The 288,358-nt window shown below is 40.8% G+C and overlaps 13 protein-coding genes and 1 long non-coding RNA gene across 42 annotated transcripts; 7 read left to right on the top strand and 7 right to left on the bottom strand.

Annotated features, from left to right (window-relative positions):
• The first annotated feature begins 3,862 nt into the window (after window positions 1-3,862).
• On the top strand, window positions 3,863-71,477 carry LOC122781650 (girdin-like). Of its 7 annotated transcripts, XM_044045511.1 has the most exons (38): window positions 3,863-4,548; window positions 4,654-4,754; window positions 19,163-19,271; window positions 32,780-32,849; window positions 40,301-40,359; window positions 41,067-41,150; window positions 41,328-41,468; window positions 42,308-42,480; window positions 47,043-47,124; window positions 47,864-48,022; window positions 48,100-48,246; window positions 48,473-48,617; window positions 49,407-49,585; window positions 50,576-50,713; window positions 51,495-51,678; window positions 51,839-51,969; window positions 52,495-52,788; window positions 53,328-53,510; window positions 53,781-54,059; window positions 54,136-54,260; window positions 54,447-54,585; window positions 55,422-55,598; window positions 55,681-55,842; window positions 57,171-57,448; window positions 57,553-57,696; window positions 58,317-58,503; window positions 58,598-58,743; window positions 58,854-58,946; window positions 59,694-59,896; window positions 60,162-60,209; window positions 61,688-61,765; window positions 63,547-63,783; window positions 63,870-63,923; window positions 65,805-65,894; window positions 66,174-66,454; window positions 66,841-67,288; window positions 69,590-69,683; window positions 70,358-71,477. In XM_044045511.1, the coding sequence occupies exons 1-37, from the start codon at window positions 4,486-4,488 to the stop codon at window positions 69,643-69,645; spliced, it is 5,667 nt and encodes a 1,888-aa protein (XP_043901446.1). In that variant the 5' UTR covers window positions 3,863-4,485; the 3' UTR covers window positions 69,646-69,683; window positions 70,358-71,477. The 7 variants fall into 7 exon arrangements, with proteins under 7 accessions (XP_043901446.1, XP_043901447.1, XP_043901448.1 ...); XM_044045512.1 differs by lacking the exon at window positions 69,590-69,683; XM_044045513.1 differs by lacking the exons at window positions 69,590-69,683; window positions 70,358-71,477 and adding an exon at window positions 64,746-64,832 and having other exon boundaries at window positions 66,841-67,913.
• Window positions 71,478-74,601: 3,124 nt separating this feature from the next.
• camk2g2 (calcium/calmodulin-dependent protein kinase (CaM kinase) II gamma 2) lies at window positions 74,602-131,424 on the bottom strand. Of its 18 annotated transcripts, none has more exons than XM_044045514.1 (21): window positions 131,240-131,424; window positions 128,297-128,391; window positions 108,361-108,420; window positions 104,908-104,962; window positions 103,953-104,018; window positions 101,590-101,662; window positions 98,931-99,033; window positions 98,211-98,294; window positions 98,018-98,112; window positions 95,574-95,696; window positions 94,466-94,549; window positions 94,127-94,169; window positions 92,942-93,001; window positions 91,298-91,338; window positions 88,336-88,416; window positions 86,071-86,115; window positions 84,416-84,470; window positions 81,415-81,490; window positions 81,140-81,234; window positions 80,099-80,355; window positions 74,602-78,061 (listed from the first exon to the last, which is right to left on the bottom strand). In XM_044045514.1, the coding sequence occupies exons 1-20, from the start codon at window positions 131,302-131,304 to the stop codon at window positions 80,123-80,125; spliced, it is 1,632 nt and encodes a 543-aa protein (XP_043901449.1). In that variant the 5' UTR covers window positions 131,305-131,424; the 3' UTR covers window positions 74,602-78,061; window positions 80,099-80,122. The 18 variants fall into 18 exon arrangements, with proteins under 18 accessions (XP_043901449.1, XP_043901450.1, XP_043901457.1 ...); XM_044045515.1 differs by having other exon boundaries at window positions 84,425-84,470; XM_044045522.1 differs by lacking the exons at window positions 86,071-86,115; window positions 88,336-88,416 and adding an exon at window positions 90,506-90,538.
• An 11,645-nt stretch (window positions 131,425-143,069) lies between these two features.
• On the bottom strand, window positions 143,070-146,454 carry si:dkey-174i8.1 (arylsulfatase I). Its single transcript, XM_044046313.1, has 3 exons — window positions 146,165-146,454; window positions 145,196-145,528; window positions 143,070-145,038 (listed from the first exon to the last, which is right to left on the bottom strand). Exons 1-3 carry the CDS (start codon window positions 146,452-146,454, stop codon window positions 143,952-143,954), a joined length of 1,710 nt encoding a protein of 569 aa, XP_043902248.1. The 3' UTR covers window positions 143,070-143,951.
• Window positions 146,455-155,544: 9,090 nt separating this feature from the next.
• synpo2la (synaptopodin 2-like a) lies at window positions 155,545-165,518 on the top strand. The gene is made up of 4 exons (XM_044046597.1): window positions 155,545-155,900; window positions 158,469-158,620; window positions 158,747-159,465; window positions 161,037-165,518. Exons 1-4 carry the CDS (start codon window positions 155,799-155,801, stop codon window positions 163,664-163,666), a joined length of 3,603 nt encoding a protein of 1,200 aa, XP_043902532.1. The 5' UTR covers window positions 155,545-155,798; the 3' UTR covers window positions 163,667-165,518.
• Window positions 165,519-169,161: 3,643 nt separating this feature from the next.
• Window positions 169,162-173,824, top strand: myoz1a (myozenin 1a). Of its 2 annotated transcripts, XM_044045224.1 has the most exons (7): window positions 169,162-169,242; window positions 169,365-169,400; window positions 170,838-170,924; window positions 171,246-171,433; window positions 172,147-172,408; window positions 173,102-173,264; window positions 173,345-173,824. In XM_044045224.1, the coding sequence occupies exons 3-7, from the start codon at window positions 170,840-170,842 to the stop codon at window positions 173,577-173,579; spliced, it is 933 nt and encodes a 310-aa protein (XP_043901159.1). In that variant the 5' UTR covers window positions 169,162-169,242; window positions 169,365-169,400; window positions 170,838-170,839; the 3' UTR covers window positions 173,580-173,824. The 2 variants fall into 2 exon arrangements, with proteins under 2 accessions (XP_043901159.1, XP_043901157.1); XM_044045222.1 differs by having other exon boundaries at window positions 169,164-169,400.
• A 680-nt stretch (window positions 173,825-174,504) lies between these two features.
• On the top strand, window positions 174,505-191,044 carry hhat (hedgehog acyltransferase). The gene is made up of 12 exons (XM_044046661.1): window positions 174,505-174,658; window positions 175,885-176,031; window positions 176,136-176,200; window positions 176,296-176,409; window positions 176,481-176,675; window positions 178,130-178,342; window positions 179,368-179,542; window positions 179,965-180,115; window positions 182,255-182,290; window positions 185,048-185,249; window positions 185,925-186,069; window positions 189,646-191,044. The coding sequence occupies exons 2-12, from the start codon at window positions 175,911-175,913 to the stop codon at window positions 189,729-189,731; spliced, it is 1,503 nt and encodes a 500-aa protein (XP_043902596.1). The 5' UTR covers window positions 174,505-174,658; window positions 175,885-175,910; the 3' UTR covers window positions 189,732-191,044.
• LOC122782321 lies at window positions 176,626-191,579 on the bottom strand. 2 transcript variants are annotated; one of them, XR_006361909.1, is made up of 5 exons: window positions 191,420-191,579; window positions 188,918-188,998; window positions 186,139-186,264; window positions 183,326-183,419; window positions 176,626-176,683 (listed from the first exon to the last, which is right to left on the bottom strand). It is a non-coding gene; the product is annotated as an uncharacterized LOC122782321 (long non-coding RNA). The 2 variants fall into 2 exon arrangements; XR_006361910.1 differs by lacking the exon at window positions 191,420-191,579 and adding an exon at window positions 189,406-189,479.
• Window positions 191,580-195,540: 3,961 nt separating this feature from the next.
• Window positions 195,541-240,520, bottom strand: kcnh1a (potassium voltage-gated channel, subfamily H (eag-related), member 1a). Of its 3 annotated transcripts, XM_044045817.1 has the most exons (14): window positions 240,307-240,520; window positions 235,686-235,712; window positions 232,714-232,837; window positions 227,877-227,983; window positions 227,417-227,545; window positions 225,891-226,009; window positions 224,382-224,774; window positions 215,671-215,697; window positions 213,550-213,707; window positions 210,872-211,143; window positions 207,012-207,211; window positions 204,269-204,521; window positions 200,289-200,485; window positions 195,541-197,821 (listed from the first exon to the last, which is right to left on the bottom strand). In XM_044045817.1, exons 1-14 carry the CDS (start codon window positions 240,377-240,379, stop codon window positions 196,952-196,954), a joined length of 2,949 nt encoding a protein of 982 aa, XP_043901752.1. In that variant the 5' UTR covers window positions 240,380-240,520; the 3' UTR covers window positions 195,541-196,951. The 3 variants fall into 3 exon arrangements, with proteins under 3 accessions (XP_043901752.1, XP_043901754.1, XP_043901755.1); XM_044045819.1 differs by lacking the exon at window positions 215,671-215,697; XM_044045820.1 differs by lacking the exons at window positions 215,671-215,697; window positions 235,686-235,712.
• A 2,831-nt stretch (window positions 240,521-243,351) lies between these two features.
• On the bottom strand, window positions 243,352-244,122 carry mrpl57 (mitochondrial ribosomal protein L57). Its single transcript, XM_044045823.1, has one exon. It carries the CDS (start codon window positions 244,104-244,106, stop codon window positions 243,795-243,797), a length of 312 nt encoding a protein of 103 aa, XP_043901758.1. The 5' UTR covers window positions 244,107-244,122; the 3' UTR covers window positions 243,352-243,794.
• A 1,888-nt stretch (window positions 244,123-246,010) lies between these two features.
• Window positions 246,011-252,590, top strand: LOC122781800 (cytochrome P450 3A27-like). 2 transcript variants are annotated; one of them, XM_044045822.1, is made up of 13 exons: window positions 246,013-246,146; window positions 246,236-246,329; window positions 246,606-246,658; window positions 247,175-247,274; window positions 247,489-247,602; window positions 248,455-248,540; window positions 248,620-248,759; window positions 248,841-248,965; window positions 249,577-249,661; window positions 250,653-250,813; window positions 251,126-251,352; window positions 251,933-252,095; window positions 252,188-252,590. In XM_044045822.1, exons 1-13 carry the CDS (start codon window positions 246,073-246,075, stop codon window positions 252,260-252,262), a joined length of 1,497 nt encoding a protein of 498 aa, XP_043901757.1. In that variant the 5' UTR covers window positions 246,013-246,072; the 3' UTR covers window positions 252,263-252,590. The 2 variants fall into 2 exon arrangements, with proteins under 2 accessions (XP_043901756.1, XP_043901757.1); XM_044045821.1 differs by having other exon boundaries at window positions 246,011-246,146; window positions 248,620-248,965.
• Window positions 252,591-252,996: 406 nt separating this feature from the next.
• On the top strand, window positions 252,997-259,687 carry LOC122781646 (cytochrome P450 3A27-like). Its single transcript, XM_044045496.1, has 14 exons — window positions 252,997-253,116; window positions 253,224-253,317; window positions 253,422-253,474; window positions 253,822-253,921; window positions 254,797-254,910; window positions 255,282-255,367; window positions 255,446-255,588; window positions 256,115-256,239; window positions 256,507-256,591; window positions 257,379-257,539; window positions 257,624-257,850; window positions 258,337-258,499; window positions 258,614-258,825; window positions 258,857-259,687. The coding sequence occupies exons 1-13, from the start codon at window positions 253,046-253,048 to the stop codon at window positions 258,701-258,703; spliced, it is 1,512 nt and encodes a 503-aa protein (XP_043901431.1). The 5' UTR covers window positions 252,997-253,045; the 3' UTR covers window positions 258,704-258,825; window positions 258,857-259,687.
• Window positions 259,688-259,695: 8 nt separating this feature from the next.
• Window positions 259,696-274,745, bottom strand: desi2 (desumoylating isopeptidase 2). The gene is made up of 5 exons (XM_044045499.1): window positions 274,052-274,745; window positions 266,666-266,738; window positions 266,185-266,278; window positions 264,880-265,021; window positions 259,696-262,750 (listed from the first exon to the last, which is right to left on the bottom strand). Exons 1-5 carry the CDS (start codon window positions 274,088-274,090, stop codon window positions 262,475-262,477), a joined length of 624 nt encoding a protein of 207 aa, XP_043901434.1. The 5' UTR covers window positions 274,091-274,745; the 3' UTR covers window positions 259,696-262,474.
• A 234-nt stretch (window positions 274,746-274,979) lies between these two features.
• Window positions 274,980-280,357, bottom strand: mtrf1l (mitochondrial translational release factor 1-like). The gene is made up of 8 exons (XM_044045498.1): window positions 279,393-280,357; window positions 279,143-279,222; window positions 278,897-279,001; window positions 278,593-278,671; window positions 277,488-277,648; window positions 277,108-277,225; window positions 276,062-276,198; window positions 274,980-275,454 (listed from the first exon to the last, which is right to left on the bottom strand). Exons 1-8 carry the CDS (start codon window positions 279,868-279,870, stop codon window positions 275,242-275,244), a joined length of 1,371 nt encoding a protein of 456 aa, XP_043901433.1. The 5' UTR covers window positions 279,871-280,357; the 3' UTR covers window positions 274,980-275,241.
• Window positions 280,358-282,561: 2,204 nt separating this feature from the next.
• Window positions 282,562-287,015, top strand: fbxo5 (F-box protein 5). The gene is made up of 6 exons (XM_044045215.1): window positions 282,562-282,707; window positions 283,415-284,050; window positions 284,703-284,873; window positions 285,060-285,150; window positions 285,732-285,953; window positions 286,293-287,015. The coding sequence occupies exons 2-6, from the start codon at window positions 283,446-283,448 to the stop codon at window positions 286,551-286,553; spliced, it is 1,350 nt and encodes a 449-aa protein (XP_043901150.1). The 5' UTR covers window positions 282,562-282,707; window positions 283,415-283,445; the 3' UTR covers window positions 286,554-287,015.
• The last annotated feature ends 1,343 nt before the right edge of the window (window positions 287,016-288,358 follow it).

Genomic DNA, 288,358 nt, shown 5'->3' with positions numbered 1-288,358 from the left:
ATGCTGCTGTGTGGGTAAACAGGCACGGCATGAACCGTGGAAGCTTTTCATGATCTCTTTGTGTTTCATGGAGAGTGGGTAGAAATGTCTGGTAGTTACATTTGATTGAAAACATTTAGGCTTAAGATTATTATCTTTACAATTATGAGGACAATATAAACGTAATTAAAAAGAAATGACATTTTTAAATAAATTCTTCCAGTTTTCTTACTTTAAGCAAAGGGGGTTGGCAGTGAATATTTTACTTCTGTATTTTTCTTGTTCTTTATCTCACTTTATTCACCCTCATGAAGTGGGCGGGGCTCATTTGAATTCAGATGTGTAGACACATGTGATGACTGTTTGCTCATTTTGTCCAAACAAAGCCTGGGCAGCGCACATGGTTCAGTCAGCACACTTTATCAAATGAAAGATGTTGACCTAAATATTGTGCATTTACGAAAGAGAAATACGTGAAGTCACACGTTTAAATCTTTCATCTTTATGTACACAGATGTAGAAATGTGTCCCTGGCCTCACAAGTCTACATTTATTAGAACATATAGATAAAAAATTCATAGTCTTTTGTGTGTTTAAAGTCTTCTTAGGTTTTATAATCTGCTATTTTAATGTGACTGTACAGAATATTGGGCACATTGTGGTGCTTTATAAATAAAATTGAGTTGGTTTGGAACGTTCTCTCTCTCAGATTACTCGATTTACTCACTCATTTTCTACCTCTTTATCCTCCACATGATGGTTACGGGGCGCTGGTGTCAATCCCAGCTGACATAAGGAAAAAGGTTTGGAACTCAAACCTCACAGAGCCACACAACCATTCACTCTCACATCTACAGTTAATTTAGAGTGTCCGATGTGTCTAATCCCCAAATCGGCATTTTTTTGGACTGTGGGAGGAACCCAGAGAACCAAGAGAAAACCCACGCACACAGACCCTTGTTGTTCCCACCAGGTCATGAACCTGTTTCTTCCTGCTACAAAGGCAAGAGCGCTAACCCCTGTACCAACCATGTGGCCCAACTTGAGTCACATCAAGCTGAAATGTTATTATTGACCAATAAGGGGAAAAAAGGACTGTTAAAAAAAAACACAAAATGGTCCACAACCAAAAATGTACCTTTAAATTCAATTTATTCAAACTGAAGTCACTTGAAGACAACTTGTTTACTCGAATGAATGAATGAATGAATGAATTAACGGTGCATCAGTAAAAAAGAGAAATCATCAAACACAAGCACGTATCATTGATGTTCACCAAGAAAACTTATCACGATTTGTAAAAGACAGTTTGGAGCGTTTGTTGCAGGTGACAGTGTTTCTGGTTCAGAAAGAGATCCTATGGAATAATATTCACATACATGCCACAGCAGCTGCTGTTGGACTGACCACATGTGGCTGCAGAGGGCGCTGTTGCTCAGCAAATGTTACCAAGCAGTGTTTCTTATATCTGAATATTTGCTAACGTCATCACTCATGTGTGCTTACTCTGCAGTCAATTTTCAATAATAACGTTGCTGCTGTTTAGACAAAGAAGTTACAGGGTATGCATATATATATATGTATGTATATATATATGTATAATAGTATTTTAACACTGTATAATCAAAGGCTTTACAGTAAATACATTAAAATGTCCAGAAAAACTAAAACAAACAGGACATTTAATACTTAAATGTGTCAAAGTGGGATGACTATTTCTATTTAAACATATATCTTGATGATTTATTGCACTTTTTTTCCCCCTGTCGTCTAAAGAGAACATTTTTCAGACACATGTGCACTTAAACTGTCATTTCAAAAAGCTGTCACCTCCCAGTTTGCAGCTTCCACTTCTTCCCGCTGCTCAAACTGGTTTTGCTGGAAACAGGACGCGACAGGTTTCCCATCAGGATCTCACACTGTTTTTATTCATGTGTTGCCTCGAGCAGGAACTCCAGCAACAGCAACCGTTATTCTGAAAGCAAACAAGAACCTCTGCTGCTGCCCAAATGTGCCCATTAAAATCTATAAGGGAACAAACTGTATATCATCTATTTATTGTAAGTGTTTGGCTGAGTGTTATAAGCCAAGGCCCTGAGCTCCCAAGTCAGTGATTGTATTTTAATTGCTTTTTTGGCCACGACTCTTCCACCTACTCCCACTTGCAGAGTCATTCATCAATTGATTAAAAGCCGTGGACAGTGAGTAACAGCGTGTTTTGAGTGTTTCTGTTTCTGTTCATACAGCAGAAACAAGCACTGTTTGCTGACAGAAAACTGAAGCTCATGGTGAATTTACTGGTTCATATTTGTGCATATATCACAGTAAGTCTCCATTATGAAACACTCAGCAAGAACAAACAGTGAAATACATCCACAGCTTTTATTTAGAGTGCAATCTATGCTACTATTTACCTTCACCAGTTATTTTCATGATTCACTATAGAATCCATATAAACTAGGGCCCACTGAAGTGTTTTCTTTATTCGCTATATGCACCTCAATGAGAGATGTAATGTAAGGTCATATTTTGGGGGATAAATCTAATGAGTGATTGAAAACATGTTTTTTTTTTCTGCACACACTATTGTCCCGATACAACTTTTTCACTTCCGATATGATACCGATATTGCAGCCTTGAGTACTGGCCGATACCGATATCGATCCTATACGATATCAGCATGAATCATACATACTTTATATTATTTATTTATGTTACTTGAACAGAGAACAATAGTCAGCAACAGTAGGTATGAGGAAACACTGACCCATTTAGTAACCAATGGGTTACATCAATTTTAACCTTCAACATAAAAATATTCGATTTTCGATCACAGGTAACAGCGTGGCTTCAGAGAACCCCCCCTTGTTTTCAATATTTTGGATTAGCCCAACCCACACAGGGCGAGTGACTCGTCCCACAGGTAAACGCGGAGCCCGAGGACCGGCCCCGCAGACGTACTTAGCTCCATGTGTGAAGCTTCAGGACACATTTAAAACACAGAAAGCTGTTGGCATGGCTGTTTTTTGGGGTATAATTAACAAACAGAGGCTGGTGAAAGTCGACAGGTGGCGCTGGTTTATGAAATAATGTTGTTTTAGCAGCTTGCCTCAGGATGAGCTAGCGTGGTGCTAATGGCTAACTTCGTAGCCTCTGATTTCAGAGGTTAAGAAAAATGTTTAAGCTCTGAAATAGCAGTAGCACACACACCTGTTGTAGCCACTGTCTTTTGACTTATTTTTCTAATGTTTTTACATGATGTTTTATTCCGTTTTATCATATCTGTGCGGTGTGTAAGGACGGCGGATTTTTAGATACTTCACAAACCATCACAACCAGCAGTGTAAGCACTTATTAAAACAGACTTCTGTGTTTCCCACAGCTGGATGACGCTGATGTCCTTTGACAGGCCAGTTCATTTTCACTTCTTCCTCTCAGTCTTGTGCACAGTCCTCTGTGGACATCATCACCCACCAGGTGTCAGCAGCCCACTGACTTTACTGTGCGTCTGCTGTAAAAAAGGCCAGACAAAGAGAATGTGCGTGTGTATTTCTACATTTAAACACATAAAAACAGTATCAATGACATTAATCCCTGCAACTATAGTCCCAATCTAATTTATTTCTCTGATCTATCCCATTTATGTCTGAATACATATCATTCCTTAAATCCAGTCATCTTTTATACATGTCATCTCATTTAAACGCAGTAAATGACCAACTCTTTTATTCTTAGGGTCCATTATTATTAGATATAAATACATATGCTGCTTTGAGCAATGCCCTATTTTTCTGTCAGAGTCAAACAGGCGGAGGGAGAGAGGGAGGAGAGGAGAGGCGGTTCCCTCCTCCTCCTCCTCCTCTCGTGTCCTCCACTCATCTTCTCGTCTGCTCACTACTATGCAGCATTTGAACAGAACAGAAGCAGACAGAGGGACGTGGAAGTAACCGGGCCAGACACGACTTTACAGTGAATCAACGAGGACTAAACCAAAGCGAGAGCTGGAGCTAAGAAAACAAAACACCTGGATTTTCTTTCTTCTTTTTTTTTAACGCCACTCACTGGAGATTTTTTTATTGGAGGAATAACATTAGATTTTGGCACTTCATATTTTAAGATATAAAACCCTCACCTGGCACAGATCTCACTTAGGATAAATCAAAGAAGAAAAAAGGGAGACAGGTTTTGTGTTTTTTTTTTAAACAATAGAAAATGTGATTTCTAGTTCTTTCTTCCCCTTCATGAGGCAGTCGTGCCTCGGCGTCACGAACAGCTGGGTCGTGTCGGCGACGTGTGTGGATTTACAGTTTTTTCTTTTCCCCTTCCTTTTTTATGACACGTTTCTGCGGCCTCGTGTCAAAATGAGCGTGGGTTTAATTGAATCAGCCACATGAGTGGAATCTAAACAAACCCACGCGTCCCTTTGCTGCTGCTTCTTCTTCTTCTTCCATATCCGCCGCAAATCAACGGCGCCGCTCGCTGTGGGGGGAAAAAGAGAACGAGAATATGGAAAGCGAGGTTTTCACGCCTTTGCTGGAGCAGTTCATGCTCACACCTCTGGTCTGCTGGGTAAGATTCTGCTCCTCATCCTCATCCTGCTGCTCCTGCTGCTCCTGCTGCTGTGGAGGCGATCATTGATCAGCTTTTCATTCGCCTTGTCTCATTCATTCGCAGGTGAAGACAGTGGGGCAGCCGGCGGTGACCGATGGCTCCAAATTATCGGAATATGTCCAATTGGTGGACGGGATTTACCTGAACGAGATTATGCTCGAGATGTGAGTAATCTGACACACACTCAACTAACCAATAATCCCACATTAGCCAGATTATGGACACCACTCTGCCATGTCAACAGAATCTGCTCATCACCTTAGTCAGAATAAGATCCTATCATGACTAAACAATGATCAGATTAAAACCTGTGCAGCAGTCTCATCTGCGCTCACATATTACAGACATGGATGTGATTTAATCCGATTATAGAGAGGTAGTGGAGTTTGCACAGCATGATCAGCTCTGTAAAAAGGAATGTTAGCAATTCACCCGTTCACGACATTATGCGCTTATTTGCATTGTAATGAAACATTGTGAAGGTGGGGCCACATGGTTGAATAGTGGTTAGTGCTGTTGCCTTGCAGCAAAAAGACACGGGTTTGTGACCCAGTTGGATAGAGATTGCAAGTTTCCTCCCACTGTTGAAACACATGCCCTGCCTTTGGCCTTATGTCAGCTGGGATTGGCACCAGCAACCTTGTCACCCTCATGTGGAGGATTAAATGGAAGACAGTGGATGCATTAAAATGACCAGTCTGCACCATCCTAGTGTTTGGCACTTCTGTGTTTGGCTATGAGCAAAGTGAAGGGTGTGGATTTATAAACGATGCAATTTATTTGGTCAACAGAGAAGGGAATGGAATGGTAAAATCATACATTTTGACTTTAATGTGCAAAATATGTCGCGCTTTATCACAGAGCGAAAGAGAGAGAGAGGATTCAACACTGTTGGTGTTTATTTTTTTAATAATAAGCAAAGAATCATCATTTTTTGTGTGAAAAATACACAGAAATGCACCATCTGTAAATATACAGTGCACTGTGACTGAGAGAAGATTCATTATAACAAAAAACTTAATTTGTCTTTATTTTTATGCCGGACTACTGTGTGCCACGCTGTGTGATGTCATGTTATTTACATAGATGACGTAGTTGTCGTCATCTGAGCCACACATCCTGTGATGGAAATGCAAGTCAGATCAGGGTTAACCTTTTCCAAATTGTACCCAAACATGAGCTTTGTTAAAACACAGCTATGATTTGAATATCTTACTCAGAAAAGGGTCAATGGATTGATTGTTGGTATCAGAGAAAACTTGGGTCCTCACTAGTCTTGAAACAATTATCATAGGGTGCTTTGGGCTTGTGTGAACAACACAGCAATCGCACGCCATTGTGTGCAGCGTGCACACAATTTACGAGTACTATTCAGCTGCATTTACCCACGAAACCGGTACAAACAACAATGTCAGAAAGAACTTTGGTAAACAGAGTTTACATTGCAACACATTACTCCCTGAATTGGAAGGAAATGCAGGTATGAAAGCACCTTTACTGTCATGTTTCTGGATAAAGATGGTATATTCCAACAGCTAAATACCAACACAGTGTCTGCAGTCTGTTTGGATACATGGTCTATAGGTTTGGAGGAGGAGAGCAGAGATGGTATCTCACCCTGGGGCCTTTAGTGAAGTCGTCATGTGAGTGAATTAAGCTGCTCTTCATGGACTTCGGCCACTAACCAGCTTCTGGCTGCAGTGAACTGAATGTAGGCTACAAGCACAAAGGGATGTTGTATTGGGGGCAATGAGGAGGTCACACTGTCAGATATCCTTGCAGACGTCTTATTGTCAGGATCTCCCGGATCTGTGAAGACATCGTGGTGGAGGAAGGGAGGGAAAGGGGGAGGGAGACAGCAAGCAGCTCCACAGTTTCCAGCGACCGTGTCATCTGCAGCCGACATCACCCCCTGAAAACTGCAGCCCTCGTGTCTCCTGCTGTGCTTTCGATTAAACTAGAAGTGGTAGCGGATAAGAACAGCAGGCCAGTACACGCACACTCTGATTGTATTTAGTTAAAAAAAAGTAGCTGCAGTGTCAGGTTGTGATGGTGAGACAGGGTGGCCGCCAGGCTGTGAGATTTGCGAGGTGTTAAATCTGTCTCTTTTCCAGTCACATTCTCATGCATCATCACAAAAAAGCAGTTTTCCTTTTCTTTGTCTGGCTCCAGGCCGGCGCTTCCAGCCGGCCAAACACTTTTTCATATTTTCCACTTCTGCTACACTCAACACTATCAGCATTCGCCGGCTTTATGGAGCGTTTAACCAAGCTTGCTTATTTCTTCCACTCTAATTGATTTTCAGTCTTTGGAAGATTATTATGGGTTCCACAACCATGGCACACCTTCTGGTGTCAAAGTTATTTTGGCAGAATTGTGCGGAGAAGTGGAAGCTGGTGTTCTGTACTAGTGCTGCTAACTGGTTTCAAGGAAGATTGTGTTTCTTTTACAAAAAAGGTATGAAAACCACAGAAATGTTCTGTCATACTGTGTCTGAGGTATGAGCAGTCTTTAAGGACAGAGTGCAGGGATCACTTGTGTGCAGCATTTAGCACTTTTCCACTTTACACGGGTTTGCTTTTCCATTAGTGATGGTACCTGGTCCTTTCTAACAAGCTTCCAAGCGAGCTGAGCCGGCACAAAAGTCATGAGCGCGACGTCCGACACAAGAATCAAACCGAACAATGCCGAACTGTAGATCGGTTAAAAAAACTTAAAAATCCTGAAAACATGTCTTCATCTCCGTCTTTTAACAAGGACATTTCTAAAATCTTGATATTGATCAGAGGAGTCTGGTGTATTTGCCGACAGCACTGCTGAAAGCCGGCGATCCAGTCGTGCAGGAAGTACTCAATGGTTTGGTGAACAAATCTTTTTAATGAACTGATTCTAATGATTCACTTACACCGAAAACACCCGCTTTGCCCGTCAATAGTTTGTGTGTTTGTGTCGTGTATAAAATGACGTCACTGCAATTTTGTGCAGCCGTGCTCCGACGACCCCGCCCACGTTGAGGAAGTACTATGGAAAACAACGTTCCTCATGCCAAACTGAGTAGAGTCGTGCTAAAACTGTGTAGTAGGGGGACACAAGCTGTGTTTTCAGTGATGTGATGGCTGAAGGTGATATTTTAGAGCTGTAATCATGACATGAGATAGAATCTCATACCATCCAATGCCTATTCTGTACCAGTCTGTCTTTGCATTAGTCTAGTTGACTTAAGTGTGTAATCTGAATAGTTTTGAAAGAGATTAAAGCTATAGTAGAGAATCAGCATGAAGAGCTGTTTCCTGTCTCTGGTTGTGTCGTCTCTCTCCTTCTCTTCCCTCTTCCCTCGTCTATCTTCGAGGGAAGTCTACCTTCACGTTTCAAACACCTCTTCCACATCTCTTTTCCATGCCTGCTTTTTATCCTCCCACTCATTGAGGCTCAGAGGAGTCCTGTGTTTAGGGAAGCTGCTGCAGCAGCAGCTAATATTTTTAGAATATTTTCCCCTGTGGGACTTTGTTTAGTGGAAAGCCAGTGGGGGGAATATGAGCGGGAAGGGTCAGAGGACGGAGTGAGAAAAACCTTAAACATGACGGGGATGAAATGCAAAGAAAGTAAAAATTTCAAGACCCTGGCTTTTCCAAAGCCACATGGAAACTCCTCAGCTCTACGGATTAGGACTAAGAGGTTTGGACAGAGATGCAGGAGGATTTCTGTCTGCACATTAAAGGAATGAGTTGGAGCGTAGTTTTTGGGGGGGTTGTCGTGTGCTGCCGTAGCGAACAGCTAGAATTGAGCTGAAATGAACCGAGTCTGGCTTTCGGTGTTTGCCTGATGGGATTTCAGGGATTGCTGTGTTTATGTTTGTCTGTGGGCTTTTCTGCAGGGCTTCTGTGTCTGCGTGGGTGTTTGTGTATCTGAGGGAGTCTCTGTTTTTTCCCCATGTGCATTTGGTTTTTGGACAGAGGCAGCTGTTGGTAGTTGTCTAGCCCAGCCGCCCTCCCACACAGAGGGCCTACAGTAATGGTCAGTTCATGTTGGTGAGACAGCTCTTTGTTTGCCTCTCCCTCTCTGCCAGCTCTGTGTGTTCACCTCCAGTCTGCTCGGCTAAATGAAACAAGACTGTGTCGCTGGCTCAAATCAATGAACACATGCATCAAAACTTCATTGAGATGATGACCACTCATCGCAATCATATATTATATAATATAATAATCACAGCACCTTTCTCATTTCATGGTATAAAGTGAATGCAGAATGAGAAATAATGGTTGCTGTAATTGTCAAATAACGTCACACAGGAAAATACATCAAGTTAAAGCTGCATCTAATGATTATTTTCATAATCGATTAATGTGTCGATTATTTTCTTGGTGAATCAGTTATTTTGTTGACCATAAAATGTCTGAAATTGTTTCCCAAACCTCAGAATTATGCTCTTAAAAGTCTTTGTTTTATCCACTAACTGTAAATATTCAGTTTTCATGATGTCTCTGTTATATGGAGCAAAGAAACCAGATAATATTCACATTAAAGAAGCTGAAAATTGTTAGAGATCGTTTTAATTATTATAAAGAACAACAACCCTCAAACTCTGAATCAATTATCAAAATAGATAGTGATTAATTAAATAATTGATAAATATCACATTTCATGAATAAGAAATCACTTCCCTTGCGATAGTAAAGTCAAACGGCAGAAAACACGAAGAATCGTTGTCAAAAAGATTCAGATGTGGATTCAGTCGCTCATTCAGCAGTTTGGCAGGATGAATGCTTCTTGTTCCCGCCCGCCCCTGCGCTGTTGGTGTATAAACACAAACACTCCCTCAGTACACAGCATACAAATAGTGTTACTTTGTTTCTGTTCACAAAGACCAAACAGAGGCAGAATAATAACATTACTAACAACAACAACACTAACAAAATAAGCCAACTACTCTTTATGCTCCTCTGGAAGTTTAATTCAAGTTAGTCCACATGGACTGGAAGTGTTTACATGTGGCAAGAAGGGTCTCGGTTTGGATCTGTTTGGCTAGAATGGATGGAAGTACAATATCTACCCTTTTTAAGGAGGAAATTGTGACGAGACAAAGTTGCTGTCTTCAAAAAGATCCCAAACATTGGCATTTTAAACTTCTTTAATGCAAAATGAAAAGAGTCGAGAGAGACACTGCTGAGGTCACTGAGGACTCTGAGGTTTGTTTTGACTCGCGTGGCTGGACCTTAGTTTCCCTCACCCTCTCTGTTCTGACAGCTTTAGTGTTACTTGGGATTACTCTGCTTGTGATTGACCCAGTCTTGCTAAAAAAAAAAGGCTCTGGCTGATGCTCGGCCTCCTGTCAGTGGCTGTTTTCTCCACTCGGAAAGCATTAACTGTTCAACACTGAGGTTCTGTGCAGTGCAGCCTTAATGGAGGCTAAAACTCCCCAGTCAATGGACGCCAGTGTGGCAGAGATGTGTGTGCACACACAGAGTGGTGAAAATATAAACTCACACTTGCAGTTTTCCGGCTGCAGAAACCTGAGCTTTTTACGGGTGATGCCAGCTGTTGTGCTTTAAAAGCTGTGGTGTTGCTGTGCGAATGGCTGACGCTGAGACAGAGACAGAGACATAGCAGACAGGCTGGCAGCAGTTGTCATCGAAACAGAGAAACAGAGAAAGAGAGAGAGAGGGCGCAGGATTATCTAACGGTTTGGTGACACCCAGATGGCACCGTGGCCCCTCCTCCTCCTCCTCTGTGACTGACATTACCCAGCCAATTAGATTTCCTCCTCTGTGCAGTCAAACCAATTAGTTCTCCCACTCACTGAGTGGGGGTCAATTAGATTTTTGTCACAGTGACAACTGTGCTGCAGACTGTTGGGGTCAGTTTGTCCTCCACTGTAGGACTGAAGGATGTGTGTGGAATCATGAGTTCAGTATTTACAAGAAAACCAACAAAATACCGTCAAAATATGATCTACTATAATCCAATGCAAGGACTAAAACTTCATGACATGAAGTGGTTTTAAAATGTATGTATTACATATATTAACAAAAATAGAATTGATTTTGATTTGATAACAATTACTTGTTCAGTACAGTGCAGTTGGACCTAATTTGTGTAAGATATTTAAAAAGATAACACTATAATTATTATAGAGAAGAGTATAATTGGAAGTTATACATGTTTTTTTAACATTTGCTCCCTGTCCATTGTCAGTAATGTCCTTTTGTGCAGGGGTTTTCTTTCAAAGGGTAAGTCATGGTCAGTGTCATGTGTAACATCTGGCTGATTGCATGCCAGGAAAAGGGTGCAATCAATGTCTAGACTTTCAAAATAAAGTAGAAGAGGAATAAATTAGCATGTTCACCTGGGCCTTATGTTTCCAGTCCACTGATGATTGGACCAGATAAAAAAAACCCCTGCATTTATTTGACCGGAGCGTGAATGCTGATTTTTATCCATTACAGACAGAAGCCAGATGTTCGCTGGTGTGTGTGATTTATTTATTTATTTTTTTCAATGGTGGAAAAGTGGCTTTAAAGCCTCAGTTGGCAGGATTGCTGGAAAATCAGTCGATTATCTAGTTTCATCTGCATGATACTAAAATACCTGAGCTCCCTTTGTCACATGAGCACGGACAGACCTGCTTGTTTAAATATGCGTCAGATGACACGTGACATGTCACTGCTTTCTTTTACATTTGGCTTTGTTTTTAAGGATTATTTGAATTAGGAAGTAACATAAATCACCTTTTGTGTAGAGAAGTGTGTAGTGGAACAGTCAGTATAAACTCTCTCTCTCTCGAAACTACCCTGTGATCCGATAGGTCAAAGCCTCTCGTACACTACTGATGTAGTTTAGGCTGTAAACCTATGAGTGCAGAGGAAGTGCAGAAGTGTACTTCTATTCCAGATCATTTTAAACCACACATTTTTGATCAATAATGCAAATAAAACCATGCTTTTCATGAATCTATGTGCACCATCTCAATTCCTTGAGATGATTTGTCAAAAATGAATTGTTTTTGAATGCTAATGGTTTTAAAGTATAAATGTGAAGAGGTAATATATGAACTACAATGCGATTGCTGTTATTAGGGATGCATGATATTATCAGCAGCATATTATTATTATTTTTATTGGATATTGGCGAACACACCAAGATCTGCCCATATGACCAATGACTACAACACTAGGCTAAATAGGCTGCTACCTCCTTGACTTCTATGCTGGTGTCCTCTACAACTATTATTTGTTTAATATTTATTTATTTTGCTCACTGAAGAAAATGTATGTACATACGTCAGCTGTGACCCGACGAGGCAAAATATTGTGTTAATTTCACTACAGAACAGAATAAATGCCATCTGCAGTTGAGTCAGTGAACATGGATCTGTTAATAGTAACCTCTGATTTCAAAGCCTGTTCTTTTTTTTCCTCAAGGCCAGATACAGTAAATCTCCCGTGTATGATAATCTAAACAGGAAATGGTCCTCACTTTGCCTGTCATCATGTTCTTTCATGACAGAATTTCAGAACTTTGAGGGAAGTCAGTGAAAGATGTGCTTCATGTTTCACCGTGGTTCTTTTCTGTAGTTGTAAATTGTCGGACACATTGTTTTATTCTCCGGTAAGCGTTCCTTTAACACATGGACGTACATTTTGCCTTGCGTCGTATGTCTCTGCTGCTCTGAGGTTAAATCCGGAGGTGCGTTAAAACCACTTAGTTGAGTCACGTCTTCTATGTTTTTGTTACAAACGTGAATTCTTTTGAATGAAAAACTACCATCTACCATCTGTTTGAGAAGCGTAGGTGATGATAAAGGTGGAGATGCAATTAAAGAAACAAAAACATTATCAAGCTTCTTAAAATGTAATCAAGCAGGAGCCTAGACAGTGAGTTCATAATCATGTCAGTATATCTCCATCATCTGTTTCTCTTTAAAATCACGTCGCTCCCTGGTTTTCTTCTTCTTCCTCATCTGTGTCTCTGCTGTTCCTCACCTCGCCTGTCCTCCCTCCTCTGTGTCTCCTCTGCTTGCCGAGACCTTTGTTGGTTGTATTTAATGCTGGTTACAGCAGGACATAGTTGGGATTCCTGCTGGAGTGGAGAAAGCAGGCACGCAGAGCTGCTCTCACTGCTGCTGCTGCTGCTGCTCCTCAGTCTCTGATGTCCACGGTTCTTTACACCAATCATTAATCTGCCTACTGTCATTATCATCTCTGTGTCACGCCATTCTCTCAGTGTCGTGTCCAGCAGCAGGATGTGTGTTTGTGTGCATGTATGAAGTCAAACAGGAAGCAGCAGCTGTGACCTTCGGAGGACAAAACTTTAACAGGGCCGTGTTAATGTGAGGCACTTGAAACCTCAGAACCAAGGACGTGAACCCCTTAGGGACGCTTTTAGGACTTTAGGCACTGGTTTGCTTTTAAGGTCAAAGTCGATAATGACGTCTAAAGAAATGTATTCTCGCAATTTCTGGTCTTCATGTGAAGCATGCATCAGGAAATGACACAGATATGTATTATTTATGGACATTATTATGATTTACACAAACTATTTACATCAATCTAAGAAGAGACAGGGTTTTACTTATCACTGAATTATTATATGAAACAGCTGTCTCTTTCTTTATGTGACTCCATGTTGTGTGTTACTCTGCTGTTGCTGCTTTATGCTGATAATGCAAACGCAGCACTTCCTCCATCTGTTGCATGTTATCGGCACTTTGGTAGCTCAGGAAGTATAATCCCTTCTCTCTGGGCAAGTTTGTTGCAAAACGCATCTGCGGGAAGTTTTAGATTCTCATTACCTGAAGATTAAGAGCAAAGCAAAGTTAGAGCAGTGTATGTGTTAAAAAGAGGAAATCTGAGTCTGGTGCATTTAGCTTATTATTTAGGAAAACTAATTACACATTTAAAGTTGACAGGAGTAGGTTTAGCTGCAGTTCCTATGGATACAGTAGCAAAGGGGAGGAATGGGAAGAGGCCTCCAATGAAACACGGTGACAAAGACGGGACAGCGAGAAACAAGGCCATGAAACGTCAAGATGAGGAAACCGGGTGATGAGAGCCGCATACCAGCAGTCAGATCCTCACTGGTCTGTTTGCAGAATACAGTTCCCAGAGGAGATGGGTGGAGGAGGGGGAGGTGCGTGGGGCTGAGAAGTTTGTGGGATCTCAAAAAAACATACTGTACCTGTTGTACTGACAAGTCAACATAGTACTTAGTGCTTAGATACTTTATGTTCGTACCCTGAAGAATGACACCAACCGTAACTTAAATTTGTGTTTGTTGACCTGCAAGTGATCATGTCTATTTTTGGGGTGAAGTGTAGGAACTGTTGCCTCCTTAACACAGACAGATCTTAAACCACTATTTGCCAATCCTAATCCAATCAAAGGGTCCGCTCATCATCAAGCGCTGCAAAAACCTGATAACGACCCATCCATTTGAATCAGGTGAGTTGGAGCAGGGCACCGTCTAAAAAGAGGACCAGGATTGGGAAACACTGCTTTAAACAGAGATTTATAGAGATTTTTACAGTTCAATTCTCAGATTAACTGAATCCATAGCATCCGTCCAAGGTGTAAGGATAAAAATGAGTTAAAAAAAAAAGGCAGTTGGTGTGTCAACATGAGCTCCAGTATAACAAGGTTTGATTGTAATGTTGTTAGAAGGCAGAACTTTAATGATTCATATTGTCACATAAACATTTCATCAAATGTAATCTTGTTCTCCAAGTGTTCATAATTTGATTTACAGAGCCACATTATTCTTGAACCACTGAGACGCACGCGTGTACGACCACGTTTCTTTGACTATTAGCCTGTCGACTTATAAACAAACACTACATTTATAAATGTAATGCATGAGCTGTGTAGGGAAATGGTTTATTAGAAGTGTGATGTGAGCAATTAAGCTGCACATGATGAGCCAACAGTTAAGAAAAGGAATGTTTGATGGTGTGTAACGCTGTGAGTGAATAACGGCTCATGCGTTTGAATTTGGCGTGTGGATATGTTACAGAAACACACCCACATAATTACCCTGCACTGAACTGTTAACCCTGGCATGCTTTCTAAAACAAGCTCATCCTCATCCTGAGATTCCTCTTACTGGAGCAGTTTGGCACGCGTGTGTGTGTGTGTGTGTGTGTGTGTCACATATGGAGACATAAACACACTCTCAGCTGCTGTGTTTGGACAGTACAGCTCATAAGATCAGTCCCCAGCACGTGGCCAACTAGCGTGGTTTTTTGTGTGTGTGTGTGTGCTTGGTTGCCCATGCTGACTTTAATGTAGCCTGTCATATGTAGGTTACCACTGCTCCCCAACCTGCCCAGCCTATCCCAGCCATGAGAGGAGAGGAGAGAACCTCGGGCTCGACACACAGCTGCATCATCTATCGGCATCATCGGCTTATTGACTGGCTGTCTGGCTGCCTCTGTCACTTGCTGAATATAGTTGCTTGCCTAGTTAATCTGGCTTTCTGTCTGTCTAGACCTAATCTATTTTCAAGTCTTCAGTTTACTGTGTCAGCAGGAGCAGGCAGCGAGGAAATAAGCTGGATTTTTGACTCCTCGCAGCTTTTTAAATCACCCCATTAGTTTCCTGCTCCTCCACGGTGTTTGGGTGCAAGAATGCAAAATGGAGGCAAAAAAGGGGGAAATTGGTCTTGTTGTGTCTGCCATGTTATTGGCTGACAGACAGTGATGGAATGTGTGAATGGGCAAACATTTTCCTTTGCCCCACCCCATTCACCACATCACCCTCCTTGCCCTGACAGGATTACGGTCTCCTCTGTGCTTCCTAATTAATGAGTTAAATAGACCCCCTACTATGTACCTTCAAAGGGGGGGGAGACAATGTCACATGACTTCATTTAGACTCCTATTAAAAAGAACCCTGTGTCCTTCTGATTAGCATGATTTGTGCGTGAGTGCCATGAGGTTATTTCAAAGACCAATTAACACGTCTCCACTGCAGCCGATCGACTCGAGACCTCAACTTCTGACCTTCTGCTCTGTCACTTTTCAAAGTCCGCTGTGTGACATTCAGAGGAGGTTAATGGCAGAAATGGAATATACTAATCATAGGTCTGTGTAGAATCGTGTATAATCGCTTTAAAATAAAACATATCTGTTTGTCATAGCCTTAGAATTAGCCTTTTACATGTACTTTAGGCAAGGATGTGGTTTTATGGCGGCGACCTTCTTGTGCTGCCGTGTTTCTACAGCAGACCCAGAGGACTAACTAGCCAGAGAGCACGTGTTTAGCATTTTGAAGCGGAGGCTTACTACAGAAATGAGAAAGAACTTCATCCTTTCTCACATGTGAAGAGAGGAGGAATCCTCTGTTTGTTGCAGCCTAATCATTGGCTGTCACTAATTCTTACACACTTCTTTGAACTTATATATATATATTAGAAATGACATTAGAAAAATGGTCAGCTGCATGATGAAGTGATGATAGTCCATCAAAAAGGCCCTAGTGACCATAAACATCCACCACATTCACTGTCCCTTTGGAAAATGCAGACTCTTTACCTTTGACCTCTTTTTTTATTACATAAACTCTTTATCAGATTCTGCCTCTGCTGTATTTCACACTTTAACTGTACAGAAGCAGATATGATCATGGTTTGCTGAAGTGTAAGGGCACAGATGCAGACATGCACACACACACACACACTCATGCATGACTTCACATGCACTCCACTCCACATGCATGCACAAGCAGCCAGGCGTCTCCTCCCCCCCTTCTTGGAGCATGTTGACCCTGTTATATAGGTCATGCGATGTACATGCTTTGAAGTCTGAGCCGTGTGTAATAAAGAGAGAGTTTCTCTTTAATCGTGTTAATGTAAAACTTACGCTGGTGTTGTTGTTGTTGTTCTTGACAAGCCCAGAGTGAATGTTTCATAAATGAATGAACAGGGACGTGTTGAGGGTTGATTTTTGCTTTTTTTAATTTTTTTATTATTTTCTGGGTTTGATGTCTATTTTCTACCCTGCAGGTATTGTTACCTCTGCCAAGATGATGTTTTTTCTCACGCCATTTGTCTCGTCTAATGACATTTAAGTCTGTTAGTTTTGGCTTATGGAAGAAATGATTCCATTTAGGTTGTGATCTGGATCATCACTCGCGTGTATTGACCCTGTGAGCGTCGTGCTCCGAGTGCTTTCACGAGTTTCAAGATGATTCAAGCGACCTTGATTGTATAATCCAGCAGTTTTGCTCTGCTCTGTGTAATCATGTCCTGTTGTCAACTGCAACTGTGAATACTGTCAATTTATAATAATAATAATAAGAAGAAATACTACAGTTATATTGAAAGAAATTAGTGGCAAATTTTGTGTTGAATTTTTACAGTAAAAACGTGAATGAAAACATTGATTTAAGTACTAATGGTTTGAGGTTTGTACTAAACAAGCATATAAATAAAATAAAAGTGTGGGTCAGGAAATCTCTCTCTCTCTCACATTGCTCCATTTACAAATGAAACATTTCCTCTGTTGCTTTTACACAGTGTTTGAATTTATGTCATTTGCTTCTATTAACAGTAGTTATGGGATCTACGTGGAAAGCACAGTCTTTCTGCTGTTGATGTGAATAACAGTAAATCTAGAAAAATGACACCGTGTAAGTCGATCAAGATGTGACAGCGTCACTACTTATCAGCTACTTGACGAAACCTTATCAGTACTGTTGTGACAAAGCAGGAACACTAGCTTAACAAATCGGTATTTCCCCGGGCGCATCAGTAATTATTATACTATGTCCACGTGTGTCGTGTTTGATAACTCTGTGTAATGTTTTACTAACTTAATAATTACCATTTGAACATAATGTTAGTTTATTTGCACCAATTATTGAAATGATGTCACTAGACTGGAAAAAGATTTGACGTGAAATGAGCATTGATTTCTTTATTGGGTTTGTTTTTGAGAAGTTCTCTTTGTTAATGTGTGGAATGTCTGCAGCTCACTACAACATGTTGACACCCGTGATAACGTCATGCGTGCTGCTTTATGAAGACCCTCAGGCAGCAATCATCAACACACACACAGCCTCTCTTTTCTGTACATCAACGGGAGAAAAAAGAGAATCATGAGAGGATTATTGACGTCATGCAAATGCTTCACACCGATGTTGACGTGGATTAAACTCATCAAAGTCTGTGATGTGACTCGTCGGAGACGAATCTTTGGCGACAACTGATAACGGATGTGAAGGTGCAGCTTTACGACTCGGCTGTGTCTGTGGTTACTTTACTTTAACATGCGTAACACAAGGGTCCATTGTCGGTGTGCTGCTAATGTTTTTGGTCAAACACGCTCCCACCCCACCACACAGTGATGTAATTCAGTGTTGAACTGAAAACCAGCCAGTGTGGAACACACTTTCAGCCATGCACTGAAGTCTAGACATTTTCCTAAAAGACATCCAGGGTCTGTATGTGAGAAAATAAATGTCCTTCCAGCCTCCTCGTCAAACCTCCTTCAAAATGTCAGAGACAGCCTATGCGAGAATAAAGCAGATAATTCATAGTTTGTTAGGGGTTTGCACTATTAGCCAAAACATATCAGCATTTTGTGGGACATAGATGTTAAGGATAATGAGATGATAATCCACAAAGGCACAGAATGAGCTCAGTTTGGTTAATTATGTTCATAAAAGCAAGGGATTTTAGAAAAATGGCACAGAAATCCATTGTGAAACCTTCTGTAGTTCAGTCCATGAATCAAATTTAGGAAACGTTGTGGGTCTAAAGTGGTTTGAACTCATTTCTCTCCACCACCTGCACTGGCACCATGTCATTTACCATGTAAGTGGTAACAGTATTTATGTTCCCTGTGTTGTGCTGGCACCAGGGCTGGTGGACAGGTATTCTGGATACTAGCCTTTGATGACGATTTTGCTGTATTTATCTAATCACTGTCTCGCTCATTGTTGTGAATAAAAGCTATTCTGTGTCGTTACGTAAGATCGATTGAAGCTGAGCTTGCACAGGGTTCAATGTGCCATGCTGCTTTGGGGATGCATGAGAATGTGGAAAGGAACCAGTTGGGGTGGTTTGGACACCTGGTAAGAATGCCACGATGTGCCTCCTTAGGGAAGTGTTCCTGGCTTGTCCAACTGGTAGGAGACCTAGGGGCAGAGCAACTAGACGACGAGGTGGAGAGATTATATCTCCTTGCTGGCCTGGGAGTACATGAGCATCACATGTCAGAGTTGGACGATGTGGCTTGGGAAAGGGAAGTCTGGAGCCCCCTGCTAGACATGTTTGACAATTGATGGATATCTGATTTATTTTATGACATTTTAGTGGAAGCAGAGCTTTTATTCTAGTTTTATTTTATCCATAAAACTACAATTATACTATTAATGCAAGAGATGCTGCACATATTGCACACACCTAGCGAGTGTCCTCCTCTCTGCTCGCCCTGGGCACCACCCCTCGCCTCGCCTCGCCTCACCTCAGTGTTCCAGACGTTTCCTTGCTGTTGTGTCAGACTCAGACAGTCTCCTCCTGCTGCATTGTTCAGATGGTGAACTTGAAAAATGACCAGACCTTTTTCTAATCCCTGCAGAAATCCTAAAGCCACGGTGCAGAGGACCAACAAGAAAGTGAACAATGACCCCACACTGCGCATCCAGAACCTTTCTATTCTCATCAGGCAGATCAAGGCCTACTATCAGGTAAGGCTGAACTCAAATGCAGCATCCACGTAGTTCACAGTCCACACACGCATACCAAGGTTTAACAACAATCCTCTACCAACAGTCTCCGTACTAGTTACTAGAATCCACTTGTCAGTTCTTTACTGTGTGCGGCTGTGTCTCTGGATGTGAAACCCGTTGAGCTCAGCAAACTGAACCAGTGTGATTCACTACAGTGCTGTAACGGTGTCTATAAACTGTGACTCTGATGAGCAGGAATTGAGCGTGACCTGGCACGCTGCTGCGACAGTGCAGGAATGTTCTCATGGTAAAGCAGAGACACACATTTCCTTCATGTCAGGCTGTGACCCACATCCTCAGGGCCTGGTTAAATCATAGAATTATCAGGAATAAAAAAATATATGAAATGTGAGCTTTTAGTCAAATCGAATGACTTGATTTTATGTTTCATGTTCTTTATTTAACAGCTGTTAAAGTCAAGTGAGGTTTGGTTTAATGCTGTCTGTCTTAATCTGGTTTTGCTTCATTTCTAAACATCCTGTTAATCACTCCCGGGTCATCTTATTTAAACAATCAGCCTATTGTGTAGACTTAGACAATATAAGCCTACAAAAGCTCCATTAGGCCGCCTCCAACAGCAGAATGATCTCACAGAGTCACAGGGTTAAGCACTGAGGTGCTGGATGATGAGATGATGGCAAGGGTCAGAGGTTTATATCTACAGTGTCTCTTTTTGTCCCTGCATCAGTCTGTGCACCTCTCAGCCACACAGTTGTTCTGCCTTTTGTGTCCTCTGTGTCTCCCTGAGACCACCTACACAGTACAGTCCCCGCTGTCCTATAGCTTTGTGTCCGTCTGTCCCTCTTGATGACACTTTAGGGTCATAAACATTCACTTAAAGTCTTTCCACGACTTGGTGATGGGATGGACATTTAGTAATTACAGCAGTGAGTGTGTTGTGTTGATGAAAACACAGAAAAGAAGCGTCGAAGGGTCGATGTGACGCTCCAAACAGCTGTTGCTGTGGTTACCTTAAGTTAGCGTGTGACGCCTGCAGGATGTCACACTGGGGGCGTGGTCGAATGCTCGACTCCACCTTTGCTTTCGAAGGTTGAGATCGTTAAGTCGTTCCGATTAATATTCAATTTGCTAATTTTTTACGCTAATTATGTCTAGTAAGAGTTCACGTGTTGTGATCAAGATTGCCTGTTAAGCGATAATTCAAGATGTTTGTATTCAAGTTTAAAAACTCTTTGCACACTGGAAAACCAGGTTTTAGTGTTACAGCTGTAGTGAGTGTATTACAGCAGTCAGGAAGCATTTTTCCTGTCTTGCTTTACTAGCGCAATGTTGCTGTTGCTGGTTTGAACGTAGCAGTATTATGTTTTTTCTTTTTCTTTTATACAGTAGGTGTGCATTCATTGTTCTCCAGCTTGGTGTCAGTGTCTGTGCGTATGAGTCGCTCTGTGCTTTACCCCTGCACCATATGTTAGTGGGGCAATGGTGACTGAAACTGGCTTTGATATATTATGCCTTGGGGATCTTCGGTTTTTCCCTTACTTGGTTTGCCGTGTATCGGTTTCACATTTCCAGACTGCAGACATATGGATGAGTGTGGAAGCATTGGGGTCTTAGGTCTAATGGATTTAACAGGTTTTCAATTTACTTTATACTCTGCACTTTGAAAAAGGACTTGGACTGAGTGGAGCCCTTACATGGTTGGTTGCTTCAAGTGATCCAATAAATTGATCTTGCTTAAGATTGTTGTAATTAAATTAAGTAATCTTATATCACAGAAACTCCCCTTGCACAGACAGAAAACGTTGGGGTCCTGGTTGCAGGAACAAAAATCACAATCGAAAGTGAGAAACCAGTGCACATTAAAATGACTTTAGTTTTATTCTTGAGCATCTTATATTACATTTGGTCAGAAAACGGCATCAGGGCAACGTTATTACTTTGTGCCAACAGAGCACAAACACATCAGGTAACTATGTTACTGAGAGTGATGCTGTCGTGCTTCACTCACACACACACATGGATTCTTAAATTGAATCACTATATTCACTGTGTAGGAGGAAGAAGGTGGGGGAGACCTGATTGAATTGGAGCCGAGAGAAAACTTGTTAATTGACCCTTTGAACCATCACTTACACTACATTCCCCACCGGTCAAAACAGCCTTTTAATCATTGGTTTGAATGGGTTTTTCACCAATGGGGATGTGTTTAATCAGCATTCAGTCCCAGATAAAATAGCTCTGCAATGCATGTAGGTTTTTATTTATTGACCTTGGCTACGATGGGAACGCAAGACCAGGGCGAACACGTCAAATTCTTCTCTGCACAATTTCCCGCTCAGTACTATGACACACGTAGCTTTTAGCATGGCACCATGCTGCAACTGGCTGGAAACCACCTTGTACTGTCGAGCTGAAAGGGGAAGTCTTGCCCCCTAACGGAGGCTGACACACTTCAGAATCAGAATCAGAATCAGAAGAGCTTTATTGCCAAGTATGATTTGCACATACAAGGAATTTGTTCTGGTGACATAGGTGCATACAAGCATACAAAGTTTAAAAAAGAAAGTGAAACAGTAAGAAGTTAAGTGAAACAGTAAAACAGTAAAAGTTAAGTGAAACAGTAACGTATTGTATATATACACAGTATATAAATGTTTTTTTTTTTTTTTTTTTTTTTTTTTTAAAGATGAAAAAGAGCACTACAGAAGAGCAGTAAAGAGCAGTACAACTGGGCAGTAAGTGAGTAACAGTGAAATATTCACCAGGTGCAAAAGTTCACGGTAATGACGTTAATATAACGCATAAAGGATGTAAGATAATGTGACATGTAGAGGCAGAGGAGGAGTGTGAGGAGTCAGAGTGTCAGGGGGGCGCTCCGGGCCTTGTTGATAAGGCTCGTAGCAGACGGGAAAAAACTGTTCTTGTGGCGTGAGGTTCTGGTCCTGATGGACCGCAGCCTCCTGCCAGAGGGGAGTGACTCAAAGAGTTTCTGTCCAGGGTGGGAGGGATCAGCCATAATCTTTCCTGCACGCCTCAGGGTTCTGGAGGCGAACAGGTCCTGGAGAGATGGAAGATTGCAGCCAATCACCTTCTCTGCAGACCGAATGACACGCTGCAGTCTGCCCTTGTCCTTGGCCGTGGCAGCAGCGTACCAAATGGTGATGGAGGAGGTGAGGATGGACTCAATGATGGAGGAGTAGAAGTGCACCATCATTGTCTTTGGCAGGCTGAATTTCTTCAGCTGCCGCAGGAAGTACATCCTCTGCTGGGCTTTTTTGATGAGAGAGCTGATGTTCAGCTCCCACTTGAGGTCCTGGGTGATGATAGTTCCCAGGAAGCGAAAGGAATCCACAGTGTCAACTGTGGAGTCACAGAGGTTGATGGGTGCAGGTGAGGCTGGGTTCTTCCTGAAGTCCACGACCATCTCCACTGTCTTTAGAGCGTTGAGCTCTAGGTTGTCCACTTCCATTCAATAAACCGATTGCTGACTAATGCTTGTATTCTGGGACGAGAGCAGTTGTCCATTTGGATGTCAAAGTCATGACTGTGACTGGCATTGGGAATGGTGTTAATCGTCTATTTTAAGCACCTGTGTCTGGGTTTAAACATCCCGGTATACCTGCCAATTTCAGTGTGAAAGATGTTTTAGTTGATTATTTATTTTATTATTTTTCCCGAGACTTTGTTTCTCTCATCCTCTGATCACTTACTCTGGCTACTTTTGTGTGTGCGTGTGTGTGTGTGTGTGTGTGCGTGTGCACTCGACAGAGAGAGAGAGAGAGAGAGAGAGAGTTCAGATTGGTTGTGTAGGAGGGAGTTGATGTCTAGACGGACTTTGATTTCACGATATGGTGTACAGATCAAGGCTGAACAGCTGGAAGTGTGTGTCTTATGATGGTACTGAACCATTTCTCTATGTCATACTGTGCCATCGAAACAGACAAAACAGGTGCTGCATTTTTCTGCTCCTGCGTGTGCAACGTTACCTCTTCCAGTTTCTTCAGAGCAGCGTTCGGGGATTGTTTCCTTTCTCTGGTCAGTCCAAATATATGCTCTTTTTAATTCAGTGGCCTTGGCCTCCGCCAACTGAACCAAAATTCTTTGTGCTTTTTCAGGCTTTTCTCAAAGACTCCTAAGTGAATCCCTTTGTCCTAATTTATGAAAATCAGACTCATAACCTCTCTTGCCGTTCAGTGTTGAAACATCTCATTGAGACCGATGTGAGCACCTTAAGCTTTAGCTTCATATGTCTAAAAATCTGTGACCATTAAATGGCTGCTTTTCATGGCCAGTTTGTTTGACCGCAGGCTGATTTAGTAACATTTTTATCTCTGCTGCCTCCTGTAAAAATATAACAGCTTTAGATGTCAGCGTTGGTTATAAGAGCGGTCTTGTCCTCTCTTTGCCACAGCTTTGGGTTTGGGGTGGGGTGTAAAAGGCCTGGGATCTCTGGTATGACTGTTTAAAGGGTAACAGAGGACACCATTCATGCGGAGCCGGCCTGGACCCAAGCGATTTGCAGAGTTCTTTGGCGTAGTTTGTAGAATGCATGACAGGTTGTCAGGCCTTCTGAGGCTGTTTTTGTCATCATCTGCAGACTGTTTGATCACAGACGAGGATATTTTGATGCCACAGCAAACACTGAAAAAACATTTTAACATTAAAAACAGTTTTAATGTTAAAATCGCAGCATAAAACCTGAATAACCATGAGGCTTTTTTTCCACCTCCTCTTGAAAAGGCTATGAATGATTGTGTCATAGTCATTTCCCCGTCAATGCTCTTTGAAGTGTTTCATGAGATGAACACGACTTAATGTGTATTACAGATGGTTTTTGCTTCTGTTTTGCAACACAGAGGTATCATGCAAGAATCCTTCGTATGAAAATATGTGTTCTTAAGCGATTAAAGTTGATTTAGTGGTCCATTAATACATCATAACACAGCATTAGAGTTTCTATCACTTAATTCCTCTGCTGACAAAAATAAGACTTTCCTCTGATGATCCTGAAAGGAAGACTTTTCAATCTTGAAAACATTGCAGTCAGTATTTTCATCAATTACATGTATACATTTATTTGGTGAAGATACTGTTAGTCAACCACCCAATATTCCAGCTCTTAGCACTTCAACACATTGGATACTAGCAGAGCGAGAAGACAGCAGCTAACTGGTGCCAAATACTATAAGGTACCAAGACCTAAAAAGTCCTGGTATCCTTCTCAAAAACGTCTAAAAAAAATCAACTCAGAAAAACTTAAAAAAACATAACTAAATGGGTTCAATGTTTATAGAAATAAAGCAGACAGTGAGACATATGTGTATGTACAGTGTCTTATTTACATCATTTGTCAAATCAGGGAACCTACTTAAACCACACTCATGCAGTGTTTTGTATTGGTATTGCAGCAACCATTTTAAGTTAAGGTCACTGTATCTTTTACATCACCATTAAATTGGTAACAAAAAATTCTAAGAAAGTCTTTGATATTGTGAACTCAATGTTTCAAGAACATCTTTATGGAAAGTACAAAATTCATAGATTTGGAGATCGAGGGTCAAAGTCATGGCATTGCAAGAAAATTCAGATTCTCTGATACTCTAAACATTAAAATATATTATTATTAAGTTCATTTTATGTGTTGTCTGTGTTTTCATTGTTGACCCAAAGGCTCTGGTCCTGGGCCAGAGTGAAGCTGAAACACAAATATTCATACGGTCAACACTGCCACACTTAAGTCACACGCAGTCACGCACACACACAATGTGCTGCAACAGCTGTGGATGGTTGTTCCCGTTATTACAGCTTATGCATGCATTTGGTGGTTATTTTCATTGTAAAGTATGTCATTGTACAAAATAGGTTGTAATGTACATCTCCCTTTAATCATTCTGAAAATCCTCGCTGTCTCTCTGCCTTCTGTCAACAACGCTCATGAGTGAATCAGTTTAGTAGGGCATGTTCCTGTTGCTGCAGGCTGAGTCTGTGTTTTCATGCACACTCTCATGCTGCTTCATCTAAAAGTCCTGTTGATGGTGATGATGATGATGATGTAGCAGCTAACTAGCCTGGCTTTTAAATGCAAATGTAATCTGACTGCGCTGATTAAGGGATTTTGTTTAGATTGAACAAAACTAACGTAATTCTTTTTAAACCTTTGAAACAGCAACTGTAACAACAACAGTCTGAACACCGACTAAACACAGTCATACATTGTGATTTTTCCCGGGTTTCTGAGCAAATGTCGTTCCAAGTGTCATTTATCTCCCCTGGTGTTAGTATTAGTTCCCCGCTGTAAACAAGCGCTCACTCGTTCCGCTAGGTACTTGTACACACAGTGGACATTGTGACTGTTTCTGGGCTTCATGTGGAGCTCTGCTGCCGCTTGCATCCAGAACGACGCACCAATCACATCATATAATCACAGCCTCGAACGCTGGCTTACCAAAATAACAGTGTGCCTGGGACATGTCTGTGAGGGTTCCCTCTGTAGGTTTGTGCACAAGAAAGAAACATGTGAAGAGGAATTTGTGGCAGTTATGATGTAGATTTGGTTCCCGTACTCTAAAAGGGAGCTATTTTAGGCACGAGCAGAGCTGCTGTATTAAGGGGAAGCTTGAAGCTGTGTTCTTCTTTTCCATCACTGAACCAAACAGGGCAGAGGCTTCAGTCTGCAGTGGTAGCAGCTCTGTGGTGAAATAACAAAATCCAGTTTTTGAAATTCAAACTTTGGACTTTACATGTGTGTGTATATGTGATCTTTTTCCTTGCGTCCAACTGCATTTAGTCTCTTCTGTTAAAATAAACATAATAGTTTTTATCAGATGTAGATATACATTTTCTTCTTTGAAGAAAATAAATAAACGTAAAAAAATAGTTGTAGGAAGTCAAGGAGGTAAAGGCTAATGTTGACGTCATTAGTCATCATGCAACCCTACGCTAAAGTGGTTTGAAGGCTTTTATTTTGTAGACATGGATTGGGTTACAACAATTAGCAATTGGTTACTAACTCAATTGTTTTGATAATCAGTTTGAGTTCCATAAAACAAGACACTTGATAACATGAGGAGTGGAAAACGTCAATCCATGTTTTTTCTTTTTTACGACGTTTTCTTAAGTTGACGATAAATCGATGATGAAAATATTTTGGAAAAAGTGAAATTGCTGTACCAATTTTGGCATTCACTGACATTTACTCTTATTCTGCTCAGTACTTTTAAGGCCCAGGGTGTAAAAATGAGTAACATTCAATGATGAGACTGCGTATTCTAACAAAAGCAGGAGCTCCTTCACTCACCACTCTGCCAATAAATCCTCCTAAATGTTACATACTGGGTCTTTAAGATGAGTTAAAAACAGTAGATGAGAGGGGTTTTTTTGTGTGTGTGTGTGTGTGTGAGGCTGAGCCCTGGGGTGATGTGGCGGGGGCTGAGAGGTTGGACCTCCTCTGCCCACCTGCCTCCACCTTTTGAGACGAGCAGCAGGATCAACTCGTCCACTCGTTCAGCCTCGGGGCTAAAAGCTCTCGAGCTGATAGATAACAGCCGAGAACAAAAGAAACTGGGGACTAATGGGTCGTTCTCTCCTCCTCCTCCTCATGTAAAACATGATCTTTCCATCTGGACAGCAGTCGACTTCGACTGCTGTTCTTTTCTTGTTGAGTTTAGTGTTGAGCCAAGAGCAACTGGTGACACATCGAATGAATTACTTGTATAGGAAGAACATAGTGTTATTGTTATTGTAAGTGAAATTTGCACAAATGCAGAAGTTAGTATAATAGTTGTTTGAAGAACTTGCAGGACAACAATGATCTATAATTCTTTTATTTTAAAGATTGTGTAGTAGAAATATGACCTTGGCATTGTCATATTGACAGATGTGTTTTACCATTCTCGTAACTGTCCTTAATGTCTTTAGTTCTTCATAGCGTATCATGGTATTCTGTTTGTTTGATCTTAATGAGAAAAGAGAAATGGTCTAAAATAGAAAAACAGACTTCCTCATTAAAGATATGATAATTATGAACAATGGAACATCTTAGTGCCGGGTCATCCTTACTATGGTCTGTGTCTGCAGAGTTGTACTTTACATGCTTCTGTCCATTCTTAGACAAGGGTCTGCGTCAGTGATACTGCATTGTCTCTGTCTGTATGTGTTGACACTGGTGGATGTGCTCATATAACCTCACTAGCGTTTCCATGGTTACCGTCTTCTTTGTTGTCACTTTAGATCAAAACAAGCGCGCTGTGATTTGGAAATGGGCTGATTGTGAAAGTTACTGTCACACAGACCGTAGCAGACCTCGGCTTGTACATGGACGTGGAAAAACATAACCTGACCATTATGTGGTTTTCCTTATACTGTACATGTTTTTATTTTAAGTTGACCTAAAGACAGCTGCGTATTGTCAATCTTTGGGCTCGTTGTTGTTTTCTTAAAATTTGGGAAATTCTAGTTGTCGAGTCTAAAGAAGGAAATGAAGAGGAACGCTGTTAAGTTACCCATGTGACACGCTATCGAGTGAATGTGGGCCTATTACAGCACTGAATGGTCCATTTGCTTTAATTTGCGATCATGAGGATGTAGTGAAATCTGTTAAGTGGTTTCTGTGTTTTTGTTTGATGCGAGAGGAAGAGGAAGCCGACTTCTTCCCATCGTCGGCGGTAATGTTTTTCAGCAGGAGAGAAGTCCGCAGTGCCATACCCAGGAGAGAGCTTCTGTGTGTGTGTGTGTGTGTGTGTCTGCGCGTGTGTGTGAACACTGATGTACAGTACGTGTCAGCTTCACTAGCACTGGGAGAATAAACCCCTCTTCTCGTTTCTATGGTAACACTCCATTTCTGCGGCATGGGTGTGATTCAGGCTTTCAGGGTTCAGGCAGGAAAGCACCAATAGAAACATGCACACACATGTACTACACACACACACACACACACACACACACTGCAGCACAATTAGTCCCCTGTTACAGCTATGCCAGTAGCGGAACTTGTGTTTGGTTGGTTAAATGGGGGAAGGAGGTGTGTGAGTTTCACACACAGGGCTCCTGTGAGGCAGAAACACAGCAGCCTTATAACCTTTCCACTGACATCACTTTCATACACACTCTTTCATACACATGCTTCCCTACTCATAACACCACATGCCCTACTAACCTTGTATGTGTGTGTGTGGATGCTGTCTTCTATCATAGTACAAATCTTAACAGAATGTCATCTGTCCAGTCAGCAGCCGTCCACTCGCCTGAATCTAACCGATGGAGTGAATTCCATTGTGTTGAGTGACGTCTCTTTAATGGACATCTCATATGTCTGAACGTCTCTGAGGGATGGAAGAGGAGCCAGTGTTGAGGAACTGTGAATCTTGCCCCGGAATCAATAAAACAGCAGTGTAGTGTCAGGATGGAAGGATGGGAGGATGGGGGGATGGGGGGGTGTAAAGGAAAGATCTTGAGAGGAGAAGGAAGAGAGAAGGAAAGGAGACGGCTCAGCCATGCGTGCCTGGAGTGAAAAATGATGGGATCAAAGCTGCATCTCTGTCCTTCTTAACCATCCATTCCGCTTCATCTGCATCATCACTCACGTCCTCACCATGTGAATGTTGGCTTCTATTTGAATGTTGGAACCACTGGCTCTTCCACACACGGCCCATGTGTTCCGATTAGATTGTGACTTTTAAAGACTGACGCAGTGGAACGAGTCGAGGGTGTTTGTGCTGTCACAGCTACCTCGAAAAATACTCACCGCTCTCTCCGCATGAAAGCTGCATTAGCACGTGTGTGGCTGTACATGCGCGTGTGTGTGTGTGTGCAGCAGCAGCAGCAGCACATTGCCATGACAGGCTCAGTGTGGAGTGGTGGCTGCTCTCATTTCCTGCAGTGTCCATCATGTTTTATGTATGAGAGCTAAGCCGTTGCCAGTTAATCCGAGAGGCATATTAGGCTACTGTAGTTTAAAAGTTGGTAACCTGCAGCTAATCCCAAAAATACGTTATTCCACAAATCCCTAAAAATACAGTACACTCAACTGCCAATATATGAAATGTGCTGCAGTAGAAGCTCATGCATGAACCAGTTTTTCATCCATTCATTCATCTTCTACCGCTTTGTCCTCCACATGAGGGTCATATGGCAAAGGGCTAAATGCTAAATGTAGACCAGAAACAACACCATCTGTTTCTGTAAAAAAGTGTTAACATTCACTCTTGCATTCAGTATAACTTAATCCTGGAATCCCGGCTGTGTGTGTACCTACGGTGATAACTTGGAATGTCATTACTGTAACTTTGGGTGGTTTCACAGTGCTTGCACAGAGGAACACTTGGTGCCATTAAAGGGGGACAGGTGTTAGCACGAGTCGAAGGGCAGCAGTGGTCAGATGAGGGACAGGTGGCTGTGGATAGGGTGTGTGTGTGCGTGTGCATGCTCTGTGAGTTTTTGATTTAATATTGAATATTTTTATTATTAGTAATAAAATGACACACTCACACATTCACCCTTAACCTGTGGGTAACAGCCACATGTGCAGGACTATACAAATGACACTTAATCTACACAAAGATAGAAAATGCATCAACAATCCCACATTCTCACTTCACACTTTAACTCATGGAAACCAGTATTATGGTGAATATTAGTGATACTAGTCACAGTTCTTCATGGAAATTAAGACACACACACATGGACCCATATAATCTAAGCAATTCTAATTCATTATCGCTACATTTGCGTACTTCCGTAGCCCAATTTGTAATTTGTCTTCGATGCTAGATTTTCTATCGTTAACTGTAAAGCTTTCTGTTTTTGTTTTCAAATAGAATGTTTGAATAATCTGAATCTGCTTTTCCTGCTTGACACTCTGTCTCTCTGATGCTGCTGCTGGCCCGTTTGCTCTTTTTGATTGAAATGTTTTGTGTCAGATTTGGCTCGGCGTGGCTGTCGTGAGTTCTCTGTGGTGAATCGGTCGCCTCTCTCTGTGAGACGCCAACTGTGGCTCTGTGGGCTGATTATTCAGTCTGACGCTTGTTGAGTCAGGCCGCCTCGGTGCTCAGACACTCCAGACTGCCACTGATATTAGTCATTGCTGTTATTGTGATCACAATATATGACTTGTTGTTTGTTAAATATTTGTTAATATTTAACATTCTCCACTCACAGAACCTTTAGTTGAGATCTGGTTGATAGTTCCTGATCTGAGGTAGTTGTGTCATACATTTACTGACATGTTAAAACAGGGCTGGGCTTTTTCTTCCGTCGTGTCTATTGGGGTCAGTGCTCTCATTGCCACTGACGGGAAACCATGGCAACCACACTCCTGACCTAATAACCATCACTGCAACCCACAGTTTGACCTTCACCTCGGGTCACGGAGGCTTCTGAGTGTTTGTGTACGCTGTAACGCACACTACATGATGACAAATCGTCACAGTTCGACACATCTTGTCGGAGCTCCATGTTTGCCTGTGCCTCTATCTGTTTGGAACCAGATGTGAGTGATCTGAGGCAACATTTATCTCCTGATTCTCCACATCCTCCTCTGTAAACGAGTGGTTTTCTGGTTCTGCATCAAATCAAACAGACAACAAAGGTTCAGACGACCGCAGGCGTCGCACTCGCCTCTGCTGCCACCACTGATATGGCAGATTTAACACAAACTGTGGCGTTGACTGTACACAATACATTTTACCTGGTGTGGAGACACAATAGCAAGGTCGTGGGTTTGTGTACATAAGTATATATAGTATAATATAAAAGAAGGAACTGGATTATGTTTTAACAACATTTGTATGAAAGTGTTTTTAGTAAAACTGAAGCTAAAGAGTTAATAAAACCTTCTAAGAAAACATCTGCATTGATGTAGAGTTAACTTGTGTTGGTTTATGACTGTAATTAATGTGTCACGATCCTCCTATTCTCAGAAGCAGGGAATTCCAAACATATAATCAAAAAGAGGACGCACACATACACATGCACGCACACCTTTAAGCATGTCAGACACTATTTGATGCCATGAATATACTTGAAGATGATAATATTAACCATACAAAACATTCAAACTAGTAACTGTTTTTTATTTTGTGTGTGATTTGTATATTTTTTGGACAACATCCCCAAAAACTAAAAAGTTTTAAGTCACATTTAGCACTGGTGCTCCAATCTCTATGGCTACAGTGTGATTTTGAAGTAGTTGAGAAAAGGAATAAAGAAAAAAGGAGAAAGCCCCAAGAAGGTGTGGAAGGTTCAGAACACAGTTTTGAATTAAACCTGTTTATTTTGAGAACGCCTGTAAGCGGTGCAGATGTCGGACTATTTTTAACCAGTGAAAAACCACCCAGTGATGTCAGATTTCCTGCCGTTTTACCTCTGATGAGGTAATGCATGTATAGGACAGATGGTTACAGTGAGGGGGGGGGTCCTCTAAACCCCTCACTTATATAAATAAGCCTCTTTGTCATTTTCAGAAATAACCTGCATAAAATAGTCAAACTAGACTGCAGAAATCATTATCACTGGAGTCCTGGCTTATACCAGGAAACTGGACCACATCACACCAGTCCTCAGATCACTGCACTGGCTTCCTGTGTGTCAAAGGATAGATTTTCAAAATCTTACTCTTTGTCTACAAAGCACTCAATGGTCCTGGACCAGAATACAACCTAGACTTCTTAGTTTCCTATGAAGCATCCAGAGCTCTAAGATCATCAGGAACAGGTTTACTGTGTGTTTCCCACACCTGAAAATACCTGAGGTCTGCTCATTTAAATCAGGCCTGAAAATATAATTATTTACTGCATTTAAATTCTTAAATAATCATCTTAGTTATCAACTCATTCTTGTCTTTTAAATGCACTTTTATTTCTTATGATTACTATGACTATTTGTCACGTCAAAAGACTTCAGTATATCATTAATAACATGAAGTTCTGAGGTTCTGCCCTCTTTTACCCGCTGCGTGTGTCTGACCTGTATGTGACTGCTGTGTTTCTGCACATGCATGTTGTATCTGCTCTTGAACCGCAGCTCATGGTTTCATTTTGGTTGATTGACATGTGAAAGGAGGCGGGCCTTGGGGCGTAACCCACACCAGCAATTTAACCCACGTAAATACCACTGTCACTTACACACACACTCTATAATCTTTTAAAGTTTTCACTCTAACTCCATTAAAACCTAACACCTATAGGCCTGAAATTCTCTGCCACTGTCTTTGATTGGAGGTGATGTTACAGTTAAATGTTGTGATTACAGTGTTGAGTTCCACTGTCGGGCCTGAAGCTGTGTGGAAAAAAAGTTGTGAGAAACTCTTGAATTAAATGCTGAGGTCTTACATGATGACTACTTATTGGATTTATTGGAGTTGCAACATTCCAGTACACTCTGAATGAAGTTAAAGTAAATGTAAATTATGTCATAATTTTCTTGTTAATAATTCCTTGAAAAATACAAGCAATGCCTCTTTCTTACGTTCTCCTCCTGATGACGTTCTTTTATTTGTATTTGTGTGACAGGAGAGTCTTCAGCAGCTGGTCATGATGCCTTTACCAAACGTGCTGGTGCTGGGCCGGAACCCTCTCTCTGGTAAGTGTCTGCTACCAAAAATACAACACAATCCAGGTTTTACTGCTACTGTCCTTGTCCCAGTGCACTAACACGAGCAGGTAACCCCTTTATTCAATGTAGTGTTTCTACCTCGGCTATGCCAGGTGGAGATATGTCCCCGTTTCAGCTTGTTAGTATTAGTTATGGCCCTTTTCCACTATGATCCCAGGTCACCTCGACTCACCTCGCCATGGCACGGAGCACAGACACTGGACTGAAGGGTTTGTGATGCCGTTCGCGATCTAAATACACCAGACTCCTCTGTTAAATATTAGGATTTTAGACATTTCCCCTGGTAATTGTTGGAGATTAACTGACATTTTTAGGATTGTTAAGTCTCTGATCTACATTTCAGCATTGTTCGGCTTGATTCTTGTGTCGGACGTCTCTTCCTGTGACGGTGCTCTGACCAATCAGTGGCAGGCAGGCTAGCGACTGAGCAGGTACTAAAAAAGTACCTGGTACTACGTACTGTGCTAGCGGAAATGCAACTTAGCCATGCCGTGCCATGCCGTGCCGTGGTGCAGTGAGCCGATGGAAACATTAGATTCCGGTAGGGCTTGGCTTTATGGCTTGAAACTCATGTTGCAGTATAATTTGAAACATCTTGCGGCAACAATATGAGTTGCAATATATTCTGGGGTTTGTGCATCTGTGCTCTTCACAGACCTGGGCATACAGTGTGGGCATTTCGGCTTCTCGGTTAAGCACCACATACCTTCGATCAAGAGTTTCAATCGTGGCCACAAAGATGCTTCCCTCGTCTCAATTTTAATTGTTGTAAACAGCGGGTGTAAACAAGAATATAATTTGAAGCCCAAATGTATAAACACACTTTTGCTTTTGCTGATCAGATAATCTGTTGATAACTGTGAAACTACTATACAATATTTTTCTTTATTTTACCTTTATTTTAAACCAGGTAGAACTCACTGAGATCGTGTCAGCAGCACACGTCATAGAGATTAAACAATGAATAATAATTAAACAATAATAGTATAAAATTATAATGAATACTACTATACTACACTGGTGTAGTGTGGTCTACTGTAGAGGGTATATTGTCAGTTTAGTTTTGATGCAAGTTGAAACACGTGTTCTCTCAGTTGGCCGAGATAATGAAACTCTGTTTTTATAGTCTCTGCTGCATACTGTTTCTGGTTTAGCTGGTGGCTAGATATTACATTTTTAATGCTGGCAGACCATAAAAAGCCAAGTCCTTACTCCAAAAAAAACATTGGTGCCATTTTTGGGCTCAATTGAACATATATTTTCAACATTTAAGTCGGACTAACACATTAATCTGATATGTTTCTGAAGTCATTAAAACGTGTTGAGTAAGTTTGCATATAGATCAAAGAAGAGAACAGACGTCTCACACTTGGTTGACCCTCTTATCTTAATAAGCGTTCACTTTAAATCCCAAAGCTGTTGACTTTTAAAATTCGGCGTAACTGTTTTGATTTGACCTTCTGACTCCGGCCGTGCAACGAGATATGTCTGCGCAGCCGAGCAGCAGAAGTGCAGTGTCAAGTGTTTCACGGCCGCTTTTTAAGCCCCACGAGCTTTGCACCAAGTGCTGATTTATATTCTAATGAGACCACGACGGAGGAGCTGAGCACAGAGTGTGATGAGCTGCAGGGCTTCACCTAACAGTCAAGGTCATTGTAGTCATTATCAATGTGAGATATCTGTTGTGTATGTGGGGCATTCACACCAAATGTAAAGCTTGTGTGAGGTTGGCTAAAAGCGAGTGTTTGGAAAAGCTCCCTTACTGTGCAAAAAGGTAAACATCATTATTAGCTCCTCAGAGTGAGTGGTTTCCAGTGGCAGCTGGTGAAGCTCGTTGAAAGATGTTTCATCCACCTTTGTCAGACTTTCACCACATCACGTTCATCATGTTTGCCGTCTTTAGTTTTCACAAAGGGCAAACAGAAACTAACGAAAGGTGCCGCACGAGGTACACACACGTTTGTGTTCGATTGTGTTTCCATGTCACGCAGGAATGGACAACGACACTGCAAAGAAACAAAAAGCGATTTTTGGACAATCGACTCAATACAGTGTGTTAAATTGACGTCTTTCATGGATGTTGACGGGTGCCAATTCAATTTGTCGTATCACATTTCACAGCGGCACATTTTTGAGGATCTATTGTATGTACAGCAGCTCCCAGATCTACATCGACCTTACACATGGCTCAAGCAATTACTTATCGATTTCAATGCTCAACCCGACGCAGACGAGAGTGCAGGGCAGCTCGGAGCAAGTGGACCAGAGCAGGCCAGAAGCATTAGACTGCATTCCTCAGGGTTTGACTTGCCCTTTACCCTCTTAGCTTGTCAGTTAATCAGTCAGTCAGAGCAGCGGTGGCTGTGGAGTCTGCCTCCATGGCTCAGCGGCTGCCAGCTGAAAGTCATTGGCCATGTGGCTTTTATTACGCTCTCATTAGGGGGCAGAGGGACGACTCTGCGTGTGCGTGAGTGCATGCACGTGTGTTTTTGTGTTGGCAGATGGGGGGAAGGGTGTCTTCACAATGCACTGTAGTACCCCCGCCTCGCCGGCGTCCTCCCCCAGCCTCTGACTCACGCCCCTCCTCCTTGTATACACAGGCGCAGTGATGATGTGCAAGCTCACAGGTTCTGTTTATACCTGGCATTAACATTAGTGACCATCAGTCTGTCCTGCAGCTCCCTCAATTATCTGTAGCTGCTTCACTCCAGGCCACTCAAGTAATCAATAGTTCATCAATACAATCTCCAATCAATAAATGCACAGCAATAGATTTACAGCTGCTGACCGTCAAGAAAAACATCATAATGTCTGCATCTGTTTTTCTACTGAAAAGCTGTCATTAAACCGCCATCACTTTTATTTATCACCAGTAAATGTAGACATTGGGAAAGAATGTACGTGCGTGCGTGTGCGTCTGTGGGCAAACATTTTGTGTGTTTAACAGTTTGTTTTGATTGGGTTGTGGTGTTCGATGTCTCTATATGAAACAATAGAACAGACAGAGGTATTTATGTTTGTGTGACTGGACTGGAAGTTGCCTCTGTTAAGGAGGTTATGTCTGTGGTGCCACTGGTTTGCCTGTCTGTCTGTCTGTTTGTCTGTCTGTCAGTAGGATAACGTGAAATCTACTGAACCAATTTCAATGAAATTGAAGTATCCAGTTTTCGGAGTAGTTCCAAATAAAGGGGTGGTGATTTTCTTTCATTAAAACAACACTGTAACACACCATGTTGACAGCAGATGTTTGATTACTTTTGATGTCTCTTAAACTGATCTGAGTTCAGCATTACTCTTCCACCAGCAATAGTGCAAACTAAAAATAGTCCCTTGTACCAGGTACTATTTTAAGTACCTGCTCACTATGCAGTGAAGACTCCACCCACGTTGAATAGGTACTTTTCTGTAGTGAAAATGCAACTTGTGCCGTGCCGTGGCCAGGCGAGCCGGGCCATTACATCCACCCATCTCACAATGTACTAAACCACTTGCCAGGATCATGGCGCTTTCCCGTTATACAGTTCTAACTTGGCTCGGCTCGGCTTGACTCAACTCATCCCTTTTTTTTTGCCATTAGGGACAGTACGTGGTTGGTACGTGCTCTGGCGAGGTTCCAAGCGAGCAGAGCTGATACTAAAATGTGACATGAACAAACTGCCGGTCACTGATTGGTCAGAGAGTGTCAGTGGAAGAGTCATGAGCACGACGTCCGACTAAAAACTAAACGATACCAAACTGTAGAAAACATGCGTTGATCTCCAACTTTTAGCATGGACATTTCTAAAATCTCGATATTTAACGGAGGAGTCGGATGTTTTTTAGCGACGGCACTGCCGAAAGCTGGTGATCGTGAGCCAAATCAGTGTCAGACAGAGTCTGTGCTCTGGTCATGCAGGAAGTACTGAACAAATCTTATAATTAACTGATTTTAATGATTAAGTGCACCAAAAATAAATGTTTTGCTCATCACTAGTTTGTTTGTTTGTGTCGCGTATAAAATGATGTCACAGCAGTTTCGTGCAGCCTTTGCTATGACGACCTAGCCCAGTACAGTAGAGCCGAGAACTGCTAGAACTGTATAATGGAGGAGAAGTGCCATAGTGTTGCTTTATGTTTTGGTGGGCACTGTATGTTATAACATACATTTTTTAAAACCATTTTTTAAAAATGTAAAACTTGTGACACTGTGAAAATCCTTGATTCATGTTTCATAACTGTTCTTCTTTGTGGTCAGTCGTGGCATCAGCTCAGTTGTCCTCGTGTGTGGTTATGGCTTGTGAGTGTTGCTGCTCATGACTCTGACGACCTCCGCAGGCTCTGAGCCTCCGTGATGATGTCACTTCACTCTGTAGCTCTACTTACAAAGAAGCACTGTTTTTCTTACAATTATGTGAAAATAAGGTTCACATGTCTCCGTCCTCTACTAAAAGCAGTATCAGACTGATTGTGCTAGTTCTTATCACCGACAGAAAGTCACTGCTGCCTGAATGAGTCTATTCAGTATGACAGAAGAGAGGGTTGTTGCTGTGGATTGCACATGCATGCATAAATACTTATTAACTCACATCCTCAGAGACAAATTAACAATGACTTTGCAGGAAGAAGACTTAGTCACTGTCCCCCTGACCCCTGGTTTCCTGCTAAGAGGATAAAGCCAGAGAAGGAAGGAAAGGAGGTGAAAAAGGAAGCACAGAGGTGCATGTGATTGAGTGAAGGGAGGAAGGAAGGAAGCATGGGTGGTGATGTGTGCTGCAGAGAATAAATGGACGAAGTGAGTGTGTTCGAGGGAAGGAAGAGACAGGGAGAATATGAGGCTTGATGGGTAACACCCCCGTCGAAGCCTCCATGCTGCCACTGCTTGAGGATCATCTCTATTCTCTATTTTGACATCCTGCTGCTGTCCTCTCCTCTCTCCATTATTTTCTGCCTGTATTCTTCTGTGTTTTGAGTTGCCTGTGCTCCTTGCTTTCCTCCCTTTTGTCTCCCCTCCTTTCATCTCTCCCCCTTTGCTGTCTTTCCCCCGTGTTCACATAAATAATGTATCCTATATGGTTCCTTATCTTTCCTCCTTTGCGCCAGTAGATTTACCAAGCTAAATCCCGTCCCTGCCTAGAATAGGTTCCTATGGCTCTGAGAGAGAACCTCTAAGCCCTGCAGCTGGGAGAATTAAAGCTGTCACCCTTCAGATGTTGCTTAAATTTGCCTCGTATGCTTAATACTCCTTTTTTATACAATGAATGCGAAAGCGGTGAGGATGTTTTCAGAAAAATTCTCCAGACTCTGGCTTTAAACTTCCCTTCCCTGCAGTACAGCTGTGATTCTGATGTCTGAGCTAATAATACATGTTTCCTTTCCATATATTTAGCTGTGTCCAACCTGATGGCTGCAGAGAGCTCCTATTATTGAGAGCGACAAAAAGAAATTGCCTGCTTTAGCACATACATTAGTTTTATTTGGGTCCACAAAGTGCACAGAATGCTGTTCAGAAAACTGAAGGAGTTATTGTTACATTTATAATTAATTGTGATTTATTTCTGAGTGAAGTGGAAATCACTAATAGAGCTTTAGTGTTCCATTCCCTGTTAAGCAAAATAACCCACATGGGATCAGTGAAAACAACTGATTTACAAGTTACTTGTCACTCGTTTGTGTGTCGCATGTAATGCAAAGTCACAGCAGTTTCATGCGGCCGTGCAGTGATGACTCCGCCCACTGTGAGTAGGTACTTTTTTGGAGTGGAAAACCAACCTAAACCGTGCCGGGGCGAGTCGAGGTGAGCTGGGACAGTGGAAAAGGGTCATTACTGTCTACAAAGCACAGACTTATTCAGACTGTACATTCAAAGTGTGATTTGCTCTCAAAACTGACACTTAACGAGTATTTCTCATCCTGAGTCAGGTCTAGAATCCATTATTATCTGTCAGACGAATAATCTCATAAAGCTCCATTTTAAAAGGGGAAGGTCTAATCCTCTCTACCTCATCCAACCACAGATGTGTCGCTGTTGTTCGTTTACATTCTTATTTAGTTTGTCTTTATTGAGAAGGGAAGAATGGAGAATAAGAATGGGGATTGATTTGATTGTGTGGGAGATCCCTTTTATAATTGATGAATAGATCCTGACAAAAGGTTCAAGAGACACATTGTGTTTTTTGGCGTAACACTGAGCCCTCCCATAGGAACTGCTGGGTGGTGGTTTGTGGTTCCCAGTGATGGAGTCCATTATCCAGCAGAGTCATGTTTGCATTCATTAGTTTGCAATCATTTTGAGAAGCAGTTTTATTCGTCTAATTTGATTTTCATGTTAAATCATTAGGAAATGGGCCTACAAATGGTAATGGTGTAGATCAAATGAGTCTTTCTGCCTGCTATGCTACTGTTGCCGCTGTGATGAGACTAGATAATCTAATAATCTAGATTTATTATTGTTATTAGAGTTATTATCTTGAAAGGAGGACAGTGACAGCACTCATCATGTGGTACACCCTGAACCACATGATAATCTGGCTAATCATATACAATCTGCTACAGATGGGAGTAAATCATACACAGGCATAGTCACAGATCAGCAACATGTATGTGTATAATATACCTACAGGTTAGTCAGTGAAACACACACGTACACCACCTGGTATTATTGTTGTTCAGCCTCAACCCCGGATGAGCAGATGAGCTGAGGCCTGTTGTGCATGCTACCAGCTGTTAAAGGGTTTCAGTCTGTCCTGACATGTAGAGAAGCACTGGAGTTGATCGTGCCAGCTGACTACTGTGGAAAACACTGTAACTAGAGGAGGGGGTTTTATTAACTGAAGCCACCTAACTGTTAATTGGAAATGAAAGTGGAATGATTGGATCAAATGTCTTTCTGACATTTGAAGCATGCGCCAGGGTACATGGATGGTTTGGACCCCATCTGCCTCTAAATCTCTCACTATGATACAAGATCATTGTATAACTGCACAACATCTCCAACTCACTTGAAGGTTGAGTCATACTTTCTGCATCCACTGGTGCGTTATGGTCCCTTGGACATGTGTGTGACTGTACTCATGGACGATACGCTCGTCTGCTTGCTGAACAAAACTCTGTGATTGCTCCGGGTACGGCAACAAACCGGAGTGGAACGAACGGAATGTGGGATCAGGTGTGCAAGCACCAGGCGTGGAAGGAGCAGAGCAATACGGACCCACATTTTATTATGAATAAGACTGCAGCATGTTTGCATTACTGGAACATGAACATATGAAGGCTAGAGTCCGTAGAAAGACCCCACCCCCCCAAAAAAGGAATCTCCAGAAGTACATTAGTTGAGCACATAAGATTATTTTTGTCAGACAAATTTACAGTGACAAATGGTCTCACATGTTTACAGTGGTTTAGCTCTAAAATGTCTTTCTCTGTATTTGTGTGTGTTTTAGAACAAGGTCTGGACGAGATGAAGAAGCTGTTGCTGCTGTTACTCGGCTGCGCAGTTCAGGTAAGAGCCACGCAATATTTCCTTCTGATCCCATAAATCTAATTTTGGTTCATCCTCCAGTGATTGCTACCACTTGCTCCCATTGATTAGATTAAATAACTCACTCTCATTCTATCCTTCATTCAGCTAATGTAGTTTGGTCAATAACAGAGCAGGCCCTCTTCCTGTCAGGTGCAAAGCCTTCATTCAGCTTTCACTCACTGCATTACATCCCATAATATTTACTACTGATGAAGTAGCTGCTATTGGCATTAGCATTCTGTTGTCGTCATCTGATTTATTGCCAAGTGCACTTTTGCATTCATGGAATTTGATAAACAAGATAAAATCAGTTTGAGCCTCAAGACAAATACAATCAAAGCATTTAAGTTAGAATTACAGAAACATTCAGCACTTTCTAGATGCTCTACTCGACATATTGTTCATGTCAAGTCTGTATGAGGCACTGATTCACCTGACTTATGAATCAGCATAAGTGCACACACTGTAATAAAAGAAAAGGAGCCATTCATGCAATTTGTAAACAGTTCTAATCTCTGGCAGCAAGTGAGAAAAAAACATCTCTGATCCATAAGATAAACTTTCACTTGATGACTACACTTGTCACTTGCTGCCTTCCTGGAAACCTGTTGCTCTACTAACTTCTACTTGACCCACAAAATTCCACTTTATAACTAAAAATCTCATATTTTTATCTTTGTTTACAGTGTGAGAAGAAGGAAGAGTACATTGAGCGTATCCAGACTCTGGACTTTCACAGCAAAGCTGCTATTGCTTCCCACATCCAAGAGGTATTTCTGCTCTATAGTCCAAAACTGGATCTCCTTTGCCTTCTTTTCATGAATTTTGGTTATAGTTGAATTGGCTGATTATTGATTAAACTGTGTTGGAAACCAAACCATTGTTTTAAACGTTTAACTTTGTCTTGTGATGGAGTTTTATTAAGGATGCAATGGTGGTGATTTCAGGTGACTCACAACCAGGAGAATGTGGTCGACCTGCAGTGGTTGGAAAGTGGAGAAATCCCTGCTGAGGATTTGGACAGTCTGTCCCGAAACCTGGCTTTCCACCTCAAACACCTGGTGGATGAAAGGGACACACAGCTGGAGGTAATGACACACACACTTATGCGTACACTAACCCTTTAGACAGCCTAAAAAAGCTGTATCCCTAACCATAACTATTGAATGCCTAACCATCTTAACCTAACCACAATTCAAATCTTAGCCCTAAACTTAATCACTTCCTCAGACGTGAGGTTCTGCCTCTTGAGGACCAGGTTTTGGTCTCCAAGAGGTCCTGACAAGGTCAGTGTTTATGCCAGAGTTCCTTAAGACAAACAAATGGAGAGACACAAATAAAGCATAGACAGTTCCAACTTTTTAAGCCAAACATGAAGTACAATAAACAAGGCAGAGCAAAGTACAACAAGCAGAGTATTACAAAAATTGTGTTTTTTTTCAAAGTGATGTGGAAACATTTCCCTTTTGTGCCACCACAAGAGATCAGCCTCAGGAAGGAAGGGTTGAAACTGTTAACTCTCTGTGTGTGTGTGTGTGTTTTATTCAAACTATATGCGTCATTTAATGAGTTTCCAACCCAAAGGGCACAGATGCCCACGACTGATAAAGCAGATGTGTGTGTGTATGGAGGGAGAGAGGGGCTGTAATAGTCTCCAGATTATCACTCTGTAGTCCAGCCGCTCTCAATTAAAATCCCATTTCCTGTCACGGGCACTGGATCAAACTAGGCTGTGTGTGGGATCGTGGATGTACTTTTTGCCCCCGGTGCCTGTAGTCTAGTTTTCGGGTGGTGTTTAAGTGAATCCATTAATCAACTCTTCTCTTCATGTCCCATTGTTGATGTTTTTAAATGTAGCATTAGAAATACTGGACACATTCTTTGAGAAATATCAGTGTTGCCCTTTGTCTTCTTACCCTCCATCTAGACTATAGTGGAGTTGACCCAGGAGAGAGACTGTGTGCAATTGTCTCCACTGGCTCCTTATCCAACGCAGTCTCCGAACGACTCGCCCAGCATGAGGAGGACCGAAAGTCGACAACATCTCTCTGTGGAGTTGGCTGATGCCAAGGCCAAGATCAGACGCCTTCGACAGGAACTGTGAGTGCAACAGTTTTATCAGCTTTGATAATATGTAATTGCTGAAATTGAGGGAACAAACGGGTATGTAAAGAAATGTAGTTTAAGTCTGACATCCACAGAGGTCACTGGCGGGAATATACTTCTCCTAATCTGGTTTGCTACTAGATTCTGCTTTGTTTACAAACATGAGACAAGGGTTATCAGGGTTATTACTTGTATTTTACAAGTGTCATTGATACTGTAATATCATGGTAACTTATTGTAAGACAGCCAATATTTAAAAATAAATACGTATTTCAATCTAGGGCTGAACAATGAATTGAAATTTTAGCAAAATCGCAATATGGCCGCAATATTTCTTAAACCCCAAATGTGTGTCAAAATATCAATTTAGATGAATTATTGTCTTGAGCTATACATCTAAAATGACCTCAGATGTTACAAAATATTTGCTGCTGTTGGCTGTTTAGATATTCATTATGTTATTTATTTATTTATTTAAAGAAACCTGCATATTTTGTGATTGTTGTAATGGGACCTGTGGTAGATACTGTAAGTTTTATTGACTGTATTCAGGCCTCAAATATGATGTGAACAGAAGTACAGTGTGGAAAAACCTCGGAGTCAATTTCCTCTCTGCATCTTTATTATTCAAACGACACATGTCTGCTGTGATGTCACGCTCTTCCCCCCCCCACACACACACACACACACACACTTCACACGTAAACTACCCTCTCACAAACCTGCAGTGGCCTTTTAAATCTATCTGTCTATGAATAATAGACATGTAATCCCTCACCAGACCAAGGCTTAATGGTCAACAACATGGATCTGTTAGATCTTTTCCTCTCGCTGCTGCCCAAACATAATCATTGATTTAACAGACTGGCTGGTGCCATGAGGTGGTTGTTGTTTTCAATAGATAAGATCACGTTTCAGCAAAAGTCTGTGTGAAGTCCAGTGTCCTGTGGTTTTCTGTTTAAAGGGATCCTGTCTTACAATTTGGTGGCTCTAATTTCAGGACTAGAAGTACATTCCTCAAAATAAAAATGGCATAAAAATGAATATAACCTTCAGACATTGAAACAATGTAACGGGACACGCACCGCGCTCACTTGCTGTGAATTTTCCGCAGATTTTCCTGAAGTTTGACTTGAGATCTAGCAGAAAATATTATAGAATATAAAGTTTCTGGAGGAATATTTGGCGTGTGTCCATTCTTGTGTTCAGCTCCTCTGGACAATTGTAGGAAAACTTGCTGGACGGCCCTGATGTTTGATGATGGAAGTAACCATCAGAAATGAACAGTAGTAGCAGTGTCTGTCATGACTAACTAGGTAGCAAAAGTTGGTAATGCTGATTAAAGGACAGCGACAACACCGAGATGTGATTTGATCGGCTGACACTTGAGCAAAGCAAGAGAGACCCGCAGTGTTTTTTGGCAATGGCCCTTAATGGTGAGTAAAATTCCCCAGGTTGCATTTGGGGCGTGGTGGTCCCGTAAATCTGCAGGAGATTTAGCTCTCCTGTCTCCTCTGTTGTCAGGCAGACAATAGTTTGGTGTGAGTCGAACTGAAAGCCTGAATGATGTGGTCGTAACTCTGAATGGAGTGCCGCTCGCCCTCTGCTTGGTAAAAGGAAAAGCATCTCTCTCCGAGTGTGAACTTAACTCATTGACTGTTATTCTCGGGATGAAAACATTCGTCAGTGTTGACGTCTCACTTGACCCACATCAGGATGATAAATCTTCAGTCCACCTACAATGGACCTAACAACAAGGCTGTGAGTTGTTTTGTTTGTAGGTTGCCATGATGTGTGTTGTTGCTGTGGTGTCTCTGTCATGTGATGTGAGTCTGTCACTGCTGATGAAGCCCTGTCACATGACTGTGTTGTCTTTTTTTGGGGCAGACAAGTGTGTGTTTGTTGAAGGAGAGCATGTCAGAGCCCGGGGTGATGTTTCAGTGATCCCAACTCACCACAGTCATCTGTTTGTTCATGTTTCCTAAATGTAAGACATGTGGAGTAAGACTGTGCCAGACATTTAATTTGTACTGGTTTCATTTAATCTTTCTTTAAAAATCTACTTTTATTGCCTTAGCTTTTAATATAGATGTATTATACCAGTTACACAGTAATGCATAACACACAACCCAGAATCTGCAGCAGTGGGTAAAATCATAACTCAACCTTTAGTCTTTCTCAGGTTCAGATTAACCAGCAGTTCACTCTGCAGTAGATTTATTAACTTACTCTTACCTTGTTGACACCAATTATTTTTAAAAGGATGTTTCCAACCAACTGTCCAAATGACCTTCAGCTTACAGAATAACTTCATCCACATGCTCCAACAAGCGTCTCAGGTAGCGAATCAAGTCTACATTATTGATCATCAAATACCAGAGAAGGACCAGACCAGACACAGATTATTAAAGATAATAAAAGAAAAATACGTACAGGCGGACACAAAGATACATATTGAAAGACTGCACTTTGGAAGGCATTTGTACAAATCTTGGTTTTAAGAGTCTTGCTTGCTGTTGCATGCAAACACAAACACACAGGGAGTCCAGGAGTCCACATTATTGTAGTCCCGGCTCCAGTAAATAAAACAATTAGGATTTTCTGTTATGATGTAATGCGTGGCACCAGTATGCTCCTGTGTCCCTGTAGAGCTAATTTACTTCATATTATTATTTGTTGCAGTGGAATTTAAAATAGTTTCCATTATGGTTTGCTAAGATTAGCCATCAGAGGTTGTGCATTCTTACGTGGGAGAACAATGATTGCTGTTCCTATGACACTATCTGTTAGTTAAGCTTGGAAAAAGTAATTCCTTAGAAAGACATTTATTCAGGGTTGTTGTCAAGATTTGGGGTCATGGGAAGAATTTAAAGTCGGGTGTCAGACTCAGTCTGAAGAATAAAGGATGTCAGCTTTTTAAACATGGCTGCGGTGCATACAAGTGTTTGTGTCTGTGCTTGTGCACATGCAGCGAGTGTTAAACCATTAACATAAGTAGCAGAGCCAGCTGCATCCATAATATGAGCCCAAAGCTAATCTGCCATGCTAGACTGGACAGGTGTTTGTGATTTGGGCAGGGAGAGGGGGGCGGGGGCTGGGGTTGGATTAATGACGGAACAACAAAAACAGAAACTGCCGGAATATTAGCTCCAGATTCTTAAAGATAACATCATCTGTGGGAGAAAGGAGGAAATCAATTAGAGAACAACAACAAAAAAATGAGACAGCCCTTTCTTTAGTGAGATGCTCCCTGAGAGCTGTAATCAGATAGACTATCAGATGTTCCGTAGAGTGCGCACACACACACACACACACACACACACACACACAAACTCACAGAGCTATCCTTTTATGGACACTGCATTGACTTCTGTTCATTTGGACAGTCTAAACAAAGCATTATCCCAAACCCTAACCATAACCAGTTAATGTTTAACCCTAACCTTAACCTTACCACACTCTTAGCCCTAAACTTAACCATGTGGACCAGGTTTTGGTCTCCATCACTTTGACTGTTCCTGACAAGTGTTTCTGCCAGAAATGGGAACAAATACACACATACGCACACTCACGCACACTCACGCACACTCACACACACTCACGCACACACACACATACACTCTCACTGGACAGCATCTCAGGAATGCAGTGAGTTTTTCTTCAAAGCAGTGCCACACATTCTTCCTCTGTGGTAGAAGGAGGGTGGAGAACTTACACACACACACACACATACACAGACAGTAAGTATACGGCTGTTCTACTCCAGCGTCAATCACACTAATAATACAGTAGTGTGTTAAGTAGCAAACCGTTCTGTTCCCTGCACCAGAAACTAAAGCGTTCTCTCCCTCCCCTTCTTTAATCTGATGTGTTGTGGAAATGGAGACAGGAGTTTGAGCCACAGGGCCACATTTGCATTTGTTTGTCCCTGGAATGGTCACACGGTCCTTCACGTTCCTCTCTTGTTCTGTCAGTATGCATGTCGAGCCGTGTGTGAGGACCGACAGAAAGAGGACGTTTATCAGGACTTGAGACACATGAGAGACATCTTGGTCTCCTGACCAGCTCACAACACAATAGGCTATTTTTAATCTTGGTTTTAGGAAGCTGGGTCTGTGGGTTGTCTGGCAAACAGTCGCACATGATGGGATATGGCCTCCTTCACTAAAACCTATAACTTAATTCATCATGACAATTGCACCTGAGTAGGATTGCTCTCTGAAGTTTAATAGCATGAATGCTTCCTCGTGTATGACTCCAAAACAATCCAAGCAGTGTAAAACTACTTCAAATAAAAGCTCAAAGTGAAGTGAAATGATGAAGCTATTCAGACAAATTCTATGAACTACTCTGTGCAACTGTGTGTCAATATGTTTCCACCATTAAATGATTACACTGCACGCCTTAAAATGGAAAGGCCCCAAAGGAATGAATGTCCTCGTTAGTAATCTGATTTAATACATTCACAAATGCGTCCTGTCTCTAGGTTACATACTCCTGGACTGTTTCCATGTTGCGCTTGTTTATCATCTAACCCTCATCATCTCGTATTTTAGAGAGGAGAAGAGTGAGCAGCTCTTGGACACCAGGCAGGAGCTTGAGAACATGGAGGTGGAGTTCAAGCGGCTTCAGCAAGAGGTGAGGCCGCAGCTCGCAGCACCCTGCACAAATCTGAATGCACACAGTACACAAACATTCATATCCTCACCCCCCCCCGTCCTTTCTCCTTCCCTCCTCACACCTGCTCCTTCCTCCTCCTTCCACGTACTTTGCTTCTGTGACACTGCCAGGCTTTAATCAGTTAGCTCGTGCCTCAGCTCATTAGGGGCTATTAGAGCTATCTTTAGTCCAGCAACGGCCTCGCATGGCTTTTGATTTGGAGTGGGTGGCAGGCTGACAGTGTAATCTGTTGTGTGGAGAGATGCTTCTGTCTGCTTCTCTTTGTGTAACTGACGTGGTTTGTGAATTGTTCTTAGTAATTTGTTCATATACAGTCAGTGAGCGTACCCACTTAGAAAGAAAACACATCTGTGAGAACATCTGTGTTCCTGCACTTCCTTATGTAGAGATGTGAATGCTTTTTTGCAAACGTCTTCACTAGGGCTGCAACGATTAGTCGATTATTAATCAATTACTAGATTAAAGGATTTTTTATAATCAATTCCTCAGTTTTAACTCAAACAAGAAATGTCAATATTTGATGATTTCTTTGTATAAGAAATAAATTATCATTGAAAAACACTTTTGAGAACATTATCAAAACTATCAACATTTTCTGACATTTTATGTACAAAGCAACTAATCGATTCAGTGACAAAATAATTGAGAGATTAATCAATTATGAAAGTGTAATTTCCTCCATTTCTACCTCCTGCAGAGCTACCAGCTGCTGTCGGACGCTCGCTCGGCTCGGGCCTACCGCGACGAGCTGGACTCCCTCAGAGAGAAAGCCATCCGTGTGGACAAACTGGAGAGCGAGCTGAGCCGATACAAGGAGAAACTTCACGACATCGAGTTTTACAAGGCCAGAGTCGAGGTACGCCACTGTCAAGCTATAACACACAAGCATATACAGTATGTATGGGAAAAACTAAAATGTATGTTCTTCTGTAGGAGCTGAAGGAGGACAACCAGGTCTTACTGGAGACTAAGAGCATGTTGGAGGAACAGCTGGATGCCAGCAGGACGCGCTCTGACAAACTGCATCTCCTAGAGAAAGAGAATTTGCAGCTTAAATCCAAGATCCATGACCTGGAGAGGGTGAGATGATGGATTCATGTTGTGTCAGTACAGACTACAGTGATGCTTCATTTGTTTGCGCACAATAGTAGTTAAAATCAAAAATCAGGAATAATAACTTTATTTCCATGTTTTTTTTATTCATAATTTGAACTCATTTTATTTATTTATATAAAAAGAAGAAGACAGTACAGTTCTTTTATCTGTTGTGTATTCAGTATTTGTGCATGGCCTCTGTTCTCTCTAGGAGAGGGACATGGACCGTAAGAGAATGGAGGAGCTGTTAGAGGAGAACCTTGTGCTCGGGATGGCGCAGAAACAGAGCATGGACGAGTCCCTGCACCTGGGCTGGGAGCTGGAGCAACTATCTAAGACACCAGAGCTCGCTGAAAGTAAGACATAGGCTTCATCCATGCTACTAAGTCCATCCATCTTCTACCACTTTATCCTCCACATGAGGGCCGTGGGTGACACTGGTGCCAATCCCAGCTGACACTGGGTGAACGGCGGTGTTCAGATAAAAATGACGGGCTCCAGCTCTTCATCAGACATGATCTGCGTCCATACTAACACACCTTAAAACATAATCACATGACCAGACAGGTGCACTACTGGGCCTGTGCATGGTAATGGAAGTAGGAAGCTCATTCTCTGGAGTAGAAGTAGCTTAATTTTAGAAAACTAATGGGAAACAACAGTGTTGGAAAGTAAGAGCATGGATCTCAGTTAAAAGACCATAAATTAGGTTAAAGCTGAAACTTTTTCTGGGCTATTGTGGATGACTATTTTATCAGGAGCCATTTGAAAGCGTACAAAAGGAAAGAATGGGTCTTGGCCAGGTTGAAGAAGGTTGTACAGAGCAGGCTTTGGTTAATGGCTCTTGTCCTGGTGTCATCTCTATGGCCCTCATGCATTTGCCAGCCTCCACTGTGTATTCTTTCCACTTGGTTAAGAGCTGTAATTAATATTCAGTTGCTCCTGGAGGGTAATCTGTGCATTTGGCTTATAAAGCCTGTTAAGAGGTTTAATTGGCCAGGGATCTGGTTAAGGGAGGGGTGTGAGATTGATTTTTTAAAATGGCACTTAAAAGGCTTTAGGACCTGTAAAGTTAAACCAGTGTGTTTTTGTGCTAATTACATTTGTGAAAGTAGTCTGAAATGTCCTGGTTGTCTTTGACTCAGTCCCTCAGAAGTCTCTGGGCGAGGAGGTAAACGACTTGACCTCAAGTCGCCTGTTGAAGCTTGAGAAAGAAAACCAGACGCTGCTGAAGAGTGTGGAGGAGCTCAGAGGAGCAGCCAGCCAGGACACTGTGGCAAAACTGGCTAAAGTCAGCCAAGAAAACCAGAAACTCAACCAAACGGTGAGTAATTACCTGTAGTTAAGTGGTTTTCCTGGACTGGATAAGAGTCAAAGGCAGATTATTTCTAATACGATCCACTGAGATGTACTGTGGCATCAGATATATCACATTTGACACGATGGACTTTGAGTTCAGATATTTCAGAGGTTGAAATCATAAACTTACCTCAGAATAGGCCTGTAGAAGGAGTTGCATCATGACAAACTCCTCTGGCAGTTTTCAAATCTTCTGACTAAATAATAGGATTGCAGAGACAGAAATTTTCCTTCTGGGTTAGAAACTGCTTGCAGTTCATTTGCCCCTTGTTCTGCCCCTTCTCAGTCCCACAGCCACGATTAGCATATTGGACAGGCACTCTATAATATATCACCCTAACACTTGCCTGTAGACCTTTTCACTCAGTGGCAGGAATAAAGCAGAGAAAGGAGAGTGCATAGAGAAGGGTGGATAGGAGGATGAAAGCAAAGCTGTAAATCCAGGCAGCTTCTTGCATTTTCTTTTGCAGCCTCCGACTCTTTAATGCCCCTCACTAAGAGAAGTCTCTCGGCTGTTTTCAGAAACATAAGTGTCTCTCTGTTTCCTCTGAATCAAAAGCATAAAATTGTCTTTTTCTCTCACAAAGAGAACATTCAAAAGTGATTATCTTTCTTGACGTCTTGAAGCAAATGTTATTAAAATGTGATTGCAGCTACTGGTGGACTGGACCAACAGAAATATACATGTGGCCTTAAATCTGTGTGTGTTTCTGTGTGTTTCCAACACAAAAGCTAGTTTGAAAACAGCTTTATAGGGCGGTTTATGTTAGTTCATGGATTAAGGATGACTAATAGGGTAGAAAATATAGTGAAAAATTAGGAAAATGTTGCTTTTAAGTTGATAGAATTGACAACCACCATAAGGTCATTATCTTGAATACTCTTGAATACAAAATAATTCAAACCAAATCGTGACAGTGCGACGTTTTGAAAATGTGTCTTTGCGTGTTTGCAGCTGGAGCAGCTGCAGACTGAACTGACCACAGACAGGGAGTCGCTCCGCTGCGCCGAGTCTCTCAGCACTGACCTGATGAAGGAGAAGGCTCTGCTGGAGAAAACTCTCGAAACACTCAGAGAGAATTCTGAGCGACAGGTACACACACACACACACACTCACAGTATAAAATTAATTAGTCTTGTTGTGGTGAATGCTTTAATGCTGTTTTTTTTTCTTGCCTAATTGCCACATAAATGTGGTCAATTTAATACATTGCACAGACCAACATATGCAGGAATGATAATTATAATCACATGGAGCGTTTGTGTGCTCTAGCATGTAGCTAATGCTGTGGTTTGTGTACTGGACATGCACACATGGTCAGACACAGACAAACGTGGAGATTTGAACAATGTGCGTCATACACGACGCGCTCTCCACAAAACCCGCCATTGACTCTCGTTTCCCGGAATCTCCAAAGAAACAACGTGACTCGAAGCGCTGTCATTTGCCCAAGTCTGTGCTGAGAGCAATCTTTGTTTGATCGATTTGCGCTCGGCTCCGAAAAGAAACCGTAAAAACTATTCGCAGAGCTACAGTACCCACTATGTTTTATTGACCGCACACAGCTCTGATGCAGTGTGGCCCACTGTGTGTCTGCAGGGACTTGACTGCTGTTTGACCCAAATCTGACACCGTAGATTAGTTGAACCATCTGATTTGTCAAATCCAGCCTAGACGAGCTGCAGCAAACACAACATGCTGCACTTACAGATTACTGTGGTTGTAAAGGGATGAAATCTAAGTGATTCAATTCTGTTCCAAAATATATTGTAATAATAATAATAGGATTAAATGCTGTTTTGCATGCTGTTGTTCCATCACTAACTCTGAATCATTCGTAATAAACATGACTTCTATGCTGTGTGTTCTCCAGCTGAAGGGTCTGGAGCAGGAGAACAAGCACCTGAGTCAGACGGTGGCGTCTCTGCGTCAGCGCTGCCAGGTCGGCGCCGAGGCCCGAGTCAAGGACGTGGAGAAGGAGAACCGCATTCTCCACGAGTCCATCTGTGAGACCACCGCCAAACTCAATAAGATGGAGTTTGAAAGGAAACAACTACGTGAGTCTCAGTCACTCCAATGAGTGACGGATGTGTTTGTTTTTTTGTCTGTCTGTTTTGTTTTTCCTACCTTGAATTTCAGGTTTAATTTTGTAGACACTGAGATGCTATTTTCAATTCATAGGATAAGTATTTGAGAATTTGTGTCTTTTGTGTGCAGGGAAGGAACTGGAGGTGATGAAGGAGAGAGGGGAGAGAGCAGAGGAGCTGGAGATTCAGATGGAGAAGCTGGAAAGGGACAAAGAGAGTCTGCAGAAGAAAGTCGCCAGCCTTGGAATCACGTGTGAAAAGGTCCGTTGCATTTTGAAATTTTGCCATGTATGGCTAATTGACGACATCTTCAAATGTCTTGTTTTATACAAAGATTTCCAGACTTACCAAAGTAGTTCATAGCAGTTTTTATTTTGCTCTTTTTGCATCCCAGATAATTTGCAGCTTAGTAGCTTAAAGTGATAGGTCAAGTTTTATGAAATCTGATTGTCTGAGGCACTGAAGCATAATCATGATTGTCTGACATCACTGCCAAGAAGCTGCATTTAAGCCCCTCAACGTGTGGCTTTTCTCATAAAATCTGCATGAGCTTAAGTGTACACTTACCTTAAGTTAATGTTTTCTCCAAAGACTTTGGAGCAGTGGAGTGAGCAGTTTTCAAATCGACATAAATGTCACTTTCCTGCTGGAAAAAGCTGTGAACATTAGATGAGCCTTAGGTGAATCTGATTTATTCTTTTAGTACTAGACATTGGTGTAAACCAAAGTGCAGCGATTTAGACTGTTACACTCCACCAACCACCACCACCATCATCATGTGTGTAGGTGTGTTCCTTGGAGAAGGAGAACACGGACCTGGAGGCAGAGGGCCGGCGTTTAAAGAAGAAGCTGGATGCGCTGAAGAACATGGCCTTCCAGCTGGAGGCTCTGGAAAAGGAGAATTCCCAGCTGGAGGAGGAGAACCTGGAGCTCCGGCGCTCGGCTGAGAGCCTCCGGTCGGCCGGAGCCAAGGCTGCTCAGCTGGAGGCTGAGAACATGGAGCTGGAGAGTGAGAAGAGCCAGCTGAAGCGCAGCCTGGAGCTGCTCAAAGCTTCATCCAAGAAGACGGAGAGATTGGAGGTAAGAGATCAGGACGTCAGACACAGAGATCTGACATATAGAGTATCTCTGTCAGCCGTTACTACATGTGGGCTTTTCAAACACGGATAAACTGCCTCTGAAATTTGCCAAAGCTCATTTTCCATTGCACGTGGAATGTTTGCCTTTTTCTTTTCCCATGTGAGTCACATTTGATGCCACAAACACTTTGGAACACAACATATGTTGGAAGTGGGAAATGCAGCACACAGTGGAAGAAAACACTGTTGTTGTTTTTCACTTGGATAGTGCACATTATAAAGTAAGAGTAAGAGAAGCATCATCGTCCAGTTTGCCAAAATAAAGGAGAATTCAGTGTGTTGAGTCACGTGTCTTGTGTCTTGTGCAGAGTCATTTGGCCTAAGCGTGAATGCCAGTCATACTCATTGTCCTTGTAAGGAAAAAGCCAAATGTGTTAGTAGAATTCTCTTTGACCAGTGGAAAAGCGGCCGTGCAGTCACATCAGGGAGTGAGACAACTAGTTCATTGATGCTTATAATATCCCAATCTCTCTCTCCCAGGTGAGTTACCAGGGCCTAGATACAGAGAACCAACGGCTGCAGAAGGCTTTAGAGAACAGCAGCAAGAAAATTCAGCAGCTGGAGGTGGAGCTTCAAGAGGTGGAGACTGAGAATCAAGCACTCCAACGCAACCTGGAGGAGCTGAAGATCTCCAGCAAACGCCTGGAGCAGCTGGAGCAGGAGGTAGGGGGAAGAAAATGTTTGGTAGAGACCAAGAACTTTGTCTGTGAAGTAAATAAATAAATAATTGAGAAGTTAATTGATGCCTGTGCAGCAATAAAGTTACAGCATGTTGCCCCAGCAGATTTGGATTATCCCAGATTAATTTTGGCCCTGCACTAATCTGTGTCAATTTTTAGCCAAACAAGTATTTATCAGGCATTTAGACTAGGCATAATCCCATCAAATGACGTTGTATCCATCTGCTCTGCACTATGTGCCGTTATTCCCCAGAACAAGACTCTGGAGCAGGAAAGCTCCCTGCTGGAGAAAGACAAGAAGCTCCTGGAGAAGGAAAACAAACGGCTGAGGCACCAGGCCGAGATCCGTGACTCCACGCTGGAGGACAACAACCAGCGCATCACCAGTTTGGAGAAAGAGAATCGAACTATGGGCAAGGAGATGATCTTCTTCAGGGACTCGTGCACGAGAGTCAAAGACCTGGAGCGAGAGAACAAGGAGCTGGTCAAACTGGCCTCCATCGATAAGAAGACCCTCATCACTCTCAGAGAGGTACACCGAGCTCTTGTTTTAAAATATCCTGATTTTCTGCGTTGTATTCATACTCCTCTGTTTGTGCTGCATTTAGGAGCTTGTGAGTGAGAAGCTGCGGACTCAGCAGATGAATAATGATCTGGACAAACTGACCCATCAGTTGGAGAAGATCGGACTGAACAAGGAAAGGCTGCTACATGACGAGAACTCCGACGACAGGTAACGGCTCACTAACGCTCACACATGTCCCTAAGTTGAATTTTCTGGCATTGTTTCAACCCGGGGGTTCAAACTTAGACCAGAGCCTGATCCTCTTTGGTTTAAAATCTGTAAAAGTGTGTTGATGGCACCTGTGTTTTCACATTTTGGACTCCAAGCATCCACTAACCAAGGCTTTATTCTTAGGTTCAAGCTCCTGGAAACCAAACTAGAGTCGACACTGAAATCATCTTTGGAGATCAAAGAGGAGAAGATTGCTGCTCTAGAGGCCAGACTGCAGGAGTCCTCAAACCTCAACCAGCAACTTCGGCAAGAACTAAAGACGGTAAGTTATACAAACTGTATGCCCTTCTAATCCGAGTCAGTACCAGCTGATTTAGGTGAGAGGCAGCGTACATCCTGATTACACCCTACAACCATTGGAAGCACCACACCTTTGACCAAATATAAAAAGAGGACGCAATCTTCTGGTCGAAGAACAAACTCCGATCACACTGGTGTCCACTATGCTTTATTTTGAGACCATAAGTTTCTCAGAGAAATGTTTACTGATATAATAAAGGAGGTTAGAGACAAGGGTTCATTTTCCCATATACTATATGGATTTTTTTTTTGCCCCCTGGTGGCCATTTAATAAATTGTAACTTCCTAGTTAGACTCCGCGTGCAAACCAGAAGACTACTGTATATCCATTGGTAACACACACAGAAATCCATTATAATAACAATAATAATAATAATAATAATCAACCACATACCTGCAGTGAAACCTGCAGCACCACCACTGTACAGGAGACCCAGCATAAAAACACAATCCACAAAGTTAAAAAAAAAAAAGTCTGCAGTCTAAAGCACTGAGGGCTTCCCGAGGCAGATGCATTATTTATTCCTCCACTCTTCCAACTCTTATCAGCCAGTTTATCTATTCATGAGGCGTCAGGAGTCTGGGAGAGGAGGAGTGGAAGAGAGGAGGATGTCTGCTCACACTGAAGAGATGCTCAGGTTTTGAAGTCACTTTAAATGTCGAGGCATCTGTGGAGGAACTCTGAAATGCAGCAGTGAAACTGTAATAGATCTTTTCTGATGTGACTGATGTGAGTTTATATCAGAAATGTTATTTGTAATGCACTGAAGGCTTTTGTACTTATTTTTCTCCTCCAAGGTGAAGAAAAACTACGAAGCACTGCGTCAGAGGGAGGAGGAGGAGAGGATGGTGCTGAGCTCGCCCCCTAGAGGAGGGGAGGACTCTCAGTGTGTCAGTAAATGGGAGAAGGAGAGCCATGAAGCCACCAGGGAGCTGCTGAAAGTCAAAGACAGGCTCATTGAGGTGGAGAGGAATGTAAGTAAACGCACAGCAGACGCACACAAATCTTGTATTTTCCCACATCTAATATCATATTACGTGTGTGTGTTTTACCCAGAATGCCACACTGCAGGCCGAGAAGGCCGCCCTGAGGAGCCAACTCAAACAACTGGAAACTCAAAGCTCCAATCTGCAGGCTCAGATTGTGGCTGTGCAGAGACAGACGGCGTCTTTACAGGAGAACAACACAACACTGCAGACACAGAACGCCAAGCTGCAGGTAAAACCTCACGCACATCCTTCAAAACTCACACAACAGTCGGACAACAGAGGAATCTATTAGATAGAGAGGAAAAGCTACAAGGATAAAACTGAATGTGTGAAACCACTGGCGGTCAGAGTTGAGACCTAAACTATGGCTTAACGATTCAGGAAAGATATTTAATTGTGTTTTTTTCTGATAGATGTCACAACTGCGATTTGATTTTGCGATAATATAATGAGTTAACACTCACGTTGTCATAGATTTTAAACAATTGAGTTAACTACTCCATATTCTAATGCAAGAAATACTGAACTATATGGTTTACCATCACTGAGACCAACAAAAATACAGTATAAACCATTGATCCTAAATGACAACCTCTGCAATGTCATAATTGTGTTATTTAAAATTGCGATTTCTATTTGAAAACACTAAATTGTTCAGCCCTGATGCAAAACTATGAAAAACAGTGACAATGAAATTAAATAACTCAATTTAAATGATTAAATTATTAATTAAATAATAATTCAAATTAAATAACGTCCAACCCTTTTTCATATGTATATTCACTATAAACAGGAGCAGTGATGATGCATATGTCATAAAACTATGATCATAGTAGGGTCGTCCAGGCTTTTCTCTACATTGCTGTGTTGGTGCAGTTGTCGTGTCAGGTTGCTGAGATCCCTGTTGAGGATTTATGCTTCCTGTTTGGAAGCAATTCAAACCCTTCTTATGGAGCAACAGGATTTACACTGACCGTGCACCCGGCTCTGGCTGTCATCTCGGGTCTTAGTAGGTCTCATGGTGTGAGACGTGTGAGAGCATATGTAAGGCAGGTGTGTGTGTGTGTGTGTGTGTGTAAAAGAGGTGTTTGTCAATGTGCACAGAAAGGGGTGTCACCACCTGCCCCTGTGTGTGTGTGTGTGTGTCAGAGTTTGCAAACACACACTAGATGATGACTGGAGAGGGATTTGAAACCAGGAAACCGCTGTGACCACAAAGGAAATATGAAAAGAAAAAAATATCCTGCTGTTCTGTTGTAAATGGAGATTACGGCAAAGAGGAAGGGAAGAATAGAGACACAGCGCCCCCTGTAGACTGGAATAGCAAAAAACTCTACTCACTGACACCAACAGGAGCCAAATACTGAACTCCCCACAGAAGAAAATAGTACTTTCAATTAGAAAGTGACAAAATGTCAACTCTATTCTTTACTTCTTACCTTGTATTATATTATCATCTCACTCATGTCTTTCCTCTGTCATCTTCTCTTATTTTTCCTCTTCCTTTCCACATGTCTTTAATTAAACCCCGCCCCCCCCCTCTCTCTCCTCCTTCAGGTGGAGAACTCTACCCTGAGCTCGCAGAGTGCGGCCCTCATGGCCCACAATGCACAGCTGCAGACTCAGCAGAGCAGCGTGGAAGGCGAGCGCGACGGAGCGCTGAAGGAGAAGGAGGACGTGAGGGCCACCTACGAGCTGCTCCTCCGAGACCACGAGAAGCTTGCTGCGCTGCACGAGATGCAGGCGGTGGATTACGAAGCCCTGATAGGAAAAAACAGGGGGCTGAAGAGTTCCCACAAGAGCCTGGAGCAGCAGCACAGGGACCTGGAGGACAAGTGAGACGGGGTCCTCAAGGATGGGGGTGGCCTTGGATAATGAAACTACATCTGGTAGAGTAGCAGAACAGTTTGTAATGTGTATGTGTTTCCATGAAACCCAGATACAAGCAGTTGCTGCAGAGGAAGGGCGAGCTGGAGGAGCTGGAGAAAAACCTGAAGGAGCAGCAGGAGAGAATAGCACAGGACAACCAGGAACACAGAGCCACAGCTGACCAATACAAACTGCTCAAAGAGGAAAACGACAGGTCAGACCGACCTGCAGTGACCAGTTCATTGTAATATCTAAACCTGTTCACTATAGATAACATGTTAACCTTTTAGCACAGTTACACCAGAGATGTGGGACAGTGGTTTAAACTCTTCAGGTAGAAATTATTTACTGTATACAATAATAATAATAATACAATCACAGGTTTGATTTTGAACAATGTGAACATTTATTCTTGTGATAACCAAAAGCGGTAGGATACGTTTTTGTGAAAGTGAAATAATTATAAATCATAAAGACCTGTAATGACTGAAAAATGAATCACCAGGACTGTATGTTGGTGAGCTAGTCATTTGTGGGAAATGTGAGTCATTGTTCTCCCATCACAACTACCTCCCCTCTAATGGGAATGCACCACAATTAACTTAATGTGAGTGCTTTGTATTATAATGAACAATAAAATCACATGTGTCCCATCCTTAGCAAATACAGATAAGACGAGATAATGACTAATGCAGGAAGCAGCCATTTGTTTGCGTTGTGTGTTAATGTCAATATAAAATTATAATCGTATCTAAATAGAACCTGGATACATTTTGGTGCGCAGTGGAAGATAACGTCTGTGTATATTGAGGAGTCACTCTGCTCTGTCCTTAGACTGAACTCTACTTATCGTCAGCTGGTGAAGGACAATGAGAATCTCCAGTCGGACCATAAGAACACAAAGAGCCTGTTAAACAGCGCCAAGCTGGAGCAGACCAAGCTGGAGGCCGAGTTCTCCAAACTGAAGGAACAGTACCAGCAGCTAGACATCACCTCCACCAAGCTCACCAACCAGTGTGAAGTGAGGAGAGATCAGTCTTCTCTTCTCTTCTCTTCTCTTCACTTCTGTCCAGGTGTTGTATCATCTCACTAATTTATCCCTGTGTGTGTGTTAGTTGTTGAGTCAGCTGAAAGGAAACCTGGAGGAGGAGAATCGTCACCTGTTGGATCAGATCCAGACTCTGATGCTGCAGAATCGCACGCTGCTGGAGCAGACCATGGAGAGCAAGGACCTCTTCCACGTTGAGCAAAGACAATACATGTAAACCCCCGATGATATGTTTTTGTTTAAAATGGACAACAGACCTCAAAACAATAGATGAATGAATGAATGAATGAATGAATGAATGAATGTCTCTTTCTCTGTTTTAGTGACAAACTGAATGAGCTGAGGAGACAGAAGGAAAAACTTGAGGAGAAGATCATGGACCAGTACAAGTTCTACGACCCCTCACCTCCACGCAGGTAAAACAGCTACTCCATGATGAGTGAACGACCAAAAAAGTGCGTACTGATTTTGTGTAAGTGACCTCAATCAGAGTTGAATCATCTGGTCATTTAGCAGCTGTTTCCCTTTTTTTTCCTTTGTCGTGTTAAACTTCAAACACTCAGTGAAGAGCCGACACAACTGAAACGGGAAGAGCGACTCCCAACTGAAGGATGTTTTTAGTTTGCCGTCTGAACTGTGCACGTTATAATGCACTGGGAAAAAGTGCAGACTCTGCAACTAACAAGTGACACTGAGCCTAACTAAAGCAGTAGAAGATGAAATGTCATGTTGTCATGTTTACATCACTGCTGCAGAGATTGTTATTGAACATTTTCATTCTTACTGCAGACAAATAACCAATATTAACCGATAATTTCACGAGTGGAAAAGGGGCTTGAATAATTCACATTAATGTACAATAATGAAAGAAATCATGCTTACTGGCTGACTCTTGTATTTGAGGTGGTAAAACAGGAAGTGATGCATTAAACATGTGTAGTCTGCAGAGCTTTACACATCTGTGCACCGCAACATCACCAACATTAAGAGGCTGAATAAAGTGTAACACACAGGAAACAATCAGCCTACATTTGATGTTTTTTTTCCTGGTTGTCACACTTTAGTGGTGGCATCTGTAATTCTTTTCATCGCTGCCTTCTTCTGGATTGAATCATGCGTTACTTTTCCCACTCTCTCCTTTTCTTCCATCTTCATTAACAAAGGCGTGGGAACTGGATCAAGCTGCAGGTGAAGAAGCTGATCAATCCGAAGAGCCGCGAAAGGATGCGCTCCCTCACGCTGACGCCGTCCCGCTCCGAGTACAGCGACGCTTTCCTGAGCTTCCCTCCGGACAGCCAGGACAGCTCGTCTATCGGCTCCGGCTCCAACTCTCTGGACGACACGCTCACACAGAGGAAGAGCAGCAGTGAGTACCAAGGAAACACATCCTGTCAATTCAAAGGAAAGCTTGATTGTCTGTGCACTAAATAATACGAGATTTGTTGTTCAGCACATGCCCAAAAAACACTATACATACATGCACCTCAGTACATACTCTATACAAATGAGAGATATCACAACTATTGTCCCAACAAAGTCAGAATACACACTGCTGCTCAATGTGTGTGCGAGTGTCTGTGTGAATGGTTCTCTCCTCCTTTAACCGCTCCTTTGCTTCTCTCTCTGCAAAGGGAGGAGAGGGCAGCACTCCCATGCCCCAGAGCAGGGTTCCACCAATGGTATGCTGCGGATGGGGAGGGTGGGCGGGGTTTGTGACCCGACTGTCACGTCTCTCAGAGCATGTTTTCGTGAGTCCATTGTCTGTGTCACTCAGCTGTCCTAGAGAGTCCTGGGTTGAACTGTGCAGCAGCAGCACGCGGTTGACTCCACACAGCGGCTCCAAAAAAAAGGACAAGAAACCGATGGAGCGCTTGATTTCTATAAACCTATGTAAGAGGCCGCTTTAATCACACAGGTGCTGTGTGTTTTGAATCCGCTTCAGTTCGTTATCGCTCCGTTACAGACGTGTCAACGTGCTGATCTGTGCAGTTCACCCGCAAATGAGAAAGAGACGCCCTCTAACGTAGCATCATACCTATTAAATGGTGCAATGCATTGTGGGATCATTTAGGTCTGTCATATTGTATTTTGTGTAGCTGGACTAGAACAAGTAGATTTGGGTGTAATAAGCTAGAACATATAGCATAAGAGAGAGTATTTCGATGCACTTTACAACAACTGCACCAAAGACATTAAGATTAAACTGTAATCATTCTATGCTGGAGGAAGTGCCTTCACTGTTGCACAGGTTAGTGCATGCAGTGACTACAAAAGTGAGCACTTGCTATTGTAATTTGGGAATCACTGCAGTTTTGCACCCTTTAATGCTCCTCTACTACTGTGTCTCATCTAGGTGTAGTGATGTGTCGACACTTGTGTTGTGTTTTGCTTTCAGATCAGTTGTTATGTAAAGTACAATGCTCATGGACATTTACATGACACTGTGTGTGTGTGTGTGTGTGTGTGTAATGTTTCAATGTATTTGTTTGCATAATGTGTTTTTGTTAAAAAGTCTGCCCTTTTAAAGAATAATATTCAGGTTTTCAATAAGTCGGGTGAGAAAGAGTGTCGGAAAAGAACTACATTTTTAATTATTTAATTCTCAGTATTACAGTGACGGCGTCTAACAGCTTACAAAGCAACTAAGTGTGTGTAACCCTCTGAGTACAAGCTTTACAAAACACATTAGCTCGAAGAGTTTGTAGATGTTTCAGCCTCATTAACGTCCCTGTTGTGTAAGATGTGTGGTTTTATAGCTGTTTTTCACTGTAACATACAGATTTGTATGGATGTCAGCGTACAATGCACCACAAGAATTTAAACCACCTCAGTGTGTTAAAGTGGGAGTGGTCTGAACTAAGTTATTTTTTTTAAACTCCAATGGACTTTTAAGGAGGTGATTCACTAAGTCCAGAGGTCGTGGTGTCTGTTAGATTGTTCTCTGATGTCCGGTTGAGTGTCCAGGCGCTCCGCTCACTCTCTGCATCTCTCCCCTGACTCTCTTTGTCATAACGTTAACCACATCCTTCTGTTCTGCCCTCCTTTTTTTCCTCTTTTTTTTTTTTCCTCCACCTCCTCCTGGACTGTGCTGTCTCTCCATCTCTCTCTGTCTCTGTCTGTCTGCTCCTCTCCGTCTCCTCTGGCTGCGCTCCGACAGCTATAAAAAGGTTGCCTTTCATGAGGAACAGATCCAAGGACAAAGACAAGGCCAAAGCCATCTACCGGCGCTCCATGTGTAAGACCTCCGTTAGCCGCCGTGCTAGTCTCCTTCCCCCCCCCCGCCTCCTCTCTCCGTCATCGTCATGCAAGGAGAAACAAAGAAGGGAGAGTCACTGATTTCAGGGTGTCAGCGGTGGTGGGGGTGTGGCAGTGACAGCGTCTAACACAGTACTTCATTTGGATTCATTTCCATTTAATATTCAAGGTTCTATCATAATTGTACCCTGAAGAGATATCTTCCAAAGATTTACCAACATTTTCTGTATAGTCATCACACCCCTATGATGTGTTCAGTGACATCAGTGACTATCCCCTTTTTTTTTTCTTCCTAGATGCCTCAACCTCTCCGTCTCCTCCTCCTCCTCCTCCTCCCCGTGTCTGCCGCCTCCTCTTTGTCCTGTAGTGTGTTTAGCTTTCAACAGCATTCAGAACTCTCACTTTATTCTCCCCGCAAACTGATGAATGTACAACACAAACTTCACTTATGAGATAGGGAAAAAAAAAAAAAATGCTGCTATGACATAAGGGAAATTCTGTCTTTCACTGTCTTACAGTATTACTTTTCCTTTTCCTTAGTTCTGAGTCTCATTGTTTAATTTGTAGTTTAGTGATTGTGTGAATCACTGTGCAGCGGGCAGCTTTGTCATGTACTGTCTTTGTTTTGTTTGTTTTTATTTAAATATACTGAATGAAAGGCTGTTTATGGGTGCTTGTGTGTGTGTGTGTGTGTGTGTGTGTGTGTGTGTGTGTGTGTGTGTGTGTGTGTGTGTGTGTGTGTGTGTGTGTGTGTGTGTGTGTGTGTGTGTGTGTGTGTGTGTGTGTGTGTGTGTGTGAGTTTTCATGCGCCTTTGCTGGGTTTGCGTCCATCTCTTATTACAGCATGACTCTTCAAAATCAGCCGTCGTATCACCGCCGCTCACATCATAAAGGCCTTTACTCTTCCTCTTCTTCTCTCTCTCTCTGTGTTCACTGCTTCATTATAGATCTCATTCTGCTGACACTGACTTGCTCTGATCTTTTTGTGAACTCTCCTGCTGCTGCTGCATGCCCTCAGAGTGCCACGTCCAGCTCGATAAGCAAAGTGCATAAAGGGGAAAACAGCTTTTAAATACAAAAAAAAAACTGGCTGAATGAAAGAAGAAAACTATGCGACTGCCACGTTTATGCACTAATTTGTTTGAATAATTCTGTGTGCCTGCATGCACTGTGAGATCAGAAATCAAATTTTCATCGTCATAGAATTGTATTCATGATTCACTCTTATGCTAGTCGTCCTTTAGACTTTAGCAACTTCAGCATCCTGCAAGTAGGGATGGCTCGGTACCATTTCAAGGTTTTTGATACTGATATCACAGCCATGAGTATCTACCAATACTCATATGAGTCACTCTGATACATTCTTGTTTTTATAAATTACTCATGTCTGTTTTGCCTTTTTTTTTTACTCACATGATGACTGCATCCCTCACTTTCTGGTTGCATGTCATTGATGTCACATAAGTCAAAAGTGATTCTCCGTATCAAATTTGAAGTTTCTTTAATTGATATCTGGGTCTGTGATTTTGACCAGTATTGGATCTATACTGATGCTATATAAGTCTTAGCAGGACTAAACAGTAGATTTAGTTTGAGCCATTTTTCTTCCCCAAGTCACAATTCCTCTGTGGTGAAGGAAAAATGCTTTCATTATCTGATATGTATGGATTTCTTTAAAATAATATGCTCGCAAAATCTACGTCATGACTTGAGATGAGATGTTGAATGTTCCCGTCCTCGTGACCCTTTCTGTGACCGCAGCCATGAATGACCTGCTGCAGACCATGGCAGTGGCTGCTGCTCCGGGCTCACAGTGGGCGGGCAGCACTGAGAATCTAGACGGCGCTGAAGGCGGAGACGCTGGAATGACTGGCAGCGGCAGGCGTGGCGGTCGGCGCATGAAGGAGCTCGCCTTCTCCACCAACGCCATCGACTGTGCTGCTCTCACGCTGCCCTCTGCTGGGCACAGCAGGGCAAAGCACCGGCTACACGTTAAAGGTCAGAGGGCTTTTTGTTTGTGAAGGGAAGTTTCTGTGTGATTGAAAGCAGATTTTTAGCATCGGCCTTTTTCTGTGTCTCAACAGATAACGTCTCCTGTGAGGATGTTGCCGGCTCCTCTGAGGAACCCAAGTGTCAAGGTAAGATTTGACATTTTAACTGCGTTTTTTTGTTTGTTGTTTTTTTTTTAAATCTAGAATATGAAGGTCTTTCAAACAAGGGATGAGAAGAGATGGAAAAGCTTCCAGAAAACGTTGAATCAGCCTCTGCAAAACTATAGTGCAAAATGTGTTAAGTTGATTATTCTTTAAATAAAAGTATAAGCTTAAATTACTTGCTTTAAAGTTGTTTAGAACTAGCGAGGTTAAGACACTTTGTAAATGATCCATAAATGGTCCAAATCTTTCCACAAGAAAGTCAAAATTCATAAACATCTTTTTTTAAATATAAGCATTTGAAGCTAAATGACAAAACATTATTTAAACTCTTTTCTATTTGTCTATTTTATGAACGTGCAGCCGACCTGCAGTACCTTCACGGCCCACTGTCTGACAGTGAGACATAACCTATAGCTCATTAAACTGGTTCCCCAGGACATTGGCTGAGCATTAGTGCTCCACCTGAGTTCTATTTAGCAGCTGATTTCCCAGAATGCACTCAGACAATCAATACACCACCGCTACACACCCAGTTTCCTGTACATCTCTGTAATGGCTGAAGGAAACGGCCGTCTACCCTCTCTCACACACCGGACATGACTCACAGTGCATCAGCCATTATATGCACAGTCAGTAATGGTAGGTTCAAGTGCCCATGGATTTTTAAAGTAACTTGTAGCTGCTATGTTGTAATTTATCCGTCTCTTATAGCATTAAGAAGATTCTACTTTGCTTGTTTTGTATTGTGCATGAATTAGTGGTGTGATGTACAGTTTGCATCTGTGTGTGTGTGTGTGTTGTCAGGCCTGCCCATGTACAGCAGTGCTGTGGCTCTGTATCTTTCCCCTGCAGAGCTGAACATTAGGTGCAGAGTTCCCTGTAGCATCTGTAGTAAGTGACTGGCACTCGACTCTACTCTGGGCCACAAACACTGGGCTGGTTTCCTAGTCGTAAAATAAAATTGTTGCCACAGATGCACAGTGAATAGAGCTACTTTAAATTCTAATTTGGTGCCACCCTTGTCACAAGAACCTGTGTGGAATTATTTCACGGTCTCTGGTTTCCTCCTTGAACACAGGAAAGAACAAGGTCACACTGTCACCACTTCATTTCCTTTCCTTTCTTTTCCTTCTCACTGTCTCTGTTATTGGTGTTGTACAAGTCATCCAGTTTCCTCTCCAATCGCTACACATTTTTTTATCACGAAACATTCTTATCTGTCCGATATCTGATCCAGTGTTATTGAGCATCGTATCGTCTCATCCCTAATATAATATCAGAAAAGGTTGAAAAAGGTTGACCGGCGCGTTTCAAACCGCAAAGTGATGATGTTTTCAAACGTCTTATTTTGCCTTCAAAGCAACATTCTTAAATCATAATGATTTTCTTGTTACGTGAGGCAATATATTCACTTTTAAGTTATAAAATCGTATAAAAAACTACCAAAAAAACATTCAAACCAATAAAATTAGTTGACGATTAATTTGGTAATGACAGTAAGCCTAATTCAATTTGCCATAATTGACGTCCTCTTGTTTCCAGTCGTCTTATTCACCTCCTTGTGCCTTTTTTTCTGCCCTCTGCATCAGTAGCTGTTGTTTACTAACTGGACATATTGTGGATGGAGCTGGCACTGAGCCCGTCTTCCTGTCACTGTGCCTGGCATGTGCCATCTGCTGGCCCAGCAGGAAACACTCGCTCAAACCGCTGCGCGTGGCAACGTGTCGCTCTTTGTCTTAGTACATGTTGTTGAGGGTACATGTATGTGTGTGTGTGTGTTTGTGTGTACATATATATGTGTTCATATCCTAACTGTGTGTTTATGTGTGTGTGCGTGTGTTTTCCCTCTTGTCCCTTACCCAGCCACCAGACCCTCCAGTCTCCATAGCAACAGGACCACCAGTAGTAATAGTAACAATAACTCCCACCTCACCTCTCCTCTGGAGGGCAAAGGTACGCACCTCCTTCCCTTAACCCCCTCCACCCTTCTTTCCTTATCAACTAACCACTCTTTTTGTCCTCGTTTGCTTCCCTTTTTTAAAAATAAACACGTGTAAATCGACGAGTTCACTGAAAGAAACCTAAAAATAATGATTCATGTTGTAAAAATGTGAGACTTCATCATCTGTATTTACTAAATCTGAACAATAATTTGAATATTTGATAGAATATTTGAACTCATTACTATTACTACTATATTGTAATACTTTACTCTCTGTCCGGTTCCCACAGGCACGTTGAACGGCAGCCTCAGCAGACCTCACAGTGAGAGCAGCGGAGAGTTCAGCCTGAGTTTGGACCAGGAGGTGTGGTCCAGCAGCGGCAGCAGTCCAGTCCAGCAGCCCACCTCCTCACGCTCCTCTCACCAGAGCCCGCTGCAGCTGCGCAGGTCGCACGACCCTTCGGCCTCCGTGAGCAGCCCCGGCCAGAGCCAGGTCAGGAAGACGGCGTCTCCGGGCAATGAGGTGCTTTCTCTGCAACAGTTCCTGGATGAGGGTATTGATCCTGCTGAGGTAAGGCTTCTGACACAGACACGTTTCTAGACTGAGCTAAAAACTCAAATTTACCAGTAAACCACAGAAAACCCAAATGGCTTGTGACAGTGAGAATCTTTCTTGAAGAAGAGTGGAAGTCATTGACGCAGAAAGAAAGCAATGATCTTAATTTGCCCTAGACTCCAAAAACACAACTTTTGCAGGTTAAAATAGCAGCCATTTAAAAAAAAAAGAAAAAAGAAAAATCTATTAAAAAATAAAAGAGGAACAGCAACGGATAATCAGTTTACTTTATATGAATCCGATAACCAATTCAGCAGTATTTGATGTAATCAGCATGTGGTGATTTACGGTAAAATGAATCTATATGAAGGTTTTGATGGTGTTTGTTCTGTCCTCTTCAGTCTGGCAGTCAGGAGAACCTCACTGTCGACTCTCCTCGCCTCCCCACTTCTTCTGAGCACGTGCAGAAGGAACGCACAAAGAGCCGAGGTATACTGCGCTCATCCAGCGGGAGAGCGGCGCCGCTCACCTCCGACCGTCCACCGAGATCCTCGGGACAGCCGGGGCGCCCGACCCTGCGGAAGGCGGAGAGCACCCGCGTTAGAGGCTCTGTCCCGATCCGCTCCAGCCTGTCCTCGCAGGGCAAAGCCACGTCCGTCTCCGAGCGCCTGGACTCGGCGTCCTCCACGCTGCCTCGGGCCAGCAGCGTCATCTCCACGGCCGAAGGCACCACGCGGCGAACCAGCATCCACGACCTGCTTTCCAAGGACATCCGGCAGCCGGTGTCGGTCGACGCTTCTCCCCCCGTCGCTTCCACCAAGGCTGCTGTACGCTCCCAGCCTACACCCAGTGAGTACCGCCCCAAAAGCTCCAACCCTAAAGGTGCCCTCATCACCACCTCCACCATGGCCAAATCAGTTAGCTTACCTTGTCATAGCCTGGAGGACCCCGACCTCTCCACCCTCGAGTCTTTCCTCGGCCCCTCCTTCACTGTAGAGTCCGTGTTCATGGACTCCATTTTTAGCGAGTCAACGGACAGTAACCTCCCCTTCCTGTCTATAAACCCCTCCCTCGTCAGTAATATCAGTGGGCCGCCCGTTGCAAATAAACCTCCGCCGGCTCCACCTGCCCAGCACCACGCGCCCACCCAAAACCAGAACCCTCACTGCCAGTCAAACGGCCAAGTGAGATCCGGCCCTGCCGGTTTGGAAGATTATAACAAGAGCGTGGACCCCAGTGGTGCGAGTAATTCAGACCAGTCATTGAACCCAGAGGACAACCAGTCTCTGTGGTATGAGTACGGGTGTGTGTGAGTGATGACGAGGTTCTGGTTCACTCACTGACACACAACACCTGACTTTAAAGAAAGAACGGATGGATAACTGCTCAATCCTCGACCTCTGCATGTATTTATCAGAGCACTGTCTCTCTGTGTGTGTGTGTGGTGTTTTGGTTTCTTGTTTTCCATGGTGCTGACTGGTGGTTTGTTGTTGTTGTTATTTTTTTAAATTTTATTTTATTGCCTCCTGTTTTGACCTCTGTTTTCTATCCCATTCTGTTCTTTAAAGTCGGGCTTTGAATGTTCCTCTATCCAACAGCCGTTACCATGTTATTGTGTCCTCATTAACTCTGTGGCCTTGCTATAGTTATATACTGTAGCTGTAGAGTGCAGGTCACAGTTAAGTGTCTCTCAGTGTCTCTGCTTATTCAGGCCTGGGTCATAACTTCTTCCACATCTGCGTGTCCACAGTTAACTGCTAGCGGGACGTAGATTTAGTGGATGTGGACAAATGTGAGCACACGTCCAGTTTGAGTCTGCACGGGTCGTACGTACTAGTCAAGTTGGTGGAACGAGACAACGAAGAAGACGTAGGTCCACTCGTACCCACACATGTACACTCGGCACCTAAAGAATACAAGGACAAACAAATGTGGTTGAGTACGTGGAACGCTGGACTGACTGGACTCTCGTTTTAGGACAAAAGCGTCTCTCTGTTGGACGTGGAAAGAACGACCCAGACCTTATTATACATGAGCAGAAATGTTGGGGATTCAGTCTTAACAAGCACTACAACAAAACAATCTTAATGTCAGGCATCATCCCTGATGAGGACCAGAGCATTGTGGGACAGATCTCACAATAGCTGTTATTTAAATTAACGGTCCAGTGTGTAAAAAGTAACTACGGTGGCCTTAACGCACCAGAGAGGATGTTGTTTTTATCTTCCTTTGCTTCATAAGCTTTCACTTCACTAACGTTTGGGCGTATTAACGACTTCTTCTAAAGCTACAAAAACCAAAGCATATTCAACGTTACACACTGGACCTTCATAGTCGTTACGTTTGCCAGATAATACATTCACCTGTTTATCACGTCATTTGGTGGGAGTGTGTCTTTTTAACTCTGTTACGTTACTGCATGGCTTTGTTCTGTTTCAACCTCACACTCAGATTTTGATCCCTTGTGATCAAAATGTGTTTGTTAATCCTCTTTGTGTTTCTTTTGACACGTGTAACATGGTTACTTTTGTACATTTTACACCTGCTCTGTATTGTTTTATTTTTTTTTGAGTATCTGGGGGGTGACGGGAGGTGTGTGACCCAGTTTTCTGGGACTGGTGACAAAATGGCGCCGCTTCATTCAAAGAACAATCTGGCAGGAAGGGGGATTAGATGGTTTAGCGGCAAGTTGACCGTAAAGGTAATGGAGCATGATGAGAGGGATTATTTTATGATTTGAAAGATTTGCCACAGGAAGTTTGAGAAAAGTTTGCATCGGTCAGATTGTTTGGCGAATGAAGAGAACGCCATTTTTATTGTGCTGTTTGGAAACGTTTATTTACACATCACTGAATCACTGACCGATTACTATTTTGTTTAGACCGACAAGATCTTGTACAGATTGTTTGAATAATACTTAAGTTATAATCAAAGACAAGCACTGCATTACCATGTGCCGATACTAGTGGATCCCTTTGCATCTAGATTCTTAATTTATTTCTTTTTTTTTCTCTCTCTCTGTAGTTGGTGTTTTTTTGAAGTTGCGTTATTGTATTTATCTCGATCCACAGGGATCTACAGTGCACGCAGGTGTACAGTAAACTGGTTGCTGTCTACATATGTGACATAAACATTGCCTTTGTCCTACAGATGTGGAGGGCAGAAAGTCTAAAAGCCGGAGCGGGGAGCCGCAGCAAAGCTGCTAAACCCTTTCCCCTCTCTGGTACCATGCTGTGAGCGCGTGGTGAGTGAGCGCTGCTCGAGTGGGAGGAGTAAGGGGTGGTGGTGGGTGGTCGGGGGGGTGGGGTGCTTGGGGAAACTAAAACATGGTGTAACAGATGTCGCCCATCCTGCTGCGCACTTGCTTCCCCTGCTTCGTCTAAGCTGTTACCCCAAAGCCCCTCCCTTCCCCACTGTGCTGTCCGTCGCCCCCACTGTCCCCGTGGTGCCAAACGCCTGTTCACAGAGCCTGATGGGATGGGATGGGATGGGTTCCTGGTCTGCATGACATATGGGCATTTTACCATGTTGCTCTGGGGAGGGAATCAACATTTCACTTCCCAAAAACTCTGCCGGCAACAGGAGTTCACTGTGTCCCTGCTCCTCCGTTGTAAAGATGAACGCTCAGTGTCTCACTGGTTAAAGAAAACCTGTTGTTCAGGCTGCTTATAGTTGCTGCATGGCTTTGATGTAGTGCTGATATCCTTCCTGCCTTTTTCCCCCCTTGACGATGCATGTAGACCCAGGCTGGCTGCTGTCTCCTCCTGTACATCACTGACAGTCCCGTTGTTCACATTTTGTCTGCCTTTGTTTTTCTGATTTCCTTCAGAACTTTACTTTTCTAACCTGTCGTCTTTTCTGTCTTTTCCTTCTTCCTCTCGCTCTCTCTCCACTCCTCTCTGCTTGCCCGGGACTCAGAGAGACAGGTGGCCTTGGAGCTGTGTGTCTGAACTCTAGTAGAATTGTTTCTGCTGAGACTCTGCAGTGAGAAAAGATTGTAGACCCTAGTTTCATTCTTTCTTATTTTAATTTTTTTTTAAACCCTGGACACACCAGTAAAGAAAAGTGTCTTCTTGCTCTGTTTTGTTTTTCTTCCTTGAATCAAGGAAACAGAAAAATATTAGAAAGTGTTGCATTGACCTTGTTTTTTCTATAAAGACTGCTGTGGCAGATTGCACTGCCATGTGTCCTTCATTGTGTTGGACTCCTGATGATGCACTAAGTCTCTGTGGAGTAAGATTGAAGTGCCAATGTTCACTCAACAGCCAAAAGGGCAATCTCAAAGCAGACTGACGACTCCATGTTGGACCTTTTTGTGGATCTTCAACGTCTGCCAGACCTCCCTCTGCCTGACGCCATGAACTTAAACAGGCAGCGCAAGTAGAATCATCGTTTAGTCGTTCTCCTACAAACCATTTTCAAAGCATGACCGCACAAACATTTCACTCTCAACTTTACTGCTACACTATCAGACTGAAGAAACTATTTGCATGGAGCAATCATTCAGCCAATCACCCCTTCTTCCTTTGTCCAATCAAATCACAGGAATGTGTTCAGTGGGGATTTTGCTCACCAGGATGCCAAAAGGACTCGGGACTGGAAGCCATTACAGTGGTTTGATTGGCCGTCTGTCGCCTGCCAATCAAAAGAGTGGAGGTGTGATCTGTGATGAAGATTTTTTTGTATGAGAGTTGGTGTCAGTAAACAATTTCCGTAGCTTGAATTATATATCATCATGCAGAAGATTATTGATCACAGGAATCGCAGGAAACTATCTCATCTGTCGCTTCTTGTCTTGGTCTGAAATTAAAAATAAAAGCACAGTCGCATCACACCATCACAGAAGAGGCTCAGTAAGGTACTGTTGTGGTTTTTTTAAATCTGACTGGAGTGGATGTGACCTGGGACTCGGTCACCCCAGTGCATATAGGACATGACACTGCTGATGATGATGATGAGGATGTGACCCAGTGTTTTCCCTCCTTTTCAACTTTTACATGAACCCATTTGATGTCATTAAAAGAAAAACTCAAGACGACAAGCATGTGATGTTTTCTTTTCTGCTTTGTCTTTTGTGCGAAGCCCTCGTGTACAGACCTGAATGTCCATGTTTTGTCCAAGAACGCAAGGAACCACAACATAGTAACCAAAAGTGCAAATTAAATAGAGAAAGAAAAGGTCATTTTTTTTCCCTGTTCTGTTGAAACAATATAGAATGTTCATTGTATAATATATTATACAATATAATCTATTTTCAGCAGCACAGACATTGTTAGGTGAAAAATCTGCTGCTAATCCCGCCTTCATTAAGTTTTTCTGATTTCTGATTTTTGTTTTTGTTTTTAAATTAGGAAATTTGTGCTGTGCAGCAGTGAGTAGTACATTTACTCAGATGCTGCACAGAAGCACAGCTCTTGGTTATAACAACTTAATTATGCTGCTTTTATTGTTCCTCACTATCGGAGGGTTTTTTGTGTGTGCATATTTTACTCCTCAGTAACAATTATCACAGAATAACCTGTTCGATAATACTTTGTTAATTGCAGGAACAGTTTTCTTTTAATTCAGTATTTGTTATGTAAACAATGTTAAACATTTTGTTAGGTGTTACATAATATTATGATCCCTGTAAATGAAAAGAAAGTTAACTCATGAGTAATCTATTTAAAAAAATAATAATAATCCAACTTTGACAGATGACCGGTGTTTAAACCCCCCCCCCCAAAAAAAAACAAACCATAGTGCTGCAGAAGCAGATCTCTGTCTTCTTTCCTATGTTGTCCATCTTTCTTCTTTGCAAGTTTGACCTACATTACCCACAATGCAACCCGTCCACAGGTCATGGACGACCGCACACAGAGATGAGGAGCTGGTGACAGATCTCTGGTAAGTTCACTTTATCTCATGTCTTTAAAAAAAAAGTTTATCTGACTTTAGGAGCATAAAATACTTTAGAAGACATCTTTATGTCTCATACATTCACACTGCTACAAGACGTGTTCATTAAATGTATCGCTTGAGATTGGTGGACTTTTCCTATAAAAATGCAACAAAAGATGAAAGTCTTTACATTTTAGTTTGAGACTTTTTAAACCCAAACATTATATCTGTAGATAAACTGCTTTAGAACTTGAACACGTTTCTTTGCTTTAAAGGATTTGAATGTTGCTGAAGTTTCCTGCTCCTCCACGATTCACCCATACAGGTGTTTTCACTTACTGCGGCTGATTAGACTCTGAGTTACTGCAAATTACTGCGACGTTGTTTTAAAATCCCATCATTTGCACTTGATGTAATTAAGTGATAGTTAAATAGTAAACATGCAGGTGAGGAATAACAAAGCACTAAAACAGTTTAAATGTGTATATGTATTTAAAGATGTAGTGATTTGTAAAAAAGTCATTTCTGACTTCTGATTTGTTTGGGCTGTGATGCGAGTACTACATTCCTCGGGCAAAATAGTGTTTTCAGAAGTGACATATCTTAATAAAACTTGCAACAAACGAAAGAACACAAATAATTGTAATGCAATTTATTTTTTTTAATTAAAGAGGACATAGCATGGTCCTATCTCACTTATATGTGAGATATGGAGGTGTACTTACAAACATGTCGTTTTTATGGTCAATAACCTGCTAGAGACACTGCAAACGAGCCGATGTAAATGTCTCATCACTGACGCTGTCGTCAGCCGCGCTGTTTCAGACCAAAATCACACACGCGGGACACGGACTGTCTTATGATTGGCCAGTTACCTGGAAGTGACGTAATTTGCACGTCAGCTCTCAGACTCGCAGCTCCCCCTCTGGAAAGGCGGATGCACCGCTAGCAATTATCAAAACATTGAGTAATGCTGTTGTCACGACCGCTCGCAGTAATCCCTCGTATTTGATCCGGAGTCTGACCCAGAGTCAGAAGATACTGTGACAAGTGAACCACGCCTGTAGCTTGAATATCGTTGTGGTTAACGAGATGATAAACGCAAATACATGCAAATGAGCGTGTAGCTTAGCCTGTAGCGTGTAGCTTAGCCTGTAGCCGGCTATCGCTAATGCTAAACGACAAAACAAGCACACAAAGACCGTTTTACAGTTTGTAACAATTGTAAAATAATTGTTATATTGTTGTAACTGCTGAGCGTATCGGTTGTACAATGAGAGTAGTTCTTCTTCTATGGTTGAAAGTACGTCACCGGATGTGCCCGGACTCGGAGCCGCTGCTGTTTAGAGGAGTGGTGAAATTCGCCAGTGACATTATTAGTCAACGGAAGTGCATTTCCGCTTCGTAGAGCTCAGGAAAACAATGAAACCACAGACATTTATAGTAGACGCCTCATTGAGCAGGTTGGTCCGTTGCTGCGCTACGTCAGCGCGTCCGCTATATTGTGAATACAAAAACGATGAATCAAAATCTGTTAAATGTTAGTGCTCTTTATTCAGAAAACCCTCATGTCACATCTACATTTCAGGATCTGGTTATTATAGATACAGATTAAATGTTAAATATGAATATTTCAATATTTATCAACACAGTAACAGTGTTACACACATTACTAGCTGTAAACACTCAGCATTATAAAAATACATACGTCGGTTTGGTGCTTACTTATATCCTAAACATAAGGAGTAAACATTTATAATCATCACTTTAAAAGTTACATAGTTGTTTTCGGTGCCTATTTGTTTCCCAGCTATAGTATAGCTATAGGCATTAACTAAAGCACTTTGTAGAAAGGCGCTTTATGAAGTAAAGTCCATTTCCTTTTATTAGTTAACGGGGAAGATCTGCCACATCCAATATGGCGGACGCGCTGACGTACCGCAGCAACGGACCGAGGCGTCTACATATATATGTCTATGGGTTGTACAACGAGAGTAGTTCTTCTTCTATGGTTGAAAGTACGTCGCCGGATGTGCCCAGACTCTAGTGCCAGGACTAGCAGGCGCTGCTGTTTAGGAGTGGTGAAATTCGCCAGTGACGTTATTAGTCAACAGAAGTGCATTCCTGCGCTCTCAGCAGTGGCTGACCTGATTGTTATGGACTTTTAGGGCTTCATAGACGCAGATACACACAAAAACACAACGTTAATTGGCACTTCCGGGCTATGTTAAATACTCTTATATTCCAACAAACAGAATTATGAAGAACAAACAAACACTGAATAGTTTTAAATGTATGATTTTTATTAACGGTTTGGTCATGCAAAAAAATCCAGCATCCAATCGAAACTCAGAGTAAAGACACATGTAGCCCCGTCAGTATAAGGTTACAATGCTATAAATCTACTTACAAAGGGTTCGGGTTACAAGCTAAGGCTTTTCTAACCTTTTAATGCATTTTCATGGAAGATAACATCACTTTAATTTCAACATCTCAGACAGACCCATTTTTATAACCTTGAGGATGCAAGTAACATAGATTTCCATTTCTTTATCAAGTAAACAGTGAAAAATGACCAGAAAGTAGACATGCATATTTCCTCCACTTGTAAAACTGCATATATAGTGTTGCTGTTCAAGATTGTGGTTTTGATTTTTCCCTTTTTCAACATTAGTTTTGAGCGTTGTTAAAAATCCTTTTGGTCCCCGCCCTTCAGTCGCGTCCCGTTTTCTCCGAACATGTGGTAGACGTTTGCCAAAGTATCTGAACGATGCAGTTCATTTTGGTTTGGCAAACATTTGCGTGTTTGAAACAAACTTTTAATGAGGCGGAAAAAAATTAAGGTTTGGATTTGTTTCCTGTAATGGCGAGGCTGTTTTTTTATAAACTGTTGACAAGAACTTTGCTCTTCATTTATTCTACTGGAGATTTAACATTTGGAATCCACACACACTCAAAAGCACACATTTGACCACAGATATGCTTCTGTAAAATAATCAGCTTTTGTGTTTCCTTTAAAGCTACAGCTTTAATCTCCAATTTAAATTACTGTAATGTCACTAATATTTCAAGGTTTTTATAAATGAGGTCCAGTAGATACTTCTGTAGAGGTGAAAACAGACTTTAGTGGTTCCACTTTGTCATTATATTAGGTTTAATCTTCTTTTTAAGCAGCCTCGTTGTGATTTTGATGTAATTAAAACTGTATCTTCGTCCAAAAACTTTGGCAAACTTGACTCTACAGCTGGTTTCCCTTCCCTTGCGATGACTCGTTGAGTTTACCTTCATGTCACTCTTGAATTGAAAGAAACCTATGACTTTGTGACGTCACAAACACGCTCACAATAAAAGAACCGCATCGTCGACAGAGAACAAACAGAACTACTGAGAGCCATAAAAAAACACCACATAGTTTCAGTACTGCTTTTACAAACGCTGTCAAAAAGGAAAAGAAAAAGGGTTTCATGGCATGTCGGATGTGTCACAGCACTGAGACAGAAGCGCAGGCGGCCGATACAGTAGGACAGTGTGCACACGGTTCACAACATCATTTGTTTTTAATGTTTTTTTTTAAAAAGAATCTGCTGGACTGCATCAGGACACAAACAAATGCTATGTCATGATCTGAAGCATCAGTGCTACCAAGTACACGAGTTACTATGGAGCAGCCGAGCAGAGACGGGACAAAGTCACACACTCCAAACGTTAAAAAAAAAACTGTGCTGCAAAGTTAAACCACTAATAGATACAAAGATGTGTTTTTTGTCCTCCTCAGAGAAAGAATCTTTGATCTCATGTGCTTCTTTATACAAGGATGTGAATTCCAACATAGTAAGCCACACAAGTCTTGTGTCTTTGCCCCAAAGTTTCAGCATTCAGTGAGTATTAATTTGTGCGTGAGGGGACAAGTGGCACAGTGAGGGAGGGAAGAAAGAAAGTGTGTGGCAATATCAGTTCAACGCTTCAATTTTTATAGTTCTTGCTGTAACAAGTACTAAAAATGTCAACATCAAAACACTAACGGCTACAGCATTTACAACAGAAACAGTGACAAGAGGGACCAAATCCATTGACTGCCATCATCAGCCCACTAGTCGACACAGCTCTCTCCCTGTTCTTAGCCCAATCCCTCGGCTGCATTCCATTTAGAACATGCTTTTTTGTACAGAGCCAGGACCTCACACAGAAGTACAGCAAGCCAAGACGGACAATATACAGATTTTCAGGACAAGAGACAGGCATTAGGGTGACATCATCATTATTATCGTCATTATCATTATCACCACACGACATGGGAGCTATGGTACTAAGACAACAATGTAGCCTGGTCAGTGAACGTGTCAGGAATGATGGAAGTAAAGAGGGACAGAGGTAGGGAGGAGGGCAAGTTTTCTGGCGAGCGTAACCCTGAAGTTGCAGAAAGGTTCGTTCCCTCAGAAGAGCAAAGACGACAGCATCGAGTCTCACGTGTATGTGCAGAAACAGTACAGGCCATTAGATCAAAGAAATCATGCTTCACACCAAAAATACACTGAAACACATAGAAAAGAAGAGGGCGTGTCTGAGCCTCTATGTTTAGGTAGTTCAAAAAACGTGGGGAGCTTTAGGCTTTGACTGATGACGCCACCTAGTGAAGACTCCAAACACTGCAGGTTTGAGTGATGGAGAACTTCTGCAACTTCAGGATGAGCTGCCCTGGATGAAGCTCGATCCTAACCCTAAAGCTCAACCCACGTGGGTTTGTGTGTTTGTGTGCGTGCATGGTGTGTATTTACACCTCTGGACCTTAAACCCAAAAAAAAACAAACAAAACAACCAAAACACCCCCACACTCATGCTTGGACACCCCCCCACCTGAAAGTAAATCACACTTTTCTCCAATATAAATATCTACTTGTACACAAATCTGTTAAATAAAAATCCCTGTGTTGATAGTAAATGATTTTTTTTAACACAAAATACTTAAAAATACATAATTCAGGTGATAAAAATCAAAACAGCTTAATAACACAATAGAAAAAGTCCAAAAAATAAAAAATAAAGGTCCCTTCAGTAACGCATGACATTGTCTGAAAATGTGAGTACAGTTGCTCAAAAATGACACTTGAAATGGATGTTAAAGTTTAATATTAAGTACATAATCAGCTACTCCCTTTGTCTTAAACCCCCACCGACACGTACGCGTGAAAACAAACAATACTTGTATTAAAGTGGACATTCTGCTGCTCAACAAAACATTAGAGATTTTTACACCCACCCGCCTTCTGTTTCCAAACAACGTGTGTGACGAGAACTTGTTTTTCCTTGTTGCTAAGTCTATTTCTCTAACTTTATGAAATATTGTAATACTTTTCCAGACAGCAGACAGAACTAAGGAGGGGGTGAAGGCCATGGGAGAAAAGGACCAGGACAGCACCAGGACCGACCCCGTGTTGCCACCAGAAACATGCACCACCTGCAAGAGGGAGCCGACGTCAGCCGCGCTCCGTCCTCATCTAGCTTGAGTTGGACTGGGTTGGTGTTTGCCAGTCACACAGTCAAGCATTTTGATATATACTTTTATTCATCATATTTTGGTGTTGCATTTATTTATTTCTTTGTTTAAATTGTAATATATTTTTCCTCTCGTGTGTTTTTTTTTATACAGCGTTCCAAGCCAAGCAGCCTCTTCCCGGGCCAGGATCCAGGTACCAATCCAACCTCGGAGAATAAACGCTCCAGACAGCTTCAGTTCAGGCAAAGCTGAAGGAGAAAGAATGAAGTGGTTAGTGTGTGAACTGTGACTGTAAGGGATTAGTACTTTAAATCAACATTCATCCATTCAGCAGTTTAGGGAAATCCAACTATTTGGCCTTTTTCTGCAAAATAGATCAGTCGAAGAGTTGTATTTTACAATGCTTTGTCAGTAGCTCAAGTCATCTTTCTTTGATGTAAGCACCCGTGTTAACTGATTCGAACGGCCGCTCTGCTATGTCGTCAGCATGTTTATCTCCACTAGCTGCACGTGATTCACAGCAAAACAGACAGAGAAAAGTGTGTCAACATTTGTTGAATATGTCACAGCCACTTTCTGTCCCCATGTGTCAGTAAAAAACACTTAAATATTTGGAAGAGTGGATGCACTGGTTCATATCAAGAGGTTGTGGCAGTGAGTTGAGCACAGAGGAGAATTAAAAAGCCAACCCTACGTAGAACATAGTAACAACAGCTTATCAGAGACACTCGACAAAGCCGTCAAACACGGGACACACATCCAGTCACTGTGCAGTTTAGTTTAACTACCCGCTGTATGTTTTCTAATGGTAAACTGTGATCAGGTGTGTGTGTGTGTGTCCACTGCAGAATGTGTACGCATCAACAACGTAAATAGCATTACTTGATATCGGCGTGACAGTGTAGCAATAAATGAAACGAAGAAGAAGAAAGCAAACGTTACATTAAGAGCAGCAATGGAGGACATCCAAGCTTTCTGTGTTGTTTGTGTTTGAACGAGGCTCTGTCATGATGCACACTATGTATTTCTTTTACCAGGACCACACGGTTGGTGTAGTGGTCAGCACTTGTGCCTTTGTGACCCGGTCAGAACAAGGCTGTTGTAGATGTAGTGTGTGTAAGGAGGTAGAGGAAGTAGGTGTGGTTTTGACCTAGTTGGCAATAAGCCCTGACCATCACCAGGTGTGAAGTTTGATTGGCTCCAGGGGCGTGGCCAACCCAGCTGTAACCAAGCAGGCCCTGATGAGGTGTAGTTAAAAAGCAGCATGGTCAGTGAAGCGGCAGCCTCAGCGGCAGCCTCGTCGGACGAAGACTCCGGAAGACAAAGACGCAGGAGTCTAGTCCGGAGTCTGGCCGGGAGGCGCAGCGGGCGCGCGGAACCATTCACACATCCCCGGAAATGGCCCACCACTTGTTCTTCTTGGCGACTTCAACATCCAGTCTGAGAAATCTCCACCGACTCACAGGGCTGGCAGACGCTGCTCCACCAACAACTCACGGTAACTCCTCTTCATGTCTCTGATTGATTGTTTCTGCATACTCTCTCCCACTCTGATGATCTCATCAGATACTGCACTCACTGACTCCTTCTCCCTCATGCATCCCAACTCTGCCACAGACACCTCCCAGAGTAGAGTACTCTTGACTCCTGCTGTCCTCTTACTTCACGCCGGGTTCGTGACTCCTCCTCAGCCCCGTGGTTGTCTGACTCAGTGTGTGCAGAGAGAGCCACGATTCGGGCAGCAGAAAGGACATGGAGGACATCTAAACACCCCCAGGACCTGCTTTCCTATCACTCTCTTCTCTCCACCTTCACTGCCTCTATCTCTGCAGGCAAAAACCTCCTTGACGCCCCCCACCCCCTCCCTTCTACCAATTCCATTTTAAATTAAGTAGATGACATCCACTCTTGTTTCTCAACCCCAGCTCCTGCCCCCTTGACACTATCCCTTCTCCCTTACATCGCACTTTATAGCACTTACTTACTTCAACCTCATCTTTGTAGCCACATGTTTAAATGCACATATTGGAAGTCACTTTGAATACAAGTGTCTGCCAAATGACATGGAATGTGAACTGTGCCACCTGGTAGAAATGTTTTCTTTGTGCCAGATTCCAATAAAACTCATTTGTGTTGTCTCTGTCTTAAAGCACACACTTATCATGAAAAGAGATGAACCCAATGAAGAGGAGACCAACAATAAACCTTTACTGCCTACAATATTCTGAGTGTATTTCATTGTTCCACCAGAACTACAGTCAAACAGTTGTGTATTGTCACCTCACCTGAGCCTGGGGGGAGGGGGCAGTTCACTGCAGCGGCGCCGCTGGTGCTCCTGAGCAGTGAAAGTGTACGTTGAGCCACTTGGCTTCGCGGCGATGCCACACGCGCGTCTCCTCTGACTGGCAGGAGCGCGGCCGGCCCTGGCCGTCCATGTACTGTGTCAGGCGGATGTAGGCGATGCAGGCGGCGTCCTCGCCGATCAGGTGGACGTGGGGGTTGAGGATGGTGGTGTGCACTGGCTTGCTGTTTTTACTCAGCACTGTAGGGATGGACATGGGCAGAAGACTTTGTCAAAGGTCCCACTAACTGTGTATTCTCACTTGAAACATAAAAAGCTTCCAATAAAACCACTTAAGGCTACGGAGGCGTACGTCTTGCACCGACATGTTTTTAAAGCTGTGCGACTCTGTCCACAGCAATCCTATGTAGAAAACAACTAAGATGAAAATAGCAGAGAGTGGGACGTCCAAGAATAGTGAATTTGAGTGTCTTAAACGTCATGGAAGGATCTTCTAACGGCTACATTTCTAGAATGGTTTGTCTTTGCCAGAGGACTGTTCCAACGTGCAGGGTGCTTCAAATTCTACTAAGTAATTTCTCCATTTACATGGACAATATTGTGTTTCCTCGTTGCGGGGGAAAAAGTATCCACTATCATTTGTGCACACGTATGATTTTAAAGTGTGGAGAGCAGATCCTTCTCGATGATGTAATGACACTCACTTGCTATCATGTTCCATTTCTGCATTCACAGAAAGTCTCAACTAAACTAGGGACAGAACCAAAGGCCACCATAGTTGGGCCACCTGACACACTTGGGAAGTGTTTCTATCTGCAGCCTCACCATTAGATGTCACTAATTATCACACATCATTCTTTTGGGTTGTTGTTTTTAAATGATTACTATGTCGACCAAACAATCAACAGATTGACAAACTGTTAAACTGTTAGGTGCATCTCTATACAAGAGTGAGGTGCTTCTATGGATTCAAAGACAATGGCAGACAAAAATGTCCCAAAACTGAGACAGAAGTGATGCTTACAATTGTCAAAGTAGAACTTGTGGAAGTCCATGCCCTCCACCAGGTTCCCAAGAGCTTCTGGCTCAAAAGAAGTGAGCCCAGGGTCACAGATTCTCCTGTTGGAGGAAAACACACTTATTGAATGTGAATTGAAGCTGCCAGTGAGCGGCCTCAGTAGATGCTGCAGGGCAGGTGAGATGCTAAACCTTACAATTTGGATATGGTGAAATAATACAGACAGGAAAGAGAAGTTCTCTGCGTTTCTAAACATGAGGAACCTGCATGTGCACACTTACGTGTACGCTTCGAAATCCCCATTGTTGATGGCTTCAATCAGCTGCTCTGTCATCTTTATTATCTCCTGTTTACGAGCTGGAAATGGCGAGACAGAAAGGAAAAGGTGGAGGGGGGGGTGGGGGGGAGAATGGGGGGACAACCAGGCGAGGTTAAGGATGATTTCTAAATTTGGAGTGTGAACATGCAAGTATCGCCTCTCATACTTGTCTCTGACTCACTGCCTGACGAGGCTCCAAAGCCCTGACATTTAAAATAAGTTCATCGAATGTGCTTCGCCTGCGGTAATAACGACAGTGACATTTGAAGACAGCCCGTACTAAACACACCACGCTCCACTCCTCGTGGTACAACCAGTGAACCCATTAATGTCTCCGGCTCAAATGAGGAAATAATAAGCAGTATCATCTCGAAAACAAACCTGCTGTTTCTTAGTCACATTTAAATCCACCTAAAGTCGACCTAATTGCTCTAAACTCTCAGGAAATCTAGAGTTGGGGGGGGGCAGATTGGACTGTGGTTCAGGATGGATCTCTGAGCTACTGGGACTGTGGGGCAACAGCAGCAGATACGCTGTATTTACAAGTGTTCACTTGGCATTTGCCGTTAATTGTCCCACAAAAAGTGATGATAGGACAGTGGAGTCGTCTTGCAGTAACAATTGAGCACCAGTAGATGGCAGCAGAGGAGGGATGTTTGTGGACAATTTACTATCTGTATGTCATTTTGCTTGTAGGGCAGATTTGATGCATGATGTCGGTTATTGGGAATGAAAGGAAAGATGTGGTCACAGAGAGCAGAGTTTACTGCCACTGACTCACAGGTGGCTGCAAAGCTAAGGCAGTGCTGCACCGACTTAACACAGCAGACTCACACACACTCATAGTATGAGAGGATGTCCGTACATGGTGGAGAAACCACAAGTTAATTGATCCATAAAATCCAGATCCAGATTTAATGAATGTTTAAATGTGAAGAAATTGGGAAAATGGTTCCCTGAGTCTAACGCTGGGCACCACACTGACATCGCATAAAAACAAGGGGAAGCAGCAAATCACATGACTTGACACATTTACTTAATAAAGGCCAGAATTATCATTTAAATCTCCCAACACACGCATCAAGGTTCTGTCTCTCCACACGTACTTAGTTTGAAAACAATGTGCACCATAAAAAGGGCCGTTCCACTGATAAAACCAAACACTCCTGCAACAGCACACTTTTATGGCCACTAAGCGCTGAATAAATGTGACGTTTGTGCCTCGTTTTAGGTCAGCGTGAAGAGAGAGAGAGAGCACAGCTGCACCTTACAGTAGCTGAATATTGGGAGGATGAGTAAGTGCCAGTTTTAGTGCAGGCTTGCATTATCTTATGAACTATGAATATATTTGCCTACCACAGTATTTTAATGTTGGTCATTTGGCAGCTCAGTGTTTTCTCAGTTAGTATTCAGTGTAGAAATGATGTTGCTGCTCTCATCATTCACATACAGTTGTTTTTATCTTTTACCAACTCCTGGTTCTTCTCACTTTCTAACTTAATATGTTTGATGAAAGGCTGAACAACGTCATCTTAAAATGTTAGCATGTGACTGACTCAGATCATGTGACAACCTCGCTTCGTATTACAGCTGATGCAGTCCTGCAGTGTTCGAAGACGAGAGGAACATTACATTCATGGAACGTTTCTCCAGATCACCTGAAACATTCGTGCGCTCGGAGAGAAACAGAAGTGAGAACAACCTCTTGATTGCGTGTCAGTAACAATCCACTCTGAGACTAAGTGCTGGTAAACCCACAGAAAGCAGCTCAAGTGCCTGGATTAACTCTCCTGTGGAAAGCTGCAGGTAGATCTGTCCTACTTCATTCACCTGAAAACATTAGAGCTGCAGACAGGTAATTAAAGGCTCAAGAGGCGTGCGGCATTAAGGCCTGCATGCACACACTCTCAGTCACGACAACTGAAATGAGAACGCTGGTCTCAACAGTGACCATTACAAGCACCACAATCAAGATCTGAATACTGTAAGAGCAGCGTGTTCAATATCAATCAGATTCTGCTTAGTTTCTCCAACTGATCCACAAAATTCAAGAGCCGGGTGAACAAACTAACACACTAACAGACAAACTTCTACCGGCTTCACTTAGTGGACATCAGTCACCAGTCTGTGTACGATCGAGGGGTCGAGAGGAAAACTATCTCGGTGCATGGGACTGATTCTAAATCCTTTACAAGATCATTTCAGAAACTGCACCTGGTTTTGTCCTTGATCCGGTCTTACATTGGTTGGATGCTATGAGTTGTATAAGTCTGTTTGTGCAGTTGTAATCTGTGAGCCTTCTTGGTCAGGTCACTCTTGGAAAAGAGATTTTTATATACATATATATGTATATATGTATACATACACATATATATATATACATATATATATATATATATATACATATATACACATATATATATATACATATATACATACATATATACATATATATACATACATATATATATATACATATGTAGAGATATATAAAGTGTGAGTCCCAGTCACCAAAGTCTGGTCGAATCCTGAGTCTGAGTCAAGCTTGAGTCCAATTTTAAGGGTTCTAACACTTTTTAAATCCACAGAAAACTCATTTATATTCAAGTAAAGGACCACTTCATTTGGTCGCCTTTAATGATGTCATCCGTTTTATACATCTTCTCTAAAACCTTCGAGGCAAACCCCAAATGATATGTCAGAGGATGGGAATATTCAGTACTACTATTTAGCCTTTGTGCATCGACTCCTTTGCAAAGGCTTTTAATCAAACTCATAAAGATAGTTTAACTTAACAATCTTTGAGCCAGGTTAGGGTCCTGGACTAGAGTATGACAACACTGCAGGGCACAGACACCAGTTCACCTGAAAGTGCATTGCTTTAAATATAAAGTGAAAAGATCTGCAGACGTAAAGTGAACAACAATAAAAGCATGCAGAGAAGGTGAAAGTTGGACAAGTACCTTTCCTACCTTTCATCTCCTCCTCTTCTGCGTTATTACAGCTCTCTGTCGAGCCCTGTCAAAGAGAAGGGGGCGACACAGGTGGACAGAAGAGTGGGTGGAAAGAAAGAAAGAAAGAAAGAAAGACGGATGGATGGATGGATAAAGGGAGGAAGAGAAATCGTAAGACAAATCATTTTGAATTTCAAAGTGAGACGGGACTCGGAGACTTCGGGGCACTTGTGGACACACACTTGTGGACACACAGACAACTGGACGGACAGATGGACAGACGGGTGATGGACTCCCTCCCAGGAGCACAAACCAGCCAGGACAGCAGCGAAGGGGAAGCACGGTGAGCCACACGTGTCAAAGCAACAGAGTGTGTGAGCGGTTTTTATCACAAGTGTGTCAGTGTATGACACCGTCCTCAGTGTGGCAAAGTATTTGTTAGTACAGACAAAATGAATATATGTAAATAAAACTGAGCAAACTGACCAGTAGTCTGTGGAGACACAGTGTGTGTGTGTGTATGTGCGTGATGACGGTGCAGGATTTTCTCTTTTATATCACTTTTGATGGTAAATGGATCCTGACTGAAGCACCAGACCATAATATTGACACACAAAGACTGTTCTATCAGTCTGAGTCTGCTTCAGCTCAGGAGGTCATTGACTGACTCATCACATTACTGGACTGCTCTACTCATTTGCCTCATCTGTCAATCAAATCTTGGCGCCTATGAGTGAGAGAAATGTTAACGCAACAGGGTTGAAATTTATTGTGAAAGGTGGTTAAAATATTAAACGTTTATTTTCCTCTCTAGAGATCGCCACAGTGGATGATCCTTCCGGACCCAACCCGCCAATTTATCCCGGCTTGGGACTGTCACCTGGAGTATACTGGATACTTTGGAATAAATAAATTCATTCATTAAAAATATGTGGTTTAACCCACAATGCAACAGCAGGAGCTCTGAATTACCAAATGTCATTTGTGGGCTAATTAGTGTCTATAAATTACCTTTTAAATTGTAATTTCTTCATTATACGATACAAGTCTACAGCTGTAGTTCCCTCCCTTTTTCTTGAGAAACCCATATTTTTATGATTGTATACATTGAGAACGCCTCCACTCTACATCTTGCATTTTAGATATATTTTATTGTGAATCATGCAATTCACTGCGACAATATTACAATAAAACAATAGCAATAAAATTAAAAGGATTAATATTAACCTTTAAGGTGAGTGTCACGTCTTATTTTGTGAGATTTAAAAAAAAATATAAATATATTTAAATTGTAATTTAAAAATAAAATATATATATATATATATATATATAGTCAACCTTTAATGTAACACTTCAATTAGGTTTTTTATCTTCACAAAAAAGAATGAATTCTAAGTCATCTCTTTTTACAAATACAAATGTAACAATCAAACCCTTTGTAGAGCTTTGGTGCCACCCTTAGGGGGCCGGGCCCCCCCAGTTGTGAACCTCTGGTCTGCAGTGAGACCATAATGGTGAACACTGGTGAGCACGTCAGCTACACTCACTCCATTCCGGTGCTGTGGTCACAGTTTCAGAATACCGAGAGAAAATACTGCACCAGTTACCTGCCCGTGTTAGTAGAGGCTGTTATTGTGGTGGCAGAAGCAGAAGGAGCTGCTTACCTTGGTGCCGTCAGCTGGGTTGTGCACAACGGTTGTCTGGGCTTCCTGGGGGGAGGTAGACACACTTTACCATGCAGGGATGGGATGGGTGAAGGAGGTCATGAGGGAAGATGCCAAGGAATATCAACGTATTCCATGAAGACAAACAGAGACACTAGTGCACACCCAAAGACAGAAGCACAGGAGCTACAGAGGCTGTGGATCATTCATGGCGGTTAAAGACGACTGTATGTGTCAAAGAGCTCAGCGTCGGTCTGATCCCCACTCTGTTCTCTACACCATTGTTTCCAGAATGAATGAAAACAGCATGACTAATATTCACCTGTCAGGGTCATGACTGAGGAGGAGCGTTCATGTCACCTAAAAGTTACCGTCAATATCCAAAGTCCAACTGGGAAATTCTCAAAAAGTAAATAAAAGGTGTTGAATTAATGAACTCGGGGAGCGAACACTCCTAAAACAACACCACGCGCTCACTTTACCATTTTATTACTTGCTATATTGGGACGAGAGCCTGAAAGGTGTCAGCGAAGAAATAAAGCTGTAAACTGAGGCTAAGATTTCTTTGTGTTTTGGGAGTTGTTGCTACTGCAGTTCATAAGCTGCTGTCACTTTGAGATAGAGAGCAACACGTTTACTGACAGGAAGCAGAGCTTATCACCCGAGTTCACACAATCACGGTACACTCTAACGTAATTTCACCGATTCTGACGTTTTCCTGTGTCCTGCACCAGTTTTAAGTTTCTCAAAGGTCACTTTATCATTTAAATGCTAAACTACTCAGTGAGAAAATCCCATTTGTTATCAGTGATGTTGATAAAAAGATTTCAGTCGTGACTAGAGTTGAAATTTTCTTCCATTGTTATTTCATCTGTGACATAACAGTTAAATATTTACTGTTTTAGAGACATAAAACACGAGCATTACCACATGACACCATTAGAAATATCAACTACTACGGTGTATCTGAAAGCAGAGATGAGACTTTAAAGACATGACAATTAAACTGTAGCCTTTGTGATCTCCAGTTACGACCATGACGTGACTGATTTCTGTCACTTTTCTTCCTACGTGCTGTAAATGCAGCATCAGGCATAAACTGGACTCGTCCTCAGTCTTGACCCTTCCACATAAAAACACTCAGCAACAAGCAAATCAGGATCCTCCAACTACCACCCGCTCGCACACCCGTGATCCCGATCCAGTGAATACATAGCCCTCAGAGGAACATGCAGCCCCTGTGATGACACACAGGAGTGGAAAACGACTTCACCAGTTTTTGCTGAATGATTCACGTCCGTTTTTGCAAGTTTGGCTTCTAGCCCAAACGTGTGTAGCCGTATAAAGCTCGGCACAAAGATCGGGGGGATTCACTCATGCACTAAATTGCAATTTCAGAGCTGAAGGAAGCTTCACTCCACCTCTGCTGCATATTGTATGAATCCCATTACATGTATGACAGCAGGGGCTGCATCCTCTAACATCTGTCCACACCAGCTCATGTTTTACCCAGAAGTCCACGTCATTCACAATTCACACGATGAGGAGGCATTTGTAAAAGTAACTCTCATTAGGAGATGCACTGATTCATCTGCTGAATAATAACTGAATACGTGCTTGTAGATCGTATTAAAACTTATGTCATAATTATATGAGATTTTGTTGGTTTCAGGTGGTAAAGAATCTTTTCACGTAGTGGAGGTTCAACCTTTGAGTTTTCAAGCTATGCTTTCGAAGAAATTGCAATAACCCTGCCGTGGTTCAAAAGCAACGCACCAACGCTGGTGATACAGCTGAAAACACAAAGGAGTCACCACAGCGTGGCTGAGCACGAGCTGATTGGAGAGTCTGCTGTTGCTCTGCAAAATGAAAGCCATTCGTCCACCTGTCAGTGTCGTGCGCCGTGTGTGTGCATTTATATACGAGTGTATCCACAAGAGGTCTGGGTAAAACACGCGCCAGGGACACACACACACACACACACACACACACACACACACACAGACGTTTAATTTTAAAGTCATCCAATCCACCGCCAACATCACAATTTGTGTTTTACGACAGAGGCGGAGAAGGCAGAAGATGAAGCGTGAGCGAGAGACTTTTACTGAGGTGATTTTAGTGAAGGTGACCAAAAAAAAAGATTAGGCGTGGACAGAAGTAATCATTAAAAAAAATAAATAAAAATAAATAAAAATCAATAGGAAACAATGAAATGATGCCATGAAAGGCAAATGTGAGAGAAACCAAATAGAGATGGAGTACCATTGGTGCTGTAGATGACATGCTGCTGTCTTTGGTGCTGCTGCTGCTGACTACACTGTTTTTACTGCTGTTTCCCTGCGACTGGGGCAAAGAAGCACAACACAGAATGACTGCTCCCGCTCCCACTGTGTCTACACCATGATCAGACCTATGGGAATCTTGGATACTAAACAGGAACAGAGCCATTAAATAGCCAATAAACACATTTTATTGCATGTAAGTGAGCGCAAATTGAAGCTGTATACTGTGGGAGCGCGACGTGCACACAGGACAATCTGAATCTACCCTGTGTATTTAAAAAGAGAAGCTGTTCTTCTGTAGGTCTTCAAAATAATTTGTTGCACGCGAGTCTTCTTTCGATCACCAAGGACTTGTAGAAACGGATCAAGTGTCCCGCTGCATCAACTTGAGTGAGTCAAAACGACTTCCTAATGTGTTTAACTGAGTCGATTCTGTCTCCATTATAAACCTGTGCATTAAATGCTCCTGAGACGCTTGTCCTGGTTTATGCCCGACTTTTTTATGTCTACAACTTCTGCAGACGCTGCACTACAAACGTAAGAAGAAAAAAGAGATAGAAAACACGTAGTCAGCACATGCATTTTAAAACAACGGACACACTTTTAGAACGGAATCGCTGAAAATATTTTAATATAAGGAAAAAAATCATGCATCTAAAACAAGTCGCGACCTATTTCTGGCCAATATGTGTGTGCAGGAGAACCAGGGAATAGTTTTACAAGGTTATAAATAAATGCAGCAGTCCAGGTTTGTGCATGCAGTGAAAGGCCTTGAGGTTTTTTAAATAAAAGAGTGTGTGCAAGCATGAATGTTAGCACTGAATTCTATCTCCCTCCTTTTGCTCAAAGACCTTGATCCCAAAGATCCCTAAAATCCATGTTAGCATCACTGTGGCAGATAAAAAAACAAGGTAATGAATCTCCTTAAATGAAACTATCTGATATTAGTTTACATAACATCATGTCACCATTGCAGTGCATTCAAGTAATTATCCAAGCGATGGAGATAATGATAATGTTTCCTTGTCCATATAAATAAACAACGTGTCATGGCTCATGAGCTGCAGCCCGTTTCCTCCGTCCAAGTCTTTGCAATTGAATCCCAAAAATAAACGAAGCATGTAGAGCTGGGCGTTACATGGCCACACACCAATGGTGTTGGCTGCATTATGGGAAATGTAGGATCTCGTGTTTTTAAAGCATTGTTATTTGACAGGCCAATTTTGTGAGGCACCCCGTCCACATTCAGGATCAACTGATGCAAACAGTTTCCATTATTGGAGCGCTTTATTTTTTCAATTGGAAAATCTTTAGTTACTAAAAGAAAAGTCTGCCAACTTCTAAGTGGGATGGAAAATTAGCCAGATTAAAGAATGGTGTAACTAATGCAAAGAAACTAGAGTTACTAAAAAATAAAAATGTTTCTGCATATTTTAATTTTGAACATAGAGCATTTTGGCTGATTTTATACGTCAAAGTTCACTGTTTTATGAACAAAAAAGAATGAAATACGGTCTATTTTGTGACTTCTGCACAATTATTGCCACTTTATATCACGACTAAAAATGCGATATCAAATGAATCCTAACTTTGACTCAACAACACATAAGAAGATGCAAGAAAACAAGCATCTTTTAAAGGCTGAATATGTGACCTATAAACACACACACCCCTAGGATGTCCATATAAGGAGTTGTGTATTATTCCCACGGCAATTTACCATGGATGCACCTGTGGCACAGATCAAGGGTTAAAACCAAAAAATCAATGGAAAATAATGACAGTTCAATAAATATCCTTAAAAAAGGGAATATGACTGTTTATTGAAGTGATGGTTGTGATGTTGGCAAGTACGCTATAAAGCCTGATGTTGTCCACAGATAAAGGAGGATGAGTGTGTGTGTGTGTGTGTGCGTGTTAGGATTTTTGAATGGTTTTGGTGGCACTCATGTCAGGAGCAGAGATACAAAAGCGGACAAGACGGAAAACTGTCATAGACGACGCCTCAAGCATCTCTGCACGGAGAGGGAAAAAAATGCAAATGAAACGCAGATGACGAGGGGAGAACAGGAGGGCGGGGAAATGACTCGGGGGAGGAGAAGAGAGACAAATAATGAAAAATGAATGGAAAACGACAGAGCCGATCTCACCATCAAACAAACACTCGAGCTGGACTTCCGTTTCTGACAGACAGCAATGGGGAGGAGGAGGAGGAAAAGAATAAGGGGTCACCGGGAAACAAGGAACGAATCAAAGTAGTAAGAAAAGTGAAGCTGTCAGATTGACCCAGAAATAGAGAGGAGAAAAAAACCAAAAGCAAAACAGCAGCACAGGAACAAAGATGAGACAGAGGGAAACTAGAAGAGCTTCAGATAAAAGAATCCGAAGCTGCAAAAACAACATTTAATAGTTAGGTTTTAAAGGACAACTGAAGTGTTTTGGTTTGTTTGAATCATGTCTTGTTGGAGGGCTGAGAGAAGCTATTGTTTAAGTTAATGTATGCAAATTAAATGTTATTTGGGCCCTTTGCTGATCATGGCGCTTCACTGCATGCACTGACGCTGACTGTCGGAAATACTGTAAGCACGGGGGCGAAACGGTCTCTGCAGTCGAAATAAAAACTGGTGGTAAAAAAACAAACAGCAAATTTAAGTCTATTGTTATTCATTAAGTCACTTTGATTTACATGAACCTCTAATATTCATACCTGTGCTGCACCTTTGGCTGTTAAATAAACATGATTAAGCTACAATGTAATCACATGATATAGATTTTAGAAAAACTCAGCACCAGAACACAAAGGTTATTCCACATAAGGAACTTCATACTTTTTCATAGCAAAGATAAACGTTGTTACAGAGTAGTCAGGGTGACGGACATAAAGAGAGACAACAGAGGACAGGAGGAGAACAAGACAGAGACAGAGAGTCAATAACACTTACCTTCACGCCGTCCGACTTTTTGTTCAGTAAGGTTTTACACGCTGGAGGAAAGAGAAAGAGAGGAAAGGTAGTTAGTGTACAGCAACGTGGTGGAGATCATTCTGTGTGACAAACAAAAGCAAACGATGGGAGGTGATTTACTCTGAAAACAAAAGACATTTGAGAAAGATGAAATAACGGGAGAAAAGCATGGACACCAAAAAACACAGTCCTTTTAAAAAGTCTTCAGACCTCTTCACCTTTCATTTTAAATGTAACGGTAACAGTAAAACTGACAAAGTGAAATTCAGGCCTTTACAGGAATACTTCAATGTTAAAACTGGTAAATGCCAGCTGTGACGCGTCTAATAAAGTTCTGTCTGTATGACTGTCTGTCTGTCGGAACCCACAACATTCCAAAAGAAAGACGACTCACTGTACCACTGAGCCACCATCATCCGTTTACCTTATTCATCGTAGTAGATGATATTTACATAGCTACACAGTTCTGAAGTGGTCTGAAAACTTAATATATAAAGCAAAAATGAACAATGTCAGATTTTGACTGTTAATAAAAGAGCAAAAATGTCAGTGGAGACATGTTCTCTTTGTCATCATGGATTAGTTATATATATACAGTATATTTTAGACATAATTGTCTTAATCAGTCTCAATGATTCCATTTACCTTCCATTTGTAATGTAGGAAGGAGGCAGATAAAAAAAAGAAAACATAAAGAGGTTTAGTATTTGCATGTTAATAACTCTTAGTTCATGTTAATCATGCAGCAAACGTTGGCTTATCAACATGTCCGGCATGCAGCATCCACTGTCTCTAACAGTTAGTCTGTCATCTCTTCATTAAACAATACTCAATCCCACTCAGTCCACCAAGTGAAAAGAGTTCTGGATTATCCACGACTATTTGGATTATCCACGACTTGCCGCTGATCGAAGCGTCCGAGTGGCTCGCACGGTCATGTGACTGACTGTGTTTCGTGTTATCTGACGTGCACGGCTACTTCGTCTGTTCACACAAAAATAACAAGAGCAGGCAGGAGGGAGGGAGGACACAAAGAAAACAAAGTAACAGAAGGACACTGTGCACTCTGTATGTCCGGCTTCCCATGCAGGTCGGCGTCCTTGTAAAGTACTGTACGCTCATTCGCATGCTTGGCTGGCTTTTAGCGCCAGAGCCATGCAGAGGGGAGGATGCAGCGGACACAGGCAGGCATCAACTGGGCATCAGCCGGGAGCCGTCGATGCGATCCAGGGCATGTGAGACATGCTCTGACACAAACCGGCTCAGAGTGGGTAAAAAGACCTGGGAATGGAGGGAGTGTACGTTTGTGTTTGTGTTATACAAATGTGACTATGTTTAGGCTGCAGGTGAAAAGCGATGCAGCCAGTTGTGCTAATAATAAACACTTTTATTTGCTTTGCTTTGGTTGCAGCTGTGTTTCTATAACGGAGGAACATCTTTGACCATCGGGACGCGCGGTGACACTGAAGCATCAGGAGCTGTGCTTCACTCGTGCTCTCCATCTGCATGTTTGTGTGTTTATGCGATGACCCGTCATCAGTGTGCAGGCAGCAGGCAACAGGTGGAGGGGTTCAAGCAGCTTAGGCTACGTGTCCGACTCCAACCCCATTCTTACAGACGTACCTTCCTGTGCCATTGCGGCTGTGCTGGTGGTAGCAGCAGGGCTGGTATGCTGCCGTCCCACTATTGGACAGAGAGCGATTCAATGTGGCACCACAGGTGGGACAAGAGCCTGACTGAAAGCTGAATACTTTATGTTTCTTGAAGTTAACTTCAGAGGCCATGCAGAGCCAGTGTCACCCAATAAGTGAAGCAACAGACACCATCACACTACTCTGAATCTCATCCCCGTGGAGATGACTTGATATGCACTGGCTACAGTGATATGTAAAGCCATTGAGAGGTTGGACCTGTCCACATTCTTCAGTGTTTATTGGTCTTGACTGGAGAAAGCACTCATCCACGAATGCTGCTTTACTTACATGAAAGCATATAAACACAGGACCAACAGCATTAATGCATTAGCCGGCCAGAGCAACGTCCAGCCCACAAAGTGAGTGTTCGGTCAAAACAAGAACGCCGTGTTTCTGCTTACAGCGAGGAGTGTGGAATCAAAACTAGAGCAAACAATACTATTGTGTACTCTGACTTCAAAGAAGAACAAAACAGGAAGTAAAGTAGCAGAGATTAATTTGGCTTCTCAGAGAAATCACACATGAAAAAGGACATTTACTTATATTTGTTAAACTTCAGTCAAACACTAGGGCCACTTTGAGAAAAAAATTATTCACAGACTAGAGAATAAAGTCGTACATTTAAGAGAATAGCATTTCGTGGATGTGTACTTTAGAATAAGTTTCACAAACAAGGAGATGCTTAATCTTTTGGCACATCAGCATCACACTGTCATAAGTATCAGGCGGACTTGGAGAATAGCTGGAACTGGTCCACTGCAGGGTGATCGGTGGATGCATCAGCGGGCCATTCAGAGGGGTTTTGTGTATTTCTCTGAATGGCCCGCTGATGCATCCACCGATCACCCTGCGGTCGACCGGTTCCAGCTATTTCCCCCTCCACAAAAGCAGCGATTTCCTCCAAGTCCGCCTGGTTCTTTCTGCGGAAAAGATGCGATTTCTTGCTCTCCTCTTCTAGAATATTACAACGTTATTCTCGTAAATCTATGTAAATTAAAACTTCATTTTCACGACTTCTTTCTCGAGGTTTTGGAATTTATTTTTTTTTATCAATGTGGTCCTAATAACTTCCTGGAAGTACGAGAACTGGTACGTGAATTAAGCTGAAGCTCACCTGAAAAGTTCCTGGACACCAGCATTGTGGTGAGGATGGCTCCCTGGAAAGACACAAAAATGATATTATAAACATTAAAAGGATTATGAATGAGTGTATTTGTTATTTCTTTAGGACCCTATCAGGACCAGTAGTCCTCATAGGGACCAAAACCTGCTCCTAATGAGGCAGAACGTAATTTCTGCGGAACTGGTTAAGTTTAAGGCTAATATTTGAATTGTGGTTGTGAGGGGTTAGAGAATGCATGATGTCTCTGAGGTGTCCTCACTAAGATGTAAAAACAAGTTGTGTGTATATGTGTGTGTGTGTGTGTGTGTGTGTGTGTGTGTGTCCACTCACCTTGAGTTTCCTCCTGGCGTTAAACTTGCGGAGACATTCCACAGTCTCTTGACGGTGCATCATGGAGGCCACAGTGGAGCGTTGCTGTGTGCAGAGGAAACAACGTCACAGATAAACCAAACTACAGCGTTGCAACCGCGGCAACCACTGCTTTTAACCCTGTGTAAGTGATTCCAAACAAGCAGTCGTCCTAATAATACATTTTTAAATGAGGTCACCTGCCCTCAGTGTATAGCTGTGCTTCACCAAATGATCAATGAATCCAAGTATTGATTCCAGCGTCAGTCGGATCGATACAAAAGTCCAGGTCTCCATCAAATGCTAGAAGTCTGAGGCAGTCGTGTGCATGTGTGTCATGATCTGAACACATGTATTAAATATGCATGTGATTGAATAATTAACAGAGAATAGTAAAACAAATGCCATTTGTTATCCTTTTTGTCACATTAGGTTCTTTGATGGAAAGAAAAAAGTTGTGGGAAAACGGAATTATCGCTCCAACAGGTATTTTAATTAAGAAATAATGCCTCTCAATGCTCCAACATGCCAAACTGAGAGATCGAAGGAAGGAAAACATCTTTATTGTCATTATACAACTGATATTGCACAACAACATTTGGAGGTCAGGTGGAGGATGGTGGATTGAGGTTTTAACTAAATAAAAAACCTCAAGGATATAAAATAAACCTGTTGGATTGTTACTTATCTAGGAGATGTCCATGCATCTGTGTGTAAACCTGATTATATCATTTCATGAAATGTTTGAAAAATTGTGCAAAAGGAATGACAATGAAATTATAATTAAAAATGTACCAGCTTGTTTGGCAAATATGTTAAAATGTAAAATATGGTATGTCCACTAGATTATATGACCTAACTGTGCAGGACAAATGAATGCGTTTTATTACAAAGACACAAAACGTAGTCTTGTGTATAGTATAATGCAGGTATGTCTGTTTTGCTGGAGATTCATTTTAAAACCAGGCTGTTCTGAACATGTTCATATATAAGTGCATAAAAATGGACATGGTTGGTTTGAATCTGGTGTAAAACAATTGAAAGAGTATTTCAGATGCTGTAAAACTTGACAATGAGGAGTGACACTTACGCAGACCCAGGGGTGCTTGAGGGCCTGGTCGGCAGTGATCCTCTTGGCAGGATTAATGGTTAACATCTGATTGATCAGATTCTTGGCCTCGGGCGTCACCGTGTCCCACTCGGGAGAGGGAAACTGAAAGAGAGGGAGGAATGTGAAGAAGGAGAGACATTTTAATGAGCTCAAACACCTTCTTATAAAGATTCAAAAGACTGTTGTTTAATCACAGATCTGTGATTAAACGACAGAGAGGAGTTTTATTTTAACACTACATCTACATTTTTATAAACATATATTTAATTTTGTTCATTAACAGTTTTGCAAAACATGTTTTTATTTTTATTATAAAAACATCCACACTAACACCATCTCTACACTACACAGATACTTTTCTAATTTCTAATTATTTAATGTAGTATGATTGATTATAATATTATCATTTTGATTAAAAAAAAAAAACAACGATTGACAGAAATAGAAATAGAAGAAAAAAAATAATATTCTGACATAATGGATTAATGTCTCCAAGATTATTTTAATGCACCATCAACTCACGACAGGGTGAATGTCACCTCTGTCGAAGCCTGAGCACGTCTGCAACACCTGCACTGGCTCTGTATGACGCCTGGTTTCACGTCCGTGCCACAAAAAGGAAACTACAACATTCCCCCGCTGCTCCAAAGAGGAGACAGTTACACAGTTACACACTATCGATGGAGTGGATGTCACGGCAGAGGCAGCACAAAACACAAACACTGAAGAGGGTTAAGGAGAATAAGAGGCTGGAGGAGGGAGAACACTGAGAGATACTCGACCGAGGGCGACCTGGTCCTGTTACTGTTGGACCAGTAAGTGTAAATAGTTTGCTTGTCATCGATCTCTCCAGCACTTGATCCTGCTGGTGTGTCAGGCCGTGTTATTCAAGTCATCTTATTCACACGAGCACTATGAGCACAGTTTTTATTTCTTATAAATTGAAAAATAAAACCATGTAATAATATTGTATAGTAGGATATGTTGTTTTCCCCAGAATGAGCCTTTTATATTTATCTCAGAAACCAGGACAGCGCTAACTTTGGTGTTATCTTTATTTATCTTTAGCTTTAGAACACAGAAGCAGAATTATGCAGAATGGGGCAAATTCAACATGTATAATATACATACAGTATATAAAGCGGGAAAATATTGAATCATTCATTCAAAAGCTGGAGGGTGAGTGAGTGAAATGTCACTCTCTCACCTTCATTCAAGCTACAAACACTATAAGTCAAAGCACCTCTGGTCGACGGATGTGAACTTCAAACGCGTGTCGATTTAGTGACAAAAAAACACGAGGATCTACTCGAGGTATGAGTCCGACAAAGATGATATTGAAGAAATGCACATTATTACAAGAGCTTGTCACAGTCGCTTCATATCACTGTTCATATTATGCACATTCATTAGATGTGGTTGCTTCCAATTATGGAAATTAGTACGGGTATTAAATTCCTATCTCCCAGAGGACGATGACAACATCTGATAAATAGTGTTTCACTTTTATTGTCTACAGCGTCGGAGATTACAACTGTGCAAGAACAAGAAAGAGCAATTTTAACTTATCATTTCATTCCGGATTATTTGCTGAAAACGATGCGTCGTCTCAAGCCGAGGTTTATGATTCATGTGGAAGTTATTAAAAACAGGATTAGATTTCAGGTTCCATGACAGGTGGAGCTTTTCTAATAGACTCTGTCACCCAGTTAGGGAATATGAGCGGCGCATATGAGCTCCATAACAGAAGCACACTCATTAAAGCTGCACTGATCAATATTTCGATATTAATAATAGATCCCATAACTCAAGAAATCCTCACGGGGCGCGTATATAGTACAGCGGTGGCAGTGTGAGCCCAGCCTTTATTTGGAGTTTTCCTTTCTTCCTTTTACGCCTAATAACGGAGTTTTAAAGAGCATTTGCTAAGTGGTCAAGAACACGACCACACAACAATGCTGGAGTACTCTGGGAGTGCTGGACGCAGATAAGAACGTGCCTGCCAAAGATTCTGCACACTAAACCTGTAGATCCAGGGCTCCAGACTAACTTTGTGTCCCCAGACTGAAAATGTACGGGCGTACACTGTAAATTGCCTTTATTTTCCTGTAAAATTCACTGTATTTCTGATATTTACTGTAATTAATGGAGAAATTACAAGGTGCCCAAATAAAAATGTGTCCTATTCAAATTGGCGTTTATGTGTGTTTGCGTTGCCGTGGGAATAATACACAACTCCTTACATGGACTCACATATTCAGGCTTTAACAAATGTTTCTCATGTGTTGTTGAATCAAAGTTATAAAGTTGGTTGCAAAAAAACCTTGTTTTCTTTCTTAACTTTCCAATAACAATGCCGGCATATTCTTCCTCATGGCCACGTACAGATCATGTGATCAAACACAGGGGAAGTTACAACTCACGTCATATGCACCGGCCTTGATTTGTTGATATAGTTTGTGTTGGTCCTCGTCCCAGAAGGGAGGGTAGCCCACCAACAAGATGTACAGGATCACACCTGAGACACACACACACACACACACACACAATATAAACACACTCAGATGCATCACACTCAGAAGAATATTACTGAGTCGAACAGTGTGTCTCACTGACCACATGCCCAGATGTCCACTGGCTTGCCGTACGGGTCCTTTCTCAACACCTCTGGGGACAGATATCCTGGAGTCCCCGCAAAACCTGTAACGAACACAAACACTTTTAAATTGCTCAGAGAGTTTCAAACAGACAAATATTTGTTTACCTTCAGTGATTTCCTAGTTGTAACAAAGTATTTGTACTTTACTTAAGTACAAACTTTATGTATATGTCTAGCAACTTTTATTATTACTTTTAAAACTTAAAAGTACAGTAAGAGTCATATACTTTGTCATTACAAAAAGTGACTTCAACTTCTACCAAAGTCATTTTCTGGTCAGATACTTGTACTTTTACTCAAGTATCCCTTTAAGGTACTTTATACAAGACTGGTTGTAGGTGTTTGAATGTGGAACGAGCACAACACAAAGTATTTTTGAATTATTGTTATTATTATTATTATTATTATTATTATTAATAGTATTGTATTTGTGGTATTTATTTCCCCTTGGGAAACTTATTTTTGTTCTATGGTTTAAATATACTCTGTGTAATGACCTACTTAGTCAGGTAAGAAAGACAATGACAAACTTCTGTTTGAAACTGCAGTTACCTTTTTACACGTCTTTAAAATGTCACGGTTGTAACTCGCTTGCTACTAATGTAATACTACCGAGGGAAACATACAAGCAGTTCAGTTCAGGTTCAGCACATTGTGAGGAGAGAGTGATTCCTCACCAAACCAGGCCTGTTGGTCTCCCTGGACCTCGATGGCGAGACCGAAGTCTGCAAGCTTCACCGCTGCTCCCTTCATCTTACTGGCCAGGAGCAGATTCTCTGGCTGCAACACACAGATAATGAGCTCTTCAGGACGTTTGTTGTCAGAGACGTATTCATATTTCATTTTTAAGCCACAACGCAAAGTCATAGCAGTGTGACAGCGTCGTCATTGCTCACACTGTCGTTCAGAAGTCATGAGAGGTCACACATAAGAAGAATATTAACTCTGAATCAGTTTCCTTCACTGCTTCCTCTCTATTTTTAGCTTTTATAATCACTTATATGTAACTGAGGAGAAGAAATTGAGGAAACATGAGAGGTCAAGTGTAAGCTGATGAGGTCACTCACTGATTATAGTCACACAGCTGTTTAAGATTTACTTGTTTAAGGGTTTGTTTGTTTTTTTTTTTAAATGCATAACAGTGCAACCACTCAGTGATTTGAACTCTCTTTCTGTGTGTGTGTGTGTGTGTGTGTGTGTGCACATCTTAAATAACAATAAGCTGTTTGGACCAATTGTCCAAAAAAAACTATCTCTGTGAGGACATTATGTCCTCATTGTCTTCTTGTATTCTTATTGTGGTTGGGTTAAGATTAGGGAGGTGTCTAAAAGAATGGATGTCCATGCAGCGTCCTGTGTGCATGTGTGTTTGTTTCCTCTTCAGCACCTTTTACGGCATAAACTCTAACCTTGTCAGGACCAGTAGTTCAAATAAAGACCAAAACCTGGTCCCCCAGGAACTGGTTAAAGGCTAAGCTTTGAATTGTGGTTAGGGTGAAACAAAGTTTATTATAATTACTCTGTGCGTGCGTGCTGTGTGTGTGTGTGTGTGTGTGTCTTAAGGGCCAAATTCATTGCAGTGACAGCCGTCCACATGACCTCAAATGCAGACAGAGCATGATGCTTGTTCTAACTGTCTGTGCGCTCTTATCTGTCAGTCTCTCTCTCCTCATCTGGTTCATCGTCAGCATCCCTCTCTCTTTTTTTCCCCTCTTCCACTCAGACAGAGGTGAAACAAGAACAGAGAGAGTCACAGAAAAAGAGAGAGAGAAAGGAAAGGGCAGAATGGAATGAGGACAGAGAGCTGGAAGAAAAGGCAACAAAAGGACCAGAGAAAGACTGATAGAGATAGATAGATGGGAGGTGGCATAATGAGTCCCTACGCTGGTACTGCAGCAGCCGGGTGACCTCACCCTACAGTTACCATGGCGACCCAGCTTGCCACCAGCCAAGAGCACTAAACGTGTGAGTGTGTGTGTTTGTGGCACACTTGTTGGCATTATTAGGATGTGAATGGCTACAATACAGACGATGTCACACAGGAAATCTTTAAAATACTTTCTTATTTTCCTTTTCTTGTGCTTGATTGTTGGAGATGTCTCTGGACATATCTGACGTCTATGATATTAACTGTATTGAGCAGTTATTTTACAGCTTATATGATTCCTAAAAAGTTTGAGGCAGATTTTAACTTTAGAGGATGGGTTACAATATATTTTATTTTTGTTTCTATTATTTGAAGAAGTTCTTTTTTCGTTTTTCTTTTTTAGATTTTAATTCGTCAAATGAAGCTCTTCAAACAGGGTGAAATGTCACAACTGATTAATTATCCACAGGACCTCGGTACTACAGCTGAACAATTAAGACTAAATATCTCACTGTGTTTAAATTGTAACTACTATTTGAGTTGTGATATCATTTTTTAAAATCAAGCTTCAATTCAATATTTACGACGGTACAGACTTAAAATGAGACGGACCATTACGACACGGGATACTGCAGTGTTTTTTCTCAATAAAACTTTTTGTCTTTCTTAATTTTAAATTGTTAATACACTATTTTTACATGCAGTAAATTGTAAAAAACTGCCAGATATTGAAAGTTATGCTGAAAAAATGGGCAAAAGCACTTACTCACAGGACATTTTCTGGCTCTTTTATGGTTAAAATAAGCAAAAAAAAAAAAGGTCCAGACGGACATTTTGAGGCTTAGGTGTTAAAGGGTTAAATCATAAACCTCACAAAAAAAAAAAGATTGTTAAATCCATTTATTCACCCTTAGAAGAACTTAAACTATTATATTTAGAGCATGAGCACAGGTAAAATAATGTAAATTTACCATATGATAAAAAATGAATGAGTACAGCCGAGGAGGTCAGAGTGCTGTTTTCACTCGGGGTGAACAATCTCACTGCGAGGGGAAATCGTCACCGGCCCTCGTCTCACCTACAAACCCGCTATTAATAGCAGCTGGTCTGCTTTCGTCATTCCCCAGCACTGGAGGGGAGGGAAGGGAGAGGAAAAAGAGGGGACAGATGAAAAAAAGGGGGGGGCTATAGATGTAGAGATAAGGAGGGAGGAGCAGGCAGGTGTTGAGAGGGATGACGCTCATCTCTTAAGTCGCCGTGAACGTCACCGCGTGACGTCTGTGCGAGCGCGTCGTCGTGCGTCTTAAGACCCCGTCGTCTCTTTCCACCGATGCCTTTCATCTGCTTTCACAACCTCATGTTTTATCTATGCCAAAAATAACCTCTTTTTTCTCTTCTTCTTCTTCTTTTTAAACCAACCTAGTATTTGAGAAAACGTGGCAGGCCACTGTGTGATCACCATCGCTCACCTTCAGGTCTCTGTGCACAATGTCATGCTGGTGGATGTGACTGACGCTCTCCAGGATCTGATTGATGCAGTGGCTGCAGGAGACAGAGACGGATGAGAAACAGAGGAGGGACACAGTCATCAGTCACGTCCACATAATATCTCCATGACAAGGGAGTAAAGGAGGAGCGCTCGATACCACTTTCCCTTCTCCAATACATCGCAGCCTGGATTATCTGCTGATATTGGTCACAAAAGCTGTCAATAATAAGATCCATACGTGTTCTTTTATTTTAAAATAAGTCCAGTTTAAATGGTAAATACTGCAGTGTGACAGACGTGTGAATAGGAGTCAAGAGAGCAGTTAAACTGTGAAACTTAAAGGCTTGGATGTTTTTAGGAAAATGCTGGATGACTTGGAGGCAGACACATCTGTCTGTAGATGTTCTCTCTCATGTACAAGGTTTTTATGATTAGGATTGAAATGTGCTGCTGACTGTTTCTCTGTAACCTTGTAGTACTTTGATTGTAACCGTGCTGCAGCCTGGCTTCACCAGGACACACCTGAAAAGGACATCTTTAATCTCAATGTGGGGTTTTTTTCCTGGTTAAATAAAGGTTGAATAAAAATGTGCAGCCTTCATTCACATTCTGGTCAAATGTGGCTGCGGATGCCGTCTCTCCTTACAGCCTTTTTCTTGTGCTAAAAAAGAAGATTCACCATAAATTAACCATAAACTGTCATTAACATGTCATTTATGGTTAATGGACTGGATCTAATTTTAGTTTTTAACATTTTCTGACGTCCAATTCGCATTAAAACGACATAGATTCTCAGTATCAGAAGGCCACTTCCCTAAAAGGAAGAAAACCTGCTGTGCTCTGAAAAACATCCTCCTATATTAAAACTCTTTTATTCTGAAGTTTGACGCATTCTTTTTTTTATTTGACTGAGTGTGTGGAAGGAAGTGGAGTGGGCGGGGCGTGTATGTGTGTGTGTGTATGTATTTTCAGGCATAAAAACTGACATTGATTCCCATGGAGACCAAAAACTGCTCCATTTCTGAGGAACTGGTTGCGTTTAGGGCTCAGATTTAAATTGTGGTTTGGTGACGGTTTGGGATAAAGCTTTGGCGAGGTTGTCCAAATGAATAAAAGTCAGTACAGTGTCCTCAGAAGAATAGCTGCGTGTGTGTGTGTGTGTTGATGCAGGTTTGGGGGAATCTTACATAAGCCTGTCCTGAGCTTGCATATCAGTAATTTAGCTGGTCTGGTGCACAGTTAAAATCACTATTATTTCTTTTAAATTAAATTGAGCCTGACACAGTAAAGGTGAGGCTGGGGTCATCAGCAGGAGGGTGAGCAGAGGCTGATTTTGGGAGACGTGTCATCGCTCTGTCAGGCAGAATCAACAGAAAAGCCCGTGGCATTGTGTCCAAATTAGGACTAAAACTGAACTGCACGTCTAATTCTGCCGATCCCCTCTAGTCATAGTTATGCCGGCATTTTACTCACGCTATTTTATCTGCAGCTGAAACAGTGACCATCAGATGACTTTACCCTTGTCCTTACTTCATCATATTGTGGTGACCATGGTTTCTCCCCTAACACAGGCCATAGCCATGCCAAGATATTAACAACCTGACATCGAGTACTTTTGGCTCAGGTGTGTTTATATACTGTGAGGGGTTTTGTGTTTGTTTAATGGTTTTGGTTAGTTTTTTGTGTTGGGGAACCGATTCTAAAAGTTAAGATGTACAACCTAGTGTTAAAATGTTGAATTTTAATGTAATCTGTCATTTTTTATTTTGCTAAAATACATTAAATGGACAATTAAACAATTATATATTTTATTGTTAAAAAGGATCCAGTTTATTTTGACACTGAATTTAAAAACGGCACATTGTATGTATGTATGAATGTGAATATTTGCATTGCAAGTCAATTTGTGCGCCCTTAGATTTTCTAAAATGAATAAATAAAATAAGTTCGGTTAGGGACCACTGTGCTCCGAGTAAAGAAAGTCAGTCCCTAGGCAGTCCCACGTATCAGAACACATTTTAAATAACTTGAATAATCTCAATCTATCTATGAAACAGTTGAGTTTGCACTGTCAGAAAATGTGCTACACTGCAAAAACGACTAGAAAATGTTCAAAATGAGGGTTCAGGACTTAGGACAGCTTTGACATCATTTATTAATGAGATTAAACTTAAAACCACTCAGTCACATGGTCAAAGGGAAGAGAAGGGTGGAAGCACAAAGTACATCAACACACATTTAATCAGCAAAACATGTTGTACTTTCATAACTTTTTCTGCTTCGCTACAAAAAAGCCTGCATCAGATTATAAGTATAACACACACACACACACACATACTGTACCTGGCATCTGCCTCGCTGTAATACTCTCTGGCAACAATGTCTTCAAACAGCTCTCCTCCAGTGACACTGACAGCAGACACGAAAGGGAAATGTTATTTTTCACTTAATCCAAAAGGAAAATAATAAATCACACTATATATAATATCATTCTGAGATTATGGGTGAAAGGGATTTATGAATGGTGTCTCCTTTGCTCTCAAACAATTATTTAAGTGGCCACATGTCTGATAATAAGCCTCTGCAGAACTCACTTACATGATAGTTTGACCTTCTTTTCATTACTTAGCTATAATGTGGTAAAGTCTTCCATTAACAGTCTAACACCGATGAATGGACGTGCACAATTCACTGTATAAAATGCTAAAAAAACAAAAACAAACTGATACTTTTTTCATTAAATCGTTAGAGATAACTCACAGAAACTTTTCTTTACATGAAGCACTTGGTGATGCATTTTATAAATGGATTGTAGCATGAAGAATTTAAATAATATGTTTATATTTTGTACTATATAAAACATATTAAATGTTTTATTGCACGGAGTTGATATCCAGACTCTCATCTTTTAATCTATCATACAATAATTTCGGTGGCATTTTCCTCTTATGATGCATGATTTTCAAACTAGCCATACTATAATGTACAAATATAAAGAGTAAGGGTAACACACATTTGAGTATAATCACTGTGTGTGTGTGTGTGTGTCTGGTATTCCTTATATTGTGGGGACCTACATTTGTTTACACTCACATTATGGAGACAAAATCAAGTCCACATAATGTAAATGACTGCATTTTAAGGTGAAGACATGTTTTAAAGTTAGACTGAGGTCAGGGTCAGGGTTAGGATTAGGCCAGTAATGTAATTATAATTAAGGTTAGAGTAAGTCTCCAGGAAATGAATGCAAGTCAATGTAATGTGTGTGTGTGTGTGTGTGTGTCTGTGATTTACTCACAGGTCAAAGACAAGGTAATGGAAACCTTCCTCCGAGATGCTGTCATGAAGTCGTACTAGGGAGAAAGACAAAAACAGAGAGAATGTTAAATATGACAACATTGATAATGTTAATTATGATGCAGACGTTTCTGTGTGTGTGTGTGCACGAGTGTGTGTGGAAGGCAGTGGAGGTTGAAATGACTTGCGCTCTATCACCAGTGTTGGTGCTGTAACACATTACTTTGTGGTTAGGTTTAATTTGAACATGTCACAACAAAATCTGATCATAGAAGAAGAAGAAGAAAACACTGATTTCACACAATTTCACCAAAAAACTCAAGAAAACTCAGGAAAATAAATAAAACATGATTCAGAAAAAGAAAAATATTATTATTGTGGGTAATATTATAAATATTACCCACAAAATGCAACGACACAATCAAGAAATGTTTTTTTTAATATATATTGATACGGGTGATGCCAACGAGACAAGAGATTTAATTTGACATCATGAATTAAATGCAAGATTCAGATTATTATTCACAACAGTAAATGCAATTTACATTATATTACATTACATTACATGTCATTAAACAGATGCTTTTATCCACAATAAGCGCATTTCAACGTTTGGGTACGAACAAGCGCTAGTAGGTAAGTGCTTTTTTTTTGTCATCGCCGAGGTAGAGTTGAAAGAGATGTGTTTTTAGTCGGTGGCAGTAGATGTGGAGGCTTTCTGCTGTCCACATGTCGATGGGGAGATCGTTCCACCATTTGGGAGCCAGGACAGTGAACAGTTGTGAGTTTGGCGAATGCCTCTGCGATCCTCTCAGTGAGGGGGCAGCAAGCCAGTTTGCCCGTGCAGAGCGGAGTGGGCGGGCTGGGTTTGATCCTGTCCTGGATGTAGGCTGGACCGGATCCGTTTGTAGCATGGAACGCAAGCACTAGAGTCTTGAAGCGGATGCGAGCAGCTACAGGAAGCCAGTGAAGGGAGCGGAGGAGCGGTGTAGTGTGAGAGAGAGTGTGGTTGAAGTTGAAGACCAGTCGAGCTGCTGCATTCTGAATGAGCTGCAGAGGTCGTACGGCACATGCAGGGAGACCAGCCAGGAGGGAGTTGCAGTCGTCCAAGCGTTAGATGACAAGAGCCTAGACCAGAACCTGTGCCGCCTTCTGGGTTAGAAGAACTCATATCCTTCTGATGTTGTGCAACACATATCTGCAAGATGGAGCTGTTGCAGCAATGTTGGCAGTGATGGAGAGATGGTCATCAAGTGTCACACCCAGTTTTCCCCACCAGCAGGCAAATAGACGAGTGTCCTGTCTCCTGCAGGCTCGAACTAAACATCACCTTTCACCCTGAATGTTTTCCACAGAATGTCCACACCCAATGAATGTCAACATTTTCCAGAACGCCTACATGCAAACAACTTAACCACATGTTATTCTTACAGAAAAATAAATAAAGATCAATGTTGACTGCTTGCAAAGGGACATTAACCCTGGTCTTGAGTGTCAAAGTCAAACACTTTAAGTATTTTGTCTGCTTTCAGGGTTTTCATATCTTGGTTGACATCAAATTCAAGGACTTTTCATGGAATTTCCAGGACCTATTCTCTCAAATTTCAAGGACTGAATGTGCTGACACAGCTTAAGATGGGAGGGCAGCTTGTAAGCGCCGCGTCACCCATGGTGTCCACAGTTTTTAGTGATTTGCAGGATCTTGGTCAAAGTCAGTCGATGTCATTTCTTCAGAGATTTTGGGGTTTTCATCGAGATGGCAAGAACAAGAAGAAATTTAGTTCTGGTCAGGACATTTCATACTTCATGAGAAACTCAAGTGCAGAACTCATGTGAAGTGCTCATGAGGAATGACAACATGACTTTCTGCATTAACCACGCCCACTACAGAACAAGCGGCAAGAAAATAATGGCGTCATTATTTCCTCGTAGCCCTGAGAGAGAGAACGTACAGGTCCACGTACATCGAGCAATTCAGGGCACATGAAAGATCGGCGGTGGGAGACGTTTATCTAAATATCAATATGTCCTTTTTCAAGCACAAAATTCAAGCACTTTCAATGACCCATGTCTATTAAGGGCAATTTTCAACAACTTTCAAGGGCTTCAAACTTAAAAGCTTTCAAGGACTTTAAGGACCTGTGGGAACCCTGTGCTTTACAGTACATCAGCTACACTGACATTAGGTAAGTACTGATGGGAACATCTACTGTAGTAGCCATGAACTAACCACACACACACACACACACACACAAACAGAGCACTTATACCCCAGTTCCCACAGGTCAAAGAGTTTTTCACCAGTGGTAAAGTGTTTAATTAGCATTCACTCAGGGTCAAATGACTCTGCATGTGGGTTTTTAACAGCTTTAGCTCCAGTCCCATTTATACAGGGACATAAGACACATGCTTTATTTCTGCCAGTGTGCCATATCTGGCGCCACGCTATGACGCAAATTCCTCTTCCAGCTATTAACATATATTATAATAATATAAATACACATTATTTTATCAATCAGAAATGATCACAGGGCTCTGGAGTTTTGTTCGCAGCATGTCAGAAAACACCAATGTGCCTTTGCTACGTCCACTAGTTTAGGTGTAAAAGAGGTTATAGTGTTGACCGTCTTCTTGTGACCAGCTGACATGTGACATCAGCTCTTTGGCTTCAGCATTTATGCAAATGTCTGACTGCATGTCATGACCAGGTAACTGTCTGATTTTCCTACGGTCTGAATGAACAATGACATGAGACATGAATTTCAAACTGGAGACTAGGGCTGCGACTAACCATTATGTTGATGATAGATTCATCTGTGGATTCTTTTTTTCTACGGCCCACAAAATGCAGAAAAACGGAGGAAAATCCACCTCAAAATGATGACATCCTCTCAAACGCATACATTTTACATTTACATTTAAGGAGCTGAAGTCAGGAAATGTACATCAAACACATTAGACAATTATCAAAATAGTTGTAGATTCATTTAGCAGTTGTTCAGTTTTCAGTGAAATGCTGGTGTTATCATCAATTCATCTTATTTGAGAAGTACATACCAGGACAGTGACTGTGAACAGATACACTAGTAAAGACAAACAGCAGCAGCAACTTAAGTTTAAGGAATTATCACTAATTATGTGAATTGGAAGTGAGGTGAAACAAATTAAGGTGAAAAAGGTCATTTCTTAGAGAAGACCCCGTGGGCTCACCTGAGGCCTGGGCTAAGATGGTGACAAAGGTCACACACACTGACCTTTAGAGTCAATAGAAATGCAAACAGTGTTGACAAATGTATTGTTTTGTCATTTTTGTTTTGTTTGTTTTTTTTCCAAATGCAGCAGTTTACCGCAAGTAAAGTCCACTGTGCACTTTTTGTATCTGTAAAGCTTCTCCCAGACTTGGGTATGAACACAACACGGTTGTTGCTGCTGATCCATAAGTCTGTTGACTCACCTATATTTGGATGTTTGAGCAGACGGCAGATTCTCGCCTCCCGCTCCAATTTCTGGTGATCTGAGGACAGAAGGAGAAACTTATTTATTTATCCACAGACTGCAGGGATTTGTGTCCAGTATCATTTCTTCAATAAAGCTTTTTTTTTTTATTCAAATGACAAAGAAATGATTTATATTCATTCTAAGTATAAAACATGAATTTCCCACGTGGGATTGAAGTATAACCAAACACAAACCCAGAATAAGCTTGTGAACAAAATGGCAGGACCTCCCTTTTTTTTTTTTTTTAAAAGTGCCTTCTCTTAAGAAAAAAACCATCTCTCCTGTACTTCTGTAAACATACATTTCACATTGATTGAAAGCTACCTCTAATACATGAAATACATTTCATTTTGCAGGTAAATAAAAAGAAAAATAGAAATAGATTTCCATTAAAAACAAATCATCTGAAACAGTTAATTCAAATGAATACACCATCGCAGTCTATTTTGCAACCATTTTATTTGTTTCTATTATTTTAGTTTACTTTGTATGTGCAGTGGATTTTACTATAAAATACTTTGAAATGTTAAATGTAATATTTGTAGGGTAATTAAATGTTTTTGTACAGATGTGAATGCGTTTCACTACACATTGTACTGTGACTGCATTGACAAAAGCATTTTTAATCAACACCATGTCGTAAGTGAAATCAAAAGGGCTTAAACTGAAGGGGACAGAAAAAATATTGTCAACATGAAGATAAATAATAATTTTTCTGGACACTCAAAGACGCTGGACAAACACAAAACAAATACAAACAGATAAAATTAAATAAAGGTGCGACAAAGCAAAGACGAGCTGGGAGGCCGAGGGCTGTCTACTGAGAAGAGCTTGCACAAACACGCAGGTATATACTGAACAAACACACACTCACGAACACAAGCTTTATTGAATTGAAATTAGTCTTGTGGGTCCGGCCTTAATATAATCAGTGTCCAGTTAATGATTCTAATGGCAAGAGAGTGTGTGAGAGTGTGTGTGTGTGTGTGTGTGTGTGTGTGTGTGTGTACATTTAGGACTGATGGATAGGAAGTAGGACTGATACAGACAGACACATTAGATGACATGTCTTAGTGTCAGAGGTAAACTATATGTTGATGGTCTGAGGGGAAGGATGAGCCTCTGTGTGTGCATCAGGCATAACAGAGAAACACAGTCGCATCTAAAGGCCCTGGTATACTTCTGCACGTGTAGCCCAGATTTTGGAACCGCAAAGAGCGCGTCGGGTGCGCCGAGACAACTGAATTTCCACCCCACCAGCAGGTGGAGTATTGCGCCCCGTTCACCAAGCAGAAAACAACATTTCGACAACAGAAGAAGTTGTCGCCAAAGATAGTCATCCGAGCCGCGACCTGGTGACCCTCGAACCGGCTGACACAACGACGCCCCTGCCAGACCTTTCAGCTGATGAGCTGTAATTGTGCATATTTATTAGTTTCTTCCAGAAATGTCCAAATACAAAAGCACACAGAGACGTAACAGTCATCAATAATTATAATAAAAATAAAAATAATAATAATAATAAGAAGAAGCTATTGATCATCAACATATTAACTTTTAAAGATGCTGGTTCCAACTGATGATGATGTGAGGATTAGATAGGGTTTTTTTCTGTCATATGAACTTAACTGAATAGATACAACAAATAAACAATCTAAAAAATAGTAAATTGATCATAACAGGCTGCCAAATTACATTTTAAAAAAAAGCCATCCACAGTGAAAACAATGTGGCAAATGTCTACATCGGCGTAATTAGTGCTGAAGTAATTATCTAAATGTCGTGCATCTTTGGAAATGAGAGCTGGAGAGGAGAGGAGAGGAGAGGAGAGGAGAGGAGAGGAGAGGAGAGGAGTTGAAACCTGTCACGACAGAGGAAAATGTGTAAAGTAAACAAGTTGAACCCTGATGAGTCAGCAGAGGGAAATAATGGTTGCTGATTGATTAGGAAAGTAAATGGTCATCAAGAAATTGTAGGTGAACTTCATCTTTCTGCAGATGTGGCAGGAAACCACTCCCTCACTTTGAGCTGGGGTGGTTAGTTATGGTCAACTGAGATCCCTCACTAGGACACGGTCAAAGAGGAAATTATTCAAGTTGTATGTCATCAAGAACCCACCTATAAGGGCGGAGGTAAACCTGAGGTTAGAGAAGGTTTCGGTTTGTTCAAATCCAGAGGCCTGGCAGGAAAAACACAGGCAGAGGAACTTGCTTCCTCCACAGCAAACACCGAGCAAATGAATCCACGACAACAAGGTGATTATGTCATTTGTGGTCTTCTGTGCAAACAAAGCATTTGCAACATGACAATGAAAAGAATGCGGTCCTGAGTGTGACCACAGTCCTTTCATTACTCTGTCGACTGTCATTAAGAAGTAAGAATTTCTTTTAAACTGGAATAATTAATTAACCGTTTGATTTGTGTGTCATTTTCCTGTAACTCACATGTTAATTATGATTTATACCAGCAGAGGGTGGAAAGCAACCAAACACTAACTTATTTAGCAGAAGAAGAAGAAGTTAAGGACAGTGTGACTACAGATTAGATTGTGAAATTTAACTCTTATTTTCCTTTAATCTGCTCACACGAGAATGCCAATCCTGCATTCAGTTTGACCTCACACCTTTGACCCACACAGTAAGCCAATCAGCTGCCGCTTTTATCCTCCAAGTGTCCGAGTACAAACATGAACACGCAGGCCTTCAGACCTCACAAACACACACAAGCTCAAATCTGTCCCACACGAGAAAGAAAAAGACATTCCTGAACCTTCTTCTCAGAGTCAAACGGGGCTATTTTGGCTGCTTTTATTCTTAGATTTTGGATCAGCCACTTTTCAATGCGCGCCTTGAGATGTCAGTATTATTATTATTATGCTTGTGATGGCAGGCAGCTCTGGCAGGCAGCTGGCTTCTTAAAACACTAGAAGCCCAAGTGAGGAATTTCAATAGGACGATGAGAGAATAAGTGCATGCTTCAGAGGGATGGATTCTAAAGAAAAGATTAGAAACAAGAGAAACCGTTTGAAAGAGGCTGATCAGTGTCATGGAACATGGAGGGTAACTGCAGGCTCTCCATACAACCACACTCTTCTGTAAACCCAGACTTAATGGAATTAAAGTGATTTGAATGTTGTGGTGGTGGCGGCCATTCAAACCCATACATGAATGTAGCCCTACAGCCATGTAACCTTGAATAAAAACCTCAACATCAAATTTCATATATTTGCTTACTATTGTTCCCATAAAAGGGCCAGAAAATGTCCTGTGAGTAAGTGCTTTTGGCCATTTTTCCAGAATAACTGTCAATATCTGGCAGTTTTTTGTTTTGTTTTTTTACAGTTTACTGGATGTTAAAATAGTGTATTAACAATTTAAAATGAAGAAAAACCCACATGAACACCAGATTTTGCATGTTCAATTTTAAATCAAGTACAAAACATATTTAAATTAACATTGAGTTGTTAGTAGTTAGTTTCCAACTCTCTCCTCTCTGATGACAAAGACGCTGACAAACAGCTTAACAGCTCAAACAACTTCTCAGCTTTCAGAAACCACTGGAATTTATCCGATAGCACAAACCATTGCATAATAACAGCGATATGCTCTGTGTTACAGGGTTAAGAAGCTCAGGGTTTCCTCACTAAAACTCCTCAGTGCATACAGGAAATACACAGGTTAAATGAAACAAACAAAGCTCGATGAAACCATAAGGAAACAACATGAACATCTCTCTCTCTCTCTATGCAATTCAACAGAGCACAGCTACACGTACAAATGACCATAAACCGCTCAAAGAGTAAATCAAATCACAGCTCTAATAAACACACAGCCAAATAAAATAAAATGTAAATCTTTGTTTCTCAATGTAGAGGTGGAAAAAATAGCTCAAGGAATATATTGTTGCCATGACGCGGGAGATCAGATTATGGTATATCTGACACACATACTGCGTTCACAAGGGAATAGTCACCTTTGACCATCAACATCGTAGGTTTTGCTTTTTCATTCCTTGCCAGGTCACTCTGACGTTGACCTTTAAGCACCACGTCTGATTACCTGGAGTTGTTACTGAGAGGTCATGTGGACAACACACAAACAGTGACCTTTGACCACCAAATCTGAAGAGATGTCATCAAATAGTTCTTGACACATTGCTTTCACAATAAAAAGGACAGTACAGATATAAACCAGAAAAATAGTGACCGTCTCTGGCATTGAGGCATAAAAACAATCTGCCTTCTCTGGGTACATCAATGAACTTCTGCCTGAGGACAAAGAAACACACAAGAATAACCAAACTAAACGGGGACATCAAACTTCATATTCAAACTTTTCATGAGTGTGCGATGATGATGAGTTTTATTGGACTTATCACGACATGTCTTTGAATCATTAGTGTCTCCTGTCCTCGGGGACAGCGTGAGTCAACAAAGACCATGGTTGCCATGTGCTCTTCTCCATCATCTGATTGGAACAAATATGGAGGTCTGCTCCCTCAGCAGAGCTGCACATTAGCATGATTATCCACAACCAATGCACACAACCGCTTCTCCACGACATGCTGCCCAGTGTTTAGTGTAACGTCATCAACACTGGGCATAAATAAAGGCCATTCAGAGACACAGCATATACTGACAATAATATATCACTGTACTATTGTTGTCAATGTTTAGGATGAAAACAAAGCCTAATTTAGAGAATTACAAGAAATTAATCTTCTACTGGTTTCAAACAAAGTGGTTTGCACTGTTGGTGGAGGTTGAACATGTATGTTTTCCTCTCTGGCCTCCCAGCAACATATTTTCATGCCCCGACACAGAATACCAAAATACTTTTTGACTTTTTAAGGAATTAAGTCAGTACTTTGAGCTTTAGTATCATATGTTGAGCATTACTTATCATTTTTGACATTTCATACACAAAACCAATCCAATCAGGTCAAAAAAATAAATAAAAATGCATTTTTCATTTCTCTTACTACTGCCAAGGAAGTTGTCTTTTAGAACTGGAAATCTAAAAATATCCTCCCATATTACTCACACTGGCTCAACTCACTTACTGAATGCATCTCAACAGAACAAATAGCTGCTCTTAAAAAAAAACAATATATCAGTGTGTAATGAAAGCGTAGAGTATATTCATAATAACACATCTAAACCTCATATACAGTACTCATCAACTAATGGAAGCCATGTACATGACCACAAATCCCCACTATAATACGCACCAAAGCATACAATATAAAGAACATATATATCACTTATATTTGGTCTTTTTCTGTATCTTTCTTTTTCTAAAAAGAAAAACTTTATCTCATTCCTGGGATCAGTGTTTGACGCCACTGGGAAATAGACCAATTAAAGTGTTTGCACATCCCAAGAAAAGGAATAAAATGAACATTTTATAAATACAAGACACGTCGAGTATTATATTGTACGCGTGTCTGAGGATCTCAAAGCTTGTTCAAACACTGGAAGCAGCAAAGGTAAGGTCTCCGTGTCCCTGGGTAAGACGGGATGAAAGGAAGATCAAGTGATACGAGACGACTGAATGACAGTCTGTCAGAAAACGACAGGCGGGCAGAAAGAAAAGCAGACTTTGGGTCAGTGTGGCCCACAGCAGACAAGACTATAAATAGATCCAATCCTCCTCCGGCTTACGTCTCTGAATCACACTGACCTGGCCAGCTCTGCATCGCCAAGCAGACACCAAGACAAAATGAGTCAGAAAGTGAGAGACAGAGACAGGCCGACAGATGGAAGCGTACAAAAAAATGACGAGGCGAATTTTCTGACGATGATTTCATTTGATTTCTTTCTTTCCATTCCCATCATTTCCTTCTCGTTCGACAAGTGACTCCAGTCTGATGCCTCGTCACTGAGCGAGGTCAGTCTGCTGTCAGTGGGCCAACGCTGAGTCTTACAAAGCAAAAAGGCAACAGTCACAATTTAATTACCTCACCCTGACAGTTTCTGTTTAAAAAGTCCAGCTGCATCAATGAATGAGTGAAAGCACTCCACACACAACACTGCACAAGTCAGATTACAACTAAATAACAATGTCAATCCCCTGTAAGTGATATATACCACCATTCTTAGCTCTGCATTATAATGTAAAATGGTGAAACCGCCAAAAACATATGACAATCAATCCCGATTTACAATTTGATCCTGATAAACGAGCTGAGCTTTGCTTCAGAGTGAAAGTTGAAAAACTGAGTTAATTGTGGTTTAAACTTTTTTTTTAATGAATAAAAAAACAACCAAATCATTTGAAAACCTGAGGCCAAACTGTCACAGTAATAATAATGTGTTGTGTCACAGTAAGTGTATTACAAGCTGAACATTTGTTATCATCATAATACTTATGAGACAATTATATCACAATATATACTGTTATTGATGTATTATCCAGCCCCGGCCACATTTTGAAAGGCAGAACTTTGTCTATGAAGGCTCAAATCGAATGTGGTTGACAAATGTGTGCTTCCATTCCCAAGCAACAAAACATGGATCCACCACTAGATGCATTATTAGCAGCCAAACAATCCAAGGACTCATCTCAAGAGAGCTTCAAGAGAGGCTAACGTGGACTGCACCCATAAATAAAAGTACCAGGCTGTTGGAATTGGTGTACTATGTCCAGGTGGTACTGATATCTGGACATTGATATACATTACTAAATTATTATAAGTTTTATCAAAAATATGGTAAAATTTTAAGTCTTCTTGTAGCCGAACACAGAGCAACTTTCTGCTCTTACATTTATTCTGTGTTAAATGTGTCACGTCACTTGCCAAGTGTCACACACACATACACATACACACACACACACACACTAAGTTTTGTCTTCCTGTTCTCCTTTGAGGTCTAAGCTCCGTCTCTGCTGGTGGTCACTTCCTCCATGCCATTCATGAGCATGACACAAAAATATGGAAGTTTGAACCTATTTGAAACAGCTTGTGTGTGTCAGGAACAGGCCTCAGACAGCAGTGTGCATTCATGTTGACATCCAGCAGTTACATGCCAGTTTTACGATGTATATGCAGAGGCAGAATTTTACAGGTTATTCAGGTTCGGCAAACAACAACAAACTATTCCACACTTCACAAGTCGGCGCATTTCCAGGCACAGTTTAATCGAGCTAAGGTCGTAGTCCCACTAAGACAGGCAATTGGACAACTTGACAAAGTCCAAGAATAAATACAGAGGAGAAAATCGATTTATTGGTCGTGTACGTCTAACTCCACCTCCGTAGGTGGCGCTGTACCTGGTGCTTCAGGATCGTGCTGTGGTTCCGTATGTTTCGTACCTGCTTTTGCTTTACATGTTAATCGTCATACATGATTTCCAGCACAGAACACCAAGTCCGACTCCAGTCCGACTACACGTATATACATGCAGGAGTAATCGGACTATGAATCACATTATCCAGGTATGTTAGTCCGACTAAGACTAGCTCAGTTTAATGTAAGTCAGACTAATATGTTTACGTGACACAAGTGCAGCACTTCCTCCCCCTAGATCCTTCTCAAATTAGGACTGGTTCTGTCGCTGTAACCACAAAAACACTACAGGAGGAACAAGGCAACACTGCAATTATTTTGACAGGAATTATTATCGCGATATGATTCCTGATATCAGAGGGAACAGTCATTATTACAGTATTCTCATATTCAACATATTTAAAATAATTACTGTGTGATATTTGTGCAGATCTCTGAGAAACAAAGACGGTTTTGGGGTTTTGGGGTTTGGGTTTTGCTCCTTCTGCGATTTGAAAATTGCAGAAGGCAGAATTTTGATCAAATTTCGCTCAATTGTTCAGACCAAGCCTGTTCCAGTTCAGACTGCACTGTTGGCCCTTAAGCCACTCTCAATACCCACCGTTTTCATTAGTTGTAATGAGGCCATGTTAACCTCTGCACAGGTCTACAGATTTTCACAGCTACCAAATAAAAAAGAGCTTTTATTTCCACCTCCTCTGCAGAACACTGTCACACAAGTTGAATTCATTGTGACCGTGTTGCTGCCCCCGGAATTCGCTCTGAGCGCGAGTCGTGCATGCACATTGTGAAACCCACTGCAGATTAAGTTAAACTTGTGATTATGGGAAGAGGACTTGCTGAGTCATAGTTCTTAAATTTCTATTTTCAAACGAGAGCACAATGGATCCGCGTTTGTGGGCATCTGAGAAGATATTGGAGTGACTCAACTGAAACATGCAGTGACACACTGTGTATCCTTCTTCCCTCTCACTTTCACAATCATGCGCTCTGTTCACGGTGTGTGGCGCAATGGGTGAGTTAAGTTGATCCATTAAAAGGAGCTTAAACAGACCTTAGCAGGCCTTAGCTGACCTGCAGGGAGAGACCATTAACAACATGTTGCTGCGCTGCCTTGTGAAAAGAGTCTGTGTCCCCGCCAGGACCCACGACGAGCGCTTAGTTCGAAAAGTTCACTTTGAACAACAGGATAACAAACGCTACTGCAGTTTTACCTCCTTTAAACTTCTGCCTGTGGGGAAAAGGCAGCAGTGGGTTTATACTCTTCTTTATAATTCAATAATATGGGGGTGTTTCCACTGTGAGGGGAAAAAAGCAGCATCAGCTGGAACACTCTCCAGTAAGAGGAAGGTTATCGAAGAGGAATGAAGTTATTCTGGGGTCCTGACCTTTGCCTGAAAGAACTCTGGCACCATAGAGGAAAATAGAACAAAACAACATTAGATAGCTCCAGCTCCTCAGTCGAGAGGATTCAGTTTTCCATCGACAAACATCAGCTCTTCTGACTACAACACAGAGTTTTATAAAGCTGATCAATGAATGAGTCTATCATGAGAACATTTTAATTATAATAATTCTGTGGCTAAGAAAGGTTAGGAGACTTCAAAGCAATTTACTCAACGTAACCTGTTGGAACCACAGACACCGTCAAAGACAGGGATGAGCATTTCAAGTAAAAATGCTAGATGGATATTCAACAGCATTATCTTCTTCTTCTACTACTACTTTATTAATCCCTTAGGGAAATTCTTTCTCTGCATTTAACCCATCCTCTACTAGGAACCTTCCTAGAATTAGGAGCAGTGGGCAGCCACTGAGTGGCGCTCCCAGGGAGCAATGGGGGTTGGTGCCTTGCTCAGAGGTACCCCAGCCCTTTGATCTGGTGGGGACTCAAACTGGCAACCCTCCATTTACAAGCCAAGTTCCCTTTCCACTTCACCATTGCTGCATCGATCACATTTGTTAGTATAATAATTAGTTAGATGTTTATTCCCATCCCTCGTCTTGTATTTTGGTCTGTGCTGCTGTTTTCATTTTTCCATCAAATCTGCACGGAGAAAATCCAAAGTATAATAATAATAATAATAATAGTAATAATAATAATAATAATAACACATTTAAACATAAACAGCAACTATACATGGTGTCTTACAGTTATCTCTGCTGTACTGTGTGCTGTGACCAAGTAAATACAAAATGAGATTAAAGGCAAATTCCTCTGATCACAAGTACTCTGCCAGGTCACTGTTACCATGTCAGAGTGCACCTGAAAGCTCATCAGCATCAAAGCTGTGCACAACCTTTTCAATCCATGACTATACCTGTTGAGAGGTTAATTTTACTTAAAAAAGTAACATTACGGCATGAGGAAATAAGGACAACTCCATGATATGAATGTTGTGCTCATGCGATTAAATGAAAAGATAATAAAACAAGGGAAAAGTTATTGCCTCAAATATTTACTTAACATTTAAAAGACGGTGAAGTCTTCACCACTAATAAAAGAAAAAAAAACCCTCATCTCCAACAGTTGCATTGTGGTTAATTTAGGAAGTATGTTTTAACAAAGATAAAAAGACAATGTCAATCAATGGCCTTCTTTTTTCATTTCTGTGTATATTATGGTTAATAAACCACTTTTCTTAACAATTACTCCTCCGTCCTATCACAACGGAGGTATGACAGCGTTGTTTACACTGGGTGTCGATCGTGAAAAGAACCGCTCACAAGGGGAATGTGTGTGTGGAAAAACATGCATGAGAACAAGTGCTTCAATAAAAATACACTCATCACATTTACAGGCAAATATTGGCATCTGTATTCCAGCATAATATAAATAACTCAGCTTGGGTTTTCAGCCTTGATCGTGACAGAGTGAAGCCTTGATGCTCATTATGTTAAAACTATCCATTGAAGAGTCCACTGGCACGCGCACACACGCGCACACACACACCTCTCTTGGTTATTCCCAGACAGGAAGCACTTCATGCAGACGGTAAAGTATAGTTTCATGCATCTAATCATAATAGTCGGATAGATCAAGGAGGAGTTTTTCCACACATTTATGGTCTCTCATCTCAAGAGAAGCGTACTTATGTTGAAGTTAGTGGAACGATCTCCAGTCAGGATCAGACATTAACCCTTTAACACTTAAGCATCAAAATGTACTATATCTGGACCTTTATTTTTTGCATGTCTTAACTATAAAAAGGGCCAGAAAATGCCCATCTTTCCAGAATAACTTTCAATATCTGGCAGTTATTTACATTAAATGCATGTTAACAACGTTAGCTTTATTTAGAAAAAAACACTACTTTTACACGACCACCACATTTTGTGTGTTAAATTTGAACAGTTTAACACACATTTAAAATAACATTTGTTTGAGACATCCTGCAACAGCGCGAGTGAAATGACCATAATAACCACATATTGGTTTTCAGAAACCGCTGCAATTTCTTACGATGGCACAAACTTACGTAATGCAAAGTGTTGTCTGCGATACACTTGGTGTTAAAGGGTTAAAGGCGGTTTCCATCGACCTGTTTTTATGAGCGGTTTCAATAAGTGCATAAAATAATGTAAATGGAAACAGAATTTATATCACATTCTTTTCCTTTTTTTTTTTTTTACCCTAGACTGAGGTGGAAGACTTGGCCTATTGATAAAAGTGAAAAAGGGTAGAAGTCACATGACTGAAACAGCACTCCTGCTTTCACATTTCACTAAACTGGAAAAACAGCAGCAACCCTGACACATGTGGCATTTATTGTCTGCCTCTCTTTTAGACTCTTTCAAGAGTAGCAATCATTCCACCTGTGTACAGAGTATTTGTACTAAAGCAGCCAATAGGAGGAAGCCCTTTCTCTCTGTGAGTGGCCCGAGATTCATCAAAAAGCTCCTGTGACAGTAGAATTTGCAAAGGATGTGAAACACAAGTGTTGTTTGCTCTCTCTGATCACCTGGTTTACATTATGCTGATGGGTTATTAAAGAATTAGAGATTATAACAGAAAAAAAATATTACAATGATGTCAAGTGAAGGTTATACAGCATTTCAGTGAAGTCTTCACAAAACCTGCACCATTGCACACAACTCACAAAACTGTGCCAAGGCAAAACGTCCTGAATGAGACCTTTTATTTAAACAGGACTTCAACAATGAAAAGGCTGTTTTGTTTGTAACCATAGAGCGGACACAAACACACACACACACACACACGCGCGCTATGCACACGCAAACTGTGCAGGTTGTGGTTAAGTCACTGGGAGCGCACACTCCAATCAAGCAACATAATTCAACTGAATTTGAGATACTACAAACAGTTGTTGGAGCTGCAGAGCAGCTTTCAGGAGGGATAAGCTAACAATTGTAACCTCGTCAATAGCCTGCAGGCAGGTGTTTATTGTCGACGTGAAGCCATGACATCAGTGAAAAGGCATCAAACAGAAGGGAGAACAACTGGGCGTGAGGGTTTGTAACTGGACAAACATGCTCCTCTTGGGAAAAGACCAGCCTTATGCAAGAAAAAGCCTTCATGTAAATTGAGATAATAAAAACCAAATTGAGAACAAATATTGACACCAATCTGTGTGTGTTCTTTTATATATCTTTGTGAGGACCAAAACACACGGTGGGGACATTTAAGTCTTAAAAGGACTTTTTGAGGATTAAGACTTAATGTTAGTGTTAGAATTGGGTTAAGGTAAGGGTTAGGGGTTAGGGTAAGGGCCAGCGAACGCACTATGTCTATGTGTGGGTGTTTCTTTGCATTAAGAGCCAAATTTGGTTGTGAGCTTGGTTTCCTGGTTTGGTGAAGGTCATACCTGATTTGCATTTTGAAAAATAAAAAGTCAAAAGCAGACACCAATAAAAAAATCAGATATGCAAACTGACAGGTTGTTAACAGAAACACTTTTCAGTGTCAGGCCCACTACATTAACTTAGACTGCCAGAGCTAACCACACCAGTACATATTACTTCAAAGGGAACATGACAGTCGTTGGGCTGCAAAGGGTTAATTATTGAGACTATTATTATTAGGAGTAATGCTGTAGATTCAGGGGGGGGAATCTGTTAAATCGGAAATGTCAACAAATGACTCTGATGACTACAAGTTTGAAAGAGTAAACAAATTAGTCAACTAACAACTATTTTGATAGTTGAATAATAACGGTGGACAACTCACTCCCTCTGAAATAGATCACTGATCTCACCAATGACTGTATAGTATAAAAAGAATGATGCCAGTATCTTAGATTATATTTACTTTGGTGTAAACTATTTCAAATTACAGCCATACTTCATTAAAATCATCTAAAGAGACTCTTCATGGGCGAGGTTGTGGACGGCTAATGAAAGTTACTTGATTTTAAAAACACTTGTTTGTCTGAGTGACAGTTGTGAGTGAGTTTCCTCAGACACGCTATTCACTGTACAAGACACCCGCTGATTATGGTGACCATGTTAATGCAATCAGGGCTGTCAGGTGTGTCAGGTGGGGCAGGATGTTACCATGGAAACGAGGTGCTCATTTGACATCATGACAAAAAGACTTTCCCCTGGCATTCATCAGTCAATCAGTATATACTGTATATATGTGTTATTATCACAGAGAATTCAAAGTCTTCTCTTCCAAGTGTGTTAGAGAACCTTTGTAGCCTTCACTTGGTATTAAAATTCAAAATGTGTTTAGTTTGTCCGCTGTGGGCTATAAAAACCTAAAAACAGAACAGCTGACCCAGCTCCTGATGTAAATATAAAAGGCTTATTGCGGGATAACGAAAAAGCACAATTCATACAATCAGCTTATAAAAAATTAAGTATAATTGTTATCATTTAAATTTCTGCCAAAATTGCCACCTACATTTTACATAAAGGGTTTGATGGTAATTTAACCGTAGCTGGAACAAGTCAAGAGACAGGATGGAAATTAGACTTTTAAAAATAGGCGACTTTACTGTATTTTCTTGGGACGCACGAGATTGGATATTTTGCCCATATACGATACGCCTATTGTCGGTGATGCCTGGGATATTGGTATATATTATCGGCCCTATATCACCTAATATACATATATATGTACAGTATGTATATATATATATATATATATATATATATATATATATATATATATATATATATATATATATATATATATATATATATATATATATATATATATACATACACATATATATATATATATATATACATATACATATATTATATATCACATATATGGGCAAAATAGCCAATCTCGTATATATACATATATATACATATATATTATAGGTGAGTCGTGACTCATATATACATATATATATATATATACATATATATACATATATATATATATATATATATATATACATATATATATACACACACACACACACACACACACATATATTATAGGTGAGTTGTGACTCGACTCACCTAACCTCGGCAGGGCACTAGTGACACTGCATGGTACCTGGTACTTTTTTAGTACCTGCTCTGGCAATGCATGACGTGGCCAGACTGCCGGCCACTGATCCGTCAGAGTGCTGTCACAGAGAGAGGCATGAGCAAGACGTCCAATACAAGAATCAAGTGGAACAATGCCAAACTGGAGATCAGTTAAAAAGACTTTTCAATCCTAAAACTGTGCGTTAATTTATGGGGAGACAATTACCGGGGAAATGTCTAAAATGTCAATATTCACGGCAGTTTCATGCAGCTGTTGCAGTGATGACTCCGCCCACGTTAAGGAGATACTACATTGTAATGGAAACACAACCAAACCGTGCCGTGCCACGGCAGGTCAAGCTGGGACCATAGGTGGAAATGGGGCTCATGTATTTTCCTCTTGCCTCTTTGCCCTTTGTCTCTTCTGTAGGAAAATTAGCATCATCTTTTTCATACTAGTGTTGCAGCAGATATAGATATAAAACGTACATCATGTGAAACACGATGCAGTAAAACTGCTGCGGGACAGCTGACAACGTCGAGAGAAAATCAAAAGAGGGAGAAGCATTGTCGGCGTTACGTGATCCAGTTGTCACACACACACACAATTGCTGGACGCCACTCCCACATGTGTACCTGCTTTTATTGTCTTCTCAGTCTTGCAACTTGTGCAATAAATACTCTCAATAAAAACCTCTCTGTTCAGAAAACAGTGTTACTTCACTGCTGGTATCACACTTACATGTACACTGTAATTACTTATGTGTGTGTGTATCTTATACTTATCACTTCTTTATCAGCTTCTCTGGCATGAACACTGGCCTCGTCGGGACCAGTCGTCCTCATGGAGACCAAAACCGGGTCCTGATGAGGCAGAACCTCATTTATGAGGAACTGGTTAAGTTTAGGACGAAGAATTGAATTGTGGTTAGGTTAAGGTTAGGGTTACTTTTCTTTTAAGCCTGTCCAAATGAATGGCTGCACAAACCTGTGTGTAAATAAATTAGCCGTGAACTTGATCAGTCTTGATGTGAACTCCCACGTCGCACATGACCAAGAAGAAGACCATCAGACGTGGTCTTGACAAAAAGACTCGGTCTCAGCTACAGCTACACTAGTTTTCTCTATTTTTAACAGCTAAAACGAGAAAAGCTTTATCAGCAACTGTGACGAACACCGAGTGTATTAAAGTTTCAGACAAAGCAAGCAATCTGGATACGCAGTGGAATTTATTTTTACCTTTTCCTTCCTATGTTCAGTGCTATGTGGCTATATGGAAAACTTTCCTTCTCGCTGGCTCCTATGTGACGCCATATGCTCCGGACAGAGGGTGGAGGTGATGATGGATAGATGAAAGAGAAACAGAGGGAAGGTGAATGTCTTTCTTTCACATCTGGAGTCAGAAATAACACGTCTGTCACGGCTGGGTTAATAACTGAGCTAATGGGGATGCCACGTGACCAAGGCCCATTTTCTGTCCCAGTCCATCCCTGGCCATAAATAATGCATTATTAAACCAATGCTGTTGGTCGTACAAAATCTGATCGAGGGCCGAGATTGGCCCGCGGGCCGGACTTACCGGACATGCCTTCATTTTATTTTAAGCAGTTTTTTAGACAGCCTAATTAAAAACTTAACCATAACTCACATTAAAACTAAGTACGAAATGAGGATCTGCCTCATTAGGACCAGGTTTTGGCCAGTGTTTATGCCAGAAAAGGTAACAATCAAACATTTTCCTTAACCTTAACCTCATCCTAGTCTTCACCTAATAATCTAATGAATACAAGTCCCCATAATGTAAAGAGATTTAGGTCCTCACAACATGAGTAATACCTGGAACACACACACCATAAAAGCCTTGATAAGAAGAGAAGGTTTGCATGTTGTGAGATGACAGACACAGTGCACTGTGTTGCTCTGGAGCATATAACCCTGAGAGAGAGCGAGAGAGAGATCTCCAGCTTTCCCTTTTCCATATACGACTCTCCCTCTCTCCCTCTCATTAAATATTCACAGTTGTGCCCATTAAACATTCACCGCGCTGTGCTGCTACGTTTAGCTGCCCTTCGCCAATCAGCCTCCAGCCAGTGCACAAAAAGACCACCAAACGTCTGAAAGCACATCCACACACGTCCACGCCTGCGACACAGAAGAGGAAAAGACTAGACAGGAGAGAGAGAGATGAGACGCATGAAAGCAAAGAAAGGGAGAGTGAGGGTCCACTTCACTCTTGTCCATGCTCAGTGAGAGCAGAGCAGCCTTGCACCTCAATAATTTAACAGTGGGACAAGACAAGTGCTGCCAACCCCTCATTCTCTCCTCCTCCTCCTCCTCCTCTTCCTCTGTCATCACAAGGCCTTACCTAATAACAGTGTAAAAATATACTCACTTTACAGCTTGACACTGCACGTGATACATAATTGCAGCTAAAACTGACAATGCATAATCAAGCTGGATGTCTGAGTGTTCTCCTATCTCCATCTCACACTCAAGACTCGCTCAGAACGTTCACATGATATTTGTATAAAAAACAAATAACAGTTTGTCTGACTAAAGCCAGACTTTAAAAAGAACAAGAGGCAACAAAAACACCTCCATCAGTGCCGTCTCATTCATTCATGCAGTGAGCGAGTGAATCCTGCTGTTCACACTACAATACAACAGGGCAAATACAAGTTTCTCTTATCGTATAGTGACAATTTTATAAATAAAGACCTATGTTTTGAATGGATAAGAAAATGGACCCCAGGCTCAAAGGCCTTTGTAGAATTACTGAAATCATCTGTAGTCATTTTGTGTCTATTTGTAGTTGCTTTGTGTGTCTTTGTGGCCATTTTGTGACATATTAAGGTCATTTGTTGTTTTCATACTGTACTTCCCATTTTGTGTTTTTCATCTGTGACTTTCAAATAAGCAATGACGCTGACTTAATTAGGACAATTGGCCACTTAATGTAGTAAACAATGTAGAGACAATTTACAAATGTGCTCGGTGAAAACACGACATAATTATGTACAAGGTGGAACCAAAAATTGCAAATTTAGACTCTAACCCTCTTGGGACAGTCATCAGTTTCATCATATTCACTGTAAACAACTGTGTACCAACTCTTTCTATGTATGACAAAACTCATCGTCTCAAACAAGTGAAGAAGGCAAGAAATTAGACAAAATATCTCTTGAAAAGACACAACTATCAATGGAAACCTATTCCATTGACGGGTGAGATCAGCTACTCTACTCAAACCTCTGTCTGAAGAGACATGAAACTTCATCTAATCCTTCTCTGAGCTGTGCAGAGTTCACGTCCAATGATAAAAAACCACAGAGAGGAGACCACTCGATCTCCTCCTCTCATCAGAGAGAGCACAGCAGGATGTGGGAGCTCCTCACCGCTCGAGTAAAAGCAACATGAACCGACAGTCACTTGCTTCCCCTCTGAACTTCTGCTTCCCACCCATTTTTTTTAAATCAGATAGTCACTGCTGCCTCCGGCTAACAATAATTATCATTATCTACTTCTGTAAACTGATGCCACACAGTCACCATCGCTTATCATGTGAACAACAGTATTTGCAGTATTTCTCGCATTTTTGGACCAAAGGAACAAGTTAGGGCCCGTGTTTACCATGTGTGTTTTCAAGGACAACAACAACAAACAACAGGGGGCGTGGTTAGCACTCTTGCCTTTGCAGCAACAAGAACCAGATTTGAGCCACCGATTGGAACAAGGGTCTCTCTGCATGGAGCATGCATGTTCTCCCCATGTGTGATTGGGTGTTCTCCAGGTTCTCCAGCTTCCTGGTCCCTCTAAATTGAGCATAGGTGTGAATGTGAGAGAGAATGGTGGTTGGTCTCTGTGTGTGGCCCTGTGATGGACTGGTAAACTGTCTGGCACTGGTGTTTGTTGCTGGAGAGAGACAGAAACGAAGATTTTTAAAATGTGGACATTCTAAAACCTAACGTGTGGACGCATTTCGATTTCCCCCTCGTCAATAAATAAGAAAAGGAGAAAAGGTGACAGTTAAGGAAATTACAGTAAACACAATGGAGCCAAAATCCTGTCACCGACATACTACCGTTAAACACTATTACCAGCGCTCGAAAAAGAGACAAGAAATTACACACAGCCTCCAGCAATCAGAGTCCATCTCAATCAGCATAGATGTGGGGACTTCACTAACAACGCACACACACACACACACACACACACACACACACACACACACACACACACACACACACACACACACACACACACACACACACACACACACACACACACACACACACACACACACACACACACAGAGATCACATCGCCTGGTGATCAAGGTTTTTAAGATCTTTTCTTTACAGAGACAGGAAGAAAGGAAAAAACAACACAAAAACAAGGAATGTGACCAGGGTGGATGTGTTTGAGAGAGAGAGAGAGAGAGACAGAAGGAGAGAGAGAGACAGAAAGCCCCATCGGTCCAGATCTGGCAATGATCTGAAGTTCACATCATCTCAACCTTTAGCTGGCCTTGTCTGACGCTTAATTTGACAAACATGCAACAGCAAATACACAGTCTGCAACACACGCACACACGCACAGATGCTCAAACACAAAGACACAGAGAAGAGACAGAAATGTGACAATCAAAGCAATCAACAGAAAGACATGTCTGGATTCCGAAGAAACAATAAGACACAGACAGAGCGCAACAGGCAGACTAATGATGAATAATGACAACAAATCCTGCCACAAACACACCAGGTGGTGATTATTTCACCGTATGTTCTTGCATGTAAACACACACACAGAGCCGGCTGAACTTGAACGCAACACTGGCAGTTGTGTTCGTACTCGCCACAGTAACACCTGAGATCTGGGGACACGTCACTGTGACTCACGACAACAAAAGGCCAACAAGTCCGCACACATAAGCAATTTGCTGATCTGTCACGACTTTATCCAGATTAACTTTCACTGAGGATTAAACAATAAAATAAAACAACATTGACAGAACCTGAAATGTCAGTAATAGGCAGGAAGGAAATCTAGTGGATCTGTGGAATCATTGTTATCTATAGTTTCTCTTTAGAGGACATAGCATTTATAAGTAATAAGTGTAAGCCTCGCTTCAGCCTCACTTACTCTCACCACTGCTGCCCTTTACTAAATCACTGAATCTGATCTCCCTACCATGTTTGACAATCCTGTCGTTGACATGGAGTCCTTGTCTGTTGCTCTATAGCAGTGGTTCACAACCTTTTTTACTCGACTTTACTCCCCTTTATGTTTATATGCAAAAATAAACAGCAGTTGTAGGTTTTTGTTCCAATTCTCACACCGTATATGGATAAAAAAAAAAAAAACCTCGTCTTGAGGTTTTCTTTTCCGACACTGGTGAGTGAGTTTGGTTCTTTTACGTTTCTCAGACATGATATTTTTCTACGGATGCTGACAACAGGAATGCCACTAACAGACCTGTTGAGACTTGCTTACACAGTAATGGTGACAGGCATTCAGCAGTCGCAGAGGTTTCGCTAAAAAATGGCTTAATACATTTAAATTTGGACCAAAAAATGGGTTTTAATTTGGGTGATACCAAATTCTGATTATCCAACGCTCTGTGCCCCCACCATGTGATCTCTGGCACCCCAGGTTGAGAACCATGGCTCTATAGGATCATTTGGCCACTAAATCTACACCCCTATGATTTGACCATTGTAGGTTAAGCTCTACTGTTGTGTTCCCAGATGTCGGCAGTAAACTGTGAGAGTACGCCGTGTGAATAACCAACACAAACCACGGCCAAAGCCATAAAAATCTGTCATGTTAAGCCCAAAATATCTCTTATCTGATTCAGAACGAGCTGCTGTGAAACGTGCACATGCAGTCCTTTGTGAGATCAACAGAAATCATCATCATACCAAACCAAAAATTATTGCAGACGTTCGCCAAGGCCGACTGAACCGCAGCTCTGCCACGTGACCTCCGGCTTTTCAGGAATCTCCACTGACATGGACGAGACAGAGCGCCCGACTCACTGCTCTTAAGGGAATCATCTAACACGGCTGCAGCTGAGCTGACTCCACGGAGCAGCTACAGCGGCCCCCTACAACACAACACAACACAACACAACAGAGTATATCCACTGCACTCACCTCTGGCTGAGAGCTTTTTTGTGTTGATTATTTTGGCAGCGTACTCCTGGCCGGTGGACTTCTTGACACATCGCCGAACGATCGAGAAGGCACCTCTGCAGCAGAAGAAACGACAGGACGCATGAGACAACTACCTACATACGAGTGCACACAGCTGGACGATGTGGCAAAAGGGTTATCACGATAAACACTTTCAAGTATGTAAATCGAGCTCCAGTGGCTGGCGTCACGCGACCACAGCGACACCACTTTGGCAGGAAACTTTGCTCAGATAGCTGTTGTGTGGCAGGATGCTGATACGGTCAGGGACAGTCTCACGAGAGACCACCAGAGATCCTGAGGACAGCAGAGGTGGCTCACGGCTATAAAACACACAGAAGGCGGAAACCCACAGGCGACGGATTCCACTTGTAGAGTGATCACCTCATATCAGGTACCGTCGTGAATCATGGCGTGATTTGCAGCTTCCCAGTCGGCAGTTAAGGGGAAATTAAGGGGATGATTATCACATTGTCAAACAGACATAAAGAAAACACAGTGCACCGTTTTCTTTTTAATTACGGTCACTGTCAGTTAGATCAATCATATTCCTGACTTAAGTTTAGAGAAGGAAGAAGAACACACTCCACTGTCATCTGTCTCTGCTGCCGCTGTGATAAGAGAGAGAGATTTATTTTGTCATTCAACATGTAAGGAACATGAGGAACGAGGTATACTTACAAGTATTAGTTAAACAGATGGTTTGAGACTGGAGAATCTTTACAGTGTGAACTCTACTGCTCAAGCCAGTGCGCGTGTGCGTGTGCGCGCTCAGGGCAGAGAGGACACAGCAAACAAGAGTAAATCTGCGAAGGCACTGTATTCAATTATTATTATGATTGTTCATTTTAATTAAGTCGACCCCAAATGAAGAAGTAGCTGACAGCCAACCAGAGTGATTGCCATTCTCTGATTAGTTAAAAAACAATGACCAAATTGGCTCCAATAGGATACTTGAGATACTATTTTGATATCACTGTAACGAATAAAGGGAATTATATCATATTGCTATTGAATTAGTGCCACACTAGTGCATCACAGGGAGCGAGTACATGCCCACACTGAGGCCATGAATCACACACCTTAAGAGACGAATGCAAGGAAGTCACATGCATAATTAAAGCAGTCTGATATTCTGTGTACGAGATGTGAGATAGAGGTCGAGGTTACTGGTGCGTGACAGGAGGAGAGGAGTTGTTTCACTGTCACCCAGTCATGAGTTCACAGGGGGGAAGAACTCACATTAAGCAAGTGAAGCTTCTTTTCTTTTCTTTTTTTAAACATGTCACCGAGGTCTGAAGCATATTTTCCGCTGATTGTCCAGAGGGACTATTATGCCAGATTGCAAATTTCCTACAAAAGTCGCTCCACAGAATCTGTAAAAAAGTTCACCTGCCAGGCTCTTAATCGAATCTCCCGGATAATGTCGGCGCAAGCTCATGTGAGGACGCAGCAGCAGACACTGCTGATAATTCACAGAGCGCATGGGGATGAGTGTTCTGCCTTCATGCACTCACGACCCAGGCTCCACCACCACCACCACCACCACAGCCTCGCCTGGATGCTCCAAACATTCTCCTGCTCTTGTGAACACATCTGACCCAAACTGTCTGAATTTGTCATGCGTAAACGGCAAACTGTGGGGAATGTCTGGGTCCAGTTCCCCTGAGATTGTCCACAGTTTGTGTCCCACACTTACAGGAAAGGTAGATTTGGGGTTAGGTGATAGGTCCAGATAGAGATTTATAATAATCTTAGTAATGTCAGATAATAAACGATTTACTTTTATCATTCCAGTGAAATTTTAAGTTCCTATTTAAGGTTTTAAACTTCTTTGAGTAGAAAACAGTGAAACCTTTCACAGGTCTGAGGTAAAGCATTCAAAACAATTACGTTTGTTTATGAAATGCAATGATGTACTTTATATAGATAGATAGATAGATAGACATAAATTTGTATGTAAGAATACAAATTTGAATACACATTTGTATATAAGAAGCAATTTGTAGTAAATCAACTTGTGATCACTGGAGAAGGGGGAGGATTAAATAAATGTATTCTGACATGTTTTTTAAAGAATACTATCTATCTATCTATATACATACATATATATTTACACACATATACATATATATTGAGCTCCCCTTATTTTGCAAATGAATAAGAGTGGTAATAATTGTTGTTGGGAAGAACTGACTGTGTCTAACTGTCTTCCTCAGTCTGGCATCATCATTTTTGGCAGATACCTCCTTCCAGTTCAGCTGTAAATGTATAATCAACTTCTAATATCCACGCACATGCAGATATTAAATGTTACAGAGCAGCTTTGCAGCCAGGATACACACTGTAATGTGTCCTCGAGCCTAAACAGAGAAGTAGTGCGCAAAAACCAAAATGAGCAGCCGCCTCACTGACTGCAGCAAAAGCCCCCTTTTTCTTCATCTCTGTCTGTCTGTCTGCGTGCGCGCGTGCGCGCGTGTGTGTGTGTGTGTTTTCCGTGAGGATGTGGATTGTGACAGATACAGTAGCCGCTGCAGTGTTGCACACAGCAGAGCCTGAACGACTGAACACGAGCCTGGAGAAGCCACCGAGCAACGGCGACATGCAAACGGGCTTTTCGACGCGTGCAGCCTGCTGCAGATCCACGGACATACAAGTTCAGTGTCACACACACATTCACTCATTCACTCACACACACACGCATGCATGCATGCATTCACGTATGGGATTAAACAGCCTGGCTGTCAGACCCTCACACCCTCTGCTGCTGCTGCTGCGGTGTCAACACTGAGGTAAACGCGCACAATGGCAGAGAGAAAAACGTGCGCGCACACACATACAAACACAGAGTGAATGCAACAGCAGAATCTATGTGTGTGTGTGTGTGTGGACGGTCGCGCTTACTTTCCCAGTTCCTCGTACAGCTGATACTCATCAGTGAATCTGGTCGAGGTCACCACTGTAGCCATGTTGACCGAAGTGACGGGGACGCAGGAGGGGAAATCGCCTCGCGCTGCAGCGGCCGCCTCGCACAGGTTTTCGGAAGGAGTGTGTTTGCTCGCGCAGAGACAGTGAGAAGAGAAGAGAGGGGGGAGAGAGGGGGAGAGGGAGAGAGAGAGAGAGAGAGATCTGTAGTAACAGAGATCCACTACTGACAAGATGTGTCACACTATGCTTGAAAAATAGCACCCAACAACAGCAGCATTCGTCCTCAGTGCGGAAAGTGAATGATCAGACTTGTATAAAGTACCTTAAAGGGATGTTCGAGTAAAAGTACAAGTATGGTACCAGAAAATGACTTTGGTAGAAGTTGAAGTCACTTTTTATAATATTACTTCAGTAAAAGTCTTAAAGTATAAGACATTTACTGTACTTGAGTATCAGAAGTAATGCCCTGATATAAAATGTACTCAAGTTTTAGAAGTAAAAGTATTAAAAAAGTGAGGAGCCATGGTTGTTCAGTGGTGGGGTGAGGCTCTACTAGTGTATATGTGTCCTTGAGCAAGACACTTATCCTCATGTTGCAGCGTGTGAATGGGTGAAAACTGTACTGTAAGGTAGCTCATCAAGACTAGAAAAGTGCTATATAAATACAGACCATTACCAACTCTTCTAAAAGTTGCTAGAAAAATGTATTTTGTACTTAAGTACATTCACAAAGTACTTTGTTACATTATAAGACTGAGTATGACCTTGCATGCCAACTTGTGTGTGTGACCTTTAACCAGCCTAACCACTTTATTGACCTATTGTTTTAAACAATGCACATTCGCTGGCATCATTGTCATATACTGCAAAAATATAACCTGTTTCAGTGATCTCTACTTACTGTAAAATTAATTTTCAAATGAGTAAGTAATTCAGCTCCTCACCAGACTCACCAGGAGCTCTGTCAATAACACCTGGAAAATATCCCACTGCATATCCTAATGAATAAAACTGATGAAAGATTCTGAAAACGTTCACCTCAAAGGTCAAGAACTGACTGAAAACAAAACAAGATTGCACCCACTTTTAATATACGTAGTATATTAGACTATATATCAGACTGTTTTGGAGTGTGTGTGAGTGTGCATTTTTACATTGTTTGAGGTTGATGAGAAATAGTTCTTACATATTTGTGTTTATATACTGTCTTATCTTGTCATTTTTACTGTACATGTGTTACTGTAGAAACTAGCAAGCTACATACTTTTTCTGCAGTACGTCAGATGCACTTTATATCCACTATGTTTCACTGCATTGTCCCTGATAAAGAGATTGATTGATTATTGTAAAAAAAAAAAAACAAACAGTGAAATGACTACTGATCAAATAACAGTCTCTCATCCATCCTGACGATGGATTGCGTTCATGTGCCACATTCACGTCTTCAAACCACCTCCAAATGTGTTTTCTGTGATTGGATCTGATTATTTAGAGTATTGAATTACACTTAAGTAGCCGCTCTCAGACTGACACTGAAGTACTGACTTTGTCCACAGGAAACAAACCCTGGACAATATCTTTACCCAGTCCTTCATACATAATCTGGAGTTCACGTGAGTATATGGATACAGTACAGTACAGTACAGTACAGTAACAAGTCTTATGGGTGTCAGCAGGTTGCACAGTACAGAATAACTGCGTCATCTAAATCCAACAATTCTTTCACATCATGTGACTCACAATTTCTAACCATCATGTATTCACTCCATCATGCATCTCATCAAATCAGCACAGTACAGACAATTACCAACAATTCCCATAATGTAATAATGTATTAATACATTATTAAACTATTCAGTTCATATCTGCGTGAAACCAAAGTATTATTCATTACCATATTTAATTCAGTCATATTGTAAGTTGGTTGCTGCTCAAACCAGAAATAACGTCAGAGTGAGACCTCTTTCTGTGTTCTCGTCTCTGGCAGTGAAGGTAGAGGAAGGATGAAGCCACGCGAGATCTTTTCTGCGGCGCCACGAGCTACAGATCCAGGCTCAGTTCCACCATCACCCTTTCACCACTTTAACATGTGTACACTATGCAATGGAGCTGACTCCAGAGCAGCTGATAGGAGCAGGATCCTCCGTGGACCAAGTGATGCCGCAATATTTTAATATTGGCACAAAGAAATGAGGCACGATTTCGTGATTTTCATTTCATAAACTGCGCCACCCAAACAAACAGCATTCTCAATATCTGAAATCTTTTCAGATATTATATAGATTTTCTTGCTCTCCAACAGTTTTTTGATCTCCACACTTTATACAATCAACAATAAATAAATAAATACAATTAAAAAGCACTTCTTTTTAAACATTCTTCAGTTATTGTCAAATGTTTTACAAACCCGTGCAATCAAAACAACACACTTTCATAAGTTATGCATTCTTTTCAAAAAAGCTGCAATCATTTAAAAGCTATTTCCACAATAAATTAAATAAAAAATAAAATGAACACAGAAAGGAAAAAAACAGGTAAATCTCTTCAAACACAAACAAAACTAGAAATACAAAAATATGACTTTGGTTTGTAAAAAAGCTACATTTTAATTAAATTTAATAACAATAACACATACTACTTTGAATCAAACAGATGTTTCTGCAGCGGTTTTAAAATAAGGTAATAAATCAAATAAAAATGAAATAATAAAAAGACTACTTTAAAAAGGTATTTATAGTGTGACTGCTGCTGCTGCTGATTTCTGTGTCTCATTACTCGTTGTCCCCTCAAATTTTCCCACGATTGCAGTCACCTGATGAATCACCTTCCTCCACAGCTGTTTTCAGTTCATTCCTTCACTATAAATAGAAAGCTGCTCACCCTCTCCTGTTTGCCAGATATTTAATTTTGCTTTGAAGCTATTTTAGTCCTGCCATTTGTTGGCTCAGTCACAGTTTGTAACCTTGCCAAAACGTTCTGCTTTTAAAATATTTCCTCTTCTGCCTCTGTGTCTTTATCTGTGTCCTATTTCCTGCCATTTTGATCCATTTATCATCCATTCATCATCTGTACTGCTCGTGCTCTGCGGGTTCTGTGAGGAAATGGAGCCAATCGAGGCAGACATTTGATCAGAGGCAGGGTTCACTGTGGTCAACATATACAGCATAGTCGTGTATTTAGAATCTTCAATTAAAATAATGTCTTTGGACGGTGGGAGGAAAATCCACAGATACAAGGGGGGAAAAAAGCACTTTCTTGATAAAAGACATGATTGAAACTCACTGCAATTGACAGTGTTTTCTTAATAAGCTCAGTATGTTCACGAAGTATAAATGTAAGCAAGTGCATCTCCTTTTCTCCTGCTGTCCTCTCCGCCTCGCCTCTGATCTGTAAGTGAATATGTGGAGCAATGTTTGGAGACCTTTCCTGGCAATTAATGAGTGTTTGCAGTGAGTACAGGAGCAGCGCAACCAGTTTCTGCCATAATTACAGTGAGCCGCTCTGATATGAAAGCCTAATTAGTGAGGGTGCAGAGGTACTGTCGTATTAATTGCTGAATTGCTGTGTTCTTCTGTGATGTGCCTGTCAGAAGAGTCTTGGACAGGCTGAACAAAGGCAGATCTGAAGGGTGGGCGGTGACGCTGGAGGACAGAGCTGCACTTTCCAACCTTTCAGGCTCGTGAGCCATAAGGCAATATCTGCTCGCAAATGTTAACCACGACCAAAAAACAAAAATCAACATAGTCTCAGTTTGGAAAGCTGTATTCTCTTGAATGGCATCAGTAAAAAGGAATCTGTATGTATGAACATGAGTTCATACATACAACTTAAATCCATCCATTATCAAAATAATTAAGGAAAACTTGTTTAGATATGAAAATAAACAAACAAGCCGTAAGATCAGGCAGCTAGAAGCTACAAAAAACGGCATATGAAAAAGCCAGCTGGAGGTACGTGGTTTACACAGAGACAAGTGAAACCTTTTGCGTGAGTATAAAGTGACAACTTAGTATGACTCATTCACTTGTGTTGAGCTACAATTATCAGGTGTCGAGCGAGGGAGTGTAATCAGGCTTTAGAGGTTATTAAAAACCTGCTGTCATTGTGGCATGTCTGCTGCAGTCACAGCCGACCTGTGCACTCTTAAAAAAAGTGAACACAACATTTTCTCTATTGTTAATCCTCTCATCACCTCAGAGACACCTAAGTACCCACTGTTGCGGTGGACCAGCGGGTTTCAGTAGTGATACAGGTCACAGGATCTGAAGTGAGGAGGTCAGAAACTTTTAAAGATGCAGTGCGTAACTCTGAAATACACAATCGCCTCCAACATTCAAACTGTTGTGCTGATAAAGCCTATCAGCTCCACATGACTGTCTGTGTTTCTCACTATAGCAGTGTTCTGTTTTCATGCAGCCCGGCAACATCCCCACGCCACACACAGGAAGTAGAGGCAATAGCATGGTTAACGCCAGACTGCAACTCAGTCTCATTTGACATTTCGCATGAGTTTAGAAAGGGTGTAGTCACCTCCCACTTTCAAGAGGTGTGACCAACGGACACAGAGTAGATGAAAACCATGGTCGCCATGTTTGAAGTATTGTATACAAAAGCTGCAAGATATCACTTCTCTGTTGTTACTGCATTAAGCCGGCCTCTAGCACACCAGGGGTTTGTGAGTGGTCCCCCCTTTTTAAGGACATTTTTAGGAGAGTTTAGGGGAGACGTTGGCTAAAACTACGTCCTTGCCAGACATGTCTGCAGAGCAAAAAATGAGATTCACCCAGGCTATAGTGGCAAGACACAACAGCTACATAGAGCAAAGTGAAACAGTTGCACATAGTTTCACAAATGGACTATTCTGCTAGAAATGAACCTGCACATTCAGTGGAACTTTGCAATTGTATTTGTTAATCATGATCTCGATTGACTACATGCATGTCTGTTCCAGCACCACACGGCTTCAAGTCTCCTGGATGAAGTCTGGACAAGTAACACTTCTGTTAAACAGAATGAGATGTAAAACAATCCTAAGTGCTAGTGAACTCCTCCTCCCTGAGCCAAGCCTACACCCGACTGCATACCTTTGCAAAAGACTGTGTTCAAGTGGGCTCCTACCTTCACCAACGTTCCGCTGATCTATGCCCACGACGTCTCCAGAAGGCTTAGCAGTAGATTCTGGTGTCTCAGAACCACCCTCCTCTCTGTCTGTCTGTCCAACCAGTCTATTTGCGAGACCATCTCTTCAGCCATAGGGACTGGCTTCTCTGCTCCGCCACTGTCTCTTTGATTGCCTTAGGGCTTTACCACATCATCTTTACTGTGGCTGTCTTTACGAAACCCCAGCACCCGATTTCCACGCTGCAGATCTTCACGGCCCAGCCTCGCTGTTCTGCCACCTCTGCGAGATCTGTATAGCGCAGTTTTTTCCCTTCAAAGGCTTCATGCACAGCGTCCTCCCAAAGAACTATGAATTCAATCATGTAAGCTCTGGAGTGCTTGGACCAAAAGACGAGGTCAGGCCTCAGGTTGGTGATTGCAATCTCTGGTGAAATCGTTGTCATTGGCCCACGTCCACCAGCATCTGCCAATCTCGGGCTGCCTCTAGTTCTTCCATTCTGGTCCTTGGTTGGACTTTATGCTGTCCTTGTTTCCCCTCCTGGACAAACGCTACAGGCACGCTAGAGGTGGTTCTTCTCGCTAGAGGTGGTTCTTCTCGCTAGAGGTGGTTCTTCTTGGTTCTTCTAGATTCTCTCAGAGGTGGTTCTTCTAGAGGTGGTCCTAGGTGGTTCTACCACTAGAGGTGGTTCTTCTCAGAGGTGGTTCTCGCTAGAGGTGGTTCTTCTCTCTAGAGGTGGTTCTTCCTAGAGGTGGTTCTTCTGAGGTGGTTCTTCTCTCTCTAGAGGTGGTTCTTCTTGCTAGAGGTGGTTCTTCTCACTAGAGGTGGTTCTTCTCTCTAGAGGTGGTTCTTCTCACTAGAGGTGGTTCTTCCAAGGTAGCTGACAGGCATTTGAGCAGATATATAACACATAACTTACAAAAGTACTGTAGAAAAAAACAGAAATCAAATGCCTTGTGTTGTTTTTGTAATTATTCAGAAGTCCACCGTGGGCGCTTTAAATACCGAAAGAAGCTATTTTGCATGACTACATGAGTACTTTTACTTTTGGGAAGAGCGCTTTGTTAATAAAACTGAACAGGTATTTAAAGTAGTCTTTCATTGTGCAGTACGAAGCTGAACAGCAGCAGCCAAAAGAGAGAGACTCACTCTCCAAGAATGCTCTGGGTATCTTTGTAGATCTTCCCTCACGCTGAACTATGACACCACAGGACACTTAATGGTTTTTGACATGTGTGCGTGTGTGTTTTATCTCAGGGAGAGACCACCTGAGTCGTTCCCCAGCATGATCTATCTGCTGCTGAGCTGCACTGACACTAGCTCTTTGAGGTCTGGGTTTGTCATTCAGTAAATCTAAAATCTTAACCTTAACAGTTTCTTTAGGAACGGTCTGTCACGTCCAGTACATTAAAGTGGATCTACTGTCTTTCTTTGTCAATTACTGATTCACCACGTTGCCCCAGGTAAGCATCTCACACAACATCAGGGCTATTTCACTGCTTAATGGGCTGCAATTTATGATGCTATAGACTTGAGTGAATGTGTCCCAGACGACTCATTGATATCACTCTGTCTCACTGAGTGAGTGTTGAGAAATGGCTGCAGTGAGGAACGGGTTATCCATGTTCTACTGTGATGTGACTAATTTAATGGTGAACTAGCATTTTGAAATCATTTTTAGTATTGAAATCGAGTTTAGTATTTTTGGCAGAGTTTGTCCACTGCACATCCACCTACATGTGACATCACAAACCTATGGGACAATACTAGCTGTCAGTCAATGTGTCCATGTGTCATCCTTCTCCAACAGTGTCAGGGTCTTCCAACACTGTAGACAGATGCCTTTCATTAATATTTTAACATGACATTAGTAGTAGATTACCATCAGCTCTGTAGCACCTCCTCTTTCACTGTCTGGTCCTTGTGGTAAAAAAGGTTGGGAACACCTCATCAATTTGATGCTAAATGGGACCATGTTTTTTTTTTTTAAAAATGCACCACTTTACATACAAACAGACTACTTCTGCAACCAGGCTCTTGGCTTCACTTTATACATGTACTGTATATTATTTGTCTTTTAGTTTTGCTTTGATTTGTCTTTGGTGTTCAACCGGAAAGTTACATTTAAAGTTGCAGTGTGTAATTCATGGGATTTTTGTAGTTGTTGATGGGATTTTGTGAACAGAAAAAAAAAAACAACTATATATTATATTACTTGTTCCCTGCGTCCTTCATCTGAAAACAAAAAAAACCTGTCATGCAAAACTCAGATCTGACTGATGGCGTCGTTGTGTGCATGCAGTGGTGGTGCAGGGGCAAGTGGAGTCAATAAGCATTTATTCCATCTACTAACTGCTAAGCAGAGATTATTGAGCAGTAAAATTCACACCTGAAACTCTGTCGTGACATAAAATGCACCACTTCCTGTGCACGGTGTGAGAATGTCACTGAGTGACACAGGATCCAAGCAGTGGTATACTGAGAAACACAGTCAGTGCATTTACATGCATGTTAATGGTCCGATTTTAGTCAGACTGAGACAATATTTCGGTTTTCTTAATGTCATGTAAACACATTAGTCCCACTAAAATCGAGCTAGTCTTAGTCAGACTAACATACCTGGATAACGCGATTCATAATCCAATTACTCCTGCATGTATACGCTTAGTCGGACTGGAGTCAGACTTGGCGTTCTGCGGATGCATCCAAATTTCCTCCCTGGTCTTTGACCTGGAAGTAGAAGGAAAAACACGTATAAACTGCAGTAGGTACCGTTGCCATAGACAGCGGTGTCTTTCTTTGGACAGCACAGCAACCACAAGAGTTATGCTCCATCTAGCTGTATCATAATTAACATGTACAGCAGGTATAAAGGTCAACAGGAAACGGATTAAGTATGCTCAAGCTTATAGAGAGATACAGCACCACCTACGGAGGTGGAGTCAGACGTACACGGTCAATAAATAGATTTAGACTCAATAAGTTGTCCGATTGCCTGTCTTAGTCAGACTACGGTTGTAGCTCAATTAAAATGTGGATGTAAACGTACTGAGTGAGTGTCGTGTGGAGATGATCGACTGAATCAGCAATTGTTTAAACATGACAAACATCCATCCATTTTCTACCACTTTATCCTGCACAGGAGGGTCATGGGGGGTGCTGTGCCAATGTCAGCTGACATAGGGCATAGGTTGAACAACCATTCACTCTCACACCTACGGTCAATTTAGAGTGTCTAATCGACCTAATACAAAGATTTATTTTTATATTAGTTACTACAGTCTTAAAACACTATAGTTCTCGTGCTTGATGTCACAACTTCACCAAAAATCTGAAGACGTGAAGTTGCCCCTTACCCTCAACTGGTTCTCGAACAGTAGCTCCCACCCACACACTGAGTAGCACGGTGTGTGTGTGTTTGTGCGACACCTCCTCCATGATTTATATAATCTGACGCTGCCTTATTTCTGCGGGCAATGACAGTGTACTGGGAATCAGATGTGTGGGCATCTAACCATTGTCTTCACCAGTTTCTCACATGTACACGACTGTGAAGGTCTCCAAGCAACATTGTTACTACGAAGGCAAAGCAGTCTCATCACATCTCATCATTGCAGTCTGCTTTTGTGTGTGCGCGTGCACACACGCACGTGCGCACACACACAGGAAGTGAGCCAAGTTCCTTAGGCTTCAATGCTCCTAGGAGTGATACCATGAATTCTGTGCAGATGGATATTTATTGAGAATAGAAAGCCTCCAGTTATTTGATTGCCAGTATTTTCCATAGTAATGACTGCCACAGAAAGGGTTTGAGTTTCTTTAAGTGTTTGTAAAATAAAATAATATACAAAATAACCCTGTTGAGGAAACACAAAGCAAATGTTCTTCTTAAAAATGTCTTCATTTTGATGAATATCAATGGATAAAGTAATTTGGAAAGCCGAAGCTTCATATTGGCTTCAGATGAAGTTTAAATGTTGGCAGTGAACAAGGACGTAGGATGTGAAAAAAAAAAAGATGAACAATAGCCCTTTGTCAGAGCAGTTACTGGGTTTTTGCATGAAATAATGAAGGCTCTGTTGTATTTTGAGAGAGGAGTTTAATTATGTCATTTAACTATGTAATGGAATATAAACCACAGTATCTGACAGAGTGGAATTCCTTTTTTCATGGCAGCATTCGATTAAAGGTAACAAGACCAAAAAAAGTCATTGGGATTCATCATTTTAGAATGTCTATGGCAAATGTGAGCAATCCAAAAGTTGTTTTATTTATTCTGGACCACAGTGGTGGACATTACCAATCTTACAGCTGCTTATAATTTAATATAACAGCACAACTTCTAAAAAAAACAAAACAATACTCACTAAAATAGTCCTTAGGAAATGTACGGCTTAGTCACATACAAGTAACTGTCCACTTTCTTTTTTATTAGACTTTTTTAAGACTTTCATCTTCATTAAAAACTAGCAGAGTTGCCCGAGAGCCACAAGGGAAGTCGGAAAATATTTGCAACAAAGAAAAACAAGATTGATCATGTCATTAATTCATTGTTTACCTCTCTGTCCTCCACATGGGGTCATGGGGGGCAACTGGAGCGAATCCCAGGTGACACAGGGGGAACGGTGGGGTCAGGTCACCAGTCCATTGCAGGGCCACAAAGAGACCAACGACCATTCACTCTAGATTACATCACAAAAGTTTATTTTTTTTTAATAAAACAATTAGCCAGTTATTGCATCTCAGGCATGTCTCATGCAGCTCCGCCTCCCCTGGGAAACTCTCTCTTCCCTCCTCCGCTCTTTTTATTTTAACTGTATGCCGCAGAGCTCTGAGCAAAACACGGACACCATTTCTAACTCGGTCTTTCAAATGAGGACAAACATGAGAGTAGGATGAAGAACAAAATGAGAAAGACAAGGGAGGGGGCTGGTTTGCAGAGGGAATGAGGAAAGAGCTGAGGGATAAATGGAAGAAGAGTGACATCAGGGAGGAGGAGAAGGAGGAGGAGGAGGAGGAGGCAAATGTGAGAGCTGACCAGAGGGGTAAGAGATGGTGAAGAAATACAGATGAATATTCATTACGAGGCCACTGGGGACAAAAGTACAGTTATGTTGCTGCTGTGTGTGGTATTGCTGCTGACACTCTCATCCAGGAGGACATTTACATCTACACTGTACACCACTGAAGGTGTTTACTGTGGAACAGGCTGGGTGAGACCGAGCAGAACCAGCACTGACTCATTCCTGTCAGGCTTCAGCAGCAGCACGGCGGCGGCTTCACCGGCAGGCAGATGCATCACACCTAATCAGACAGCATGAGGCGTCGCCGGCCCAGTACCCCAAAGAATTACACCCTATTAGGTGGTTCTGCAGCTTATGATTTAGCTTCTTGAAAATGTTCACTGCAGACTCTGGATGTAGTGTGTACTCTCACTGAACACATGGCTGCCAGTGGGGGCACTTAATTAAAGACTCACCTCACCAAGAAATCTAGGCTTGCTTAAGTCTATGATACCTTAACAATATGTCAACCGAAGATTTTTGTCTCTCTTTGTGAAGTTCTGTTCCATCCTTTGTTTGAATTTACCTAAGTAACCCAAAATTACCAAATTAAGCAGCAGTAGACCCGCAGCTCCTTTGATCCCACAAGCTAAAAATTTTCTCTATGGACTTAGGAGGAGAGTGGGTGGTTTACAAAGCTCACTTTCCCGTCTGAAAATGCTGCCTTACTTTAAAAAAAAGAGAGAGAAACAAACCTTGACTTAAGTTGTCATAGACTTAAGCAGGCATACATTTTTATCAAGTTGCTAAAACCTGTTTTTCCTCAGGCCCTGACTGGCAGCTGTGGTTCCTGATGACATGAGCTGTCAGTGGAGACATTTTTTCAATACCTCATATAACAGTAGCAGTATAGTTCAAATCCCTTTAACACAGTCACATACAAAATGACTGGATGATACTGAATGTAGATATTACTTAACAGGTCATGTCTCTACCTGGCTCACTTATACCAAATCACAGTGTTTTATAACACAGTGATAGTGAGTTAAATATCATTTCAAATGACACAAATTCACAAATTCAAATGACTACAGGGTCTGGACATCATGAGTCAGTCACAGGTCTCTTAAAGTGAGTCTGCGCAACCCTGAAGACCAGAGGAACAAGGTCAAGTTTGACAAAGACAACTGCTCCGGGTTCTTGATGTCATCCTCAAAGGGTCGTCACTGACGATCAGGGCAGGAGAGATAGTGAGGTCATCCTCCGTCCATGTTTTCTGGCCTTGTTTCCACAGGCACGCACACTACCTCCATTTGCATTAATCAAAGTGTCTGTCGGTACAGGCAGTACATGACACACACGTTAATCCTGATGTAGACCAACGACAGCCCAGAGTCATGGTGCCATGGCACTGAGAGTGAATCAGCTTGCTCAGTCAGCTGCGCTGCCTGTCAGGCTGCCTATTTATCTGCCGACCTTCAGTGTGTGATCATGGCGGGCATTTTATTTCGTCTCCTCCTCTTTTTCTTTTACTCCTGGTTAAGGTGCCACTATAAGTCATATTATTCATCATTCATCATTTAGCAGACGTTTTTGTCCAAAGCGACTTACAATGGTATGAGTACAATCAGCCAGGGGTGGAGTCGAACTTGCGACCATTGCGACCATGATGTCTTTCGCACAGGGTACTGGTCTTAACCACTTGTGTACATGTATGAAGAACATAATAAACTTTGTAGTGTTGAAGTAACACTAAAAGAGTCAACTAAACACCAGTTCCAATTAGGACCATAAAAAAACATTTAAATGAGTTTAATTTAACATCAAAGAGGTTAATGTAATACTAAGGACGCGTATATTACACAGCTCAACAAGGGAACAGGTTGACTCTCACAGTATCTCAATAAGCAGTGTCACTTTAGACATTTTGCAGTGTGGTTACTGGTTTCTAATGCCTTGTTTTTATAGTGTTTGTTGTTTTAGATTTTAATGTCAGGTCTTGGCTAGATTTTAATGTATTCTTAATTGTTTGTGTTGTATTACTAATTCTTTAGGGAAGGTGCAACATGCATATTTTTTTGTTCTGTTACTTATATTATGTGTCCTTTATAAGCCGTTTTTTGTCTCTGTTGTGCTGTGTGTTATTCTGCAGCTGTCGAAGCACTTTTGCCCATGAAACGTTTACCTGTGGGGACAATAAAGTATATATGACCGACTGATTGACAATTACAACACCCACACTAATTGGTCCCAAACAGTACTGGTGTTAAATCCACTTGTTTAGTGATACTTAGTGCTACTTTAAACACACATTTAACTGTGTAGACGTGTGCAATTGTCTTTTCATGTGCAAAACAAAGGGAAGCACATCCCCCTGTGAACAACTGGCTCTATTCTTCTCCCCTCCATCTCTCATTTCCTCTCCATGACAGCAGATGTGTTTGCCTCATCTCTGAGTGTATTGATTCATAATAACCACTTTAAGGTGCCTTCAGATGTGTTCAAATGACACATGTTATATGAGGATCGCCAAAGAGTTTCTAATTAAGGTTGCTAGATGAAAACATTAGATAAACAGGGTTTTCCTCTCTAGACGTGAGCCCACCTTTTTGAAGAGGGCTTTTAATTTGCATAGTTTACAGTGCTTAACCTTCATCATCCTTTCTTTCCTGCCATTCTCCTCTACCATATTCCCCTGCTCTCCCTCCAGGCCCAGCCAGGGCCTCCACACTCCTCCATGGAGGTCAGGGTCAGCCATAGGATCATCTGGTGGATTCATGGCCATCACAGCTGTCTGGTTGTACTCTGCCAACCTGGTCAGCAGATGTTTCACTATCAGAGGACGAGCGTCCGCTAGGTCTGACCTCTCATATGGGTCAGAGGTGATGTTGAACAGCCAAACTGACTTCCCTAGCTCCCTGCGCCCTTTCTCGAGTCTCTTCCACCGCTCTGGACCGACAGGAAGAGCCTGTGGTGGTATCCAGTCCCCGTCACCTACATTTCCTGTTAACAGCTTCCAGTCCCCGGCCCTTATCGCAGCCCTCACGGCTGTGTCCCAGATCCCAAACCCATTGCGTACCAATGCTTTTTCATATGGCTCTCCAGGCTTCCTGGAGATTGGGTCAATGTTGAAAAGGATTTCAGTTCGAGGACAGGGGAGCCCCTCGCTGATGGTGCTCCACACATTGTGACCATCAAGGCCACGGTTGGACTGCAGGGCCCCGGCCAGCCCGAGTAATGTGGGATACCAGTCAGAAACATGGATCATCTCCCGGCTGATCACACCCTTCTTCTTCAGGAGGGGACTATGGACAAAGCCCACAGCACGGATGCCTCCTTCCCAGTAGGTCCCTTTGCCACCTCTCAGTGGCCAATTACTGCCTCCAGAGAGTGGCTGCCCGCCATTATCTGATGAGTAAATCACTACTGAGTTTTCATAAAACCCACTGGTCTTAAGTTGTTGGACTACTTCTCCAACACCGCTATCCAGACAACTCAGCATGGCTGCATAGTGGCGCCTGAGCCGGTTTCCCTGGGAGTCATAAAGGTGGAGAAAATGATCCGGTACCTGTAAAGGTGTATGAGCAGCCTGAAGGGACAGGTAGAGGAAGAGGGGCTTACTGGGGTCATGGCTCCTCAGTATCTGCTTCACTCTGGTGGGACAGAGGGAACACATTGTAAGGTTTTTAAAAGTTTCTCTCTCTCAATATATGGGGTCTATAACTATTAAACATGAACATATGACTAATGGTATCAACAACTACAAATAACATCATCACTGCAGCTTTAATGTATGCCTCCATGCCTCACCTCTCTATGTAAAGCAGCGTGGAGTAGTTGCCGGTCATCTCCCAGGCAGGCCTGTCTCCGTCATGCAAGTCAAATCCACAGGCTTCCGCCCCATCGCAGCTCCGATAGGAGAAGTGGTCTCCGCTGCCAGTGAGCGTGCCCAGGAAACTCTGAAAGCCACGTCCTGTGGGAAGGCAGCTTGGCCTGCAGAAGCCCAGGTGCCATTTACCCACCATGTGTGTGGCGTATCCAGTCTCGAGCAGACGCTCTGGCAGGGTGGCAACATGCGGGGGCAAGCAGAGCGGCTGACGCGGTCGGATGATTGAATGTTGGAGTCCAGTGTGAATTTGGTAGCTGCCTCAATAGGAGAGTGAGGAAAAAGAAAAAAGAAGCAGTGCCTTGGTGAGATCTATACATTAACACGGAAATGGGAAATTCAACAGATGCTTTAGGAAACATCGCACGCGGATAATCTCAAACATCACTATTCAAAATGCTCAGTGATTGGAAGAGGTTGTGATAATGAGGTCTTCTTCAGTCTTTAATTGTAAGCAAATGTTTTTCAAACACCTTATCCCTTAAATGTTTATATTTCCTTAGAAAATGTAATCAGTCTACGATATCTATTCGGTGGTCAGAAAACTTCTGTATCAGGTCAGGGCATCTTCAGTTGGATGGTTATTCACAGACAATAGGTCTGTTAAATAGTGTGTTTTACTCTGGATTTGCACTTTAAAATAGATGCTTATTTTAGCTTTGACATTGTTATTGATATAATGATGTGAGACAGTTACCACGTCCCCAATGAGGACGTTGAAGAAGTTAAAATCCACATCGTTTCTGCATTTGTCCCAGAATCTTATCTCAATCAAAACAACGAAAATCATTTCTTCTTTGTGTATTTGAAAATAACAAAAGCCTGTCCACAGTATAAATTAAATGAGAAATGACGGATCAGGACAATGATGTACTGAGGAGGAAAGTACTCACCGGCCTGTCATCAGTTGACTGCGAGAAGGTGAGCAGATTGGCTGGACATAATAATTTTCCAGTTTCACTCCCTCTGCTGCGAGTTGGTCCAGCACAGGAGTGTGGATATCTGAGCCATGGTAGCCAATGTCTCCATAACCCTGGTCGTCCACCATGATAAAGATAAGGTGAGGAGGCCCGGGCCCATTCACAGCTTCTGTGCCATTTGATGCTTCACCCAGGCAGCAGAGCAAGGTCACCCAGGCGACCTGGAAAAGCACTGAGCACATTCCTCCCCTCATCTCTGTCATCGCCCCGAAGTGAATATCTACTTAAGCCTGACTTTGTCTGGACTGTATTTCATGTCCTGTTTGTTCAATTAATCTGAAGCCAGTTCACCTCAGCAAAAAAAGGTGCAGATCTTTGTGACCATGAAGCTCATCGAAAAGTCTTATCTGTCCACAAGGATTGAGTTGTCATCTGTTTCTGGGGCTTATTATTGGTTTTGTGAGCTGTGCCAGCTGCTGTGGTGGGTGGAGAAAAACTAAGATGGAAAAGAAGTCGGTAGAAGTGTGTGTGTCTATTTCACTTGCCCTGGTCTTCCCAGCCATTGCATGAGGCCCCTCGGAGTACAGAGGAATGTAGCATGGTACTGTAAGAGGGGAGCTTCACACACACAGTAATCTTCTTCTTGCAGCTCTTCTTGTAAGGACTCTGCATCAACACTAATTTGGACAGCTTTGGCAAACCCTTGACCTCAACAGCTGACATCTGTTCAAGACTAAACTCAGTGGACAGTTGGGGAATGTGATGCATAAAAGAAACACCAATACACTAATAAAAAAAACACATCCTGCTTACTTTTGGAGAGATGGTGATTTTCTAAGCCTCCAAGCAATGCATGGTTCAACTCAACCAAATAATGAATAAAACAACACAATAAAACAATGTTTATCTTTCCTTGTAACGTTTACCTGTGAGATGAATTCAAAAGCAAAACAACAGCTGACAATACAAATGGTATTGGCAGGGATGAGAAGAGATACAACAGGTGCATCAGTCAATATAAAAAAAAAGCTCTCAAACTTCCCCCTCAACATAACAGATGGTTCTTTTCTGCAGTAAAGTATTTGGCCAAAGTATTCCTTTCACTTTTCATTTACACTGCAAACAATAACCTTTTTTGTTTCTTGGAGGAAACATGACAGGGAAAAAGAATTGCGATTAATCCTTCAATAGTAAATCATATTCCATCAGCTGAGAAAATCAGTAAAACCACAGAGAAATAAAATAGCTGCAGAGCAGCGCATGTAGTGAAATGATATGCTTGTAATATGCACGTAATTGTCTTTGCAGTAAGATCAACAAAATTATAAAATCACTACAACTGAACGTAGTGCTCATTAAAAAGGTAGCTAGTAAATACAAAACCTCACATCTGGTGATAAACATACAACCTATAATTCAAAAACACTCACCCAACATTTCAACTGAATATTGTACTGCCATCTTTCCCCTCCCTGCAGAAACAGCAACCTGTGTGCTCTGTATTGCTGCTACATTACTGCTATTCGTTCTGGCAGTCACTCCCATCAAAGTACTTTTATGACCACAACAGCTTTATCCCACTTTGATCCCCCATACTGCATAATTCAGACTATACTCTAAATCTCTAATGAAAATAAAAGAAACCCTGCGATCCGTCTTTTGAAGCTTGATAATGCTCAATTAATAGAGCCACCTGATGACAATTACCGCCCGTGCATTGAAACGAATCTGGAGTATGGAGCAGCATCCGGTGTTGTGATGAGAATGTATCGACCGCAAGGCTCTTATCCCTCACCTCGCTGCCATTTTCTACCCATAATGCTGAGAGAAAATCAATGCTTCAGATACAAGTCCATTTCTTACATCGTAGAAGGAAAGTCATGTTGCCTCGCCCTGTGGGAAATTTCACAGGGTTTTTGCCAAAGAGTAAGAGTGAAGCATATGCCGGGGAGATTGAGATCTATGGTTGGAAGTGACGGTGAGGTAAGAATGATGCTAAAAGGGATGGGAGGGGTGATATAATTGGTGGCAAATGTGGGCCGCACGAAAATGAATACTAAACGAAAAGGACGGGTTACGGTGCAGGGGGACAAGAAGGGATAATATCGAGACTGAGCAATAACGTGCACATGGGAAAAGTAAAGTGTCTCTGTCTGAGAGAAAGGACAACATAAACAAAGTGGCATAAAAGGAGCAGTCACTTTGTCTTGCTGTGTATGTGTGTCTGGGTCTCCTGGTGCAGCCATCAACGTGCCTCTGGGAAACGCAGGGCGACATGAACTCCATTTTACTGCTGAGTGGGAGGGAGAGGGGGAGGCTGTAAAATGGAAAGTGACAAATGACTTCTTGAAAACGAGAGGGGGGTAAGGAATTATGGTCTTCTATTATCAAAACCTCTGCGTTCCTTTGTTTTCTTTACCCTCCAGGAGATTGCCATCCATCCACTTCATATTTTTGTGGATTCAAATTCCAAAAATCATGGATTTACATCTCCTTGCTCACTTTTGTGCCTTTTCTGAGAGATGACCACTGGATCAGCTCAAAGAAGAAAGAAAGAAATTCATTAATTGGAAAACACTCATACCATGAAACGCATGCAGAAAATGTGGAGAACAGACAAAATCAGAGGCTGATGAATTCAGATCTATTGCAAGTGAAAGTATGATGTGTCACTGGTTATCTTTGTGGACAATTTAAAAAAATATATACGATTAGGGATTCATTTTCCGAAGGGAACAAAAGCTGTGTCCCGAGTGGTTAAGAAAAAAATTTATATAGTGTATAATTCAGACCCATAATTATTTAATTAAACAAAGTAAAATATAAAGCAAGAATTCTTTTTTAAAAAGACTTCAAACATTATTGTATGCGGCCGTAAAGGAGCTCCATATTTTCCAGGCACACAGTTCACTGTATGATCAGCTACCACTTTTCCTCCAATGCAACAAAGTGGAAATGCAACTTACAGCCTGTGTAATAAATTGTTTGATTGTGTGTGTGTGTGTGTGCATGTGTGCGTGTGTGAAAAGGCAGTGGTGCAAAGAAGAAGAGAGGGTGTGATTTATTCATGATGAAAAATAAGTGACTCACTCGATCTGGAGCCACTTTGTTGAGCTATAAGTGTGTGCACGTATATTAAGGACCTTGTCGGGACCAGTAGTCCTAATGGAGACCAAAACCTGGTCCTGATATGGCAGAACGTCATTTCTGAGGAACTGGTTGAGTTCAGGGCTGAGATTTGAGGTTAAGGTTAGGCTTAAGCATTAACTGGTTATGGTGAAGGTTAGGGATGAGGCCTTGGGATGTCAAAATGAATGGAAGTCAATGCAAGTCTTAAAGAGAGAGAGAGGAAGAAAGAGAGATTGGTATATCATAAAAATATTAGTAAAGACATAGTCAGCTTCATAAACATTCATTGTTATTAATATTGAAAAATAATTTGACTTGACATTTTCTATGATACATTGAAACTCTACTGTAGACACACTATAACACACACACACACACACTCAATAGATCAACTTCCAGTCAGCAGTCAGCAACTCAATCCACCCCATGTTCTCCTGACCTGACTCACTGATAGATAGACAAGGCAAGGCTGGGAGGTGGGAGGTTAGGGGATCACTCAGTGTCATCACATCAAACAAACCATCCACACAGAAGATGCACTTGGCTTTAAGTCAAAGCAAACTTGGGATAAACTTTTCCTCTGCATCATCCTCCTCTACTTTAGGAGCGTTCAGTCCTATTAGACATTTCCCCAGAGGAGAAGAGAAGAGTGAGTGCTGCCTTTGACTCATCAGAAGTGAACAGGATTACACAAGCTCAGTCTCTACATCTCACTGTGTATGTGTGTGTGTGTGTGTGGTTTACGGCCAGTGAAGAGTGCCACCGTGAGGATTAAAGAAATAATGCATGCAAATCCTGATGTAAAAGCTGATGTAGGGCGAATAATAAGAGCAAGATTTTGTCACAGAAGTCCACAGGCATGTAGATTTACTTTCTATCCATGTCAGATAGATGAGGATTTTATGATTGTTACAACACAGGAAGAAAAACGTGTGCGCATGTTGGCTCAGACTTTAGTTTAAACTTTCTGTATTATACGGCATTTTTCTAGAGTTGATGACCACTCAAAGTGCTTTACACTACACGTTTGCCATTCACACCCTTTCAATGAGGCACATCTATAGTATATGCAGCACTCTTCACACATCTGTCACACCACCCTGTGTCACCCAGGGACACATCGGCATATAGACTAGAGGAGTTGAGGGTCAAACCTCCAACCTTCCAGTTGGACGATAGCCCCCTCTACACTGCCCCACAGTCACAGTTTTAAGAGCAACTGTCAAATAGCCTTAAACTGATAGAAAGCAGAAAGAAGTGTGGGGTTTAAGTTTTAAACATTTGACAAAAAAGAAAGAAAAAAAAGAGGAGTAACTACGTCTAAATCTGTCCCGTCAACAATAAATGTAACCGAAGCTGTGATTTGAGTCTGTTGTGTAGTTTGCTTTTCTTTATTGATTATTATGATGAGTCATTTGTTGCCTCATTAAGAGTTCAGCAGCTTGAGGAACCATCTCCTTTTCTTTTTTTCTGCTTTAATGCATTCAGCATCACGATTCTCTGTGAATATCAGCCTGCAGTCGCTCCAACTCTTTGGTCCAAAATGAAATATCTCAGAATCGATTGCAGAGAGCTGCTCTTCTCGAGGCAGACCTTCATTCTGTGAGCCCAAGGATGAATTTTTATGACTATTGATTCGCATACTTTTTCTCTTCTGTTCTTTTTTTTCCACATTTGTCTTCAGTGACATGTCTTTACAAGCACTGTTTGTTCTGCAGCGATGTTTTGTTCCAAATTGGATATGGATATGTAATTCTAATAACTGCACAATCCTTTAACTTACTGTAAAACTAATGATCCTCCTTCATCCTCAGCTACATTTTGTAGTTGGCTGATATGAGGATGTGTCTTTGTGAACAACTTGAGAAGTTAAGAACAGATTTAGTTGAGTGTGTTTGCATTTTAAGGCCCAAGAATGGAGTTATTAGATACTGGTGGTGATACACTGATTAAGGATATTTTAACAACTGAGAAAAGGGAATGTGGGAAACTGAGCGACCTCAGTGGAAGGTAAAGCTCTGCATTAGTTAATGTTAAACTAATATAGTGACAAGGTTCCATTAAGAATACCGGCTTTATTCAAAAACACAGTTACACATATTAACACACTGACGCAGCACAGTATGACTGCAGACTCACTGTTCCAGAAAGATAGGTGTATGAACAGTATTTGTTCCACAAATGCCTCAAAGAGTCAGATTTTACCCCGACTGTGGATATAAAAGTGAGGCCGGAAAGAAGACATTCACTTTTGGAGTGGAATTATTTGTCATACTCTTGAATACTGTGAATTAAACACTGATTAAACAGGAAGGATCATGTTTTGACACAGCACACAAGAACAAAAAGCAGCAAAGCAAACATGATTGCAGCCATTATTTTCATCCAGATGGTCTGCACCATTGTTTGTTTGCATGTGTGTGTGTGTGTGTGTGACTCACCAGTGACAGCACTCAGAGGTTACCAGGGGCCACCTGGCACGATGTCACCTCTCTGTCGCGAGGAAGATGACACAAGACTCATCTACCGGGACAGCGGGAGTCCTGGGAGACATGCAGCACAGTCTGTCACAAACTGGGGTCAGACGTTCATTGGACGAGTGGGACACAAGCAGGTGGCAGAGAACACAAGTCTGTTAGGATGAAGGAAAAATTCAAGTAGTAAAGTTAGAAAAATAGCTTTGTATAAATGCACAATTTTCATACAGAGTAAAGACATCAGACTTGATGTCTTTGTGGAAATCATAAATGTCGACCTACACATATTATGAAACAGGGAGGGAACCATACATTAATATTGAATCAAAATAAGAAATCAAATGCAAGCCTCAACTAAATGAGATTACATCATATTTAAAATGATGGATGTTAGGAGAAAAACGCTAGCACTTTGAAACTATATAATGAAATATGTCAGAATTATTTATCTTCATGAATGGAGAAAAACAACTTTTTAACTTGACATTTTAAAAATGTGAGATGCTCAAAAGGTCACACAAAATGTTCTCTTACTGCAAATACTGATTTTCTCGATGCAAAATCACACAAGATATAGTGCGTATGTTGCAAGGTTTATTTTTTCATTCAGTCACCCACAATTATATTCCAGCTTAGAAACTGCTCTCACATAAATTCCACAAATCTTTGTCTCTACATGTTTTAATCATGCACTGTTTGCAGCATTTTCTAAAAGCTCAGTTTATATCATGTTTCCTTGTACGGAGGCAGAGCTGGCAGTGGTTGTTTGGCGATGTTGGCCGCGTTGGCACGGTGACGGATGCCTCAGTTAAAGGGCACTTGGTCTGTACCTGCTGCTTCTCTACAGTCCTGTCTGTCAAAGCCTTCCTGGGAAGGTGAACTGGCCACCAGAAAAGTCATTAAAGTGTTTCACGCCATGCTTCTGAGTATGGATTTTGACCTTTTTACTTGTCTTGAATGACAGCCAATACTCTCCTGGACAGAGTGACTTAGCAGACCTCATGCTGACTTCACACAGTCCTACAGAAGCCACAGCTCTCTGCAGCGCAGCGTCTCTGTCCAGTTTGACAGGGAAACAGTCAGTGACAGCAAAGGGCACAGTGTGATTGTTTCCATGTATCAGATTTGTTGTTTTTCCCTTCTTAGATTTCTCACTGTTTTACAGATTGAAGAATTTGACTTAAACCATGGGGTATTTTCACATCTCAGCGTTAGATTTTGGAGCCAATCCCAGGTGATTTGGGGTGAGAGGTCACAATTCTATCACAGAGTTTACAGACAATTTAGAGTCTCCAACGAGCCTAATCCCACTCTGCATGTCTTTGGACTGTGGGAGGTAGCAAGAGTACCTGGATAAAAGCCACACTGATATAGTTTAATTTGAAATTAAACAATTAATTAGATTAAATGTATTCATGCTAAGCCCCCCAAAATAAAACTAATCAAGCCACAAGAAAGGAATGTGATCAGTGTCTTCATTTAACCCTAAATTGAAAGCCATGGTGCATACATAAATAAAGGGTTAAATAAAGGCACTAGTTTCCATCTGGCCTGATGTCACAATGGACACCTGGATTAAAATCAGAATAAATAAAATAGCTACACTGATAGTTTACAATTTTAACATCATTGATCTTAAAGGAAAAATGATACTACAAATTGAAAGCAATAAAACAAAAGTAAATATAAAACAAGTGGCAGGACTTGAAACATGGTTGAGTGTGGAGTGTGAGGAACATTCAACACACAATTTGTCATATCTCATGTTACCTATTTTTAACCACAAAAAAATAATTCCTGTAACTACTGAGCTGCGTATTCTAAAGAAACAACTCCACAGGTCAAACAACCTGCATATTTTTCACCACTAGAGGGAGGAGTTGGCACAACTGATCTGCAACGACCAGTTAAATGACATGAAGCCATTAACTCACTCTCCCTGTGTGACTGCAAACTTGACACAAGGTGGATCAGTGTCATGTGTGCGGTTGAGCATTTTCTTAATATGTCGTTCCGTTAGATCTAACACCGTCTCCAGGAAGAGAGGGAGTCATGTTTTTTTTCTCAGTGTCTGACCCAAGACTTGTCTTGGTTACTATCCTGAGATGTGGAGACAGCTGCAGAGCAAAGCTGCCAAAGTGAGTGGCTATCATTGGTAACCTCCTGCAGCATTGATAACAGCAAGGGGATCATACAGCCTCTATCAACACATTCAACGGAAAATACTGAAAATTGAGCCAAAGTGCACTGAGATAGTTTTATGCTTCATTTATTTTTCAGTGATTTTAAAGAGCCAGCTTTAAGCTTTCTGACTTATGTCTTACATAATGAGTGCACTTGGTCAGTGGCAAATTAGTGTTACATTCCAGCAGTGATGTTTCACTCCAGAAGAGAGAAAGGTTAACACTTTGGAGTTTAAATGTGCCTAAAAATGGTTTCAAAATCTATTAAATTGAGTGTTGATATACATTCATATACATTCACTGTGTGCAATTTTGAGCCATGACAGGAGCATGGCTCTTGGGATGGAATTAGGTAAAGACATCCACGGTTCAGAGAGGGTGGATAATGACTTAATGACTGTCCTTTCATCTAGAGCAATCGTTAGGCTTGGACAAACTCATGCAAAAGTATGGACTAATTCAATACAACTAATCTTGCTACATGCTAAAAGAAGATGGTGGACATCTGCCTGCACACAGTTTGTCTGAATGTTAGCATAATTATGGACAGTATGACTATGGCAGCTTCCAAAAAGGTAAATGTAAGTGTATCTGCCTATAAAGAGAGATGATCATGTATGCAAAGTTGGTTAGGTATCAAGTTTTTATAGTTAGTTTGTCTGTTTGTCAGCAGGATTAGGAAAAGGATTACTGAACCTACAGCCTGAAACTAAAAACTTGATGGAAAGGTACAGCATGGCTTAAGGAATAGGCCATTGGATTTTGGACCAGATGCAATTGAGGGACTGGATATAGGAAGATGGGTTTTTTCACTTCCTGTAACATTGTGAGATGGGGCATTTTTCAACATGTCAGTGCATTTTTAAAGAAAAATGCAGAGATCATTATGGAAAATGTCTTTAAATTGTATTGAAGGTGTTGCTTTCTATGTTTTTTTATCGTTCCATTCCTACACAATCAAGTACGGGTCCCTTCCGAGGTTGCCATTAAACTGTAACTGTCCGCCCAGAGCTTGCTTAATCATTCATTCTTAAAGCTCTATGAAGACAGCCAAGTATGTCTCCAAGTCCATAGGAGCTGGCATGACATTCAGAAGCCTCAACAGTTGAAGAATCACCAACACAAAAAAAAAACAGTCAACTCATTGTCTACGACGTCATGTACATCAGAAGATATTTGATCTAGACTGCAGTCCCAGCCTTGAAGGTGTGGTTGTGACCCTACTAAAGGTCACTAATGACACCAGTGTGAAACCACATATGAACAAATATACTTGGGTGATCTGAATGTTAACTTCCCTTGGTCTGCAGAAGAGCAGGCAAAGCAGTGATGGTGGTGGTGTCCTATTTTTGGAGGAGCTATCAGCAGCCCAGTGGCATAGGTCTGAGTGACAGGACAAGTGTTTGGTTGGACCCTCCCCTCGCTCATTTGAGGCAGACATTCCTCAGTGTAAGCAGACACAGACCCTGTGCCATCATATTTCTCCCTCCTTCTCCCCCTCTCTCCCCTTGGCTGTGATAGTTGGCCCACTCTTGGCATGGGTGGGTGCACAGACGTGTGTGTGTGTGCGCGCATGTGGGTGTGTTCAGGTGTGAGCGTTGGCCTTGGAGCTGGACTCGGAGAAAGAAGTCAGCACCCGGACAGTGTGGCAGGCAAAGAGCAGGTCAGAGCTCAGTAAGGGGGCCCTGACCGCTAACCATGGGGCCAAAGCACTAAAGGGCCCCCATAGAGAAATATAAAACAAGAAATAGGAACGGAACATAAGCAAGAAGGAGAAGAAAAGACAAAAAGACAAAAACAACAAAAGACTGAAGGACAATGGTTGCAGAGGAAGTGATAATTTCATTATCTGGTGGAGCACCATGGGGGTTTCGTCTCCAGGGAGGAGTGGAACATCAGAAACCGCTCCAGGTGGCTAAGGTAAGACAAGTCACTGAGGAGCTGTCAAATCATGGTAAAAATCTGGAAAGTGGACGATTCAAGAGAAGTGAAACATCAGCTGAGATATAAGTAGAGATTGAAGAAGCTGTGAACGCAGTTGAAATGGAATATTGGCTGCCATGCTGGTTGGTCCCGGGCCTGAATATGAGTCATCATCTTGTTTGAGAACAGTCTTTATGCAGAAGCACGTTGATGATTGACTGGGTGAACTTTAAACTTTAGGCTTGAGCTTGGAATGTGGAGCAACCCTGCTGCATTTCTGCTAATTATTGCTGCTTATCCAATTAAAGCGGATAAAGCTAAAACTTATAGGAAGTAGAGCGACAGGAAATGTGCCCAGTCAAATGACTTTGTGATGCTTGATACTTTCACCAGTTAAATGTGTACACTGTAGGTGTCTATATTGCAAAGGGCTCAAGCGGACACTTCACACTATTCACCCTATGCCAGTGATCTGATTTGTGCTACTGAACTAGAATGTTTTCACTGTATCATCACCTCTGTTAGAATCTCAGATAACTACAGCCATGCTCAGTCATGTTTAAGGTGACAGATTATCTGAGATTTATTTGGAGACACACACATCACTGGGTGAATCTGGTGTGACTTTTGCATGTTTGTGAGCGTTGCAGGTTTATATGCTAATTTCCTTGAATTCATTGTAAGGAAATACAAAAAGAGCACAGTGGCAAACATTGTGCACACATGCATATGCATACACACACACACTTGCAGTAATAGTTGACTGGGCAGACCTTTTCAAGGTAGCTATATTTGGTTGAGAAGCTGCAGGTCACGGGGTCAGCAGAGGTGTGCGTTTCAGCTCCCCACTCAAAAATGAACCTCATTCACTATTTTTGCCTGGACACTATAATCAGTTGCTGCTTAGAGAAGTAGATATCTTTTTTACATGTAGTTCATACTATTCATGTTCAGCTTACAGCTGAGAATAAATGACAAGTCAATTTAATCAGTGCTGATAGTTTCTCTTTTTCAGAATAAATATTTTCTTTTTTCTTTTCCTCGCTTGTTTTTACGCCATCTCTGATGTTGCCTTACTGCCTCCTTCCCACTATGTCCTTAACTGCTTAAATCTTAATGTTTTTTTTTTACTAGACAGAGTTTGTAATAGATGTCCAACACAAGGATATGTGCAATGGATCAAACACCAATAGATATTTTTGCTTAGAATCCTGGACAACGGTGAATCTTGATTTGCAAATTGTGTTTTATTCATTAAAAATCAAAAATGTGCTATCCATCATCCTGTGAGACAATCACCATCACAATACTTGTGTTGAAAATGTTAACGCTACATTTAGTGGACTTGGAATGCAGTGGTATGTACACAAGCGAGCCACAGGACACCAAATCACCTTGACGGTGGTGCACAGCTGTTTCTGTCTGACAATCCAAAATGGCGTGCTCCTTCACCCCTCATAGCAGAAAGGCATAATCGTGTCAGGTCGCACACTATATTGTCCATAACAGGCGGAGCACAGCACCACTTCACAGAAAGAGCCAGTGTGTCAGTCCCTGTGTGTGTTTATTTATACAAGTTTATGTGTATTTCTGTGTCTGTGTATGTGTACATGCAAGCATGTAAGGGTATTATTACAGTCATGGCTTGTAACCACAAGGCGACTGACTGAATGAAGAGCTGATATGCATGCAAAGGCCACTTTGAAAGGCTTAGCTTAATGGGGAGATGGGACATCATTACAGGCCTATCGGAATAGCTGGACATTAATGTAATTAGGCTAATGCTAAGGAATAATTCCATATCTCTGAAATCTAACATACAATATTGAGTCTATCCATGGCCAAATGTCATCTTAGAGTGCAATTAACAATGCAGTCTTTGTTTTAAACTTTCCAAGAGCTGCTTTGAATTTTTTACAGGACATGTTGACATGACTAACACAGACCTTAGGGGAATCTGGGTGCAGGCACAACACCATGGTCCTGACAGAACTCTGGCACAAAATAGCAAAGCACCAAATGAAGATGGCTGCTGGCTGACATTCTTCTGCTAAAGTGTGCATGAGTGCCCCACTTACGCAATATGTGGCATACGTCCGCAGCAAGATCAAGCTGTCAGGATACAATCTGCTCCGCCAGTCATAATCACAAGGCTCAGTTAATTTTTTTTAAATCCTAGCAGCAGAAACGGCAGCCAAACATGCAGTTCTCAAGCATATCAAGCATTATCAGTCCAGTACACTTCAGACTTGAACTTGGTGTAGCTCTGATACCTGACATAATAGACTTATCCAATTAGATCTGACTTGCAAGACTTGCAAGTAATGAATATCCAACTCTTAAAATGGGAAAAATTATAAAATCTCTGCACATGTAAATACAGCAGCATCAGGGCTCATGAATGAAAACGTATTTTCAGTATGATGTGCAAATTCTTCAAAGCCTTGAGTCATGATATGAAATTTAAAAGTCTTCAAGAACTTGACAGTTGTTCGAATCAACAAATTCAATGTATTCAGTATTTTTGTTGCTGTGCAAAATGTTGCCTTCCTTTGCTTTATTCAGGTGCGTAAACGCAGCAAGGCATGCAGAGCTGGGCTGCAGGAGGGTGACGAGCTGTTGTTCATCAATGAACAGCCATGTGAAACACTGTCCCATGCCCAGGCTATGAACCTAATTGATGGCTCAACTGGAATATTACACATCCGGGTCAAAAGGTAACAAAATAATTACACTCATTCATTAATGCTGTCCCATCCAGAAAAACTAATTTCATCACAGACCTAATATCCCCATTCAGCCCCATCATTTTGATGACCCTCTATTTATTTGTCTGTTTGCAGAGCACCTGTAGGTTTTCAGTCTGTGGTGCTTGTGACCCGCGCTCCATCTCCCCGTATAGACAAAGAGTACCGTGCTGCTTTGCGTGCCATGTCACCCAACCAACCCCATCATGCACCTGTCCGGGAGGTCCATTGTAGCCGCTCTTCCCTGACCAGTGGTTTGACATCTCCACCTGGCAGTGAGGCCTACTATGGTGAGACTGACAGTGATGCAGATGTGGCAGGCTATGAGAGGCAGCGCCGACAGAAACGCCGCAGTCCCAGTAACTCCACCCCAGGGAAACCGACAGGACGGGCCTCTCCTGAGGGCGGGGAGACATCCGAGATGAGCGGCTATGACAGCGCTCCAGATGCACACGTCTACCCTCCTTTGTTGGATAAACGAGGGGGAGATGGAAATGAAGGAGGAGGGCTACCAGGGGTGGCAAGGAGGGAAGTGATTTATCAGCCTCCTGTTCCAGGAACGTGGTCCTCCCAGACATCCACTGAGACCTCCTCCATTATCTCCTCAGCAGATGACCAGGGACCGCGGGATGGAGGGCAAGAGGAGGACAGTGGCTTTCTGGAACCAGCCAACGTGCCTCTGGTTTCCCCTGAGAGGGCAAAGGAGGCACTGATGCTGGGCTCCCGCAACCAGCTTGTGCCCATGGTGGGTCCTGTAAACAAACCTATTGACGAGGAGCTTACAACAACCTACATGGAAAAGGCCAAGCAAGCCAGTAAGTTCAAGTTCAGTCGCAAGAGTCACAAGAGTCACAAACCTTTGCCATAATTATATACACACACACACACACACAATGATAATACATTTCATGGCACTAAGTTTATTTGATAGTTATCCTTGCTTTATGTGCATATTTAATTATATCTATAAATAATGTTTGCTTTGCCACACAGAAACACAGAACAGAAGTAAAAATCAGATCACTGTAGTTTTTTCCTCTTTCAATTTGGCAAATCTCTGTTTCGTTAGGGAGCCCCACCCTTAATGGCTTGTTCAGGTATTAAACTATGAATCTGAATTGCACATATACAAATATAACAGTATGTATTTAAGGTATTTTGGATCATAAACATTTATTTATTTAATAATACATATAATACAATAATACAAGCCACTTGTTTCTCAAGATCAACTTGAACTAACTAACTACCACACGTATACATTTCCTTAGGTAGTCCAGTGTGAGATGGTGTCAGCTTGAGCTAAGACTGTTGAATATGGTCTGTATAGTTTACTATATTTACCTTCAGTTGCATGTTTAAAAACCCCAGCCATCAATCTGGGAGCATTGAAAAACATCTACAGCTGCTTTTAGGTATCAAATAGCAAAGCAGAGATACTCTCATTTTCCCTAACCTTTTCTCCCTCTCTGCTCTCTCCAACTATTCTGTTGCTCTTTTTTGTTTTGCTATTCATTTAATCAAGTGCGTATAAAGAATTGTACGATTAGTTTTGTAGCATTCAATAGAAAAATAATTGTCTGTCATCATAAGGACGAATGTGGTATGTTTCTGTAACATGCACCAACATAGAAATGTGCTTCAACTGAGCTGGAAGACAACGTGGTAGGTCAGAGATGTAAAAAAGAGCCATTGCATAGAATCAGACATCGGAATTAAAGGGAAGCTAATATTTCCTGGGTTTACCATATTAGCCACGTAATTCAATCATTTGTGACTACTGCTCACTACATTACAACAATAGTATCACACTGATCGAGTATACTGTTACATACATGTTATTCAGCTCTGTCAGTCAATTGAGCTGGGTTATTTGAAGTTGACAGGCATGCTTTCAGAGCTTACATTTTCTTTCATTAATCCCTCACACATTATGTTCTACTTAGGAACCCTGTCATGGACAAATTTAGAACTCTTTTCACATGGAAGTACATTTTTGTGAACTGAATTTATCTATGATAATCTGCTTCATACCATAACATGTTAAAGGATATGTTATCACTGCCATTTTAAGTTCTCTTTCCAATAACCTACAACAAGTAAATTTCAACTAGCATGCAAATATTTTTTTTTCAGTTAGATGTGAAGTACATAAGGCTAATAATGTGCAAATACATCCCTCACCCATGATAATATGAGAAGTTGAAGAATTTTCCTGGAAGCATTAAATATACAGTAAATGCCTGTTCAAATCATGGTAGTCAGGACACACTCACATGCTCACACATGAGTCAATTCTTGGTTTGAAGGTAAAATCTGTGGATTCAGACTCTGGCTTTATGTAATACTACTATGTAACTTAACCAATGACTTTCATACCCTGCAGAACTGAACCGAGGAGATACACAACAAGATAAAAATGTAAAGGAAGCCAAAAGCAAGTGTCGAACAATTGCATCCCTGCTGACTGATGCTCCTAACCCTCACTCCAAGGGTGTGCTGATGTTCAAAAAGAGACGGCAGCGCTCCAAGAAGTATACCCTCACCAGCTTTGGTAGTGTGGATGAGGACAGATGTAGAGACTCACAAGAGGAAGATGGGTTATTACCCGGCAGTGAGTCAGAGTTTGATGAAGATGGCTTCTCGTCAGTTCCTGACCCAACTTGGGATAGTGATTACTTGGATATGTTGGAGAAGAGGGCAACTGCAGGCACTGAAGGTCGTGGGGATGGGGCAGAGGATGCTCCAAGTCCAGGGTTGAGTGATACAACAGGCAAGGGTGCTCAACTGTTTGAGCAACAGAGAAGGAGAGCAGCTGAGCATGCAAAGAAGATGAAGGCTGCACAAGCTCAGACTACTTCACAAGTTCAAGAACGGGCTCAGATCTTGCATCCAGAGATACAACCACAGATGCAATCAGACCTCCAGCCTCAGCACATGATGCCAACTGGGCCTACAACCATACAGCGAGAATTTTTCCAGTCTCCTGGTCAAGTTTCTGTTGGTGCCCTTGGGGCATCTAATGGCGACGTAGCATTCTCTACAGTTACAACGAGCATGGTGATGTCATCTCTACCTGTGACACCCAAACCCGCCACTGCTGCAGTGACTATTTTGGCCACTCCCTCACCACCAGCTGAAACACCACAACCAGAACTACCTGCCAGTAATGTTCTCAACAGAACAGCACGTCCTTTCACTCCTGGCTTCATCAGTATCCGAGCTGCGACTGCCCCTGTAACTTTCCGACCATCAGTCACAAAGACAAGCCAGCGTCCAACCTCAGCAGCTGTGTGCCCACCATTCTCCACTGCTTCTGAACTGGCCATTAATGCTACATCCATGACATCACAACTACCCTCCAGTCCTTTATCAATGATCTCCCCACAATTCTCTGTACCTCAAGGTCCCTTGCCTCAGCCACCAGAGGCTCAAGTCACTTTCCATCCTCCAGCCATATCTACATCTGTAGAGACAATGCAGGCAGCACCATCTATAACTACTGTTCATCAGGCTCCATTTGCAACTATGCCCCCAGGATTTAGGCATTCAATACCACAAGAACCACAAGTAGGATTGTATCAAGCCCCTGTTCCTCCTGTATCTCAAATTCCAAGTTCAGCTGAACCAATTGCTGCAATGCATCCACTCCAAGTGCCAGTTGCTCAGCCACCTCCACCTCAGTATCCCATGCCATCAGTAGCTCAAGTATCAGGGGTAACCTCACCAGAAGCTGTAGCTCCAACCCCCGTGCCTGGTCCATCAGGTCGCTCAGGAATATTACTTGATTCTCGGCGGCGTAGTGGTAAAGTCAGACCTTTGTTCACTGTTCCAGAAGTCAAAAAGAACTCCCCAAATCCAGACCTATTGTCTATGGTGCAGAACCTGGATGACCGGTCCACTCGATACAAATATGGCCAACCACCCAATGAGGCGAATTATGATGCAACTGAGGAAGGCAGGAGTGGTGAGGTTGGAATGGGAAAGGTTCCTCCTCCAGTGGCCCCCAAACCTCGGGTCATGCAAGAAGCTCCACAGTTTCTTCAAGCTGGGGGTAAAGGGGCAGAGCTTTTTACCCGTAGGCAGAATCGTATGGGTATGTATATAGTAGATGCCCCACCTGAGGCATCTTACCGGCAGGAAGTGACCTTGCACAATGCATCTCACTCATTTGACTCTTCGCTAAGTCCTACACTTCCCTCCAATTTTAAATACTCCCCAAATGTCCGTGCCCCTCCTCCAATTGGGTACAACCCACTCCTTGGTCCTTCTCTCCCTAAAGGGCCTCAGAAGGATAAAAGCAAACCAAATAGCGGGAGTAGAGGAGGCACACAAAGAGAAGGAATCCAAGCTCTGGATTTCATGAGAAGGCAGCCCTACCAGCTCAACTCTGCCATGTTCAATTACGGGGGCAGTGTTGCAAACATATCAGCAATGCCCTCTTACCAGGCCCAGAGGCAGCAGCAGGGTGATTACTCAACAACAATGGTTGGAAGTTCATTAATCTCCCCAAAGCAAGTCCCTCTCAAAACAGCCCGTGTCTATGAGATCAAACGATTCTCCACACCCACACCTATATCTGCTCCCAAGCTGGCTCCCAAAGTCATTGCACCTCGCTCAGCTACAACCCTTGGAGAACGTTTGGCTCACTCTGGCATGACTTCCCCACCTCTTGCTCCTTTTGCTCAAAACCAAATTCCTTTCTTACCGCAAGGTCCATACACTGGCCCAATCCCAGCCATACCTCCCTTGAAATCAGCTGGACTACCTAGCCTCCCACAATTCTCTGCCACCTCTGTTCCAAACCCTGTGCCACCTGCAGTCCCCACTCCTTACACTCCAGTATCCTACACCACTGGGCTCCAAGCAGCCAAGCAGTTTCAGAGTGCTCCTGAGCTCAGTATCTTTTCCTCTTTGCCTTCACTCAAGTCTAAGCCAATCCAGGCACCCAAACCACATTTTGTTGCCACAAAGGCAGGTGTCCAGCCCTGTGTCTGGAGGCCAGGCGCAATGTGAAGAGCAGCAGTCAATCCCTATCACCCTTGGACATTGTAATTCATTACTAATTTGCAGCAGACATGATTTTGTCAATTACTGCCAAAAGTTAACCAAAAAGCAACTTTGGTAATTGGTTAAATGATCAGACTTTTCTCCACCTTGGGCCAAACAAACCTGGCACATATCCATTGATTCCATTTTGTAAAATTAGATAAATTGTCAAAGTTTGGGTGGGCACAGTAGCTGTAAAAAAAGAAAAAAATAATTTCAGGGTATCAACTTAGGTTTTGGGAAATTCTTGATGAAATGACAAATTACTAAATTAATATACACATTTTATTCTTATAAATTCAGCTTTAAACAAAAGGCAAAGGCACAAGTAAGTTGGTCAAGTTTTTGAATGTGCTTGAACTTCATTGTAATAATTCATAAATATCAAACATTTTGCTTATCTCATTTATTTAGCTACAAACACACTGTGCTGTCTAGTTCACCATATGCCTGTCCTGGGAGGTTGGTGTAAGGCTACTGGAGATATTTCTACTATTTAAGCAGAAGCACCATCTAAACAGAGCCTGTACTGAATTTTTCTTTGAAACTTGAAGTATCTGAATTTCAATCACTGGATTAAACCATTGAACATGTACAGTATGTGGTCATATGTGGACATGTGGAGGTAGATAAGGGTGGTATCATTCTCACATACAGTATATTACTCAGTATTGTCCTACTAAATGACATGCAAAATATATGTTCTCTATCCACTAACTGTACTGTTATCAAGAAGAAGCCCACAACAGTCTCTGGGGTATATATTATGCACAGAAGACATTTTAAAGATATTGTATCAGATCTCTGTGGAACTGTATGTGAAGACAAGATTTACTCTTTGCAAAATGTTAGAGAGGTTGTGCCAAATACCACTGCTCACTATAACGAGACAGAAATGCTATCTTTTTAGCATGGGTCACATTCACCAAGTTCTCATGCTGACACTGAATGACCACTTGTCACTGGATATCAAAGGATTTCAAATGCCACTTAGGCACACCAGAGTTTCTTTAATATCAGTGTGATCTTTGCAGATATATGTAAATTCTTTCACTTTTATTATTAAACAAATAACACAGATGGAGAACAGTGTATTTTGTTTTAATTGTGATTAAATGTGAAGGGGTGTCGGGGAAAGTTGATGAACTGAATGGCATCAGCAATTGTAAGATGGTTCATGGAATGACAGTGCCTGTGGAGGAGGGTTATAGGTATGATCGGTTAAATGTGATAAATGGGATCTTAGATAGGGTATTTACCATCACATCCAACTTCTGGGAAACAACAATCATAATCAGATGTAGTAATTCTGAGACCTGTGATTGATGATGCACAGTTTTGATATCCCACAGCCAGAAGAAGTTAAAGGATGATGGCCAAGAAAGGACGGCATCCGAGGTTTAATGGAAGAGATAGATGAAAGAATGAAACTGAAGTTTGTCTGAAGTCTTTCCACTAATGATGGAAAAAATAAAGGATGAACATATTTATCAGTTATATATACCTTGGCATACTGGGTATATGTTTATGGAAACAAGTAAGAAAAAAAAGTAAAGAATATGTTTTCAGTTGTGGATTTTTTTTTACCGTTTTTGAAATATAACTTGTCTTACAGCTTCTTATTTTCATATTATGAAAGATTTAGTTTGTAGATATAGCTATGCTGAGGTGTAAAATATGATGCATATTTCTGACTGTAGATGGATTGAAGTGTGAACATGTCTATTATTATTGCTGAGCAGACATTTATACTGGATAGGGGACGACATTTTTAGAAGAATAAAATTAGATTTGAAAGCTGTACACTTATCTGACTTTACACTGCCTCCTGTTGTCCATTGTGTGATACTGCACGTTGTACAGTACATGCATGTATTAAATGATAATTTGAATAAATAAGCAGTTCAGTAATGCAACTGTATACTGGTTTTATTTATTTTTTAAATAATTAAATGCTTTACAGACTGTTTTATGAGAAACACACACACATACACACAGTATTAGCTATTTCTATTTTATTGGCATTTTTGTGTTTGAAAAAATGTGAAAATATTATTTTCTAGCAACTTTCTCCTTTTTATACATATATTAGAATCGAAATACAAAGCCCAATCTATTAATTTTCCTAAGCATAAAACTGCCAATCTGCTTTAAAAAATGTTTAATAATTAAATTACAACAAGAATATAATTACCATTAGTAAAATATGATAAAACATGAATAAATGACCAATGTATCATATATGTATGTCATATATATTACAGATCTCCATCACTGGTGATTCAGAAATGTGTTATAAGTAATTCCAGATTTATGCAAATTACCCATCTGAAAAAAAGGTTAATTTATCAAGTAACTTTAAGTACAATAAATAAATAACTAACTAAATAAATAAATAAATAATAAATCCATTTGGATATATTATATTTCCAGGTGTAATGTACAGAGAAAATCAAAACTTAAATTAAACTGTGATTAGATGATTAGAGCATTCGAACAAGCTCATATAACTTCAACAGGTAATACGAGAAAACAACACCAGAAAGTAAGGGCATGCATACAAGACGTTCCATGCAGTGTCACTAGATGTGAGAAGGGATAGAAAGGAGTGAAAGATAATATCTTAAGACAGACCTTCATGGAATGGAGCTGAGATTTTTTCAAACTATAGACAACGTCCACATCACATAACTGTTGAATATTCTTTTTGAGTTGAGGTGGATTCAGAGAAATGTGTAACTATAATTTCAGAAATTACTGTGGGATTCTCAATTTCCACTATTCATCCATTGAGTCACAGGAGGCGGAATTATTATTATTTTTGGTCATTAAAAGGACATTAGCACAGCATAGTATCAGTGGCATATTCACTGTAGGCCATCAAGTCTGTGAGAGACACAAACACACTGATTCCGTCCATCTTCTACCGCTTTATCCTCCACATGAGGGTCGCGGGGGCGCTGTGCCAATCTCAGTTTAGATCATCACAGGGTCACATACCCACTCTCACACTCACCTACAGTCAATTTAGTGTCCAATTTACCTAATCCCCACTTTGCCCTAGTAACATTTATTGATTAACCTATGTAGCCTTTAGTAAGCATCAACACTCAAAACATGTCTAGTTTGTCCATGGTGGGCAAATTGTAAAAACATGGTGGTATTAAATGATGGCCTCAGTACAGCTGACCAGGCTCCTGATAAACATATAAGGCTCATTCTGTGTTAATGAAAAACACAGAATTCATACAATCAGGTGATTTTACACTTTGTTACAAATTGGTACAATGATTTTATCTTCATTTTCTGCCAAATTGTTAATTTAATGACATGAAAGTCAGATTTTATCAGTTTAAAGTTGTGTTTAAATTCCTTTTATTTTGCTAAACTGAAGGAAATGATTATGTTCTATCTGTAATCCTGAAGTTAACATTTATGGATATCATCATATACCGCGTTAGATGTTTTGGAGCCCCTTAAGAGCGAGACATACATGTGACTGCCTAAGCCTGTTCCCTGCTCGGGGATGCAGTCAGAAAGGCATTCTGTTTTCAACCTCCACACTCACACAGTGCCTATATATAGGGCTGTTTATATCCAAACAGAAGACTCATTATAGAGAAAATGACACATTGCCAAGTTGCTACTGTAATTAAGAATTTGTTCTTAATTTAACTGCTTTAAAAATATCAAAAAATAAAAGTGGCTTCTCAGCTTGTGGCAATTTCTATTTTGAGATGGAATGAAAACACCATGTAGAACTGCTTCTTTAAGATCATCATTTTCTACAATAATATGACTACAATTAGATAATAGGGCAACTTCTTTCCCATTATTATAAATGTGTTTTGATTTTTCAAGTTCAAGAATACTTGGCACTTAAAGTAGTTGAGAAACAGAATATTTGTTTATAAGAAATTGAGAGTGAAAACGTGTGGAATAAAAATCTAAATAAATCGACCTAAAACCCTAAATGTGAAGGTAGAGTGAGTTATAAGACGTTGAAGGAAAACAAAGAATGTTGCTTCAAAGCCAACAAGGATCCAACAAAAGGTGGATTCGCTTTTTTCCTCATGAGACCCCATCTTTTATTTACTAAAATGTGAAAAATGCATTAAACTGATGATACAGAAGATGAAAGAAATCTCTCAGAGGCTTGGAGAATCAAAATGTACAGACTATTGAGGGGTCAAGACTTGTTACTTTAAGAAGAGGTGTGAAAATGTGTGTTAAAAATAAGGTGGAACAAAGCCAAATACAAGTTAGCCCCTGCTGGGCAAGATTTACTCTTTCATATTAAAAAAATAAATAATGAAACACACAGATCTGCAGATATACTCTACAAGAGATCCAACAACGTCACTCTAATACTTGGTGCATCATTTTATTTATATATTTTATAAAGACTAGAGTAGTTCACTTTTGACCTTTGCATAATAAGCCCACTCCAGTGCCTTGAGTTCAAGCTATCATTATCATCCCAGGAGACGGGCATTTGACTCACAGCCAGCAGTGACAAACAAATTGTGATTTGTTTTGTTTTTATTTGTAAATAAAAACAAAACAAATCACAATTCAGAGTTCAGAGACTCATTTACCGGGCCAATAACAGCTGGGATAAATGACAAGTTGAACTAGTAGGTTCTGTATCTTGGTAGATTGCATCTGTGCCCTGAGGGAAGCAACATGAACTCAGAATGTAATGCATGGCTTGGATCAGCCAGGTTAACTCCTGCCTTTACCACGCTCATAGTTCTAAGTCGACAAATCGTTTTGCCTTGGTGCCACTATGAGGTGCACATTTGTGGTTTTGAGTGAACTATCTCAAAAGTGAGCGAGTGTGCTCAGGGAGCACATCGCTTTAGTACTTCCAAATTATAACTGATTATCCTGGATTTCAGTGTTTTTGTTGAAATTAAGGGTAATATTTTCCTTCCTCATCTTCATACATTAAAAACTGTGCTCAAAACAAACAGAAATATATAGAGGATGTACTGTAAAAACAGGCACTCTCTTTAAATACCATTTGCCCGTGGTTGCTCTCTAGTTATGTTAATACAGGCCATGCAAAGATTGTTGCAGTGTCTGATAACTCTGTCTCACACATGTTTATCGTGTCTGGTTATATGAAACTGAAAATGTGACAATGTAGTGTCAGGTTAGAGAGAGAGTGGGTGGGATTGAGGCTGACCCTCACTGAAACTGATATGGCACTGCCATACACACATACTGTACACCAAGCTTAAACTTGCATTGTGAACTTGTATATACTCTACCCAGTCTCTCTGTGTACCCGACACACCCGAGTCCTTTGAGGTTATCTTAGAGCCAAGTTCTGTTCCCCTTGGTCTTTGCTACTAAATATAGGCTTCAGAGCCATCTGTGAGAATGATTTTGTTCCCTTAATATCTCCATCAGCACTTTCCTACCCCCCATTCGTATTCATACTCCTAAACTCAACCACCGCCTCCTCCCGTCTTGACACCAATACCACTTCCACCCACACCCCCAAGCCCCTGGAAGATCTGCCATCTGAGTGAAGGGTGGGTTTTGCACTTCTCGGGACCTGGGTCCGGCCATACGTGGGGTCAGAGGCACTGTGGGATTTGTAAACTTGTGACAGAGATCACCAGATTTGAGCCTCTTGTGTATTTGGTATTTACAGGTCATCCCTCCTTTCCAGGATTACAACTAAATATCGGTGAGTGGATCTGCATCCCATCAATGTGCTTTGTTCTGCAACAACAACCAACAGCTTAGATTTAGAAGTGTCGCTGCTGCAAAATGGAAAGAGGCAATAAAGACATGCAACATATTCTCCAGTGACATTTCTGCAGGTTTTACAGGTTAAACAACAGGAGACCATAACAGCTCAGGAGACCAGATCATATCTTTGCTTTTAATGAGAATGCTTCCATTTGTACCAACATATCGCAGTTAGTCACTTTGCTGCTTTTAGATTTTCTTGTGTCTTAAAATGACCATAGGAATGGGTGAATGTGCTGACCATCCCTCTCTGTGGGCGTTGCAGAGTTTTTATATGGTGATGAGGTGGTGGGGGTGGTAAATCTGAGTGCGATACGTCCCTAAGCTAATTATTCAAGGAAATAACACGCCATCCAAAACCTTCCTAGTTAAAATCCAAAACTACTCCAGATTTCATGCGTGTTTGAAGAGGGGTTCAAAAGTACACACAGACTTGAAGACCTGAAGATATGTGAATTGCATCCTTACGTGTTGTGTTAAGTCCATTTGATAGTTGAATGACGCCATTACATGTCACTAAAATGTCTTGGCTAGAAATGTATTTTATAAATAGCTGCAGTGGGTTGAGTTACAGTCAGTAGATGTGATGTTTTGTGAGTTGACTATGAATTAAAGAAACAAGAGTTGTGGAGGTTAATGTGCATGTAGAGCAAAAACATGCAACATAGTCACATAAGATGATGTAAAGATGCTAATGCTAGCATGCTCCCTCAGTGATCCTTATCATGACAGATGACACAGAGGAAAGTATTACTCCCCGCTGTCCCCGCCAACAGGTTCTCATGCAGGCTGCAGATTGGGGAAATATGATAAGATGATATAAATGATGCTCAATGCTATTTTATGATCTGCAGACCTTTACTTTGACTGCAGTACAACAGCACCAGAGCGCTCTGAACACTGAATCTCGATCTAAAGCACAGCGCATTTCTGTTTGTTTACTCTGGCTGTACTGCAGATCATGTGACCACAAACCAAACTGAACATGCATTAAGTTTTAAGTTTCCTTCGAGGGAGACATCTGCTTCGCCGGGGAATGTGGGGAATCTCAGGGCCCTGACATCACCCTCGAACTTGAAAAATGAGCGGGGCCCAAGCTGTCTTGTTTGTGTGTCACATTTAGGTCCCATGGATTCACATTCAGTGGTTGTCAATGGCTGCAGGTGTTGACGGTGAAGACTAACCTTGAAAAGTTGGATGAAATCTAAAAGGCTGTTTATTCCTTTGAGGGGGCATACTGTTATATGAAAGCTTCATATAAAACTATTTGTTTTTAATGCCTCTGGTAATTATTCTCAGTTCTGTCTGTATGTTTGTAAGCCCATGTGTTACTCTGTTACTCATAACACCATATTTTTTCCTGGACTTGCAGCCATGCCTCTGCGAACACTTGCCCCCGTAAACAAAAGGAAAAAGCTCGCCAGGATCATAACTGACTTATCACACATCACTCAGGATGGTAAGGCTGATCCTTCACAGTATGCATTGAGATTTTGATGGATGATTGGTGACGATTACTGTGACTGGGGCAGTAATCTTACAGGATAAACAGGTTTACTTCCGCAGCTCAAAAGAAGCAATAAACATGGCACAATAAAATTTAAAAAATAAATGAACCCTACATCTAACTAACTTAAATTGAGTAACTCCAAGTTAACATGTTTTTCCAATGAACATTAACTAAATGCCAGGAGTGTAATATAATACTAAGCATGATTACTTTTTTTATAAGAAGTATGTTTAAAAGAATAATTATCATCATTGAATGTCCTTTACCTAGAGCATGAGATGGAGCCAGAGGCCTCCGAGTTTGACCTGGGGAAAAAAATTGGGACTCCCAAAGACATCATGCTGGAGGAGCTCTCGCTGATGAAGAACAAAGGCTCCAAGATGTTCAAGATGAGGAAGCAGAGAGTGGAGAGGTTTATCTACGAGAACAACCCTGACGTCTTCAGCAGTGACTCAATGGTTAGTGAACACGCCCACAAACTCCACAAAGAAACACAGTAACAGACGGAAAATGGAGGTAAATCCTTTAAAATATACACCGATCAACCACAACTTTAAAAATACAGAGAATTAGTTACAATAGCACCTGCTCCCAGTACGCAGTGTTCAGTTCTTGCCAAAAAATTGCTCCATAGCTATAGAAGCAGTCAAAGTCTCCAAGAGAAGGTGACCTTGAAAGAAGAATCATGTTGGTGGCACCTGGATGTTCTCTGGCAAAGAAAGAAAGCTGATGGAGGTGCTTTGGGAGAGGTTTTACTTAGGCATTCATGTGGATGTTACTTTACCATGTGCTATCTAACTTAGCACTGTTGCACAACAAGAGCAAATGCTTATGGCAAAAGTAATCCTTGATGACAGGAATGAGGACTGCAAGAATGTTGGAGGAACGGTCTGAGACACATGACATGTTTTCAAGACATCAATGGAATGTGCTGGGTCCGATTCATAGAAGCCCCACCTTGAAATTCAAAAAGGTACGGATGCCAACATAATGCCCAACATCACTGGGCACCTACAGCAGTTAAGATGAGTCCACACCTTGATGTTACATCATTAAAAACACTAGTAATGCCTGTCACGTGCAAAGTGGAGCTGCTGAAACAAGATAACTCATCAGATACAAATGTATTTTGTGGCATAACGGTTGGTCATTTTGTTCCCATGTCTTTCAGGACAACTTCCAGAAGTTTGTGGGTGGACAGATGGGAGGTGAAATGATAAACCTTGGTGGGCATCTTGTTAGCAAGCAGTCTGGACACCTGCATTACACAGGGATGCACATTGGAGGAGGTGCCCCTGTGCCTCCACCAAAGCCTGGAAGCAAAGGTGCAGGAGGAGCAGGTGGAGCAGGTGGAGCAGGAGGTGCTGGAGGACTGAGTGGTGGCGAACATGGGAAAGGTGGTAAAGGAGAAGGCGCTAGTGACGGGTCAGCAGGTTGGTTGAATTTTTCTTTCATGTCCAAGTGCCGAGAAAAACCTCAAATAAGCACATACTGTATTTTAATCACTTAAGGCCACAATTTAGATTTGCAGTATGTCTGTTGTCGGTGGTGTTTGCTGGTGAAGAATAGGATGTCTCCAGATTCCACAATATGTCAGCTTAATTGATTATTGAATGACAAAGTTTTATGGGATGCTCTGCACTAAAACACATACCAACCCAAATGCTGTGTAATATGACAACAGCTCTTATACAGTATGAGCCACCACCAGTGGCCAAAAAGCTTAGGGTTATCTTAAAGACTATGAAAATGGCTAGCCAAGCTCAGTCTAAATGTAACAAAGTGGACTTGAACCCAAAAATGTTTACTGATTAAAAAAAACATCTACATTTTATCTGCAAACAATTTTACTGCAACAGTACTGTGAGATTCTCCACCATCCAGTTCAGAATTAGTGTTATTCTGCAGGATGATAATGTATTAATTTGTGAACTATCAAAAAGTCAAAGGTCAACAACAGTTTGCTGGGTTTGAGGTGAAATATTTGTGCAATGTGCTGGTTTTAAAGACAAATTTATTGCACAGACAGCCATTCTGATTACCTCACTCAACTCTCAAGCTAAAAGGATTTTTTTTTTTTTACGTACATGAAATGATCCTTATAATATATATTTTTCCCTCCACAGGAAGTGGAAAAGATGCAACTAAGAGGCAGGCTCATGTGAAGACATACCTGTCACCATGGGAGAAGGCCATGAAGGGTGATGAGAACCTGTTAGCCACTCTGAAAACATCAATGCCTGGTCCCATAGATCGAAAGGATATGCCCAAGTACAAATCCTTCAACAGGTACTTCCACCCACACCTAACCTTGTAGGTTCTACATGTCAAAGAGGGACTTTAATAATCCTCTTACCTTGCTTTCCCAGGTGTGCACTGCCCTACGGAGGGTTTGAAAAGGCCAACCAGTTAATGAAATTCCAGCTGCCAGACAGAGAGACGGTCAAAGAGGAGCCTGAACCTGCAGTGGTGTACCAACATGATGTCGGCTGTCGGCCTTCCTTCAACCGCACTCCTATTGGCTGGATGGGCAGCAGCGAACCCGGCAGCATTCACATTGAGAGTGATGCCGTGCCCTTTGATGCAGAGACAGACGAGCTGTGAAAAAAAAAAAATAATAATAATAATAATATTGTGATTACACTCTCCGCACACACACACACACAAGCCTGACTGCATGCACACACCCACAAAAATGATCTTTAAGTCAACTGTTACACTGATGAATCTTTTAATGTGAATGAGTGAATGTGTAAATGAAATGTGGTCATGTTGTGTATTTGGTTGTAAGGACAAGAAACCAGCTTTGGTCTTACAGACAAATTAAAAAAATGTTTGTGTTTTCACAAGTGGAGTGCAGATTTTGTCAATAAGGAAGAGTGAATCATGTATGAAGGACATATTTATGCTATGTTACCGTGACTAATGCCGTCTTAACTTGTCATTGTTTGTCATTACCTAGTGCCCTTTTGTTGTCCAAATTCTCTGATATTTTGTTGAGCTATGAAAAGGCTATGAACCTGTTTCATTCAGAATGCATGCATAGAGTCAATCCTCCACAATAAACCAAGTAACCATTTCAAAATAAATAATGTGACAATACTCCAGAGGAGTGATTAAAATGTCAAGGGGAATCATTTTTTGTACATGAAAATTCTTACCAAATACATTTCTCACTTTCACATAATTTGCACACAAATTCTAACAATCTTTTCATGTTCTTGGTCCTAAATGGTCCTAGGTGCAATGACGGAAAGTATACTTGTCTCATGACTCAACAGCAGAAACCAAAAATAGCTGTGCAGTGTTGAAAAATTCCAGAGTTTTGGGAACAGTAAAGAACATCTATTCATCCTTCCATCTATGGATACATTTCTGAAGTTGAATGTAAGTTTTAGTTTTAAAATCTTGATCAAAGTGAATATAAGTCTTTAAAAAAAGCCTCCAACTAAAACCATAACAAGCAGTTGTACCACTCCGGTGCAGTTGAGGGCGCTCGTGCTCTGATAAAACAGAAGCATGGATTGTTTTTAAAAAGATGTAGAATCAATGCTGCGTCTTTGAATGTTTGCTTGGAAACAAACCGGAGCATTTTAGCGTGTTGTTGAGACGATGTTACTACTGTCGAACTGTGTAGTCTCCCATTTACAGCGACGCAATGAACACCAATCCAGTATTATTAGGTAACGCTGCAACTTGTTTAAATCATTAGCTTGCTTAGCTATCGTTAGCTGACAGTAATAAAACAAGAGTATCTTAAGTTTTCAGGTCATTAAACAAGGTGGCAACAAATCAAATGACCAGCGGACGGAACGTGTCCACGCATTTTGCTTCTGCTATTCAGTTATTTACATGATAAGATGATGTCGATTAACGTCAACTGATTTCGTACCCGTTCGCCATGTAGCCAGAACTTGTTGACAAATTTAAGCCAAATGTCGTTACATTTTTGGCAAATCATATGCGCCGAATTTGACAACAGTTGCTCATCTTTGCTTTGTATCACTTAATTAGCCGACGAGTTCCCCAGGATTACTTAAGGACTAAAGGAAACGTAAAAATGTGATGATTTTGGGGCAAGTACTCGTTTCACGAGGAGTGTCTTTTTAATCAACGTTTGTTTGCGATGGACATCGTATCTATGAATGTGCAAGTCACAATGAGTGACAACTGAGGGTATGTTTATATTTGACAGAGCGTCTTTCTAACAGAAACTGCAGCAAGTGGGTGCTGAGGATTCGTAAGTGGCCAAACTTAATGAGCAACATTCACTTGACCTGTTTTGTATCAGTAACAGTGATACAAAAATATGCTCAAATTAATTAATCAACTCATTACTCGTCCTAATCACTTATTGTTCATGTTCGACCAATTAAAGGCCCAATGTGTATGAATTAGCAGACTAGTAAAGCAACTGAAATGCACGATATTAGCTAGTTTCACTAGCATAGAATCACTTTAAAATAATAATAATTGTTATTTATTTACCTTAAAGTACACGCCTCACATCATTTCATGTGTCCATAGAAAAAAACTTGTTTCCCCACAGCAGTTTTAACATGTTTTGTTTTACTAGGGAAGGCACAGGTGTTAATAATGACAGACATTGACGAATCATTAACGGTGGCCCAGTTGTTTAGTTGTACAGTTATTGATTTGATTATTTACACCTGTTGTTTTCCTACTTTGGCCTGTCACAATAAAATAATAATAATACTAATATATCAAAATCAGAGGTATGTACATTAAAACTTTTTCATTTAGATATAAAGTTAATACAATTTGATGTATTGTTTTGTAATTATACAGTTACACATGCAATTTATCAAATGTATTTATATATAAACTAAAGTTTGTCAGTGTACATTGTTTTTGAAATGTAGTTTGTGTGTCAATCATTCTGTCTTAGGTGAACCATAGCACTGATTTTTCCTGATGAAATCTAAATCAAAGGCCCCATTGGCAACACTGCCATGGATAGAGATCCTTGTGTACTGGCTGCTTTCCTTTGGCTCACATCTGTACTCCTTCTACCACCTGCACAGGTTCTCTAAAAGTACGGTAGATGGACACACATTATCGATATGTTGTTTGATTTAAAAGAATGTAAAACTAAAACATGTTTATACAACATACATTTGTCTTTTGTTCCTTGATCAGAACATGAAAAAGTTTTAGAGAGAGAATACCAATTGGAAGAAGGCCTTCTTAAGGGTTTTAAAAGGGTAAGAACAATGTTGAAATTAGTTTGTTTTGCATGTTTTATTAATTAACACATAATGTAGACCTGAGGTGAGCTATAATAGATGTTTTTTGTTAGGACCCATCAGACTTTGAGTGGAACTTCTGGACTGAATGGGGCAGGAAGTCTTTATTGTGGTCCCTGGCTGGTCATGGCATCATATCCAGATTCACTACTGTCTTTTACCCTAAGGTAAGAAGCAGCAGTAGAATATTCGGTTGCTATTAAAATGTTTTAATTCATTATTCATGTTTCTCCAACAGTTCAGGGTGCCAGCACTTACGATATATGGCTTCTTAGCAGCCAGCAGTGTGCTGGGGGCTAAAGGTGTGAGTGTGTTGCTGGTGCACATGGCTCTGTCCTTCTCAGCAGCTCAGCTGCGAAAGCCCGCACTGTCGTGGGCATGTAACCTGCTGCTGCTCTCCACACTTCACTTCCAACCACTTCAAGAGATCCAGGTGGGTTGCTTTAAAAAGACAGAAAAATATTTATTTTCACCTTATTTATTTATTGTTTTGTTTTTTTTCTATTGCTGTGTAAATTTGAATCGGTTAAATATGTTGTTCAATGTTATTGACTAGATAAAAACTGCTGATTTTTTTTTGGTGGTAAGCATGTAATCTGTGTTGGTTCGGGACTTTCTGTGTGGAGTTTACACTTTCCCCCATTCGGGTACTCCTGTTTTCTCCCACAGTCCAAAAACATACAGGGGTTAATTGGACACTCTAAATTTACTGTAGGTGTGATTGTGTGTGTGTGAGTGAATGCTTGTTTGTATGGTGGCCCTAAAATGGACTGGTGACCTGTCCAGGTCCCTATGTCACCTGGGATTGGCTTCAGTGATCATTTGACCCTCATGTGGACGATAAAGCATACATCTTTGAACTTCTTTAACTAGTTTTTACAGTTTTTACTGACACTGCAGCAATAATAGCATTAGTAAAGCAAATGTAATTACACTACTACATTATAAATTAAACATATTACAAATTAAGTAAATTATATTACTTTTAGAATATAACACAACTAAAACTATCCTTAGTCCTACAGTGTACACAACAACAAACATGCATTCCTAAAAACAGGCAGTTCAAAAAGTGGGTTCTGAGAATAACTGTCAGACTTCACTGTTAAAAAATCTCTAGGTGTCATATTTTAGAGGACACAAGAGGGCGTAAGATACTAACAGGATTTAAAGCACAGTATGTATTCTATGTCTGTAAAAATCTGGTTTATTGATTTTACGTTATTGTTAGTATTCATTTGTGTTGCTGTCCTATATTTCATGGAGATTAGAGTATTGTAAAAAGCTCAGCATCTTCCTATAAGAAGTTAATAATGGGAGATGCACAGACAGTGTTTGTATTTATATATATATAAGCTGAACATTAAGTTTTTATAAACTTTCTTTCATAATTTGACACAAATAATTATAGGTAAATGTAAATTCAGTTTTTAGTAATTCACCATTCATTTTTATGCCTTTTTTTTTTTTTCAATGAAAACTGGGTCGTAGTCTACTTTTCACATGGTCTGACACTGATCCCCTCAAAATATCTTTGATCTGCACAGTATCTGCCACATCAAGTGCAGCCAATGTCTGGTAACTGTGTTCCAGTCAGACGTTCAAGACTTGAATTCAGAAAATGAAAGACCTGACAGACCTGCTTCCTGAACTCTGCCTCATCCCCTCCTGTGCTCACCGCACCCACACACGTGCAGTCACATTCAACTGACTCCTGCGTTCAAGCAATAACAATGCACTGAACAGACCTCATTAAAAGTTGTATTAAGCATGTGTTTTTGTATTTGGAGGAGGAGACTGTAAATGTACTGTCAAAGTGTCACTATTTATAGAAGTCTTCCCCAGTGATGTGTTAAAAATAATTGGCCTTCTACCTGTGTTTCACAGAGACGCTGGTATAACTCTGAAGAGGAATACTATCTGCTGCTCTTCAGCATCGCCGTCTGTGGTCTGCGCTTCATCAGCTTCAGCCTGGAGCATTGCTGGTGCCCTGCAGGCCGTGGTGGAGTCACACAGCTCTGTTGGTTGTTATCATACACATTCTATCATCCTTTTTTCTACAATGGACCCATCATCACATACAAAGACTACACGGAGCAGGTAAGAGAGCCATCAAAGGTTACTCAAGCAGTTTTGACTAAAAAAAAAGAAAAGAAGCTGCGTTTGTTTTTGTCTGGAGGAGGTAGCAGCTGATTGCTGCTCCTAAGTGCAGGTGATCTTAGGTCACCATTTTTAAAAAACAGCAGACAGCACATTAGTGCTGGGCTGTTAACAAGAAGACAACAGCTCGAGTTCTTTTTCTTTCTTTTATTGTATTTGTAAGAAAACATGGTCTTTATTTTTACATATGTATACTTACTGTTAGGTGTCTCATCCCTCTATATTCTATAATATTGTAAAGGTTTCTGCCTTACAATGTTCAGTGTCCTGAGATGTTGTGATTTGACGCTATAAAAATAAAATTGAACTGAATTGACTACGAAAGCTGTGCAGTAATCCAAACTCAATTATAATCACAACAATATTTTTCTTTGATTGCAGAATAATAAACATTCTGTATATGTCAATGTATCAGCCACCATTCACCTTCTTGACTTGTTACTGGCCTATCAGCAAATAAAATGACATTCACAGATACTGACTCTGATGTTTATCTGGGCTATGTTACAAAAATATGCTTCAAATTGAATATTTTGTTAATTAAGTGGGTAAAAGGGCTCTTAAACTTTGTGATGAAGGTAGTATTTAAGGTTATTTTATACATTTTGTATGGTTGAATTTGAGATTATTAAAAGATAGTGTGAAGGGCTGATTTCAAGATATTGACATACCTCAGTTATTTTTTTCAGCATTGGCATCCTTGGGAGAAATTAAAGATTAAAGCACTTTTAATATGGTTCTTCAGCTTTGTCTCTTAAACAAAATGATCAGACTTTTATATATCAATATAGGCTAACTACAATATCTTTATTAACTCTTTTGGCCATGTATCCCAGTCCTTCTACATATTAAAACAGTCTGGGTTCATTCTTCTACCACAGTCCTTGTATTTAAGCTTTTGGGTAGTAAAGAGATTCAACCAGTAGCAGTGGAAGTAACAACCTTCTCACGTTCTCCACATGCAGATGCAGAGGCATGAGGAGAGTGACAGACGGGAGTCTGCTTTTCGTTACTTGGTGTTCAGATCAGGACGGATCATTCTGTGGTGGTGCATTGCAGAATACATGATCCATGTAATGTACATGCACACTATCCAGTCTAATGAGACCTACTTAGAAATTCTCCCTCCTTGGGCCTTGGGTAAGTATTTAGACTGTATGTATTTTTAGCTTTCGCGCTGAGCGTCAGCTTTAATGTTTCTCCTCCACTCCAGATAAACACTGAACATATTTACATGGAGACATAAAAAGCATGAGATAATCTTAATGAATGACCACCATCAATCATCCAATCAATGACCCGCCCACTCAGCCCTCACAGGATTTAGTTGCCTCTAAATCACTAATCACCCCTGAGTCATCATCTGTTTTATTTCTTTTTACTGCGTGCTGTCATTATTATTACCATATATGACACGTATTTATTTATTTGCTTTTACATTTGTAAATTAGCTGAGCCTCCGGCAGTTTCAAAGCAAATTAATGTCTTTGCAAGTTGATGTGAGTGATCTCATTCTACAGATGGTTTTCATGCACGTAAACTTGCCTTTCCTCTCCTCACAGGTGGTCTGGCTCTGGCCCTCGTCCAGTTCTTCTATGTGAAGTATCTGGTGCTATTTGGCTTTCCCTCCATGTTGGCTACGTTGGATAATCTAGCTCCTCCAAAGCTTCCTTCTTGTGTCAGCATCATGCACAGTTTCACTGGAATGTGGAGGTAAGACACAGAATTCAACTGTTCTTGTAAACAGTGTTCCTTAAACATTTTAGTGTTCAGTAGAAACCGGCGTCCCTAATATCCTAAAGGATAAAGTACATTTAATGGGAAGTGCTTGAAGTGGAGTGCTTTGGCAATCAGTTTCAGACTGGGCACAGCAAATTGTCTCATCTTTTGTCATTACTGGCAATCAGAAGAGTAGGTCACCTCTGAGCTTTGTATCGTTCTTTCAGACTTCAAACTTAAATGATTTGTATCGTGTGCTTTTTGCAGCAGCAGCGTTCCTAAAACAACAACTTAAATCATGAAAGAAACATCTGTGTGTTAAAATCCCTAAAGACAAGATGTTTGTTTATCATATTGTTTTGCTTATACTCAACATAGAGGTAAAGATGATAAACTCAACACCTTATATGGTCACTGAACACCAGATGTTAGACTATTGTTTGTTGATTTCAGCTCTGCTTTTAACACCGTGCAGCCACACTTACTACCCAACACGTTAAAGCAGATCATTGTCAATCTGGTCTATACAAGTCTGACATTCAATTCAAGTCTGGCATTCATAACTTTGTACAGTGGTGTGACAACAAACACCATCTTATCTGCCACTTCCTGCAAAGGCTGAGAACATTTGGCGTTACACAGGAAGTACAGCTTCTCTTCTCTCGTAGGATCAGACAAGCACAAAAGATCATTTCAGACCCAGCCCCCTGTCCCTCACCTTGAGTTTTAGCTCCTCCACTCAGACAGACTTACAGATTCCCACTAAGCAGGTACAACTTTCCAAAGCCTCCTTTGTCCCCCTCTCCATTAAAGCAATTAACACCACCCAGAATATGTCCAGTTTCTTTGTTGCATGAGTACATAATGTATTTGTCACAATCCCACCATGAATTTAAATATCAAGATGCCTGCTTCATTTAGCACTTCTGTTAAAAAACTGAGGTAAAGACTGTGCCTTGTTGATGCTGAAGGGGTCACACTCGCTCAAGTTAATGAACATATACATTGCAGTGTTTAATAATGCAGTGATGCAGCATCTCAAGAACAAGACTGACTGTAAAGAAGTTTCCATCCCTACTTTTAGGAAATTCTAATTAAAGTGAACATTATATGTCCTGGTGACATCTGGAAAGACTTTTGACTCGTATGCTCCATACACTTACATACACATATACAGTTGGGTTTTCAGTTTATCCGACACACCAATTAAAAACTAATATACTACTGCAATAATTCCTACATTTATGAAGGTTTTAGTGTTTCTGTTGAAGCATCTTTTTGATTTACCTGCATAATAACACTGCAGCAGTGTGCGGTGCTGGGAAACGATCATATTATACTGAAGAGTGTGCACCAATAAGGTCAAGCTTAATAACAGGAATATCTCTTTGTGTAATGCAACTGGATTTAATAGCACCTTTACACAGGAGCCTCAGAAATGATGACAATGTGAAGATAACAAAGTTGATGTAGCACTTGTCAATTACTGCATAATTGAAATGATTAGAGAAGGTGAAACAATTTGATCCCATGGGGAGATCAAACATTACATTACAATAAAGGTTATGGTATCGGGATATAAGTTAAATTGGATAATTGGTAATAGACAGAACAAGGTTTGAACTCAACGTACAACAAAAAGCAGATTGCATCATGTGCAAAAGAAATAAGCATTTTAAACTATCAACGATCATAGAATATGACACACTCATGGCAGGACCACTCTCACTAAATGTAATTATAATAACACGGCACATGAAGTTGAAATAGCAGCTAGTACTAAAGGAAAACAAGCCCCACCTGTACATGTGTGCGGGAACAATGTGCTGACTCTGATGCACTCCAATCCAGCCTGTGTGTGCTGAGCTGGCCCATGTTGACAACATTGATGGAATGCATAAAGCTGTCCACCAATATCATTGACCAGACAGCCCCACTTTATAGCCAGAGAGGGGGGGGAAAGGAAGAAAGCAGTTTTTCTAATCTTCTTAATGTGAAAGATTGATTTGAAACACAAACACAGCAGTGGTGCACGTTACACATGTTCAATGAAGCCCACTGCTGTGCTGTGTTATGTAAATCTGTGAATCACATTTGCCTTTTTTTTTCTCTTTTCTTTTTTTTAACTCTCAGGCACTTTGACGAGGGACTGTATCGATGGCTCATCAGGTAAGAGGCACTTCATGAGCAGTGGATGGACTAATTCAGACCTTCATGTGTATAAAATGAAGTGAAATGTCATCTAAATCAAATCATCCCTCTCACATCGCAAACCTGTCTGTCTAACTAGCTAAATATCTATTTATTTGAACAGTTTGTGCATGCGTTTAATCACTTTATCCGTTATTCATCTGTAAACGGCTCATTTCCTGTGGGGTATTAATTTGTGAGGTGAACATCAGCCCTTCTCCAGCTGCCTGCCTGCCTGCATGTGTCATGATAATGGACAAGGATGTTGCATTTGCATGTAGGCTTTCTCATGATTATGAGGTTGCATGTTGTTGGTGAATAGTTCTTCTGTTGTGTTGCTGTTCCCGCACCCTGGAGAAATGCCTCCTTGTTTAATATGTGCATATGTAATGGGAGCATTATGTGTCTGCTCACTTGTAGTTTGGACAACGTGCATTATCAGTTTGCCCACTTCTAATGATGCACACTCTGCTGAAAGCGGCCTATTGAGACTTTATGGTCTACTTGGTAGACGTGGGCTTGCTCAGTTAAGCAGTGGCTCAGTTGCATGGTTGTCAGATATCACAGTAATGATCTGTGAAAATATTCCCTTGTCTTTGTCATTTTTTTGCTAATTAGTGTCTGGGTTTTTTTCTTTGTTTTGGGACGTGTGTGATTATGTGCATGAACATCTGCTTTTCAAAAACCAAAGAGGAGTTTAGAGGGAAATGTGGCTTATCAAACCGTCCAAGTGGCCGCACATAATTTGCTTAAGATCCCAGAATTTAAATTGCAAATGTAGGTTTCCATTTTAATCTGTGTCCAATTGGAAATAGTTTTCTCCATTTTAATGGCATCACTTGCAATTATGCCACTGCAGATGCAAAATGATACCCGCGACACAATGCCCTGCCATTCCTTCTCGCAGAAGTGCTTTTAAAGAGGTTTTAATGCAGTTCTGAAATTCTGTAGAAATTGTTTGAAGAGGGCTAGATGAGTGCGTAGGTGTTAAATGATGTGCTCCACATGACTCACTGACACCCCGTCTCCCTGGGCAGCTAAGTGGCTCATTCTTCACCATTCCATTAAACCTCCCGTATTTGCACCACCACCGTGGGTCCCAGCTTCTCTGTTACACACAAACACAAACACACACACACACAGTTATTGCACAACAAAAGACCGTTTGGGTTTTTTGTTTTCAGATATACATATGAACTACATATGAAAAGGAATATATGATCTCAAATCCTGGGAAGTAGTTGTTTATAAGTAAGTGTGGGCAAGGTCAGCATTCACGTTTGGTTAAAATTGTGTATTAATTTATGTAGACTTGACTCATATTTTGGTTGCTTTTTGTGAGTTGAGTAGGTAAAAACAACATATAGTAACATTTCATGTCAATTGCAGATTCACAGGCCGCTAAATAGTGTCCAACAAATCACATGCGACAAAGTTCCTAATAGAAAATATCATATACTTGTGAATATGGAGTCATGATGGAATTTTATGCCTCTGTTTAAACAATGGAATGTACAATAATGGATGTAAGACCATCTCATTCTTACATAACACATTGATTATTCAGGTATTAATGTATGTCTCAATATTATCATATTTTGATTAACATCTGTTTTTGATTTGAATAATGTGAACAGATGGATGTTGCCGAGTATGTGTATGTATTCAGTAACACTTGTACCTCTCCATCTGCTTCTGCATTACTTTCATCCTCTAATATGGCCAAGCTGGCCACTCTATTTACGGCTCAGAAAATGCTGGCTCATCTTTCAGGAACATTGATTAGCCACAGGGTGGCTGAGATAATTAGTTCCCAGCTCAGCAACATGAGATAGATTGTGGTGTTTGTTGCTAAATGTGTTGGAGTGATGTAGCATGTCGGTTCCTCTGGGACTGACGAGGTTCTCACAATGTCTGAGACCATTTGTCTCCAAGACATGAGCCACATTCTTTACTGATTGGATTTTTATTATTCACATCTAGCTGGCCGCTGCATGAGTACACAGCTGCTATTTATATGACACACTATATAATGCTGTTTAATCTAATGAAATCCACCATAAAATAACATGCATCTGCTATGTGGTGGTGATGTGACGTAAAAAATCAGCTGCAAATAAGATGAGATTCACAGATGCAGACGCCGATGGTTATCTGGGCTATTTATACTGAAAAAAAAAAAAAACGAGGCTCTAAAATTGGCATAAAACGTAAACAAAATCATAAAACAATAAATAGTTCTTAATAATTTAGATTTATTTCTGTCTCTGCCACACACACAACAACAACAGTGAAATCAGGAAACCAAGAACGAAGGTCAAATTTATGTTAAAAGGTTTGGTTCATGTGATAGCAATCACTTTGCAATCATCAGCCCATATACTGCCTTATTAACAACCTGGCCAGGCTGATATTCCCCGGAGTGCCTTTGTTTCTGCTCTGGACCCAATAAACATTTCTCAGAAATCAATGGACACAACCTGATGATTTCTGTGACGTGTGGTCTATGCAATTTATTGATACACTTTGGTGCCATTTAAAAGAAGAAGGAAAAAAATCAGTCTATTGTTTTGCATCTGGCTACAGTACATGTCTGTACAACTGAAGACAAATAATGAAATCAGTAAAGCATCTCTGTCTGTTTTAATTAGTGCTTTCATCGATGGGTTATAGTCCAATAATATTTGAATGGCATGCAAGTGCTTCTTTTTCATGTCTTGTTCTCTTGTGTTTCAGATACATCTACGTGCCACTCGGAGGTTCACAACACGGCGCTCCTTTCAAAATACTATCAACTGGCCTCGCATTTGGATTTGTCTGCTTCTGGCACGGTGGGAGCGACTACTTACAGTACTGGGCCGTGATGAACTGGGCTGGAGTTCTGGTGGAACATGGACTCGTGTCTCTGTTTGCTTCACCCTCTATTCAGTCAACTGTTGTAAGTTTGAAATGTTTTAGTTGTAAAAGCAATAGCCTTAAAGATGAAATTACCTCGTTAACAAATCTGATTAAATATTTAAAACTGCCATATAATCTGATTAAAGAAGAGCTGCTACTGAGCAAAGTGTTTTCATCCTGTCACATCTAATTAGGGATGGGAATTATAAGACACCAATGCCATTATTGATTAACATTCCAATTCTTTATCAATTCCCTCAACGATTCCTGACAGCAGAGCGTTAGTCTGTTTCATCATCTCTGAATCTAAAATATTAATTAACTGTAGTCTGACTTTGAACGATTTCTTCCTCTGATTCACCGTTTCATGCTTCCAGCAGCATAGTTGCAGGGCAGCTAGTAGAAAAAGATGCCCAGATACATTTTTTGGAGAAAAGTGTCAGCTTAAAAGCATACAATTTAGATGTTCAGACAATTTGGAACCAATTGCTGGAACTGTCTCTAATCATCACACTGACCACATTAATGTAAATGGAAAGATTATATTCATTCTGACTGCTCTTGATTTTAGCCCATGGGTGACTGACTGGTCATAAAATCTGATGGCATCGTTTGTAATCATTGCAGTTCACAGTCGCACACGTTGATACAGCCACGTGCAATTTTTGTTTCTCAGATTTACGATTAAACCCGTTCTCATGTACTGATTTCCCAGGAGCAACATTTCTCTGCGGCGATGAAAAGGCGCGCCATTGCCTTCCTGTGTGCCTTCTCCACCGCCATGCTCATCCTCTCTAACCTGGTCTTCCTTGGGGGAACTCATGTGGGCAGAATCTTTTGGAAGCGCGTCTTCATTCAAGGTAATTTACCTTCTAAAACACTCACTCAACAGGATATGTGCGTGCCTTTATTTTGCGCTGCTGTTTCACCTGGTTTTTATAAATGTGCTCCCGGTGTGGCGCATCAGTCATCGAAGGCAATCACAGATTTCTCTTCCAGAGGCAGCAGCTCAACATATTTCATCTACAGCAACAGAGACACCAGTTCACATAGGCCTGAAAATGAAATAAAAATATCATGAATAAAATATAATGATGGATCAGAATGAGTAGAATCTGTTTCACTACACATCTGCTTAATGGTTGTGTCAGACTGTGTTTTGCTGTGTGTCTTTATTTGGCTCATTTGGCAGCTACAGTAAGATGGCAGTCACTCCTCAGGCCCTGCGTCACATGATAAGTGAGCTCGGCTCAGTGTTGATACATCACCATATTATTTATTAAAGGGAACTCTTAATTCACGCCGACATATCACGCACACTTCACTAAATTTTAAAGCACTGGTAATTTCCCTTTTACTAGAGCTGGTCTGATTTTTGAGATGCAGATACCTACCTACTGTGTCTATTTGTCCTTATTATCTATCAACGTATTTATCTGTCTATCCATCCGTCCATAAAGGCTATTAGAACTATAAAAATAAAAGGAAGAGTTTGAAAAATACATTTTCATGCATTGTTTTCTACCATCAATTCTATATTTGCTCTTTAGGGTCAGGGTAGGTTACGAGACAAAATCGAGCCTAATCTGCCTCATTAAAGTTATATAGCACTCATCAGTGAAGCTTTACAGTGATCAATTATTGATTAGGGCTGGGCATTGATTGAACATTTTAAATATCAATGGAGTTTCACTCAGGACTTTGACCATGATTCCTGAACAGTATTGTTTTTCATTACCAATTTCATCAAATCATTTTAAAATGAAGATTATTCTTGACATTCATTCGTGAAACAACACGACACACTCGCATCTAAGTGTCAAGCTCCGTCTTCCTTTGGGGATTGAGCTCCATCTCTGGTCACAAAGAGCATGAAATGTCATATTGAATGACAACACTTTACATATTAGACGATAGAGGAAGTTCGGTAACCAGTTGATGCCACAAAAATATTGACGTTCGATAGCCAGTCCGACTTACCAGCACGATGCGTTCAAAACAAACGCTGCGTAGCGCCGTCGCCTTGCACTCCTGAACCACTTCATGCACGCAGCACTGACAACTTGGTGTAAATAAGTTAATAGAGGCCTAAAAATAAGAGGAGGGTGTTTGAAAAGACCATTTCAGTTGTGAATTATTCAGAGGGAGAACTAGAAACTAAATGTACAATCTCAATTTGCTTTCGTGGCGAGTCATTCGGACCATTAAAGCACTAAATAAATAAATAATAAAGTCACAACATGAAAATGAGAGTTATTGAATAGCCAATTTAACAAAGCACTTCATAGTCTGGTCCCTTTTTATTAACTTTACTCTAAGATTGAGATATAATGGCTTTAACAGAAATGTCTGAAGCTGTTCCTTATTGGGGGGTGATGTTGCAGTTTGCTTCATTAGCATGAAATCAATAGTTTTAAATCAGTGTGTCCGGGCTTGTGCAGGTGTGTAATTGCTCTCCGACCTCTCTGAAGAAACAAACTCCACACTTTGTGTCTCTGTAGTGAATAATTGTTTTGTGTTTATTGAGTTGAGATGAAGAGACGTGAGATCACTGACATCACAGAGCATGACACACCAGTGAACACGTTAATGCTCAGTATTATTAAAAAGTTGTCACATTTAAATATAGTGGCAGTAATTACAACCATGAAGTGGAAGGTGTGCTGATCATCTCCTGAATTTTCACAGCTATGAACATTTTGATTGACACAGTATCCCTTTTTTTAAATGTTACTGTGCCATTTTCCTACTTTCACTGAAGACAACGAGATGCAATATCATTTGAATAGCTGTGTTTGATTCTAAGACTAAGACGTGTGTTATCTCCAAACTAGTTGTCAGTCAGTACTTTTACTTATGTATTTGAATAAAAAAAAGGGTTTTGAATCAAAGACTTTCAGGGAGGTATAATAAGCATAACTACACCTGGGGGCAGATGTCATATACAAATGTCCTGTCACTGCATTTAAGGAGAAAATAAACATGTTTTGACCAAAAAACAATCTTGGTTTTTGGAACTAATCTGTAGAGATACTGTATATCTACAGTTCTGACTGGATTCTTCACAGTGATGCAAACTAACAACCCTATATTTTCTCTTAGAAAGTGTGTATTACTTCAGTTTAGAGCTAAAATGATTAGTCAATTAATCAGTTATCTCTATTTGTCCTTTTTTAATCATAAATGCCAAATACTTGATAAACTTTGCCAGTGAGAAGGATATACTTTACCCTTTTGATAAACCCTATACACGTGTATATTATCTCTCAAGAAATCACACCAATTCTTTAAATGTTTAATGTTTTCTAATATTTAGAAGAAAAAAACCTGCTTTAAAAAGGTTAATTAATTGTCAACTATTTTGAAAGTTGATTAAATGTTTAATCTGTGTTTTTTTCTTTAAATAATTAAAAGCTGTCTTGAGTTTTCAGATTATTAAATATGAATATTTTGACACAAAATGACACATTAATTAAGAAAACAGAAAAATGTATCCACGATGAAAAGGATCGTTGGTCGCAGCCCTACAGTTGAGGTTTGCTTTTGTTTTTGTTCAAATTTTGTTTTAATTAGTAGTAGTTAAGTAGTTACATGATGTATTGTATAACTAGATTTTGGCTCATGGAGAACGTTCAGAGTTCTGCATTTCACTCATTGACCTGTGTGAGAGTATATTTCACTCGAGGGTGTTATTGAAAGGGTACGTACCTGCAAAGACAAAACACTGGGGCGTCTTGGCATCACAAGGAGACTTGCTCATGGTGCAGACAGTGGCCTCGGGCTGAAAGACTTTCAGAGATAAATGAACAATGTGAGAAATGCAAATAATAAATAATTCAAACAGGTATTTTTGATTCAGACGGTTCAGATTTGACCAAAATGTGAGTGGCGAAGTGGTAATTAGCTCCACGTTTGTGCAAACATAACGGCTGTTTTTAAAGACAAAAGGCAAAATAAGTCATATTAATATCTATCACCAAAATATGGCTTTACAAGCCCGAGCCTGTGTAGCTTTTCTCTTGTGCAGGCAGAAAACTGTCAGTACAGCTGTGCACGAAGCGGCTTCTGCGTGTGCGCGCGTGTGTGTGGATTTCGATTTTGACATGAATAGAAAAGAATAGGCCATTGAAAAGCATTGTGGGTGCAGGTGCAGGTTACTGAGATAATCTGGAGGAGGTGCACACAGCTGTCCTTACCTGCCTGCTCGATCCTCTAAGAAGCTGCTATAAATAGAAATGGAGGAAAAACATAACAAACAAAAAAACAATACATCCGGGAGAAATGACCAAACCATGAAAACGATCTAACCACCAAGTCTACACAGCTCCCACTCCTCTAATCATTTAAAATGATCAGTATTTCTAAATTAAACTGTCTCAATAAACCAAATATTGGGATCATTTCTGTAAATCTAAATATCCCCCCGTTTATTTCAGGCTGGTCCACCGTGGCTCCACCTATGCTGGCTTTCCTCTACTGCTTCGCTCAGATTGGACTGGAGTGGACTTCTCCCCCACCATGATTCACCTTGACTTTGCACTCGAGTGAGAATCCGCGCAACCGGACAAACCAAAAACGCCCCGCTGAGCGTGGAGTGTCATCATTGCCACCCCGTGCCTCTGTGACGGCTCTGGCTCGTAGCCACAGAACCCGTGCAGACCTGGCTGAAGAGCAGCTCAGCGGCTGCTTTCTTCAACCTGCAGGACCAACTGAAATCCGTCTGAATGCTAAGACTTTAGGGATTAGAGCTGATTCTTTGCTGTATGTCAGAATCGTGTTTGCAGCTTTTGTCTTTGCTGCGTTGGTGTGTTTTCTATCCAATAAGCTGCACTGGAACACTGTCATTCCAAGAAACTATAAAGGACAAAATGGACTCTGAGTCTGTCTTTGTTTTTATGACTCTGATAAGGTTTTGCTCAGTGGCGCAGTGAGGTGGATAAATGCTGAGTGTACATTTGCTATTCTCCTTTAGCTCACTACAGACACAGAAGTGTCTTCCCAGGTTGACAATAGACACAGAAAAGTGTACAGTGCAGCATGAACACGATCACCGGCAATATCCTTTCTGATATTAACCAGATTAAGACTACAGTCTGAATAAGACACTGGAGGAAGACAGATTAATCAGTCAGGCCTTTGCAATTATCATTACTTAATTGTCTGATAATTATGACAAATGCTCCTAAATCACTTAAGTTTTTCCATCCAAACGTTGATTATGTGCTTCATGTTTAGCTAATACATCATTTTTCTTGCAGACAAAAAATGCAGATTGGAGAGACAGACCATTAATGTTGTTGCTTTCTAAAATATTTGATTTAAATTATGCAGTTTTGTGTATCATTTGTCATTGTTAAACTGTTTTATTTTATCAGCTGGAGGGAAAAACATAAAAGCGGCACCATGGATCAATATCAGCATTGGCCATATGTAAACAGCATTTACATTTACAAAGAAAAAGACACCAGTGAGCTGCACTTAAAGCAAGCAGCAAGCAGAATGTACCATTACTATGCAGATGGCAATAAATAATCTGTTGTATAACCTAGATGTTTTGTACAGTATTGTTAGAATAAATAGGAAGCTGCTTTAAATAGCTTTTGTGTTTTTCACACCTAAGTAAAATTGATGTTCCAGGAACTGTTTATTCCAGACTTGGCTGTGGCATCTCCAAAGATTACCTCATACATGAGTGAGTTTGAATCCCTCATTGACGTACAGTAAACCTCTCATGTGGCATCTGTTTATTCATCCTGCGGCAATAATTGATTGTTCCCACAGTTTATATGTATGTTGACTTTTTTTAAATCAGTAATAAATCACACCTGCACACTCGTGTGATGTGTATCCCTGCGAGAGTCCATAACAGTCTTATAAATAAATACAAGCTGCTCTGACGATAAGAGTAATCTGGAATCTGCTGTTCTGGTTCCATTAGCTGATTTCTGTTCTTGGGATTATCACATCTGTGACACTAAGGCGGATCAGTGAGAGTGGGTGAGTGAACAATCCTCTTAAATGTGCACAAAGTGAGCTTTATCTGACCTAAGTCGATCAGCAGCAGAGAACACCTGCTGACAAACAAACTATCTCACAGAAACTCATCAATCTGCAGCGTGATCGGTCGCCACCATCGCGGCTCCACCGTACGTTTGTCCAAACCACCAAATACACTCACAGGCCACTTCTTTACGTATTATCTGTACTTACACAAGTGTCCGGTGCGGTCACTCACTGGGTAGTTTCTCTTTCTCTGTGAAGTCCAAAGTGTTTGTGTGATTTTCAGTTGGTCTGCATGTCGTCACAGTTGAACAGGTGAATCTAATTAGTGAACCTGATTAGGTACACCTGGTTCGACTCGTTAACAACAAGTGACCAGTGTGCGCTCATGTTTCTGATCCAAAAGAACTGGAACTAATTAGGTGTACATTTCAACAAGATAGTGTTTAAACAGCACTGCTGCACTTTTGTGTAACAATTAATCTGTTTATGAAACAACATAAATGAACCCTTTAACACCCACGCCTCAAAATGGGCATAAAAGGGCCAGAAAATGTCCTGTGAGTAAGTGCTTTTGCCCCCTTTTCCAGGATAACTGTCAATATGTGGCAGCTATTCACAATTTACTGCGTGTTCAAGCGGTGTGTTAACAATTTTCTTTGTGTCTTTCTTCATTTTAAAAACACTGTAGTTGTACATGAACACCAGGTTAAATTTGAAATTTGAACAATATAAAACATATTTAAACAAACATTTTATACATAGGTTATGTCTCAATGTCCAAAAACAGACCAAAAAAATGGAAGCTATGTACAGGCGTTTTTCCAACTCTCTCCTCTCAAACACAAAGACGCTGATTCACCAATTTCCTGCAAGAAGGCGAGTGAAATTACTATAATAACACAAACTGTCGTGTAATTACAATAATGCAAAGTGCGCTTGAGCAAACGTGTCATTAAAGGGTTAATGCATTTTTCTAATATTTCAGTGGAATAAATGTTAAACTCGCTTTGAAAATCAATATTTCTTTTTTAAGTAACTTTTTTTTCACTTTGATGGCAAAGTGTTGTGACCTGTGGTTGAGTTTATGTACAGAAAGCATATGGTTGGGCTGAGAAGGGGAAAAAAACATGGATTTTCCCTCAAAGGGTGTGAAAATCATCATCTTTCGACTCTGAAAACCTTAGATTTTGGGTTTTTTGCGTGTATGTAATGTAAAATGTAATGTTTTTGTAACGTAAACGTATATTTACCATATGTGTTTACGTCTAGGTCAGAATTAAAGACAGACTCATATGTTAACATACAAAAATGTTTATTATGAAGAGCACAGTATGTCACAGTTCATAACAAAGACTTCTTCATTGTGCTTGACATTTCTCATCACGTGACGTGTGAACATGGCGGCGAGTGCATATCACATACAAAATGTCCTAAACGCTGCGATGATCGTCTGTGCATATACAGTGGCGTCCGCTCGTGTGAGACCACCACGGGAGTCAGCTGAGACTGCGTTACATTTACGGTGAACCACCTAACTGCTTTGTGTGAGGTTGGGACACAATCATTTGCAGATGAATGTGTTATTTGCAACGGTGGGAAATATCCGTCCCTACCTGCTCTACTGACACAAGTCCACTGTGTGTGTGTGTGTGTGTGTGTACTGTGGATGATTGCAGGTATGTCATGTCATGTGAGTGGAGAGCGATGCTTTTTCTTGAAAAGGAGACTTTATTTTATCAGAACATGTTTGTTTTCGTTTTAGAACGTGAAAGCTTTTTCACGATGTATCGAACACACACACACACACACACGCACGCTGTGTATGTGGAGGAATATAATGAAGGCACAGTGTTTGCATGCTTCTCAGTAGCAATTAAAAGTAATGACTGTAAATGAAGTGGAAGTGCAGTACAGTTTCTTTTCTTCTTCTTCATATTTCTATCTGCCCTTGCTGATTAATATTACAGCACATCACCACATATTGCTTTCAAAGACCTCGTTTCTGAATGTTAGAGTGCACCTTTATCCTGCGTTAGTCACTGTATTTATGGCATTGGTTAAAAATGTAAGTAAGTTTAAGTGCAATCCACCTGCTTTATCTTTGTTGTTGGACATAAATATTCGATTTGTATGCTGGAAACAGATTAGATTTTGACCTTTTATTGCTTTTTAGTATGAAAATACTCTTACCTGGATCTGTTCCTGTTGGATATTGAGAAAATATTATATTTATTTTAAACTAAAACTCATAATAATACAGTACCACTGACATAGAATACGTTCTAATTTAAACCATAGAGTCTAAGATTGTGTCATTCACGTGCCATTGAAGTGGGACAGCGCTTTATTGTGGATAACATGAAAAAATACCAAGGATAATTGACATTTTCCACAATGAATCAGTGAGTCACTTCAGAAAATCATCTGCTGTGTGGCATTAGTGGAAGTGAATTTATGCCGATAATGGGACTGACATTTTTTAGTTTTAACACTGTAGTGTGTAACCTTTGAACATCAATAAATAAACAAATGTCAAATGAGTTCACACAGAAACAGGCTCTAGGTTCAGGAGTGAACCCTGGTTCTCTGAAGCACGGCTGAGGTAGTGAGATACTGACACAAGAGTTGAATGAAAACATTTGGAGAGCTCAGCAGCCTGACCTGAGGGCGTGGGGTAAGTTTCGAATATGGGTTAATAACGCTAGCGTCAGTGTTTAGTTACACACTACAGCTATAGTTAACACTTACTTCACCTCCATAGTAGAGCTGAAACAATGACTTGATTATTAATCAATCACTAAAGTAACTGTGAAAGATACAATCTGTCAATAAAACCATTCATATTTCCACACTGAAGTTCAAAATCTATCAATGTATTCACTTCCTGATTAGGAGTAACATCTGAAGAGGATCAATTCCACATTTAGTTGCAGGCAGATTAGATGCAGATTTACGTTGTTTGGCATTAACGTGGGAAGAAGGTGGTTAGTTACGTTAGTCTGGTTGTGTCCAAAGCTCAGAGATACCTTAAATATCACATAACTGGCTTTTTATTGACAAATAAAACCCTGAAATTGATGTTTTCCTTTGCATTTTCATCAGTACACATTTAGATAAGAGCTAAATATGTGTCGTTTACTTGTTGTACATGCTGTCAAAGTCAAGCTACTACAAAGAGCCCATCACTATTATCTCCCGTTTAAACTAAGTAACTTCCTTTTTTCTGTTTTGTTAATTTACCCGTGGAAAAATAAAAATGTATTTTAATATTGTTTCAAGAGTAGGCGACTGGATGTGTAATTTGACATTCATCATCTTTGTGTGAACCTTTTGTCAGCCTCAATCATAAAGAGAAAGCATGAATAAATGAGTATTAGAAATTCTTTTCAGTTTTAAAAATGTCAAATATTTAAAGAGTGATTGTGTCGCTTTGATTAAAAAAAAGGAGAAGACATTTTAGATCCGTCTTTCACTCTGTGTCACTGTCACGCCGGGTTTCCTCCCTCATGAATTCATTCAAACATGCGTGAGCAGCTTCTTTCTGCATTCTCTGGGACAGAGATGGTTTTAGTGCTCTCTAAGATCTGAATTCTCCATAAAAGCAAACCCATAAAGAGCCACAAACACCGGCTGTGACCCAAACGGGTTCTCACTTCTGTTATGACATGCCCATTTATTTTTAGAAGGCTGAATCTTTGATGGAAATGGGGGCTACATAAGAACTGAGTGTCTTCTCCTCTCTGCTTTTCCTTTGTCCTGATAAGAAAGAAGGCATGCAAGGAACATAAATTATCTATATGAATAATAAATAATATAGAATAGTGGCTATTGGTTTTTGCTCTGTAAAAGAAGCAGGAGCAGTGAAGCTGCTGCTTCCACCACCACCATGCTTTCGATCAGTCGTGATCAGTTTAAAACAAATGTTGTATTGTAGGAATACAAATATTACGTTTACTGAATGTTAGTGGAATTTTGTGGTTTGTGTAACAGAATAATGTGTAATAAGTTATTGCTAAATATCACATTTAATGGCTTTGCTTTACTTAAAGTGTGATGTAGCTTTCATGAAGGACTTCATTTTGTTGCCATTCCAATGATACAATTTCATTTTGGTTAAAAATATAACTTTAGAAGTAAAATTGTTTGGTATTACATCTGAAACAAGCTTTATGTCAGAGGAACACTTATTTTCTTTAAACTGGACCAAGTTCTTGTGTCTTTAAATGCATTAGAAGGCAAAAAAAAACATTTATTTGGTTTTCTACATGTAAATAATATTACAATCAGTGTTTATATAAATGAAACGTGTGAAAATAAAGCATGTTTTTTTTTCAGTTTCAGTTTGTTCAGACCAATGTCATAAATATAAATAGTAGTTAGATGCAGCATTCATTGTAAGATATTGGTCATTCACTGTGTCGTAGAGTCCAGGCGGTAATGTTGTCTTTCAAGTTCAGCCAAATTTAGGGAACACACATGTGTAAGAAGGACTTGCACTTTTAATATCAGTCATCTTGTGTCATGTGTCTAGATGGGAGGATGTGTGTGTGTGTGTGTGTAAACAGACACAATAAATCATGCATGCTAACTGGTGTAAGAATCTACTTCAGTGACCATGAGAGGAAAAAATCGTCCTCTCTAAAACAGTGGCTCAGTCCACATATGTCAGTTTGCCCTCAAGAACAAACCTGCTTTCATTTTACATAAATAAATAAATAAATAAATAAATTCTATTTCAGAAAGATCATTATTATGCAAAACAGCATTCCGTACTATGTTCATGTCAGTTTCAAACACGTGAAGGGGTACGGCCACATTCAGCACCACCGGCATCATCAAAGCTAAAATGCACGACAGTTGTGCTGTAGACACAGTATTCAGGGTTGTAGTGTTTATATATGTGAGAATAACAAATATTAGCTTGGAAGAGAGAGTGATAACTAAGTAACTGCTGCCACATTAGTTAAAATTGCCTTCCATTTTTCATCACGCACATACATCCATGGGTTATGGAAATAATGCACTGCGTTGAAAGATGTCTTTGAAAATCCGATTGCTTGGCCAGAGTTATCTGTTGTATAATTCATAACAATCCTGGCAGACGATATAATAAAAGAATTCATCAGTCGCTGAAGGAAACGACTCAGAGGCCGCTTCAACAACTGCAAATGCAGTTTTTTTTTTTTTACTGTCACTGTGAAATAATGCAAGTAGCGTGACGTGCGGCCTCAATTAATAAAATATGCACCATCTGCAGTTTGAGGCGCACGTCTGTTTTATGTGACATGCAAAGAATCTCATACAAACGATTCAATAACAAACCTGTGGATCATGCCATTTCTACTGGAGCTTTCCAACAGGAACACAACGCCGTTCCTCTACGGAGACTCAGAACCTGGACAGATTCTGGACTCGAGAGAAAGTCAAACCGCTCGAGCTCAGTTTTCCCGTCATAGTGCAATGAAAAAATACATCCAACTTATGTACAAACATAGAGCTGTCATTTAGAAACCTCCGACACCGAATCTGAGCTGTGACCTGCACTTTCTAACATGACTTTCCCTTTATTACTGACAGGTTCACCGCTACAGCAAAGGCTGGTGTGTCTTAAAGACCACACGCTGTTGCCTAAATCTAAATGGTGCGCCCGCTGCAGCCTCAGCAATCCAAGTAATGTGGTATATCACAGGATTCTCGCTGAGTTCTGAGATAACTGTTGCCTGACGACTATTGCTGACTTCAAGAGAAGATATCCTCTTTGTCTAGTTCTGGTGAAGCAGGTCTAGAAATGTCAAACAGATGCTGTGGAGAGCCAGAACTGGATTTCCTGGCTTTGAGGAGTTGAAGTGCTTCTGTCAGTTGCGCCTCCAGGACAGACATTCGAACATTCAGGCTGTTGATGTCGTCCTTCAACTCCAGCTTCAGCTCCTGAAGTGAGGCCTGAAGTGTCTGTTCGGGGATGGGGTAGAACGTGTGCCTGGTGTCCGGGGGCTGAACGGGACTACGGTCCTGGGGCGTCAAGCGGAAGTCGCCCACTTTGTCCAGACGCAGTTCACTTTTGGTTATGCCGCTGTCACACGAGTCGGTCTTTTTCAGAGAGGTTTGTGATTCGTGCGTCTTTGTCCGTTCAGGTAAAACCTCCATGGACTCGGCTTTGGACACTTTGTTCCAGTTGTCTCCTTTGGCCATAGACTCCTTGAAGCGACCCCAGCCTTTGGCTTTAACTGGTTCCGCAGGTCGACATCCTATCAGAGATATTGAAGACGGCACCTGCAGCTTTGCCGCGTCTGACGGAGAACACTTTGGAGGTGTAGAAGATGAAGGAGTCGAGGATGAAGGCGTTGCCGGGCTTTCAGTTACTGTGACAATGCTGGTCGTCGTAATGGCTGTTTTAGCCATGGGGACGTCCACATACATGGGGCCCTTTTCAATGTCCTGCTCATCGAGCTGCGGTTTCCCGGTCGCCATACGCGCCTCCTTCTGCTGCCGAAAGCGCTGGAAGAGTTTTCGCACCGGGTGATCTGGCGGCAGGTTCAGAGGGGCTTCGTTCTTACGCCTCCGTCTCTCCTCTTCCTCGCGTTTCACATCGCTGATCTTTCGGAAGACGATCTACAAGACAATTTAAAGTTCGGATGACTTAAACGCTTTCATTATAATGAAAATGAGTTGGAGTTGAATGATCAAAAACACGGTTAGAAGCAGAGCAGTGAAAGTGATTCTGTTATCATCCTCTGTTAAAAAACAAATGTGTGAGGAGATCTCAGCAAGTGTGTGCTTTGTAAATGTCACCGTAACGAGCTGATTCCACAACACAGAGACACGTCACGCACATCATACCTCGAACATAAAGTGTTCACCAATGCAGCTGCTGACGGACAGTTGGGCTCGTTGCGATTGTAAAAACATCCAACAGTGACAAAGTGATGCATCGTTCACGCTTTCTCTGTGTTGGAAATAATTCAACAAACCGTCCAAACTCAAGGTCCAATTACTGGAATTTGCTGGAGCTGTTGACGGCCCCGTCGCGACTTGCAAGAATGTGTGATACTAGATTGTCCAATTGACAAGAGGGTGAAATCAACACTGCAGCTACAGCCTGTCAGAGAGGCTTAGACCATGTCATCACCTTGAAGCTATTGGAAAAGTAGATGTTGAGTTTAGACTGAAGTATAATTGTTTTTGATCCTCAAATTTGTCGGAGCAATGCATGGATAGATAAATAAAGTTGAGAAAGTTCAGGAAATCACTTCATTTGGCTTATTGCTGAGAGTAAGAGGATCAATAATATACTGTAGTGTGTTAGCTTAGCTTAGCATAGAACTGTAGTAGTCTGGTTTTTTTTTGTTGATAACAATCCATATAAAAATAAACAACCACAAACAAAACTAACCCAAAGTGTAGTTGTACATTCTGGGATAGATAAGTTACATAACTTTTTAAAAAGTCAAAAAATCTGCACAAAAATGTATCATGTATCAGGTTTTCAGACCAAAAATATTAAAGGTTCCTCAAAAAAAGTGGGATTGGGTCATTTTTAACTGTCGTGTAAAGAGTCTGCAATCTGGAAAACGAAATGACGTCGTGTTTGTCCTTATTGTTTTTCTTTTATCACATTTCGTCATCCACCATTTTCCCAGTTCCCAGCCATGACACGTAAAAAGCATTTATCATAAAAGGTGGGCCGTACCATTTTTCTTCTCAGTCTCATTGCGGCACAGTTATTACAACTTAAGCCACTTGGAAGCTGAACATATCGTGCTGGATGAAAACCTCACCGTGCGGCTTCATCTCTGAAGGCAGCGTTGGGCTCAATATTCTGCCCCTCTCTGAATTTCCCTGTTGTGTAACATTCACCAAGTATGGGACCCTGGTGAATAGTGAGTTTAAAGCAGCAGATGAGATCGCCTCTTCATATGCAGCAGGCAATTCAATCTCACTTGTGCTCTCCAGGGCAGACTAACCTTATGATGAATGAGGTAATGATTGGTCGCTACATCACAGCTGTTCATTTCTGAATGAAAAATGTGAGAGTGGCTTTAATATATGGCGACTCCTTAATGCAACTATGGTTTGGGATGAAGTGGGCTGTGTGTTGTTTTGCATACGTGAGCTCTGGCTGTAGGCGTCTGCAAAATCCACTGTTGTGTTGCAAATAATCCAGACTTCATTTCACATTTTTTATCGGGGAATAGAGAAACTGGGTATTTATGGAAATTATTTAGAGAAAGATGATAGAGGAGAAGATGAAAGCAGTCCTCAGATCCTTTACTTATTTGAAAGAACTGAGACAAAATCCATCTCAAACTAAGTTTGAAGTATAAAATGTATTTGTTCAAGAGAAAAGACTTACTTGAAGATAAATCAGTGGGGTCACGATGCAGGACATTTTTCAAAAGGTTAAGAAGAGAAATATCTCTTCAGTGTCTTTTGAAAGATGAGTGTAATTTCTCAAAATGTGTGATACAACATTTATTTTTTTTTATAATGTTTTATTTACGCTGGAAAAAACAGAACAAGCTCAAAATATCCTCCACTTGCGTCAGTGTTTGTGTAAGCTACACTAACCGTGTCCTGGCTGCAGCCTCCTGTTTCACCAGACATAAGACTTATGACTATCAGTGGTCTCATCTAACGCTCAGCAAGAAGGAAAACCGAGTTCATTTCCCAAAATCTCAAACTATTTCTATAACATGACTAGCGACAGCTATTGTGGTTAAACCTACAGTGTCTGTGGAAACTGTAGAAAAGAACTCTGACAAGATCCCACGATCTTCACAAACACCACAGCAATGGTGACAAGACAACAACACAACAACTTTTCATTTTAAGTCCGGGCTCTTATTAAAAATAATGGAAGAGTTAAAAAAAAAAAAAGAAAAAAAAGAGAGTGGAGAATCCAATTAATCATAATTCAAGAATCAAATATTATGATGAAGAAAAAGATGTTCTGCAATAAATCTCAATGAAGGTTAAAATGTGTTTAACTTTCCTTAATTTAATGGGCCGAGCAAAGTGAAAAAGCGTCATTAAGATTATAATGTTCATATTGAAATATTCACTTAGAATAGTCACTCACTCTTTTCCGCAGGTTGTAGGTGAGCAGCAGATTTCTGGAGAAGTGGTTGGAAAAAGCCGTGTAAAACTCCAGCACCTTCTGCAGAGCGTCGCGTTTTATCACGTGGAGGTCGCAGTAAGTCAGAGCTCGGACGTTTGCGCACGCTTGAGCCAGCGTCACCTCTTTCCAGAAAACATCCCCGAATACATCACCTTTACCTGCACACAGAGAAGACATGTGGAAGAATGTTGAATGTTCTTTTTACTTTAAAGCTGCAGTGCGTAACTTTTGTAGTCGTTGCTGTTATGAATCTGCGTCAGAAACAGAAATGATGTAACCATATATACTGTATATATATGTACTGAGAAACACAGAGTTGATAGGATTAATCCGCCATGTTTGAACTCATAACAATGGTTTGAATGTGACAGACATGTGTTTCCATTTAAAAGTTATGTACCACTGCTTTAATTCACTATCTGAGATGTAACCTGTGAATGACTTCAGGCTCTATTAGGGCTCCATCCAGGTCAGTGATATCCACTGGATTCTATTAAAAATCTACTAAGTGATGCCAAGAGAAAGCAGTAGTTGGATATTGATGAACAGCCCAGATGGCATCACATCCATTATTTACTAAAATTAATCATGTGGAAAATTAAAGGCATCAAATAAGAAAAAAAAGCTCCTGGGACCAGGAGCCTCTTGTGCCGGTGGCGGCGAGGACAGCGATTTGTTTTTATCGGATCTGGATAAAGAAGTTGAGCTCTTGGTGCGATGAACGGCATCTGGTTTCCCTGTTATCCACAGGAAATCTAATGAGAGCGTGTTCCTGTGTCTTTCCTCAATTGTCTAGATGCACCAACTGTTTCTTGCTGTGCAGGTAACAATAAAAGTACAGTGTGATTTTGATGTTGTTGTTTACAACGTGCTGCAGTGACAACTGAGAGACTGAATACAAACAAGAAACTTTGGTCAAACAGAAAAACGAGTGAGTTTAAACTCCCTGAGCGCTGAGGTGATCACATTAGATCCATTCCCTTTAGTAGCTCTTCTGTTTTCACGTTGTCATTCGATACATTGTTGTTATGAAAATATTCATTATAGCCGGTTTTAATTAGAAAATCATCTTGTGTTTATTGCCCTGCAGAGGCTTTGTGCAGAAGAAGAAAGTAGGATTATTACATTATTTCTAAAAGCATAAACTCATTTTCACACAAGTTTCTAAAGCTTTTTAGGACGTCATTATTGTTATTATTATTATTATTATTATTGTTGTTATTATCATCCAGACAAAGCTACCTAAGCAGTTGGTGAAGAATAGGATGCAACCACACACAGTAAACATTTTTCTTCAAACAGCAAAGCTGAGAAAAGTGGAGCTGATAATCACTTGTATTTGTTTTGATTTCTTTTTCTTGATTTCTTTGAGTTTTTCAGTCATGTCAGCAGCTCCCAGGGTTTGGTTGCTTAGAAGCACAACTCCTTCTTAGATACATGTTTCTAGTGTTTATAGATGCTGCATGTGAACGGCCTGTTAAGATAGTTATGTTGTTCCTGCAGTGTGTGAGTAAAAGTTAACAGTAACATAAACAAATTTGTGCCGACGGGTTAAACCATTCAGGGTTGTTTGGATTTCTGATGGTCAGTGACGTGGACTAAGATATTTAAACCGTTCACCAGCCTGGTCATGAATTACTGGAGGAGAGATAACCGTAGAATTTGTCCTGAAATCTAATTCCATGTCTTTCGTGTTTGACATGATGAAGGAGCATCGCTGCTGCTGCTGCTGTTGCTGCTGCTGCTGCTGCTGCTGTTGCTGCTTCTGCTGTTGCTGCTGCTGCTGCTGCTGCTGCTGCTGCTGCTGTTGCTGCTGCTGCTGCTGTTGCTGCTTCTGCTGTTGCTGCTGCTGCTGCTGCTGCTGCTGCTGCTGCTGAGGTTGGTTTACTCTGATACTTTCTGTCCAGATCTAATTATCCTCAGGTCTATGTGGGTCGGGTCTCAAATTAATTTATGCACATTGGCTCTGAGTGTTTTTCCCCACAGTGTTGATATAAGGGCTGAAGTTTGTAATTTCTTTTTGCAATATAAGCTCCAGGTTTATACACAATCCAAATGTATAAATATTCAAACCCATCCACATCCTCTATTCTAAAAGACAAAATGATCAAATTAATAATGTAACTCTTTTCCTCCGAGAGATGTCCCAATATCAGGTTGAAAACATAAAGTCATTGTATAACCCACTTATACAACTTTGTTGAAGCAGAAGCCTAGAATTTGTTAATTATAAAATAGATTTTTTTTTTTTTACAATTGTCACCAGTTGGGACTGATTTAGTTAATGTGGTTAGTTTATCTGTGTTAACAAAGTTTCTTGTGCTTGAGTGCTAACCCTAACATATATACATTTATGTAATGATGTGCAATAGGTTTATGTGCATTTCCACCAGAGTGCAATATTTTAAGGGACTGTGTGCAATCAAGAAATTATGCAACAAGGTGCTTTATATTTTCTATAAAATAAATATTTTCTATGACACTTTACTATCATCCAATGTCACTTGTTAACAGCTGTGTATGTGAGTATGTACGTATATGTATTTCCTCCTTTATGGAACTTTTGTATTTCGGTGAGCTGTTTTTGTTTCCCTGAATGTTTTTTCATTTTTATCTCTTATAACATCAGCCTGGTGGAAATCAGCCTCAGGCTCTAACCTGGCATATTTACATTTGAATGTTTTTTTAATATACATTGTGTCTTTCTTTAAAGAACTTTTCATTGTGTTTTGTGATGTTTTATATCTATTTTGCTGTTGAGTGTTATGTGTGTTTTTTTGAGGTGCTGATGTATTATGATACATTGATTATGATGTTTTCTATCTGCAAATGCAGGAAATGTAAGTACAGCTGAAATGTGTGCTGGTGCACCAGAGGAACCAGTGTTAACTGGGGATACATGATTCTTCTTAAAATAAATAAGAAAACATGTTTGCCTTTTGTACTTCACAAATCTTAATGTGTATAATGCAAAAACTTTCTTCTACCTGTACTTTTTCCCCCGTTTCCTTAATCTATGGAAGCTACAATGTGTTTTTGATTAAAGGTGCAAACTCCACAAAGAGCTGCGATTACCACCACAGCCACTTCATAACTTTATAAAACTAACAATTGATCAGAATAACATCTTTCATCATCACATTTAGACGGAGCAACAAAAAAACTGAACATACTGTAAAGGTGGGATAATCTGAGTAAGATTAACGGTGTTAAACAAACACGGGCCACAACACACGGTGTGTTGAAGTGACTAAAACATGCGATATTCAAATTCAATTGCGCAGTCACTCTGAATGAGAGTTGTAGTTTGAAAGGGCCAGACTAAACAGACCAGTGAGGATCCTGTATCTGTGACAAACTCTTTCACAAATCCTCAGTTTATGACTCAGCCGAAATGGATCTCCACACACGCAGCTCAGCTTTCACTGCAGTCAGACGGAGAGTTTATAAAATGCTGGTGTACAGGAGGAGGAGGGGGAAAGGAGGATTTACTCACTCTGATATTTACTCTGACTTTGATGCAACACCACGATGCTGGACACCAGTTCTCACATCAGCTACTCAGATTGCTAATTCCTGAGATTTTAAATGTAATATTTGTCAGCTCTTTGGTGAAAGATGAAACTTATCTTAAAATGATCAACAATTTGTTAGAACTGACTGAAAACTGTAATCATTCCCTTCCAAAAATGTGTTTTATTCTTGTTCTTTCAAATGCAAAGAAGTATCTTTAGATGGATCTTCATCGTCAATAAATTATAAATGATATGATGTGCTAAGTTTCTGTTATGATTCTATTTCAGCCAATTATCTTGCATGGTTTCTGTCTGATGGTCCCTGGTTTCTTCATAAAATGTTAAAATGTTCATTAAACCACCGCAAAAGTGCAGTAAGCTCTTGGTACTTATGATCAGGACGTTATTTCAAAGCATTTAACTCACCTAAAATGGCCACTACCTCGTCGTCCTGGATGACCTCCAGTGAACCGGACACCACAAAACAGAGGCTGTCCACACTTTCACCGGCGTGGTAGACCAGGTCGCCGGGAGCACAGTGGATGGCCTGGAACTCCATGGCCAGGGCTCGGAGACACCCGTCACTGGCCAGCCGGAAAGCTGGGTGCTCTTTGAAAACCTTCCGGTTGAGATGGACGCAAATGTCCGCTCTCATGTCCTTTGGACAAATCTGCAAAACCTGGAGACAAAGAGAAAAATTATGAATTATATTGGTTTTTTTCGTCAACGTACTGACACTGTCTTTTCAAAAGGTCACTCTCTCTATTAGGTTTGGCAGACGCAGATTTGTGTGTTGCTATTGTTTCTGACCGAGGTTGAAGTATTACAGTTTTACTTACTAGAGTCAAATACAACAGTATTTGCCATGAATTACCTTTCTGATCTGAAAGTTATTTCATATTTCTCGTGATAACGTGGAGGAAAAACCCTAAAAACCCAAGGCGGCTGCTGCTACAATTTAAATTGATCTCTGTGGGGAAACAGTGTAACGTCATTTCTTTCTCATTTCGCCTTGTTTACAGCTGTGCACAGAAAGGAGGTTATGGAGAAATATAGCCTGCAGCTTGCTGCTGAATTAAAGTCCAATATTCATTCTCTTTTGGTTTCCTACCAATTTTAGCTGCTGAACACCACGTTCCCCAGCCAATTGCTAACTTATCTGCTGCGTAGTGCTGAGCAGGTTGTCGTCGGTGGGGAATTTTAGAGAAATTCTTGGCCTGCCATTAAATATGCATCACCTTTGATGTTAAATGTTTGCAAAAACTCCTTGTGTGAAGTTGTATGCAGCTCAAAATTTGATATTTGTCTCTGGCAGACATGAGATTATTGTCAACTGGCAGAAATTGAAGACAAAATCATTTTGTATAGACTTTTATATTTATATCAGGATCTGGGTCAGCTCTACAGTGGCCACTATTTTAACAATATCCCATAATAGACAAACTAAACATTATTTTCCCTGTGTTTTCTGCATCATCAGTGGACGTTCAAGGCTCTGTTTAACCCTTCTATCGCTGACATGATTTGATGATTAATGAGAAGTACGCATGCCAAATCATGTCGGCAGAATTTGGAATTTTCTGATATCTAGAAAATTCCAAAGCTAGGGACTGGCTCCAGGGTGCTCCAGGGTGTACTGCGCCTTTTGCTCTATGTCAGTGCTAGAAGATGGAAGGATGGATACCCGGAAAGCAGAGAAATATAGCTTTGCACCCTTTTACTTGTAATTACAGTAGCCCTCAAGACTTCTGCGGAGCAACCGTTCCCATCACAGACGAGATTCACCAGCACGTCATGTTTGTGACGTCAAAAGTTAAAGTTATTTTAGAAACATTGAACATTTTTTGACAATTCTACAGCCATAAAATCAAAATGAATCCAGGCGGCCTGAATATCATGATGGTCATAAGAGGGTTAATGAGCTTCAATGAGCTCAAATCCATAGAGATGCGCTCTAAACTCCAATTAAATTAAAAAAGTATGTCACTTTCTTAAAAATACATTTCTGTTGTTTTAGTTTCTGTCATGAACAAACATGTTTTTTTTCCACAGAAAACACATTTGGAGCTTCACACTTTTTAATTAGCTTTGGAAATAATATGTCACTATGTCCAATTATTCTTCAGATGGAGGGTATACGTCCATAAGTGTGTGTGTGTGTGTGTGTTTGACAGCTGATTTTCACGTGAATGTCGGGTCAAAGTCCACCTGTGTGTCTGCTGAGTGTCACTGTGAGGCAGCATGTTGTTCAAGAATGTCTCATCCACAGGAAGCCAAAGCCATCGCATGGACTCTTTGAAGATCAATGCCAAGAAGACGGATTACATGTGCAATTTTTAGCCTCTTTGCTGTGACTTGAAGCCAGACACATCAATGATACAAGGATGTCGTGTGTGCTTAGTGAAGAGGACACAAACAACTGTGTCTCTGTTTTGATTTGATTACAGATGAACAATTATTGCATGTTAAAACACTCATAACAGTAATTCTACTTTCTGGATCCAAATCAACTGGGGAGACACCAACAAAGTTTTTATTTTATTTCTGTTTTCAGCTTTAAATCTTTCATTTTCACACAAATAAATCATTTCAGCATCTTCTGAATTAAGCAGGAAGAAAACGGACTGCTTTTATATTCAATATGATATGTAATTCATTCTTATTTCACAAATGATGCTACATTTGTACAAAATAAAACACTTATATCATATTTTACATAACAGCTTTATAAGTAAAAATATGTTTTCTTGTTAGATACGACAATTCATCTTCTTGTCGAGTGAATGAAATTGCAGCACATGGTTGGTTTGGTTTGTTTAGGGTACAATTTGGACACAGGGTACAAAGGTGGTAATAATAATAATAATAATACTAATAGTACTGATGAAAAAAAACACCACTTAGCAGATTTATCAGCACTTGTTAATTATCATAGCTGCTTGGTTTAATTCATACAAATACCAAAGAGTGAAAAACTAAATCTTGTGTATGGGGTCAAGAGGTTTTTGTAGAAGACTTTATTTATATTTGATTAAATCATGTGGATTCCAGCCACTTAACAGAGTGTGTGTGTGTTTCAGTAATTGCATAGAATTTCTATCACCAAAGGACTTAACACCCTCAAGTTTAAAAAAACATTAACCCTTAAAGGCGATAAAGTTGAACGCACCTTTTCCGTGTCTATTCCCCGCGACATGGACCAGGTGGAGGCGATGTAGTCCATCACTCTCTCACTCAGGCCCTTGGGCACCTGGTAAAGCTTGAGGAAGTCCCGCACACTGTTGAGCATCTCATGGTAACGATTTGTGTTGGCGTACATCTGCTGGAAGATGGTGGTCACGTTACCAAAGATGGTGGCATAAAGCAGGGCTGTGGGAGGGGGGGGACGAAAAGAAATGAGATTTACTTTTCAAAACTGATATGACTTACATTTTGTGGTTTAAAATGATGTCATTTGTTTTTGGGATTTTTTATTTTTTTCAATGATTCACTCAAACGCTTGTCAGTGTGGGGTCTCACTGCAGAGTTTAAATTAAACATGAACATCTATACAGTTGTTTGTACTCATCAGGACTTTCAAGGACATAAAAAGAACATGAAAAGACTAATATTGTGTCATGTGTTGAGATACTACTATAATAATACATAATTACAACTTCTTTTTGCATGTCTGTGTGTCAGAATCCATCCCCGTACAGTCATATTGTACTATACAAGGACATTTTTCTTTTGATAGAAGAATGAGAGGAAAAGGAAAAGGATCTAGCAGTCTATCTCTGACGTGGATGGGTGGTTGAAGCGGTGAAACAGCTGGCATGTGTGTGGATCAAAGCCATCAGATGTCTACTCTGTATATGAGTAGCGTTCTCTTGGCAATAGAGCCCTAATTAGCCCCGCTAGAATGGATGGAGAGGAAACACGCCAGCCACACATTTCAATTATCCTCAGATGATGACAGTAACCTGTGCATGCAGTGGTGTGCGTGTGTGTGTGTGTGTGTGTTTGTTTATTTCACAGTGTACAATCTTGAATCAAAGTGTTGAAAAACTGCACTGGGAATAATGCTAATTAAAAAGAGCTCAGAATTCCCTCAAGGACGAGGATAAGCACAACTTGCATCGCCACTGCTCACTTGAATGGAAATGTTGTCAAGCATTGTGGCACAGAATGAATTCCTCCATCACCTGTTTGTTGCAGCTTTTGCACATTCGAAGGCATCAAAATCAGCGAGTCGACACATCGAGAAAGCTTGTTAAGAGGCCGGAGCCTATTAAATCTAAAATGACTGCACAGTTGCCTCCTTTTGAAGTTGCCAAAGTTTTGGGATGACTAAGAGTGTTTCAAACCTGAGTGCAGATGGTGACAAATGCTGCAACAGAGGAAACTCAATCGTTCTCAGGGGACCGAAGCGTCACCGAAGTCCCCCAATATTCCTATTTAGTTGCTGATGTGCACAACTTTGTAGCTGCATTGCTTAGCATCCAACAGCTGGCTTGTTCGAAAGTAGTTAAAAGACAGTTGTCAGGAAACTCAAGCCCCAGGCCAACAGTTGCTATAGAAACAGGACATACTGTACGTATAGTGCCCCCCTTCTCTTCCCCATGCCAACCCCCGAATCCCTCGTCACACTGTGATCTTCTACTGCCAGCACCGATCCAGTGCTGATGGTAAAAATAGAACAGTTTCAGGGCATCAATATTTCATAGAGAACAACCGTAGACTACAGTAGATTTCATCAACAACTGAATTCTCCCGAGGCTGTTTTTAGATATTTACACTTTAGGATGATTTGTATCTCACAGTAGCAGATTTTAAGCAGACTGAGGTGTGCGGATGACTTTTTGCCAGCTCCCCCGAGATTGTATTCATAAAGCAAAACTGCCAAAAAGGTAGAGGGGATGGGGGGAGGCGGAGCGGTAATCATCCTCTCGATGCAGGGTTGAGATTGTGGATGAAATAAAAGTACAAGGCAGGTGAGGAGTGATTGCAGAGGGAGCACTGTGCTAAATTGATCTGGCAGTGTCAGTTATTGCTCCGAGGTGTTGCTCTCTGTGTGCAGTCACACATAATGGCACCATGCTGTACTCTCCATTATGACACACAAGATACTGTATAAATGTTTAATACCGAGATGTGGGATGAGGAGCGTGCTGTGAGAAATCTGCCTCCTTCAAAAATAAAATGTGGTTTTCCTATTCATGTCGACTGCAAAACCGCCAATTCTGTCACATTCACAGACAACGTTTACACGGTTAGTCATTTTTTAAATAACGTTTTTACTGTTTTTCTGTGGATTTATGACTCATGTGTTTCGGTGCCAGTGGCCACAAACGCCCGTTAAAAGGCCTTTTCTGAGGTACTTCACAACACACTTAGACACTTGCGTGAGTGACGCATCTCAATTATTCAGCACAAAATCCCACAGCAGACAGACACACTGGTGAGAATAACAGCTTCTACTGTACTGTGTCACTGTATTTAAAGGGAGATGACAATGTGCTGAAAAAGACTGAAAGGGAAACGGATGAAAGCTGTAAAATAAACAAATAGAGTTCTCTAATATTTACAGGGATCTACTCGTGCTTTACCGACCGAGCTGTTGGTGTTGCCTGACATCTGCTTTACCATGTATAACAAAACAGCAATGAACCAACAACAGCAGGTACAATTTGGGAACTTCAAATCTGAAGTAAAAACAAATGCACGTTCAGGCCAGCTGGAGTACACACACAGCCAGATTTAGCAGACGCCAATTTGTCCTGTCCCAAAAAAAACAAAAAACTATTGATGCTCCAATTAGTAGCTAAATGGGTAATTGTGAAAAACTACAGTAACCAAGCTTTCACTGCTGCCATCACTTATAATTTCATATTTATTGGATGAAGTGATTAAAATCAGGGGTGTCAAACATGCGGCCCGCGATTTTGTAGTTCCAGATACCTAAATGTTTTGTGCCTTTGTAGATCCACTATGATCTGTCGGTTGTAATGCACACGTGAGAAATGGTAAACAAGCTTTTTCATAAAAATAAAATATACTTCATTAAATATAAAACAAAGAGAAACATTTGGAGTTGTTGTTGCTTATAGGTTATTATTATACTTGAGATTAAATTGCACTGCATGTGGCCCCTGAACTGAAATGAGTTTGCCACCCCTGACATACATACTGGTATATGATTTTTAAATGATGTAATAGCAATTAGAGCATAGCTTTGTTAAAGACACCTTTCTTCATTTTCTCCTCTCCAAACGGGAGTGTGTAACCTTTAAACAATAAACCGATGTCCAATTACACTCAGTACATTGACAAATGAGTTCACACAATGCTGATTAAATCCATCAGCCCCACACGACTCTCTCTGTTTCTCACTATTGCAATTTTAGATCTCGTGTTGCCCAGCAACATTTCCACGCGGCGCACAGGAAGTGATTGGGTTTACGACAAGACAGACAGCGACACTGAAGACACAAAGAAGCGTCCATGAAAAGTTCCAAAAGAGAATTCAGCTGCTCCAAAGACCCAGCAGGATGACAGGATGAATGTGTCTTGTCCCTGCACTGCTGCTGCTGCTGTATACACAGATAAGCTCCCTCACTCAGGTCTGATAATTTTGCTTGACAGTTTTTGGATGAAGGACACAGCATACACAATAATTTGAGATGGTTTCTGTTCATGAAGACCAAACCGAGACAGAATCATGACATCAACAACAACAAAAATCAGCTTTAAATTCACAACATATTAGTATACATTACACGCGCACATTATCACGTTCATGATACAAAAAAAAAAATCCAGCCTGAAGTTCTGGGACTAATCTTGATTCAGCATAAGCAGATTATCCTAGGTGGATACACATGTCCGGCACAGCCAATCATCGGCGTGTATTTTCCTGGACTTCAATGGCTCTGTAATTCATTTACTCACCTCCTGGCAGTGGACTGTGGTTTTAAAGAGCACATATCAACTTCTCATGTGTCGTGAATTTGTAGCATTAGAGGGAGAAGCAAAGACTCCATCACTCACATCCGATCATCATCATGGCCACGGCAAAGATCTTCTCTCCGTCTGTCGTGGGAGCGATGTTACCGAAGCCGATACTCGTCAGGCTGGTCATGGTGAAGTACAGCGAGGTGATGTAGACGGAGTCCTTGTTTGGACCGCCCTCCCACTTCCCGGAGCCGCTGGCGTTGAAGCGGTACGGCGTGCCGACTGTCTCAGCCAGCTGGTAGAGCCAGCTGTCGCTGCGCACGATGTTGGTCTCTTCATCGATAACTTCGTAGTCGCCGATGCTGTACCTGCAGGGTAAATAAGCACAGGTTAGACAGTAGTTCACTTTCGTTGAAGCATTTCCATATTCTGAATGAATCAATCTTATGTCACAATAAATACTCGTATATCGAACAAAACAGAAAACCAAAATTAACCAACAATATTTCCTTATCATACTTATTTTAATTCTTTTTTTATATGTAACACTGGATTTAAATCGTTCCATAAACTGACTCCTATCACAGATCTCTGTTCCTTTTAAATGACTGTGAACATAATTTGTAAAATACTGTGATCTACTAACTCACGACAGTACAAGACAGTACATTCTGCACTCACTGACCAAAGGATTAAACTTCTGTGAAAGTGGAAGTTTAAATCAAGACCAAGAGCCTTCCAACAATCTATACTACACCCTACTGTAGCTGGTTATTTATGAAACTCCTGAGTTAATATAAATCTGGTGAATCTGTTGAAGCAGCAGAAACTGTTGGTTCTGCTCAGGTTGAAGTGGTGAATATATTCTTACATCTGCTGTGCGCTTGGACACCTGTGCTTCTGATCAAACGATTTCTCAGCAGGAGAGAAGCTGAGAACTTCCTCTTTTTTTTTTCCTCCCATCACAATTTGCTTTTAATAATTCTCGATGGCCGAGGAGGTAAAACCTGTCAGCATTTTACAAGGAAAAGGAAATGAAAATCCAAATGTTAACGGAATTTTGTAAAACAGGATTATTATTCCGACGGTTTCAACAATCGCTCTTGTTATTTGCAGTGTAAACAGTGGCAGTGACAGGGAGACAGCGAGGCTGCTGCTGTTATGAGCATGGCGTGGCTATTTACTGCTCTTGTCTGACTTGATGATGGTTCAACTTTTCTCAGCACCATGACGCGACTCAGCATGTGACCATGGCAACCACAGAAAGCACACAGGAGATGTTTTCACTGGTGTGCAAGTGTGGTTTTGGAGCAGAACTGCCTTTATTCATTCATTTTATAAGTGTCTGACGGTCCGGACCTCACAGGAAGCTGACATCAAAAACACCCACTGATGGTCTTGTAATCCCATTAAGGACGGGTTGTTGCTTGTGTTTGTTGGTGGTTATTTTGTACAGCAGAAACTATGTCAGTATATTAACATGAAAGGACACCAGCAAAGGCTCATTATCAACTATCAAACATGTTGTTCACACTTTAATGAATGCAGAACACTGAAGTGCCATGATGGTAAAACACTGCATGTGTGTGTGTTGTTACACACGTTCTCATAAACATAATAAACCAAACAAAACACATGATGGAAACTTAATGCTTCCACCACACTTGCCCCCTGTAGAGGAGCAGATCTGATTAGACTTTGGAGGCCCATGCTCCATAAATCTCCATATTAATGAGGAAAAACGAATTCTCTTGAAACCACTAGAACTCTTTCAGGCTTTATGGTGTGAAAACATACAGGTTCCATGCTTGAAGACAAAGTTTGTTGACAAGAAATTAACTTCCACATTATTTTAACCTCGGGATTAATGTATGCCTGCAATAGCACAATGCTTTCCTCATTTACATGCATGAATAAGGCAAGTCAAAGCTCACTTGTAATCCATATTCTACCACTTAATCCTCCACATGAGGGTCGAGGGGGGCGCTGGTGCCAATCTCAGCTGACATAGGGCGACAGGCGGGGTTCACCATGGACAGATCGCCAGTCCATCACAGGGACACATACAGACAAACAACCATCCACTCGCACACCTATGCTCAATTTAGAGCGTCCAATTTACCTAGTCCCCATAATGCATGTTTTTGGACTGTGGGAGGTAACCGGAGAAAACCCACACACACACACACACGGGGAGAACATGCAAACTCCATGCATAAAGGCCCTTGTTCCGACCAGGTCGTGAACCGGGCTCCTCTAGCTAAAGGCAAGAGTGTCTTCTTCCTCTTGTGGCTTCTCCCTTTAGGGGTCTCCACAGCAGATCATGTGCCTCCATCTTGTCCTCCTCCTCTGTTACACCAAATGTCCTCATGTCCTCCTTTACAACATCCATGAACCTCCTCTGTAGTCGTCCTCTTTTCCTCCTGCCTGGCAGCTCCCTCTTCAACATTCTTTTGTCCAATATAATCACTATTCCTCCAAACCATCTCAACCTTGCCTGTCTTACTTTATTTCCAAACCGATCAACCAGAGCTGTCCCTCAAATATGCTCACTTCTAATCCTAATCCTGTACATCCTCGTCACTCCCAATGAAAATCTCTGCCAGCTCCAGCTCCACCTCCTGTCTTTTAGACGCTGCCACTGTCTCCAAGCCATACATCACAGCAGGCCTCACTACTGTCTTGCAGACTTTTGTACATAGTAAAATCAACTACAGGGGGTGTCCCAGTGAAAATTAGAAAGTGAAAAGTAATAACGGATGTCATGAACGTACCAAATGCAGGCGAGCCAATGAGCGGCCAGTCCAAAAACACACACCAGCAGGACCAGCACAGCCGCCCCGTACTCGATGTAGTGATCCAGTTTACGGGCGACCCGACCCAGACGGAGAAGCCGCACCACCTTAAGCGAGCTGAAGAGACTGCTGATCCCCTACGACAAAGATGGCAGAGACAGACAGAACAAGACGACATCAGAGGCGACATTTATACTTATATTATATTTTGAATACCCAGCATGTGCTACTTCAACACACAGAGCCCAGACTTCTGCACATCTGGCATCTACACAATATACTAAATCACTACATGTATAAATGCATAGCTTATAAGCCACTATAATGTTCTACACAGCTAGGAGGACATTTATAAGTGTTTATTAATGTAATTCTCAGCAATTATAAACTCTTAAATGTATAAGTGATTGATAGAATTACGGCTGGTTCGTACTATATTTCATTTATTATTCTCACACGTTACATTAAAACAATGCTCATATACTGCTTAAATATGCTACTATATTGTTGAATATACTGTGGTGCAAGCTTTTGTTTGAAGTTGTTATGTTTCTATCTCCCTCTTTCCGTGTTGTTTTTACTTTGACTTTGATGATTCTTGACGTAAAGAACTGTGTAAGATCTGCATGTGACGTTTTTCCATTTGTCGCGCTTCTAAATATTTAAGCAAACTTCCCATTAAGGCGATACCTGACTCACATACACAAAGCTACGCCACATTTACAGCAAATGTACAGCATTGCAAACTTGTTGACACACAAGTGCATGGACCCTGTTAAGTGCTCCAGTGAGTGTGATATAAAGATATATAGTAAACACACAAACACGTATCATCGTGTTAAAATGCACGAGTGGATTCCTCTCTGTTACATAACTAGCAGCTCAGTGTCTGCTCAGCTTAACTGTGCATTCATACACCCACTCAGTGATCAAGCAGACAACTGCAGTCCCATCAGTCTGCTGCTATTCTCTGCATGTGTGCTTGTGTGTGTGTGTGAGAGAGAGAAAGATATTGATTTTGCTAATGTGCTGCGGTCTGCAACGTGAGTCGACCTACAACTGCAGCGCCTGCTGTCACTTGATCTGGTCTGGCTGCCTGTCGGACACCTCTGCTTCTCTAAAACCACTTTACTGACCTGAGCTCTGACACAATTCAATTACAACTGCAGTGGAGCTTTCCAGCTCTGCTCCAACTCCACTCAAACACATGCTGAAACAAAGGTTACAGAGAATAACTTAAAGGAAATAAGTAAAGGAGGTTTCATGAAAAGACATTTTGGGAATGTGGCCAATAAAACATTTTGCACAACATAATACTTTCAAGTCAATCTCTATTGATTATTGTCGCAATAAATGTCAGATAAGTAAATATTGATTTTTTTTTTTCTCCTGGGTGAAGAATCCAGTTACTTGTCGATATAAACATCTTAATGAGAAAATATGGGATAAAACATTCAAAGCACACATATATATGTATACATATATGTATACATATATATATACACATGTATATATATAACAATGCATATTAAACCTTGTAATATTCTAACTGCAGATAATGATAATTGTAAAAGTTTCTTTTGCTAGATAATAAAGTTAGATGAGACTTTAGTGTAAATGTAGAGGTTATAGCATTAATTTAGCTTAGAAACACGTCCTCAAAGTTACGACACAGTTATCAGCGCCTGAATTCATCGAGTATAACTCATTAGTGTGCGTGCAGAAACCAACAGCAAAAGTCTTTATGCTACATTAAATGGCTCTGAATCATGTTAGTGATGTTTGTCTGACAAGCTCTTACTTTACTTTAATGCTCAGTTCAGTCTCACATTTGTAGAAAGACAACCTGATCAATGTCTCGATCTGTCGTGGATGAAAAAACTGTGCAGTAAACCAAAAGATTTACTTTCTGTGACGTTCATTTCAAGCTCTGATGCGTCGGCTGTCGTGCTCTCGTGCAGCACGACAGCTGAAGTGTGTGTGAATGTCTTTGTCGTTTGTCAAGTGTGCATATGTGACTATCATTAAGATTTAAAAAAAAAAAAAAACAAACACAAAAACTGTTCATTATCATATTCCAAAGCATAAACTGAGGCCTACTTGAGTGACAGCTCGATGGTTCCAATTCTTCCCATCACGTCCCATGCATGAACACAGGCAGGTGTGGATTTGGGTGGGGGGGGGCGGGGGGGATCATGCAAACAGAACAGAGGGATGAAACAAAATTCGAAGCACATGTAAGAGAGAAGACACTCAATCAGTGGTAAGAGATGAATAAACACATGAGAACGTTCAATTAAAAAGATTTTAAAATAAAATGAAACAGAAAAACAACAATACAGTATCTGTGTGTGTGTGTGTGTGAGTGTGAAGCCTCTGCACCACGAGCAAAGCATGCAAAGACAGCGCCATCACTTCTACCTTTAAAAAAAAAGGTGGACAGCAACACAATGTGGACCATTTCAACACTGACAATAACCATGAATTCCAGTCAGTCTCAAGGTGACATGTGCTGCTTTAACATCGCCAAGAATAACTTTGACAGCTGCCCCTTGTTAACCATTGTTCCCTCCCCTGTACACGGCAACATCAGCCATCAAAGTTATTCATGTCAGCTGTTAAGGCCTGTAGCAACAAGACGTTTTGTCTTGTTATTCACCCGGAGCCATGGATCACTTCAAAGTGTCACTGAGTTGTTGCTGAGACACGGGAAGATGATTTTTTTGGAAATGGACACTCACAGCTCGGATGTGGCCAAAAACATTCAGGCAAAAGGTGCAAACAAACGCCACAGATAATACTGTACAAAGCACATATATGAAGCTGCAGCTGATGCTTATTTTCACTGTTGATTCTTTTTGCAAGTGATTCATTAGCGATGTTAAAATGTAAGAAAATAGATGGAAGATGTCCAACACATAAATAATTAACATGTGTATGTATTTCAAGGGCATTAAATATAGGCTTAAGCCGTATTCACACCAGCCCTTCTAATTCGAACCCTAGTTTGTTTGCTCGGAACGTTTGGTTCGTTTGGGGAGACGTGAATGTGCAACCGAACCGCAGGTCTCAGTTCGCTTCAACTGAACCAAATGCAGGAAGCGGACTACAGCGCAGGGCATTGTGGGTAAACACAACCAGAACATAAGCACGTGTAGCGCGACAGTCTGGGGGAAATGTCTGTCCACTGTCCAATGTCTGAGTCCGCGTTTATGTGTCGTATGTTCACATAAAACCATAGGATTTGATGCAGCTCCATGTTTTGGGTGTGGAGGAACCAGAAGTTGTCCTGCATTACACAACAGATGAGCGAGTTTTCTTGTTCATTGTTGTCTCGTCTTCTCCTTCAGTAATTCTTGATGCAGCGCCACCTCAGGCAAGGAGGAGAATACGTTATTCAAAAGGTTCGGCTTGTTTCACTAAAGTGCAAAAGTATGAAAGCAAACTTGGACCGGCTGAATATTGCAACCCCCAATTGAACCGAGTCCCCAATCGTACCGAGTCTAGCGGACTATTAGGTATGAATACGACTTAAGATAATGAGGGAATGTGCATTTGTGAATCACCTAAATACTTCCTAATTGCTTTTCATGGGATTTGGTGTCAGGAAACGCAAACAATGGCCATTTTTAACTTATAATGGTCCAGTGTGTAACAGTGTGAGTTAAATGGCAGAAATTAAATAAACTACCCATAAATATGCTTGTATAAGTCTAAGATCCCTTAAAATACGGTTGCCCTAGCCTTAAAATAAACATTTTATATGTACTTTAAGTCTTGTTTAAGTCTTGTTTTGGTATGTAAAATCGTAGGTGGGAAAGGGAGGAGTCCTCTGTTATTGCAATTTGCATTCTCACCATTAAACACTGGACGTTAAAATATGTTTTGTCCATTTAATGACAAAGGAAATTTTATTGAGTCCTCAGCATTTGGCGTGAAACAGGGAATAAACTCAAATTACATTTGGTGTAAAAATACAACAATAATACCAAAAACATGAAAAAAGTGACACCAGCATTATTCTTTGAATCTTTGAAAAAAGTGTTGTTGTTTTTCTCTCTTCTGCTGATCCCAGACTACTGGTGCGGCCGCCACTTGGAACGTGTCAGCATTTCAGATGCTGAAGTGTTGAAAGACTAGAAAGGCCCAAAATGCTTGAGCTGCAAATACAACTCTGATCACTGTGAAACAACAAGTCTCGTTTTTTTAAGCATTATTGCAGCGTTTCATGTTGCCTCGTCCTGCACGAGCTTCACAACAGCCCGAGAGACGATGTACACACTGTGCTGCTCACTGTGTGACACACAGCATCGTTAAATGCCATCACAGCACTTTGCACAAACACACACACACACACACACACACATCATGAGACATGTCACATTTAAGCGCACGCACACGCACCCACACACAATGATGCATTGATATAATGAAAACCGGCAAGTGCAGGACACTGAGGATCCATTTAATCAGTGAGCATGCTTGTGTGTGTGTGTGTGTGCTTTTCTGGCATAAACACTGACCTTGTTAGGACCTGTAGTCCTCGTGGAGACCAAAACCTGGTCTTAATGAGGTAGAACCTCAATTGTCAATTAATGGTAATTGGATAACGCTTTGTTTAGGCAACACAAATGAATAGAAAGCGGCGTGAGTCCTAAAAGGATAGCTGTGTGTGTGTGTGCACAGGTATTACTAATGTTATTGTTGTTAAAAAGCAAGTCCCCATAACGTAAATTACTACATTTTAAATTTAGGTTGAAGATAGGATTAGGATTAGGCCAGTAGTAATTAAATTAAGTAGTTAAGGTTAGAGTAAATATCCAGGAAATGAATGTAAATCAATGCAATGTCATGGAAACTGTGTGTGTGTGTGTGTATCTATAGCTTTTGACTGGACCTCACTTTCTGTTATGGTTGAACACCTGATTTCGTTTTTTTTTACGTTATTTTTCAAACGTGCGACCAACGAACGCAGCATTGACATCAGAGTCTTCATTTTGCCGAGCAAAAATTGCGACTGTTTCCCGATGGCGGTCGATTTTCATGAGCGATTTTCTGACGATTCCACAGCTAACCAATCAGAACGAGAACCCCGTTCTTTTTAATAAATAAGAAAAAAACAAGCTTCAGCAGCAATAGTTTTCTGAGCTGCTGTCTTCGGCTGCTGCTGCGTGTGTGTGTGTGTGTATGTAGCCTGCTCTGATCTGATCTGCGATTTTTTCCCCCTCATCATCATAACTAATTAGTTTCTTCACATCGCTCTTGATGTACATGGGAAGATGTGTCGTCCCTTATTTTCGCAGCATGTCCAGTGTACAAAGACCTTAAGAATTAAGTTTGTCAGGGGAGGCATTTAGTTGTAACAATTAAGGCAAGGGTAAAGGGCTAAGGAATACCTTATGTCTGTGTTTCCACTGAGATAGCTGTACAAGAATCTGTGTGTGTGTGTGTGTGTGTGTATAGTGTCAATCAGCAGCTGCAGAAACAATATGATGTAAGTGTGTTCTAAAACAGGTTTCACCAGTGAAAACATCATATTTTACTACATTTTTTGTCATTAATAAAATAAAGGCATGTCAGCACAACTTCTGCACAACACCAGCAGCATGCAGTCTGCTGTGTTGAGACTGTTCAAATTGACCAGCTCAAAGTGTTTCCTCAGTATAATAACACATCTCAATTTGGAATCACAGCCCATGTTTTCCCATGACTCTGTCCTTTTGTCAGCCACCATGAGGTGCAAAATACAGCAGAGCTGTGGTGAGAGAAACTCAGTTTACTCATTTTCAAGCACATTCCCCAATTAAAATGTGCCAATTATCTGAGGATCCTGTGACAGTTTTCCACTCTGTGCTTAAATTCACAAGTAAACATTATCATGCTGCTCACTCAGGCTCATTTCTTCACTGACACAACAGAAAGCACCAAGTGAAGAGGACCTGATATGGACTACAGTGGTTATTAAATGTGGTCGGGTGCCGGCACGGAAACCTAATAACCTGTCAGCCCAACTTAAAAGTGATCGCATCCAGAATTTTAACTCGCCGGCGAAGCACAAGTAAACATTTTAGAACTTATTACATAAGTTACATAAGGGGGCTGTTATGAGGTAATAAGTCTCTGCTTTCATATAATGTCACACATACTGGAAAAGTTAAATAAACAGAATAACTCTAAAGCTGAATGCTGATCCTTCAACTTTTAAATTTAGTCCTTATAAAAAACTCAATCTGAAAGCGTTGTTAAGAAATTACTAACTGTATTTGCCACAGGTTGTGGTTTAGCTTAGCATCATCTCCACCAGCCAGATGCTCCTGTTTGTTGTTCTAATATTACTTTCCTTGTCCATGATTGTAAAGTCTTTTGTTTAATTAATTTTGTTTAAAAAGTACAAAAAGTCACATTATTGTGTTAACTTAAAAAAAACCATTTGGCTATGTTAACAAGTTTTCCCTGTTTAAAGAATGAATATCAAACAAAACTAGCTTTTTGAATCAGTAATCTTCTTCTAATCTAATAATAAGCAGGTGATACACTGAGAGGTGTAATACTGCCTTCCACAGGGGGAAAACAAGAGTTGATATTCTTTATATTCTCACAGAAATGCTAAAACTGTCTTATACTGACAAGGTTGAAAAACACAAAGGCCTCAGGTCAGTCAGTTCAACAATTACCGTTCTCTTTTGAATTGACCACATGAAAATAAAGCATGTTCAATTGTTTCTGGATGTCCACACTGGCAGTCTGACACAGACCATCTGGGTGTTTTCCTATCATTTTCATCTATCTGGCTAATCCACACTGCTCCAATCTCAGTCTATTTAGACCGATCTCATCCCGTACCTTTAACTTCACAGAAAGCCACTTATTTCTAACGGGCTGCAGACAGCGATAATGCTGACCCTTCTGTTCTATCTCCCGCTCCTCTGTCTCATTGCATTTTCTCCAGAGACACTAACACATTCATCCACTCCTAGACTAACCTTTGGATCTAACATTTTAGTTTATCAGACGTTTTATTTCCTTCAACTCCTGTGTGTCCAGAGACCAACATAAAAGTACAGTCCATTTCCTCCACCCTGAATAGGCAACATAGGATTTTAACAACCCGGTCAGGACGAGCCATTGATTTGCCATCCTTCAACAGCATCATAGCAGGTCTCACCTTGCCAGACAAAGCGGTCTGGACCAAAGGTGAGGAGGCAGAGACAGATGATGAGGCAAACCCACACTTGGGGATTTATTTACAAATACTTTCAGTGCTAGGCAAGATATGCGTCACACACACCGGCCTCTACCAGAACAAAATATCAACTGCCCTGCTGAGGGAAAAATCAGCGACATATAACAGTCACAAAGAACAGGGGTACATTACAGTGCCCTATTTTACAAACGCTGATACAACAGGAAAAACATCGACATAAACAAAAATACTAAGGCTCAGATAATCTAAGTGCATAACAGTTATATATATCCTCACACATTAACTCTCAAAAAATCTGTACTAAACCTCCCACCCCTGCACAACCTTATCCGATGGAACCCTCCTGGAATGATAAAGAGCAGTTTGTTTCCCCGGGGACTCTTTTACATGCGTACCCTGGGAGGCTGAGAGAGGAGAACACAGGTAAGTGCATGTGTATTTGTGTAAAGTGCTTTAAATAAGGTACAAAATTACTGACAGGTGTTGCGTCACTCAATCCACCCGCAAAAAAACATTACTACAGAGCAAAACACACAAATTAACAAACAAAAATGAAATTCATCATCATGCCTTGCTGGAAATGTATAACCTTGGTACCCAGATATACTTCATGAAAAATTGCTTTTCCAATTACAACTCAAAAAAAGGTATTGGAGACTGAGAGGACCTCTATCTCAGACCTGATAAAAAAACTGAATTATAATCTGAAATGCAAACTCTCTGTCTGATCTGAAAGTTAGTAACAAACATGGAAAAGCCAGCCCTTTCAGAAAGTGGATCCTTAAACCCATCTGAGTAAATCTGATAACATTATCTATCTTCAAGGAGACATAAGGAAACCAGAAGAGAGACCACATGGATCCTTGACTTTGGAACACCTATGTCATCATTGTGAATGGTCTTGCCTTTGATACGATGATAAAAGCGTTCATGTCATCAGCATGACAAAGGCAGGCAATAACGTCAATTGTTATAAATCACCAAAGAAACACAAGTCCTTTTTTGTATTACCACAGACATAACAGAATCTTTTAGATCATGACGCTCCATTCTGACGAAGAAAAAAGAATACAGAAAAACTCAAAGTATCAGCATGTGAAAACCAAGTTGGATACAGGATCTAGCCTTTCGAAATATATGGAAAGGCTAGAGGAGAGGAGAACATACTTCAAGTATCGTAACGATGAAATGTTCAAGCGGTTAAAGGAGACAACATTTGCACAAATGATACTCCAGGCACACTCTTCAGGTACAAACCTGTTCAGTCAACAGGATGTAGGGGACACCTTGGAGATTGGGAAAATAGGGCACAGTGCCATGTCAACACAGCTTAGTGTTCTCAGCTGTGGTGGAGAGGTGAGCCTGGAGAATGAGGACCTGGCCAACAGGCCCTGTCCCAACTGTCCCTACCTGCTGCTGGACGTACGGGACCAAGACGATTACGACCGCTGTCACATCATTGGTGCGCACAATTTTCCAATTATCATGCTATCTCGATTCAGGGGCATAAAAGAAATTTGGGAATATAAAAATATACCAGGAAAAATAATCATTTTGTATGACGAGGATGAGACCATTGCCAGTCGGGCGGCCACAATCATGTGCCAGAAAGGATTTGAAAATGTCTTCATGCTGTCTGGAGGTCTCGAGGTAATCGCTAAGAAATTTCCAGAAGGGATGACGACAGGCTCCATGCCAATATCACATCTGTCCTCATCCACTAACTCGTCTGTGTCCTCGGCCACCTCCTCAAAGAAGAACTCTTTGCAGCAGAGGCAGCAGCTGCCATCTCAGGCAGAGGAAAAGAGGTGGTGGTTTACACCACATGACCTCTACAAGATCCAGCAGCAGCTGGACGAAATCAGCTCCCAATCCGGAGCAAATAGTGCCGGAAGTCAACAGAGTTCTGGTCTTCAAAGCAGTAGACCCGGGAAATTGTCCAGCCGAACGTCAACCATCCACTCCCAGTCTGGACCTGGACCATCCAGAACCCAGTGTCAACAGACTTCCAAGATTTCAAGCAATTCACCCTCGGATTTGCCCAACCTCACGTCAACCACCCTCTCCCAGTCTGGACCGTCCGGTGTCGAAAGTCAACAGACTTTGAAGTTTCAAAGCAAAAGACCCTTGAAAATGTCCAGCCACGTATCAAACACACTCCCACAGTCTGCGGCGCCCAGTGCCGAGAGTCAACAGACTTCCAAGGTTCAACTAAGGGTACCCTGGAAATGACACCACCAACCCTCAGCCACACAGATACATGCAATTATAGCATAATTATACAAATAAGTGTATAATCATAGCCTTGGAATAAGCCTTTTTTATATATGAACTTGTAGGGGCCTCACTTTACAGAGGTCCCCGTATTGCGCCGCAACGTTTCAACAACAGATCTTTATTTATGTGGCCATTACCACATAAATCAATAAAAAGAAGGGAAACAGCAGCAAAAGTGGGAGACTGAAAGTGAGGAGATTGTGTTGTGAAAGAGAGTTCACATCATTCTGGTCTGCAAAGGCCACCGTAGCTCCCTGACATGCTTGGGAAAGGGCGGTGAGAGAGTAAGCAAGCACTTGTATTATTCCCAAGGCTAATTAGTGCCCGCAAGGGAGAGCTCAGGAGAATAGAGCCGTGTGTTAAGGTGGTTCTGCTCCTGACAATCCGACAGCAGCTCCATCATCTGAAATGAAATGAGCCAGTACCAACAGAGCACCCGTCTCACAATATACAGCAGAAATATCAGACTTTCTTTAATTTTGATTTAAATTACTTACAGAGAGCTGTTATGGGACCTTTTTTTTGGTTCCCACAGCTCACATCTGATGCAGTTAATATAAGCAGTTTACTATTGTTGTTATTATTGCTTGCTTGGCAGTGCATATGTATTGGGAACACTACACTGACCACTTTATTAAAACTATTACACTCACACTAATCACTTTACCAGGAACACAACACTGATTGGTTTATTGCAAACACTACTGACAGTGATTCCTTAATTACAAACATAATTGTGATTGCTTTAATGAACAATATACTGACACTGATCACTTCAGTAGAAACACCACCCTGATCACACTGAAAAATAACTCTATCATTAAGCAGCTTGACAGGATACAGTCTTCTTGTACCTATGCTGACGCTGTACACACACACACACTCCCTCAGTCAGGTCTGATAGTGTTGCTTGACAGCACCCATTTTGAAATAAGTGGATTTTCTTTAACAGAAAATACAATGACTCCTAATCCTGAATAAATCAAACTACTCACTACATTAGGTTTTATTATTTGTGCCTCCAATGACTTGATATGAGGTCATAACTTGTCAAAACAAATCATCAGTCATCAAAATATAATGACTTGCTGACCATTTTCTATTCAAGAATAATACTGCAGCATCCTTGAATAGAAAATGAGCCGCAATTACCAATACCATTAATCATGAGTGGGAGAAAATTGCTCTGCTGGTACTGGCTCATCTACATTTTATAATTTTTTTAAGACTTGAATAATAATTGAAATGCTAATAGATTATATAAGTATTAGTACCTTAACCTCATGTGCGCCAAACATCCCCACAAACACTCGTGACCACGGTTACTCACCTCATCGACGTTCTCAAAGGCGTTGATGACATCATAGGGCAGGCAGGACAGCAGGTCAATAACAAACCACGTCTTCAGGTAGTTCATTCGAATCAGCTTGGGGTCCGAGATGACCTCACCTGCGGGTCCAACAAATGTGGTGTGGAAGTTCAAAACGATGTCCACCAAGAAGATGACGTCGACGATGCTGTCCACCACCAGCCACGTGACGTTGTTCTGCTTGGTCTTGAATGAGACGTTGTAGGGCACCATGATGGCTGTGTAAAAGGTGAGGATGAGGATAACCCAGTCCCATGTGGTCTTGAAGAGGCAGTAGTGCAGGATGATGTGAGGGGGGGTCTTGGGGGTCTCCTGCTTGTACTGCGGTAGGATATCCGAGCCAAGCTGCAGGACCTACACGGGGAGAGTAATGGCAAACAAGAACGATGTCATACTGATGGTGAGGTGGAGGAGGTCAACTGTTCTTTAGAAGTGCTGTGTGAATATTGTTCCTGAAAGCCATTTTATCACATCCTAAAGTTGTCTGGAGGAGTCTGTAGTTCTCACACATTGGGTGTGTGACCAGAGTCTTCACAACAAGCCAGAAAAGCATAAACAAGTAAGTAACCTCCACTAAAGGTGATGACTTCCAGTGTTTTGTGGCGGAGCTTTGATGAGAGGACCGATGAGATATCTGTTGTTTGCATTTTGCATTAAGTGTAGCCTGTGGTTCATTTTTCCCAGACTTAAGCCCGGTAAACACCTCAGCTGGCATATGTCGGGGGGGGAAAAAGTTGCACTCGCACACAACCGACAAGCAACCAGTGTGCGCGATATGTGCCTTGGTAATTAATAATAATTATCTGGCCATGCACATGTATTTGTTTTGGTTGATCACACAGATGGTTGGACTCATGAAAGCACAGTGACTTAATGAACAGGTGTATTCTCATCCAAATGTCCAAATGAACTGAGGACCCGCTTGATCTGTCATTTCCATGTCTCTTCCCGTCTTCTGATTGGCTGGAGCTGAACACTCTCTCATTGATAGTCCCCAACACCGATCCAACATTGTAATATCTGCTTCATCTTGTTTTATTTCAAAAACTAACATTCTTCTCCTGTCATTATTCCATGTCCACCAGCTTGAATTCATGTTCTGCTTTCATTAAGCCACACCTGTAGTATTTTGTCTTCCCTCAGTCAGTCCCTGCCAGTTCATCGATTCACTCTTGCCCTGTGATGCATTCCTGCTGCAGTTGTTACATACCAGTTGAATTGGCTGTCAAGCTGACAAGAGCTGACGGTGCTGCTCACACCAGCCTGACGAGGGCAACAGACGGTTATCGACTGTGAGTCTTTGACATGGTGAGAAAAGGTGTTCGTCTTGATAAAGGTATGCATCCTCTAAACGCTCTTCTGATGTTTTCTCTTCCTCTTTACAGACAAATTACATTATTATAAAGCAACTTGAAATGATTTTGGGGGAAAAAAAAGCCTATCAAAGCGGTTGATAATTTTGTGGCGTACCTCAGCTAGGCGGGAGTGCTTGTGGACGTTCTCTCCTTTGTGAACCGTGGGCTGCAGCTGTTGTAAGACTCCTCTGCTGCTCGTTAGAGCTCGTGTGAGCCGGGCAAACTTTCCCCAGCCTGAAAGATTATAAACACAGTCAGTCACCACAAACTATAAAAGCGCGATTTTCAAGATGTTTTTGTGCAACTGGATATTTTCTGAGGCTATGACAGGCTCTCTGTCACAGTCTGGCACCTGCAGTATTGCCTTGGCATCAACAACTTTGAAGAGGATGTGTATAAACTGCTGAGAAGGACTTTGTTTGTCTGAAAACTGCATCACACAGACATTCAAAATGACCCCACAGGATTTTTTCATCTGCTCTTCCTATAATTGTATAATTGTATAATCTCTGGTCAGCTGTAGTATTTTGGTTCACCCTCGTAAGTGTCATTTCAATCCCGTTTTCCACTAGCGCTACTTGACTCGCCTTGGCACGGCACAGTTTTTTGCATTTCCATTAGCAATAGTATAGATTTTTTAGTACCTGCTCTGGCAAGGTTCCAAGCAAGCTGAGCCAATACTATTCGTGATGTCAGCAAACTGCCGTCACGAGAAGAGGCATGAGCAAGACGTTCGACACAAGAAAAGCGAACAATGCCGAACTTTAGATCAGTTAAAAAGACTTAACAATCCTGAAAGCATGGGTTCATCTCCAACAACTAGCAGGGAAATGTCTAAAATCATCATTTAACAGAGAAGTCTGGTGTATTTAGCGACACACTGCTTAAAGCCTGCGATCACAGACCCTGCCGCTGTATTTCAGAACAGTGTCTGACATGGAGGAAGCACTGAACAAATCCTTATAATTAACTGATTCTAATGATTCAGTTACACTGAAAACAACTGCTTTACAAGTCACGGCAATTTCATGCAGCCGTGCTGTGGTGACTTTGCCTACGTAGTGGAAACACGGCATATGGCTGCAAAGCACTTTATGGCAAACGATATCTGCGACTTTCTGCTCAAGGTAGTGGAACATTTGTCCAGACTTCTCGTTTCTTTGTCTTTAAGGGACTAACTACAGCCACTCTGGTGTCTGATGCCTGTACCTTTACTGCCTGTTGATACTGAAGCTTGAACTACAATCTCAGGCTAATGTCACTACTACTTGTTTGTAGCTCCTCTCTTGTACCAATTCAAACTGATGCCTATCTGAAGTTGGCAGTGAAAGTCAATTCTACTTCAATGTAATTGACATTCAAAAATCAACAGTCACATGGTCCAAGAGATCTTTTGTGTGTGTTTCGTGAGCTCACAACCAGCATAGCGAGGTGTGTATTTGACTGACTGGGTGCTTGTCAGAGCAGATGCACAATACACGGGGTGGAATTGTGTTACCTCTGCCTGTAAGTTAGATCACGGAGGTATTTGAAAAAGTGCATTGGGGCATTTGATGGCCAAACACAGATGAAAACGTAGCGTTATCAGTTTTGATAGAGGGCTGATTGAAAGTTGAACATATTAAATGAGTTGACTCAAACCTTTGGAAGAATCATCTTCAATGGGCTGTTTAAAGGCTGTTATGTCACTGAATGTGCAAAGGAACAGGACCACTTTCTCCTGTTCATTTCGAATTGGAGCAATCTTCACAAAAAACCACACAGGCGTCCCTGAGGCAAGAAAAAGAGAAGACGTACATTTAGCTGCAACATCTGATGACATAGATTATATAATAATACATAGGTTTAAAAATAAATCATGGTCTTTGGTGAAATGTATTCTTCTGCAAGCAGAGCAAGGTTACACCTGTGAGTGGAAACTAACAGCGTTTGCACATTTCTCTGGTCCCGTTCTTGACCAGTTCTGTGGAGGTAGAAATATTCTGGGCTGCCTTTGAACTTGCTTGTACTTTACACAGGCTCGGAGAACATTTGCATGACAAGACAATGGAACATTTGATTTCTCCCTTTTGGTAACATACGTGTCACATGTGCTACTTACTGTTCTTCTTGTACATGAGAATCTCAAACGAGTTCATCTCATAATTCTCGAATGTGAGTCGCACTTTTTCCGTGGTGTCCTTGTCTGTGAGCTCCCCGTACATGAAGCTGGAAAACACAAAAGGGAAAATAACCATTTGAATATTTTATAGATCCATTCTTACACTGCAGAGTGCAAAGGAAATCTAAAATGTTCCAATAAATTAATGAGTTTTCCGAGCATTGCCTCGTTGAATTGTGATATGGCAATCTGCTCTCATTTGCATCGATAGCACATTTGTACATCGTCATACTGAACTTCAACCTTATACTTCTTTTTCAATAGAAATAGAAGCAATACAATGAATAAAATGTCATTTATCAATAGTTACAGCTAAATTGTGCAGACCACTTACTGATTCCCAGACCTTTAGAGGGGAGAAATAGGCTACATTAAAAATAGAGCAGCAGTGGATTAACACTCATTGAAATATATCCTGAAAGTGTAAAGAAGATGAATGTGATCTGGTGTTTAATTGGCCAAATGCAAAGTACCTCTCAAAAACAAATTAAACCTGAGCATGGGTCAAAAACCATGAGCACATTTAACCACGCTGCAGAAACATTCATCTCACTTTGCTTGTTACTGCCACCCTCAGTAGCAGCGTGTTCCAGCATGATCTAAATATAACTTAGTTTGTTATGAAATACAAGAGGAGGGCTAAATTTAATGAGACTACACTCTGACGCTGCAGAGACAAAGGATAAATGTAAAATGTTCCAATAATGCATTAAGAGTTTTCCGCAGCATTGCCTCGTTGAATTGTGATATGGCACATCTGCTCTCATTTGCACTTCAGGCCCATGACATTCATAGCTTGATTGAATTCTATATTCGTTGAATAAAGGAAGTTCAATGAAAAAAATGTTAAAACTAGTATATGAGAACATTTGCCATTTACTGCTGTATAATTAGAGGGGAGTAATAGGCTACCATACAAATGCACATGACTTGCTAACTGGGGAATGATATCTACGCATGTGCCTTGTGCTTTTGCTTAATTTCTGCCAAATACGTCTGCACATGAGATTAAATGCTTCACTGCAAATAGCAAAAGGCTTCAGTTTAATTTAAGTTATTCAAGTATGGAAAATATCTAGATGGTGATGGTAATCTGTATTAAAACTAACTAACTGAATAATAAACTGAGGCTTTACAACAGCTTGAAGCTTTAGTAAAAGAGGATTTTGCAAATCAAATTGCAGTCACAAGATCTGTCAGAAAAATCGTAGTTTGATATTTTACCCAAATCGTTCAGCCTCACTGCACATATTTGTAAGTTTAAATCATATTTTCATCTAGTTTCAACAATGGAAAATGGATATTTGCTGTGCACCATGGGTGCATCCAAATGTCCATCAGTGTTTCTTCATAATGATGATGATTCTGAAGCAAGGAAACCAGACAATAGTTATCAAACGTCCAAGAAATTCATCCATCCATCTTATCCTCCACATGAGGGTCACTGGTGCGAATCCCAGCTGAGATAGAGCGAAAGACGGGGTTCACCCTGGACAGGTCGCCAGTCCATCACAGGGCCACACAGAGACAGACAACCATCCACTCTCACACTCACAGACAATTTAGTGTCCAATTTGCCTAATCCCTAAATCTGAATGTTTTTGGACTGTGGGGAAACTGGGAAAAAAATAACATGTGCACACGGAGAACATGCAAACTCCATGGAGAAAGGACCCGGGTCTTCTTGTGTGACTGAAGCTGGAATCACACGTAAATAATAAACTCATTTAAACCAATGAATTGAAGACTAACATAGTTGTCAATTAATGATTAATAACTGATAAATTGTTGCCACCCACACACCAGATGCACTATTATATAACAAGGTGCACACAAAAGACATTGACATTGACATTGGTGCAACATCATCTTCAATATATGATAGTATTTATATCACAATACTATTTACATAGCATTGTGATGTTACGTACATAAATTCAGATATGTACATAAAAAACCACAATGACAACATTTTTAGATGTTCTCCTCCAGTAAACAATCCACTCCATCTACCAACATAAAAATAAGCCTTGAACAAATTGTCTCACTCACACTGTTCAATATTTGTATTGGCAAATCATCTGAAGCTTATGTCTGGGGACCTGCGAGGATAAATCAGTAATGGCTGCAGTCTTGGCTGTGACAAACACCATCTCCCACTAAAAACAAAACCTCCCACGCTTTTCAAACCTGGCAGTACCGACTGTGTCCATGTGATCTGATTAATACGGTGGCGACATACAACACACGTCCCAAAACTGTTCACTCCAACAGGAAGGCGAGTCACTTTTTATATCTCGATGCCTACTGGGGAGTTTGCCCGAGGGAGACCGCGTCCACAGTTTATTGTAACAGTCGCTGGTATGGAGGACGTTTCAGTTTTTACAACATGATTACATCACAGATTTGATTTCCTCTGCTGAGTTGAGAGATGCACTTCCTCTCAGTTACCGTAGGTCCAGTAGGAAAAGCAACTGATGAGAAGCAGAAAACGGAGCTCAATCTGTTTCTATTCAACTTAAGTCCACTGTGGAGGTCCATGACCTTTATTCACATTTTCATTATGTATGTTAATATCTGTGATTGATCATTGAAACTGGTTTTCCTTTGAGAGTCGCAGGGGAAACATTCAGTTCATCTCCATGAAGAGATAAGCTTGTCTCAGCTTGTCAGTAACGGTCATTTTCTAATTGACCTATTACATAACAGACCAAAATAACTTTTACTGGTGGCTAGTTAGCGCCACGTCGAGTGCCACTATGTCGTTTTACCATACATCAACTCAAAATATTTAATTCTTAAAATGATAAATTCTTTCTCCTCTTCAGTAGGTTTTGTTTTTCTTGATGTTTTCTTTCCATTTATGGGTCAGAGCCCAGGTTTGGGGACTGTGGAACATGTACAGAGCACCTCGGTCAGTTTCATTCCATTTCAAAACAGTACATGAAAAGTACTCCTCAGTGTGATAGTCCATCCATTGTCTACCCCTTTATCCTCCACATGAGGATTGTAGGGGTTGCTGGTGCCAATCCCAGCTGGCATAAGGCAGGGCACACACCCTGGACAGTTCATCAGTCCATCACAGGGTCACATAGAGACAAACAACCATTCACTCTTACACTCACACCTATTGTCTAAATAACCTCTGCATGTTTGGGAAACCGGAGAACCCAGATAAAACCCATGCACACATGGAAGAACATGCAAACTCCATGCAGCTCTTGTCCCGGGCATTTTTGCTACAAGGCAACAACAGCTAACCCCTGCTCCACCGTGTGGCACATGTGCTAGTCCAACTTTGACAAATTTGGTACAAGCTGGACTAACGTGTTTGTGTATTTTTAAATAATTGGATTTTTTCTAACGTCATGTATTGACACCCGGGAAAGGTCACCAGCAAACGCAGAAAAAAAATCAAACTCTCATTCACATCCATGGTCAATATAGAGTCTCTGTAACTGCTTTCAGACTTGCAGAGATTCTCTGCATAGTCAGAGTTTTTCCAGCAGGGACCTGAACACAAATGTCTCTAGAAATCACTCTAGAGCGTCTCCTACCAGCTTCCTATGGTAGCTCAGGGTTAGGGTAGCTTTCTCTGGTAATGTCTGAGGGTTTCATGTGAGAACACATCAGGAGAAACTTCTCAGCAACTCAAGAGATTCTCCTACTGTTGCAGACAGTCAATCAATCGATATGCAGGTGTCCTATGTAAACAAACAAAAAACTCCTGTTGGACGAGACATGAAGTTCATGTCTGAAAGTGTCTCAATTCACTATACTGAATTAACAGTCTGCATGTTTTTGGACTGTGGGAGGAGGGAGGAGTCGCAGAGAAAACCCCCACACACACACGGAGTACAGTACAAAACATGGACTCAAACCAGAAATGATTACACTCTATACACACGCTTCTCTGCTCAGCCCTTTAACCAAACAGTTGAATTCCACACACACCTTTTAAACCGTTCACCAACCATCAGATGGACTGCTGTGAAACTGCCGTGACTTTGGTGATTCCCTGGAATTACTACAATGAGGTTGACATTTATGTTACCGAGTTAAATCCCTCATCAGCCATCAGACTGTCATAAAATGTGGCCAAAATTGAACTTCATAGATCCCTTAACATTTTATTTAGTGCCAGTTTATACCTGATCGGTCTCCATTTTCAGGTTAAATAGCCAATTAGGAAATGTTACCAGGCTAAAACAGCAACATATTATATTATACCACATTCTCTTGTCCCTTTAAATTAATAAGCATTACTTAAAAAATAAATCATATCTGGAAACACTGCACTATTATCACTGCACAGTGACTATCATCGGCACAGTCCATCGTTTCCTTAGCACTTGAACCGTATTACATTATCTTTCTTATATGAGCATCTTGATGGTTATCAACTGGGTGTTAAGAGGCGTAAACACAAATAACAGTAAAAGCACAGAGACATGAAAATATCTTCTACACCAGCATAAACAACATTAACTCAATTTTCAGACGCAAATACACATCAAACCTTCAATCAAAATACTGTGCAACAGTCCGTGTCGACATGATGCAAGAATCTGAGTGAGAGGCTGTTTACTGCAGGCACTAACAACATAGTAAATCTAGTGAGGTGTACACTGGGATTAGTTTCGCTTAACCACACAGAATGGAGCTCATCCAGATTAGCGAGACAGCTGTAGCCATGGTAAGTTTTTATTTTGCAGCGTCACGTTAATCTTTGGAGTTTTTGTAATCGCTGAACTTGTGTGCGTCTCCTGTTGCCTACCTGCAGGTGCTGCTTTTCTGCATCACCTCGGCTCGGTGGTAACCCGACAGCTTGCAGAAACCGTCATTGCTGTAGACAATGGGCCAGTCCACTATCTGAGCGTTTCCCAGCACAAAGTTGGTATCTGTTTGAAAGTCAACGGGACAGAAAAGGGTGAGAGGCAACGACTGTAAACAACATCATACTCAAAATTAAGAGTTATCAAAGACAAGGATTTGATGGAAACTAAACTGTTTTTTTTTCTAGAGGAATATCTGACCTGAACTATATATAAAGCTAATCCAATGAGGGAAGATTCAGTTGACCAATGAACAAGTTTTATTTCCAGAGGAGAGAAAGTCATATTATACTGTATATAAATGTAAAAGACCCCGACATGACCCCACACAAAGCCAACGGAGGCTGTGAAAACCCCAGGGACTAGACACTGATGGTGGGAGAGATGTGATAAAGAGGATCCTGATGATCTGAAGGACGGTGATGTATGGACGGACGAGCTGGGCTCAAACAGGCCACTGATATGGAGACGACGTGAGTGGGACGGAGGAGGCAAATGACTGCCATGACAGCTGACGAGGGTGATGATGATGATGAGGAAACCGATTCAAAATTTGAACAGCAGTGACGTGATCTGACGATTAAGATCGTGGCACAATGTGACTGGGTTACAGTAAACACCCACAGTCATGACGACTAGAAAAATAAAATGATGGAGACGACTGTGAATGAATGGAGTATTAGGGCTAAACATTTAATCATTTATGAATCAAAATCACATTTTGAAACACTACAATTTGCAAAGGCTGCAATTTAATCATTGATTTGTTAAATTTTCTGTATTCTACACCAATTAAAAAAAGCATGTAATGCTTTAATAATGTTAATTGAGCCATATTGAACTGAAGCTGGACTTAAATAGCAATCGCAAAAATGTAGACATTTTCCCCACACCTTTCAGCTTTACACTACTCATGTTAAAAGAGAAAATGGACAATAAGGAAATTTAAAATTGAATTTTGTTTTCATTTCCACAGAATGAGAAATTTAATATCAGGAATGAATCCATGTTTTTAATCATGACCATGTTTTTAATGAACAAACTAACACTTTTTGGTTTTTCATGATAAATAAAAGCGACCATAGACTCTCCTAGAGAGTCTATAGACTTCACCAATAGATGTTTCTAAATCCTTCACAATATACTATTTAAGTAAAGTATCTGAGCAGTTGTCATTTAAAAAGGTACAACTTTCAGTGGCAAATATGACAGAGGCATGATGAACTTGCAGTTGACATAAGTTCTGCTCTTAAAAAGAACCACTAACTCTACCTTTGAGAGCTATTAAACACTAGATTTCCATTAGTGTCCTTGATGGTCTGCGGCTCTGTACGCACTCCTCTCAGGGTGTATACACAAATGTGACCTAAACATCAACTGTTCTTCGCTTCCTTGACATTTCTTATGAGTTGCTCATTAGCTGCACTTTTCACCTCAAGTTGCCTTCATGTGCTTGTGCTGAGTATGAATTAGGCCTCATTAGCTGTTTCAGATGTGTTTGAAGGGACAACAGTAGCTGTATTTCCTCATCATATGGCCCATTAACACACAGTAGTTATTGTGATAAATCATTCCTCAATGGTAAATACAGTGAACTAAATATTAAGGCCTGCTCTCATCACTTTTAAATGTCACGGTTTTAATAGAGTACATTAATTCTCATATTGTGTATTTGGCTTATTCAAATGTTGGCTAAACGCATTCATGTGTGTAATGGTGATAAATTTTAATTCCTCTATTTTGCTTCATCCCGTTTATAAACTTCAGTGATTTTGTAACCAAGGTTCACATACAGTTATGTGGTGTCATTACGTAACCCTGAAATGGTCTTCTTGTTAGAATAAGGGATGAACACTGATCGTTTTCGTTTTTTAACTGGCTTTATGACTCAATCATGACAAATAAAATAAGCATAATCTGTCAAAATATATATATATATATATATATATATATATATGTATATAGATTTGTATGCACACAAGCCAGCGGAGATCCAATAATTACGGATACATTAATACTGAATTCTTATGCACAATATGAGGATTAATGCATTTCACTTCCAGTGACATCTGACAATTAAAGACAGCCGATATGAATAATATTAATGTATTTGGCAGTAAAGAATAATTTATCATCATAATCACCCTCTGTGGAGTGAACCTTTTAATAAACGAGCCTCCACCATTGTGTCAACCAATCGATTATATGAAAACAAATGGAAAGATCCAAGTACTTTTAGCCTGTGAGTGATAAGGTGAATTAAACTGCTGTGGCAAAAGCAAAATTATTCATTTAATTCATCATTTGCTCTTCTGACTGTTTCTTTATTTTAATTGTTTATGCAAATCCATAAAATCTATTTTGATCTGGAACTGGGACCAAAAACTATGAAGATTATCACCTTTTTTTGGTGGAAAGTATTCAGTTAGGGAATATTATGGCCATTTTTAAAAACTAAATAATTAAAGAAAATGTCAGTATGGCAAAGCTAACAGCAAAGTACCCACTCAAATTACGACAAAGTGACAACACGGGGGTACAAAAATAAAGAAATGAAAACAAGAACACATAACGCAAAGCACGCACAGATTTCATACCACACAAAATTATTTTGCTAAACGCATGTCAACACTGACAGATGACACAAACATGGTCAGACAGACGTTCCATGCCAACGTGTTACTTTACAATGATCAGAAGGATGTTAAATGTTTTCCTTAAAACTCTTTATCGGTGGATTTGTTTATTCTGTGTCGCAAACCTTTTTATACAATCTCAAGGTGTCTAATTAGTCAAGTGCTTTGTAAATTAACAGCATTTGGTACAGAACACTCAGTGAACACATGACAAAGAAGCAAAACACAATGTCAAAAGGAAAAACAGAAGCAGCACGCCAAACTAAACATCATAGTACCTGTCTGTCTATGTGACAGTGTCCAAACTGAAATGTTTTGGAAAGAAAAAGGAGGTTAAGAGATTACAGTGAAAAACATCTGTTGAATGTCAGGACAAAAACGATGGGACGTGTCAGCCAGAACAGAGAGAGACAGGTGATTACAACAACAGTGCTGCAAAACCAGCAAACCTCACCCACTATGATGTTCTAACCTCACCTGACTGTTTCTACAACTGTGAACATGTTAATCAGGTCTTCAATGATAACGCCATTATAACTTGATTCATACATTAACTGCAAACTATTCTGATAATTAATTAATCCATTTAGTGTTGAACTCTTTGTCATTTTAGCCTGTTAATATGAATATGTTCTGCTTTCTTTGCTCCACTGTGACAGTAAACTGTACTTCTTTGCTTATAATATATTTAAGGATGTTCTCATTTTTCAGTTTTAGATGCACTGACTTCAAAATTCAACCATTTCCAGCATTGTATGGACAAGTTCATTCATACATTCATTATACAATAAAAGTAATCACTAGTTACAGCCCTATTGTTAATTATCTACCTACCACCCACCTACACCAATTATTTTGTTCAAGTTAACTTAAGCACACTTTTACCAGTAAATTATGAAGGCACTGATAAATTTTTCGAAATAATTATTCATAATCCACCCACCCACAACTCTATTGAACTCTCAAATTCAACCTGCTATTAATCGGAAATATTAATGACTAGAACTACTGCCCTATCATTACAGAATTTAAGGTCAATGACACATTTTGCCATAATATCTAATAATTTTAACTAATTCAAGCTATTTTAGAAGTTCATCTGGGGAGAAAACTACACTTTGTCCTTGTCTGGGGGAGCCACTGGCTAAATTAAAGTTGTATTATATACATTTTATACATAAATGTTTTCGGCTCAAAGCTGTAGTGTATACATTTACATTCAAACCTTTGTCAGATGAGTTCACATAATGCTGATTAAGTCCTTAAGCTGCACACTACTCTCTCCATGTGTATTTATCAAATGCGAAAGTGATTCATTTCATGTCAAGGCAGACTGAGGCAAAAGGAAAGTTTTGAAAGTGAATTCTACTGCTGCTGTATACACACTAATGCTCCCTCAGTCTGGTCTGATTGTATTGCTTGACAGAGCCTGTTTTCAGATGAAGGACGCAGCAGCATAATGTCACATCATCTCTGTTCACTGAGACCAAACAGAGGCAGAATAATAAAAATCAATAAAAACAAAAAAATCAACCAAAACTTACACACTGTAGCTTGAAATATCCATCTGTAATGTTATGTAATTAACAATCAAAAGACATGGGACAATGCTCAAGACCCAACAAAAAGGTATTTGTCAGATGTTGGCTCTATGTGTGAGTTAATATTTTGCATATTAGCTACATTTAGATCGTCCAGTTCTCGGGTGCTGGCATTGTGCATGTATCTTCATGTTAAAAGACTCTAGGGGACAGCATGCTATTAGTCGCAGCCACAGACTTTACAAAAAGCTGCACATCGTGATAACAGCTGCCCAAAAGTGAGGTCAAAGCATCTCAGTCTCCGCCTGGTGACTCAGATCTGACACAAAAATCAGATTTTAAAATCAGTTTTTTACGCAACACACACAAACTAGTGACTAGTGACTTGATACAGCAGCTGCAGATTCAAGTAGTTTGTTGTTCAGTACTTCCTGCATGACTGGAGTGCAGAACTGAAATACAAAATCCACCAGACTCCTCTGTTAAATATTTATATTTTAGACATTTTCTTGCTAAATGTTGGAGATTAACTCAAGTTTTCAGGATTTCTTTTTAACTGATCTACAGTTCGGCATTGTTCAGTCACACTCTGCCAATCAGTGGCCGACAGTCTGTGGACGTCACATTTAGTATTGGCTCAGCTCGCTTGATCAGATACTAAAAAAAGTACCGTAAATTTCGGCCTATAAGCCGCTACTTTTTTCCCCACGCTTTAAACCCTGCAGCCTATACAACGGTGCGGCTAATTTATAGATTTTTACTGGCTAACGGCCACCGGGGGGCACTCTCTAGCAGTAAACGCAAAAGTGAGACAGACGCAGGGAAAGATTATGCGCTGAAGATGAAGATAGCGACCAATGACTTTTCTGGTAGGCTAAAGTGTTTTCTTTTCTAACCAGACGTGTTACTGTCGTGTTGGTGCAGTGTTTACTTTCTAACCAGGCATGTTGATGCCGTGTCGGTGCTGTTTTATTTTCTAAACATGCAGGTGCATGTTCACCCTGTGTTTAAATTAAGTTGTTTTAATAAAAACAACAACGAAAAAACTTCCGTGTAGCGTCTTTCTGTGTTAATATCTCATGTTACAACCATACGCGGCGTTACAGGTGGGCCCACTTTTGTCCGTGGCCCACTCATTCAGTGCTAGTCACGCGCACTCACTCACCATTCATAAAGTGGATGCATTCATTAAGAAACTCCTTTGATAAGAGATTGAATCCTGGCGCCGCTACTGGTTACAACATGAAAACCTGTGGCTTATATTCAAGTGCGGCCTATATATGTACAAAATTTATTTTCTTTTAAAATCTAGCTGGTGCGGCTTGTAGTCAGGTGCGCTCAATAGGCCGAAATTTACGGTACTAGGTATCAGGTACTATCGCTTATGGAAAAGTAAAAAGCCGAGCTGTGCTGGGACTGCTGTGTAGTGGAAAAGAGCCATAAGTGGTCCTAGATATACATTCAATATGTGAGCATGCAACATGAGCCAATGGTCAGAACCCATGTGGCTTCATGTCCCTGCTCCGTGGAAGCACACAAAATCAAAGAATAATAGAGGAGAGTGCAGTCCTCTAGAGTCTAGGGTCACTCACAAAGTTGCTGCGATTAATTCTATTTCTGAATTTTTCAAACTGGGGATCAATAAAGGTACATCTTATCTTATCTTATTACATAAATACCTTGTGCTTCAACACTGAGTGGTTTCACACGTTGTTGATGGTGCATGTAAAATTTGAGCCATGGAGGACAGTCATGGTGAGTTGCAAATCACTTGTATGAATGTAAACTTTCAAATGTGATCTTTATTTCATCAGAACAGAATCAGATGGATGTCCCTCCACGTTACATAACTGCAGACGTCTACATGTTATTCCTTACACTTAGACTAGCTAGTGAACTGCTGCACCTGAACATGGAAATCTGGAATAGTCATTCAATTATAGCTTGAAGCCGGTTATTCTTCGATGACAGACTGGAAGTCGCATGAAAAGGAATGTGTCACTGTTTGTCAACGCCCACCCACTACTGTGTCTCTCGCAAACCTCTGCACTGTTTCTCGCTGGCATCCTGCAGATTATAGTCTTGGCTCTTTTGTTTCTGGAGGGATTTACTCCTCACAAATCCACGAAACACCCGAGGTCATTAATATATGCATATACTTTGTTTTTCTTTTTTTTAAACACCTTGGTGATTTAAATATTACACGGATCACCTGGACAGCTGCATGCACCCTTTCTGTTATAACAGACTTTAATGTGAGTGACAGGGGTACAAATGCTAGTGGTGCCCTCTACGTGCATACAAACATGCAAAATCTAGCTGAAACTATTATACTTCAAGCAAATTAACTATTGTTTGTCCAGTGTTTGTTCCTAGATGTGGCAGTGACGGTATCTGCAGCATCTGCAGGTCACATAACACTGACACCCATGTCCAAAATATTGGTCAGCTGTCAAATGTGGTTAATTGTCGTCACATCTGAACAGCACATTTACATTAATCTGAAGGGAAGTTATTTAACTAAAATTCAGTTAAAACAATTGTGCTATTATAACATGTTTAACATCTCAGAGTCTGTGTGCTGAAACTTTATTTTTAGATGCTTGTTAATGATTTCAAATACCCTCTGTGAGGATTACTTCAACAGCAGAAGGTGGAGTAAGATGGTTTTTTTAATGACTTAATGTTGTTTTGATGGCGATATCAGTCACGAAATTAACAAATACAGCAGTCTTATGATTCAGCCTTTCTCCAGAGTCTCTTGACTCATTAAAATACATAACAAACAACACTCTAATAATAATTCAAGGCAATTTGTAGCTTAAAGAGATAACGAGGTGGACAATTTAAAACGAATTTAGTCTGCTGCTTCCAAACTAGAGATAAAGCAGAGCTGTCCCAACAATAATAATAATAATAATAATAATACCTATACATTGTTTAGAAAAAAAAGTTAATTATATATTTACCTGCTTTTACATAAAGACTGTAGAAATCAGAAACCAGAATATACATTTGTGTTCTGTATAATTATTCAACTACAGCAATTATTCAATTAACATTTGCAGAGGTCTTACACACACGCACACACCTGCAAGGACTCCCAATTAGTCATTATCTGAAAATGCTAACACTAATCAGCTGAATGAGGTTAATATGACTACGTAGGTAGTAACTGCAGGAGTTTTGTTAGCTACGCAGCTCAAATTATTAACTTTCAACCACTAATTGATTTTGTTAATTGGTGAACTTCTGTGATGCGACATAACAGGCTGGTTATTGTTGTTATTTGTGTTGTTGTGTTAGTGTTTGCGTGTTCAATAATAAACGGGTGCAGTAAATGAATGCTCCTTCTTACCGTTCGAGCGTCTCACGATATTCTCCAAAAAAGTATTCTGAGGGGCCACAAGTCCCCTCCGGGCCCCCGCCATGCTGCGTCTCCTCTCAGTGTGTGCGTGAGCGCGTCCTCCTGTGTCCGTCGCTGCTCTTCATGTCTTCTCTGTGAGTGTGGACACGCTGCGTGGACGTGGAGGACAGGGCCCGTCTGTGTGCTCCGCTCCGCTCTGCTCATTAGCCTCCTCCTCCTCCTCCTCCTCCTCTTCCTCTCTTCTTCTCAGCCCGGTGCGATGCTGTTGGCGCCTCTTTACGCACCTCATCATCCAGGAGAGGAAAAACAACGGCTGGGCTCAGCGCGCAGGAGGAGCCGCTGCTCTGCTCCACCTCCAGGACCTGCAGCGCCACCTGCTGGAGGCAGACGCGCGGCACCGGGATGATGAGACTGAGCTGAGACTGTGGCATTTTTTGTCATAAAATAAAAATGATAGCGTCCAGGTTAGAACAACAACAACCTACCCAAAACAAACCTTTCTTTATATTTGTGTTTTCTTTAAATTTCAGTATGCCAGACCAATTTCTCCAATGTTTGTGTTCCCACACGTGCGTTACACAGACCACTCTGTACCTGATGGGCCAATAGGAAGCATTGGAAGTGGAAATAAATCAGGATGGATGCAGGAAGTCGATTTTCTCATCTTCCTTGGGCACTTTGCAAACCACACCAAGGTAAACCCTGAGAAAAACGTGCAACTTCTCCTGGATATCCACAGGTCACGCCTGTCAATTGCAGCTATCGACTTCTGTGAGACCAATGGAATTGTGATGCTAACACCAACCCCCCCAGGCTTCCCAACCAGCCCTCATCTTCAGCTGGACCAAGAAAAATCCCTGCAACAGGAAGAAAGAGGAAACAAATACTCACTGACACACCTGTAAAGATGGCCCTCAAAGAGAAACAGAGAAGAAGTTGTGACAAGATAAAACAGCACTTGAGATTGAAAAAGAAAAAATAAATAAATCTACTGGCACAAACCAACAACCTCCTATAGGCTGTCAAAGAAAACAACAGGAAAGAAATCTTGAATCTTGAAGAAAAACCTCAATCAACTCAAACAGATTGTTACAACTAACCTATACTATGGGGTAAATCTTTCTTGGAAATGTATGTTTATTATTAGTTATCTTTATCTTTACTCTCTTTGCTGCTTCGACTATTTACATTTCCTCACTGTGGGACTAATAAAGGACTATTTTATCTTGTCTTATCTTATCTTATTACCCCTGGTCTCCTCTACTTACTGAAACACTTTACTTGCATTTTAAACTGCCTCTTTTTTTCTTTTCTTTTTTTAACCAACCAACATAACGGGTCTTTTGTCAGGTCGCAGTCAGAAAAGGTGTAAAAAACCAGCTGTAAATGATCAAATATTGAATGATGACTGAGTTGCTGGTTTCACTGTCACACAATACTGAGTCGTCGTAAACACAGGTGGTCAAACACGTCCATACATCGACTGTATTCTACTGTTTCAGAGACAAATTAGTCTTTTTACTCTCGTAAAAGATTGTTAAATTCAAAATGTAAATTCATATTAATGATTATTAACTACTTAATTAGCCAATTTGCTAATTAATGTATCTTTTAATTTTACTCCACTGCATTTAGTTTGTACAATTTTCGTTGTTGTTGTTAAAATTTACAAATATATTATAATATATCACTCTGTTCAGCTGAATATTTGTGATGGTCTGTGAGCACGTGCACATTTAAATCTCTGCTTCACAAATGTGGCGTATGCAAGAATGTACACAATCCAAAGTCCTAAGATAGGCCTATAGATGTGGTAGACGTAGATAATAATAAATATTACAATTTTAACAATTGAATGGCTTAATATTTATTAATATTTCAATTTGTTTTTTTTGCAAAATTTTCACTGAACTGATGAAGCACAAATATATACACTACAGTGCAAATTGCTTAATTTAGGAGCAATACTGTTCATTATTTCTGAAAGCATATTCTTTTTGTTCTTATAGTGCATTTAAATCTGCAGAGCTGATTACAATTGCAAAATGTGTTAGAGGAAGGAAAGCTCTGAGCAGTCAGTTCAGGAGGATTCTGGTTAAAACTGCCTGCAGTCGGGTTCTAGAAATACAGTATGTGTCCCTGAGGAGCAGTGACTCTGCACCATGTGGGCTTTTCCCTCTGATTCCTGCAGTAGAATTCACCCTCTCAAAGACACAATTTATCCAAACACCTCATTAATCCTGTTCAATTATTTTGGACCCCGCAGTGTCGAAAACTCACGCAGAGCCCAAATCATCTCTTGTGGTGATGACATTCACACCAAATTTAAACAAAAAGCACAAAAAAGGTCCAAATAGAAAACACAAAAACCATCTCATTAAAGTATCTTTGGTGTCTTGGTCTTTCCTGTTGCTTCAGATGCACATCACACTTCTTTAAAGACTTATATACCAAGACCAGCAGAGCTCAGACTAACCCTGTTATTTGGGATTAATTAAAGTGTGTAACAGGGTTTATTGGCAGAAATTGAATACACTTCCTCAAAGGATGGTCAAAATTAAAAATCTTTGTTTGGTTTTTGTAGGCCCTTTTCACTCACAGGTATATTGTTTATACCACACTATGACTGTACACAGCCACACCATGTGTTCATTTATGCGTTTACAGCTGTAGATACAGCTATCTCTTCCTGTGAACATCAGTAGGTAGAAGGTGCAGCATTATCAGAGACTCATGACTTTTAAAAAGCTTTACCGAGTGATCCTGAAAAGTAGTGTCCCACAGATATATGACCTGAATTTGTGTTGTAATACAAGTTGTGTAAGGGCAATAACTGTTATCAGACAAGTCATAAACACATCATCCAGACAGTAAAAACAAACCAATGATTCAGAGAAGGTCACACGTCTTTGAATTGCATTGAGTCACTACAGACCCATTGAGTGACATGATGACATCATTATGTCACTACAACCCACGTTTCCATAAATTACAGCAGGTCTGACAAAATCCATGAATGGAGTAAAGCCATTACCATGAGTGTCAACAATTTATTAAATGATGCATTTTTTTGTTTTCCAAATGTTAGTTTCAGACATATCTGGGTTTACTGGCTGCCAACTTCCACATAATGTGGAACACACTTCAGCAGTTTATATAATTAGTGAGATTGTATAAACCAACCAGTGCAGCCTGGATTTCTCAACATGAAACTGTATTTGCTTAATTAGCTTGAAAATCAGTAGCCACAGAGCTCATTATCTGCAGAGCCTGTACTCAATGTGGAGAATTACGGACCTGTTGCAGTGCAGATTCAGTTTTTTTAAAGGAAAAGAAACGCACACAAAGACAGAGTTTACAGTAAATTAAAACTGGTTACTAAGGTATTGGTTGTCAACAGAACATCTGCCTAATGTTATTAACAAAAAGAAAACATGTTGTATTGTCACATTTGGCAAGTCCTTGCATGTCATTTCACATTAACTAGACCATGTCTTTGTGATTTTGAGATGACTCAGATGATCTATAATGTTCTTGTGTTCTGGAAAATTGTTGAACTTGGTTTCCTTGATCTTGAGCCAGTTCTGGGCTCTGCGCTCTGCAGCGTGACCGTGCTCCTGCTCTGGAGACATGTAGGGGCGGCTGATCCAGTATTCGTTCTCAGCCTCAATCTCCAGACGCTTCACAGTATTGCGTTTCATCTGCCATGTGATCTGCCGTGGACGCCGGTACTTTCCAATCCACTGTTTCCCAGGAATACCTTTCCTCAACAATGTGAGGGTGAGAAACATGGCAGCTGATAATTTTCTGAAAAGTAAAAATTGAACATCATCAGTGATATATGTGGCAACAGTGGTATTTTTCACACCAAAAAACTCATTGCTGCCATGTAAAATACCACTCTTTAGACCAGAGGCTTGTCGGTCTTCAGAGGTTTGAGGCCCTTAAAATGTTTGGGCACACCCAAATTAGAGCCTGAGCAAGAATGTAGGAAAATATTCAAGTAAGCAGATGACAATTTAAATGTAACAAACCCCTACATGGCATGTTCCATCATCAAATCTAAGTGGCTGATATCAGCAAAACATAACAGCTGGAGAAAGCTGGACTGAAACTGATCATGGCTGCACAGGAACAGGTCACTAAGCACTAGATCAATAGAGGATGGGGTCTATTACACCAGGCAGGGCCCAAGGTGTAAACTGTGTAAAGATGCCACTAAGACAGTGCAGCACATCACAGCAGGGTGTAAGACGCTGGAAAGGCCTACATAGAACACTTCAACCCAGAATCAAGATGGAAGACACCTGCAAATGTGGGCTGGATCGTATGGGACTCACAGATCCAGGCAGACAAACTGGTAGTGGCTTATCAAACGGACACAGTGGTTGTCAATATGCAGCAGAATAGGGCAAGAGTGATAACTGTGCCAATACCAAGTGACAGCAGCATCAAGAAGAAGGAACACAAGAAGCTGGAGAGACACCAAAGACTGAGTGAGGATCTAGAGAAGATGTGGGGAGTAAAGACAACTGTGGTCCCAGTGGCGATAGGAACACTAGGAGCTGTAAGCATCAAACTGGGAGAGTGGCTCCAACAGCTTACAGGAACAACATCTGGGATCTTTGTCCAGAAAAGCAATAATATTACAATACAATCATTCATTTTATTTAATTTTTTCCTGACCCTTCTGCACTACCCAACAAGCCCACACTGTATTTTATTATTTTAACGTCATGTCAAATATTAATATAAAAAACAGCTTTGGTTAGTGGACAAAATTAAGAAGTATGAGTACATCACTTCGATGTAAACGAGAACATAAATGACTTATTTGAAAATAAAATGTAATAATTGCACTCCACACACATACACAAACCTAATAGTCATACTCCTACTGTTGACTTGACCTATTATACCTACAGGCTTTGCAATGGAGTTGTTCATTTTAACTTATAACTTTTATGACCTACAATTGAACTATGACCCGAATTTACAATGCCACTGTGTAAACGTGAACGTAGTGAGCTACGCTAACTTAGCTTTAGCCGAGACCAAGGGCAGCTCGAAAAGGACGTATATGTTTTACTTTTCATGCTCATACTAAATGATACGCCGCTCTCTTCCTTACCTCGTCTTCTTCCTATTTCAATGGAAGCTCTGATTTTCCAATGACAGGATGTAAAACCGTGCAGAATAACACAGATATTCACAAAACTGTGTACATGTGTGTAGCACTCTCAGCCGGTGGTGCAAGTCGGTATTAATACTTCCGGGTTATCTACGGGACACAACAAGGCTCAAATGCGTTGATATCAAATAATTGTTTATCAATATTCTTACTCCCCTTTATTATATTTCTCACCCACCGTGTTAAAACAGTAGATCATTACTACTGATAATATAACGATAATTATTTTTAATACACTTGTTTTGTTGTGTTAAAATAACATAAATAATATCTATCACTTTAACAAAAATACATTTCCTGCCTCTTTACTTATCTTTCAGCTGTTGCTCCTGCCATTTGTGCGTTTCAGAACGTTAGTGACTGCAATCAAACATAACATTTAACAAAAAATAATGCAAATAAGTTCGTTATTATGTTTTATTTGGATCTGTTTGGTCACCTCTTATTATGTCCTGAGCAGTCAGTCCTGGCTCCTCCCACCGGGCATGACTTCAGATGTTTCTGTTTTGTTATGTTCTTCCCTTCCTCGGACATTTTACGTCCAGCTCTGTCTGTAGACAGTCAAAATGTTTGCCTTCACATGGTTTTCAGCAGTAACTTGGACTTTATTGGCTCTTTTTTTCACCCTGTTTTTCCTGTGGTTAGTTGTTATTTTGTTCACTCTCCTGCAGTGAGTTTTGCAATACTGATTCCTCTTTCTGTAACTAAATTGTCTATAATTAATTATAGGTATGGCATCCGGCCTTATATGTTCTTCAAAAGGCTGGGAATACCAGGACCAAGGCCTCTACCCTTTATTGGCACGCTTCACTTTTTAAAGAAGGTATGGTATACTGTATAAATAAGCACTCATCGCTCCTTCAAATAATTAATAAAGTATTTTGATTCTGATGGTTCTTATTCTAATGTTGTTATTTAAAAGGAGAGTTGATGATATTGACCATATATGACCATATCATGTACTGTATATACATTCATTTACAGACAATCAAAACTCATTTTACTAAAACAGGATTCAGCTGTCTTTATGTTTGTACCTGCTATGTGCCCGATGATCCTTTTAACAATTTGTAACTCATATGCCCGATATTTCTTATAGGGAATTCAAAAGTTTGACAGTGAGTGCCAAGCAAAATATGGAGATATCTGGGGGTGAGTTGTTGCTTCATGTTTAGAGGGGAAATACTGGGAAGGCATCAGAGCATCAGAGCATCAGAGCATCAATTCATTTTTTTAAATATTGTTTTACTACAAACAAAGGTTTGTACTACAGTACTACAGACAAATTAAGTTAAAGGGGAATCTCTTCTGGTGGGCTGACGTAAATTAAAAATTCAAATGTGTTGGAACAAGTTTATTATTATTGTGAAATTGTAATCTGCAAAAGAAACTAGTAACCTTAGAGTATATACTGTATTAAGTAAATGTCGCACAGCACAATAACACCTATTGTATTGGGTATTTATTTGAGTAAGTGGTATTGTGTATCTCAAATGATCACAGATGAAATAATAATACAACTAATTAGTAAGTTTTAAGAAGTAACTATAATCAATTTTCATCCCGCCACATAAAAATACAAATAAAAAGGTCCTCGTTTTTTAAAATGTAATCAACATATAATAGATCTAATTGAGCTGTTTGAGCTGACATGGTTGCTTTTTACAGATTGTATGATGCAAGTGCACCAATGTTAATGGTGGCAGACCCGGAGATCATTAAGACTGTGTTGGTGAAGGAGTGCTACTCTGTGTTCACCAACCGCAGGGTAAGAGACCCGCCATCCTTCATTCTGATATTTAGTTCAGAAACACAGCGACATTTGCTGGGAGATTTTTTATGAAATGTACATGTTGAAAGTTCCATGCAGCACTCGGACGAGACGAGACGACGCAAAAAAGAATCTCTATGAAAATCATTTCTGTACAAACATGTAAACAGGAAAGGTGGATATTCTTCTTTAACTCTGCTCTTCTTCTCAGGAGAATCTCATAGCAGGACCTTTTGATGATGCACTTACGGGGGTTAAAGATGATAAATGGAAAAGAATTCGGAGCACTGTATCCCCATGCTTTACCAGTGGAAGACTGAAACAGGTTGGAATCACATCTTAAGTTCCTCTGACGTATACAGTATTTACAAATCCTTTTTCCAGATGAGATAGTAAACTTTCTCAAAATGCAATTAAACCCAAATGTGTAATTTGTTAAATCTCTTGAACCCTTAGTAAATGGATAAAAGGTTTCCAGCGTAGACTGGTACATTAAATGCCATCTCAGAAGAACACAGACTGTGTTTGAGAATGACATTCATAGTTTGGTTTTTATTTACTGTCCTATTTATGAGGACTTAACAGGTTTTCTATTTATTAACTTACTTACTTATGACGGTATGCAATGTAATTATAATTTAAAACATTGATTACATGATTCCAATGATTCTTGATGAACCACTGCATCTCCTCTTTTTAAATGAATACAATCAATCAATCAGATTGTATAGAAACTGTATGATCAGTCAGTCACATGGCAGCAACTGCACTGATGCATGAAGACATGGTTGAGACAAGGTGCTGAAATTCAAACTCAGCATCAGAATAAGGAGGAAAGGTGATTTCAGTGACTCTGAACATGGCATGGTTGCTGGAGCCAGAGGGGATTTCAGAAACAGTTGATCATACTGGGATTTTCATGCACAACCATCTCAAGGGTTTGCTGGGAATGGTCTGAAAAAGAGAAAACTATCACTGCCAGAGGTCAGAGCAGAAGGTCAGTCTCATTAAAAGTAACTCAATCCCAAACCGCCGCTAATATTAACACTCAAATACTAAGAATGTTCACTTGTTGTTGAGTATTTCTACATTGTGGTATTTGCTTACTTTAGTGTCAGTGAGTCCTTGTTTCACTACAGATCATAACACGTCCTCTTCTTTCTGTTTTTCCCCAAAGGTTTTCCCCATTGTGGCTCAATATGCCGACCGACTCATTGAGAAGATTCGGCAAATGAAAGAGGACGAACAAGTGGATGTCAAACAGTGCGTTTTTCTGTCAGAAAACCATTACATTTTAATCATGAAATGAACAAACATGTTAACTCTTTTTTTCCTACCACAGACTTGTGGCTCCTTACAGTTTAGATGTTGTGACCAGCGCCTCTTTTGGTGTCGAGGCAGACTCCCAAAATAACCCAGATGGCCCCCTCATTGTTCATATCAAAAAACTCATGAACATTAGATTTTGGCTTGTATTCTTAAGTATGTTCTCTACATCATTTATTTCTATTACATTAGCATCACTGCGTATATGTCTTTTTAACACGACTGGTCTCTTTCCAGTGATGCTTCCCTTTGGTTCTCGCCTGATGAATCTTCTAAAAATTGAAGTGATACCCAAACTCAGTGTGGATTATTTCTTCAACATCATCAAGGGATTTAAAGATCAGCACTGTGAAGAAGACACGGTAGGTTTTTAACCTTATCTTTCAAGCTGGTGGAAAAGTTTGATGCCACTTCTATTACATATGAAGCTAGGACCCGGTTAACTTGGCTTGAAACATCTCTTTCACCAGAGCTTAACCATATATCATGTTGTTTATTTGTTAAATTCATACAAAAAGTGTAAAGGTGGTGTTTTACATCATTTAGACACAAATTACTACCAGAGAAGAGAAATTCGCACAAAATAAATCATGACACTGAAACCAGCTAATGTTGTGCCACTATTTAACTGTTGAAACATGTTGCAAGAATAGTCTTGTTAAAGATTCCTGGGTGAAGCAAATCACTTTTGGAAGTATCCTCTAATGTGAATAACATTTGATCAAAAATAGTTCCACTGGCTTTAAATCCTAGAGTGGAAATATCTAATTTTCTCACAGAATCTGTCACAAATTATAATGCAAAGTCCCATTAAACATTTATTAAAACCATTTTCACACTTAGTTTATGTTCCTCTCACCAAGAAATTGATTTAGAACCGTGTTAAAAATCGTCCAGTGTTTGCTCTCATTCAGATGTATTATCACCCACACTTTAATTTCACATGTGTAGTCATTTTGTAACTTTGACCTAGAGCCGAGCAGACTTCATGCAGGTGATGATTCAGAGCGAGATTCCAGAGACGGAGACACAGAGTAAGGAACAACAACCGAGTAAAGGTACTGTAGGTTTTATTTTCAGCACATCTGTTTTATTTCACTCCTGATGTGTACAGAAGCGCATTGCATTCGTTTGAAAAAAAACAACAAAAAAAACTCCAGAGTAATTTTAGAATTCAATTCAAATGCATCATCTTGTATCCATGGAGCATGCCATATCTGTCCAAATGATCCTGGAGAAACATTGCTATGTCTAACAGATCCGAATGAGCTTTCCTTCTGAACAACCGCAAAGTCCTCAGGTGCCTGCGTAAAGTCGACAAACTAATGGTCATACCATCTACAGCAGGGGTCTCAAACTCTGTACCTGTGGGCCACTGACTGTCTCGTCTGGTCAGTCGGGGGCCAGTCAAGTAAAAAAAAGCCCTTTTTTGGGAAAAGCAACAGTTGCGGTGGACGTTATGAGCTCAAAATGACATATCACGTATTAATTCCTTTTTTTATATGTACTCTTGCCTCGTGTGAGCTTTTCTGTCTGGATTGGATTGGATCATTTCAAAATATAAGTGCTTGTTTTAATATGCAACAATAAAAAAAACATATTCATGATGCAAAATTAATCTATTAATTTAAAAATAAAAACATATAGAAATGACTCGTTACAACTTGATATTGTTTGGAGGGCCACATGAAATCGATTGGAGGGCCACATGTGGCCCCCCGGGCCGCCACTTTGAGACCCCTGATCTACAGTATGTGACTGAAGGACAGGACTATCTCCCAGTGTCTTAAACCCAGATCAAAGTACAACTTGATTAAACTAAACAAGTCGTCCATGTTGTTATAATGTTGTTATAAAGAATTCTCATTAAAGGAATTAATGTGTTTATTATTTATTAAATCAGAAAGAAAATTCTCCAAAAAACCAACCATGAACAAAAATGACTCAGAAAAACAAACCAAATTTATTTTTTCAAGTGAATGCAATGCGCTTCTGTAGATACGGACCTACATGACCTATAACTTTTAACCTTTTCATCTTTTGCTGTAGGTTTGACTGAACGCGAGATCCTGTCCCAGGCCTTCATTTTCATCTTTGGTGGCTATGAGACCACCAGTGTCACCTTAGCTTACATCCTGTACAGTCTGGCCATCAACCCTGATGCCATGCACAATTTACAGCAAGAAATCGATGACAGCTTACCAAGAGATGTACTACCATATTTCATTTTCTTCTGTAAAGTCCTATTTAACTGCCCCTTTTATCAAATGAGGACATGTCACACAATCATGCAGCCTCATGAGCCACATCACTGTAACAATCTTAAATCAAAGTGATGTTTTTAGCAGCACGAGGGCAGACATTTCTGCATTTTAACATGCTTTTCATTTATTTGGCAAAAAAAAAGAAGGTTATCAACTGTTAACCGTTAATCTGATACATTTCTTACATATAGCACCTTTAACATTCCTCATGTGTTCTCAGAACTGAGCAGATATTTTTGCCTTTTTTCTCACCTCTAGGCTCCAGTTTCGTACGAGGCCCTGCTCCGCCTGCAGTATCTGGACCAGGTTATTTGTGAGTCCATGCGTTTGCTTCCCACTGCACCGCGGCTTGAGAGAATGTGCAAAAAGACAGTGCAGGTCCACGGCATCACCATCCCTGAAGGAACCCTAGTCGGGATCCCTGTGTATATGCTACACAGGGATCCTCGTTTCTGGAGCTCACCTGAGCTTTTCCTACCAGAGAGGTAAATATGCCTCACATGATTGACAGATCCAGGAGATTCACTGGCTTTGGATACTGTTGGTGTTTTGCAGCTGAGACGGATCTTCAGTGTCAAATAGAGTGCTGAGAAAGAGCGAGAGATGGACAGGCAGAATAGTGCAGAGGGTTCAGAAGGAGTAGGTTAAGAATGTTCTTATTAAAATATTACAGCGCATTTACTGTAGGTTTTCTGGGCACACCTAACTGGGAGGACACTTTTTGGTGGACCCATAACCCTAGGGCCATTCGACATAGGAATTTGAGGGGTGTCAAGAACACCGTGCTTAACCTGCTGCGACCTTGACTCGACTTCCTTTCTTCCTTGGATCTTTTCTGGTGTAAACACTGACCTTGTCGGGGCCAGTAGTCCTCTTGGAGACCAAAACTGGTCCTAATGAGTCTGATTTCTGAGGAGGTTTAGGCTTAAGATTTGCATTCTACTTAGGTTAAGGTTAAGGTTGGTCATTAAGTGGTTAGGGATAATGCTTTGGTTAGGCTGTCCAAATGAAGTCAGTGCAGTGTCCTATAGAAGTGTGTGTGTGTGTGTGTGTGTGTGCGCTCAGGTTCAGTAAAGACGGTGGCGAGGAGGTGAACACATATGCGTACATGCCATTTGGACTTGGGCCTCGAAACTGCGTTGGGATGCGTTACGCTCTCCTCGTCATGAAAATGGTCCTTGTTCGTATCCTGCAGGATTACACTGTGGAAACATGCAAAGACACCATGGTGAGATTTAGGGCAACATTTGTGTACAATCAGACTCAGGGACACTTCTGCCGTCATGTCCCCGTCCCTTAATCTTCCATCTCTTCCTTTAGATTCCCTTGGAGTTCGACTGGAAGCTCCAGCCGATTCGACCAATAAAACTCAACTTTGTTCCCAGACAACATTAGCCCAGGAGGGAAGGGCTCTACATATGTGTCACCACTGAATTCCAGCCAAAGTCACTATTTTGTAGTAGTAGCTGTTCTTTTAGTGTTTTTAGCTGATGAAATTTAAACATGTGACACTAATACTTCAATGGTTAATACAAGTGAAACTTATTTTTAAAACATTTGATTATTCTTAAAACTTCTGCCCCTCCTTTTTACATGTGCACTCACAGGGGAAGATATATCATTTTAAAACTATGGAGAAAAATAGAACATTGTAATAATAATCCGTGTTTTATAGGGGATGATTGTGTATGTTTTACCCACAATAAAATACATTTCAAAAATATTTACGTTGTCTTTTTTCTCTGATAATGATTATGTTTAATACATATCTATCTGTCTTTTAACATAATTACTGCTATTGGAACTAAAACTATTAACTTTTGGAGTGGACCGTATTATGGGGTGCACACATGATGCTTTTTCATTTCCTTTTACATTATGAGTTACATTTTTGGACCTTTTACAAGAAATAATACAGAGATCCTCATAAATATAATGCTAATATCCATGCAAAATAATCTGGATTTCATGACTTTGACGACATAAGTATTTATGTTGACCCATTCTGTTAAAAAAGCAGAGCTGTTGGTTGAGTATGTAAATGATGTTATGTAAAAAAGTTGATGGATGAGGTATGTGTTCTTGCAGCTCGTTTTCGTTTACAGCACCACCATGAGTCTTCAATACTTCCTCATTTCTCAGGCAGTTTGTGTCACGCTTTGCATCGGCACAGTCACAATGTCGGTCCTCACATGGTTTTCACCAACAACCTGGACTTTGCTGACTCTCGCTTTCACCCTGTTGCTCTTGTGAGTAGTTTCATCTCTTTTCATCAGATATCAGTCAGATGTGTCTTTGTCTATTGTAATGCTGATCCCTTTTCCTTGAAACTGATACTAATTCTGTTTTTAAAAAGGTATGGCATTTGGCCTTATCATTTATTCAAAAAGCTGGGAATACCAGGACCAAGGCCTCTGCCTTTTGTTGGAACACTTCCATACTTTAGAAAGGTATTTGGTGTTTACATCATGTTTACATTTGATGACAAATGTAAGTCTGCTATACTAACACTGTTAATCTCTCTGTTAACACATGTACCTGATATTCTTTATAGGGGATTTACAGCTTTGACCGTGAGTGCCAAGACAAATATGGAGACGTCTGGGGGTGAGTTTTTTTGCCTCATCTTTAAAGGAGAACTCCTACAGATAAAACTGGTTAAATGTATGATGTTTGTTTAGAGCTATGACCTGAAATATTACAGTATTTTGACAATTGTTCATTAGATATAAATGCTAAAAAGAGATTTTGATTTGAAAACAATGTTGTATCATATATTATAAAGAAAATGATAAGAATTAATAATAATAATAATAATAATAATAATCAACATTTCTTTCTCTTAAAATTAAATGAACATATATTTCATTGATTCCTTGAAGGTAACACCGTAACAATATTTCTGTTTAATAACCAGCTGCTTCATCCTGTGGTGTTGTCGTGTTTTGGTGCAGGTTGTATGAAGCTCGGTTACCAGTGCTAATGGTGGCAGACCCTGAGATCATTAAGACTGTGATGGTGCAGGAGTGCTACTCTGTGTTCACCAACCGCAGGGTGAGAGACCCGTCATTCTTCTTTCTGGAATTGAGCATGTGGTGTCGTTCAGGGACACAGCAGGAAGAATTCTCTGAAATGAACATGTCGTTACAGGCAACAACTCTTTCAGGTCCCATTTGGAAGTTTCAGCACAGGAGACGCACAGGTGCAATTGACCACATTGACGATCAAACGCCGCCATCGTTAATTTGATTATTTACACCTGTGCTGTTCCTGCTGTGACCTGTCATATGGCTGCTGTGCAAAGGGCCCATTATGTAGAAGAGGGAATTTACTTGGTGTAATTCAAGTCCACGTTAGATACGATAGGTAAATTAGATTGTACGCAGCCAGTGTCAGCTTGTATGGAGTCTGTCTTATCTGAAATATCTGGGGGGAAAAACCAGAAACACACACATACACAGAGAAAGAAGTTATCGACAAGGTGTTACATGTCGCCACAGACAACATTCACCACTGACTTTGATATGACACTTTACTTTTACTCTTACTCCCGTTGTCAGGGTGTTTCCACTTCAAAACATGGTTTGTCCATTCAGGCTGCTGTAGAAACATGACGGCACAAAATGGTGGCCTCTGTCAAGCAAGGTCTAAAATATACAGTATATACTTTACATATACATATGAAAGTCTTATTTTAAGCAACACTTTTTATTTTAAAGCAGTATAACATACTATATTCCATGTCTCCAAATAAGCCCTCTTAAATTTTACACACTGAACCATTAGATTATCAGTAGTTTTTTGAATATCATATTATGTATAACATCTGGATGGACACTCTAGTACAGACATTTAATATGTGGTCACATTGTTTTTCGTACAATTAACACTGAGTGGAGTTCCCTCTGTAACTGTGCTCATGTTCACAGGACACTCCTGCTATGGGACCTGTGGCTGATTCACTTACATTTGTTAAAGATGAAACGTGGAAACGGATTCGGGCCACTGTATCTCAATGCTTCTCCAGTGGAAAACTCGAGCAGGTCTGACATATGTGATCATATCTGACCTCTGCACTAACCACTTCCTGCTTCCTGCATGTAAAATAGTGGTATTGAGGGAAGTTATCTTTGACAGACAAATGTCCACAGCACGTCGTGTGGCGACTGTTTCCGGTGAATAAACTGTAAATTCGACTCTTGCCTTTCTGTTAGTTTAATTATTTCATCTTATCTTGTCCTGTCCTTCAAATAACTTTATTTATCTGCTATGAACTCAGCAATCAACATAATGTTAGACATAATGTATGTGAGCACTTGGACTGTGAGTGAGGTCTGAGGGGAAATTACTATCAATATCTGCTTTATTCTAGTTCTCATGGTCCTATGATTTTAATGTCTCTTCTTTTTTCTAGATTTTTCCCACCGTGGTCCCCTATGCAGACAGACTCGTGGACAAACTCGGGCAACTAAAAGAGGAGGCACATGTTGATGTCAAACAGTACGTTGCACCTTGTTTACACTGTTTGACAGGAAATGAGCAAACGTGTTAAACAACCCGTCTCTTTTTGTGCCGCAGATTTGTGGCACCTTACGGTTTAGATGTCGTGACCAGCGCTTCTTTTGGAGTCGAGGCAAACGCCCTGAAGAACCCTGATCACCCTCTCAATGTTCATCTCAAGAAGATCGTGAACTTCAAAGTTTGGCCTTTACTTCTACTAAGTACGTCCTTCCACAACAGAATGTGGGAACACACAAATGACTAAGTAGCTGCTTAGGGCCCTGAGAGGCCACAAAGAGTGCTTCACAGTTGTAACAGCAGAGCGTTTTTAATTAATATTACATTATGTTGAAGATGACAAATGTTTTTTTTTAACTTAAAGAATGAAAGCAGTTCCCAAAGTATTTAAAAAAACTGAATTTAGAGCAGGTCTACTGCAGGATACAATAATAATTATATATGTGTCTTCAACATCTAAACTACACAACAGGGAATGAGTTGAATTGAGTTAAGGATTGAGGTGAAGTAAAAGCAGCAGTGAACAGAGTACATTTAATTTAATTTAAAAGCATGTTACTGTTGGGTTTGATTTAATTGCAATTAGAAAAGATTACAAGTGGTGGTGTGAAGAAGGATTTAGTCAAATTCTAGTTAGGATGATCATCCTCCTTCCACTCCTGATACAGACTCGTACAGTATATGCACTTTCTTGTCACATTCTTGTTAATATGTCTGGTCTCTTTTCAGAGATATTTCCATTTAGTGTCCTTCTGTTTAAACTCCTGAACATTGACGTGATTCCCCGCCTCAGTGTGGATTATTTTTACGACATCATAAAGAGATTTAAAGACCAGCACTGTGCAGAAGATACGGTAAGAAAATGAAAGAATGGCTACTCATTTTGGGGAAAATGCACATATGAACAAATTAATACTTAAACCGACACTACTCATGTCATGTCTTTATTAATATGTATAAATAGTTTAGCTCGGTATAAAAATCCTTTATCATCACCTTAAGTTGTGCTTTTATATACACTGTGCCAACCTCTTTGTTGTATTTAGATATTCCACAGTATACATTTTGCAAACCTCATAAATCATGTCAAAAAGGTTGACTGTTCGCTGTGCTGAACTTAGAGCGGAGCAAGCTTCCTGCAGGTGATGATGCAGAGCGAGATTCCAAAGACGGAGATAAAGAGCGAAGAGAAACAGCCGAGGAAAGGTACGTTTCCACTTTAGCAGTGATTCAGGAAACACCAACAGTCAAACTCCATGACCTAGTTTTTGTCCAATTTGTTCTTCGCCCTCATAGAGTCCACTGGGGGACGGTTGAAATGAACAATGAACTGTCATTAAAGCTGCAGTGTGTAACATCTAATTATACACAAATATCTGCTACATTCAAGTTATGCACCAGTGACCAGTGCTGCTGTTTCCTTCACCACGCAGCTCCAAGCTTCCTGGATCAAATTAAAACGCAGACATACAACAGACAAGTTACTGAAGCATCGTTGAAAGAAATTATCACTTCTCTCTCTCTCTCTCTCTCTCTCTCTCTCAGTGTGTGCAGGAAAGACAAATGTAGACCAGCGAGTGAGGACATTTTTGGGAAAGTGAGGACATTTTGGCTGGTCCTCACATTCTGGCACCCTTTAAAATAGCTTTTTGAGGCTTTATTTTTGTGTAGTTTCATTTATTCCCTCTCAGCATCTAAAGTGTCCCATCTGTATGAACAGCAGTAACTGAATTATATTCAGAGTGTGCTAATTGTGGCCATTTGCAATACAACGTCGCCACTTGCTGGATTATTATGAAATTGCACCCAAACATGGGTTGAAATGATGGTGAATGGATTTCAAATATTATTCTGGGTGCAGTTTTTTAGAAGAGCCCCCTGTATGTTTCCTACCTCAACTTCACTCACACTCAGTTTGTTATTTTTCTTGTATTTATGTGTGCAAAGTAAATAAAATAACCACTGGTAACTGTTTCACCTGATTGTGTTCTAGGTTTGACTGAACATGAGATTCTTTCCCAGGCCTTCATTTTCATCTACGGCAGCTACGAGACCACCACCGTCACGCTCACGTACACACTGTACAATCTGGCCACCAACCCCAAAGCTATGCACAGCTTGTTGCAAGAAATCGATGCCAGCCTACCAAAACATGTACAGTGATATATTCATGCCTCATGTATTCTTCTGTGAAGCTTTCGTTTTTCAGCTCCTTCTTGTTCTTGTTTTCACCTCTAGGCTCCAGTTTCATACGAGGCCCTGTTCCGTCTGCAATACCTGGACCAGGTCATTTGTGAGACATTGCGCTTGATGCCTCCTTTGCCTCGGCTTGAGAGGATGTGCAAAAAAACTATCCAAGTCAACGACGTCACCATCCCTGAAGGAACCTTGGTTGGGATTCCCGTGTACGTGGTGCACAGGGATCCTCGTTTCTGGAGCTCCCCTGAGCTTTTTAGACCGGAGAGGTAAAAATGCAGAAGAAACAAACTGCACAAGAAACTGCAATAGTGAAACATAAGAAAGGGGCCACATGGTTGGTGTAGTGATGAGTGACCCTGGTTCGTGACCCAGTTGGAACAAAGGCCCTTTCTGCTTGGAGTTTTCCCCGTGTGTGTGGGTTTTCTCCGGGTTCTCCGGCTTCCTACCACAGTCCAAAAACATGCAATAAGGGGATTAGGTAAATTGGACACTCTAAATTAACCATAGGTGTGAGAGTGAATGGTTGTTTGTCTCTACGTGTGTCCCTGTGATGGACTGGTGATCTGTCCATCCCCTACCCCACCTTTTTTCCTATACCCCCCCCTCCCCCCCATCTGAAGGATAAAGAGGTAGAAGATGGAAGAAAGGAGATATTCATCATCTTGTCTTGTCCAATGTTTTTAAATGAATATGACAGGAAGTGTTGTTTCATGTGGAGTAGTTTTCGTGTGTGTGTGTGTGTGTGTTTGCAGGTTCTGTAAAGACAGTGGTGAGGAGGTGAACCCGCACGCGTACATGCCATTTGGCATCGGGCCTCGCAACTGTGTTGGGATTCGTTACGCTCTCCTCGTGGTGAAAATGGCCGTTGTTCGTATCCTGCACGATTACACTGTGCAAACATGCAATGACACGATGGTGAGATACAGCACACACACACACACACACACACACACACACACAAACACATTAACACATGACCTTCATGTGTTTATTCTCTGATCTCATTTACAGTTGATTTCCTTCATTTAGATTCCTTTGGAGTTTGACTGGAAGGCCCAGCCGACTCGGCCAATAAAACTCAAGTTTGTTCCCAGGCAATCGAGAGAAAAGATCACATAATGTGTCACTTCTCTTTCATTATTTAGCTTTGTTTTTTTAATCACTTTACTTACATATCATCTTCAATGTTTCTCATGTCCTGATATTTAAGTATATATACATATATATGTATATATACCAGGGTACTTGGTATATATATACATATATATCTAAGTACCCTGTTAATGAGCTGTTCATCTGAATCAGGTGTGTTGGAGCAGGGCAACTAATCTAAAACATGCAGGGTAGTGTTCCCTGAGGACCAGGGTTGGGAAACACTGCTCTGTGGCACACTGTCACAACCCAGCTCATACACCACAACAAAAACACAGTTTTAACTTAAGAATAATATTATATTAATAAATAATATTAAAGAACTCACCAAAGTAACACTGAATATAATGAAAGCCCGACAGGTCACTGGGAGCCAGGTGCTCCCACTTGTGTTAATTAACTCCACCCACATACTTGCACGACAACTCACAAATAAAAAATACAGCAGGCTTTGCTGGAGCACGAGGGCTGTGAATGTGGTTTGTTTTTTTTAATCCCACACAAAGCTGAAACAGAATATACAACATTTTTTGCATTAATTGTGTTTTCTTCCTCTTACAAAGTTCCTGCAAAGTTCATTTTGTGGCCAGTGTATCATAGTAGTAGAGGATGTTGATACTCAGTCTCTTTCTACATTAATTTACGTGTATGAGTGTTATTTCTTTCTTTATAACAACCACATATAACAGGCACACATCATCTGTAGCATCTGTATCAACCATGGATATTTGTCTCCACCCAGAGGACAAATATCCAGCTGTTACAAAAATAAATACAACATAAACTGCTTTCAATAAAAGGTGTATTATTGTTGTTCAGAAGCTAAATGAATGTGGCAAAAGTACTTTTTTTTATCTGACAATTTAAGATTGTAACTATGAACTTGTTTTACAATTGAATAGGCAAAGTAGGTCACCAATAAACCAACTAATCAGCAGAGAAACGACACGATTCGGGGCTCATGTTGTAGATTTCTCTTTAATAACTTTCCATCAGAGTACAAATCTTGTTGGCTCCACTGAAGCCTCTTGTGAAAAATCACAATAAACCAGCTGAAGTCTGTGTTTTTCCCCAGCAGATCAAATGAAAGTTTTCCACTTTACATTCATAGCTCACACACGTGGCAAATGACACTTTGATAGGACATGTATGACTGTAAATAAAGTAAAAGAATTTTTTAATCATAAACAATACATTAGCGGTGATTGACATTAAATAATGTTAAATGTTGTTTCAGATTAAATCATCACATCATCAGAAGCTATGAAAGTTAAGGGAAACCTCAGTGTCTCTGTGTTGAAATACAGATGAATAACAGTACAAATATCAGCCAGCAGGAGGCGCCAATACGAGTGTGTGTGTCAGTTTGTGTCAGTGCATTAAGAATTCAAGTTTATTAAGATTTACAAACACAAAAAGAATCATTAACATGAATCCCATAACACACTTGAATCCTTTTTGCTGAAAACAACAGAAATGTGGTAAATATGCTGGTCTCATATGAAACGTTGTTATTGTTGCACAGTGTGTCCTGCTTTCACACTGCTCCCGTTTGGTTTATTTCTCGGAAAACAAAGTCATTAAACACATCTGCCATTGTGCCAAAATATTATAATTGTAAATATTTGAAAATAAGGATCGAGAAAAAATGGGTTTAAGAAATCCAAATGCTTCAATTCTCAATAAGTCAAAACCAAAGCCGGCAATGTCAATGTGTGTGATGTGTCGACGTGTGGCCCCGTTGGCCGCTTGTTGACCATTTAAAATCCAATACACACACACACACACACACACACATTCATGCAGAAACCGGGAAAAAAAAGAGCAGCACGGGCTCATATGCAAACACCCATGTTGTAAACAAAAGCTTTTTTCTTCCTCTTTTTTTTAAAATCAAGAGTATAAAAGTGTACTCTGCTCTTCAAAAAACTCTATGGAGAGACTACTGCATTAGAAAAAGGAACGACGACGCAAACATAAACATGTGGGATAAAAAAATGTCTTAAAGGATTATGTTACAAAGCCTTTAGAGTCCTGAGTTTATCAGACATAAACAAAACAGACAAAAAGGCCAGAGTCCATAGAAACAATATTTACATCAAAATAAACACAAGCCAAAACAAAGCTTTCCTGCTCGTCCTCAGACCTCCAGCACAACACATCACCTCAACAACACGTCCAAGGCTCTTGTTTGGGATAACACACGTTACGCAGCATACGTGGTGTTGTCAACAGCATGTTTGGAGTTTGACGTCAGGTGCTCATCATTTGAGTAAGCAGCGTTGTATTATAAAAATGATTAGTTTACATTTAAAGGGGATTCAAAAGACAATAAATGTTGATTGCAATTGTTTTCTTTCCCCCCTCAACGTAATCTGTAAGTCTCAAAATAAAAAAAACCTTCAAATGTGTTTGTGATTGCTGTAATGCTCCAACTGAACACCAGTGGGCGTCATCACGTCCATCGACCGTACACTTGACAAACACAGGTAAAGAAGAGACATTTTGCTTCACACTCACAAATTATACACACGTGCACAACTGGGAGCAGACCAGTACAACCACAGTCTTCTGCTGGGTTGCTTGTAGGTAAAGTACCTTGCTCAAAGGCACCTTGGCAGTTGCTACTAAGAAAGATTTTTACTGTGTTTTGTTCTGGGGCTTAAACCCCATTAAGTCGCTGCCTGAAATGTGTTTTTTAAAAACGTAATAACCATTTGTGACTATGACATTATAGGCTGAAGCGTTTTCAAAGTCTGTGCCACTGTTTTATTATGTCAGGTGTTGCAGGAAGGATGTTGAGAGCTCTTACGGACAAAATGGTGACAACGAAAAGGAAATTAAAAAGCATTGTGTCTTAGGAATTTCCTTCCACTTAGACACTTGTGTCTGGATCAGTTTATTTGTGTGTGTGGAGAATGAGGCTGATTGTAGCTGTGGTTTAAGTCTGTGCAGACTTTTTCTCTCTGTGAGAAAAACAATGAAACTAAAGACTGAGGTCCTGTTGCAAACAATGCAGTTTGAGGCAAAGTGTTCATAGTCTAAAATCGTCCACCCACTGCATCCAAAATGTTTCGGACATTCTCAACCATAGCTGGAGCAGGAATGTTTACCAGCCACAGTCACATAATACCAGCAATTGAACGTAAGTGACTTTAAATTATTAATCAAACTTCTCACTCTGGTGCTGGATTCTCACGCACAAAAAGGTGGTGCATTTTCTGCCCACATCTGTATTTTGAAGTCTATTTGACACCACAGTTTAAGAACTTAAGAAACCAGTCAACAAATGTCACTCCTTTGGTGTGAACTTGTGGTTAAAATCTGACCCAGACCTACATTTGCTTCCTCAACATTCCCTCTATCTGGTTTTAGCACCAATATCTGGATGTGGCTGGTAAATGTTCCCAAATTCTAGAACACTTTGGTTGGAAAATGAATGAACCTTCTTTTATCCTGCTGGCAGGAAAAATCATGTTGTGGACTTGAGGGGGACAGACTTCGGATTCTGGATGCGATGATAAAATCTGTCAGCCATGTTCACAGTTCAGAGTTGGTCCTGCCTTTGTCAGTGGTGAGGTGGAACATTCCAATGCTCTGGGTCACTGCAGGGATTTGGTCGACGCTCTTACCCAGAGCAGGTAAGGGCGTCGCTCGAGGGCAGACTGACTCATTAGCGGCTGTTCTGCGTCCCGATTGCATGTCAAGCCGCGCGGTTCCCAGCAGACCTGGCGCCTTCTAACGGCGCGGCTGGTGACGGGAATGACGAGGCAAGGAGGAAGGGCTGGAGGAGGACGAGGGTAAGCACGGCGACATGGAGGCCAGGGAGGCTGTGGCCACGACGTCCTCGGCCTCCTCCAGCTCTCCTCCTCCGTGTAGTTCCTGGCTGACGCTGGACTGTAAGGCAGCTGGGGTCAGCCACTCTTTTGGCAGGCAGCTCTGGAGGAACGGCACGCAGGAGCTGAAGTAGGCGAGACGGTTGACCCAGCGAGGGATCTCCCTGCCACACAGGATCTGAGGAGAGAAAAAGCAAAGGAGGCCGAAAGATTTAATTATAATTCTCAAAACGACCCAAGGGCCGCATGTGGTCCCTCAACTGATCTCATGCTGGAAGATCAAGAACTAGCCGGTGACCCTTTGGTAACACAGCACATGTGGCTGAGGCGGAGCTGCCAGTGAGGTGAACCGGGAAGAGAGAGTGAGAGACAAAGTGCAGCCAACAGTCGGTGCAATCACAGAGTTGAGGTTTGGTTTGAACATCGCAAAACTTCCTCAATTTCCTGCAAATCTACAAATGATGGGCAGAGGCAGCATAGCCATCAGGCATCATCACAGACAGGGTCCACCGATGCCGATAGGTTGTACATATGTGCTATCGGAGCACATTAATAAGCGAACACGATTGATAGGTTTACAAAAATGTGGGGGAAAAAAACATCCCATAATGCAAAAGTCCCTGAAAAGTGATAAAAATATATATAACTTCAGACTTTGTCACCACACAGGTAAACCTAACATTTTCACCACTTTGCTTGTAGTTTAACGACATATTGCACATAAAGAGAGCTAGTTTAGCAGCAACCCCTTCTCTACTTCATTTCCTCATCTTTAGGGATTGTCAGAGCTTCTGACAATCTCAGCTAGCTAGTTTAAACAAAGGCAGTGGTGTAGGAGCAGGTGCAGTGACTCACGACGAAACGGAAGACCACAGATAAAGACGCAGAGAGGTTTCATATCGATACCGTGTTTGAGGACGAGTTGAGCCAACTATGGCTCCTGTGTTTCATGAAGCCATATTTTTAGACACGCCTAAAGATTTTTTGGAAAGACAACTGGAGAGAAACTATTTTCAGATTTATCTCCAAAATTCTTTCCTCTATGCATGTAATTTTTTCCACATGTTCTAAGCCACTATTTTCTAACATAAAATAATGTGTGAAGACAAGAAAGGAGCTGATCAAATAGTCCTGGATCCTCCACAACACCTATATGAACTAGAGCTGAAACAACAAATCGATTATTAATCGATTACTAAATTAATCGACTATTTTGGTAATCGATTTGAAGCTTTTTTCATGAGTTGTGATTGTTTAAGCTTCTTAAATGTGAGTATTTTCTTTATTTCTTTGCTCTGGAGAACAAAGAAATCATTTTGGTTTGTGGACAAAACAAGACATTTGAAAACATCATCATTTCCAGGTCTGACATGACTGATCAACATTTTTTAAGGTTTTCTGATATTTTATGGACCACGCGATTAATCGAGAAAACAATCGACAGATCAATGGATTATGAAAATAATCTTTAGTTGCAGCTCTAATATGAACATACTGCATGTACTTGCTGGTGCAGTGGTGTCACATCTTGACACAGAAATGTTTTTGTGTGTTCGTCTGCTTTCCTGAGTGACACAGAACAATGTGGTGTGTTTTTTTAAGACTGACATCAGAGTCAGGCTCCTCACACATTCTCCCTGCACAAATCATTTCCCTGCTTCATCTGTCAATGCTGCAACAACTGTCTGTGTGTGTCCAATCCTTTCCTCCGCAGTCTCTTTATGTCACAACAGCACTATGTTAATGTGGTCGCAGTCAACAGAACCAAATGTATTTGTGAATATAACCATTTTAAACAATGGGTTCATGTGTGCGTAGCTTCACATGTGGTATATACAGTACAAAGAAGTGTGTGGTGTGTTAATGTTTGCCAGCTGGCTCTGCATGTCTGGGCTTGTGTCAGTGTGTGTCCTAATCCCCATCTCAGTGCTAAATGCTAACAGTAAAGACTCCCTGCTCATTAGTCACACCAGGATAAGCTGCTCAACAGCAGACAGACACATACACACAGAGCGGTCGCTCCATTCACTTGCACAGCGTTATCCCTAACCTTAATCATAACCAGTTAATGCCTCACCCTCACTCTAACCTCACCACAATTCAACACTTGACCTAAAGGTAAAAAATCAGGTTCTGTCTCATTAGAACCATTTTTTTTGGTCTCCGTTATGCTGGTCCTGACAAGGTCAGTGTTTATGCCGGACAAACACATACACAAAACCAAACACACCGACACTGAAATGTAGTGAGAGGGATAAAGATTTTTCTTTACTTGCTGAAAATGCGTGTGGGCGTTTGTGTACTTACCTCTGAAAGTGCTGAGGAGAAGTGGTTACAGTTCTTGTGCATGAGGTGGTAGGCGTTGCCTTTGTACTCCTTCCCCATCTCCTCCACGATCCTCTCTACATCCTCCTCTGTGAAGTCTGTGCTGCCCAGGACTATGGCTTCTCTACAGAGAGATGATGAGTGTGGAAAGGCACACGTTACTAAAATGTCACTGGATGTACAAGAATGACTCCAGGGCTTTTGTTTCCACCTCAGTGAAACAGAAAATCTCATTTAAAAAAATCAAACAAAACAACCTTTTTCCCCCCAATTAACAAAATCCTTCACTGGACTCTAGTCTCCGTACTGACTCAAGCCATTGTCAAACTAAATGGGCTGATTATGTGCGTAGTCTTTTGGGATCTATGTGCATTTATAATGTACTGTATATGTCTGTAAACAAGCAGTGACCATGGTAACCATTTTGTGTGAAGGACAGGGAAACGCGAACTCAGCAAAGCTTCCATTAACTGCACTGATAAGTCCGTTTCATACTTGAATATCATTTGTTGAAAGCATGCATGACATTTTATTGATCTGTTAATTAATCACATCATCATGGTCTCAGCTTATCTGCGATGACATTAAAATACATACAGCGTACCCTGAAATGTTCAACAAATGAATGCTTTGCAGTTTTTCAAGATCAATGTGGTGGGATTTAGTCTGCGAGCAGGCTGAATTTGATGATATGGTGGCATTTGTGCCAGATGATTCATACTTATGGTATAGTGGCCTGCATGGAGACAGCAAGTGTGTGTGTGTGTGGCAGAGTGTGTCTAAAGCCATGAGGCAGATCAACTAGAGCAGAAGTAATACACAGCAGTACAGTGGCTCTGAGCAGACAGACAAACACAAACAGAACCTCAGCTGATTCAGAGATTACAACAACATATCAAAACGAGTGGGTCCACTACAGTCTCACACTGCAATACACTTTACCTCGACTGCAGAAAAAGAAAAAAAAAACCCTGACACTGTGTACTGCACTCATGTGAATGAAAGCTTTGGAAACTGCAGATAACAAAGATGCTCAATACCTTGTTATCTGACAAAATGTATCAGACATTTTTCAAGAATGATTTGCTGTTTTCAGCATTCCAGATGTAACAATTGTAAATGTAAGATCTTATGGACAATCATGATGTCACCTCTAAGAATATGAACTCCTGTTTTGAAGCCACAGCACCATGTTGACGTTTTTATACAGAAATTTCAAAGATGTCACCTGCCATCTACTCTATGTAAAACAATCCATCTCTTTGACACGAAACATCTTATACTCACTTGAACTTAAAAGTGTCGCCGAGTTCAGTTGCATCACCTGGTGTAATCTCAAAGATCCCTGAGAATGGGTACGGGTGTCCTCCATAGGCAAACTCTAAACACGGGAAATATGAAAGCACATGTTTGAAAATGTCTATTTGCAGAGTTCATACAATGCTGATTAAATCTATCTGTTCCACACAGCTCTGCCTGTGTTTCTCAGTATAACGGTATTTAGAGCTTGTGTCACCTGGCAACACCCCTGCTCTGCACACAGGAAGTGATAATGACAGAATAATGACATCAACGACAACAAAAAAAACACCAAACGTTCCACACTGGTTAAACAGTATGATAACGTGCTCCTAAACAAGGTCAGACATGTTTGTAAGAGTGCACAGTGACATCCACGCATGTGTAGAATCTTCACAGAGCAAAACAGTATCTTCTCAGAATGTAGCTGACCCGACATGTGTGGTGTCATGTATCCGGGTAATCTTACCTCTGCCGTAGATCTCAATCCCTGAGTGAAACACTCCGATGCCAAGAGTGCTGGTGAACTCATTGATCCAGTACTATAGGCAGAAAGGGACAGAATGAAGAATGAATTATGTCTTTGTACATATTCATCACTGCATCATCAACTGTGACAAACAAGAGGCACTGTGACTGTCAACACATGAAGATGGCCAAGAACTGTGTCAGCGTGATACTGAAACTGCTCTCTTGCAATAAAATCCCCCATATTAATACATATTAGTTGTATTATAAATATAATAATTACCAATTGATAGATTTATCAGACATAAAATATACTACATGCATCAGTTCTTATTATTAACTAGGACTTTTTAAAGAGTAATAGTAGATAATTGAGAAATTTACCCCAAATATTTACACCAAAACATAAAACAAAGCAAAGCAGGAATCTCTTAATCGACATATACAGTATATCAATATATATCTCGATGATTATTATGATTTTTTATTATAAAAAAACAGGCACAGAGACAAATCTGCATTATACAAACAAGTCTTTCAGCCCTTCATTCTATCTTTGATCATTTGCATCTACCTCTTGATGAGAATAATTTATTTTCAGTATACATGGTGCATATTAACATGCATGTCCCACACAGCCTATGTCAACAGTTAACAAGATGAACATTAACCAATAATGATGTACAGCTGATACATCGTTGTGTGCATCCCCATGGATGAAAAATGTATGATGTAATGTTTACTTGGAATAAAACACATCACTGCAATGACACAGGTGGCAACAACATCCGTGTTAGGATCACACACGTAATCTCTTATTGTTGAACATCGTCGTCAGAGAAACCCAAACGTGGGGTCATGAGATCAACTGTGTCCAACAAACCTAATGCAGAGAAACCTACTGACAAACTGAATTAACCTTTGCTGCTTATTCAGACTCACAGAGAGGGTGACAGTCTGACACTCAACAATCCCATGAAATAAGATCTGTGAGCCTTATGGAGTTCACACAAGATCCGTAACACACAAAGACAACAAAGGAAAAGCTGGCAAACACACAATCAATAACTGCAGCAGCACTGATGTCTGACATGACTGCACATCTTCAGTGTATCTGACAAACATCTTGTGGCTGTGAGGTGATTGGCCGCTCTGTTGCTCGGCAGATTTTATGTGAAAGAATCATTTTCTTCAGACAGGGCAAAGCAGAACAGAGCTTGATTTTTCATCTAAACACAAGAAAACAAAAACAAAACAAAGCTGTAATATCTATTGGATTACGTCTTTATTGCCGATAACAAACTTAATTTCGCAATAAGTGGTTGGTACCATGGGGACTCCGATAAAAGCTGTCTACAAGAAATAAACAAAGTTCATCCGTTTGTATGGGTTTGACTGGGAATATTCAACGTGGAGTTTGCATGCTTGTATCTCTGTGGGGTTTCTCTGGATGTTTCAGCTTCCTTACACAGTCCAAAGAAATGCAGTTTAAGGTTTACGTTGACTGCAAACATAACATTGACTGTAGGTGTGTCAGTGTGAGAGTGAATGGCTGTTTGTCTCTGTATGTTGGTCCTGTGACATGCTGGCGTCTCGTCCACGTAGTATCCCCACCTCAACTCTCTGTCATAACCAGACAAACAGCCACTTAGTAAAGACATTTTATTTGGAGTTATACAAATTAAAGAAGAATTCTCAAGTTGAATTTATGGTAACGTTGACAGAAGATTAAATCAGGTTTGAGTCGGATCCTGTATAAATATCTTCATAAATTAGAACTATATTAGGAGTTTTAATGTAGCTATAGATATACAGACATCACTGCCATCACTACCACTGGATCAATTTGGCTGCAAACAGATTGGAAACACAGCAGTGATAACCGGTGCATGTACTATTCACATTCAGAGTCGCACACAAAATTTACATTTACAATGCAAAACCTATTTAACAGCCCGACAACCGCAGATAAATATTCAAAGATTATTCTGATACTTCCTGTCTACTGTTATGTTCTTACTGGTAGCTAGTAGTGGTGGCAGACAGCTGTGTCGACCACACATTTGCACCGCACATGATTACAAAAATAGGATCATTAAAATTACATTTGAGACGGGTATGGTTTTTTTGTTTGTTTGCATTTCAGTCATCATATTCAGGTCTTGTTGCAGATAATTCAGTTTATGTTTGTCGTACTGACTCGACAGCGTGAAGCTGCAGACAAGTGTCACCTCTTAAACTCCTGCTGCAGCAGCATGAGATGCAAACTGTTACAGGAGACATAACCAGGAGGAACTTAAAGTGGCTAAAACATTAGTCTGATGCAGCATCCTTTGCACAAATAATTCTTTTCCATTTATTTTACCATCTGGGACAACATGAAACAACAAAGCCAACATGTTTTTGTTTCTTAACCATTCCAGTCTGATGTTTCATGCTGCCGACTGTGTCTGTCTCCTGACCTACATACAATCTGTTTGATGTATTGTTTACAGAAAGCCTTGTGTAAGGGTCAGCAAAGACAAGGATCATGTCGCATTTTAAGAATGTTGTGAATGCCGTTGTGAATCCTGCTGTAATGTTTACATGTTAATGGAAAACCCATTTTCTGGACATTACATGTCAATTTATTTTTAGCAAGTTATTCAATTCTCTGTTCACAGGAATAACACAAAGACAATATAGTACAGTAACACTCCCACCTCCTACTCCTGGAGAAATAAGACTCTTACTTCAAAGCTCGTTAAAACGAGCCTCCTCCTCCTCCTCAGCCTTTCAGACTGTGCCGAGCATGTGACAACGTGATAGTAAATGCGTCTCGGTGAAATAAAGACAGATAAGCAGAGCGAGATGGATGAAGAAAGAGGAAGCTCTTATACTATGTCTTTATATGTAATCGTTTTACTTCACGCCGCATTTCTGTGCGGTTATTTCTTTTTTTTTTGAAAGATTATCATCTCTGACCGTGTTAGGCAGGATGATCAGCGGGGCCGCGAGAAACGTTCTTGTGTGTAGCATGTGCATTACAGCAGAACCTGAAACTGAGGGAACGGCCACTGGCCACATGGTTACTAAATGTAACCAAATGTGTTACTGATCACATTAACGACAGCTGTGTTCAGTTCATGAGTGTCAGGACGGTGAACCGGCAAAGCACCCTGAAACTGAAGCTAAATCGAAACACATTGCAATCATTCATTTTATTATTTACACCAGCCTGACTGTGGCCTGTCAAAATGGCTGCTGTGCAAAGGGATCATTGACAGTTATGGACATTATAGTGGCAGTTTGTCTATTAAAAATAACAATTCTTGCTCACAGGTTGCAACTCAAGTTTTCAAACAAAGGAAGAAAATCTTCAATTTCAAACTGTATGAAAATGTAATTACCAAAAACAAACAGGGACAGAATAGAGGAGAGGAGACATTCTATTATGTCTTTTCATACGTGGGGATGAGGGTAAATTGTCATTGATGCATTACACATTAGTTCCAGTACAGTTCAGTCACCTATAATGTTTTCATTTGTGTAGAATAGGGCTGAACAATTAATCGAAATTTTATCGAAATTGCAAGAGGCACAATATTTGTTAAAGCCTAAATATAATTTTAGATGAATTGTTGTCTTGATCTATGCACGTCTTATTCTACAGACTGAAGAGAACAATCAAAAAAAACAGCAATCATTTTAAAGGTTTTTCAAATTAAAATTACAAGAATGATGTAAAAATGACCATTCCCTCTGATATCGCGAATCACATCTCAATTGTAATTCCTGTTAAAATAATCACAATTAGATTAACAGGAGTTAATTTAAAGTCAACCAGCTACATCGGCTTAGCTGTCCCCTTAAGGCCTCAAAATATGATTGAACACCCTCCTGCATGCATGACTTGCCTTTGACATACAACAACATAACATTTTAAAACCTTCTTAAGCCTTTTAAAATGAAACTTATCTCAAAACATCAATATCTGCAGCTGCTGTGCCAAATGTAAACATTCAGTGTACACCTGATATTCACGTCAGCTTCAGTGCTTGACATGATCCACGCACTGGCTAGAATGGTGTCCCTGAAATAACCCCACACACCTCCTACCTTGTTTATTTTAGTCTTGACGCACGCTCCCATGTAAAGTGAACTTTCCAAAAACAGACCTGGAGTAACGACTGCGGCGCGTCCCTTATTGATCCAGATCAGCATCCACCAACACAGAATAAAACACAACCTTCTGTGGTCAGTATCTGGCTTGAACCTAATGTCCAGACATATTCTCTCACAGATACAGTAGTCCACTCGGTGCGGGAGGCAGGCAGGCAGACAGACAGACAGACAGGTGGTGTGTAGATAATGCCGTCTCATTAGAGCAGTGTACTGAAGCACTCAGAGCTGGCCAGGAAATCCACTTAGCAGAGATGGGAGTGGGACGATGGGGAGAACCTGACAGACTGGGAGTTGTAGGAGGAGAGAGGGTGAGGGGCGTCTCTGCTCATGTCTGCACAAATATTCCAGAAAGTCATGTGACATTATTGATCCCGTTGGAAACAGGAAAACTGTTTGAATTATACGTTGCTCAAAGCAGTGCTTCAGTTAGCACACTCGCAGCCACTGCTCATTATATACTGTGAATGTCTATAATTGTGGTGGGGATCCGTGCGTGCCATCACTGTCCTGTCCTCAGCCATTATCTGATCTTAACAGTTTCCTGCTATCTTTCTTTAGTGAAACAGTTGGTCACTGAACCAGTCACTCAACAGTTCAGTAGGCCAAACAAAATGAGGCCCTGCTCTGGACATTTAACGTAAAACACAAGTTTGAACACAAAACAAGATGGAGCGGTAAAGTTCTCCAGTAACAAAAATATAATAATAAAACAGTTATACTGTTTCAAAGACATGTTGCTTTGATTTGTATGCATTCCACTTTGAAAAGGGAAGCCTTGGAATTAGGACAGAAATAGCAGTTAGCCAGTCGGTGAGTTGGTGAACAAACTGACTCCACTAATCACTAAGATAAACAGACAATCAACTCTCATTGGAATTGATCCTGTTTTGGACCACAATTAGGTTCAGGTTAGCATCTAGACCGTAAGGAGAAGCCAGAGCTGAATAAAACATGTCTGTTATTTGTCATTCAGATCTGCGTTTTTGAAGTTGTCAGAATGAACAAAAAATGTTAAAGATTTGGCCACATTGCTTTTGTTTTCTGAAAGTCAGAAAGAACAGAAAGACCAACAGTCGGAGAGTTTGAAACCGTATAGCCCAGAGCCAGTCCTCCATTCAAAACCCCACATCTCAGGTCGTCACTTTTCCTACAGTGCTCATGTCTGAACACACTAATCGAAACACAGGAAGTGTTTGAAGTAGACGCATAAACAAATTAATGAATGAATGGACAGCAGCCACGATCTCTTTCTTTTCAATGAGCAAAACTGGAAAACGAGCCAAAAATCTAGTTCCCAGAGCGGCATGTACTGCATCATCAACAAAATATGCATGGGTATGAGTGGATCTGCAAGAACAAGCACAAACCACTACATTCCTTCAATGAATAAAATGGACAAGCTCATAAGCTCCTTGCATTTGCATGCAAAAACACACAAGAAACGCATTTCATAGGTATGTTATAGATGTGTACAGAATGACTAGCTTTTGTGGGTCCCTTTATGTCGGAAAGTGTTGTCAGGGAACCCTGCAGCCGTCCACATAAAGAGAAGTGAGACAGAAAGATAAGAGCTCCTCGGTGGTCTTGAGAGAACAAACTAATAAGGACAGCAAGTCAAGTGAAAAAAGAGGAAGGGGAAATAAGAAGGGGGAAGAGAGAAGAAAGAGAGTGGGGGAGGAAAAAGAAGAAAGACTAATGACAGATGACAGAAGAAAGATGGATAGGGAAGAAAGACAGGATGGAACAAATGCAATAATGGATAATTAGACATAGGAACAGGCTACAAGAAAAGAATGTTGTACACATTATAAAAGGAGTGTTTAATGACCCTGTAGCCCCCACTGTTGAACTGTGAATCCATTGAAAACGCCTCCAAATGCTTGAACCTCAGGCCTGAGCTGATATATTGCCCATCAGCTAAAAGGGAGCAAAACTGCAATAAATCAGATTTTAAAACAGGAGTAAAAGAGGAGCAGGAAAATCAATCATGCCTCCAAAGAAAGTTAGATCTTTATATTGATCCGGGAATAAAAACATCTCTCTGTTGTCCTCTGAACTTATTTGGATATAAAACTCACACTGGATACACACAAGTCTGAATTAATATTATGGCAAATTGTGTTGGGTTTTTTAGTTTCCACACACATTATCCCAAAGGCTCCTGCTTATTTTATAACCCTTTACCAGACAATTCCCATTTTACGTGTAACCTATCCGACACCAAATCCATATCAATCAATGATTCATCAACAGATCCGTCAATTTTGAGAACCCCTCCATCCACACTGACTCACCCCTGCATGGTGACAACATAATGACTCAAATTCAACCACTGTCTTGTTCAGAAACAGAGAGGTTTAGACATTTAGTCTAAAAGGAACAGTGTCAGCTGGTTGAAATTTCACATCCACTTCAGGTTTAGTAGCAGTTTGGTTTCAATGTGAACAGAAATTCTAGTTCAGGGTAAATTAAACGGACATAGTAGATACATTTGAGTAAAAACATTGTGACTCTTTGGTCAAAATATGCTTGTTACTATTGTGCATGTTTAGGTAACAGCAGCTTACACAGTACAGTGACGAATTTGCTCCACTCATGATATGGAAATCCAACTTTCACACAACAAGGCAAAGTTAAATGTGTTTTATTAAAGTAAACTTTGTGTTATTTACCACCTTATACTCACCAATATTCAGATATTATTTCTATTAAAAGAATAAGCTGAATAAGACACAAGCATATTCCAATGACCTAAGTAAAATAAATACTGGAGTATTCCAGTTTAAGTCCCGTAGAATGTTCATATTATGTGATTAATATGAATATTCTATTAACAAGTAATATAAATATGAGTGTCCCTGTACACGAAACAATGTAATTGTAAAGCCTATTTACTCTTCATGTCATGAAAACTTTTGCTGGTAAACTAAATAACTGGTAAACCAATGTACTATAAGTGAAACTGAAAATAAATGGACCACATTTGGTGTTGAGGGTGTGTGCCGAATTGAAGATAGGTACATGGTGATTTGTAAATAAGCTTCAGTCTTAAACTTCAGTCTTTCAACGTCTCCTGATATTTCTCACAGCATTAAATCACTGCTTTTTACAAAGTAGTTTGGTGTTTTGTCCTAGAATTGTTGGTGTAGGTACCTCAAAAGACGACCGAACCTTGGATTAAGTCGAAAGAAGGTAAAATATATGACTATATAATTCTTCTTACCATATCATAGACGTTCAGGATGATCGGCTCGTTTGCCATCACTGGCACAAGGGTCTTCCTCCTCCGCACACCCCCTACTACTATTTCTCGTAACGCTGGTGTGAGATCCAAACTCTCGCCCTCTTAAAAATACACCACTCTCCTCTTCTTCCACGACAGCGATCAGCTTGACAATTCGGCTTCACGACCTGGTGACAAAACGTTTGACATCCGACGATATTTTTCACCGTCCAACAACAACATCTGACTTGCTTTGTCCAAACCCCCCGCCACACAGAGAACCAGCAGCGGAGGAGGAGGAGGAGGACAGCTGAGCCCCTCACTTGTCAAGACGAAGTGACTTGCTAAAGCCTTTCAGCTACCGAGGTCGAAGTGAAAAAGCTGACTTTCCGCGCGGAATTGTGTCTTCTTGGCGCCGCGTTGGCACGGAAAAACTGTAATTTCATTTTCCCCAAAGCCTTAACGGGCAAAACGACATATTTAGACATGAAATGTCTCGCTACTCCCTCATTTGCTTGCTAACGGTAGCAGTGGAACTGGTAGACAAGATGCGACGAGTGGAGGAAAATTCAGAGAGAGTGGGCGAGTGGAGCAGTTCGATGAGTACCGCACTCGATTGATCAGCCTGTGGGTATCACTGGGGGATGTAGTTCTTAAATTAAATGCATTACAGTGGATACAGATGCGGGAAACGGAGGGGAATTACAGTAACGGTAACGTTCCGATTGTGACGTAATTAGAGACAGTAGTGACTTTGATAAACCTTTATGGTAAATGGTCTGTATTTATTTGTTTTGTTCTAGTTTTGATGAACACTCCTGCTTTACACGCGTTTTTTGTCATTCACCCATTCACACAGCCTATGTGCAGCGCATTTTCTGCCACATCCCACCACTAGTGACTAGACTAGAGTCCTTCAGTCTGAAACAAGACTTAACAGACAGTCCATAGTCCCGTCATTTATTGCTGACCAGGTTTAGTTGTGGATATGTCACTTATTTACAAGACATCTACCTGCGTGTCCATATGTCCATTTGTGCAGATATGAGTCATAGGAAGAAGCATCAACATCCCAGTTCTTCATTCAAGTTCTCACCACAGAATTTGTATCATTAGTGAATAGAGTGTATTCCAGCGTTCATGCTCATCTCAACCAATTTATCACAAGAGGCAAAAACCTTCCAAAAAACTCATGACCTCTCCTGCTCGTTTTCTCCCAGCAGCTCCATGAGCGTCTCCTGGTTGGAGAACTCCTGCAGTGAGGAGTTCATCTCGTCCAGCAGATCCTCTCCCAGCAGAAAGCTTTTGACGTCATGCACAGTCATTCCGATCCGGTGGTCTGTTATACGGTCCTGGGCAAAGTTGTATGTCCGGATCTTCTCCGATCTGCCTTTGGTGCCAACCTGCAGGAGACACAAACAAACTTCCCACCTTTATTTTGCGTCCTTTTTTCCTTTTTTAGGATTCTTTCAGCAAAGAGATACAATATCATACGCAGTTCATTTCCTTTTTAAATTGTATTTAGTTTTATTTTGACCATAATTAATGACAACATCTTATCATTCAAACCTAACTTTGATAATATATCACTTGCCTCACCTGTAATGTTTATTATACTTTAAAATTAAATGAATAAAATAAAATAAAATAAAATAAAATAAAATAAAATTAAGTCTCACTGAGTATTCAGCATAGACTGTTTATAAAAAAAATAACATGGTTTTCTGGGCTCCAACCAGGAAATATTCACCAGTTTGCAAAAACAACTCATTCTGAATCGAAGTCTATGGGGAAATTATGTCAGTAGACATTTACCTAAAGAGTTATTGGTCTCAATCACTAGTTGTGGGTCTTCTTCAATAGCATGTGATGTTGATTTGTAAATTACGTTCCCATTAAGAAGAAAATGAACGTGGACACCAATGTGACAAACATGACGCCGGCCAAATCGCAAATGTCAAAGCCGATTGTTATGGGTGCCATCATCACTGGGTGCAACCGGGTCTTCACCTGTACTTTACGCTGGTTGTAGCGTTTGCTGGTCTCCACTTCCAGCTTCATGTTGTACAGTTTTGCTCTCAGAGACATCATGGCTTTCTCCCTGTTCTTCAGCTGGGAGCGTTCCTGCTGGCACTCTGCAACCACGCCTGAAAAAAACAACAACTACAGGATTGTTCTCCTTTGTAAAGACTAAAAAAATATTTGCTCAAAAGGGTCCAATATGAATCCAGTTTGGAGTCTTCTTTAACATGAAATATGTGTGTATTTATGTTTTTGTCTTTGCACCAATGAGAGTTTTTGATAAAATGTTGTATATAAGTTAAGTCTTATCAAACCACACCCAGAGTCCTGATGATGGAGATAAACTTTGATTGTTAGGGTTGTTAAAAACAACTTGAGTGATAACTATTTTGGAGATAAACTAATGACCCTTTTCAACCAATGACAACCACTATGGTCCCGTCCCGCCTCGCCACAGCACGGCATAGGTTGGTTTTCCACTACAAAAATAGTATCTACCGTGGACGGAGTCATCACTGCATGGCTGCATGAAACTGCGGTGACTTGGTTTTACACGCGACACAAATGAGTGACTAGCAACTTGTAAAAAAAGTTTTCAGTTTTCGGTGTAACTGAATCATTAGAATCAGTTAATTAAAAATATTTGTTCAGTACTTCATGACTGGAGGGTTACCTACTTGTGTAACCCTAACCCAGCAGCAGGGTTTGTGATGCCGCTCGCGATCAGCAGTGTTGTCGCTAAATACACACAGTTCGGCATTATTCGGCTAGATTCTTGTGTCAGATGTCTCTTCCTATGACAGTGTCTGACCAATCAGTGGCTGGCAGTCTGGCGACATCACGCATAGTATCGCCTCAGCTCACTTGGAACCTCGTCAGAGCAGGTACTAAAAAAGTACCTGGTACCAGGTACTACGTGAGTGGAAACACAACTTAACCGTGCCGTGCTGAGGTGAGCTGGTGGAAATGTGCCATAAGTGTGACCCTGCTAAGCTTAAGTCTAAAGTGTGTGTACTCTTGTTTGCAGTATTTACCTGTAGGCAGATGGACTATCCTGACAGCACTGTCTGTGGTGTTGACATGTTGGCCTCCAGCTCCACTTGCCCGCTTAGTATCTATTCTCAGGTCCTTTGGGTTAATTGTTAAAGAGATCTAACGAGAAGAGCATAAACACATAGAATTTACCTGAAAATAAATTAAATATCATACACACCAGAGAAAAGCATTCACAAATTGCCTAAAATTGGAAGTAACACATATTTCACTTTGGCTGGAAATGAAGTATAACCATGAAAGCCTTGGTGTTTTCACTTTACCCCCTACTTGTGATATTCTCTTTCCATCCATCAAATTTTGCCATAGGAAAACACCTACTGTGTTTGTGTCACCCATCTATTATTATTAGTAATCGTACCTCTGTGGGTTGGGGCAGTACAACCACAGTCATGGTGCTGGTGTGCATTCGACTTTGTTTCTCAGTCTTGGGAACCCTCTGCACTCGATGGACTCCACCCTCAAACTTCATCTTCTTGTAGCTCTGAGGGCCGCTGATACTGGCTGAAGCGTGACGTACTCCTAGTCATAGGTGAGTGAAGTACCAATACTGAACATTTTACACACTTCTTTATAATACAGGTCATTCTGTATCATGTCACTGTAGACTGGTGATTGTAAGATTGTGTGCACTCTTGATTGTTCTACCATTAATTCATTCATCTCTAAAGCTTTGCTGAAGGTGTACTGTGCAACTTTTAAATTTAAATACTAAATACTGCCACGTTCAAACAACTATCAAATGAGTTCACAAAGTGCTGATTAAGCTACACATGACTCTCTCCATGTTTAGCATTGCACTAGTAACACACAGGCTCACAAATTATGCTGCATTGTTTGTGTTCAAGAACATTAAACAGGCAGAAGAATAAAAATTATCCATCCATCTTCTACCACTTTATCCTCCACATGAGCGTCGCATATCAGCTGACATAGAACAACAAAAAACCCACCAATGTTCACACACTGTAGCGTCAAGGGGTTTCCTACACTTAAAGAGTATCTGGCTCCCCCTTGTGTTTGAAGTCAATTATTGCATTGCTGGTTGCAATATAAAGACAGTCAAACAGCAGATGATTCTCTCACACTGTGTAGACCTGTAATATTTATGTTATCTTATTTAATCAACAGGGAAATAAAGGGCAACTAATCTAATAAGATGCTGCTTGCAATTTATCTTTTGGTCTTAGCTTCTTAAAAGGAGGTGACTGTCCTAAAATATTCAAATTTGATTTTCTGATGTTTTACAGATTGGCTCACAAAATATTTTGCAGATTTAACTGTAAGCAAAAGCACTTGTTGAGTCACAAAAGCTTTGATTTTGTATACGAAAAAGGACAAGGCCCTTAGACAGTGTGGAGGTTTTTTGGATGCTATTTTTAAAACAAATAGTGGTTAAACACAGGTGAAAAAAAAAAAAATGTGAAGGGAATTGTCTACTCTGCTTTAGGTGAACGGCCACTGACCTATATCGCTGGTCATATACCCCAGGATGTCAAATGACCAACCATGATGATGAGCGAAGCCCTGGTACATGTCAAAGACCTTTGGAGACAAAAAAGACATTAGGCAAAAGGGTTATGTTCATGTCTTTTCACTGCTTTTTAATTTAACTGACTAAAAACAGCTATTGTTATAAAAGAGGAAAAATAACTACCAGGTTTTTGCAACTACCAACTTATTAAAAAAATATATATTATTATTCTTTCTTGGTATGAATAGCTTCTTGTGCAGGTGTTTTTTTGTTTTTTTAAATAACCAATTCCAGACCTCAGAAGTGAATAGCATGGCCTCCTGACCCCCAACACCAGCTGTGACCTCCAAGACGAGGTCACTCATATCAGCCTCCTCTTTGGGGATCAACAGATCCAGGATCTGATTGATGAAACAGTTTAATGTAAAGAAGTAAAGACAAGGGGAAAAGCACACATTACAAAACTGGTTGTTGTATACATTCATACTGCAGTTGCTTGGCAATAAAGCTAACTTTGACCTGAGACAAAACAAAACTTGTACCTTCTGTCTCAGATTTTGAATATCTTGCAAAAAACTGTCCCTTTCCAGCTTGGCCAGCTCTTGCAGGGCTTGATCTTCATCTTTGAGGACAAACAAAATATTTACTGAGGTTACAGTATGTGATACACAGTCCACAGAGATAAAATTGTCAATTAACGGAAAATTAATGGATGTAAATGTGTAACATATGAGAAGTAAGTGGATTGTTATATTAATTGTTCACCGAGTGGCAGCAGCAGTGCAGCCTTACCTTTCAATAGTGCCTCAGTCTCAGCCATCTCTTTGTGTTTGGTGTCTAGTTCTCTGATGCTCTGGATGAGAGGAGCCAGCAGTGACAGTTTGCTTCTCTTGGTCCTCAGCTCATCCTCACTGTACTGCTCCTCCATGGCACTGTGGTTGACTGCTCTCAGACTTTCACTGTACTCTGTCTCCACCTTCTTCAGGTGCTCCAGCAGAGACCTCCGAGCAAAAAGCTCATCCACAGACAGTAGCTTGGCCACCAGCAAAGGTGCACTAGTATGAAGGGTTCTTGTAGTTCTTGTATAAAGGTGATTATGAAATCTAATGGTTTGGCTGAGAGAATTAGGTGATTTTTGAAAGGTGTGTATCAACTGACTGAAGGCACGACGTTTCCCGTGAGTAAGGAGGGTTACAGCTCTTTGGAAATCCATTATATGACCAGACTTAAAAACACAACTGACCATAATGCGGTAAACACATATCCTCATATAATTTGGTATTGGTACATTACGTTTTCTTTTGCGTCTTTGTCCAGCAAGACTTCATTCAAAAATATGAATGAATTATTATTGATTAATATAAAGGAAACTTGAATCAGGGATGCATGCAGTACACATACTAGACCATCCTGTAAATGAGGAATTTAATAACCACCACCTGAGGTAAGTGGACTTGTTGCAGTGAAATCCTGAATCTAATACAACAGAACTTTACGTGACAACTTCACAAATTTATCATGTCATTTTCAGTTTCTCGCCACCTACTGTGTGATCTTCAAGTCAAGTCAAGTCAAATAACAAACGGTTGTTGCTTCCCGTATTTTTTTCTTGTAGTTGAACATATTGATGAGACTATAAATAACGTATTGATAGTTATGAACTGACTAAAGATTGTGGGAAAATATATTATCAAGGCTTGTTAGAAGAATATTAATCCTTTCCTCTCAGGCTGACGGGAGCTGCCATGTTGAATGATGCACGCATGCGCAGTTGAAACGTCTTCTTCTTGTAAAGTTGGCCGGGACAAGAAGGTCGACGCATTTCTCGCATTACCACCACCAGCTGGCAGGGCTGACACATGTTTCTTCGTCCTCTTATTGTGGCTGTACCGCCACCTGCTGCTCCGGAGTGTGGGTCAGCTATTGCACTATGCTAATGCTAGCTCCCGGTAAATAACTCACATTTGTTGAAGAAAATACAACAAAATATGACTTTGTGAACTACTTTGTGTTTTCTGAAGATCCATGACTGTATTAATGCTTAAAACCTGAACCCCAAGCGTCCTTGGCTCTGCTTCCATACAAAGTATTTGTCAGTGATATTTCTGACACTATTATTATGTGTAGACTACTACAGTTTACATACACATACAACATAAACCTATTGGATGTTTTTTGATTATTCTGACTGTGCTGTTTAAATGGGAATGACCTGATTTGATCATATTGTAGACTATTTCTTGTTTTCTTGACATTCCTTCTATATTTTATAATGGTGAGTTAACTTTGTTTACTTGACTATAACAATCTACCCCCTGTCTTATTGTCCCATTTATTTTGCCAGTCCTGTTGCAGTTCCCCTCACTATATGCTTGATTTCTCACTTGTATAATGAAATATTTAGGTCTGTGGTGTCTCGGTAATCTTCATGCCGTTTTTTCAGACAATGCTCTTTTAAAAAAATAAAATCGTTGCATTTCTATTTGTATTTGTAAGTGAGTTTAGTTTTAAGAACAATGTCAACATTCTTACACCTGGATATTGTCTTTGGGCTTCACTCAAGGAGTGTTATATTGCAAGTCTTTAGCATAAACAACATGAAGTGACTGGAGATCTTTCATTTGAGGCCTATGTGTCTGCTTTGCCTGTCCTGTAGTTTTCATTGTGTGGGTGTGAAAATAGGACATTGAATTGAAAATAGGACTCGTCCGGGAACTGTCATTGAAATGCTTTGCAAAGACGGGATCCATCCCACCCCCACTCATACACTTCACACTTTCTGTCTCTGCTTGTCTGTCAATGATCTTGAAAAAGTCTTCTCATCTCCTTTTTAAGTTTGTCTTGTGAATACTTTCTTCACTGTGTTTACATTGAACATCAAAATAAAATTTAGTAACACGGATTTCAGCCCCTGTGTCTTTATACATACTAATACTAAAAAATACTGAGAAATTTAAAGTGAAACATATGCAGGCAGCAAGCTAGAAACACCCCCCAGTTCCCCCTGTCAGGTTTCAATGAAAGACCCACTTCATAAATTCCAGGCAGGGGTGTGAACTCAACAGTCCTGTGAATTTAGCATTTTCCCTCCCAAACAGTGGGATTCCTTGTAGATAAGAGAAAATTTGAAAGAAGAAAATGTCTTGTGCTATCTAGTTTCAGTACTATATACACATATAAAATACAGAGTATAATAGTTTATATGTAGTGCCACCAGTTACTTCTATAACTTACATTTACAATTATGAAGCTGTATAACTTGACTATAACTTTTATAGGCAAATGTGAAAGACTGTGGTGAGACAAGTATCATATCAATAATAATGGTTAATAATAATATTTACTATGATTAATATCAGCACCAGCACCCCATGACCCTCATGCAAAGGATTAAGTGGTGGGACATGAGTAAGTGAATTAGTATTATTAATATTATTATTTACTTCCAATGATTTAAAATATGTTCTGATTAATTCTGTTTATTACATTTAAAATGGTTGTTACAAAAATACATATGATTCTGTGATTTATACATCAGCATATGAGTAGCTTCAAAATACCTCTGTACAGAGAAATATAGTGCTAGTTTGTTAGGAGGAAAGCTAAATGTATAAGAGGCATATACACTCACTACACTAGCCATTTTGTTGGCCTGTGTACAATGTACCTAATAAAGTGGCCGGTGAGTGTGTAAGTACTTTGCTTCGTGTACTTCAGATACTGCTGTGTACAGCTGTTTGACTTTGACTGTGCTGTTTCATAATAAAACTATTAATACTACAACTACTACTGGTTACACGATACAGCCACTGTAGACGTTTATAATACCGCTATTACTTCTTCCGGGTGGGTAGCGTCTTTTGCGCACTGACGTCATTGCTGTGGTTCCCATTTGTAGTTGGTTTAAAGGGACGGACTCACTGCGCTGTGATTGGTTTGCGCCCTTTGCGCACGGATTTCAAATTCGCAGCAGGACTGGCGGACTTTTAGTTTGAGGAGGATTTTAAGTGAGGAGGAGCAGGGGGTTCTTAGTCGCTGTGCAGCTCAGACGGTAAAAGGAGGGAAGCGGCTGTCTTGACTGTTTACAACACTATCTGCAAACGTGAGGTAAGAATCTTCACTCAGTTTGTTCCAGTGTCCGCAGAGTTTGTGTTGATATCATGTGTAAGCGATGCTAGTTAGCCCGAGTTATCTTTACTTGCTAGGTCAGTTTTGGGTTCGCCCGTCACGAAGCTACTGGCATTAAATATCTTCAAATATAGAGTTAACTTTGCCTCAATATTGAATATATTAATATATGATAGTTGTATTACCAGAGGTGGTGAAGTAATGTAGCTTCACAGTCGCATACTGCTGCACACTCACTGTACGCGCGCAAATGGAGGCAAGCCGTTGTGTTTTAGCACTAAACATTTACCAGTTAATAATCATATGGCTGTATCACAAAATGAAGTTGCTTTCTAAAATACTAACAAATGCATTTCAAAAACGTTTTGTTTTCCAGTTTGAGTTTGAACACATCACTGCTGCTAAGTTTCCGCCAAATCTGCGTCGCGCCAAAACCGAATAGTAGCATAAAGGCGCTGTGTTTCTTAATAAAGCCAGAGTTTATTCCAATAACTTAGTTATGCCATGGCCATATGTTAATTCTTAATGTATGACATCTTCATGACTGACTTTAAGGTAGAGCTAGCTGGGATTGCTTATATGAGAGATGACACGTTGCTGTGTGCCATAGGCCTACTATGGCTGCAAGTGAATATGGCGTTTAGCAAATATTAAACCTGATCGCCTGGTCTACTTTCTTTTTTCAGGGATCTACACAGGGTGTAGGTTTTACTCTTCATGAGAGCTACAATGAAATGCCCTCACTATAATGCCAGCAAGACCAACAGCATGGAGAAAAGCTCTGCTAACGTGGCTGCTGCTGACTATAAAGGGCTTCACCTCAAAACCTCCCCAGTGAAGGAGCCCATCTTCGCCAAGCCCCAGTGTCCACCTGCAGCACAGACCACAGTGCTGTTCCCCCTCAATGACACCACTGGAGCCATCCACAACAAAGAGAACAGTGCCATTAGCAGGGAACATGATGGGACCCTGGACGAAGGCTTGGAGGACAGCGGCTATCTGTCCCTGCACAACAGTAGAATTGATGAACACCATGGTGACGAGGAGGATGACCACGTCCATGGAAAACCCACTACCACCCTGCCACCTTCTGGTGCTCATCAGGAGAAGACGGTGTCACCGCGCAAATCTCCCTCCAAATGTCAAAGAAGGACAGACTCTGGCTGTCATAAGGTGGCTGCTTCCACTCCTGTTGCTTGTCACAGGAGGAGACTGCTGTCATCCACCCCTTCTGACAATCACAGTGACCCCAACCTGCCTATACTGAACTTTCAGAGGGATGTGTGTGAAAAGCTAACTGAGGGCTATCGTAAAAATAAGAGGTAAGTTTACATTCTCATATTTTGTGTTTCTTTACACCACTGCAAAACTGTGTTACTTGGTTAGTCACCAGATGGCCACTTTATTAGGTACACAGGATACCCAATAAATATCAGATATGGTCTTCTGCTTCTGTAGATCACCAAAGTAAAGGTTCGGAGATGCCCTTCAGCATACCTTTGCTGGTTGCTTAAATTTCAGTAGAGAGTTACTGTCACCCCTCTCATCTTAAACCTGTTTGGCCATTCTCCGCTGAGAACTCTCTCACTTGACATTTTCATTTTCACACCATTTTTGTGAACTCACAAGCATGTCACTTTCAAAGGCTATTGAAAGCCTTTGAAAGGCTTTCAATAGCAAAGGCTAAATGATCTTTCCTCCCTATTCTGATGCTCAGTTTGATCTCCAGGTTGTAATGATCATGTACATGCCTAAATGTTCTGAGTTGATGCCATGTGATTGGTTGTCTGTTTTAAATATTTAAGTTAAGCAGTTGAACAGGTGTACCTAATAATTTGGCTGGTGAGTGAATTGTGTGTGTGTGTGTGTATATATAAGACTGAAAATCATTGCTCACCTTTCTCCTGTGAGCACTAAAAATCCACATCAGCAGGCACAATAAGTGAACTAAAAAGTTGTTTTTCTGTCTCTCAGGTTTGACTGGAGCATCGTCGCAAAGGTAGCAGAGGATCATATCTTGGATCGGGTGATTGGAGGACATATGGGACTTGAGTATGTTGACATATTTACATCTCTGTTGTCCAGGAATATGAGAAGCATCCTTGCCAACATCCTGGCCCTGCTGGGAGACATGGACCTGATTAGGTAAACTATAAAGACTTATAAGTTATGTTCTACAAGTCACTACTTGGTATCCTAAAGAAAAATAAGAAAGTTACATCAGTAGTCAACACTGTATTTAAAAAAAATGCTATATTTGCCCAAAATTTCTGAATTCTACTTTGTTTCCATATCTGTATTTGACATGTTCCCATTTTTCTGATCTCACAGCTGTAAGAAAGTGAGCAGGACGTGGAGGCAAATCATCTGTGAGGACAATAAGTCTCTTAACAGGTGTCGGGAAGCTGAGGAGATGCACAGGGTGAGGAAACGCACACAACCCCACATGAATGATGGTGCTCATGTCTAGGAAACATATGCTTGTGTGTACATTCTTCTTTACACATGTGATAACACCACATCTGCCATTTGAAAATTATACTGGTAGTTTCACCACAGAATACCACTGAGACTGTAATACATTTCTAAGTTTGTACTTGGTTCAAATAAGTGTTTTTTGTTTTGTGTTCTGTATGTGCAGACGTGCTTGTTTTAAAGCAACACAATGTAGGATTTCTGCCTTCAAATAATGTCTCCAAGATTATTTCAATGGTACATCAGCTTACAACAGGGTGAATGGCACCCATTTCAAAGCCTGAGCAAGCCTGTTGCATGCATTGGCCCTATGAGACACCTGGCTTTGGGTCCATGTCACAAAATGAATTACAACACTCTACTTTATGTCGTCCTTAACTGTTGCAACAGCTGTAACAAACAACACTGTTTACCAGCTGTAGGGAGGCCCCAAGAGCAAAGCATACATTGTGTTACTTTTAAAAGCATTTTTTTTTCTCAAATTAAAATGATAAATGTCTGATTTTTTTTTTCTTTGCTATGTTTTAGGAGTCAACAAGCCCCCTGAGTAAAAGAGATTGTGGTCTGACGAGAGACGTGGCTGTATCCAGGGTGGTGCTGTCCTGCATGCAGAGCCGTGCCTCCGCGAGCAAACCAGCATCCTCTTCTTCCTCAGCCTCCCAAAGCTGCAGGGTCACGAGACGGACTGCTTCCTCTCAGAAAGGCCCAGCACAAAACTCTCAATGCACACGCTTCAATGAATTTATGCAGGTGAGTGGTCAGACAAAATAAAAATCATAAAATAAAATCAGTTCCACCCAACTCTCCATGTTCCGTGACATTCCCGTACTGCACAAAGGAAGTGGCTTATTTATGTCGGAACATATGGAGGCAACTGCGAGTAAACGCGTTTGACTGAAAACATAAATTTGCCCATGAAAAGATGACAAATAATGTTACATTGCTTCTGTTCACGAAGACAAAATAGGCAGAGTAATAGCAGCAGTAGCAGCAGCACGATTGCTAGAAGTTATGCACTGCAACTGATTCATGTACACTGTATTCTTTAAATTTCAGCTCTAACAAATATGTGCTTATTCCTCCATCCAGGCCGCTGGCAGTCTAAAGCAGCACGAGTCTCTACGCCCCTGCAAACGCTGCGGCTCCCCAGCAACTCACTCATCCGAGACCCAGAGGGCGATATGCACACGCTCCAACTGTCGCTTTGACTTCTGCACCTGCTGCCAAGAGGCTTACCACAGCTCAACCCCCTGCCGAACGGTGCAGCCACGACCTCACTTCTTCACCTCCAAAACCACCCCGGTATTACCAGGAAGCGCCCGCAGCAAGAGGAATATCAGGCGCCTGTGACAGAGTTTTTAAAGAGATTTTAATCACTGAACCTTTTAACAGTACAGGACAGGACGTCTTTCTCTGCATCGGCAGCTTTTCCAGTAGCTCGGACAGGGAGGGCATCATTCTACATATGTGGCCCCTGTACGAGCGCTGTAGCAATAAAATTTTGTGTTACGTGCTGAACTCTGAACCAAGCACTTGATTAAAACACAACTGGGACAATCAACCAGAAAAGTGTCATCTGGTCAAAACTGTTGTTGTCTGTGAGCAACAAACAAAAAAGAGAAATGCACACTGAACTGAACATGTACAGCTTTTATGTTTTAAAGTAAGATGAATGTAACTTTGATGTACTGTCACTTTTAAATAGTTTTGTGTACATGTATATATTTTCCTTTTAAATAAATATTGATCGTCAGGTCTTTAAATGTTTAAATGTATATTTCTATAATCTAAATACATGCTTCATAAACATAACCTGCCTTTGTTGGTCTTCATTTGTCCTAGACACACTGACTTCATATAAGAAATGACACATTTTACAAGTTCTTTGGTGACTGGTTGGTCAACAACATTAATCTGTAAACACTTGGTTTATTGATCTGAAAAGGAAACATTTGAGAACTCTATATTGTGTTGGTGTTTCCTGATGCTTTATAGGTCAGTTGGTTAATCACTCACCTTCTGCCACTTTATCCTCCATGAGGGTCATGAGGGGCACTGGTGCCAATCCCAACTGACATAGACAACAACCATTCACACTCACTACAGTCAATTTAGAGTGTCCAATTTCCCTAATCCCCCAAATCTGCATGTTGCAGTTTTTTCCCCTTTGCATTGTTTGTAAACTAAAACTACGTAAACTCTACATAAGGATTTTTGTCTTCACATTTCAGCACTGGTCACTTCCTGATATATTTCACTAGAGGGCAGCATTTGCTTAACCTGTACATACTGCAGTGTAACTCTACAGGCACAGAGGTCTCTTCACAGAAACCAGGAACTTTTGCTTTCAGTACGCCATGGCTTATTTGAGTCACATATTGAATGAATTTACACTTATAATAAAGATAATTTTAGCAGTCTCATTCCCGAGTGATGAAATGTCATTCATACATTTAATTTAAGGAAGCAGCTGAAATATGAAAAGTTTAAAATGTTGACAGGGACAAATTATAAAGTGGTATTATTAATATTTTTTTTCCTGTGAATTATATTATTATAGATGAAGTGAATTCAATATAACTGATCCAAACCTAACCTGGTCTAAAATCAGTGTGTTCTTTTCATGCTTTAAAATGGCATGAGTTCTACACATCAGGCAACGGAAATGAGGTGTGACTGATGTTTTATCAGTTTGCTGCAATTTGACCTTTTTCATCACTACGAATCTGAAACACTTTTGGGGAAATTTCTCTGGGAGGATAAAAATAGCCTCCTGCCAGGAGTTTGCCTGAAACACTTATCACTATTTTAAAAGAGTTATGAAGCTGTGAATAGCGTCGCTGACATTAGACGCGTACCTCTGACATTTGCAGGCTGAGCCATTTGTCTCCTGTCCTCGTCTCGTCTCTCTCTGCTGCAGCCGAGGTGCTCTGTGGTTTCTTATGATGACACACGCTGTTGTGTTTTGAATGATTCCTGTTCAGTGGGACGATCTGTAATGCAGAAAAACCTCACAGATGACTCAATTACCTACCATTTAGTCTGATAGCATGATAGACAGACAGACAGATAGATGCCAAGTGATAAAATACTGTTAAATATAAAGGTCAGAATTCAAATTTGAATTTATGTATGTATTTATTTGACCTTTATTT

This window comes from Solea senegalensis, linkage group LG15 (assembly GCF_019176455.1).
Source record: "Solea senegalensis isolate Sse05_10M linkage group LG15, IFAPA_SoseM_1, whole genome shotgun sequence".
NCBI classification, from domain to species: Eukaryota; Metazoa; Chordata; class Actinopteri; order Pleuronectiformes; family Soleidae; genus Solea; species Solea senegalensis.
The sequence above is the reverse complement of the archived record's forward strand: the minus strand, read 5'-3'. Positions and strand labels throughout refer to the sequence as shown.

Bases quoted from the DNA above. Each gene is read 5' to 3' on its own strand.
- LOC122781646 (XM_044045496.1), top strand. From the start codon at position 253,046: ATGTCGGTCCTCACATGGTTTTCACCAACAACCTGGACTTTGCTGACT. The intron at 253,922-254,796 runs GTGAGAGACCCG...TCATGTTCACAG, and splicing joins CTGTGTTCACCAACCGCAGG to GACACTCCTGCTATGGGACC. The intron at 254,911-255,281 runs GTCTGACATATG...TCTTTTTTCTAG, and splicing joins CCAGTGGAAAACTCGAGCAG to ATTTTTCCCACCGTGGTCCC.
- desi2 (XM_044045499.1), bottom strand. From the start codon at position 274,090: ATGGCAAACGAGCCGATCATCCTGAACGTCTATGATATG. The intron at 266,739-274,051 runs GTAAGAAGAATT...TTCTGCCTATAG, and splicing joins TCCTGAACGTCTATGATATG to TACTGGATCAATGAGTTCAC. The intron at 262,751-264,879 runs GTAAGTACACAA...TTCTCTCCTCAG, and splicing joins TCTCCTCAGCACTTTCAGAG to ATCCTGTGTGGCAGGGAGAT.
- fbxo5 (XM_044045215.1), top strand. From the start codon at position 283,446: ATGAGAGCTACAATGAAATGCCCTCACTATAATGCCAGCAAGACCAAC. The intron at 284,051-284,702 runs GTAAGTTTACAT...TCTGTCTCTCAG, and splicing joins GGCTATCGTAAAAATAAGAG to GTTTGACTGGAGCATCGTCG. The intron at 284,874-285,059 runs GTAAACTATAAA...CTGATCTCACAG, and splicing joins GGAGACATGGACCTGATTAG to CTGTAAGAAAGTGAGCAGGA.
- camk2g2 (XM_044045514.1), bottom strand. From the start codon at position 131,304: ATGGCTACAGTGGTGACCTCGACCAGATTCACTGATGAGTATCAGCTG. The intron at 98,295-98,930 runs GTGAGGAATCAC...TGTTCGTTACAG, and splicing joins AGACCAACAGGCCTGGTTTG to GTTTTGCGGGGACTCCAGGA. The intron at 93,002-94,126 runs GTGAGCTTCAGC...TCTGTCCAATAG, and splicing joins GGTGTCCAGGAACTTTTCAG to TGGGACGGCAGCATACCAGC.
- hhat (XM_044046661.1), top strand. From the start codon at position 175,911: ATGAAATCTAAATCAAAGGCCCCATTGGCAACACTGCCATGGATAGAG. The intron at 176,201-176,295 runs GTAAGAACAATG...GTTTTTTGTTAG, and splicing joins TTCTTAAGGGTTTTAAAAGG to GACCCATCAGACTTTGAGTG. The intron at 176,676-178,129 runs GTGGGTTGCTTT...TGTGTTTCACAG, and splicing joins AACCACTTCAAGAGATCCAG to AGACGCTGGTATAACTCTGA.
- LOC122781800 (XM_044045821.1), top strand. From the start codon at position 246,073: ATGTTTGCCTTCACATGGTTTTCAGCAGTAACTTGGACTTTATTGGCT. The intron at 246,147-246,235 runs GTTAGTTGTTAT...AATTAATTATAG, and splicing joins TTCACCCTGTTTTTCCTGTG to GTATGGCATCCGGCCTTATA. The intron at 247,603-248,454 runs GTTGGAATCACA...TTTTCCCCAAAG, and splicing joins CCAGTGGAAGACTGAAACAG to GTTTTCCCCATTGTGGCTCA.
- kcnh1a (XM_044045817.1), bottom strand. From the start codon at position 240,379: ATGGCGGGGGCCCGGAGGGGACTTGTGGCCCCTCAGAATACTTTTTTG. The intron at 224,775-225,890 runs GTACGCCACAAA...CTCCCCGTGTAG, and splicing joins AGCACTCCCGCCTAGCTGAG to GTCCTGCAGCTTGGCTCGGA. The intron at 207,212-210,871 runs GTGAGTGATGGA...CCCCTCCCACAG, and splicing joins GGCCATGATGATGATCGGAT to CCCTGCTTTATGCCACCATC.
- myoz1a (XM_044045224.1), top strand. From the start codon at position 170,840: ATGCCTCTGCGAACACTTGCCCCCGTAAACAAAAGGAAAAAGCTCGCC. The intron at 172,409-173,101 runs GTTGGTTGAATT...TTCCCTCCACAG, and splicing joins CGCTAGTGACGGGTCAGCAG to GAAGTGGAAAAGATGCAACT. The intron at 173,265-173,344 runs GTACTTCCACCC...TTGCTTTCCCAG, and splicing joins AAGTACAAATCCTTCAACAG to GTGTGCACTGCCCTACGGAG.
- mrpl57 (XM_044045823.1), bottom strand. From the start codon at position 244,106: ATGTTTCTCACCCTCACATTGTTGAGGAAAGGTATTCCTGGGAAACAG.
- LOC122781650 (XM_044045513.1), top strand. From the start codon at position 4,486: ATGGAAAGCGAGGTTTTCACGCCTTTGCTGGAGCAGTTCATGCTCACA. The intron at 41,469-42,307 runs GTAATGACACAC...CCCTCCATCTAG, and splicing joins AAAGGGACACACAGCTGGAG to ACTATAGTGGAGTTGACCCA. The intron at 48,247-48,472 runs GTGAGATGATGG...TGTTCTCTCTAG, and splicing joins AGATCCATGACCTGGAGAGG to GAGAGGGACATGGACCGTAA.
- synpo2la (XM_044046597.1), top strand. From the start codon at position 155,799: ATGGTTGCAGAGGAAGTGATAATTTCATTATCTGGTGGAGCACCATGG. The intron at 155,901-158,468 runs GTAAGACAAGTC...TGCTTTATTCAG, and splicing joins AACCGCTCCAGGTGGCTAAG to GTGCGTAAACGCAGCAAGGC. The intron at 159,466-161,036 runs GTAAGTTCAAGT...CATACCCTGCAG, and splicing joins GGAAAAGGCCAAGCAAGCCA to AACTGAACCGAGGAGATACA.
- si:dkey-174i8.1 (XM_044046313.1), bottom strand. From the start codon at position 146,454: ATGACAGAGATGAGGGGAGGAATGTGCTCAGTGCTTTTCCAGGTCGCC. The intron at 145,529-146,164 runs GTGAGTACTTTC...CTATTGAGGCAG, and splicing joins AGTCAACTGATGACAGGCCG to CTACCAAATTCACACTGGAC. The intron at 145,039-145,195 runs GTGAGGCATGGA...CTGTCCCACCAG, and splicing joins ACGCTGCTTTACATAGAGAG to AGTGAAGCAGATACTGAGGA.
- mtrf1l (XM_044045498.1), bottom strand. From the start codon at position 279,870: ATGAGGATATGTGTTTACCGCATTATGGTCAGTTGTGTTTTTAAGTCT. The intron at 279,002-279,142 runs GTACAAGTTTTG...TTCATCAATCAG, and splicing joins TTCAAAATCTGAGACAGAAG to ATCCTGGATCTGTTGATCCC. The intron at 275,455-276,061 runs GTGAAGACCCGG...TGTCTCCTGCAG, and splicing joins ACAACCAGCGTAAAGTACAG to GTTGGCACCAAAGGCAGATC.